The sequence below is a fragment of the Oncorhynchus kisutch genome, linkage group LG30 (genome assembly GCF_002021735.2).
Source record: "Oncorhynchus kisutch isolate 150728-3 linkage group LG30, Okis_V2, whole genome shotgun sequence".
Lineage (NCBI taxonomy): Eukaryota > Metazoa > Chordata > Actinopteri > Salmoniformes > Salmonidae > Oncorhynchus > Oncorhynchus kisutch.
The window spans coordinates 23,002,141-23,221,574 of NC_034203.2; the positions used below are offsets into that span (position 1 = coordinate 23,002,141).

The 219,434-nt window shown below is 41.6% G+C and overlaps 8 protein-coding genes across 14 annotated transcripts; 7 read left to right on the top strand and 1 right to left on the bottom strand.

Moving 5' to 3' along the window:
* The first annotated feature begins 9,967 nt into the window (after positions 1 to 9,967).
* LOC109875321 (protein transport protein Sec61 subunit gamma-like) lies at positions 9,968 to 12,129 on the top strand. Of its 2 annotated transcripts, none has more exons than XM_020467640.2 (4): positions 9,968 to 10,164; positions 11,041 to 11,152; positions 11,565 to 11,667; positions 11,806 to 11,944. In XM_020467640.2, the coding sequence occupies exons 2-4, from the start codon at positions 11,059 to 11,061 to the stop codon at positions 11,813 to 11,815; spliced, it is 207 nt and encodes a 68-aa protein (XP_020323229.1). In that variant the 5' UTR covers positions 9,968 to 10,164; positions 11,041 to 11,058; the 3' UTR covers positions 11,816 to 11,944. The 2 variants fall into 2 exon arrangements, with proteins under 2 accessions (XP_020323229.1, XP_020323228.1); XM_020467639.2 differs by lacking the exon at positions 9,968 to 10,164 and adding an exon at positions 10,571 to 10,681 and having other exon boundaries at positions 11,806 to 12,129.
* Positions 12,130 to 20,551: 8,422 nt separating this feature from the next.
* On the top strand, positions 20,552 to 98,079 carry LOC109875343 (contactin-associated protein-like 2). The gene is made up of 25 exons (XM_031810695.1): positions 20,552 to 20,993; positions 49,204 to 49,314; positions 49,475 to 49,668; positions 50,162 to 50,309; positions 52,651 to 52,854; positions 53,321 to 53,505; positions 54,300 to 54,443; positions 60,731 to 60,989; positions 71,166 to 71,315; positions 73,127 to 73,289; positions 74,723 to 74,829; positions 75,067 to 75,186; positions 75,454 to 75,569; positions 75,910 to 75,994; positions 78,883 to 79,039; positions 79,244 to 79,371; positions 79,482 to 79,652; positions 83,477 to 83,695; positions 84,034 to 84,270; positions 84,442 to 84,672; positions 85,081 to 85,214; positions 85,866 to 85,959; positions 89,464 to 89,694; positions 94,548 to 94,622; positions 94,712 to 98,079. The coding sequence occupies exons 1-25, from the start codon at positions 20,912 to 20,914 to the stop codon at positions 94,909 to 94,911; spliced, it is 3,945 nt and encodes a 1,314-aa protein (XP_031666555.1). The 5' UTR covers positions 20,552 to 20,911; the 3' UTR covers positions 94,912 to 98,079.
* Positions 98,080 to 99,708: 1,629 nt separating this feature from the next.
* Positions 99,709 to 114,708, top strand: LOC109874683 (cullin-1-like). Of its 4 annotated transcripts, XM_020466710.2 has the most exons (23): positions 99,710 to 99,911; positions 100,747 to 100,800; positions 101,915 to 102,269; positions 102,459 to 102,636; positions 104,425 to 104,592; positions 104,696 to 104,746; positions 104,864 to 104,954; positions 105,071 to 105,234; positions 105,378 to 105,540; positions 109,260 to 109,390; positions 109,505 to 109,612; positions 109,725 to 109,831; positions 110,081 to 110,129; positions 110,345 to 110,476; positions 110,695 to 110,812; positions 111,031 to 111,107; positions 111,209 to 111,340; positions 111,553 to 111,645; positions 112,317 to 112,364; positions 112,489 to 112,571; positions 112,717 to 112,822; positions 112,989 to 113,102; positions 113,353 to 114,708. In XM_020466710.2, exons 3-23 carry the CDS (start codon positions 102,130 to 102,132, stop codon positions 113,431 to 113,433), a joined length of 2,334 nt encoding a protein of 777 aa, XP_020322299.1. In that variant the 5' UTR covers positions 99,710 to 99,911; positions 100,747 to 100,800; positions 101,915 to 102,129; the 3' UTR covers positions 113,434 to 114,708. The 4 variants fall into 4 exon arrangements, with proteins under 4 accessions (XP_031666153.1, XP_031666152.1, XP_020322299.1 ...); XM_031810293.1 differs by having other exon boundaries at positions 99,709 to 99,911; positions 112,717 to 113,102; XM_020466709.2 differs by lacking the exon at positions 100,747 to 100,800.
* A 13,246-nt stretch (positions 114,709 to 127,954) lies between these two features.
* Positions 127,955 to 161,508, top strand: LOC109874461 (maternal DNA replication licensing factor mcm6). Of its 2 annotated transcripts, XM_020466348.2 has the most exons (18): positions 127,955 to 128,172; positions 128,257 to 128,403; positions 128,754 to 128,864; positions 128,966 to 129,215; positions 129,332 to 129,497; positions 129,649 to 129,797; positions 129,927 to 130,077; positions 130,162 to 130,303; positions 130,575 to 130,716; positions 130,832 to 130,939; positions 131,078 to 131,233; positions 131,356 to 131,484; positions 131,757 to 131,918; positions 132,121 to 132,232; positions 132,322 to 132,498; positions 132,982 to 133,118; positions 133,258 to 133,380; positions 135,096 to 135,160. In XM_020466348.2, the coding sequence occupies exons 1-17, from the start codon at positions 128,078 to 128,080 to the stop codon at positions 133,378 to 133,380; spliced, it is 2,457 nt and encodes an 818-aa protein (XP_020321937.1). In that variant the 5' UTR covers positions 127,955 to 128,077; the 3' UTR covers positions 135,096 to 135,160. The 2 variants fall into 2 exon arrangements, with proteins under 2 accessions (XP_020321937.1, XP_031666636.1); XM_031810776.1 differs by lacking the exons at positions 127,955 to 128,172; positions 128,257 to 128,403; positions 128,754 to 128,864; ... (11 more) ...; positions 132,322 to 132,498; positions 132,982 to 133,118 and adding exons at positions 136,286 to 136,467; positions 155,005 to 155,138; positions 156,217 to 156,306; ... (2 more) ...; positions 158,806 to 159,008; positions 159,361 to 161,508 and having other exon boundaries at positions 133,270 to 133,380.
* Positions 161,509 to 161,958: 450 nt separating this feature from the next.
* On the top strand, positions 161,959 to 168,706 carry LOC109874986 (exocyst complex component 3). The gene is made up of 13 exons (XM_020467102.2): positions 161,959 to 162,109; positions 162,632 to 162,796; positions 162,949 to 163,168; positions 163,305 to 163,986; positions 165,495 to 165,612; positions 165,816 to 165,941; positions 166,171 to 166,271; positions 166,414 to 166,524; positions 166,611 to 166,752; positions 166,859 to 166,981; positions 167,125 to 167,286; positions 167,720 to 167,841; positions 168,027 to 168,706. Exons 2-13 carry the CDS (start codon positions 162,653 to 162,655, stop codon positions 168,229 to 168,231), a joined length of 2,256 nt encoding a protein of 751 aa, XP_020322691.1. The 5' UTR covers positions 161,959 to 162,109; positions 162,632 to 162,652; the 3' UTR covers positions 168,232 to 168,706.
* Positions 168,707 to 171,687: 2,981 nt separating this feature from the next.
* On the bottom strand, positions 171,688 to 187,099 carry LOC109875036 (zinc finger CCHC domain-containing protein 2). 2 transcript variants are annotated; one of them, XM_020467176.2, is made up of 13 exons: positions 186,119 to 187,099; positions 184,560 to 184,674; positions 183,980 to 184,050; positions 181,105 to 181,176; positions 180,545 to 180,633; positions 176,647 to 176,762; positions 175,960 to 176,043; positions 175,706 to 175,766; positions 175,476 to 175,617; positions 175,166 to 175,304; positions 174,943 to 175,056; positions 173,390 to 174,721; positions 171,688 to 173,058 (listed from the first exon to the last, which is right to left on the bottom strand). In XM_020467176.2, exons 1-13 carry the CDS (start codon positions 186,902 to 186,904, stop codon positions 173,000 to 173,002), a joined length of 3,180 nt encoding a protein of 1,059 aa, XP_020322765.2. In that variant the 5' UTR covers positions 186,905 to 187,099; the 3' UTR covers positions 171,688 to 172,999. The 2 variants fall into 2 exon arrangements, with proteins under 2 accessions (XP_020322765.2, XP_020322767.2); XM_020467178.2 differs by having other exon boundaries at positions 176,683 to 176,762; positions 186,119 to 187,098.
* A 3,663-nt stretch (positions 187,100 to 190,762) lies between these two features.
* si:ch211-106n13.3 (vWFA and Collagen domain-containing protein) lies at positions 190,763 to 216,038 on the top strand. Its single transcript, XM_031810874.1, has 29 exons — positions 190,763 to 190,881; positions 191,070 to 191,630; positions 191,779 to 191,941; positions 192,132 to 192,363; positions 192,535 to 192,708; positions 192,878 to 192,955; positions 193,095 to 193,106; positions 193,216 to 193,302; positions 193,449 to 193,502; positions 193,607 to 193,660; positions 193,754 to 193,807; positions 194,107 to 194,160; positions 194,453 to 194,503; positions 194,599 to 194,652; positions 195,230 to 195,283; positions 200,824 to 200,877; positions 204,848 to 204,892; positions 205,117 to 205,170; positions 205,777 to 205,830; positions 206,013 to 206,066; positions 209,493 to 209,564; positions 210,042 to 210,077; positions 210,177 to 210,221; positions 210,370 to 210,402; positions 213,214 to 213,360; positions 213,481 to 213,535; positions 214,102 to 214,296; positions 214,528 to 214,605; positions 214,788 to 216,038. The coding sequence occupies exons 1-29, from the start codon at positions 190,788 to 190,790 to the stop codon at positions 214,973 to 214,975; spliced, it is 2,886 nt and encodes a 961-aa protein (XP_031666734.1). The 5' UTR covers positions 190,763 to 190,787; the 3' UTR covers positions 214,976 to 216,038.
* A 74-nt stretch (positions 216,039 to 216,112) lies between these two features.
* Positions 216,113 to 218,625, top strand: LOC109875165 (C-C chemokine receptor type 8). The gene is made up of 2 exons (XM_020467388.2): positions 216,113 to 216,278; positions 216,511 to 218,625. Exon 2 carries the CDS (start codon positions 216,529 to 216,531, stop codon positions 217,642 to 217,644), a length of 1,116 nt encoding a protein of 371 aa, XP_020322977.1. The 5' UTR covers positions 216,113 to 216,278; positions 216,511 to 216,528; the 3' UTR covers positions 217,645 to 218,625.
* Positions 218,626 to 219,434: the final 809 nt, after the last annotated feature.

Below are 219,434 nucleotides of genomic sequence, written 5' to 3' on the forward strand. Positions count from 1 at the left end.
TTGAAAAAAGGGTCCGATCCTTTTTTAAACATTGAGACATGAGCTGTGTTCGAATACCCATACTATTGGTTCATTTTAGTATATTAACAGTATCCTTTCAGTTGCGCGTACTAGAGCTACGCCTGTCTACCTGAAGTTGATGCTGTTGCTTTGCAACCCATTGTTAGAATAACAAATTACTAAATAGATCCTTTATGACTTTGGGTGTGTTCGTAAATTTACTCTGGAGTGCCAGAGAGCACTCATAGTGTGCTCTGGGCGTTCGTAAATTCAGACCTTTTCAGATTGTCAGTTCATAAATTCAGAGCGTTTCGCTCTTGGATCGTTCTGAGTGCACACTTGACGATCTGGCGGACAGTAGGGTTGATCCAAGCGTTCAGACCTTACAACAGCAGTCAAGCACCTAAACTAACTGGCTAGCTTGCTAGCTACTTTCAGACACAAATGAGAGAGAACCTAACTCTGACCATTTTACTCGCCCTAGCAGAGCTGTTTAGGCTGTTTTCATGTTATCCAGAGCGTTGGTGACTGTAACTTTGCTGCTGGCAACAATTGAATTACGCTTTTTTGCCGAAGTTAACTGTCACCGGCCATGTTCAACGGGTGTTGAGCGTACCAGTTATTCAGATGATCGCACCCGAATTAACAAGGTCCATAGAGAACGCACAACGACTATACCATTTAGCTAAGCATGACGTGCATAATCAAGTGAATACAAATTGGGTAGTTACATAGCATATATATTAATATACTGTCAAGTTCGATGTATTAGTAGCCAACTAACGTTAGGTAGCTAGCAAACATACCGGTACATACTGCTGTAATGATATGCTAAACTCAGTTTAAAAAAAAAAGAAACAGCCTTTTTTCAGGACACTCTCTTTGAAAGATATTTAGTACAAACCCGAATAACTTCACAGATCTTCATTGTAAAGGGGTTAAACACTGTTTCCCATGCTTGTTCAATGAATCATAGACAGTTAATGACCATGCACCTGTGAAACGGTCTACTGACTTTCAAAAACACCAAAAGAAATATGCCTAGGGTCCCTGCCCATCTGCGTGAAAGTGCCTTAGGCATGCTGCAAGGAGTCATGAGGACTGCATATGTGGCCAGGGCAATAAATTGCAATGTCCGTACTGTGAGACAGTGCTAAAGGGAGACAGGACGGACAGCTGATCGTTGTCGCAGTGGCAGACCACGTGTAACAACTCCTGCACAGGATCGGTACATCTGAACATCACACCTGCGGGACAGGTACAGGATGGCAACAACAACTGCCAGAGTTACACCAGGAACGCACAATCCCTCCATCAGTGCTCAGACTGTCCGTGTCCGCAATAGGCTGAGAGAGGCTGGACTGAGGGCTTGTAGGTCTGTGTAAGGCAGGTCCTCACCAGACATCACCGGCAACAACGTCGCCTATGGGCTCAAATCCACTGTCACTGGACCAGACAGGACAGGCAAAAAGTGCTATTCACTGACGAGTCGTGGTTTTGTCTCACCAGGGGTGATGGTTGGATTCACGTTTATTGTTGAAGGAATGAGCATTACACCGATGCCGGTACCCTGGAGCGGGATCGATTTGGAGGTGGAAGGTCCGTCATGGTCTGGGGCGGTGTATCACAGCATCATCGGACTGACCTTGTTGTCATTGCAGGAAATCTCAACGCTGTGCGTTACAGGGAAGAAATCCTCCTCCCTTATGTGTTACCCTTCCTGCAGGCTCATCCTGACATGACCCTCCAGCATGACAATGCCACCAGCCATACTGCTCGTTCTGTGTGTGATTTCCTGCAAGACAGGAATGTCAGTGTTCTGCCATGGCCAGCGAAGAGCCCAGATCTCAATCCCATTGAGCAATATGGGACCTGTTGGATCGGAGGGTGAGGGCTAAGGCCATTTCCCCCAGAAATGTCCGGGAACTTGCAGGTGCCTTGGTGGAAGAGTGGGGTAAAATCTCACAGCAAGAACTCGTAAATCTGGTGCAGTCCATGATGAGGAGATGCACTGCAGTACTTAATGCAGCTGGTGGCCACACCAGATACTGACTGTTACTTTTGTTTATTCATTTTGACCCCCCCCCCCCTTTGTTCAGGGACACATTATTCCATTTCTGTTAGTCACATGTCTGTGGAACTTGTTCAGTTTATGTCTCAGTTGTTGAATCTTGTTATGTTCATACAAATATTTACACATGTTAAGTTTGTTGAAAAGGAACACAGCTGACAGTGAGAACGTTTCTCTTTTTGCAGAGTTTTTGTGGCTCGTAAGGATAGCGTAGCAAACAAATTGTCAGCAAAGATAACGTGTAATGTAACTTATTTGAAAAGTCATTACTTTATTCCATTGCTGAACATGTTCTTAACATTTGTCATAATTTGTTAACACAATGAATTTGTATCTGCTGTTGCCGGACTTCGGCTACATATTTTCCCCCATTTTCTTCAAATCTGAAAACTTTGTGAAGCCACGCCCATTTTCTGAAGATATAATTATGGGCCCTAAAAGCACGGAAATAGTATCCACTGCTTGTATACTTCGTATTTTGGCGAATGTAGTACGACATCTGGGAACTTTTGACATACTAACTATATCCATACTATGACCAATAAGCATACTACATCCTCAAGTTACATCATAAATAGTATGGTTAATATGAGTATTCGAACACGGCTATGGATTATGTGTGCCATTCCGGGTGAATGGGCAAGACAAAATATTTAAGTGCCTTTGAAAGGGATATGGTAGTAGGTGCCAGGCGCACTGGTTTGAGTGTGTAAAGAACTGCAACGCTGCTGGTTTTTTTCACACACAGTTTCCCGTCTGCATCAAGAATTGTCCACCACCCAAAGGACATCCAGCCAACTTGACACAACTTTGGGAAGGATTGGAGTCAACATGGGCCAGCATGCCTGTGGAACGCTTTCGACACCTTGTAGATTCCATGCCCCAATGAATTGAGACTGTTCTGAGGGTAAAAGGGGTTGCAACTCAATATTAGGATGGTGTTCCTAATGTTTTGGACACTCAGTGTAGTTAGTCTATCATTATTTTATAGCAGGGGTGCTCAACTACTATTTGAGACGGTCCAGTGACACAAATATCCTAGGTGGCAAAGGTCCGGAGGGATATCGTCCTTTATCAGCGCTGTGGTATGGCGCAGTAACAAACATAGTTGTCTACGACTTAGGAAACATGACGTTATATAAAATGTGCATTAAATACATTAAATAAATTAAATGAGACGAATAACTTGAATTAATTACAACATCTTTCAAATTTAACATTGCTGAAGAACAAAAGTGGTTGCATAATTGTCTATGCAAAAAGTGCACTCCATAGGCCTTGAATGGACTTTTTGTATTATTATAACAAAGTGCATGTTTTCTGGAGAACAAAGGATGGCTTAACAAACATAATCTGAATGCACAGAATACCACTGTGGGCCATGCAATTTTCTTGTATAAGTCACTTTCTGTCTCCTTTGGCACAAATGGTGTGAGAGCCACTCTGAGACACTGGTGCAGGTGTTCATTGGTGAGCCAGATGCGGTATTTGTTTTTCATAAAGTTCATTGTGGAGAAGGCTGATTCACAGCTGTATGTGGAGCCAAATGGTCAGGTTGTATAGTGCCAGTTTCTTGAGCACAGGGACATCAGCTGCAGGCACCATCTTTCCCCAGAAAATAACAGGGTCACAATCACCAGCCTGCACATTCAAAGTCACGTTTTCTTGCAGCTCTATCAACTTCATTTCTGTGATGTAACATCTACCCATCTGAAGATCTGTTTTTCTTCTACTGACAACTTTGTAATATTTGTCACATGCATTTCATTAGCTGTGGATGAATCAACAGATAACACTGATAATGCCCATCTTCTGTGATGCAAGGTAAAGGAGCAATAAAGATTTTATGGTTGCTCTAACCAACAACGTTGTGATTAATGCCTTTTTAATTAAACCATCTCACCCAGTATAGCCGTGGGAAGTAGTGGTGCTGTGGGTGCTGCCTCACCCCCAGATAAATCAGAATAAATAGAAAAATGTAATAAGAAGCAGCAGCAGTTCTCTTCCAACAGTGAAGTCATCAAAGCGAGCCTTGAAGTTATCAATCAGCTTCTGGATGAAATCTACATGGTTGGGAACATCTTTATCTCCCTGCGTTTGTACCAGAAGATTGGAGAAATGGACAAGTTCTCCCTGGAGATCATTCTTGAAAAGCTCCAATTTATTCTGGAAAGCCTGGACTGCTCTTGTTATATCACACACTGTGTTTAACCGTCCCTGCAGCTTAACATTAAATTGATTAAGATGTGATGTAATCTCTGTCAGAAATGCAACTGTTTCCATCTTCTCATCTTCCAAAAAGGTCAGAAAACTGAGTTGCCTCTTTTGCACTGATAAGAAAGTTTTGATTTCCTCCTAAATAGCCCATAAGCGTTTCAAAACCCTGCCTTTGCTGAGCCATCTTACATTGTTGCTAGTAGTAAGTCATCAAAACTGCCATTGGCCTCTGTCAGAATGCCTCGTAGCAGGCGATGTTGTAGAGATGATGTTGCTCTTCAAAAGTTGATCAGTTTCATCATAGTTGGCATGACCGCAGAATACTATTTTCCCAGAATGGCATGCAGGACAGATTGATGGATGATGCAGTGATATAATGTCAGGCCAGGGTGGTCATCTTTAAAACGTGCAACCAGTCCCCTCCCTCTTCCTGTCATGGCTGGAGCTCCATCTGTGGTGATGGAGACCACTGACTTCAGATCTTTCCCCCTTTTTGTCAGCATCCCTTTGATGGCCTCATAAATATCCTCTCCCAGTGTGTGATTCTAGATGTGTTAAGCCCAACAGCTCCTCACAGAATTCCTTCTTTGTTTCATTATAAAATCTGACAAACACCAGAAGCTGGGCATTATCAGTGTTATCTGTTGATTCATTCACAGCTAATGAAATGCATGGTGCATTATGAATGGCCTCATCAATTGTGAAGTTAAATCTTCAGCAAATATTTCAGTTCTCCTCATTGCTGTGGAATCTGACAGTGTTTGATCTTTCCCTTACCTCATCTCTTTGTTTATCTTCAAGGAAGTTGTCAGCAACTCCACACATGCATCATTTTACCATCTCAGCATCTGAAAATGTTTTTGGGTGTTTTCCCAAAACCCAAGCTAACCTCAGTGAACACTCCATTGCACGTTGTTGGGCTGTCAGGGAATTGGCGAGGACTTTGGTGGACCTCTCATGTTGGGATTTGAGTTGGTTAGTCTTGTTTGTTAATACCTCTGTGTTCAGGGGATACATCTGATCGAATTTAATATGCCTGGTGTCATAATGGTGCTTAACATTGGCACTTTTCACAAGAGCTACAATCTCGCTGTCACGGCCATTGAAGGAAGTGGACCAAGGTGCAGCGTGGTGAGCATACATTTTCTTTTATTATATCAAATGACGCCAACAAAACAACAAACAGAAAACAACCGTGAAGCTACAGGCTATGTGCCATAAACAAAAGTCAACTTCCCACAAAGACAGGTGGGAAAAAGCACTACCTAAGTATGGTTCTCAATCAGAGACAACGATAGACAGCAGTCCCTGATTGAGAACTCTACTCGGCCAACACATAGAAATACAAATAATAGAACATAGAATACCCACCCCAAATCACACCCTGACCAAACCAAATAGAGACATAAAAAGGATCTCTAAAGTCAGGGCGTGAACCTATAGGGGAGGGTCTCGGTGGGCATCTATCCGCGGTGGCGGCTCAGATGCGAGACACAGACCCCGCTCCACCACTGGCTCACCCCACTTTGGTGGCACCTCTGGTGCGGTGACCCTCGTCGCCGACCCCGGACTGGAGACCCTCGTTGCGGGCCCCGGACTGGTGACCGTCGCTGGGGGCTCCGGACTGGAGACTGTCGCTGGAGGCTCCGGACTGGAGAACGTAGCTGGAGACTCCGGACTGGGGACCGTCGCTGGAGACTCCGGACTGGAGGCTGTCATGGTAGGCGTCGTGCCATGACTCCTCACATGGCTTCATGCCATGGATCATCACTGGAGGCTTCGTGCCATGGATTATCACTGGAGGCTTCGTGCCATGGATCATCACTGGAGGCTTCGTGCCATGGATCATCACTGGAGGCTTCTTGACATGGATCATCACTGGAGGGAGGAGACGTATGGGCAGTCTGGTAAGTTGAGCTGCCACAGGGCTCACCAGGCTGGGGAGACATACAGGAGGCCCTGTCCTTCTTGGGACAGGCACAGGATACACTGGGCCGTGGAGGCGCACTGGAGGTCTTGAGCGTAGAGCCTGCACAACCCGTCCTGGCTGGCTGGTTATTTCCGCCCTGCAGATGCGGGGCGCAGGCACAGGACGCACTGGGCTGTGCAGATGCACCGGAGACACAGTGCATCTGAGGAGTTGGCTCAGGAGTTGGCTCAGGAGACACAGAGGAGTTGGCTCAGGTCTCCAATCTGACTCAGCCACACTCCCCGTGTGCCTCCCCCCAAAACCTTTTTTGGAGCTGCCTCTCGGGCTTCCTTGCTAGCCGAGTCCCTTCGTAACGCTGCGCTCTGCTCTTGCTGCCTCCAGTTCCTCCCGTGGACGGCGATACTCCCCAGCCTGCCTCCAGGGTCCCTTACCATACAGGATTTCCTCCCAAGTCCATGAATCCTGGACACGCTGCTCCTCCTTACCACACTGCTTGGTCCATTGTTGGTGGGAAGTTCTGTCACGGCCGTTGAAGGAAGTGGACCAAGGTGCAGCGTTAGTTGACATTGCCAAACATATGTTGACATTGCCAAAGCAAGTGAAGTAGATAATAAACAAAAGTGAAATAAACAATAACAATTTACAGTAAACATTACACTCACAGAAGTTCCAAATTAATAAAGACATTTCAAATGTCATATTATGTCTATATACGGTGTTGTAATGATGTGCAAATAGTACAAAAGGGAAAATAAATTAACATAAATATGGGTTGTATTTACAATGGTGTTTGTTCTTCACTGGTTGCCATTTTCTTGTGGCAACAGGGCACACATCTTGCTGCTGTGATGGCACACTGGTATTTCACCCAGTAGATGGGAGTTTCTCAAAATTGTGTTTGTGTTTGAATTCTTTGTGGGTCTGTGTAATCTGAGGGAAATATGTGTCTCTAATATGGTCATACATTTGGCAGGAGGTTAGGAAGTACAGCTCAGTTTCCACCTCATTTTGTGGGCAGTGTGCACGTAGCTTCCTCAATAGCAAGGCTCATTGAGTCTGTACATAGTCAAAGCTTTCCTTAGGTTTGGGTCAGTCACAGTGGTCAGGTTTTCTGCCACTCTGTACTCACTGTTTAGGGCCAAATAGCATTCGAATTTGCACTGTTTTTTTGTTCACTCTTTCCAAGTAATTCTCGTTTTGTTTTCTCATGATTTGGTTGGTCTCTCTCTCTCTATCCAAATTATACTTTTAACTATGTTGAGGCTGCATAGTGTTTGTTTACATTTTCTTTGTTTACAAACATTGGAGTAAAACAAGTGTATATTTTGGGTTCTTATGGGGTACGACAGTTGAAATAAGCTCATCAGGGATTTATAAATTATATTTGTCAAAAATCAATGGGTAGCAGTCCAAAAACGAATGTAGCAACTGCTGATTGCCCTTTTAAAACATTGATCATGTATTTAAAAAGCAAAACACAATATTAAAATCCATGACATTCTCAATCTGTGCAATTTCAAATTTCATTCTGCTCCGTTTACATCGTGACATTTTTATTTCACAAAGTCTTGCCCTTTGAAAGGATAAGTGAAGTGTTTGTAACGCAAAATGAGAGAGAGCCTGTCTCTCATCAGAGATCGCCTTTATTTGGGGAGATTGCAGAATATGACCTTTTCATTCAAGAAACTATTTTTAATTTTCTTCTGTGCTTTGGTAACTTCCTGTTCTTCAACGGCCTCTGGTTGGACTGAGGACAACACAATTGCAGAGCCTCTGGAGGAATACAGAGGCCAATTGAGCTCCATAAAAAGCAAATTTATGCTTGATCTGAAAATGTGGTCAGAGTGGGTGACACAATTGAAGAGCCTCCGGAAGTCAAATTGAGCTCCATACCTGTGCCACTGTGGGGCTCCCAAATTTTGTAACATTGCAGAGGGCTCTGTATAGCTCCTCATTGACATGATTGGTTGATGGTAGGTGGGTGCGGGAGGTATAAACACAAAGTTACTTCCTTGACAACTTCCTTCACAACAGCTCTGCTCAGCGAAGGCAAGAAGTATAAATGCCCTTCTGCTGAAGCCGTATCGCAGTAAATGCAAAGCCTTTTACAAAATGTGGGAGGCACACTGGAATGTATTATGGAGCTTGATTTGGCCTTTGCATGCCTCCGGGGGCTCAGCAATTGCGTCACACCCTCCATACAAAGCCTCCGACCACATTTTTGGATCAAACATAAATTGGCTTTATTATTCCCAGTTCGTCTTGCTATGGAGCCTTCAACCACAGGGTGGCGTTGCATTTCCACTCTGTTGTGGACGTCTCCATTGAAATGCATGACATCCAGTGCAATTTAACAGAGTGCTTATGTAATGTGAACCAGGTTGCCATGCTGGATTCATAGAATAGCAGCAAATAAACTTGAACAAAGCGGAATCAGGATATGAATGCCCACTCCATTACAGTGGAGGCTGGTGGGAGGAGCAATGGGAGTATGGGCCCATTGTAATGGCTGGGATGTAATTAATGGAACGCACATGTGGTTTTCATATGTTTGATACCATTCCATACATTTCATTCCAGCTATTACAATGAGCCCGTCCTCCTATAGCTCCTACCACCAGCCTCCATTGCTATTCAATGTAGATCCCACCTTCATTCCACTTTGATCAACCTTTTTTTGATGCTGTGTGTGAATCCGGGCCAGTGATAGACCACTATGTTTTATAGAGAAGCTGCTACCCATTTCCCCAAAAATGTGGATGCAGGTACAACGGTCCGGACAGCTCCGGGCATTTAATAAGCTGTTTTGGCAGCTCACTTTTAAGACACTTTATGTTGGTGTTTCCTTTATTTTGGCAGTTACCTGTATGCACTTGTGATAAAATGTAATCAACAGTTATTTTTTTTAAACGATTGATCCTCTGTGGCTAAATTATGCTCTCTGGTGTATTTTAAACACTGAGAGCTGGCTCCTGTGGTTAGATAAAAAAAAAAAAACGTATCAGTCACATTTATTTATTATGCATTTATTTTTATCATATTTTTTATTAACCAATTACCCAATCAAGGCATGGCCCCCCAGTAACCCACATTGGCCCCCTACCATATACTGTATATATGTATTATTGTGTTGATTTTTTTACTGCATCTTGTGCCCCCACCAGCCTGGACCCAGGGGCTTCAACCCAGGTAAGCTCTTGCATTATTCTGGCTCTGGCTCCGGCCCAAGTCAAGCACTGTGTATACAGAATCTTTTGTACTGGACATGTATAGAAACAATGACTCAAGGTCTTAAATTATGTTTTTTCTGAAACTGCTGCCACTGTTGTGAAATAAGACAGCCATCTGCAGTACCTTGCTGCTATGTAGTGAGTGAGTGACTGCAATCAATCGCGTACTGCTTCAATGCCTATGCTTGAATGATTGCGTCTAGAAATGGATTTCCATACATTTTAGGGGAATAAATAAGTGGATCTATATTTGATTTAACTGTGTCTGCATGAGGGCGGACCTTTAAAAAATATGTTATGTTGATTAAAAAATATCCTATCTGGACAGGAGGGGATTTGAATTGTATTCACACAAACTGCTTACCACAATTAAATGATTGTTTTTAAACAGTTAATTAATGCCCTTTCTTCTTTTTGAGCATTATGTTCACATATGTAGGCTACATTATTAAGACATTCGACATTATCACGGGCACGGTGGGGCCATTTTAAACCACACCCTACGCTTGCTATTATGGTGGCAGAGATTGCATCCGGGTTATCTTTGAGCGCATGCGTATTAGTGCGGAAGATCAACCTCCTCCAAATGGCTTGGTAAACACATATTGGTGGCCAAAAAGCAGTGATCCAATTTCTCAAAAAAATCGTTCTCCCACTGGGGCAGAATCATCTCAGGTGGTGAGGCTCGGGAGACTTCACCACACCTGTAGCAGCAGGTACAATAGGCTTAATCATCCTCACTCTCGTCCGGTTCGATTACTAAGCATTCACTAGCAACCGACTCCATTTTGAGGTTATCAGGGGAGCATGTAGCCTAACCATTCCTAGGCATTAACGTTAGTTTATTCATAATAAGTACATGTTTGTAGCCCAGTCAAGAGACGAAGGTTTATACCCCAAAAAATGGTTGTCGCAAGTTACCACAGCCACAAAGTCGGAAACCCCAACTATTTCAACAATGTAATTTTAAATCAGATTTAAACCTTATGCCTGCTCCTAACCTTAAAACCAAAAGGCTACGTTTTGTTTTCAGAATATTTTTGTTACGATATAGCCAATCTCGATTTTGTGGCTGTGACAACCAAAAACTTTACTTGGCGCCACTTTTCCTGTTTTGCGTGCATCAAGAGTCCGCGTCATCCTTCCTAATCCCATCCGGGTTATAATCTTTTGCGCATTTACACGAAGTCGACGTCAGCTTTCGAGTTAGAACATACGTGTCTAAGTATTCCGGTAAGTGAACTAGAATTGCCCTATCAGATTAATTTACGGATGTATTTTTGTTCTGTTAATAGTGTTATTTTAAAGTTGCATCAAGTCGCGCATTGTAATATCTTTACCTTGTATTAAGAAGAACAGTCGTTACAGTGTTATGTAACTTTCATTGGCAGAGTAGCACTATCAGCTACAATGTAACACGAGTATTACTTTGTCTTCACGAAATGTTAAACATTGTTACAAATCAGTGTTTTGAAACATTTACCCAAGCCTGAAGTATAGGGGACTGGAGGGTTACACTGGTGTAGTAGGCTAACGTTACCTAAAACACATTTTTAAAAGCTTATACTGTATTATATGTTTCCCCTCAATAGGAAAAAAACCTTTTCAACATGGACCAGGTAATGCAATTTGTGGAGCCCAGTCGGCAGTTTGTGAAGGACTCGATAAGGCTTGTGAAGAGGTGTACCAAGCCAGACAGAAAAGGTAATCTATCCTATATCATAGATATCCTTATAATGAATTGACCCCTACATGATTGACTGTTGTGAAGGGCTGATATCTTACTCAAACACTGTACCCTTGTACAGGAAATTAAATATACTTACCTTTTGAGGTATTCTCACAAGCCTCTCTCACTAGCATGCTGTGGTATAGATGCATTGAACTGACTGGTCATATATTTCTCTGTATTATAGATCATTATCACTCTTTCTGCTTTATTAATCAGTTGACTGTTCAAATTCATATATTGTTTACAATAACAATATTGTACATTTTATTTTATTGTATTTATTTTATGATTTGTTAGCCTCTGATTGACCTAACTTTGCAATGTAGCAGCTATCTGAATTTGGCCATGGAAAATCGGATTAAACTTTGTTCTTTCTAATTTCAGAATTCTCAAAGATTGCCATGGCCACAGCGATAGGTTTTGCTATCATGGGCTTCATTGGTTTCTTCGTCAAACTCATCCACATCCCAATCAACAACATCATTGTGTAAGTATTAATCGATAATAGCCTATTATTACTGTTAATCAACCACTGCACAATGATGATAGATGGCAGTGTTCCTCAATGGAGATAGCTTTTTATATGAATGACTTTGCAATTAATTCATATAATTTTGTCTTGCAGTGGTGGTTGAATATCTCCCCTGGCTGATTAACTACCTGCAACTGGACATGGGATTAAAGTGTTAACATTTTTTTGTATATTATAATTATCTTCAGTTCATATTTGTTTGCTTTGTAAATAAATTTGGATTAATAAGAGATCAAATCTCATGTGTTTATTTCCTCTAAATCACAGAAAATATTAACTTCGATCTAGGGCGTTGGCATTGGGCATATTGTTTTGATTAACACATTATTTGTTACATTTCTGTAAGGAATGACTGATACTGTCTAACATGATCTGATTCTGAATGGACTGATTAAATAAAGTTCATTATCTCCTGTTTTCCATTTAATCTCCATGTTATTCAGACTCAGTTTGTTTTGCACAATTTCATATCATTGTCAGATAAGCTTGCAGAGCTTCTGCTGCACTTAACCTTTCTCCATTTACTATGTTCACTTGTGTAGACCTTGTTCCCTTATAAGGCTAGCAGAAAACATGACCTCTGTACAGTGCAGAATCTTGAGAATCAGTGAGTATCTCTAGGGAATTCTAAAGTAGTATTATGTGAACCTGTGTGTTCCACATTCTATGGCTTGGATTTTCCTCCCATTTTACTGCTATAAATAATGCAACACACATGAGGAAAACAAGTAGAGCTTTATATTTATAGGCAGAAGGAAATTAATTTGTAACGTGGTGTGAAAAGGTTCAAAGCCCAGTGTGAGTGAAAATATATATTTTATTTTACCAGAAGGGAAACCTGTATGGATTACATTTTGAGGTGAGTAAAATCGTAAGCTTCATGTTATGAAAATCATCTCCAAGTATGAATCGTTGATTCTGAGGTTGCATTGTCTTTCACATCGCCATAGGGTGGGGTTTCAGAGCAACGGTGTGGAAAAGACCAATATAAAATATCCCCATCAAATAAAATGCCATTAGATTTCTATTCAGATTAGGTCATACAAGTGGTTGACAGGCACAGGGAAGAGATGATCACACTTCGAAGATTGACATTCATCCATTCACTACCACAGGTGTATTTTACATATTAGGTTTGCTCCAGTGAGACAGACAGAACTACATCTGGCACTTTTAATTTCCTAACATTTGAGCACTAAGGACTTCTCTAGTCATATAGTATATCATTCGGACAAGTTTAATGATCTGATGAGGTAAAAAAAAGTCCAAATTGAGTAGGCTAGTGTAGTTTTCTTTGAAGTGTGTGCATCCACTGTTTGACTAAATTACTCATGGATAATGGATGAAAACCTGAGGCAAAAAACAAATCAAACATAAAAATGTGAATTGTCCTGCACATTAGTGATTATTCTATGGTACTGGAAGAAGTACAAGATGAGACTATTATTCCTAACACCTTATAGTATTCATCTCTTTGTATACAGACTAGGCCTATAGCTGTGGCCTGCAGACTACAACGCAGTAGATGTTGTTAGTTATGTGCTATCTATACATGTTTATGTCTTTTCAGTAGTAGGCTATGTTAAAAATAATTCCTTGAAATAGCACATTAGTAATGGAAATAACTGAGTGCAGACGACTCAACATAATCATTCCGAGTAGCCTATAATTCAGAGATACAGTTGAAGTTGGAAGTTTATGTACACCGTAGCCAAATACATTTAAACTCAGTTTTTCATAATTCCTGACATTTAATCAGAGTAAAAATTCCATGTCTTAGGTCAGTTAGGATCACCACTTTATTTTAAGAATGTGAAATGTCAGAATAATAGTAGAGAGAATGATTTATTTAAACTTTTATTTCTTTCATCACATTCCCAGTGGGTCATATGTTTACATACACTCAATTAGTATTTGGTAGCATCACCTTTTAAATTGTTTAACTTGTGTCAAATGTTTCAGGTAGCCTTCCACAAGCTTCCCGCAATAAGTTGGGGGAATTTTGGCCCATTCCTCCTGACAGAGCTGGTGTAACTGAGTCAGGTTTGTAGGCCTCCTTGCTTGCACATGCTTTTCAGTTCTGCCCACACATTTTCTATAGGATTGAGGTCAGGGCTTTTTGATGGCCAGTCCAATACCTTGACTTTGTTGTCCTTAAGCCATTTTGCCACAACTTTGGAAGTATGCTTGGGGTCATTGTCCATTTGGAAGACCCATTTGCGGCTAAGCTTTAACTTCCTGACTGATATCTTGAGATGTTGCTTCAATATATCCACATAATTTTCCACATGATGCCATCTATTTAAAAAAATATATATATATATATTGTTTTTTGTTTCATTTTCACCCCTTTTCTCCCCAATTCCGTGCTATACAATTGTTAGTAGCTACTATCTTGTCTCACCACTACAACTCCTGTACGGGCTCGGGCGAGACAAAGGTTTTCCATGTGTCCTCCGAAACACAACCCAACCAAGCCGCACTGTTTCTTAACACACGTGCATCCAACCCGGAAGCCAGCGGCACCAATTTAAAGGCACAGTCAACTTAGTGTATGTAAACTTCTGACCCACTGGAATTGTGATACAGTGAATTATAAGTGAAATAATCTGTCTTTAAGCAATTGTTGGAAAAATGACTTGTGTCATGCACAAAGTAGATGTCCTAACCGACTTGCCAAAACTATAGTTTGTTAACAAGACATTTGTGGAGTGGTTGAAAAACTAGTTTTAATGACTCCAACCTAAGTGTATGTAAACTTCCGACTTAAACTGTAGCTGTGTTGTTATGGAAAGGAAGAGCGTGATATATAGGAATAGGGGTATACACAGTAATTCAAGGAGTTTAAATCACTACTCTACTGGAGTTATCTTAACCCTCAACAGAGTGATACACTTTCTGGAGTTAGTGTTGATAACTGGAGTTGATCGGGACTGACTACTTTTAAGGCCAGGCATCACAGGCTAAGATTACATTTTTGCATCTACTATCACATTTTTAGATTTTTTTGTGTTTTGATCCATTAATCTTAGTACAGTCTTGGCCAAAAGTTTTGAGAATGACACAAATATTCATTTCCACAAAGTTTGCTGCTTCAGTGTCTTTAGATATTTTTTGTCAGATGTTACTATGGAATACTGAAGTATAATTACAAGCATTTCATAAGTGTCAAAGGCTTTTATTGACAATTATTTGAAGTTGATGCAAAGAGTCAATATTTGCAGTGTTGACCCTTCTTTTTCAAGACCTCTGCAATCCACCCTGGCATGCTGTCAATTAACTTCTGGGCCACATCCTGACTGATGGCAGCCCGTTCTTGCATAATCAATGCTTGGAGTTTGTGGTGTTTTTGTTTGTCCACCTGCCTCTTGCGGTTTGACCAAAGGTTCTCAATGGGATTAAGGTCTGGGGAGTTTCCTGGCCATGGACCCAAAATATCAATGTTTTGTTCCCCGAGCCACTTTTGTCTTATGGCAAGGTGTTCCATCATGCTGGAAAAGGCATTGTTCACCACCAAACTGTTCCTGGATGATTGGGAGAAGTTGCTCTCGGAGGATGTGTTGGTACCATTCTTTATTCATGGCTGTGTTCTTAGGCAAAATTGTGAGTGAGCCCACTCCCTTGGCTGAGAAGCAACCCCACACATGGATGGTCTCAGGATGCTTTACTGTTGGCATGACACAGGACTGATCGTAACGCTCACTTGTTCTCCCCGGACAAGCTTTTTTCCGGATGCCCCAAACAATCGGAAAGGGATTCATCAGAGAAAATGACTTTACCCCAGTCTTCAGCAGTCCAATCCCTGTACTCTTTGCAGAATATCAGTCTGTCCCTGATGTTTTTCCTGGAGAGAAGTGGCTTCTTTGCTGCCCATCTTGACACCAGGCCATCCTCCAAAAGTCTTCACCTCACTGTGTGTGCAGATGCACTCACACCTGCCTGCTGCCATTCCTGAGCAAGCTCTGTACTGGTGGTGCCCCGATCCCGCAGCTGAATCAACTTTAGGAGACGGTCCTGGCGCTTACTGGACTTTCCTGGGCGCCCTGTAGCCTTCTTCACAACAATTGAACCGCTCTCCTTGAAGTTCTTGATGATCAGATAAATGGTTGATTTAGGTGCAATCTTACTGGCAGCAATATCCTTGCCTGTGAAGCCCTTTTTGTTCAAAGCAATGATGATGACGTGTTTCCTTGCAGGTAACCATGTTTGACAGAGGAAGAACAATAATTCCAAGCACCACCCTCCTTTTGAAGCTTCCAGTCTGTTATTCGAACTCAATCAGCATGACAGAGTGCACTCCAGCCTTGTCCTCATCAACACTCACACCATTTGTTGGCTGGGCTGAAATGCAGTGGAAATGTTTTTCTGCGATTCAGGTAATTTGCATGATAAAGAGGGACTTTGAGGGGGTGGCAGGGTAGCCTAGTGGTTAGAGTGTTGGACTAGTAACCGGAAGGTTGCAAGTTCAAACCCCCAAGTGGACAAAGGTACAAATCTGTCATTCTGAACAGGCAGTTAACCCACTGTTCCTAGGCCATCATTGAAAATAAGAATTTGTTCTTAACTGACTTGCCTAGTTAAATAAAGGTTTAAAAATAAAATTGCAATTCATCAAATTGCCATCATGCAGACTTAGTGAAAATTAAAATTTGTGTCATTCTCAAAACTTTTGGCCACGACTGTATTTTCAACAAAAAAGTCAGTTGATAAAGTGATATTTTCGTTAATTTGTTATACTACATATGTCATGAATTGTAAGCACTTTTAAACATCCATCCGTAATTTCTAAGCTAACTGCATTGAATCGCACATCATGTAAAGGCCCATTTCATAGAGAATGTTACAAACAGGACTATATGTAGTAACATACTTTGAAGAGATGGTGATTGTGTCAAAATTACTGTTTGATAGTTTAAATTCAGTTTACTTGTCTTTAACTGACATTTCCAGAAGGTCTTGACTTTTTCTCATCGTCAGAAGCATCCGCATACACCATGTTGCGGGGTTATCCTTAGACATATTCTCCAGATTTATACGTAGGGAATTGTTGATATGTTGTCCAATTTTTATTCTAGATTACATTTATCAAGAAATCCACCTAAAATGCATTTTGCACACTTTTTTTTTGCGATTTACAGATAGAAATATGAAAAAGTCTTTATCCACAATCTACAAAATGTCCAGTCCTGGAGTGTCTTAACAAAATGAAACAAAAATATTTAGGCGGACTTCATCCAGTGTCCAGATAAATGTATTCAGACCCAAAATACTTATTCCACATTTTGTTGTCTCACCCATCTACACACAATACCCCATAATGAAAGTGGAAACATGTTTTATTTTTTTGCACATTTATTGAAAATGAAATATAAAAAAAATCTAATTTACATAAGTATTCACACCTCTGAGGCAATACTTTGTTGAATCACCTTTGGCAGCGATTACAGCTTTGTGTCGTCTTGGGTCTGTCTGTCTATCAACTTTGCACATCTGGATTTGTGGATTTTCTCCCATTATTCCTTGCAGATTTTCTCCAGCTCTGTTAAGTTAGATGAGGAGCAGTGGTGAACAGCAATCTTCATGTCTTTCCACAGATTTTCAATGTGATTCAAGTCTGGGCTTTGGCTGGGTCACTCAAGGACTTTCACATTCTTGTTCTGAAGCCATTCAAGCATCGCTTTGGCTGAACGCTTTGGGTCAATGTCCTGTTGGAACGTAAATCTTTGCCTTAATCTTTGCCTCTGTCGTTTTGAACTCTGAAGCAGGTTCTCATCAATAATTTGAATGTATTTGGCTCCATTCAATCTTTCCTCTATCCTTCCCAGTCTCCCAGTCCCTGCTGCTGAAAAGCATCCCCATAGCATGCTTCACGGGAACAATGGTGTAAAACTGTTTTTTCCCCCCAGACATAGCGCTTTGCATTCAGGCCAAAGAGTAAAATCTTTGTCTCATCAGACCGCAGAATCTTTTGCCTTATGCTCTGTCTTTCAAGTGCCTTTTTGCGAAGGCGTGATGTCATGTGCCTCTTTTTCTCAGGAGTGCCATCCATCTGGCCACTCTCCTATAAAGCACATATTTGTGAAGTGCTGTTGTCCTTCTGGCAGGCTCTCCCATCTCAGCCAAGGAACTCTGTAGTTATGCCAGAATGGTCAATGGGTTCTTGGTCACCTCCCTGACCAAGTTCCTTCTTGCCTGGTTGCTCAGTTTGGTCTGACGGCCAGCTTTAGGCAGAGTCTGGTTAGTTCCGTATTTCTTCAATTTTCCAATGACCACTAATCTCTTGGAAACTTTCAACACTACAATTTGTCTTATACCCTTCCCCAAATATATGCCTCATCATAATTCTATCTTGGAGTTATAAAAACAATTCCTTGGACTTCATGGTATAGTTTCTGCTCTGACAACTGTGGGACCTTATAAAACAGGTGTGTTCTTTCTAAATCATGTCAAAATAATTGAATTGGCCACAGGTGGACTCCAAACAAGTTGTAGTGACATTTCAAGGTGATCAAGGGAAGTTGGATGTACCTGAGCTCAATTTGGAGTGTCATAGCAAAGGGCTGTGAATACTTACACTACAGGTCAAAGTTTTAGAACACCTATTCATTCAAGGGTTTTTCTTTATTTTTAGTATTTTCTACATTGTAGAATAATAGTGAAGACATCAAAACTATGAAATAACACATATGGAATCATGTAGTAACCAAAAAATTGTTAAAGAAATCAAAATATATTTCATATTTGAGATTCTTCAAAGTAGCCACCCTTTGCCTTGATTACAGCTTTGCATACTCTTGACATTCTCTCAACCAGCTTCAGCTGGAATGCTTTTCCAACAGTCTTGAAGGAGTTCCCACATATACTGAGCACTTGTTGGCTGCTTTTACTCCACTCTGCGGGCCAACTCATCCCAAACCATCTCAATTAGTTTGAGGTCAGGGGATTGTGGCGGCCAGGTCTTCTGATGCAGCACTCCATCACTCTCCTTCTTGGTAAAATAGTCCTTACACAGCCTGGAGGTGTGTTGGGTCATTGTCCTGTTGAAAAATAAATAATTGTCTCACTAAGCCCAAACCAGATGGGATGGTGTATCTCTGCAGAATGCTGTGGTGGCCATGCTGGTTAAGTTTGTCTTGAATTCTAAATAAATCACAGACAGTGTCACCAGCAAAGCACCCCCACACCATAACACCTCCTCCTCCATGCTTTACGGTGGGACATACATATGCAGGGATCATCTGTTCACCCACACTGCGTCTCACAAAAACACGGCAGTTGGAACCAAAAATCTCCCATTTGGACTCCAAATTTCCACCGGTCTAATGTCCATTGCTCGTGTTTCTTGGCCCAAGCAAGTCTCTTCTTATTATTGGTGTCCTTTAGTGTTGGGTTCGATTCTAGGCTGTATCACAACCGGCCGTGATTGGGAGTCCCATAGGGCGGCGCACAATTGGCCCAGCATCATCTGGGTTAGGGTTTGGCCGGGTAGGACGTCATTGTAAATAAGAATTTGTTCTGAAATAACTTGCCTAGTTAAATAAAGGTTAAATATATATATATATATTTAAATGGATAGGACTACAGATTGGTTTCCACTAGTTACCACAGCCACAAAGTCAAAATGGACTATAGTAAATATGGATGATAACAACTATTTTATTTTTGGTCTTAATTTAAGATGAGGATTTGGCATAAAGTTAGAATTGTGGTTAGGTTTATAATCACATTTTAAGAAAAGACATTTAGAAATAGGCAGGTTTATTATTTTTTCAACTCTTCAATCTCTGTCAAGTTGGTTGTTGATAATTGCTTAAATGCCATTTTTAAGTCTTGCCATAGATTTTCATGACAATTTAAGCTAAACTGTAACTTGGCCAATCAAGAACATTCAATGTCGTCTTGGTAAGCATCTCAAGTGTATATTTGGCCTTGTCTTTTAGGTTATTGTCTTGCTGAAAAGTGAATTTGTCTCCCAGTGTCTGTTGGAAACCAGAGTTTCCTCTAGGGTTTTGCCTGCGTTTACCTCTATTCCGATTATTTTTTACCTCCCCCCAAAACTTCCTAGTCATTGCCGATGACGACCATATCCATAACATGATGCAGCCACCACCGTGCTTGAACATATGTAGTGTGGTACTCAGTGATGTGTTGAGTGTGGTACTCAGTGATGTGTTGGATTGATTGGATTTTCCCTAAACATAATGCTTTGTATTGAGGACAAAAAGTGAATTTCTTTGCCACATTTTTTGCAGTATTTATTTAGTGCCTTATTGCAAATAGGATGCATATTTTGGAATATTCTTTATTCTGTACAAGCTTCCTTCTTTTCACACTGTAATTGATGTTATTATTGTGGAGTAACAACAATGTTGTTGATCTATCCTCGGGTTTTCTCCTTACAGCCATTGAATTCTTAACTGTTTTAAAATCAGACAATGGCAATGTAACCCTCAATATAGTGTTGTTTGACTCCAGGGGAGTTGAATTAACTCTTGCAATTATATTGTGAGTAAACATTACTCTAAATAATTAACTCTAGAATAGGCCTACTGATCAACACTGCAAAAAGTTAAAGAAGTAACAATTATTTTTCATTTAATACTGTACAGAGTGAAACGTAATGATGCAACACTAAATGTAGCATATACAGCTCTGAAAATATAACTATGTATGCTTAACTCTTTTAGACTTGGACCAAATGTTATATGTGGCAGAGTAAAATGTTCTCCGCCTTAATTTTATTTCACCGACGCGTGTCCCCTTGTGTATGTTTGGTGGACCGTACCATCACCGAAATAAAGGGGAACAACAAGACAATTTCCAATTCAGTACCTGAACAGCGGCGACACTGTTTGTCCGGTCATAATTAGCAAGCGAGTATTCCTCAATGCAGTTAGAGCTAATGGGGCAGTGCACTGAAAAAACATGGTTCGTGAGGATATTCTTTGAAAAAGAGGACCGTTTTTGTCAAGTGTTTAGTTTTGCTGGGTGACACTAGAGGTAGCGAATAATGCGCACCAGCGTGTAAGCGAGCCATTGCTTGGTAGCAGCCACTTTCTATATACCTAATAAAGCCCTATCTGGATAGCTGTCTTCAGCTTGCTTCCGCCTAGAGAGGCGGGTTACTATACGAAGCATCCATAGGCAACGGAAAACAACAACTTGACACAATTTTCTTTGTTTCAAGGTCTAATTGAAGATGCTTCCTGGACCGGAGCTAACATTACTGCTCTGGATCTTCAGTTGCATCAGCAGCCTCAGCTCAGCATCTTCAACATCCAGTGAGTAGGCTAACACACACTATATGTCCTGAGCTTCGTTGCTTTGTGTCCGTCTTGTGCAGGACAAGGACCAGGGCAGTCATTGCAGGCTGAGTGTTATGCGTCAAAGTGTTTAACACTTCGGCATCAGACCTGCTTGGAACACATGGCAGTAGAAGAGTACCGGTGTTTTCAGTGCTTATACCGGTGTTTTCAGTGTTTTTAGTGCTTATCGTCTGTTATTGTATTTATTTATGGGGATGGGGCTATGCTGCTTATTAGGCTACATTTGACCTGACTCCTTGTGTCGTTCGTAGATTCAATAGATGATTCTGAATGGCAGGCTACAGTACAGGCTACGTTTGGTCTGTGTCGAAATAATCTTCCCCTTGATACATGTTTCTGCAGTTGTTTCGGGAGATGCGGTTTTTATTACAGTGTACTGCAATATAGTTTATTTTTACTGAAGGCACATTTAAGTCTCCAAAAAGTTTATTCAAAAATGCTATTTTAACGGTATAGATCAGAACACCTACTGTCGTTTTATTCTGTGATAAATCATGAGTTAATTAAGCCTAATATTTAACGTGCATACATACATATGAAGGATAGATATCGTAACAGCGTGTGTTTTAGGAAGTTCTCTTTGCGTGCTTTACTCTTTATTTCTAAACTAGTCTAAGCCAATATAGCAGGCATAAAATAAACTGGATTGACACAGCTGTAATGATGGCTGGGTGAGAGTGCTGGTCCCATGTGACATTAACTTTAAATGGAACTGTTAAACATTAAGATCTGTACAATCAAAGTCATTATTTAACCAATATCTATACTGAATAAAAATATAAATGCAACATGTAAAGTGTTGGTCCCATGTTTCATGAGCTGAAATAACGTGTTTCTCTCAATTTGTTTAAATTCCTGTTAGTGAGCATTTCTTAATTGCCAAGATAATCCATCCACCTGACAGGTGTGGCATATCAAGAAGCTGATTAAACAGGTGCACCTTATGCTGGGGACAATAAAAGGTCACTCTAAAATGTGCATTTTGTCACACAACACAATGCCATTGGCTCAAGTTTTGAGGGAGCAAGAAATTGGCATGCTGACTGCAGGAATGTCCACCAGACCTGTTGCCAGAGAATTTAAGATTAATTTCTCTACCGTAAGATGCCTCCATCGTTTTAGAGAATTGGGCAGTACGTCCAACTGGCCTCACAACCGCAGACCACGTGTAACTATGCTAGCCCATGACCTTTACATCCGGCATCTTCAACTGCGGGATCGTCTGTGACTAGCCACCTTGACAGCTGATGAAACTGAGGAGTATGTCTGTCTGTTATAAAGCCCTTTTGTCTGGTAAAATTAATTCTGATTGGCTGTGCTTGGCTCTCAAGTGGATGGGCCTGGCTCCCAAGTAGGTGGGCCCAGGCCCACCATGGCTGCACCCCTGGCCAATCAAGTGAAATCCATAGATTAGGGCCTAATGAATTGATTTCAATTGACTGATTTCCTTATATGAACTGAACATCATTTAAATCGTTGAAATTGTTGCATTTATATTTTTGTTCAGTATATTTTGTGTGTGGATGTGTCTGTTTACACATGTACATGTGCAAGAGAGACATTAAGATGCCATGAAATGAGAGCATAGAAGTCCCAGGACAGCAGTAAACAGACATCCAGATCAACTGAAATAAAACAAAAAATAGATCACATAACTTAGTGATATTTGGCACTACATTTGGCTATTTAACAGACAATACATAGTGGTGTATTTCCTCGCCACACACCCCTCCCCTTCTTCTTGTCTCAATTTTTTTTATTATACACAAGATACTATATCTTCATGCTTTTCACTGACAGCTGCAACTCAATAAGCTAGTCCTACATTTGCCGCATGCCCTGCCCAAGGGGTCTGAATACTTTCCGAATGCACTGTAGACAGGAGTAATTAGGAATTCTGGCAAATGTATTTCCCTATTGGAGGCACTGCCTATGCTTGTCTGTGACGCTTGTAACCCATGATCATTTTTGATTAACAGAGGAAGGGGTATTACCTGTCATTTCTGTCATACTCTATAACTGCTAAGAGGGAAAGATGATTAGCTCCTCCAAATTAAGCCATACAAATCTCACTGTCATTTCTGTCTATTCAAGAGGTTGTGTACATTGTGGTAAAGTGTTCAGATGTTATGCCCTCGCCATTCATTCAGTGCGCGAAATAAGTTTGTTTCAGTGGCAAACTATCTTATCATCATGCCTGATAGAAAGTTGAGAAACACACAGACAAATTAGAAAAACTTTGCCCAAACTCAGTGAACACAGCCTGGCCATTGACACGACTTCACAGGCAGAGCTGACTGCAGGCTGAGCTCACTGAGGTAGTGACCTCACTAACACTGTTTGAAAACTCTCTTGCCACACCATAAGGATACAGTTTTCTTAACTCCAAATATACACTTCTTGTTGTTATCATTATCGTCACAACTTGCGTTTGCAATGTTCCTTCAGTTTTCATAAATGAAATGGAGGGGGAGAGAAACCGAAGGAGAGAGAAACAGAGGGAGAGCTTGTGTGTTTGTGCCTATTAGAGCTGCTAAACACATTATTTAATTGCTTTCCTCCAGCCTGCACTGACCTTTCACTATTTGTATGAGTGGAGAGGCAGAAAGTTTAGATTTAATGAAGGTTGGATTTCATCATTCTGAACGTCTCGGATCAGATTTATCTGTAACTACCTGGTTACCTTATCTACATCTTTATACCGATTGTGTTAGACTAGATAAACATTGAAAGCCAAACTTCTATGGAAATATTATTGGATTTCAATTGTAGCGGTTTCCCTGACAGATTATCATGTTATTTAAGTGACTTACGTGGTTAAATAAGGGTTAGTAAATTAACATGGTAAAACCAGATGAGTTATTTAGCTAGTACCTTGTGTCAGTAGCTATATTTCCATTAATTTGTCCATTTTTTTTTTTCGACATTTAGAAAGTTTGCATAGAACATAGATGCGACAATTGCTTTCCAGGGTGTGTTTACATTTAACTATCTTGTGTCATTAAAACAGCTGGACGTAATGACGTCACACCTAAAAACAACACTTTCGCAAAAAAGTACAGTGTCAAATAAAAATGTAGTGGTTGAAGTGTTTCCATGACTCATTAAGGCAAATTGCGCATGAATAAATTGTCGACAGCCTGTATGCCCTCCCACCTACCTGTTTCATGTCTCAGGTAGCCCACGAAAGCCAGCATGGGTAGAATGCAACAATTTACTAATATTTGCCATATGTTCTAATAATTCTCCTGTGCCAACGTATCGCCATGGGCCGTGCCATGGTGAAACTTACACTCCTGTAGATCTGAAATAATTGGATGGTGAAACTTGCCAGCCAACCAGAAGAGCAAGGGGATGTAATTCAGGCATTCATGAAAGTCAGGACAATTCTTGTCCTGCAAAGAAACCATAATTTTTGTAGTTTTATTTTGCAAGCAGTAGACATTTGGATTGAAATGTGGAGTGCAGATTTATAGTTGTGGTGACATCACGTGCCCCGCGCACCTTGAAAATGATTTGTAAATCATAATTTATTCACATTTGCCGCAATTAGTATGATTTCCAAATAATTTTGAAGGTGCACGTGATGTCACCACAACTATAAATCTCCACTCCACATTTCAATCCAAATGTCTAACTACATGATGATCGATGCTTGACTGCCTTTTGACAAATACAAATATTCTCATGTAGACTACCCTACTCGCACAGCCTACCCGCACTGTATCTGCTATACCCGCACTGTATCTGCTATACCCGCACTGTATCTGCTATACCCGCACTGTATCTGCTATACCCGCACTGTATCTGCTATACACGCACTGTATCTGCTATACACGCACTGTATCTGCTATACACGCACTGTATCTGCTGGCTAGAGCGCACACGCCTAAACCAGACACATCTGCTGTAAACGCAACAGTTTTTGTGACTTAACTATCGGTAAGAGTGACCACATTTCAGCCGTACAAATCCATCCATGTCGAAGACATAAAAATGTATATCGTTCGAAAATGTATCCTGTATCTGCTGTTTCCATTACACGACACAATTCTTTTTGCAACATTGCATTTGTCGAATAAACCTGGGTCAATGGAAACCTGCCTAATGAGAAGGGAAGCCAGGGGCCAATCACCCTTTGCTTCCATTGATGTCTCTGTGTTGACCTCTTGGTATTTGTAATGACTGGGACATAAAGACCGACTCATTGTGGCCACGTGTCACATTTGTGTGTCAATGATTTCCTACAGTAAGATTCCATTTAAAGGTCATGAACAGTCAATCATGTTTTTCATGAAATTAGTTATTTGAAGGAAACCAGATCAAAGTATGATAACCAAAGTATGAACAATTACTGTTGCTTCTACATTGATAAAATTGATCATGAAGTTACTGGTCCCCTCCCCCATGTCAAACACTTGGATTCACTATTAAGAGGACAAGGTGACATCACCTTAACTCTCATTTTAATACACCAATGGTAACATGATATTCTCTTACCTAATTTAAATAAGTACTGCCTTGTAACCAACATTGGAGAAGGTGTGTTTGCAGAGGGGTGTGGTTTATATACTAGCGAGATAGCAACTCTACTGGTGCCAAAATTTGACTGTAGGGGGTCGGCAAATATAATTCAAAGTTTACCCTATTAATCTATGGCAAAGATACTTATACCGAACAAAAAATGTAAACGCAACATATAAAGTGTTTCCATTTTTCATGAGCTAAAATAAATTATCCCTGAAAATGGGTTAGTCCCATATGTACTTCCTTAGTTTAGAGGCAATGGGGCCACACTCTAGGGTGCTGAGGAGTATTTCTGTCTGTAATAAAGCCCTTTTGTGGAGAGACATTTTGATTGGCTGGGACTGATTCCCCAGTGGGTGGGCATATGCCTACTCAGGCCCACCCATGGCTGTGCTCCTGCCCACTATGTGAAATCCATAGATTAGGACCTAATTTATTTATTTAAATTGACTGATTTCCTTCTATGAACTGTAACTCAGTTAGATCTTTGAAATTATTGCATGTTGCGTTTATTTTTGTTCAGTGTATATATGTTTCTCCTTTCATCTGTGTCGGGTGTTAGCTAGTTACTGGCTAGCTAGGTCTTCATCTGTGTCGGGTGTTAGCTAGTTACTGGCTAGCTAGGTCTTCATCTGTGTCGGGTGTTAGCTAGTTACTGGCTAGCTAGGTCTTCAGACAGCATGGAACAAAAGGGGGGGAGGGTTGTTCAAAACTTTGATGCTGTTGTCAAGTCAATATCTGTCAATGCTGCTGTGAACCGCATCACAAGAGACATGTAAAAAAAAAAATCATGAAAATAATGATATCATAGGTGCAATTTCAGTGTTGTTTGAGTTGCTTTGTGTATCACCAAATTAGCCTGAGATGATTTTACTGCATTGCAACCAAGTTGCTTGACATTGGTGTTTCAAAGAGCTGGTCAGTCAAGGCAAGCTCGTGAATATAATTTCTCCACCCACTCAGCCTGTCTTTTCAAACTTCCTGGTAGTTAGCCATTAGAGAAAAAGTACTTTTCAGAATGACTGTTCAGGACCTTTAAAAAAGTGGATTGATCAATAAAAAATGCAATGTATAGTTTAAATTCTTTATTTTTCCACCCAAGAAATTAAATCTTAGAACTAATCACTCAATTCATCAGACTCGATGTACTTTCCCTGGCTAAAGGATTTAAATAAATCTAAAAATCTGAGTAATACAATTTGGCCAATTAAATAAGTAAATCCAATTGCAAAATGAACCCAGTCAACCCTCACTAAGGTAGCTCAAAGACCTGCATAGAGAAGCCATAGGGAATAGACCAAAACAAGTCCGGTCTCTCTTTAGTTCACCAAACGATCTATAAAAACAAATTAATCATGCATATTTGAGGCATAAAATACCTGCAATGGACTGTACAATAAACATATGGCACAAAAGAGAGAGGATTTCTACTGTCTGAAAGAGAGACTACTCCTTACAAATGCTGTATGGATTTTATACTTGTGACCATAAATAACTAAATGTTAACAATAATATTGAACTGAAGCTGCTGCGTGGGTCATGTAAGTAGGGGAATAATGATTGCGTCTACAGATAATAATCTTGCTGCATATCCCCCTTTGAGAATGAACTTCTAGATTGGTGTTTTTTTGTTAGGCAAATGAGAAAGCTCATTAAGATTCTGGACACCTGCCACCATCATTTGTCAAAACATGTGACGACCCTTACCGTGACCCTCCCCCCATTCTCCAGGATCCTCCTTTTGTTCAGTCTTGGTGGACATCTCCAGAACAAAGACCTACCCCAAATCAGCTCTCAAAATAACAATACCACATTAAATCTCTAGAAAAATATGGCCGTTATTCCACTGTTACTGGCATTGCACGTATGGAGACAGGTTGGCCTCATGGCCTCTATACATGCATATCTTAAATGATTACACATTTATCACATTGTTGTTTGGATTGAGATGGGGGGTTAAAACTGTAGGAAACACACTCCCAGTCACAATGTCTTGCCATGGCTGATTGCTGGTCATAACTCTCTGTGTGTGATTGTGAAGTGAGTCATTGGGGTTTCTGAGTCCCAGCAAGAGGTGATTAAAAAGGAACCACTCATGCACCCGCTTTCAGGCAGCAGACCTCCCCGCGGATCACCAGCTTTTGACAGACCATGTTTTTCGTAAAAAAATTGTATTCATTTGTAAGCAGTGCGGGCAGATGCTGTGCTCAGTATGATTGGGTCGAACAAAGAGAGGGAGCCAAGGAGGGAGCTATTCAAAGCCTAGCTCAGTCATTACCACTTGATGGGGCTGTGGGTTGGAGAGGCATAATTGACAGCGTTCACAACAAAAGTAATCACCCGTATTAACTCACAACATATGGAGTGTCAGTCAGTCAGACTCCCAAGATGACTCCCAACACTGAAATCTGAGATTAAAATCGAAACTTTTTAACATCATCATTTTAGGGAGGTTGTAAAAATATATGTTTATTGTATGTAGCTCCAGTTGAGTTAGCTAAATAGTGGAAATTTAATAGCTTTGTTTACCACAAGCTTCAGGGGCTTAACTTAAAGCCAGCTCCTGCTGTAAGTAGAGTTATCCAAAAACATGGCCTTGTATGAAATCCATGATCAAATATAGCATGCACAATGATGTTGAACTGTAGCTGCTGTGTTCAGTATGATTGGGTCCGTATTAAACATGATCCTGTTTGAAACATTGTATGGGGATAGTTGAGTGTGTTTGAGTGTGGCCCCATTGCCTCTAAACTAAGGAGGTACATATGGGACTAACCATGTCTCTGACACAGATCTTTAGGCACAGAACTCCCTTTAAAGCAACTGCTCTGGTTTACTGGTAAACAAAAACCTGTCTCATTAATTACTGTCCCCTTTTTATTGCACATTTTAAACCAAATGTTTTTCATACTGTAGCAGTAGCATAGTGGTTTAATGTGATGCAGAAGTGGGCTATTTTTTTTCTATTCTTGTGTGTTAATAGATAGTTAAATGATGCATACAGATAATTGTATGAGAAGATGGTAATTATAGTTTGAATGTATTTTGGAGTTCACATCTAGTATGGGATGGGGGGCAAAATAAATGATAACTGAAAGAAAACATTCATTGAGCTTGCAAGACGGGGGTTCCCAAACGTTTTAACTCAGGCCCCCCTTCCAGTATTGGGGAACATTCCGCACCTGCCACGTTCATGACGCAAACTGTTATCACGCCTCTTACTGGTGGAGAGAGGTTTTACAGCTTTACCTGTAAGCTTATTTCCTGCAATTCTACATATTTTGTCATAGAGTGCAGAGAAAATTATGCAGTTTTAAAGCTAATTGTCTAGCAATTCTATACATTTTGCCATGTCTAATATGTGTACATGTGATATTTGAATAACTCACACATTACAACAACATTTATGGTGCCCCCCTGCGCCCCACAGATCAGGAACCACTGATCTGAGATACTTAATGAGATGACTGTAAATAAACCTTGTCATATTTCTCTATTTAAATTAGCTTTTTGATTCCCCTCTCCTCATATCCATTCAGACTCATATTCTCTGATATCTCCACCTGCATTACTATCGAGGAGGAATTCATATTACGTTTAGACCCACCCAATTTATGTCTGCGATATTAACAGAATTATTTTCCTGGTTATTCCAGTTCTTAGAAGGCGTCCATTATTGATCTATGTCACATCCATTTCTTTGACAGAATATCACCCGTAGATCAAATAAAATTTTATTGGTCACAAACACATATTTAGCAGATGTTATTGCAGGTGTAGCGAAATTCTTGTGTTCCTAGCTCCAACAGTGCAGTAATATCTAACAATTCACACATCTGAAAGAATGGAAATAAGAAATATATAAATATTAGGATGAGCAATGTCGGAGTGCCATTGACTAAAATACAGTAGAATAGAATACAGTATATACATATGAAATGAGTATGGTAGTATGTAAACATTCAAGTGACCAGTGATTCCATGTCATGTATATAGGGTGCAGCCTCTAAGGTGCAGGGTTGAGTAACTGGTAGCCGGCTAGTGATGGCTATTTAACGGTCTGATGGCCTTGAGATTGAAAAACAGCTTCTGTCTCTGTCCCAGCGATGATGCACCTGTACTGACCTTGCCTTCTGGACGAACTTGAACTCCTTGGCAGAAGAATTGGCCTCATCAACTCAAAGTAGACATTCCAACAACTGTAGGTACAGTATACAGTACCTATATAGCAGCAGTTACTGAATTCAGATGTAACAAATATATTACCACTCCTGCAAAGTCCTGTGTCTAAATTGGCAATGATCGAGTGGTGTTTGTGCATCTAGCGTTGTGGTGTTAAGGAGCAGCATCTTGAGAGTTATTTAAACACTCAAAAATACCCATTTCCTTTGAAGGACAGCAGTAGGTAGAAGGAGCGTGTTTAATTTGATGCTTGGTTACTCTCTGCAAATCTCACCGGGATGGCTTCTGAAAGCTTGTTGCTTTTGTTCAAACTAATCTAAAAAGGCAAGGAAATGTAAATATGTCATTTTGACTGACATGTAACGGAGCAATATGTCATTTGAAGCAGAATTGCTCCACCGTGAATAAAAATGTGTCAAATTGTGATTTGCTGCCACATTTCAATTTGGTATCCCTGTTCTCTGATGTTTTCAATGTGTTCTACAATACAGTTCAACATTCAAACATCACTCGATCAAACTTCCCAGCAGAATAAATGATTTAGCTTCTATAATTTTCCGCTCAGAGAGCTAAGACTTGGTGCTCAATGAGTAGTAGCTAATTCATTATCACAGCAGAATGAAAGTACAGTAATGGTCCCACTGAGAATAATTATTCTTAGAGCTTCATTTGCTGCTATAGTGAATTAAATCTGCTCCAACACTTTCTTTTTCTACTTTTATATTAATCCTGTGAGCAAGTGTCCTTGCGACACTCATTGGCTTTGCAGGGGCCTACTGTACTGTTTAGTATTGTCTGCACGTGTGGCATCATAGTGCCATTCACTCATTGTTGAAAAATAACAGGGGAAGAGAAGGACAGAAGCCTATAGACAGCTAATTTCCACTCTCTCTCCCTCTCTGGAATACCATCAATACAATAGCTACCTAGTTTGACGCAGAAAAATCTTTGAACAAGGTCAATGTACATAGCCTATGTACCGCTGCATAGATCCATATCATTGAACACATACATTGGAGGTGACAAAACATGCCATTCCATTAGTTTAAGCGGAGGCCATGCTCCAATAACAGCTCAGCTGCAGTCTCGGCTTTGGCTGTGCTAATAAGGACCAGAAAGTCAGAAGCTCCACAGTGACATATTGAATCTAACCCATGATTTATGCAGTGGTATAAAAAGTACCCAATTGTCATACATGAGTAAAAGTAAAGATACAGTACCTTAATAAAAAAAATACTAAATTAAAAGTGTAAGTCGCCCAGTAAAATACTACGCAAGTCAAAGTATTTGATTTTAAATATACTTAAGTATATTTTAGCAATTACATTTACTTTGATACCTAAGTATCAAATGTAAAAGTATAAATCATTTCAAATTCCTTCTATTAAGCAAACCAGACAGCACTATTTTCTAGTAAAAAAAGAATCGTAATACAGATAGCCAGGGGCACACTCCAACAATTTACAAAGCATGTGTTTAGTGACACCGCCAGATCAGCGGGAGTAGGGATGTTCTCTTGATAAGTGCATGAATTGGACCCTTGTCCTGTCCTGCAATGCATTTAAAATGTAACAAATACTTTACAACACAGTACTTGTGTTCCAGTCTTATACTATTGTCTATATACTGTAGTATTACTATATTTGCTATTCACTGTAGTGTTTCTGCAGACTTGAGTGTTTTTGCAGATATGACTAGTATACATACTGCAGTATTGTTTTTGTGAAAATTGCTAGTATATTGCAGTATTTATTGTAGTGTTTTTGCAGACTAAGGGGTGCTTTTATACATTCCCTGCATGTCCTCCCATAATAAGGGTTCCGAGGGAAACACTGACAAAACCTTTGGTTCCTATCTGGTCACTCAATATACTTCAGTTACAAGATTGTAACGATTGAGGTTTAGGGGAGAGTTCTGGTGATGCCTTCTACTGTGGGACTCTAGTTGAAGAGCAGGCGGAGGCAGTAATGCAGTTCAGTTTGAGGCTTTATAGATTCAGGCACTGAGATGATACATGGAATGATTGACAGTTGAGACTGGTCTTGAGACTTGGTTGGCTTTGTATGGAGTATGGTTGATCTAAAAAGGAGAAACAGCAAGGTACAAATAACATGCCATAACAGCAATGAAAATACATAATTAATTGTCCATTAATGTCAATAATCATTGACAATATGCAATAAGCATTTACATTTGGAAAACTATGCATAAATATAGCAGCAGTCAACAATGAACTTCAGAAAGAGGTGCAGTGGCATGCTGCATGTTAGGCCGAAGTTATACAGTAGCAGGATAATTTAATCAATGGCTACATGCATAGCATAATAAACAATATAAAGCTAACAAAAGTAGCAAGCATAGCCATAAATTAAGCCTAATTAGCATATCAAAAGGCAATGCACAAAAAGTGCAAAACTTATAAGCATGTGTCTATTAACACTACAAGTACCAAAGAGAACAGTCAATTGAAAATAACTGTTTGACTGAGCCGTTAGCATTTCGCAGCCATTAGTGGCCGAAATCAACTATACAAAACAAACAATGGCGAGAGAGTCCTCTTTTATAAGATGAAAGGCTTGTACTCACATTTCGATGACGCGTACTGGTTGTTTTTTGTGAGAGTTGTTTGTCGCGCTCAACTACTCAGCTCTGTCTGGGTGAAGGACCCGGATTGAAAAGAGGCACTTTCGAACATGCCCATATAAATACGACACAACAGTGGTAGGCTTGATTACCAACAGCGACGAGACGGCCTACAGGGAGGAGGTGAGGGCCCTCGGAGTGTGGTGTCAGGAAAATAACCTCACACTCAAAGTCAACAAAACTAAGGAGATGATTGTGGACTTCAGGAAACAGCAGAGGGAACACCCCCCTATCCACATCGATGGAACAGTAGTGGAGAGGGCAGTAAGTTTTAAGTTCCTCGGCGTACACATCACAGACAAACTGAATTGGTCCACCCACACAGACAGCATCGTGAAGAAGGCGCAGCAGCGCCTCTTCAACCTCAGGAGGCTGAAGAAATTTGGCTTGTCACCTAAAGCACTCACAAACTTCTACAGATGCACAATCGAGAGCATCCTGTCGGGCTGTATCACCGCCTGGTACGGCAACTGCTCCGCCCACAACCGTAAGGCTCTCCAGAGGGTAGTGAGGTCTGCACAACACATCACCGGGGGCAAACTACCTGCCCTCCTGGACACCTACACCACCCGATGTCACAGGAAGGCCATAAAGATCATCAAGGACAACAACCACCCGAGCCACTGCCTGTTCACCCCGCTATCATCCAGAAGGCGAGGTCAGTACAGGTGCATCAAAGCTGGGACCGAGAGACTGAAAAACAGCTTCTATCTCAAGGCCATCAGACTGATTAAACAGCCACCACTAACATTGAGTGGCTGCTGCCAACACACTGACTCAACTCCAGCCACTTTAATAATGGGAATTGATGGGAAATTATGTAAAATATATCACTAGCCACTTTAAACAATGCTACCTAATATAATGTTACATAACCTACATTATTCATCTCATATGTATATGTATATACTGTACTCTATATCATCTACTGCATCTTTATGTAATACATGTATCACTAGCCACTTTAACTATGCCACTTTGTTTACATACTCATCTCATATGTATATACTGCACTCAATACCATCTACTGTATCTTGCCTATGCTGCTCTGTACCATCACTCATTCATATATCTTTATGTACATATTCTTTATCCCCTTACACTTGTGTCTATAAGGTAGTAGTTTTGGAATTGTTAGCTAGATTACTTGTTGGTTATTACTGCATTGTCGGAACTAGAAGCACAAGCATTTCGCTACACTCGCATTAACATCTGCTAACCATGTGTATGTGACAAATAAAATTTGATTTGATACCTTGCCATAGAATTTTATAGAGTGCCCTCTGTCCTCCTGTGACTATAGAGATGGTTAAGGGCACACCTCCCACGATGCCCTCCCCCACATCCATGTCACAGAACAAGGAATTCTGTGCAAAGATTAAAAACCAACCGGCAGTTCATTTTGGCTTTACAAGTATAAATAATCAACAATAACCAGACAACCAGTAATACATACCCAGATAGTGGCTAGGTCAACTTCTTTTTTAACTAGGCAATCATACAATCATAAATATTATATTATCCTCTTTGATGAAATGATATGTGACTTGAAGTACTAAGTATTTATGATTGTCTGAGTAGAGCAAAGTGTTGTCTGGTCCATTGTATTGCTTAGAACTGTTGACCCAACTCAATTGGTCTGTCAAGAACCGGTGTCTTATGTTCTGGTCTGGTTGAGATGTTCCCCTCATTAAACAGTGACTCGTATAGTCTGGTAGTTGTGCCATTTTAGTTAAACCTAGTCGGCAGGTGTTAAAACTAGAGGTCGACCGATTATGACTTTTCAATGCCGATACTGATTATTGGAGGACCAAAAAAGCCGATGCCGATTTTAATTGTAATTTTTTTTTAAGTATTTGAAATAATGACAATTACAACAATACTGAATTAACACTTATTTTAACTTAATATAATACATCAAACTCAATTTAGTCTCAAGTAGATAATAAAACATGTTCAATTTGGTTTAAATAATGCAAAAACGAAGTGTTGGAGAAGAACGTAAAAGTGCAATATGTGCTATGTAAGAAAGCTAACGTTTGAGTTCCTTGCTCAGAACATGAGAACATATGAAAACTGGTTTTAGGTTGTAGTTATTATAGGACTATTTCCCTCTATACCATTTATATTTCATTAACCTTTGACTATTGGATGTTCTTATTGGCACTTTAGCATTGCCAGTGTAACAGTATAGCTTCCGTCCCTCTCCTCGCTCCTCCCTGGGCTCGAACCAGCAACACAACGACAATAGCCACCACATCGAAGCAGCGTTACCCATGCAGAGCAAGGGAAACAACCACCCCAAGGCTCAGAGCGAGTGAAGTTTGAAACGCTATTAGCGCGCGCTAACTAGCCAGCCATTTCACTTCGGTCACACCAGCCTCATCTCGGGAGTTGATAGGTTTGAAGTCATAAACAGCGCAATGCTTGACGCACAACGAAGAGCTGCTGGCAACAGGCACGAAAGTGCTGTTTGAATGAATGTTTACGCCTGCTTCTGCCTATCACCGCTCAGTCAGATACTTAGATAATTGTATGCTTAGTCAGATTACATGCAACACAGGACACGCTAGATAATGTCTAGTAATATCAACCATGTGTAGTTAACTAGTGATTATGATTGATTGTTTTTTACAAGGTAAGTTTAATGCTAGCTAGCAATTTACCTGGCTTTACTGCATTTGCGTAACAGGCAGTCTCCTTGTGGAGTGCAACGAGAGAGATGCAGGTCGTTATTGCGTTGGACTAGTTAAATGTTAGGTTGCAAGATTGGATTACCCGAGCTGACAAGGTGAAAATCTGTCTTTCTGCCCCTGAACGAGGCAGTTAACCCACCGTTCCTAGGCCGTCATTGAAAATAAGAATGTGTTCTTAACTGACTTGCCTAGTTAAATAAAAGGTGTAAAAAAAAATATATATATATTTTTCTTTCAAATCGGAGCCCAAAAATACCGATTTCCGATTGTTATGAAAACGGGAAATGGGCCCTAATTAATCGTCCATTCTGATTAATCGGTCGACCTCTAGTACAAAAGGTCACTGTGGGGACGACGTCATCGATGCACTTATTGATGAAGCCAATGACTGATGTGGTGTATTCCTCAATGCCATTGGAGGAATCACAGAACATATTCCAGTGTGTGCTAGCAAAACAGTGCTGTAGCTTAGCATCTGCTTCATCTGACCAATTTTTTTATTGACCTAGTCACTGGTGCTTCCTACTTAAATTTTTGCTTGTAGGCAGGAATCAGGAGTATATAATTATGATCAGATTTGCCAAATGGAGGTCGAGGGAGAGCTTTGTATGCGTCTCTGTGTGTGGGGTAAATGTGGTCCAGTTTTTTTCCCTCTGGTTGCACATTTAACATGCTGATAGAAATTTGGTAAAAGGGATTTAAGTTTCCCTGCATTAAAGTCCCTGGCTACTAGGAGCGCCGCCTCTGGGTGAGCGTTCTCTTGTTTGCTTATGGCAGAATACAGCTCATTCAATACTGTCTTAGTGCCAGCCTCTGACTGTGGTGGTATGTAAAAAAGCTACGATTTTTTTTTTTAAATCGGCGCCCAAAAATACAGATTTTCCGATTGTTATGAAAACTTGAAATCGGCCCTAATTAATCGCTCATTCCGATTAATCGGTCGACCTCTAATTAAAACAATATACTAGTCATGTTGTCCACAAAGACACTTAAGTAAATACTACAGTATCCTAGTAATGTCCGGAAAAGCACTACATTGAATACTACACTATACAGTTCTACAGTCATGCCCATTAAACACTATAGTGAATACTAAAGTATACTAGTTATATCATAGTAAGCATTACACGATCGAGGGATACTACAGTGGGTAGTATAGAATTATATAGTATACTACAACATTCTAAGGTAAGTACTACCCATGATCAAGGGATAGTACAGTGTGTAGTTTGGGATTCTACAGTTTACTACAGAATCCTATAGTAAGTTCTATAGTAAACAGAATTATTTTTTATGTGGGCGAGTGAGCGGTCTGATTAACATGCCACACTTCTCAGTGTATTACCGTAGCGACTCTACCATTGTGTCACTGACCTTGGCACAGCAAAAAGACATGGGTCATCAACTAATTAAAGGAGCATTACATGGTGGACCCAATTCATTAGCCTATCCCCATCAACATTGTCTTGAATATTTAGGAGTCTTCCGGTTTTAAATTGCTTCATAAAATGAAGAAATGTTGTGTCTGACTATAAGCCTTAGGCGTAGCTTGATGATAGCTAGTGGGCGTGTGGCTATAGTCACCATTAACCACATTACTACTAATGTTTTGTGTAGATAGATGTGGTAATATAGGCCTAGTTCCATGTGATGTAAATAGAATAAACTGCCTATTCTCCACTAAAACAAAACTCAGCAGCTCATGCACTGTTAGACAAGAAATTACCAATAAGGAAAACGAGCTGATGTACAGAATATCCAGTGGCCATTTTGAAACATCAGCTCCCCTGTAGTCATCGCCCTCAATTAATTTGTTTTCATGTAAGCTCAATGTTTGTTAATGTTGTGCTACTATAGCCACAAGGCTGCTGGAATTATTCTCCCTATGTTTAAGGAAAATGTGTACTGCCAGTCCTAGACATGAGATGAGAGTGGGCCTTGCTGCTGCTGATATTGAAGGTCTTCGTTGTGCTCTTAGCAGAAATGAGGCTATCACAGGAGACTGCACTTAGGCTCTGTTGCCAAATCAATAACATTGGACTGTCTACATCAGAGATGGGGAGATCTGGGCTCAGCCCACAGCTACAGTAGATGAACAGCAGTCTGAGAAATGAGCTGTCAGCATCTAAGCCATGCCAAGGAATTCATCTGGTTCACTTAATGTATGTTCAACCATCTGGCACAATCTCACTACAACAGACGGTCATGATACAAGACGTGTGTGTGTGTGTGTGTGTGTGTGTGGGTAGGTGGGTGTGCATACAGCACAATATTTGCTCACAGATGATGAGTAAAACTCAGTCAACACTCGGTGTATGACCTAATCTGGTGTATAGAAAACTTTCGTAATGCCAAAGCTACAGTATTGTGATGAAGTTCTTCCACTTTCAAGTTCTGCTCTCAAAACGTTGTTGACAAAATCTGTCTTGGAAAGCAGTGGGGTATTTTCTATAACATGGCAGTGTGTTTCAACATTTTTCATCCACAAATAATTATTAGGTTTCTTGGGTCTTAGAAAGTGTTTGTTGTCTGGATATCTTTATTCTGTTGTGAGGGGCTACACACATTCCATCTCCACCTGTCAAAATATAAAGAGGAAATTTGTTCTTTTGCATTTCTATCAAACAAAAAGCATTCCTTCTTTGTCAGTCTGGGCAGACACTTTGATGGAGGCAATTTTCTGTTAAATGTTAATTGAGGCAAATGAAGGGAAAGTAACAAACAATCAATATAACTCCTTAGGCACTCAGTGGTCCAGCAACATTCTTACTGTAGGTGATTCAGATGTCCACAATCACATTGGTCCTTGTCTAGTGTCATAAACCACGTTTCCATCCAGTTTTTATGTGAGTAAACTCATATCGAATCAAATAAATATATTTTATAAATGCCGACACGTTTGTTGGACCACGTTTGTTGGACATGGTGGGATCTTTTTGTGTCAGTCAAATTAAGTATACAAGAAATGGTGGTGGAAATGCCGCTATGTGCAAATATTGATATAATAACCATCATATCGAAGTAAACTTGGAGTCACGCGATGATATTGTGTGTGGTCCTCCCACTATGACTCGGGAAACCATACAGGTTATAATGCCACAGATGAAATATCTTATGAACTTCACAGGGTGGTGAAAGTGCACAGCGATCTTGATGCTCCTTTCCAATAAATATCGAGGGTCTTATTCTGGAGACATGATGATCGAGGTTTGGCTGCCTTTTGACAATTAAAAATATTCTCGTCACGTAGACTACCCTACCCGCACTGTATCTGCTATACACGCACTGTATCTGCTGGCTAGAGCGCACACGCCTAAACCAGACACATCTGCTGTAAACGCAACAGTTTTTGTGACTTAACTATCGGTAAGAGTGACCGCATTTCAGCCTTGCGTAATTTCCATGCAATGGAAACGCATTGAAATTTAGATTTTTATTTGGTATATGAAAAATTAAGCGAAAAAGTACATTTGTATGCACTACATCACGCAAAGCCTTTTATCCAAGTCAATTTGATATTGGATATATTGACACTATTCTCGCATTATTTACCAAGCAGTTGCCAAGCAGTTGGTTTGTTGTTTAGGGTAACCTAAGGAATGTAGACAGCGGAGTTATTCAGATGTTATAGAAATACCAAATTTGGTGGGAGGTAGCCACATCACTAAAATCTGAATCTACATCTCATAGTTTGTTAGTAAAGGAGCAGTGAAACCTTTCCTTAAGTCTATAACGTTGCTTTTGAAGTCTATTAAATGTATCTGGCTTATGGCTACAGATTCAAGAGTGATAATTCACTTTTGGAAATGATGTTGACCTCTACAGCTCCAATTAAACATGAGTGCATGGTGCATGTTGATTTGGAGGCCTGTAGTTAATGAGATTGTAGAGTGTGCAGTGAGTTTTGAAATGCAGCCCCGAATTCTTACCATTGACCTCTGTAGCCAAGCAATATTGAGCCATTAGCAAAAGTTACACTAGGAGTCTGTTAGTCTCTTAGACAATAAGATGGCGCCTGAGGAGAAGGCAGACGTTTTACGTGCCCCCAACAGATAGTGTATTTTGTTTGTTTTATTTGCATTGTTTAAAAAAAAAAGTATTTTATTTTTTATCTTATTTTATGGAATATCCGAAACATACAATATACTTGCAGTGAAGCCACTCAACAACTACACCATAACAGACTCCCATTCAGAGCGACACACAGAAGCATCCAGGGTCAATGCCCTGCTCAAGGGCACATGGACAGATCTCCCACCAGGCCAAAAAACGTGAACCCGAACCCTCCGAGATCCCCCCCACAGTTCCCCAATAGCTGTCCCTCAACCATTTGAGACCCCTCCTACAGTCCCCCCAAGAATAAAAAATACATATAATTCCATTCCCCCAAGAACCCCCAATGCACCAACAACCAAGAGAATGAACTAAAGAGAAGAAAGAAAAAGACACAAGAAAGGACAACTAAAATCATAACAACAATGCCAATTGTATAATTTTGTGTGCACTTCCGGCACTATTACATGTATATGTGTTCTTGCTGCCGGGGCGGCAGCGTAGCCTAGTGGTTAGAGCGTTGGACTAGTAACCGGAAGGTTGTGAGTTCAAACCCCCGAGCTGACAAGGTACAAATCTGTCGTTCTGCCCTTGAACAGGCAGTTAACCTCCTGTTATCCCAGGCCGTCATTGAAAATAAGAATGTGTTCTTAACTGACTTGCCTGGTTAAATAAAGGTAAAACATTTCTTTTTTATATATATATATATATATATATATATATATATATATATATATATATATATATATATATATATATGCAAGGGTTCAAACACCTGCACAGCATCAGCCTCAGGCATTCAAACATACTTTTAATTCTGTTTTATTGTGATTTTTTTACTTTTATCTTTGACCATCTCCCACACAGCTACTCCACTCCCACTTGTCTACAATTCCACATCCCAACCCTCAGCTTCCCTCAGCCCATCCCACCTATCTCTGCTGGCCACCCTCTTCGGATTTCTACGTAACATTTATCTGTCAACTATGCTGTGATGTTTAACGTACAATTTCAATCTATCTAATCATTTGATTAGATTGAAATTGTACGTTAAACATCACAGCATCCACAGATCACAGAATCCACAGATTGCGAGTTGATGATAAATACTTTTACTAAGAGTATTAGTATATTAGTAATTGACTGACCCGGTCTCTCCAGATCTCATAAAAGGAATATTTCTAGGGTCAATAATAGATCAATGCTATGCAAAATCAGCCATTCCTGAACCTGAGATCTTCATTCAGTGGGAGAGGATAAGACTGAAAAGAGAACATCTGCCTAAAATATTTAGCTTCCTCTTTTAAAATATAATTTGGAGAATCATCGATGATTCCGTCTACAGTAACGAGTTTCTGCAAATTCTTTTGTTATCGTTCCTGTACTGGAGATCAGGAAGAATTTTGTGCATTTTTCTCCATATTCCATCCAATTTGCTTTATTTCTGTAATAGATTACATTAGATCGTTCTTGAAGAAGTTCCTCCAGTTCTTTTTGTTTTTCCTCTAACTTATTTGATGCAAGAAAGAGGCAAAAAGGTAGTCAAGACGACTAGCTTGATTAAGTCTCCTCCATGATTATCTCACTTGGTTGGGATTTTTTTAGTCTCCAAATATCCACTATTTCTAATGTGTCCATAATATTTGTGAGTTCCTTAAGGGCACTGTGATGGTAGTTTGTCGAGTGATTACTGTCCATTGAGGTACTTAACACTGTTTTATATTCTCCTACCATAATGATATGATAATTAATTTGTTGCCTGTAAGTTCAAAAACTTGTATAAATGTTTTCGAAGAATTATGGATCATCCTGATTTGGACCATATAGATTAATGAGCCAAATCTTTTTTTTGTCCACTTTCATATTCAAAAAGATCCACCTTCCTTACGAATCATTCCTGACTATTTGCACATTGAGATCGAAATTCTTGTTAATTAATATCATCACACCTTTTGAGTTCCTTTGTCCATGACAGAAAATTATTTCATCACCCCATTCCTTTTTCCACACAACTTCATCTACGGATGTAGAGTGAGTTTCCTGTAAACAGTATATGTTATATTCCTTTTCTTTTAGTGATGTAAAGACTGATCTTCTTTTTTTATAATCTGATAAACCATTAGTTATAACTGGCTATACTTTTTTCACCCCTTACCATAACTAGATACTATTCTCAGTCTAAACTGACCATAATTAGTGCTTGTAAAGTTACTGCCATCAGAGGTATTATGACGGTCAAAATTAGAGCTTTCAAATGTCTGATATTTAGAATTCAAGAAATAGGTTTGAGCAATATTTGTTTTATTCCCTTGCCTGTTTACCTGTGAGCCAATGCCACAGATGGTAGAACATTGAGACAAGATATGTGTGTAGTAAAGTAGGTTGAGTATGATATTGGATGTGATTTAGTGAGTGTGTACGATGTCTGCAATAAGAGTAAGACTGTGTGCTGTCCAAATAAATAATAACTCTGCCAATTTGCATGGTTGAGTGTCTGTGTGTAACATGTAGTGCGTATAGCCTTAATATTCATGATGATAATTGTAATCCATATCATATCACCATCATAGTTGCATCATAATTACCTTTAACATCATTGAAAAACATATCCCAGCATTTACATAGCAATTGACGTTTCACATGATCATGAACAAGACCTTGCATTACTCTAGAGACGGCTTCACTACAGTACAAATGTATTCTGTAGAATGTTATTATTCCCCAATGCCTCTATTCTGATATCTTCCCCTTGCTTGTTTAAACATATAAACTTGTAGACAAATACATAAAAAAGATAGACAAACAAAAAACATATTAAATTATAAAACAGTTCTCGACAATAGAGAGAGAAAAGTGAGAGAAGATTGCGAGATCAGGTGTGTGTGTGTATATAAGTCCATATGTGTAATCGAGCATGTAATTGAGTACGTGTGTGTTCATATCCACTTCATGATGTTCAGGTATTTTTATAGTTTCCATACTTTCTTTTTTTGTAACCTGAATTCCCTGTAGAATTTAGTACAGCCATGGTGTTATGGAGCTGTCTCGGAATAGCTGTCCATCTATAAAGAGTTTGTCCACAATGATAAAGGCACACTTAACCTTCTCCCTCTGTTGCCTTTGTACCGGACACAGTCTCTTATGATGTTTGTTTATCTCCCTTGGAAATTGGTAATTGAGACTGAATTTGGTCCCTGTCTTTTAGCTCCCTTCCCTCCTTTTGATCAGCTCCTTTTGTTGGTAGTGTTCAAATTTTGCGATGATCGTTTGGAGACCCTTGGTCTTGTCGCTCCGAGCTCCAAGTGTGTGTACTCAGTAGAAAGCCACCTTCTTTACAGTCTCTATACGAAGTTTCAAGGCAGATTGCATGAATTCTCTGATCGCGCCCTCTGGACTATTGGATGCGTCCTCAGGAATCACAGAAAAAAATATATTTTCACGCATGCTACGACTTTGTATGTTTACTAGCGACTTCTTAAAGTCCTGTTTTCCTTGAGGAGACCATCCATGTTGGAATCGTTGATTTTTACCTTGGCTGTGAGTGCCTTGTTCTCTACTTGGAGAATGAGAATTTCACTCTGGCTAAACTCAAAACTCCCCCTCAACCCTGCTACCTCCTCACACAACTTTTCCAGTGTTGCATGGATTCCAGCCAGAGCACTAGCCTCTACATCAATGGTAAGTAAATTGTCCGTGTCTGTAGATTAAACTGGATTTCTTTTTGGCGGGGGGTTAAAGTTCTTTTGTGAGGTAGTTGGATCTTTCCATGATGGGAGTATGTTGTTCCCCCATAGCGTAAAGCTGTTGGTACTCGTCGATATCCCTCGGGATCTCCTTAGTATCCAGGTTGGCTCTTTACTGCAAACAGTTGTTTTACGAAAAGATAACGAGTCTTTCTCATGACGACGACAGGGGTCTGTAGTACAGCCAGCTAGCCCTCCCGGAATCCACGCAAAAAATGGAACACAAACTTGCAGTCCCAGACGTAAAGGATAACCGCGCCGTGGAATCCTTAGCAGCAAAAATCTTTTTAATGAAAAATATTTAATATAAACAACAAACCAAGTGTAGACAGTACAATGTTCTGTTGTGTGCTCTGATTATGTATGCTGTGTGATGATGTCACCTTGTGTTTCTTGGCAAACTTTATTTGCGTTGTTTAACTTATTTGTTTACTTATTTTGTACATAATGTTGCCGTTACTGTCTCTTATGACCGAAAAGAACTTCTGGACATCAGGACTGCGATTACTCACCACGGACTGGCAGAATCCTTTTTTTCCTTTACCTTCTTGATGCACCCATCCCATTAGCGGGATCATTTACAGCTGGATTGCAGTGCGCCAAATTCTAATTAAATTACCCAAAATATTTAATTTTCATGAAATCACAAGTGCAATATAGCAAAACACAGCTTAGCTTGTTGTTAATCCACCTGGTGTATCAGATTTCAATAAAGCTTTTCGGCGAAATCTATCCAAGCATTTATGTAAGAACATCTCTCTCAGTAGACAAAATATTACAAACAGCTAGCCGCCAAGTAGATTGGTCACGAAAAGCAATAAAATAAATTGCTTACCTTTGATGGTCTTCGGATGTTTGCACTCACGAGACTCCCAGTTACACAAATGTTCCTTTTGTTCCATAAAGATAATTTTTATATCCAAAATACCTCAATTTGTTTGGCGCGTTATGTTCAGAAATCCACAGGCTCGAGTGGTCACGACATCGCAGTCACAAATTCCAAATAGTATCCGTAATGTTCAAAGAAACATGTCAAACTCTTTTTTAAATAATCAATCCTCAGGTTGTTTTTTCAATATATAATCGATTTATACACTGCTCAAAAAAATAAAGGGAACACTAAAATAACACATCCTAGATCTGAATGAATGAAATATTCTTATTAAATACTTTTTTCTTTACATAGTTGAATGTGTTGACGACAATTATCAATGGAAATCAAATTTATCAACCCATGGAGGTCTGGATTTGGAGTCACACTCAAAAATTTAAGTGGAAAACCACACTACAGGCTGATCCATTAAATGGAGGCAAGGCATTCAATGGAACATGGAGCTTTCAAAATAGAGGCCACTTCCTGGTTGAATTTTCCTCAGGTTTTTGCCTGCAATATCAGTTCTGTTATACTCAGACAATATTTTGACAGATTTGGAAACTTTAGTGTTTTCTATCCTAATCTGACAATTATATGCATATTCTAGATTCTGGGCCTGCGAAATAGGAAGTTAAATTTGGGTACGTTTTTCATCCAAAAATCAAAATACTGCCCCCTACACTCAACAGGTTAACGAGGCTGACGAGGCTGACACGAACGATATACTGCTTTCTTGGGAACAGGCCCAGATCCCTATGATTTGCGTGAAGAGGAGGCGGAGAAAAAGTGGCCGGAGGGCAGGCTGCCTTCTGAGAATTCCTAGGCGATTGAATAAACTCCCACTTCCTTCCATTCTGCTAGCAAACGTGCAGTCTTTTGACAATAAAATAGATCACTTACGCGGAAGATTAAACTACCAACATTCAAAACTGTAATATCTTATGCTTCACGGAGACGTGGCTGAATGACGATACTATCAACATACAGCTGGCTGGTTATATGGTGCACCGGCAGGATAGAACAGCGGCGTCTGGTAAGACAGCCCGCCGCCCATTGTATTTTTGTAAATAACAGCTGGTGCACGATATCTAAGGAAGTCTCGAGCTATTGCTCGCCTGAGGTAGAGTATCTCATGATAAACTATAGACCACACTACCTACCTAGAGAGTTTTCATCTGTATTTTTCGTAGCTGTTTTACATACCACCACAGTCAGAGGCTGGCACTAAGACAGTATTGAATGAGCTGTATTCTGCCATAAGCAAACAAGAGAACGCTCACCCAGAGGCGGCGCTCCTAGTAGCCGGGGACTTTAATGCAGGGAAACTTAAATCCCTTTTACCAAATTTCTATCAGCATGTTAAATGTGCAACCAGAGGGAAAAAAACTGGACCACATTTACCCCACACACAGAGACGCATACAAAGCTCTCCCTCGACCTCCATTTGGCAAATCTGACCATAATTATATCCTCCTGATTCCTGCCTACAAGCAAAAATTTAAGTAGGAAGCACCAGTGACTAGGTCAATAAAAAAATTGGTCAGATGAAGCAGATGCTAAGCTACAGCACTGTTTTGCTAGCACACACTGGAATATGTTCCGTGATTCCTCCAATGGCATTGAGGAATACACCACATCAGTCATTGGCTTCATCAATAAGTGCATCGATGACGTCGTCCCCACAGTGACCTTTTGTACTAGAGGTCGACCGATTAATCAGAATGGACGATTAATTAGGGCCGATTTCCCGTTTTCATAACAATCGGAAATCGGTATTTTTGGGCTCCGATTTGAAAGAAAAAAGAAAATATTTTTTTACACCTTTTATTTAACTAGGCAAGTCAGTTAAGAACACATTCCTATTTTCAATGACGGCCTAGGAACGGTGGGTTAACTGCCTCGTTCAGGGGCAGAAAGACAGATTTTCACCTTGTCAGCTCGGGTAATCCAATCTTGCAACCATACAGTTAACTAGTCCAACGCAATAACGACCTGCCTCTCTCTCGTTGCACTCCACAAGGAGACTGCCTGTTACGCAAATGCAGTAAGCCAAGGTAAGTTGCTAGCTAGCATTAAACGTATCTTATAAAAAAACGATCAATCATAATCACTAGTTAACTACACATGGTTGATGATATTACTAGATATTATCTAGCGTGTCCTGTGTTGCATATAAATCTGACTGTGCATACAAGCATACAAGTATCTAAGTATCTGACTGAGGGTTGGTAGGCAGAAGCAGGCGCGTAAACATTCATTCAAACAGCACTTTTGTGCGTTTTGCCAGCAGCTCTTCGTTGTGCGTCAAGCATTGCGCTGTTTATGACTTCAAACCTATCAACTCCCGAGATGAGGCTGGTGTGACCGAAATGAAATGGCTGGCTAGTTAGCGCGCGCTAATAGCGTTTCAAACTTCACTCGCTCTGAGCCTTGGGGTGGTTGTTTCCCTTGCTCTGCATGGGTAACGCTGCTTCGATGTTTTGGCTGTTGTCGTTGTGTTGCTGGTTCGAGCCCAGGGAGGAGCGAGGAGAGGGACGGAAGCTATACTGTTACACTGGCAATGCTAAAGTGCCAATAAGAACATCCAATAGTCAAAGGTTAATGAAATATAAATGGTATAGAGGGAAATAGTCCTATAATAACTACAACCTAAAACTTTTTACCTGGGAATATTGAAGAGTCATGTTAAAAGGAACCACCAGCTTTCATATGTTCTGATGTTCTGAGCAAGGAACTGAAACGTTAGCTTTCTTACATAGCACATATTGCACTTTTACGTTCTTCTCCAACACTTCTCCATATACTTGAGGCTAAATTGATTTTATTGATGTATTATATTAAGTTAAAATAAGTGTTCATTCAGTATTGTTGTAATTGTCATTATTACAAATACATTTTTTTATAAAAAAAAAAAATCTGCCAATTAGTTGGTATCGGCTTTTTTGGTCCTCCAATAATCAGTAGCGGTATCGGCGTTAAACTCATAATCAGTCGACCTCTATGTACATACCCCAACCAGAAGCCATGGATTACAGGCAACAATCCACACTGAGCTAAAGGCTAGAGCTGCTACTTTCGAGGTGCGGGACTCTAACCTGGAAGCTTATAAGAAATCCCGCTTTGCCTTCTGACAAACCATCAAACAGGCAAAGCATCAATACAGGACTAAGATTGAATCGTACTACACCGGCTCTGATGCTCGTCAGATGTGGCAGGGCTTGCAAACCATTACAGACTACAAAGGGAAGCACAGCTGAGAGCTGCCCAGTGACACGAGCCTACCAGACGAGCTAAACTACTTCTATGCTTTCTTCGAGGCAAATAACACTGAAACATGTATGGAACACCAGCTCTTCTGGAAGACTGTGTGATCACGCTATCCGCAGCCGATGTGAGTTAGACCTTTAAACAGGTCAACATTCACAAGGCTGCAGGGCCAGACGGATTACCAGGATGTGTACTGCGAGCATGCGCTGACCAACTGACAAGTGTCTTCATTGACATGTTCAACCTGTCCCTGACTGAGTCTGTAATACCTACATGTTTCAAGCACACCACCATAGTCCCTGTGCCCAAGAACACTAAAGAGACCCTCCTAAACGACTACCGACCCATAGCACTCACGTCTGTAGCAATGAAGTGCTTCGAAAGGCTGGTCATGGTTCACATCAACACCATTATCCCAGAAACCCTAGACTCACTCCAATTTGCATAGCGCCCCAACAGATCCACAGATGATGCAACCTCTATTGCACTCCACACTGCCCTTTCCCACCTGGACAAAAGGAACACCTATGTGAGAATGCTATTCATTGACTACAGCTCAGCGAACAACACCATAGTGCCCTCAAAGCTCATCAATAAGCTAAGGACCCTGAGACTAAACATCTCCCTCTGCAACTGGATCCTGGACTTCCTGACAGGTCGTCCCCAGGAGGTAAGGGTAGGTAACAACATATCCTCAACACGGGGCCCCTCGGGGGTGGGTGCTCAGTCTCCTCCCGTACTCCCTGTTCACTCATGACTCCACGGCCAGGCACGACTCCAACACCATCATTAAGTTTGCCGGTGACACAACAGTGGTAGGCCTGATCACCAACAACGACGATACAGCCTAAATCGGAGACCTGGCCGTGTGATGCCAGGACAACAACCTCTCCCTCAACGTGATCAAGACAAAGGAGATGATTGTCGACTGCAGGAAAAGGAGGACCGAGCACATGCCCATTCTCATCGATGGGGCTGCAGTGGAGCAGGTTGAGAGCTTTAAGTTGGTGTCCACATCTCCAACAAACTTACATGGTCCAAGCACACCAAGTCAGTTGTGAAGATGGCTTAACAAAACATATTCCCCATCAGGAGACTGAAAAGATTTGGCATGGGTCCTCAGATCCTCAAAAGGTTCTACAGCTGCACCTTCGATAGCATCCATCGATAGACTGGTTGCATCACTGCCTGGTATGGCAACTGCTCGGCCTCCGACCGCAAGGCATTACAGAGGGTAGTGCGTACGGCCCAGTACATCACCGGGGCCAGGCTTCCTGCCATCCAGGACCTCTATTCCAGAGGTGTCAGAGGAAGGCCTTAAAAATGGTCAAAGACTCCAGCCACCCTGGTCACAGACTGTTCTCTCTGCTACCGCAGGGCAAGTGGGACCGGAGCACCTAGTCCAGGTGCAAGAGGCTTCTAAACAGCTTCTAGCCCCAAGCCATAAGACTCCTGAACACCCCCCCCCCCCCTCCTCTTTACACCGCTGCTTCTCTCTGTTGTTATCATCTATGCATAGTCACTTTAATAACTCTACCTACATGTACATATTACCTCAACTAACCGGTGCCCCCCACACATTGACTCTGTACCTGTACCCCCCTGTATATAGTCTCGATACAGTTTACTGCTGCTCTTTAATTACTTGTTACTGTTATTTCTTATCCATATTTTTTTCAAACTGCATTGTTGGTTAGGGGCTCGTAAGTAAGCATTTCACTTTAATGTCTACACCTGTTGTATTCGGCGCATGTGACTAATAACATTTGATTTAAAGTTATTCATCAAGATTGAGTGTGTCTACCAGGAACATGACAGGCTGAACGTTTGATTTATTTTTCAAAGCTATTCATGTATTGTTATTGACGTGTTCAATAATAACCAAACCAGACAGAAATTGGCCTTGCCAGTATTCATATTGTACTTATATTGAATGGCCTTTGCTTCCAGTCATTACCACCAGGGGCCTGCTATAGAAAAGGATGTGAATGGTAAGAGACATCACATGTGCTATTCTCTCCAAAAACCTGTCTATGGTAACGAGCAGTAATGTAAAATACAATTGTAAGGAAGAAAATTACTTAATCAAATACATTGTTAAAACACGCTGAAGTGTCATTTTATGGGACGATGACTCATTCCTCCATTGTCTGTATCTTGTGTTTTGTGTTGCCCTCCAGGGAAATGTGATGAAGTGTTGGCCACACCACTCTCTCACACAGCTTTTACCAGCTCCTCAGTGTACTCTGGTGGATATGGGGCTGGATACGCAAAGCTCAACAGGAGAGGAGGTATTAACTAAAATAATTCAGAATGAAAGCGTAACCTCTCAATATTTTTATCTTCTGATTATTTTAAGCTGCAGTCTCATTCACTTCACTCACATATGTTTTGCCACATAGAAGCAGAGGATACTAATGGTTGCTGGTTTGATTGTTTCTCTCATCTCAGGTGCTGGAGGCTGGTCTCCGGGGGACACTGACCGTTACCAGTGGCTGCAGGTGGACCTGGGCACCAGGAAGCAAGTCACCTTCATTGCCACACAGGGCCGGTACAGCAGCTCGGATTGGACAACCCAGTACAGACTCCTCTACAGTGATACAGGAAAGAACTGGAGACCGTATCGGCAAGATGGCAACATATGGGTGAGTGTGTTAGTTGTCATTCGTGTATCAGAAATGCCTACTTAATCAACAATCATTTCTAAATGTTTGTACTTTGTTAATATAATTATAGCCTAAAGTGAGCAATAGTAATGGCGTATTTTTGTAGGCACTAACGCCATGCTTTATTTATTATCCACATTGATTATCGATGTATACAAATATATTAAATCGCATTCATACCTGAAAGGGGGAAATATAGAAAGAAATCACACAGAGATGTAGCTTCGGCTTCAAGTCGCTTGTAACGAGTACGCTGGGAAGCCCCTATAGGAATTCCTTGGTATAGCCTATCAAACTCACATCAGACAACTGAACAGCATATTATTTACTGGTCCACATTATGATTCTGTATTATTATTTTGTTATTAAGGCACTTTTAATAATATCACACACCATCTGAAATGCTCCCCATGAACAGTAATTGGCTTCAAAATGTGGAACCTAAAGGTTATGTTTCTGTTTGCTTTCCAAGGCCTTTTCAGGCAACTCCAACAGCGAGAGTGTGGTCCGCCATGATCTGCAGCATGCAATCATAACACGCTACGTCCGCATCATCCCACTTGAGTGGAGCGAGGAGGGGAGGATCGGCTTGAGAGTGGAAGTCTATGGCTGTTCTTACTGTGAGTGTACGATACTGTACATCCATGCACATCTCACTCTACTGTACAAGAGATAGTATATGCGAACATCCTTTAACAGAAGAACATAAAGGAATCTCTTAATTCAAAACATGAAGAAAATATGAGAATAATCAGGTGTTGGCCAATATGGGCTTAATTAATATGTAATACTGAAGTTTTTAATTATCTTGGTATCATATTTGTCAGGTGGGTGTATTAATATGCTCAGTAATGTAGATTCATTGAGTTTACATAATTACATTACTGATCTATGTGCCAACAGCGACATTCACACAGCTACAGGTTTTTGATAGAGTAGGAGATGGAGAACGGCTGTTTACCTTGGCTGGTTTCTGTTGTTACCTTATACTACCGAAAAACACGCTTTACTGATCGATTTCTTTCCTCAAAGCTTTCACCTGCCACACCACCCTTTATTGTGTCCATCCTATGCTGTATTACACACTGTAGAAACTGAGAGACAGGAAAAACTGACCAGGAGAAACTTGTTTGCCCTAGTAATTGAACAGTCTAGTTCCCCCTAGCCACTTGTCCTGACTGCGAATACTCCATCCATGCCCTTAAGATTGAACAGCAAATAGATGCATCCGACTGTCAGACCGGGTAAAGAGATGAAAGCACCTTTTGAAAGGAGAAAGTTGCCACAGGGTGATATCACAATGCCATGCTGCTGTCTAAAGACACGTAGGCTGGCACATCTCAACAGACAGAAAAGTATTTGAAGTAGGCTTATATACCGTATACCGGGGTATTTCAATAACACCAATACCGTTGAAGCGGTTTCTTCTAAGTATATATTTTTAATACATTTTAATATTTGTAGCCATTTTTTTAAGTAAAGAAGATTGCGTTCTTCATTTCACCGGTCACATAACTTTTCATAATGAAGCTTACCGGTAGTCCCCACTCAGGTGGTGTTTGTTTACAAGTACAGAACGATGAGAGACCGGAGCCTTGTGAGTCATTCACTCTTGTGCAGCACGCGCCAGGTAGTTACAGTATGGAGATCGCAACAAACTGTTTGCCAGCTAGATATCTTATGACTATTAAGTTAATTGTCTAAAATGCTTTATGCTCTACAGTTGTGCATTTGGTTTGCTAATTTAGTAGCTATTAAGCTAAGTGGTTAGCCCTTGAATATGACTCTCAGTTCCATTCCATTACACATAAGAGTCATTGGACGAAGGCGTTTTCTCTTCGGGGGAGTTTTGTTAAGAGCCCTGACGCTCAATCTGAAGATTAACACGCATCGCTTGCGGTACGGTTTAGGTAGAATAAGGACATTATCTTAAATATCAGCAAGAAATAATAAAAAATACAAAACTAAATTGATACACACCTTGATAGGATTAGAGTTAGTGTTCTCACACGGCCATAAGTCAATGTTACAGCGCATGTTTACGAAAATCAGACAGAAGACGAGGTGACCACCTGTACTAATTGCTAACTGGCGTGCTCTGAACAACTGTGTGTAAGCATAACTCGGGAGGTGTAGCTGAAGTGTAGTTTCGTCGGATGGAGGCACCCATGGCTGTATGGATATATGCAGAACTTCTACAGTAAGTATCTTTTTTTATTTGAAGGACTCTTTCTCACTGATGAACGAATTTCTAAACTTTTTAAAACAGCGTTGGGATTGTAGTACACATGAGCCAGTCGGAGACGAAGCTAATGGCTGAACATTTTTAGGGAGAAGTCAGAATGCCGCCTAGAGCTTTCGAGAGCTAACTAAGGGGTTAGCTTCTTCCAAAATCAAGCTTCACTTGGTAACAGCAGAGAATCCCCTCCTAAATCAAGAGCCTTGCTGTCTAATATTTGTTTTGTGCTTGCAGCAAACTGTAGAATTTTTTAGTTACTTGTATAACTTTATGAGCTGGGATGTCGTAATACATTAGGTCAGAGACTGTATAATGCACTCATTAGCATTTAGATAAACTCCCATAGAGAATGCTATCATGTACTTGTTAGCAATGCTAATCTTCGGATTACAGAGTCAGTGGTGTTTGAAAATAGCGCCCCTTGTGTTCAGTGCCGGTATTACCGGATATCCCGATATGGCACAAGGTCAGTATGAAGGTATGACAATCTGGATACTGCCCAAGCTTACTTTGCAGCCATGGTTATATGTATTAGAGACAGTCATTTCTCCCGCAGCTGCCTCACTTTTTTGACATTGCTTGTGATTGCAGTAGGTGATCTCTAAAGGACTATAGGTTCTTCTCATTAACACTCACATTATCTTTAATGTCAAAAGCCTTGACACAGGACAGTAGATGGGATATTAAGCTCTGTAACCTTTATCACTGTTCGGTGACCTCAGGGGCAGATGTGATCAACTTCGAAGGCCAGGGTGTGATATCCTACCGCTTCAAGATGAAGAAGATGAAGATCTTGAAGGATGTCATCTCCCTGAAGTTTAAAACCACAGCCAGTAACGGTGTGCTCCTGCATGGGGAGGGACAGCAGGGAGACTATATCAGCCTGGAGCTGAAGAGATCCAAACTACTGCTCATGATCAACCTGGGTAATGGACCATTATCTGATCCTGTCTATGGGATATCTGTGTGCGTCCCAAATGGCACCCTATTCCTTATTTAGTGCTCTACTTTTGACCAGGTCCATAGTGCTCTGGTCAAAAATAGTGCAAGATATAGGGAACAGAGTGCCATATGGATGCATACCTACTGTAGTGTACTGTAGTCACTGTTAATATAGCTTCTTATGGCAATTACTTATGGCAGTTGATGAAACTTGATACAATTCCTGCATATTTGCTAATATGACTGGCCCTTATGCATTAATCATCTACAGTTTTTATTTGATGGATTTCAGTAATAGTTGTTGTCAGAAAGATAATTATTCATCACAGTATTCTACACAAATTAGCATTTGTAAAATGTTATCTCACTATGTCAGACTGTTGTTTATAGGAAAAATGTCGCCTTAAGCATTTTCTTGAATTCAATCAGTTTATGTCTTGTAAACTTCAGGCAGCAATCAGTATGGTTCCATCCTCGGGCACACCTCCGTGACAAGCGGAAGTTTATTGGATGATGACCATTGGCACTCCGTAATTATCGAGCGATACCGACGGAATGTCAACTTTACCCTGGATCGCCACACGCAGCACTTCCGCACCAACGGGGAATTTGATCATCTTGACCTGGACTATGAGGTAGGCCACAGTTTTATTGTGTATTGTCTTAGTGGTTACTCTTTTTGCTTCCCTCCCTATCAGGGTTGGGGTCAATTCCATAAAAATGTCAATTCAGGAAATACACTGAAATTTCAAATTTTCTTCAATGCTTTTCAATTGGGAAAATATGAAATTTAAATTTGATTTACTTTCTAAATTAACAGGAATTTTAATGACTCCAATCCTATATAGTTTGTATATTGTCTTGGTTAATTTCTCCATCCATTCCTATAAAATTGTATTGTATATGCGGTGCGTTTCTACAACCCTCCCAATAAAGTTGTATTGTATATTGTTCTGGTTAATTTCCTCACATACCTCCCTATCTCTACGAGGAGAGGGGATATGAGAGATTATTTAATTAGATCCTTTGGCTCCTGTGAGTCAGGTTACTCAGAGGTCTGTGTGAAGATGTGTTAGTTCACAGATGCCAAATCGGAGCAAGCTCTCTCTGTACTGCGGCTCCCCTGTGTGTACAAAACTCAGCTTTTAGGTTTGTCTGTGTAATTATCGGTGTGCGATACCGAAGGAAATTACTTTGGCTCCGCAGGGAAAGAGAAGTAAAAAAAACACAACACCATACATACATTCATTATAAAGTGGAGATTAATGCAATCAGGCACAAGCGAAAACCAATATACTCTCTGAAGGGATGTATGCTGCTGTATTGATTTGATTCAAAGCGACAAATTGCTCTGAGGTGTGGCTCCTGCTGCAGAGCCTCTTCAAATAATACTTGACCCCTTTTCCTCTTCTCCTTCTGTGTCCTCTAGATCAGTTTTGGAGGCATGCCCTTCTCTGCCAAGCCCAGCTCGGGAGGCAGGGAGAACTTTGTTGGCTGCATGGAGGGCATCACCTACAACGGAGATAACATTACCAACCTGGTCAAGAGGAAGAAAATTGATACTTCAAGTTTTGTAAGAACCTTTCTCTGACATGTTTTGTACATCTGAGTAGCATCTTTTCTAGGTGGTTTGTGATTCACTGGTGTGCCTTGAAAACATAAACGGTAAGAACAGCCATGTATTTGTGATTACTTGGAAAGTCCAGTGTTGCAACACCTCACTTCAATATAATGATCCTTTTTCACCGAGGCACTACAATAAAACAGTATAGTGCATCTCAGCACACTCACTGTAGCATAAATCAGAAGAGAAGATACTCTCACCTTGTGGTGATTATGACAGAAAACAAATTAATTTCTTAGAAGTCATCCTATATGGAAACATTTTAAAGTATTTTTAGCTAAATATTTTAGGATACACGTGAAATATTTTAAATTGGCCAAATAATGTATAAAAACATTTTCATTCATACATTTTAAATAAATTACAACATATATTATGGAATGTATTTAAAGGCCTAGTGCAGTCAAAAATGTTTTGAATATATTTCAATACTATGAGGTCGGAATAATATTGTGAAAATGTGACCGACCGGCTCGTTTCGGTCTTATGTAGCAACATTTGAAATTATGTTTCTTACATTGGATAAAAGTAGAGACTCCAAGCTAGAAAATTGTATATCATACACCACAGTTGAAGAACAATGGGAAAGTAATTCTGCTTTGAAAGTTGATAAACTTGTAACCTCACTTTTGAGAAAATGGCCATTGAATCTTTTGGTAAACCACTTCTTTCTCTACACCCATTCAGCATCGTTCACACCCTCTTAAGTCTTAGCCCCACCAAAGATTTCAAGACTAAAGGCTGGTTAATTTTTTTATTTGTTTTCACCTTTATTTAACCAGTTAGGCTAGTTGAGAACAAGTTCACATTTACAACTGCGACCTGGCCAAGATAAAGCAAAGCAGTGCGACACAAACAACAACAGAGTTGTTACACATGGAATTAACAAACATACAGTCAATAATACAATAGAACAAGTCTATATACAATGTATGCAAATGAGGTAGGACAAGTGAGGTAAGGTAATAAATAGGCCATAGTGGTGAATTAATTACAATATCGCAATTAAACACTGGAGTGATGGATGTGCAGAAGATGAGCGTGCAAGTAGAGATACTGGGGTGCAAAGGAGCAAAATAAATAACAGAATAGGGATCAGGTAGTTGGATGGGCTATTTACAGATTAGCTATGTACAGGTGCAGTGATCTGTGAGCTGCTCTGACAGCTGGTGAGGGAGATGTGAGTCTCCAGCTTCAGTGATTTTTGCAGTTCGTTCCAGTCATTGGCAGCAGAGAACTGGAAGGAAAGGCGGCCGAAGGAGGAATTGGCTTTGGGGGTGACCAGTGAAATATACCTGCTGGAGCGCATGCTACGGGTGCTGCTATGGTGACCAGTGAGCTGAGATAATGCAGGGCTTTACCTAGCAAAGACTTATAGATGACCTGGAGCCAGTGGGTTTGGCGAAGAATATGAAGCGAGGGCCAGCCAATGAGAGCATACAGGTCGCAGTGGTGGGTAGTATATAGGGCTTTGGTGACAAAACGGATGGCACTGTGATAGACTGCATCCAATTTGCTGAGTAGAGTGTTGGAGGCTATTTTGTAAATGACATCGCCGAAGTCAAGGATCGGTAGGATAGTCAGTTTTACGAGGGTGTGTTTGGCAGCATGAGTGAAGGATGCTTTGTTGCGAAATAGGAAGTCGATTCTAGATTTAATTTTGGATTGGAGATGCTTAACCTTTCTAGGGCAGGTGTTCCACTAGCGGAACCCCTCGACAACATTCCGCTGAAAAGGCACACATTAACAAGTACAATACAGTAAATGAAAGATAAACATCTTGTTAATCTTCCCATCGTGTCCGATTTCAAACATGCTTTACAGCGAAAGCACAACATATGATTTAGGTCATAGCCAAGTCAAAAAAACTGTCATTTTTCCAGCCTAAGAGAGGAGTCACAAAAAGCAGAAATATAGATAAAATGTATCACTAACCTGTGATGATCTTCATCAGATGACACTCATAGGACATCATGTTACACAATACATGTATGTTTTGTTCGATAATGTGCATATTTATATCCAAGAATCTCCGTTTACATTGGTGTGTTACGTGCAGTAATGTTTTGATTCCAAAACATCCGGTGATTTTGCGGAAATACTCATAATAAACATTGATAAAAGATAGACTTCTCCTGAATGCAACCTCTGTGTCCGATTTTTTTTTTTTTTTTTATTACGGAAAAAACCCAAAACAGCCAGAGGAATATCCGCCATTTTGGAGTCAACAGAAACTGGAAATAACACCATAAATATTCACTTACCTTTGATCTTCATCAGAAGTCACTCCCAGGAATCACAGTTCGACAATAAATGACTGATTTGTTCCATAAAGTCCATTTATGTCCAAATAGCCACTTAGCGTGTTCAGCCCAGTAATCCATCTTCATGAGGCGCAGGCACTTCGTCCAGACAAAAACTCAGTTCCGTTAGTCCTTTAGAAACATGTCAAACGATGTATGGAATCAATCTTTAGGATGTTTTTAACATAAAACATCAATAATGTTCCAACCGGAGAATTCCTATGTCTGAAGAAAAGCTCTGGAACGAGAGGTAAATCTGTCGGGAGCGCGCATCACGAGACTGAGACACTCTGCCAGACCACGGACTCAGAGGTCTCATGAGCCCCTCCTTTATAGTAGAATCCTCATTCAAGTTTCTAAAGACCGTTGACATCTAGTGGAAGCCGTAGGAAGTGCAACTTTATCCATATCTCAATGTGTATTCGGTTGGCCAAGCTTTGAAAAACTACAAACCTCAGATGTCCCACATCCTGGTTGGATTTTTCTCAGGTTTTCGCCTGTCATATGAGTTCTGTTATACTCTCAGACATCATTCAAACAGTTTTAGAAACTTCAGTATTTTCTATCCAATACTACTAATAATATGCATATATTAGCATCTGGGACAGAGTAGGAGGACATTCACTCTGGGCACGCTATTCATCCAAAAGTGAAAATGCTGCCCCCTATCCCAAGAGTTTTAATGTGAGTCTGGAAGGAGATTTTACAGTCTAACCAGACACCTAGGTATTTGTAGTTGTCCACATATTCTAAGTCTATGGCATTGAAGCTCATATGGAGGTTTGTTAACAGTGTCCAAAGAAGGCCCAGAAGTATACAGAATGGTGTCGTCTGCGTAGAGGTGGATCAGAGAATCACCAGCAGCAAGCGCGACATCATTGATGTATACAGAGAAAAGAGTCGGCCTGAGGATTGAACCCTGTGGCACCCCCAAAGAGACTGCCAGAGGTCTGGACAACAGGCCCTCCGATTTGGTAATAATAATCAATAGTTTTGCTCTTTATTTAGCCATCTTACAAATAAACCTGAAAATTGTGAATAACTCACCACAGGTTAATGAGAAGGGTGTGCTTGAAAGGATTACATAACTCTGCAATGTTGGGTTGTATTGGAGAGTCTCAGTCTTAAATCATTTTCCACACATCATTGTCCACGCACAGTCTGCTAGTGAGGCCTAGAATTCACTCTTACATAGGTATGTGGTTACAAAGGGCATCAGTGTCTTAACAGCGCGATCTGCCAAGGCAGGATACTCTGAGCGCAGCCCAAACCAGAAATCTGTCAGTGGCTTCTGATTTAAATTAAATTTTCACAGAATCGCTTGTTGCAATTTCGGTGAGGCTCTCTTGATCAGATATTGGTAAGTGGACTGGAGGCAGGGCATGAAAGGGATAATGAATTCAGTTGTTTGTGTCATCCGTTTCGGGAAGGTACCTGCGTAATTGCGCACCAAACTATCTCCGGTGCTTCGCTATATCACATTTGACATTGTCTGTAAACTTAAGTTCATTTGCACACAAAAAATCATACAATGATGGAAAGACCTGTGTGTTGTCCTTCTCCAACTTCTTAATCATAGCCTCAATTTTGTCCACCACATTAAACATTAAACCACATTTAAACATGTAGCTCGCTAAACAGTGAACCATAATCCCAACTCATAACGTTACTACCCTGCATGAATCTGCAGGTAACTAACCAACCAGGTTCAATGTTAACTAGCAGTGAAAATGGCTCTGAGATACAAATAATATTACTACACACATCATACACGTAACATTAGCTATCGAGACTGCCAGCTAAAGTTAGCTAGCTACCTAACAGTACGCTTGAACTTTAAATGAAAATGACTTTCTGACAATTAGAAACGTGTAATTTCTGAAAATGTAGCTAGCTAGACTATCTTACCCGTGTACATGGATAGACGCTTCTTCCTCTGTCACGGATGCCATTGGTTGCCCTTAGTTTGAAGATGTAATCTGGAGACAGGTGTTCTATACAACAGCTTTCTGTGTGTTCACTTTTTGACTCCCTCTGCATATTTGCAATCAAACAGCAGAATTTTCTCTATCTCCCTAGCTATCATACTCTAATTCCACAGGGCATTTCACTAATTTCAAAACTCTGTCTTCCAGAAAGTGGAGAGCAACACTTTTGCAATTCTACTATGTGATATCTTTAAAAAAAAGCACAGTTTACCGAATGACCTACACATACTGGCCAGCTCATGTTATAGACAGAAGCGTGCTACATGGCAGACCAATCCGAACTCATCTCTCGGCATGTCCCATTATAGACAATCATGGCTTAGCCTTTGTTATTTTGTTGCTTTGACAAAGTTATTTCGGGAATATTATTATTAATTTAGTGTGATTAGATTCATTTACGTCTATCTCTCATTTTAAGGTCAAGCCTGTTACTCAAACTAAACTCTTTAATATGGTGAAACTATTCCTTTTAAAATATTTATTTGAAAATAAATATTGAACATCTACAGTAATAGTCAAATGATAGTCTTTTTGGCCATTTTCTGGTGTTTTGTGGTAAAAATCTGAACGGGTCGAGCATAACACGTCAACCCATAGATAAAAAATGTCTTACCTGTCTAACTATGTTTTTGTGGTAAAAATACAACAAGCTTCCATGGGGATTCATGGCTGATTTAACTAGTAATTACCAGTTGGAGGGCTGTTCAAATGGATTTTTCCCTTATGTGGTAAATTCCCACTTCCCACTTGGTTACGAATGCACCATAACACCGGTAAACCATCCACTGTAGAGCCATATAATACCACTCATTGGAAGCGCAAGATCTAGACCTACACTTAGACATATTGTGTTTTTGTTTATATCAATAACTAACTCAAATAAAACATTATTAGAAAAGCCTCTTGAGATGGGACATGTCTTTTATTAAGTTGGCTCTTTATGACAATGTTAAAATTGTGAAATCAAAAGGTTTTTAAAAAAGCACTGGTTAAGTTTTGGCTTGGTGGCCCCCCAAAAAATTCTCCATTGATCAATACATAATTTAAGAAGCCGAATTAGGAACCACTTTGGCCACCCTATAGACTAGATGTCATAGCCATGCATTTCTGGAATATTGTCAGGCATGCAAATGAGCAAAGATGCAAATGTATGTACATGCATCTCTGGAATACATTTAAAGCATTACATTCATTTTAGCAAAGATGCAAAAATATTTATTACGTGTCGTTTTTCTTTTCATTTGGGAAATGTTGAATAAAAAAGTATTCCATGCAATGGGATCGAACCCACTAAATGTGTCAAGCTTCAGAAGTCCTCAACGTTTAGCACAGGACAATTACTGCTCAGTTGTCAATGGTATGTGATGGTGTGTGAGCCATTACTGTGCTGAAGTATGGATCCAACCATTATTATTGATTTCACTTCTCATGTGCCTCTTAGCTTGTTTTGTTTTCCTGTGAGCATGTTCCTTGGTGTTGAATTGCATGCTTTGTGTTCAGCACAATTAGAGGGAGAAAGGTCAGCTTTGATAAGAGAAGCCAAAATAGTTTTTTGTCAAGTGCTGCTGTATGATGAGTGATTTTCTGTGTCGCTCTGAAATAATGCAGGTGCTTGCATTTTCTCATGCAATGAACATTTGTACAATGTACATTTAAAAAGCACCTTAGGTTTTTTAATCCGCCTCTTATGGAAAATATATGCGAACTATATTTATATGGTTGTGCCAATGTCTTGAGCTTAAATTAACAGGGAAAATCTCCCCTAATTTATAGACCTGTTTGCTATCTAAAAAGCACCTAAAAAATGGTATATATGCTAAATATATCCTAGCTTTGTTTATACGTTGTGTGAATAACATTTTTGTTGTTGTTGCTAAAGTCAAGAAGGAAAAGCTGCCCTAACTTGTAGACCCATGTACTATTATACTTTCTATCCACCTTACAGAGGAACCTGACATTCTCCTGCAGTGAGACACACTCCTTCCCCTTGTTCTTCAACGCCACCAGCTTCCTGCGTCTTCCGGGGCTGTCGGACAGTGACATCCTGTCGGTCAGCCTGTCCTTCCGAACATGGAACCCCAGCGGTCTGCTCCTCTACACGGCCCTGGCCGACGGTGTGGTGGAGGTGGGCCTCACCGAGGGGAAGGTTACTGTCTACATCAACGTTACCCAGAAGAAGAACATGCGCATAGACATCTCCTCAGGTACGGTCTAGTTCAGGGCTCTCCAACCCTGTTCCTGTCGGTTTTCAATTCAATCCCAGGTGCGCTAGATTAGGGTATGAACGAAAACCTACAGGACTGTAGATCTCCAGGAACAGGGTTGGAAAGCCCTAGTCCCGTTAGTACTGCCATGCTGGCTAATGCACTACAGTAGACCTGTTAATTTAGTCTGAAGACCTTCCCCTCCCTTGAAAGCATTAATTGCTTCTCTCTATCGATCTAGGGAGGCCCTCCCCAGGAGGGTCTTCTGTAGCTGAATCTCTGTCTGTTAGGCCCTGTCTGTTGGGCCCTGTCTCTTAGGCCCTGTATATGTTTGTATTTTTGTCTTTAATATTACAGATAGATTGAAGGTCCTGTAAATTTCATTGCTTGCATAATTTATTTTCTCTATACATTTTTCCTCCTCTACCATCATCTACCCTAATTGGAGTAAACTAACAGACAACAATATTTCTACTGTTACTTACAGCTATTTTGCTCACATCTACGATACCTGTAGTTCACTAATTATACATATATTCCTAATTTCCTTTTTCTTGAAGTACTGGATTTTCACGCACAGCGGGCAACGGCCAGGTCGCAGTTGTAAATGAGAACTTGTTCTCAACTAGCCTACCTGGTTAAATAAAGGTGAAATAAAAAATAAATACTTTTTAAAAATTGTTTTTTAACTCCAACACTTTGATGTCCATAGATTAAACCATCTTTCCAGTATAATGCCATTTTGCTATTTACATTTGCAATACAACTCTCCATTTTACTATGATGTCTTACAAGGCTCCTGAACCTTCCTATTTGTAACATTTCTACCGATATTGCCCTAAAAATAAATACTTTACCCTAGAGTATAATGATATTTCCCATTGACTGATTGTGGTTTTTTGGATCCCCGAACAATACGGTTTGCAGGTCCATCAGAACCCTGATATTATGACATAACAACCATTCCTGGACCAGACTCTAAAAGCGAGACACCAATGGAGAGTACCAGAAAATATGTTCTAATGATTCTGTTTCCTCGTGTCTGAACAAAGCTGACTGTTCAATGCCCCATATATTGAGCAGTATTTTTGTATGTGCCTGCCAATTTTTGTTTTACAGTGCCTTATTAACATCCCTTGACTTTTTCCACATTTTGTTGTTTTACAGGCTGAATTAAAATGGATTTAATTGAGATTTGTTGTCACTGGCCTAAACACAATACCCCATAATGTCAAAGTGGAATTATGTTTTTAGAATGTTTTATTTTTCTTCAGTCAATAAGTATTCAACCCCTTTGTTATGGCAAGCCTAAATCATTTCAGGAGTAAACAGTTGCTTACCAAGTCACATAATACGTTGCATGTGTTTAACTTTATTTTTGAATGACTACCTAGTTTCTGTACCCCACACATACAATTAACTGTAAGGACCCTCAGTCGAGCAGTGAATTTCAAACACAGATTCAACCACAAAGAGCAGGGACGTTTTCCAATGCCTCGCAAAGAAGGGCACCTATTGGTACATGGGTACAATTTTTAAATAAACAGACATTGAATATCCCTTTGAGCATGGTGAAGTTATTAATTACACATTGGATGGTTTATCAATACACCTAGTCACTACAAAGATACATGCATCCTTCCTAACTCAGTTGCCAGAGAGGAAGGTAAGCGCTCATGGATGGTGACTTTTTAAAACAGTCCCAGAGTGTAATGGCTGTGATAGGAGAAAATTGAGGATGGATCAACAACATTGTAGTTACTCCACAATACTAATCTAATTGACAGAGTTAAAAGGAAGAAGCCTGTACAGAATAAAAATGTTAAAGCATAGTGGTGGCTGCATCATGTTATGGGTATTCTTGTAATTGTTAAGGACTCTGGAGTTTTTCAGGATAAAAGAATAAGTGGAATAGAGCTAAGCACAGGTAAAATCCTAGAGCAAAACCTGGTTCAGTCTGCTTTCCACCAGACACTGGGAGATTAATTCACCTTTTTAGCAGGACAATAACCTAAAATACTGGAGTTGCTTACCAAGAAGGCAGTGAATGTTCCTGAGTGGTTGAGTTACAGTTTGGACTTAAATCTGCTTGTCTATCAATGATCAACCAATGTGACAGAGCTTGAAGAATTTTTAAACGAGCAATTGGAAAATGTTGCACAATCCAGGTGTGGAAAGCTCTTAGACTTACCCAGAAAGACTCAGCTCTAATCGCTGCTAAAGGTGATTTTTCTTGTTTTGTTTTTGTAACATGTATTGACTCGGGAGTTGAATACTTATATTAGTGGGGCGGGGGGTTATTATATGTATTTTTCTTCCACTTTGACATGAGTATTTTGTGTAGATCATAACAGCAAAATGTGGAAAAAGTCAAGGGGTGTGAATAGTTCTGAAGGCACTATACGGCAGTTCATTGACCTGATGCCAAGGATTTGAGAAAACAAAAAACCAACTGTATTGCTGTCAACCTTTAGACTTTGAGTTGAACAAATATTTTGTATTTATTTATACTAAGCCATTTATGATTTTTATTGGGTGGCACACTAATTCTTAAATTTCTTCTTTCATCAATTGTCTCTTCCAATTTTGTGGCTGAGCTACGAGGAGTTCGTTATAATTTTGTATTGAGCATACACCTCCATACACTGTTAGTTGCTTGTGTGACAATTTACTGTTCTCGTTTACAAGGGCCTTCATAAATAATATTATTGTACATTTAAAAATAAATAATTACATTTCAGAAGAAAGTGCTTTGTTTCTGGCCATTTTGAGCCTTTAATCGAACCCACAACTGCTGATGCTCCAGATATTCAAATAGTCTAAAGAAGGCCAGCTTTATTGCTACTTTAATCGGAACAACAGTTTTCAGCTGTGCTAACATAATTTCAAATGGGTTTTCTAGGAGTGATTGTTGCTGATAATGGGCCTCTGTATGCCTATGTAGGTATTCCATAAAAATCAGCTGTTTCCAGCTACAACAGTCATTTCCAACATTAACAATGTCTACACTGTATTTCTGATAAATTTTATGTTATTTTAATGGACACAATTATTATTATTTTCAAATAAAAGGACATTTCTAAGTGACCCCAAACTTTTGAACGGTAGTGTGTGTATATAGATATATACACTGCTCAAAAAAATAAAGGGAACACTTAAACAACACAATGTAATTCTAAGTCAATCACACTTCTGTGAAATCAAACTGTCCACTTAGGAAGCAACACTAATTGACAATAAATTTCACATGCTGTTGTGCAAATGGAATAGACAACAGGTGGAAATTATAGGCATTTAGCAAGACACCCCCAATAAAGGCGGCAGGGTAGCCTAGTGGTTAGAGCGTTGGACTAGTAACTGGAAGGTTGCAAGTTCAAATCCCAGAGCTGACAAGGTACAAATCTGTTGTTCTGCCCCTGAACAGGCAGTTAACCCACTGTTCCTAGGCCGTCATTGAAAATAAGAATTTGTTCTTAACTGACTTGCCTAGTTAAATAAAAAATAAATAAAAAGGAGTGGTTCTGCAGGTGGGGACTACAGACCACTTCTCAGTTCCTATGCTTCCTGGCTGATGTTTTGGTCACTTTTGAATGCTGGCGGTGTTTTCACTCTAGTGGTAGCATGAGACGGAGTCTACAACCCACACAAGTGGCTCAGGTAGTGCAGCTCATCCAGGATGGCACATCAATGCGAGATGTGGCAAGAATGTTTGCTGTGTCTGTCAGCGTAGTGTCCAGACCATGGAGGCGCTACCAGGAGACAGGCCAGTACATCAGGAGACGTGGAGGAGGCCGTAGGAGGGCAACAACCCAGCAGCAGGACTGCTACCTCCGCCTTTGTGCAAGGAGGAGCACTGCCGGAGCCCTGCAAAATGACCTCAAATGTGCAGAAACAGACTCCATGAGGGTGGTATGAGGGCCCGACGTCCACAGGTGGGGGTTGTGCTTACAGCCCAACACCGTGCAGGACGTTTGGCATTTGCCAGAGAACACCAAGATTGGCAAATTCGTCACTGGCGCCCTGTGCTCTTCACAGATGAAAGCAGGTTCACACTGAGCACATGTGACAGTCTGGAGACGCCGTGGAGAACGTTCTGCTGCCTGCAACATCCTCCAGCATGACCGGTTTGGCGGTGGGTCAGTCATAGTGTGGGGTGGCATTTCTTTGGGGGGCCGCACAGCCCTCCATGATGAGATCCTCAGACCCCTTGTGAGACCATATGCTGGTGTGGTTGGCCCTGGGTTCCTCCTAATGCAAGACAATTCTAGACCTCATGTGGCTGGAGTGTGTCAGCAGTTCCTGCAAGAGGAAGGCATTGATGCTATGGACTGGCCCGCCCGTTCCCCAGACCTGAATCCAATTGAGCACATCTGGGACATCATGTCTCGCTCCAACCACCAACGCCACGTTGCACGACAGACTGTCCAGGAGATGGCGGATGCTTTAGTCCAGGTCTGGGAGGAGATCCCTCAGGCGACCATCCGCCACCTCATCAGGAGCATGCCTAGGTGTTGTAGGGAGGTCATACAGGCACGTGGAGGCCACACACACTACTGAGCCTCATTTGGACTTGTTTTAAGGACATTACATCAAAGTTGGATCAGCCTGTAGTGTGGTTTTCTACTTTAATTTTGAGTGTGACTCCAAATCCAGACCTCCATGGATTGATACATTTGATTTCCATTGATAATTTTTGTGTGATTTTGTTGTCAGCACATTCAACTATGTAAAGAAAAAAGTATTTAATAAGAATATTTAATTCATTCAGATCTAGGATGTGTTATTTTAGTGTTCCCTTTATTTTTTTGAGCAGTGTATATATATTAACCCCAAAAATATATGTGGTATTGGAAATGATGCAGACAATTACATTGATGGAAGCAACAATCTATCCACAATATTAAAGTTGATCCACCACCTGAAGAAAACAAAAGTAGGGGTGCTGTACAGAAGATAGCTCTATTTTAGTAAAAGACCAAGTACATATTATGTATGGCAAGAACAGCTCGAATAAGCAAATAAAAACGACAGTGCATCATTACTTTAAGACATGAAGAACTTTGAAAGTTTCTTCAAGTGCAATCGCAAAAACCAACCAGCGCTATGTTGAAACTGGCTCATGAGGACCACCACAGGAAAGGAAGACCCAGAGTTGCTTCTGCTGCAGAGGATAAGTTCATTAGAGTTACCAGCCTCAGATTGCAGACCAAATGAATGCATCCGAGTTCAAGTTACAGACACATCTCAACATCATCAACTGGGCTCCCGAGTGGCGCAGTGATCTAAGGCACTGCTTCTCAGTGCAAGAGGCGTGACTGCAGTCCCTGGTTTGAATACATGCTGCATCACATCTGGCCGTGATTGGGAGTCCCATAGGGCGGCGCACAATTGGCACCAGTGTTGTCCTGGTAAGGCCGTCATTGTAAATAAGAATTTGTTCTTAACTGACTTGCCTAGTTAAATGGAGAGAAAAATACATAAACTGTTCAGAGGAGACTGCATGAATCAGGCCTTCATGGTTGAATTGCTGCAAAGAAACCACGACTAAAGGACACTAAGAAGGAGAGACTTTGCTTGGGCCAAGAAACACGAGCAATGGACATTAAACCGGTGGAAAATTTGTCCTTTGATGTGATGAGTCCAAGTTTGCATTTTTTTGGTTCCAACCACCGTGTCTTTGTGAGACGCAGAGTAGGTGAACAGATGATCCACAGCATTCTGCAACGAATACGCCATCCCATCTGGTTTGCGCTTAGTGGGACTATCATTTGTTTTTCAACAGGACAGTGACCCAAAACACACCTCCAGGCTGTGTAAGGGATTTTTTATGTAGTGCTGCATCATATGACCTAGCCTCCATAATCACCCAACCTCAACCCAATTGAGAAGGTTTGGTATGAGTTGGACCGCAGAGTGAAGGAAAAGCAGCCAACAAGTGCTCAGCATATGTGGGAACTCCTTCAAGACTGTTGGAAAAGCATTCCAGGTGAAGCCTCTGATGTGCAAAACAGTTATCAAGGCAAAGGGTGGCTACATCGAAGAATCTAAAACTTTTTTGGTTACTACATGATTCCATATGTGTTATTTCATCGTTTTGATGTCTTCACTATTATCCATGGAGAACAAGAGCACCTCCTCCCAGCTGCCCACTGCACTGAGGCTAGGTAACACGGTCACCACTGATAAATCCATGATTATCGAAAACTTCAATAAGCATTTCTCAACGGCTGGCCATGCCTTCCGCCTGGCTACTTCAACCTCGGCCAACAGCTCCGCCCCCCCCGCAGCTCCTCGCCCAAGCCTCTCCAGGTTCTCCTTTACCAAAATCCAGATAGCAGATGTTCTGAAAGAGCAAAACCTGGACCCGTACAAATCAGCTGGGCTTGACAATCTGGACCCTCTATTTCTGAAACTATCTGCCACCATTGTCGCAACCCCTATTACCAGCCTGTTCAACCTCTCTTTCATCTCGTCTGAGATCCCCAAGGATTGGAAAGCTGCCGCAGTCATCCCCCTCTTCAAAGGGGGAGACACCCTGGACCCAAACTGTTACAGACCTATATCCATCCTGCCCTGCCTATCTAAGGTCTTCGAAAGCCAAGTCAACAAACAGGTCACTGACCATCTCGAATCCCACCGTACCTTCTCCGCTGTGCAATCTGGTTTCCGAGCCGGTCATGGGTGCACCTCAGCCACACTCAAGGTACTAAATGACATCATAACCGCCATCGATAAAAGACAGTACTGTGCAGCCGTCTTCATCGACCTTGCCAAGGCTTTCGACTCTGTCAATCACCATATTCTTATCGGCAGACTCAGTAGCCTCGGTTTTTCGGATGACTGCCTTGCCTGGTTCACCAATTACTTTGCAAGCAGAGTTCAGTGTGTCAAATCGGAGGGCATGCTGTCCGGTCCTCTGGCAGTCTCTATGGGGGTGCCACAGGGTTCAATTCTCGGGCCGACTCTTTTCTCTGTGTATATCAATGATGTTGCTCTTGCTGCGGGCGATTCCCTGATCCACCTCTACGCAGACGACACCATTCTATATACTTTCGGCCCGTCTTTGGACACTGTGCTATCTAACCTCCAAACAAGCTTCAATGCCATACAACACTCCTTCCGTGGCCTCCAACTGCTCTTAAACGCTAGTAAAACCAAATGCATGCTTTTCAACCGGTCGCTGCCTGCACCTGCATGCCCGACTAGCATCACCACCCTGGATGGTTCCGACCTAGAATATGTGGACGTCTATAAGTACCTAGGTGTCTGGCTAGACTGCAAACTCTCCTTCCAGACTCATATCAAACATCTCCAATCGAAAATCAAATCAAGAGTCGGCTTTCTATTCCGCAACAAAGCCTCCTTCACTCAAGCCGCCAAGCTTACCCTAGTAAAACTGACTATCCTACCGATCCTCGACTTCGGCGATGTCATCTACAAAATGGCTTCCAACACTCTACTCAGCAAACTGGATGCAGTCTATCACAGTGCCATCCGTTTTGTCACTAAAGCACCTTATACCACCCACCACTGCGACTTGTATGCTCTAGTCGGGTGGCCCTCGCTACATATTCGTCGCCAGACCCACTGGCTCCAGGTCATCTACAAGTCTATGCTAGGTAAAGCTCCGCCTTATCTCAGCTCACTGGTCACGATGGCAACACCCATCCGTAGCACGCGCTCCAGCAGGTGTATCTCACTGATCATCCCTAAAGCCAACACCTCATTTGGCCGCCTTTCGTTCCAGTACTCTGCTGCCTGTGACTGGAACGAATTGCAAAAATCGCTGAAGTTGGAGACTTTTATCTCCCTCACCAACTTCAAACATCAGCTATCTGAGCAGCTAACCGATCGCTGCAGCTGTACATAGTCTATTGGTAAATAGCCCACCCTTTTCACCTACCTCATCCCCATACTGTTTTTATTTATTTACTTTTCTGCTCTTCTGCACACCAATATCTCTACCTGTACATGACCATCTGATCTTTTATCACTCCAGTGTTAATCTGCAAAATTGTAATTATTTGCCTACCTCCTCATGCCTTTTGCACACATTGTATATAGACCCCCCCTTTGTTTTCTACTGTGTTATTGACTTGTTAATTGTTTACTCCATGTGTAACTCTTTGTTGTATGCTCACACTGCTATGCTTTATCTTGGCCAGGTCGCAGTTGCAAATGAGAACTTGTTCTCAACTAGCCTACCTGGTTAAATAAAGGTGAAATAAAAAAATAAATAAAAAAATAAAAAATAATTCTACAATGTAGAAAATAGTGCAAATAAAGAAAAACCCTTGAATGAGTAGGTGTGTCCAAACTTTTGACTGGTGCTGTATTTTTCTATTCATATATCAATGCCTTAATTGGGCAAAATTAAATAGTAAAGTAAGGAAGGGAGAGAGAGAAAACAACGGAAATAAAAGTACAGCTTGCTTACAATTTCAGCGTCTTAGGCTCTAACATTTTATCTCTCCCAGTCTTTTTTCATATTTGGCCATTTAAATTCATCCCATCTACTCAGGCCTTTATAGCCTGTCTGCGAAGGGAACATTCAAAAAAAAAATCTTCAGATCATAGCAATCATCATGTTGTCCTGTTCCCTTGTCAGTTCGTTACTTAAAGAAATAGATCATGTCTATAGCCTACAAATGAATGGGTTGCCATTTAAGCTGCATAGCCAATAGTCATTAAAGTGTTATTAATTTAGACAGATCGCTTGAGTGGTACTGTGATTGTCTTTTCAATAGGTGTGTGAGTGAAGGCATTAACAACACGTGTCTTTCTCTTTTGTGTCCTCATTTCAGTTGCCTAAACAGTTCAGTGGTCCAGTGACCCATCTGTGCTACATTGTCTGTTAAGAGGCTGTCCTAGTCTATGCAGTTCATTCAAATCAAATCACATTTTATTGGTCACATATACATATTTAGCAGATGTTATTGCGGGTGTTCCTAGCTCCAACAGTGGAGTAGTATCTAACAGTGCAGTAGTACATAAAAATGATTCACAACAATACACACAAATCTAAAAGTAATATATAAATATTAGATTTAAGCAGTGGCTTTGACAAAAATACAGTAGAATAGAATACAGTATATACATATGAGATGAGCAAAGCCGTATGTAAACATTACTTACATTTTATTGAAATGACTAGTGTTCCATTATTAAAGTGGCCAGTGATTCCAAGTATATGTATATAGGGCAGCAGCCTCTAAGGTGCAGGGTTGAGTAGTCAGGTGGAAGCCTGCCAGTGATGGCTATTTAACAGTCTATTTAGAAGCTGTTTTTCAGTCTCTCGGTCCCAGCTTTGATGCATCTGTACTGACCTCGTCTTGTGGATATTAGCGGGGTGAACAGGCCGTGGCTCGGGTGGTTCATGTTCTTGATGATCTTTTTGTCCTTCCTGTGACATCGGGGGCTGTAGGTGTCCTGGAGGGCAGGTAGTTTGCCCCCGGGGATGCGTTGGGCAGATCGCACCACCCTCTGGAGAGCCCTGCAGTTGCGGGCAGTGCAGTTGCTGTACCAGGTGGTGAGACAGCCCGAAGGGATGCTCTCAATTGTGCACCTGTAAAAGTTTGTGAGGGTTTTAGGTGCCAAGCCAAATTTCTTCAGCCTCCTGAAGTTGAAGAGGCGCTGTTGCGCCTTCTTTACCATACTGTCTATGTGGGTGGACCATTTCAGATTGTCAGAAAGGTGTACAGTGTGATTTTTAGGGTTAAGCCAGATTCAGCCTCCTCTACACGTTTTCCCAGTTCAGTCAGTTTATATTTTTTTGACATTGAATATTTTCTTCATATGCTTAGACAGTTTCTCATTGCAGGTGCAAATTTCTGTTAGTAGTGACTCTAAACTCACTTTAGTCGAGTCGGTAGCTACTTGGTCCATGGTCATGCTGTTTCGTTGTGTTTGTTTCCATTTCTCAATCTAGTGTTTGCCATAACATGCAGTTGCCAACATAACATTTCAGTTATTTCTGAACTTTAGAGTCAAGTTATTTCATATTTAAGAAGGATATTTTAGTAAAGAGAGGGAATACCAAACAGATCTGTATATCATAGTCTTTCTCAGAATGTATTGTTGTTTTTCTGATGTTTCAGTAATTGCAGTTGTCTGCTTATCACCCACCGTGACTGTGATTCATGAAGCCATATTGTTCTGTCTGTGGTCACTGTTAAGGTTCGGGGCTCAACGACGGCCAGTGGCATAACGTCTATCTCCATGCTCTGGAGAACTGCGCCATGCTGACCATCGATGGTGACGAGGCGTCCACGGTCAGAACGGTCATTCCCATTCAGATTAGAACAGGGGGCCAATACTACTTTGGAGGTATATACACAGATGGTCTATAACAGAACCATATAGCTCTATACTGGACAGGTATATGGCTCTGGGCCCGATTTCTCAAAAGCATAATAAGGCTTATTTCATCGTTCGAACCTCCGTAGGAGCATCTTTCCATTCTCGAGCTGTTTCCCAACCTCGTCTTTATTAACGGTGCACTTCAAATCGCTTGTAATCTAACGCCTGCCTCAGACCACTTGTTGAACAGCTGAGTGCATCGTTAAATCACTGTTTGTCCTCCTGTGTCACTTTACATACAGTAAATATCTGCTGAATATAGAATGAAGATGTTTATCTTTCTCTCTGTGACCGCCGAAAACTTCCTAATTGAATATAAATAGCCAAACATTTTTACATATAGGAGCAGAAGGCATTATACAACGCGTTTCGACTTCTAGTTGGCATCTTTCAGGCAGCGTGAGGAAGATTCTAGAAGTCTAAACATGTTGCCGTTGTGTATCCTGATGTGCACTGCTGACTGCTCCAATATGTATTATTTTGTAAATATTTTCTGTAAACAGTTCACTAAAGTTTGTTGCAATGTAGTGGCCGCCTACTCGTCTTTCTTGGATTACCTGCCATTTAGGGGCCTACCGTCCCACTGCCATATCTCACCCTGCGATGCATCGTTAAAACACTCGTAAGTGATGGAATTTAGGTTTACAAGTGTTTTAACGAACTCGGATGCATTTCCCAAAATACCTCGTAGTGAGAACTTTCCCTTTCGTACAAGCTTGTTTTTATATTGATAGGATTGAAACAGCGCTGCTATCAGATCACATTTCTTCATTCACATTTTACATTCACATTAGAATTATTGCCTATATGGCTGCAAATATTGAGACAATTTATTCCAATGCTTAGCCTACCCTATAATACTAAACTATCGTAGATTTGGCATATCATTGCGCACATGTTGTTACATATTAAATATGAAGGAAAACATTTGACAGCCTACAGTTAGCAAAATAGAACTCAATGGAATGAACATGAAATTGATTTTAATATGATTTCAATATTGTCCTATGTAGTCTATAGGCCTACTGTATTCAATACTGCATTAATCTCTGTTTTTATTTGAAGCATGGTATTATCTTTTGCTTCTTTGTAACAATTGCAAAGACATTTGCAACTTTGTATTTGTAGTCAACTTCGTTCTGAAGTTATCTGCGGTCACAGAGAAACATCTTGATTCTATGTTTGGCGGAGATCTTGTGTGTATAAAGTGACAACACACTTAGCTGTTCAACTAGTGGTCTGAGGCGTTAAATAACAAGCGCTTTCAAGTGCAACTTCAGTGAAGATGGTTTTAGGAACAAGCTCTGAGATTTAACGATGCGCCTACAACGGTTCTTACGATGAGCATACCCTTTAAATGCTTTTAGGAAACCAGGCCCTGGTCTATAATGTGCAAACCCTCATAATGGGCTTGTTACTTACTTATTCATGATGACATTTCTATAATTCAGTCTGACAAACAGTCTTGTGATTTATTGTGTGTACAGTACATGTTGTTTTGTGTTTGATGGCATGCTTTATAAGAAAATCCCCTTTGTTACTATTGATTGGTTGCCTTTTTGTTTTCTTTTTGTTTTGTTTGAAGATGTTTCCTTCAAGACAGTGTCTTAAATATTGAATGAAACTCTTCCCTAATGATTCAAACGAAAACACAATACTCAGAATTAATGTTGCTTATTACTTGTAATGTGTCTCTAGAGTTTACTTTTCAAACAGAAAGCTCTGTCTTGATCATATGGTTAACTTTGGAACTCTTTCTCCCTCTTGTCCTCATGCAGGCTACTTCCTGCGTACCAACACTCCCCCTGCCCAGCGCTCCTTCCAGGGCTGTATGCAACTGATCCACGTGGACGACCAGCTAGCTGACCTGGTGGCGGTAGAGCAAGGCAACATGGGAACCTTTGAGAATGTCAGCCTGGATATGTGTGCCATCATAGACAGGTAATATTCTATACCATTCCCCAAAGATCTTATTGAGCTTGATAATCTAAGCAGCCTTTTTGCTTTGCTGTTGATCATGAAAGTGAATGTATAAAAACCTACTGCGACATTACCTGAGGGGCTGGTTGCTCATGGGCATGCATTACACAGCCTTTTCATAAAGACGGTAGGTGGCCCATCAAGATCAAGAAAGCATCTCACACAGCGACACAGCGAGAGGCAGGGATCAGAGGATCACACAAGGCTTCCTAGTGGATGTCTTGGTGTGCAATCTCTGTGCTCCTGCTGGTAAATGCCTGTGTACACAGCCAAACAGGCACACATCTCCAATGCAAAACTCATCAAAACAATGAAGTGGAAAAGCTCTGTTGCTTCTCCCGAGATATGGAAATGCAATTTTAGCAAAAGGTTACTCAGTCCGCCTGGAGAATTTGGACATGCGCTTACATTCTTATCAAGATAAGCACATTAAAGGTATTCTCACAGTATGTTGGTTCACTCCAACACATGGTTCTGGTTCATAAATGGAATCTTATCTCTGCTTCTTATTCTCCGTTAGTGATTAGGTGTCAAACTGTAGATCCTGTTATTCCAACCTTTTGTGCTGGAATTGTTAACGACACCCTTTGAAATGTCAGAGGAAGACATTTTCAAGACCGCAAAAAAAAGTTCTGGATGGTCATCCAGATTTGTTTTCAGCTTAACGTCCTTAGTCAAATCAAACTATATTATTGTTCTAGGGACATTTGTGTAATATGTACATATGATAAATCCATTTATGGCTGAATACTCTTGATGTGTTGTTCATTTGACTGATCTATTATGGTCAAGGTTATCCGATACACCAGATTTTCTCTCCCGTTAAATAGGAACGTTCCAACATCTCTGCCCTGTGTAAATGTACAGGATTGCGGTGATGAAATCGTCATTCTAAACTATGCTAGCAGGGGGAGTTCAACTAACTTCAAAGGGAACTCCATGTTACCACAGCCCTTTGATCACACCAGCAGGTTTAAGGAGGTCCTGCACTGGACATGGACTAAGAGAGTACAGTGATACAGTGATACAGCCTAAAGTTCACCATGAAGTGGTATCAAAAATACATGAAACCAAGGTCACGAACCTCCTCACAGCACCCGTGTGTTGGCTGATTACTGTCATGACACGGCGACAGCACGGTAACATCCTCTGTTGTCTCACAAAGGTCAACGTATTTCAATTAGATGTCTTCTTGTTGAATTTGTATCCATCCATTTCCAATGAATTTGTTTTTTTAGCGTAAATTATATTTGAAATATGCACTCTATGAAAGTTCTTCCTATGTTGTCCTATCTATTCTCTTCTGACCCATCTGTAGTTTCGCAAAGGTCAAAGTAGTTAAATTAGAGGTCACTTCTTCTTCTTCATGTGAGAATGATCTCCCCCCCACACAGATGTGTCCCTAACCACTGTGAACATAGAGGCCGCTGCTCTCAGACCTGGGATAGTTTCAGCTGCTCCTGTAACGGGACAGGATACACCGGGGCTACATGCCATACCTGTAGGTATCCTCCCCTTCCTCCTCCTTAGCCTATCAAGACATCTTCATCTATGGTCTGTCATTATTCATACCCTCAGGGACCCATCTGAAACGTCAGTCACATTTTTGCACATCATTCACCTCCCTTACAAATGGGGAAACGCCTGGATTTGTAATGATGAATAAGTTATTCTACTGCAATGTCCGCTTCATAATACACGTGGTTTCCTCTCTCGCGTGTGTATTCCTCCTCTCCAGCCGTGTATGAACAGTCCTGTGAGGAATACAAACACCTTGGTAAAACATCTGGCACGTACTGGATCGACCCTGATGGGAGTGGTCCTGTTGGCCCCTTCAAAGTCAACTGCAACATGACTGGTAAGAGTACCTCTCAATAAGACCCAAGATGAAAATCAACTAAACCATCTCTGCGTCTGATGATTTTGTCCCATCCCAGTGGGCCAATCATGTTAAAATGACATCATTATAACCAGATTACAACCAAATCTGGTATCTGGTTGGAATGATGTCATTGCAACCAGTTTTGACTGCATTGATGGCTGACCCACATTTAATTATTCCCCTGTAAATATTGTACACGGCTGACTGGTTTGTTGATGGTGTTGTTGACTGTGTGTGTTGCAGAGGACAAGGTCTGGACGACAGTGAGAAACAACCTGTCTCCCCAGACTTCAGTGACTGGCTCAGACCTGGAGGGGAAGGCTGTGCTGCAGCTCAATTACAACATGTCCACAGAGCAGGTCACCTTATGACCTTATGACATCTTCACCCATTGAATCATTCATGAAGGAACCATCTCAATGGGAAAGAAATCTGTATTTTATCAGTGGGTTTAATGGACCCGCATTAAGCCTAGTTTCATACAAAAAAACAATACTCAATGGAGAAACTCTATATTTTCAGTCTAGAGAAACCAGCCCGATGTGTATTTTCTATGTATTTTGATGTTACAGCTGAAGACACTAGCTAGCTACGTTTTTATTAAAGATGTTCTCACTGTATTTTCACTCAGCTCCACTAATATTACTAAATGTTATGCATTCTGCATTGCTTAAACCCTCTTTTCTCTCCCTACGACAGGTGACAGCCATCATGGGCAGTGCGGAGTACTGTGAACAGCATGTTGCCTACGCCTGCCGAATGTCTCGACTGCTCAATACGCCAGGTAAAGAGGATATTGGTGTTTGTATGTTAATTGTTGTGTACATCTGAGAATATTTTAAGGATCTGTTTCTATTGGACAGTACTGTAGTATCCTTTCCAACAAAGACACAGCAATTTAGGCATCTGGAGAGAGAAAATGGCAATAATATGTTGTCTTCTCTTTCCCCTTCCCAGTGTTTGTTATTGATGAATGTCCGTTTAGGTGTTGCTAGATTGTTTAGCCGGTTGTTATTAGCATTATGGCTACACGTGAAGAATACTCTTATCTATTTGATTTGGCAAGTGTTTCACGAGATGTTAAGGCAAGCTGGCGTACATTAGACAGCGACAAGCTGGCGTACATTAGACAGCGGCAAGCTGGCGTACATTAGACAGCGACAAGCTGGCGTACATTAGACCGCGACAAGCTGGCGTACATTAGACAGCGACAAGCTGGCGTACATTAGACAGCGACAAGCTGGCGTACATTAGACAGCGGCAAGCTGGCGTACATTAGACAGCGGCAAGCTGGCGTACATTAGACAGCGGCAAGCTGGCGTACATTAGACAGCGGCAAGCTGGCGTACATTAGACAGCGGCAAGCTGGCGTACATTAGACAGCGGCAAGCTGGCGTACATTAGACAGCGACAAGCTGGCGTACATTAGACAGCGACAAGCTGGCGTACATTAGACAGCGGCAAGCTGGCGTACATTAGACAGCGGCAAGCTGGCGTACATTAGACAGCGGCAAGCTGGCGTACATTAGACAGCGACAAGCTGGCGTACATTAGACAGCGACATAGCAGTTGTCATTACTCATAGAATTGTGCCAAGCATTTATTGCAGTGGCTCTGAGAAATACGACCTGTGATAAATGGAACTGGTTTATTCCCTTAAGCCAACCATATGGAACATTATAACTGAAATTCCATGACAGCCACAGAACCTAAAAGCTTGTCAGTTTCATCCAACAATGTAGTGTTTTTTTGTTTTTTTTACCTTGTTTGATTTTTATCTCATCTGGCGTTATCAAGCAACAGCCGTTCCCCCTGAGGGTCCATAGAGTTCTGAGCCTGAGGTTTTGTCAGCAGCAGGGTAGCCCCAGCTCCCAGCCTCTAGAGTAGACACTGATTTGTGCATCACTCGGTGTATATGAGCAGCATAACAAGCTTTCATCATGTCCTTTGGATGTGTTAGGATCTGAGACAGGGGCCTGACTGACTGGAGACGTTGACAGATAAAACCCACACATCATTAGTGTTCTGGTGAGCTCTGTACACCTTGCTGCTCAACAGCCGTTTAGCATGGTGAAAGGGAGCGTGTTGGTTGGCAGGATCAGTGAGCTGAAAGAGACTAGGAGTCAGAAATTCCTGGTCAGAGCTGCTGGTCGGTGGTAGTACCTCTCCCTCATTTGGTAGTCGTATTGTGTTGGCCTCAGTGGTGCCCATTCATCCAGTATTGAGGAATAGAAGTTTACTCTACCTCCCAGTTTCACCGCTGCTGGTTTGTCTCTCTCCCCTCACACAGACGGGAGATACTTGGCCTCCAGGCCCTCAGCTTAGCCTATTTCCCTTCTCATCACCATAAAGAACCTGAATTATTGATTACTCTATAGCCAGGGAATACCCAGAACCCCACAATGGTCCATGCTGCTCTCCTGAATCTCTCTCTCTATCCACCCTCCTCTCTCCATCCACCCCCCTCTCTCTGTCTCTCTCCATCTCCCTCTCTCCACCCCCCCCCCCCCCCCTCCCCTGCATGTGGACCAGTGTGGAACATGGATACCTTGCAGGGGAACAGCCTGTGTAACAGCCTTTGTTCTCTCCCTGGAGCCTCACCGCCTCACTCTGTGTCCCCTTGGCTTTTACTGATGTTTTTTTTTGCCGATTTCTGAGGCATGTGTTGAACAGACCACCCCTGTGGCTAGAAACAGCGGTCCCATTGTCCTTCAACTATTATTTCCCCATTGATGCAAACATTGCGTAAATATTTCACTGTCAGTGGCTTGATACCAGACCCCTTCAATAATGTACTACCAGCCAATTATTATTTTTCATAAAATTATTATTTGTCATTCACTGGAGGGAAACTTCAGCCAGGTGCTGCTGATAAGTAACAATGACAAGATGGAAAATGGCAAATGAAATTATATTTTCTTGTCTTTCCCAAATTACCATCGTGTTTTTCCCCACTGCTTATTGTTAAGCATGCCTGTTGTTTGACTACTTGACATTCAAAAGCATAATTCACATTGTAAACAGCAAAACACAAGAGTTGTTCAGTGATCCTACAGTAGTCAGTATGACTACACAAGCACGGTGGAGATGTTGAACAAGAACAAATGCCCTGGGGTGTGTTTGTCTTGATAAATGATCTTGTTTGTCCATCTATACAAACAGACATTTCCACTTGATGTGATTCCTCACGCCAGTTATTTTCCCGTTCCTTAGAGCAAGTCATTTTTGATTACCTGGAGTGCTGAATAACACTATCGGTCTGTGCTGCTGTTGGTGTGGAACAGGAGGAATAGCTGATTAATAGACCACATAGCTTGTCTCAATCAATAAAAAAGTAAGGTGTCAAATAGAGTGAAGGAAAATGGATCAGCTGGTTACACTTGTTTAAGGATCTAAACATAGGACTGCACATAAAATAAGCAGTATAGGCATCAATAGCCTCTTCATCTCAGTTTCAAGGCTATTTGCTATGCGAGTTTGACATCAACAACAGTAGCATGTTATTGTCTGTGTACCAGTAGAGAAGAGTACATGAAAAAAAAACTGCTTAGACTATCTATGGTCATTTGTTTACTGTAGATATACGCACATGTTGTAGCATGATGCTTATGTATTGAGTATGTTGTTGTTTTGGTAAGTTCTGTGCTGATTCATGTTGTTGTTATTTTGCAGAGGGATCTCCATTGACATGGTGGGTTGGCAGGGCCAATGAGAGGCATTTTTACTGGGGTGGTTCAGGCCCAGGGATCCAGAAGTGTGCCTGTGGAATCGAGAGGAACTGCACCAACCCCAAGTACTACTGCAACTGTGACGCTGACCAAACACGGTGGTGAGTGACTGAACAAGACCATAGATTCGATGTTACAGTATTAAAATGTAGTTTTATAATCTAGTTATCCTGAAATGTCATACATGAAATGAATCAAGACATAATACATTGTAACATTTGCTTTGTGCTACAATCTTACTGTCGTGCCTTTTGTAGTGAAAATATTCCTCTGTATCTCACATATTTGATTTATTTTTAATTTAGGAGAGAGGACGCTGGTCTTCTGGTGTATAAAGACCATTTGCCTGTGAGTCAGGTGGTGGTTGGTGACACTAATCGTGCTGGCTCGGAGGCTAAATTGACTGTGGGTCCACTGCGTTGTCAAGGAGATGGTGAGTTTGTTATCATTTCCACACCTATGGTAGTATTTTGGGCCATTATTCTCTGCTTTGTATGACTAGAATGCACATTGAGTGATTCATGTTTCCTGTCTGTTTCCCAGGTAACTACTGGAACGCAGCATCCTTCAACACGCCTGGATCCTACCTGCACTTCCCTACCTTCCAAGGAGAGACCAGTGCTGACATCTCTTTCTATTTCAAGACTTCCTCCTCTTATGGCGTCTTTCTGGAGAACCTTGGCAACGCTGACTTCATCCGCCTGGAGCTAAAAGGTGAGTATACCACTACTCAGTAACAGGTCGATATACACTACCTGTAGACTTACAGTGCCTTGCGAAAGTATTCGGCCCCCTTGAACTTTGCGACCTTTTGCCACATTTCAGGCTTCAAACATAAAGATATAAAACTGTATTTTTTTGTGAAGAATCAACAACAAGTGGGACACAATCATGAAGTGGAACGACATTTATTGGATATTTCAAACCTTTTTAACAAATCAAAAACTGAAAAATTGGGCGTGCAAAATTATTCAGCCCCTTTACTTTCAGTGCAGCAAACTCTCTCCAGAAGTTCAGTGAGGATCTCTGAATGATCCAATGTTGACCTAAATGACTAATGATGATATATACAATCCACCTGTGTGTAATCAAGTCTCCGTATAAATGCACCTGCACTGTGATAGTCTCAGAGGTCCGTTAAAAGCGCAGAGAGCATCATGAAGAACAAGAAACACACCAGGCAGGTCCGAGATACTGTTGTGAAGAAGTTTAAAGCCGGATTTGGATACAAAAAGATTTCCCAAGCTTTAAACATCCCAAGGAGCTCTGTGCAAGCGATAATATTGAAATGGAAGGAGTATCAGACCACTGCAAATCTACCAAGACCTGGCCGTCCCTCTAAACTTTCAGCTCATACAAGGAGAAGACTGATCAGAGATGTAGCCAAGAGGCCCATGATCACTCTGGATGAACTGCAGAGATCTACAGCTGAGGTGGGAGACTCTGTCCATAGGACAACAATCAGTCGTATATTGCACAAATCTGGCCTTTATGGAAGAGTGGCAAGAAGAAAGCCTTTTCTTAAAGATATCCATAAAAAGTGTTGTTTAAAGTTTGCCACAAGCCACCTGGGAGACACACCAAACATGTGGAAGAAGGTGCTCTGGTCAGATGAAACCAAAATTGCACTTTTTGGCAACAATGCAAAACTTTATGTTTGGCGTAAAAGCAGCACAGCTCATCACCCTGAACACACCATCCCCACTGTCAAACATGGTGGTGGCAGGATCATGGTTTGGGCCTGCTTTTCTTCAGCAGGGACAGGGAAGATGGTTAAAATTGATGGGAAGATGGATGGAGCCAAATACAGGACCATTCTGGAAGAAAACCTGATGGAGTCTGCAAAAGACCTGAGACTGGGACGGAGATTTGTCTTCCAACAAGACAATGATCCAACACATAAAGCAAAATCTACAATGGAATGGTTCAAATATAAACATATCCAGGTGTTAGAATGGCCAAGTCGAGAATCTGTGGAAAGAACTGCAAACTGCTGTTCACAAATGCTCTCCATCCAACCTCACTGAGCTCGAGCTGTTTTGCAAGGAGGAATGGGAAAAAATGTCAGTCTCTCGATGTACAAAACTGATAGAGACATACCCCAAGCGACTTACAGCTGTAATCGCAGCAAAAGGTGGCGCTACAAAGTATTAACTTAAGGGGGCTGAATAATTTTGCACGCCCAATTTTTCCGTTTTTGATTTGTTAAAAAAGTTTGAAATATCCTATAAATGTTGTTCCACTTCATGATTGTGTCCCACTTGTTGTTGATTCATCACAAAAAAATACAGTTTTATATCTTTATGTTTGAAGCCTGAAATGTGGCAAAAGGTCGCAAAGTTCAAGGGGGCCGAATACTTTCGCAAGGCACTGTATATTATGGATGTGTGTCTGTGCAGTTCAATATCAAAGCTCTGGGTCAACATCTGCAAAAAATTATCCCATTACAATATATAATGTATAGATGCAGTATAAATTCAGTGGTTTTGGACAGTGTTGATAAGGCTTATTCACAGTAGATATCGACTTTGACTTGCCACTATGACTTTCCGCTATATAAAAAGTATCTTGTCTGTCTTGTGGCCACAAAACAAGAATCTCGTGTTCCTACTAAAAACAAACCACCAGCCACTAAGCAATTGTCACCTGCCATGTTCCCTGAGAGCTACCGTTCAGTTCTTAGTACAGCTTCTCAGTCAACTCTTGGGGACTGTAACAAGATGGTAGATTGAATTTTGGGGGACAAGTGTGTGTGTACTGTAGAGTCTCAGTCTGAGAACATTGTGAAGGTGAAACCTCCCACGGTACCTCTAGGGCTCTCCATAAAGGCTGCCATCCATCTCATCGATCGTAGTCCATACTTCTCTCAGCTTATATTCAACTTCAGTGCTTTAGAAATCTCCACTTAGAAATGTCTAGAAGTCAGTATTAACTTAAAGTTCACCAGCACAGTGGGAACCCTGTTTGGAAATGGTATTGTTAGATGAAATTGGTTTCCAGTGACATTTAAGCATGATTTGTGAGCTGGTGGGAGAGCAGTTTCCTTCCGCTGGGAAAGATCAATGGTCAGAAATATCTTTGAGCTGCTTCCGTCGCCTCAGAACCCATTGTTATTGTTTCTGACCCTTTTTCTCTGGCAGGTTTGAAGCTTTACTGACGCCATCTTTTGGTGCAATGCGTTGACAATATTTGAGCAGTATTATTAGTGATTCAGTTGCTCTGAAGAAACACGGTCTCTTCTTTGGAGACAGAGACAGACAATATTCTGTTAAAAAAAACATTTCATATTCAATATTTTCCCCCCATTTTAATATTCACAAGGTATAGTATTAGTCTGCCAAGGGAAATTGATTTACTAAGCCTCTGGTGAGCTTTTATATTTTAAACCGTTTTAAACACTCTTGAGTACTAGTACACATTAGAGTTTCTCTTTAGAGCTTGGCACTGGCAGTTGTTTTCATGAGACTTGGCTCCACTCCAAAATTCCTCTCTGAGCTTCAGAATGTTCTCTGCCAGTCCTGCAGGCCAAGCATCTGCTCTGAACAGGTGGATCTATGATTGACAAGGCTCCCCCATGTCATCTCCACAGCTTCAGTACATGCTCTGAATGGAGAACAAATGCAGTCAGACAGCTCCCTTTAATATAGATCTATTGAGTCGGTTGGGAAATAAAATCAAATAATGATTCTCCCAATGTGGTCCAGGGTGAGACCCCCTGGTAAGTGGAAAAGAGCTCAATCACAATCGCTGTGAAATCTCATTACTCGATGGCAGCCTGGAGTCTGATTTATGTGGATTAAGCAATCGGACAGGGTGTTGGGTGATTAGACAAGTTGTCAGTATGTAACGTACGTCTCTGTAGAATTGGACCCAACAGGGGGTATGATGATACCTGTCAACAGGGTTTCAATAAAGTAAATGATGATAGACGGGGAAATGAGAGAACTGTGTCGTTGTGAAAGGAAGAAAGCTATCTAACCATCTCACTGCTCCCTGAAGTATTTGTCTGCTTTACGCATTTATAAGTGTTGGCTGATAGGTACTTGTCAAATACACATCTAGAAAGTGATCAGTTTTTCAGAGCTGTGAATTATACATAGTGTCATTCATTTTTATTTTGAAGTCATGATTTCAACAAGGATATTTCAAATTATGATTTCAACAGCAACGGAAATTAAACAACAGTTTCCTTCGTATTCATGGGAAAAGTCAACACTGTATGGAAGCAGAATTCCATTTCGGTAAAAATGTTTGTTAGCTTTTCAACCACTCCGAAACAGACCAAGGTCTTTCAAATCTCCTGTATAGCCCAAGCCTAATCGTTGTTTCAAAAACTACCTCCTTGACACATTTCCACCTCCTTAATTAAGTTGTTTCTCACCAAAAATTACTTACTTAGACTCTTACTTACTTATCTTCTTTGTGCCCACCTGCTCATAAGGCAGATACAAGACCTCTCCACTTCTGACGATCCAAAGCCTGTTTGGCAGCACCCAAAACCTTATGTAACTCCTTGCCCTTTCTCCCCTCCTGCCCAGCTGCCACGCTTGTGTCCTTCTCCTTTGATGTGGGCAACGGTCTGGTGGAGCTGAGTGTGAGGTCGTCCACTCCTCTTAATGATGACCAGTGGCACAGGGTGGTGGCTGAGCGCAATGTGAAGGAAGCTGTGCTGCAGCTGGATGGGCACTACAAGGAGGTTCACCCTGCACCCCCACAGGGTCACACCCGCCTGGAGCTATACAGCCAGCTCTACGTGGGTAAGATATCCTGCCTACCTGCCTCCCACCACATAGCGTAATGATGATCAGGTTTATATGTCTATGTGGGTTAGACTACTGCTGCTCAGCTCATGGTGTTATGACCCGACTTATACAGGCTGCACTGTAGGATACAGGCCCACGCAGTTTTCACATTGCACACAACAACAATGTCAAAAGGTATAAGGATGTCAATTCCATAACTTCAACAACTTAAAAAAAACATGAGTTTACCTGTTTTTTTTGTGTGTTTTTTTACCAGAAGTGTACTTTGTAACATAAGTTGTTGTAAACCAAAATACCTAATACAACTTCTTGTCATAAACGTTATCATTCAGGTGCATCGGGTGGCCAGAGGGGGTTCCTAGGATGTATCCGTGCCCTGAAGATGAACGGTGTGACCCTTGACCTGGAAGAGAGGGCGAAGGTCACCCCAGGGGTTAAGCCTGGCTGCTCTGGCCACTGCACCAGCTATGGGCAGCACTGCAGAAACAGTGGCCAGTGCATGGAGAAATACAACGGTTACTCATGTGACTGCACCTTAACGGCATATGATGGGCCCTTCTGCACTGAAGGTAAAATACAGTCACAGTCATGTGAGAGAATAGTAACTCTGAATATGTCCTGGTATTTTTGTTTTCAACTTTACACGGTGCTTTAGGTAGGCTAATATCGATACGCTTGTCAATCTCTCAAACTTATGCTGATGTTTTGTATTGCTGCCAAATGTCTCCTGTGTGTATCAGATGTGGGCGGCTACTTCGAGAGTGGAACACTAGTTCGTTACGACTTCCTTCCCGAGAGGGGCCTTCCAGCTATCAGGGATGTGAAGAGCCTGTCTCCCTTGCTGCCCACGGAGGGCAACCTGACCCAGGAGGAGCTGGTGTTCAGCTTCAGCACCTCCAACGCCCCGAGCATCCTGGTGTACATCAGCTCTAGGACTCAGGACTACCTGGCTGTGGTGCTCAGAAACAATGGTGAGAGAGAAACTGCTCAAAAGGGTCTGAAATGCTTGAAAGAACAAGAGAGCAACCCTGGCCGTCCGTTTATAGGGTTTGAAATGCTTGGAAGGTGAAGTTAATGACTCGGTCAGCAAAGAACCACAGAATGTACTGTAAATTAGCTCAATAGCTAATTATATAGTGCAACACACAGGTTGGGCATGGTTCCAGGCACATACATATTTCACTGAAAAAGCAGAAAGAGAGAGTGATAGTCAATTTAGTATTTGGCAATGTAAAGCGTCATTTTAAAATACAATTTCCACTTGAGTGTGATACTCTTACCATGTTACTAAGCCTATCAGAATATGGACTGACAACCATATGAATTACGATGGTGATGGAACATTGGGACTGACTGTCCATTCCATCTCCCTCTGTCAGGAACACTTCAGATCCGCTACAGCCTGGGAGGCCTGAGGGAGCCGTTCACCATCGACCTGGACCAGCGCAACATGGCCAACGGCCAGCCCCACCACATCAACATCTCCAGGCAGGAGAGGAACGTACGGCTGCAGGTGATAATAATGAGGACAGTAATGTGGTTTTATATCTCTACAAAGCACTTTTCACCTGCAGGTCCAGTATGACCCTAGTGTTCCCCTGTCACAAAGGCTGATCTAACACACAGTGGGATTTGCTGAAGTCATGAAATTAAAAAAAGTTTTATTTCCTCAAACTACGTTAGGCCGCAGGTAAAAATCATACCAATGTAGCTTTATTTAAAGAACAATTTATCAAGCAGTTGAAAGGTTGGACTTTAATGTTCTACTTGTGCCAGGGAGGGCACTGCTCTCAGTGGGAGATTTGCTGACGTCATGAAATCCAACAAAATACAACCTTTCCCTGTCCTCTGACTACATTAGGCTGATTGATAGCTACATAGACTATAGATAAAGCACTTCATTAAGGAGTCGAACGGCAGGACTAGTGCTCTCAGGAGGGGAGGACACCACTCTCAGTGAGAGTGTGCAGTCCTCTGACTGCATTAGGCTGTTGACACACCTGACCCACCTTGTCTGTGGAGATTGTGTTTAGTGCATTGTGCTATTAGCACACTCTTTCTAAAGCCTACCACTAGGGGGCAGTAATAATACAGTACAGCTGAACTGGGTTTATAACTGACTGTAATACATCATGATTCAGGACCATATGGTATTATTTTCCAGTTGGATCATTACCCCCCAGTCAGCTACACTCTGCCTGATGACTCTGACACTCAGTTCAACCTGGTCAAGACCATATTCTTGGGGAAAGTCTTTGGTAAGTGCAGATATAATCCATGTATTACTGTAGTGCAAATATAATAAATGCCATCAGACGTATGTGTACAGATCTCTTAGAATTCGCCCCTAAGTCATTTTAGGACTTTGGTTCTGTGTGTTCTGATAAAAAACAGAACCATAATTGGTGTTGCCCATCCGTGGCTAAAAAGTGTTGAGTTCTGGTTTAGTCCAGGTGTATTAATATATGTAATGAGTGTGTCAATATAGATGGTAAAGGTGATGTTGCCTTGACAGAAAATCATGTACGTGTATTTTAGTGGCCATATTGTCTAGGTCTTAATCTGACTGATGTAGTACCACACCACTGCAGCACACAACACAACAGTATTCTGTAACCAGACGAGGGATGGAATAGGAACTCTAATAATGTGATGTGGTGGGAGGGAGCAGTACTGTGTCAGCAGGAGTCAGACAGTACACTGGTCCTGTTCTGAGAACAGTAGAATACCCCATTCTGCCTGGCTTGTAAAGCCTTACGACTCCCTAGAGTGCTTTGCTGCTGCACTCTGTGAATAAATTAACAACAGGCCCACCGATCTCTGACATCATCCTCAGGGAGGGAGGGAGCACAGAGGCCCGATCCTGATCCCCCATCTTGCACTCCTGTACGCACATCCAGGTTTTCTCTGAGCCGCGCTGTGAATGCATTAGTTCACTGATCCATGACATCATATTTTCTCCATGTTTTCTCTGGTCTGGCTGTGGGGAAGGTAGGGAAACGAGGTGGACTGAATCACTCGGGGTGCATTCATATTCAGAGCTCGCTGGCTAACCAAGGCTGCAGGCACGTAGACACCCTGGCAGGTACATAGACAGGCTGACAGACAGGTATACACACAGGAAAACAAACAGAGAGATTGATAGATGTATTGGCAGGAAGACAAATAGACTACTAGCTGGCAGCGAGGCAGATAGAGGTAAATGGACCTGGTGACTGACTGACAGACAGACGATCATAGACAGACAGAAAGACAGAGGATCATAGACAGACAGAAGATCATAGACAGACAGACAGACAGACGATCATAGACAGACAGACAGACGATCATAGACAGACAGACGATCATAGACAGACACAGACAGACAGACGGACGATCATAGACAGACAATCATAGACAGACAGACAGACGATCATAGACAGACAGACAGACAGACAGACAATCATAGACAGACAGACAGACAGACAATCATAGACAGACAGACAGACAATCATAGACAGACAGACAGACAATCATAGACAGACAGACAGACGATCATAGACAGACAGACAGACGATCATAGACAGACAGACAGACGATCATAGACAGACAGACGGACGGTCATAGACAGACAGACGGACGGTCATAGACAGACAGACGGACGATCATAGACAGACAGACTATCATAGACAGACAGACAGACGATCATAGACAGACAGACAGACGATCATAGACAGACAGACGATCATAGACAGACACAGACAGGCAGACGGACGATCATAGACAGACACAGACAGACAGACGGACGATCATAGACAGACAGACAGACAGACAGACGATCATAGACAGACAGACAGACAGACAGACAGACAGACAGACAGACAGACAGACGGACGATCACAGACAGACGGACGATCACAGACAGACAGACGATCATAGACAGACAGACAGACGATCATAGACAGACAGAGGATCATAGACAGACAGACAGACAGACAGACGGACGATCATAGACAGACAGACGGACGATCATAGACAGACAGACAGACAATCATAGTCAGACAGACAGACAGACGGACGATCATAGACAGACAGACAGACGATCATAGACAGACAGACAGACGATCATAGACAGACAGACAGACGATCATAGACAGACAGACAGACGATCATAGACAGACAGACGATCATAGACAGACACAGACAGGCAGACGGACGATCATAGACAGACACAGACAGACAGACGGACGATCATAGACAGACAGACAGACGATCATAGACAGACAGACAGACGATCATAGACAGACAGACGGACGGTCATAGACAGACAGACGGACGATCATAGACAGACAGACTATCATAGACAGACAGACAGACGATCATAGACAGACAGACAGACGATCATAGACAGACAGACGATCATAGACAGACACAGACAGGCAGACGGACGATCATAGACAGACACAGACAGACAGACGGACGATCATAGACAGACAGACAGACGATCATAGACAGACAGAGGATCACAGACAGACAGACAGACAGACAGACAGACAGACAGACGGACGATCACAGACAGACGGACGATCACAGACAGACGGACGATCACAGACAGACGGACGATCACAGACAGACAGACGATCACAGACAGACAGACGATCATAGACAGACAGACGATCATAGACAGACAGACGATCATAGACAGACAGACAGACAGACGGACGATCATAGACAGACAGACGGACGATCATAGACAGACAGACAGACAATCATAGTCAGACAGACAGACGATCATAGACAGACAGACAGACGATCATGGACAGGTGTACAGCGGCCAGTGGTAGCACTGTATAAGGCAAGGACTTGTGCTGTGGATAGAGGGTCTGCAAGGTAGAGGCAGAGCAAGCATCACTACATTCAGGGAGGACAACAGGGCAAACAGGTACTACTCTTCTGTATTTGACTAACTTGAGGTGGCATAGTGTAACAATGCAACATAACTGTAACTACACTAAATACATAGGTATTGGGGAGACTTATTGTAAACCTTGACCTTGTGATTTGTGGTTGCAAGATTTGTTTTAGATTGGCATTTCCTATACAGGATATACTGTAGGGTAGACCTATGTTGCTTTTAACAAACCTTACCACTGTAGTTTTATCATTGGTTTAAGATGGTGAATTTTCTTCCTTTAGGTATTGGGATGTGTTCTCAAAAGTAAAGATCATGAATGGCACAATGCATGGCTAATGTTCCAAACAGGATGTGTTTTGTATTTTTTTTTAACCCGGGGGCATATGAAACATCCTTCTTACATGTAACCTTAAAATTGTGAAATTCTTCTTCTTTAGCCACCTTTGGAGAATACTGTATTGCAGTAGAATTGGATACTTTGTTTTCCCTGGTCTATTGGGAGTATATGTCTGCAGTAGGAGCTTGTACAGTAGCTGCCTGTCTGTAATGTAGGGGGAGACTAGGGATTGGGAATACAGGATCACCAACCAGAGGCTAGATTCCAGTGAACATAAATCAAACTGGGGAGGCTTACAGTATTGCAGTGTGCTGAGTAGTAGTGCATCGTGGTGGTAGACCAGTATTAAGTGGTCAGATAGAATCAGTCAGCAGCTCCACACAAGCAGAAGATGATAAAGCTCTACTGTGCACTGATACACTCAAGGTCTATACATTTCACATAGGTTGACAGGGATACCATAAGGAAGAACTCCTATCTAATCCAGAACTGCTGTTATGCTTTAATTTAATTTGTCTTGGTTTTGATCAGAAACTGGCCAGATTGACCCAGTCCTCATAGAGAAGTACAACACTCCAGGGTTTGTGGGCTGTCTGTCCAGAGTTCATTTCAACAACATCGCCCCTCTGAAGGCAGCACTGAGGTCTGGCATCGTCGCCCCGGTGACCACCCAGGGCATTCTAGTGGAGTCAAACTGTGGGGCGTCTCCTCTCACGATCTCACCAATGGCTGCTGCCAACGATCCCTGGCACATGGACTCAGGTACAGTAAATCATTGTGTATTTATCTATCTACTTTGATTGTCCAGCCAATGGAACCATTTATTCATACAGTGTCATGGGATTCTATTCTTGTGGTTTTACGTCTTGTTCCATCATCTTGAATACTGCATTTTTACGGTAAGCACTGTAAGGCCGTTAGTGTGTATAGTAGATGAATTGTCAACGGTCAACTGGCAGCACCAGCGGTCCACTCAGTTCTCCAAAGAGATCTGATATTTCATTGTAACGTCAAGCCGTTATATTTAATGGTGGTATTTTTCTTCTCCTCCAGCTATTGTACCATTTAAACCCATGTGCTGTTTAGCTCCTGCGGATAGCTCTACAGGGTGGTTATTACTGGGTCAGTGTATTGATCCTGGGTGAGCTTTTCCAGATACATGAGATATATTGCTGGGAAACACAAGATCCATCTCCTGCCTGCTCTGAGAATGGTCTGCTCTGTACTAGGATATGAAACTCCATCTCTCAGCGACTATGCTGTATGTTTAACCTATGGAGGCATATGTGAGGTTTCAATAGGTCAGATAAGTAATTTTAGTGCTACTGCTTTGGTAAGGATTAATATGAACAAGTTCAATTACCTTACAGCTAGGCCTAATGGAAGTAGTGGGTTGATCTTTTCAGTTATTGATTTTTACACCACTGATAGTAAAAGACAAATAGAATTTTAGATGAAAAATTAGAATAAGAGTGACAATCCTTTTATCATTTGATCTTAGCCTTGCATAGTGCTCCAAAGGCGACAAATCAGCCTTTGTAAGCTCCCTGTGAGAGGCATCTGCGATCCCTGCCCTACTGTATGTGTGTATATGAAAATAACAAAAAACAAAGTATTTTGTGAACCAGTACTTGATTTTTCCCCTACTAGCTTTGATTTTGCTGATTTGCTACTTTATTGAAGAAAAATGTACTTACTATGACTGAGATACAGTGAGGAGAACAAGTATTTGATACACTGCCGATTTTGCAGGTTTTCCTACTTACAAAGCATGTAGAAGTCTTACATGTTTATCATAAGTACACTTCAACTGTGGGAGACCGAATCTAAAACAAAAATCCAGAAAATCACATTGTATGATTTTTAAGTAATTAATTTGCATTTTATTGCATGACGTAAAAACTGTTGGCAGTTGGCACAATTATTAGAAAATGGAAGAAGTTCAAGATGACGGTCAATCACCCTCGGTCTGTGGCTCCATGCAAGATCACCTCGTGGGGCATCAATGATCATGAGGAAGGTGAGGGATCAGCCCAGCACTACATCGCAGGACCTGGTCAATGACCTGAAGGGAGCTGGGACCACAGTCTCAAAGAAAACCATTAGTAACACACTACGCCGTCATGGATTAAAATCCTGCAGCACACGCAAGGTCCCCCTGCTCAAGCCAGCGCATGTCCAGGCCTGTCTGAAGTTTGCCAATGACCATCTGGATGATCCAGAGGAGGAATGGGAGAAGGTCATGTGGTCTGATGAGACAGAGCGTTTGTCTAAACTCCACTCGCCATGTTTGGAGGAAGAAGAAGGATGAGTACAACCCCAAGAACACCATCCCAACCGTGCAGCATGGAGGTGGAAACATAATTTTTTGGGGATGCTTTTCTGCAAAGGGGACAGGACGACTGCACCGAGGGGGAGGATGGATGGGGCCATGTATCGTGAGATCTTGGCCAACAACCTCCTTCCCTCAGTAAGAGCATTGAAGATGGGTCGTGGCTGAGTCTTCCAGCATAACAACGCCCCAAAACACACAGCCAGGGCAACTAAGGAGTGGCTCTGTAAGAAGCATCTCAAGGTCCTGGAGTGGCCTAGCCAGTCTCCAGACCTGAACCCAATAGAAAATCTTGAGGGAGCTGAAAGTCCGTACTGCCCAGCAACAGCACCGAAACCTGAAGGATCTGGAGAAGGTCTGTATGGAGGAGTGGGCCAAAATCCCTGCTGCAGTGTGTGCAAACCTGGTCAAGAACTACAGGAAATGTGTGATCTCTGTAATTGTAAACAAAGGTTTCTGTACCAAATATTAAGTTCTGCTTTTCTGATGTATCAAATACTTATGTCATGCAATAAAATGCTAATTAATTACTTAAAAATCATACAATGTGATTTTCTGGATTTTTGTTTTAGGTTCCGTCTCTCACAGTTGAAGTGTACCTATGATAAAAAATTACAGACCTCTACATGCTTTGTAAGTAGGAAAACCTGCAAACTCGACAGTGTATCAAATACTTGTTCTCACCACTGTATGTGGTTGTCCCACCAAGCTCTTAATTGTAATATTTTTTATGTAGCGATTCCATGGACAAGGTGTATGAGTTGATATATAAAACAATGCAAGATTCAAGACTTCATGCTTTTCAGCTAAAATTATTGCACAGAATCAATCATCGCAGCCCTGCAGATTTTGTTGTGAGGATACAGAATAAATAGACAATTTGTTTTGGTATTGCACTTAGGTAGCTTGTTTCTGGTCTCAGGTTCAGGAATGGCTGAAAATGCATAACATTGATCAAAAATTGACCTTAGAAATAGTATTGTTGAGAGATCTGGTCAGTCAATTACTAATACTCTTAGTAAAAGTATTTATCTTCAACTCGCACTCTGTGGATTCTATTCGATTAGATAGATTCAAATTGTATGTTAAACATCACAGCATAGTTGAAATACAGTGAAGGAAACAAGTATTTGATCCCCTGCTGATTTTGTACGTTTGTCCACTGACAAAGAAATGATCCGTCTATAATTTTAATGGTAGGTTTATTTGAACAGTGAGAGACAGAATAACAACAAATAAATCCAGAAGAAAGCCTTGTCAAAAACGTTAAATTGATTTGCATCAGCCCGGGGGGGGGTCTTGGAGGGCTGGTGGCCTGTTGACCTGGCAGTTGGGGGCTTAGTCCGAGGGCTGATAGTAGAGGTCGACCGATTATGATTTTTCAATGCCGATACCGATTGGAAGACCAAAAAAGCCGATTAATCGGCCAATTTTAAAATATTTTTATTTATTTGTAATAATGACAATTACAACAATACTGAATTAACACTTATTTTAACTTAATATAATACATCAAAATCAATTTAGTCTCAAGTAGATAATAAAACATGTTCAATTTGGTTTAAATAATGCAAAAACGAAGTGTTGGAGAAGAAAGTAAAAGTGCAATATGTGCTATGTAAGAAAGCTAACGTTTGAGTTCCTTGCTCAGAACATGAGAACATATGAAAGCTGGTGGTTCCTTTTAACATGAGTCTTCAATATTCCCAGGTAAGAAGTTTTAGGTTGTAGTTATTATAGGACTATTTCCCTCTATACCATTTGTATTTCATTAACCTTTGACTATTGGATGTTCTTATAGGCACTTTAGTATTGCCAGTGTAACAGTATAGCCTCCGTCCCTCTCCTCGCTCCTCCCTGGGCTCGAACCAGCACCACATTGAAGCAGCGTTATCCATGCAGAGCAAGGGAAACAACCACCCCAAGGCTCAGAGCGAGTGAAGTTTGAAACACTATTAGCGCGCGCTAACTAGCCAGCCATTTCACTTCGGTCACACCAGCCTCATCTTGGGAGTTGATAGGTTTGAAGTCATAAACAGCGCAATGCTTGACGCACAACGAAGAGCTGCTGGCAACAGGCACGAAAGTGCTGTTTGAATGAATGTTTACGCCTGCTTCTGCCTACCACCGCTCAGTCAGATACTTAGATACTTGTATGCTTAGTCATATTACATGCAACACAGGACACGCTAGATAATCTAGTAATATCAACCATGTGTAGTTAACTAGTGATTATGATTGATTGTTTTTTTATAAGGTAAGTTTAACGCTAGCTAGCAACTTACCTTGGCTTACTGCATTTGTGTAACAGGCAGTCTCCTTGTGGAGTGCAACGAGAGAGAGGCAGGTCGTTATTGTGTTGGACTAGTTACATGTAAGGTTGCAAGATTGGATCCCCCGAGCTGACCACGGTGAAAATCTGTCTTTCTGCCCCTGAACGAGGCAGTTAACCCACCGTTCCTAGGCAGTCATTGAAAATAAGAATGTGTTCTTAACTGACTTGCCTAGTTAAATAAAAGGTGTAAAAATACAAATCGGCAAATCCGCGCCCAAAAATAACGATTTCCGATTGTTATGAAAACTTGAAATCGGCCCTAAATAATCGGTCGACCTCTAGCTGATAGTTCTGGTTCAGGTACCCATTTTTTACCTTACCTTGTGGAAGATCTGTTGGTTGCTTCTCTGGATGGGACTCTGTTAGATGACTGAATATAAGAAATATAATTGTAAAAACAAGTCCCTCTGGATAAGAGCATCTACATCCAGCCAACTTGTATCAAGTTGGCTGGATGTCCTTTGGGTGGTGGACCATTCTTCATACACACGGGAAACTATCGAGTGTGATAAACCCAGCAGCGTTGCAGTTCTTGACACAAACCTACCATACCCCGTTCAAAGGCACTTGTGTTTTATGTCTTGCTCATTCACCTTCTGAATGGCACACAATCCATGTCTCAATTCTCTCAAGGCTTAAAAATCATTCTTTAACCTGTCTCCTCCCCTTCATCTACACTGATTTGAAGTGGATTTAACAAGTGACATCAATAAGGGATCCTGGCTTTCAACTGGATTCACCTGGTCAGTCGGTCATGGAAATGTTTTGTATACTCAGTGTACATCTCCTGTCCAGTTGTTTTAATAGATGTCAAAGTATGCCAGTTTACAATTGACATATTCTGTCTCTAAAACATGTGACAGCATTTACATTTTTTTTAGCATTGTTGGATTATTTTGGGGCGGAGATATTTTGTAGCTGAGATTTTGTTTTTGTTTACTTTTTCAGCTGGTGCTGTATTCCCATTCAATGAGGAAAGAGTCAGCCGGGATGGAGTTGATCAGAACTCTGCAGTTATCGGAGGTGAGTAGGAGCAGTAACCAACTTGCTGACTATACAGGGTTGTTGATGTTTTTAAAGGTCATGTTCCTCAATGTCCATTGTACTTGCAGGTATCATTGCTGTGGTCATCTTCACCATCCTCTGCACCCTGGTGTTCCTGATTCGCCATATGTTCCGTCACAAGGGCTCCTACCACACCAACGAGGCCAAAGGGGCGGAGTCTGCGGACTGTGCCGATGCAGCCATCATTGTCAATGACCCCGCCTTCACAGAAACCATCGATGAGAGCAAGAAGGAGTGGTTCATCTAATTGGACATTCACATTTTGGTACTGGGCAGAGGTGTGCCCATTGCTCTTCGCTGTGTGAAGGCAAGGCTTTCTTTGATGAGGGATGAATGATGTGTCATTGTGGACTAGGGAGATGTCCCCTTGGACTAGATGTGTGCTTTGGCTGGCTTGTCTATAATGTATTTACATTGAGTGAGGAGTTTTGTCAACATGATATCAGTCATTCACATGGAGCCATTATTTCAATTACTGCATCCACTGAACTGAGAATGGGGGGAGATGAAATTATAACTTTTTTATTTATTTTTGCATTACAGTTGATATGTCTTAATGATTTGAGCTTTGATTGTAGAGATGTTTATGCCTGCATTTAGTGGGTCAAGCACAAACTGTATACTTATTTCCTTTGCTGCCAAATGAGACAAGACTATTCCTACACAGTTTAAAAAACACAAAACTAAGGTTTATGTCAGACATTGACATTGTATTGTAATGTGCTAATTTGATTGCACTGCAGTCCTTTGTGTATAATACAATGGCATGCTTCAAGATTATGGCATCCCTTCATTGCACCATTCCACACAGTAGCACTTGTATTTCCTCACAAATGTGGCTTATCTCACCCCAAAAATTTTGTACCAAATTATTCAGCGTGCTTTATCTGTTTTGCCCAGTCTTGCTACGTGATGGTTCTTCCTGGAAAGATTGTAATCTGGTATGAGATGACAGGTTCACATTTGGGGACATTTGTAAGGGAATTGCTATGATATTGTTATGCTTGTTTGTGCTATAAACCTTTTCATATCAGTTATAGAAATGACAATATCTGGCTTAACCCAACGTGCCTTCAGGGTTCAGCCACTTAGCCTTCTGTTTTAGACTATTTCATTATGGGCCCACTGACTGTCCCTTGAAACACTAAGACCAATAGGTATGTATTTATGATGGTTGCTATTTGCTAAAAGGAAAATGAAAGAACATGGCTTAAGTCCAGCTGTCCCCATGGACAGTGATACACTACAGTCATGGCCAAAAGTTGAGAATTACATTAATTTTCACAGTTTGCTGCTTCTGTGTCTTTAGATATTTTTGTCAGATGAAATACTGAAGTATAATTACAAGCGTCAAAGGCTTTTATTGACAATTACATGAAGTTGATGCAAAGAGTCAATATTTGCAGTGTTGACCCTTCTTTTTCAAGACCTCTGCAATCCGCCCTGGTATGCTGTCAATTAACTTCTGGGCCACATCCTGACTGATGGCAGCCCATTCTTGCATAATCAATGCTTGGAGTTTGTCAGAATTTGTGGGTATTGTTTGTCCACCCACCTCTTGAGGATTGACCACAAGTTCTCAATGGGATTAAGGTCTGGGGAGTTTCCTGGCCATGGACCCAAAATATCAATGTTTTGTTCCCTGAGCCACTTGGTTATCACTTTTGCCTTATGGCAAGGTGCTCCATCATGCTGGAAAAGGCATTGTTCATCGCCAATCTGTTCCTGGATGGTTGGGAGAAGTTGCTCTCGGAGGATGTGTTGGTACCATTCTTTATTCATGGCTGTGTTTTTAGGCAAAATTGTGAGTGAGCCCACTCCCTTGGCTGAGAAGCAACCCCACACAGGGATGGTCTCAGGATGCTTTACTGTTGGCATGACACAGGACTGATGGTAGCGCTCACCTTGTCTTCTCCGGACAAGCTTTTTTCCGGATGCCCCAAACAATCGGAAAAGGGGTTAATCAGAGAAAATGACTTTACCCCAGTCAACAGCAGTCCAAACCCTGTACATTTAGCAGAATATCAGTCTGTCCCTGATGTTTTTCCTGGAGAGACGTGGCTTCTTTGCTGCCCTTCTTGACACCAGGCCATCCTCAAAGTCTTCACCTCACTGTGCGTGCAGATGCACTCACACCTGCCTGCTGCCAATTCCTGAGCAAGCTCTGTACGGGTGGTGCCCTGATCCTGCAGCTGAATCAACTTTAGGAGACGGTCCTGGCGCTTGCTGGACTTTCTTGGGCGCCCTGAAGCCTTCTTCACAACAATTAAACCGTTCTCTTTGAAGTTCTTGATGATCAGATGAATGGTTGATTTAGGTGCAATCTTACTGGCAGCAATATCCTTGCCTGTGAAGCCCTTTTTTGTGCAAAGCAATGACGGCACATGTTTCTTTGCAGGTAACCATGGTTGGCAGAGGAAGAACAATGATTCCAAGCACCACCCTTTTGAAGCTTCCAGTCTGTTATTCGAACTCAATCAGCATGACATATTGATCTCCAGCCTTGTCCTCGTCAACACTCACACCTGTGTTAACGAGAGAATCACTGACATGATGTCAGCTGGTCCTTTTGTGGCAGGGCTGAAATGCAGTGGCCATTTTTGGGGGGCTTTGCAATTGATTGCAATTCATCTGATCACTCTTCATAACATTCTGGAGTATATGCAAATTGCCCTCATACAAACTGAGGCAGCAGACTTTGAAAATGAATGTGTCATTCTTAACTTTTGGCCACAACTGTATACACGCTCTTAATTAATACCTGAACTTGTATGGCTTTGTTGGCATCATGTGGTACTATATGTAATATTTTACTGTATATGATTGTTAGAGTACAGTGAGGTTTAATGTCTACTAATTTTAATTTCCTTATTTTCAGAATGCCCCACAATATTAAACGGTTCTCTCTTACAAGTGCCAACAAGACTCAAGTATGCTTTCTATGTCAGCCTTTCCCTCGTTAAGATGCTCATATTCACATCATGTGGGTTGAGTATTTAGCGTGGCATAACACAGACAACACAGTGTGTGCGCAGAAGACAAGAACTGGGGGATTAGAGAAGCTAAGGCGAATGTAGACAGCATGAGAGAGAGTAATGAAAACCTTTGCAATGAACATGAAATTATTAGCGGTTACTGCTGAAGGCTGTAACAGCATTCTGCAAACTGAAGGCATGCCTCCTTACATGTCAGCATTCCACATGCCCACAGCAATTTTGCACCACTTATTATTTGATAATTGCTTCATTGTTTGTTAGTTGTTGATATTTTGTCATGTATGCTATTATTAATCAACACAAAACCCTCTGCATCTCACAAGGGTACAGTTTGGCTTATTGTGCTTCAGATAGTTTTGCTCATTTGAATATCACCAACTGTATGTGGTAATAGTCAAGTTGCAACTATCAAAGCTTACTATTTTGTAAGCTAAAATAATCAGAGGACAATTACTGTAGAGCAACACTATGACAAAGCATGAGCTCACATCAGACTAACACTTCAATATTATAGCATACTGATAATGGATAACACACTTTATTTATGTTGCTGATAACCACTTGTCAAATGAACAATTGGTGTTTGATTACAATTTTTTACTTTCATTAGCAGCATGATATGTAAACTAAAACAGTACCACATTGCAGTACAATATATTTTACATGAATTACTTGGAAATATTTTGTATGTTTCTGAGGGATGATGTGCAAAAGCCTTTTTATAATATTTTAATTTTTCATTACAATTAAATGGCAGTTTTCTTTAATTCTGTGTGAAAAACAAATTGTAAAAAATTGTCTTTTACAGTGGCTTAAGATCAAGTCCCCCAAAATGCATTTAATTTGTTACTTATGTTCAGTATTGTATGTTAGGCTTGAGATTGCATACGTAATGTGATTTTGTCTTAATATAAATCATTAAACAAGCCTTGCCATACAAAGTGTGGTTGCTTTATCATCAGATGCCTCCCCATCAGAACCTTCCTCTCCCTGACATTTATGGTAGACACTAGCCTGGTCCGTCAAACTATACTGGACCTAGCCTTTTCACAGTAAAACATTTTAGTGGCCCCTCTTGACAGTGGAGAAAAACATGCTTTAAAAGTAACACGTTTTCTGCAATTCTACACATTTTGCCAAGGGGCAATGAGAAAATGTTGCAATTTTATAAAAATTCCTACAATTTTAGCTATTTTACTATTGAGGGGATAATGAAAAAAATTCAGTTCTAAGGCAAATTTCCTGCAATTCTACACAGTTTGCCATGACCTATACCATGTTAATATATTATCTGAGTGAGAGTGACCAACGTGCATTTGGCTATGATTACTAAATTTAGATTGCTGACTAGACTAATTTACCAATCAAAAAATTGTTAGCCGACATGGCTCATTGAGTGACTGACAACAAAACAATGCTGATACACAACCAAATGTCAGAATTGCACCTTGTGTATTATACTATTCTTACTCTCACTAGTAAGTTAAGACCTGACTGAATTCCTAAAATGAGGGGCCCTAAAGTCACTTTTGGCTGGGGCCAGCCCTGCATAAAACCAATACTAATATCATTAATTGTAGGATGTTTTTTTATTTTTTTATTTTATTTTACCTTTATTTAACCAGGTAGGCAAGTTGAGAACAAGTTCTCATTTACAATTGCGACCTGGCCAAGATAAAGCAAAGCAGTTCGACAGATAAAACGACACAGAGTTACACATGGAGTAAAAACAAACATACAGTCAATAATGCAGTATAAACAAGTCTATATACAATGTGAGCAAATGAGGTGAGAAGGGAGGTAAAGGCAAAAAAAGGCCATGATGGCAAAGTAAATACAATATAGCAAGTAAAATACTGGAATGGTTTCAGAATATAACGACAAATTGTTTGTTGCAGTGGCATACATGCTTATCAATCAGTTTTCATTAGAACCTTGACCTTCTCACAAATCGTGCTGTTCCATGCACAACATACAGTATGTCCATTATAATCAGCCGTGCGTGTCCGGAACTTTAAATTCCACTCAAATTCCATGGGACATCTTTCTGCAAACACATTTGTAAAGTGTTATTTCTATGCACTGCCGCAGCTATTGTTGTGGCAGTGAAAAGTAAATAATTTAGAGGGAAACGGGTATGTGTCTTTGAAAAGGAGTATTCCAATACTTTACTCAGATTAAAAACGTAATATTTGGTTCTAATTGGTACTGTTTTGTTTCATTTGGAGCCAAGAACGAGCACTACACGATGGTAAGCTAACGTCAGCTAGCTAGTACAGTAGCTAAACTGACTGGCTAGCTAAGCATAACGAGAAATCACCAGTGAACTTGAATATTATTCTAGCTAGCTAGTTATACAAAAACAGAACACACACGACTATTGTGTGTTGTATTTATACAGAGAACACGGCCTGGCTGTTTATCCGTAACGCTAATTGGCTTCTGTGGTCAGGTAGCTTAAGTTAGCTCTAGCGTTGCGCCTGAACAGGCCTCATTTCTCACGGTAGTTAGCTAACGTTACCCTGATAGCTCACTGGCTAATACCATGTTAGCTAAGTTGGTTATAACGTTTGCCAATCCAAATTTGCAGTTTGTATTATCGACTATTTGGTTTAAGTTACTAGCTAGCTAACAGTACACCTAGCAAATGTAATGCTAATGTCAGCTAGTCAAAAACATTGCTAACTGCTACGTTTGCTTACACTGCACCACTAACCAGGTTAATAGTTCACGTTTAGCCATGGCATGACAAAGCTAGATAGCGAATGTAAAGTTCAGAAGCTTCCTTGGCAAGCTTGTGCATGGGGACTACAGGTGTAGTAGCTAGCATTGCCAGAAAGTTCATATTTAATGTACAAGATATTGCCTTGGACTAGTTAGCTATCAATATTAGGTTTTGCAAATAACCAAAAGCTAGCTAGCAATATACACAGAATAGGTATGTAATGTCGGATTGCAAGCCAGGCATTACAGTCCCTCAAAGATTGTTTGCCACCAACTCAGTAGCAAAATATACTGTCCCTATCGTTGTAGCTTCCTCTTTTCAGTGTGTTTGCTGCTTAATCTGCATCTTTTGCCTTGGTTAGTGACAACACTGTCCCTGTGATAAATTGATGAATACTTGGGCCTGGACTGAAATGGTAATTATCTTGAACAGTTGGTTATTTAACAATTAGCCCCAAAACTTATCTTACCATCTCATGTTTGTCATTCATGCACAATACTTGCAGTATTCGCATAAGATATTTTTTACTTTAATATCCAATGAAATCATTATATCCACTTTGGTTAGCCTATATCAGGGGTAGGCAAACCTGTTCCTGAAGTGTCGCAGGATTCTTTCCCCCGACTAGGCACTAGACTTAACTAGATGATCAGTTCAGTGATTGCCTACATTCAAAACACCTGCTCTTCCAGATCAGTTAAATCAAAAACATGAAGTGCCTGCTCCAGGACCAAGGTTGCGTACCCCTTGTGTATTTTATGTCTATGGTTGTATTCTAAGACTTAGTAGAATCCAAGTTAACATATTTACATATAAACATGTAATGAAACAAGGTCAGGTTAGGCCTCATCTTGAAATCATAATTCTGCGCTCTTGTCTACTCTTAAGTTATATATATTTTTCTTTGTGATTTCTCTACCTTCAATGTATTATTCAATATCACTTGAGTGATCTCCTGCTCCATGCCGGAAATCAGCCCTGCCTACCCTGCACAGGTTTAACAATAGGAGCCGAGGGCAGTAGGGTTTAGGTTTCCACCTGAAGGAAAGCCAAATCCAGTCAGCCGTATTCCCCCAGCCAGGCTGCACTGGGGTGGGCAGACACTCACTGACACTAATGTAGTTACAGTATTCAGGACCAGTGAAGGTCAGATCACAGGCCCAGCTGTTGGGTCTTGATCAAGGGGAGGCTGGAGTCAATATAACACTCACTAGACTAATCTCTAACAATATGTCATACATTATCACCTGGATAGCAGATACTAGCTTTATATGGCAGGGGAACTATTCCAATCATTTTGCTGTGTACTGTAGTCTACAATGGAAGCAGTTTCAAGTGCAAATATTGATGAGCTAGATCCTAATGCATGTTTTTTTCTAGCCAGGTAATGATCTTTTTCAATTGAATGTCAACATCAATTATTGCAATCCCAACATTCTACAATGCAAGATTTTTTCTTACTCTTCAGGGCCTGTGCTAATGTGACTTATACAATGTTTTCTCCTTTCTTACAATGTGTTTGTTTGCAGGTTTGGCAGGATGCTCTCCTGATTGCTACTTGAAGGGGGTCTTCCAAGATCATCTGCCACTCCAAAGAGAAGACCCCACCTTGTCTCTGTGTTACATTGTGACCTCTCTCTTTATCACCTTATGGAGGAGTAGCTCTTGACGGTTTCATTACAAGCAATAAAAGAAGACGTGGCACGGAGCATCTGAGAGGAGAGCAACAACAAGCAAAGAGACAATGTCATCCAACAGAAGCCAGAACCCTCATGGGCTCAAGCAGATTGGCCTGGACCAGATCTGGGATGACCTGCGAGCAGGAATACAGCAGGTGTACACCAGACAGAGCATGGCCAAATCACGATATATGGAACTGTACACGTATCCTTCCACATAAATACACTCCCAGGCTTCTCTGACTGTGTGCTTCCAAGTGTGTCTCTTTATTATGGGCAGTTTTTATGGCTGACACCAGCACAGGTTTTCCTCAGTTTAAAGCATATTTGGGATAATCCATTGTCAGTATTTTAAGTTTCTACATTTATGTTGTTGCCTTTACCCACCACCCAGACATGTTTATAACTACTGTACCAGTGTGCATCAGTCCAATCAGGCCCGTGGGGCAGGGCCACCTCCATCCAAGCCCTCCAAAAAGGCCCCCACCCCAGGAGGGGCCCAGTTTGTGGGCCTGGAGCTCTACAAGAGACTCAAGGAGTTCCTCAAGAACTACCTGACCAACCTGCTCAAGGTAATGCTCTGTTCTGTGCCTTTTTTAAATGGACTGAGGTCAATGAATCGATTAAATGAATTGGCCTGCTAGTTAATTCTCCATTAGCCCTTCCAGTAAAGGTTAAAAGGAAGCATATGAAATGTCCTACCACATTTGCATGCTTATCTCTAACTACAGTGATATGTGAACCCTTTTGAATTACCTGGATTTATGCATAAATTGGTCATAAAATATTATCGGATCTTCATCTAAGTCACAACAATAGACAAACACAGTCTGCTTAAACTAATAACACACAAACAATTATAATTGTTCATGTCTTTATTGAACACACTGTGTAAACACTCACAGTGCAGTTTGGAAAGAGTATGCAAACACTTGGATTTAATATCAGGTTGACCCTTCTTTGGCAGCAATAAGCTCAACCAAAAGTTTTCTGTAGTTACGGATCAGACCTGCGCAACGGTCAGGAGGATTTTTGGACCATTCCTCTTTACAAAACTGTTTCAGTTCCACAATATTCTTCGTATGTCTGGTATGACCCACTCTCTTGAGGTCATGCCACAGCATCTCAATCGGGTTGAGGTCAGGACTGACTGGGCCACTCCAGAAGGTGTATTTACTTCTGTTCAAGCCATTATGTTGTTGATTTACTTCTTTCTTTTGGGTTGTTGTCCAGTTGCATCCCCTACCTCCTGTTGAGCTTCAATTGGCGGACAGATAACCTAACATTCTACTGCAAAATGTCTTGATAAACTTGGGAATTCATTTTTATGTTGATGATAGCAAGCTGTCCAGGCCCTGAGGCAGCAAAGCAGCCCCAAACCATGATGCTCCCTCCACCATACTTTACATTTGGGATGAGGTTTTGATTTTGGTGTGCTGTGCCTTTCTTTCTCCACACATAGTGTTGTGTGTTCCTTCCAAACAACACAACCTTAGTTTCATCTCTCCACAGATTTTTTTTTGCCAGTAGCGCTGTGGAACATCCATGTGCTCTTTTGTGAACTTCAGACTTATACAGCAATGTTTCTTTTGGACAGCAGTGGCTTCTTCCATGCTGTCCTCTAATGAACACCATTCTTGTTTAGTGTTTTACGCATTGTAGACTTGTCAACAGAGCTGTTAGCATCCTCCAGAGATTTCTGTACGTCTTTAGCTGACACTCTAGGATTCTTCTTAACTTCATTGAGTGTTCTGCGCTGTGCTCTTGCAGTCATCTTTGCAGGGCGACCACTCCTAGGGAGAGTAGCAACAGTGCTGAAATTTCTCTATTTCTATACAATTTATCTTACCGTGGACTGACTTTTAGAGATACTTTTGTAACCCTTTCCAGCTTTATGCAAGGCAATAATTCTTCATCTTAGGTCTTCTGAGATCTCTTTTGTTTGAAGCATGGGTTACATCGGGCAATGCTTCCTGTGAATAGCGAACTCAAATATTCTGAGTGTTTTTATGAGGCAGGGCAGCTCAAACCAACATCTCCAATCTTGTTTCATTGATTGGAATCCAGGTTAACTGACTCCTCGCTCCATTTAGCTTTTCGAGATTTCATTAGCCTAGGGGTTCACATACTTTTTCCAACCTACACTGTGAATGTTTAAATGATGTATTCAATATAGACAAGAAAAATACAATAATTTGTGTGTTATTACTTTAAGCACACTGTGCTTGTCTATTGTTGGGACTTAGAGGAAGATCAGGGGAATTTTTATGTAAAATCTATGCAGAAATCAGGTAATTCCAAAGGGTTCACATACTTGTTCTTGCCACTGTAAATATCACTCATGTCCCCATCATCTGCAGGACGGAGAAGACCTGATGGATGAGAGTGTATTAAAGTTCTACACACAGCAGTGGGAAGACTACAGATTCTCCAGCAAAGTGCTGAATGGTATCTGTGCCTACCTCAACCGGCACTGGGTCCGCCGCGAGTGTGACGAGGGGCGCAAAGGGATATATGAAATCTACTCCGTAAGACAAAACTTTTTTTTTTTTTTTTTGTTAACCTAAATCTTATATTCTTAAATGGTTTTCTCAATTGTATGCATTGCCTCATCCTTTCCTCTCCTTTCAGCTCGCGTTGGTAACATGGAGAGAATGCCTTTTCAGACCTTTGAATAAACAAGTGAGTATATGCTCAGATTAGCTGTGGAAAAGTTATTCCCAGTCTTAGTTGATTACGATACATTTTGTTGAAGGCATGATCCTAAATGTGTGTGTGTGTGTGTGTCCCCCAACTAAGGTCACAAATGCTGTATTGAAGCTCATTGAGAAGGAACGTAACGGAGAGACCATCAACACTAGGCTTATCAGTGGAGTCGTCCAGTCCTATGGTAGGTCCTGGCATATTTTAATGGTGTGTTGTTCAACCAATTTGAAACTGTTGTGAGATGTGATATCATGGTTCTGAAATTATGTTGGTTGACAGTGGAGGTTGTGTGTCTTTCAGTTGAGTTGGGTCTCAATGAGGACGATGCCTTTGCCAAAGGCCCCACGTTGTCAGTCTACAAAGAGTACTTCGAGACTCAGTTCTTGGCGGACACAGAGCGCTTTTACACACGAGAGAGCACAGAGTTCCTGCAACAAAATCCAGTTACTGAATACATGAAAAAGGTGGGTTATGAAACCAGTATATTGAGCCAAATAGATGTATCAGTAGCCTTTTTGTTTAGTGTAAAAATGTACAGAATCCCTCTCTTTCTCCATCTCTTTCGGTCTCTCACTCGGCTCTCTTTCTCCTTCTGTCTCTCTCTCAGGCTGAGGCGCGTCTGTTGGAGGAGCAGCGGAGGGTGCAGGTGTACCTCCATGAGAGCACGCAGGACGAGCTGGCCCGCAAGTGTGAGCAGGTGCTCATCGAGAAGCACCTGGAGATCTTCCACACAGAGTTCCAGAACCTTCTGGACGCTGACAAAAATGAAGGTATGGATGAGTCCAAATGGCAATTGCCAGCCAGACATGCTTTTTTGCTATTGCCAGATTTGTACTTTTCATACATTTATACTTTGCCTTGAGAAATGATTCATACCCACTTATTTATTCCACATTTTCTTCTTACATCATGAATTCATCTACACACAATAACCCATAATAACAAAGTGAAAACATGTTTTTAGAATTTATTGAAAATTAAATACAGATCTCATTTACATACATATTTTCACCACTGAGTCATTACTTTGTAGAAGCACCTTTGGTAGTGATCACAGGTTTGAGTAGTCTTTGGTATGTCTGTATTAGCTTTGCACATCTGCATTTGGGGGGTTTTCTCCCATTCTTCCTTGCAGATTTTCTCAAGCTCTTGTTAAGTTAGATGGAGAGTGGCGGTGAACAGCAAGTCTTTCTGATGATTTTCAATGGGAATTAAGTCTGGGCTTTGGCTCAAGGACTTTCACATTCTTGTTCTGAAGCCATTCAAGCATTGCTTTGGGTCATTGTCCTGTTGGAAAGTACATTTTCACCCCAGTCTAAGGACGGTTTTAATGTCACATGCACAAGTACAGTGAAATGCCTCTGAAGCAGGTTCTCATCAAGGATTTGCCTGTATTTGGCTCCATTCATTGATTGTTCCCTCTATCCTTATCAGTCTCTCTCCCTGCTGCTGAAAAGCACTTTTTTTTTTTTACAGTGTCATGCTGTCCTTAAGGAGCAGATTCAATGCATGAGCAGCACAGCCAATGGGTGTGATGTGAGAGTAAGACTCCTCCACTTTAGACCAAGCAGACTTTATGTTCGCAGCATTGTCTGTCACTAGTGCAAATACCTGCTGTGGTCCAAGGTCATTGATGACTGCCTTCAGCTCCTGATGGGTCATTGATGACTTGCAATCATCTCTGATGGGTGGACGAATGTTCATGGGCAAGGAATTATTAACTACATAATCTCTACTACCTCATCCAGTATTCTACAAGAGCACAGACACAAGGGACAACAGACACACTGTTCTCTACCAGTGTAGAATACTTGTAGAATACTGGATGAGGTAGTAGAGATTATGTAGTTAATAATTCCTTGCCCACGAACATTCGTCCATCCATCAGAGATGATTGCAATACAGTCTGCTTTCTCTATGATTTGCTTGACCTTCACTTGAACTCTGCATCCAGCAAATGAGTAGATGAAGCATGTCTGGTTGGAGGGGTATGCTGGGCGAGGAACATTCAGAATTCTCTTCCAATATGCATAAACCTGTGAGCATCAGAGGTGAACCAATTGCATACACAGCTCGAGCAAGATATTCATCAGCATTTCTCAGACTACGTTCCTCCATTGAGTAAAACAACTTCTGATTCCAGGAGGACCGTGAGCTGTTGCTATCGATAATGTGTCTGATTCATCATTTTTACCTGGAATAGAAGTAGAGGGTCTTTTGTCAGAGGTTTCTTGTTGTGAGCATTGAGGGAACTTTATGCACTTGGCCAGATGATTCGGCATTTTTGATTCGGCATTCTTCACATATGATTTGGCACAGTCTTTGCAAATGTACACAGCTTTTCCTTCTATATTAGCTGCAGTGAAATGACTCCACACATCAGATAGTGCCCGAGGCATTTTCCTATAAAGATTATGAAAAAATTGAGTAAAAAAAACCAAATACTATTCCATGTACAGGTAAATACAGTTAGTTTAACCTCTCTAAGAATAGGAGACGGTAGCGTCCCACTTGGCCAAAAGCCAGGGAAAATGCAGCGCGGCAAATTCAAATAAAATGATATAAAAATCTAACTTTCATTAAATCACACATGTAAGATACTAAATTAAAGCTACACTCGTTGTGAATCCAGCCAACATGTCAGATTGTAAAAAAGGCTTTTCGGCAAAAGCATAAGAAGCTATTATCTGATGATAGCACAACAGTAAACAAAGAGAGTAGCATATTTCAACCCTGCAGGCGCTACACAAAACGCAGAAATAAAATATAAATCATGCCTTACCTTTGACGAGCTTCTTTTGTTGGCACTCCAATATGTCTAATTAACATCACAATTGGTCCTTTTGTTCGATTAATTCCGTCCATATATATCCTCCAAAATGTCAATTTATTTGGTGCATTTGATCCAGAAAAAAACTGCTTCCAATTTGCGCAACGTCACTACAAAATAGCTCAAAAATTACCTGTAAACTTTGACAAAACATTTCAAACTACTTTTGTAATACAACTTTAGGTATTTTTAAACATTAATAATCGATCAAATTGAAGACAGGTCTATCTGTGTTCAATACAGGAAGACAACAAACCAACGCTACTTTTCAAGTCTTGCGCAACTCTCAACAGTGTTACCCAGTTCCTAGATGGCCGTACTTCTTCATTGCACAAAGGAATAACCTCAACCAAATTCCAAAGACTGGTGACATCCAGTGGAAGTGGTAGGAACTGCAAACAAGTGCCTAAGAAATATTGTTTCCCAATGAGAACTCACTGAACAGACAAGACCTCAAAAAAATATATTTCTGAATGGTTAGTCCTCGTGGTTTTGCCTGCTCACATACATGATTCAAACAGTTTTAGAAACGTCAGAGTGTTTTATATCTAAATCTCCTAATAATATGCATATCTTATATTCTTGGCATGAGCAGCAGGAAGTTGAAATTGGGCACGCTATTTATCCAAAAGTGAAAATGCTGCCCCCTATACCATAAGAAGTTAATTAAACAACTCCTTTGTAAGATAAATGTTTTAAAATTAAACACGTATGGAAACAGGTGAATTAACTTTCCTCAGTTGGCAGGCTCAAGCAAGCTAAAACCCACATGGTAGCAAGAACTAACTAGCAGAAATTGTTAACAAGTTAGAAATGATTTAAACACACTTTGCTCATTGATGGGACTGAAGTGAAACGGGTCGAGAGTTTCAAGATCCTTGGTGTCCACATCACCAACAAACTATCATGGTCCAAACACACCAACACAGCTGTGAAGAGGGCACAACCATGCATATTCCCCCTCGGGAGACTGAAAAGATTTGGCATGGGTTCCCAGATCCTCATGTTCTACAGCTGCACCATCGAGAGCATCCTGATCTGTTGCATCGCTGCCTGGTATGACAACTGTTCGGCATCTGACCGTAAGGCGCTACAGAGGGTAGTCCGTACTGCCCAGTACATCACTGTGGCCGAGCTTCTTGACATCCAGGACCTGTATATTAGGCGGTGTCAGAGGAAGGCCCAAAAAATTGTCTAAGACTTCAGTCACCCAAGTTATAGACTGTTATCTCTGCTACTGCACGGCAAGCAGTACCGGAGCACCATATCTAGGACCAAAAGGCTCCTTAACATCTTCTACCCCCAAGCAATAAGACTGTAAGACTGCTGAACAACTAAACTAATCAAATGGCCACCTGAACTATTTACATTGACCCGTCCCCCTCTTTGTTTTTACACTGCTGCTACTAACTGTTTTATTATCTATCAATAGTCACTTTACAAATTACCCCCGCACATTGATTCAGTACTGTTACCCCCTATATATAGCCTTGTTATTGTTATGTAAATGTATTTTACTTTTTGATTGATACATATAAATAAATTGTCAATATTTCATTAACTCTTTCTTAAACTGTGTTGTTGGTTAAGGGCTTGTATGTAAGAATTTCAGTGTAGTGTTTGGAGCATGTGACATGCATCGCCATTCTCTGTCTGTAGACCTTGGGCGGATGTACAATTTGGTGTCCCGGATCACTGATGGATTGGGAGAGCTGAAGAAACTCCTGGAGACGCACATATACAACCAGGGCCTTGCTGCTATAGAGAAGTGTGGAGAAGCAGCTCTCAATGTAAGAACTACAATGGTTTTACCGGTTCACATCTTTATTAGAATAATCTGAGACAGTCCTTTCTCCAGTTCACTTGAGTGTTCCTTGACTTTGTTTTCATTTATTTCACCACAGGATCCCAAAATGTATGTCCAGACCATCTTAGACGTCCACAAGAAGTATAATGCTTTAGTAATGTCAGCGTTCAACAACGATGCTGGTTTTGTTGCTGCTCTGGACAAGGTATGTTCATATTTTACTATATTTTGTGGTGTTAGACATTTTCAGACGGTGTCACACACACACACACTTGCTGTTTTTGTTAACTTTGAACACCCATTTTTTGTCTTCACAGGCCTGTGGACGCTTCATAAACAACAATGCTGTGACCAAGATGGTGCAGTCATCCAGCAAATCCCCAGAGCTACTGGCTAGATACTGTGACTCTCTGCTGAAGAAGAGGTGTGCCTCTGCTCTGGCACATTCACTTATTGCATAACTCAGAACCACAATTTGATATTCAAGTCTACGTATGCCTGAGACCAGTAGCCAGCACTCCAGTATTGCTATGGACATTTGTTCTGAAATGGTTCACATTGACTAGAGTCAATACGACGTCTACTCTTGTGGTTTTAATAGACACTGCTAACATACAAGAGAAGGATGTCTGATTTTTAAATTCAATTATTTTCTTTCTTTTTTTTTGCACAGCTCAAAGAACCCAGAGGAGGCAGAGCTAGAAGACACACTAAACCAAGTGGTGAGTTGGACTGCTTTTTTTCCCTTTTTTCTCAGCTGCCACACTGGTACTGTATTTTATACATTATCTGGTTGCCTGGAGTCGACAGGATGAAAAGTGGAGCTTCTGCACTGGCTGCCTTCCATTGTAGACCCAATCTCCTCCCCCTCCTTCAGCCCGGCGTTGCATTTTAGTTGGTTTACAACTCTATAACTGTTATGTGTTCTCTTCCCTAGATGGTGGTCTTTAAGTACATAGAGGACAAAGATGTGTTCCAGAAGTTCTATGCCAAGATGCTGGCTAAGCGGTTAGTCCATCAGAACAGCGCCAGTGATGATGCTGAAGCCAGTATGATCTCCAAACTAAAGGTACTATACCACAAAAAATCTGTTTACCTCCTCATGACCATGTTTTTAATTTGGCATTTTCAACGTGATATTGACATTACATTGTGATTGGTAACTAGAGTTGTGCAGTTTGTTTATTGTACAAATCTGTTAGATATTCTCTGGTTGCTCAGTCTTTGGACTGTGTTTTACCTGGGATCATCTGTCCTAATGGCATGTCCTGCCCTCTTTCCCAACAGCAAGCGTGCGGCTTCGAGTACACCTCCAAACTCCAACGCATGTTCCAGGACATCGGAGTCAGCAAAGACCTAAATGAACAATTTAAAAAGCACCTCACCAACTCTGAGCCTTTGGACTGTGAGTATATCTGTCTGTGACTCTGATATGCGGTGGTACCTTGTCCCCCATTCTGGGATTCATTATGTGATGACAGAAATTAGTTTCTTAATCTCGGAAACCTGGATTGATTTAGTAGGGCCCTGGTTTTTCCTAATCAAACGTTTAAAAAATCACATTGAAACAAATAACTATTATAGGAAGATTGTTGATCTGTTTTCTGTGTGTGTGCGTCTCAGTGGACTTCAGCATCCAGGTTCTCAGTTCTGGTTCCTGGCCCTTCCAGCAGTCCTGTACATTTGCCTTGCCCTCTGAGGTGAGAGACTAACTGATCCCCTCCACAGTGACCCAATTTACTTACATTGATCACTGTTTTACTCACTGTTCTCTCTTTTCTTCTCTCCTACCCTCATTTAGCTGGAGAGGAGTTACCAAAGGTTCACTGCCTTCTACGCCAGCAGACACAGCGGGCGCAAGCTGACCTGGCTCTACCACCTGTCCAAAGGAGAGCTGGTCACCAACTGCTTTAAGAACAGATACACTCTGCAGGTGATTACAGGTGTTGTCTGATCAGATAAAATATGAATATTTCCTCTCAGACTCTCACAACCATCACTATTGAACAAATATACTGGTGTGTGCTGACTATTTAACAAGAAAAAAATAATGAATCAACAATATGCATGGAGCGGAGTTGTCATGGTATCCTCTACTATTGAATGGTTTTGACGTATTCCCTGTTGCTCCTCCTGTCCTCCCAGGCTTCTACCTTCCAGATGGCCATCCTATTGCAGTACAATGCTGAGGACGTCTACACAGTGCAGCAGCTCGCAGACAGCACACAGATCAAGATAGTGAGTACTGACAACTCAACGGTATCTAGTTGGCTACAGCCAGAGAGTCTATTCTCTTTGATGGATGGTCTTTCAAAGGAAGACCTTATGCTCTGATGGGAATACAAAACACTAATAACACCTGCTCTTTCCATGACAGACTGACCAGGTGAATCCAAGTGAAAGCTATGATCCCTTATTGATGATAAATCCACTGATTGTAGATGAAGGGGAGGAGATGTGTTAAAGAAGGATTTTTTAAGCCTTAAGACAATTGAGACCTGGATTGTGTATGTGTGCCATTTAGAGCGAGAATGGGCAAGACAATATTTAAGTGCCTTTGAACGGCGTGTGGTAGGAGATGCCAGGTGCACCGGTTTGAGTCAAGAACTGCAACGCTGCTCGGTTTTTCACGCTCAACAGTTTCCTGTATGTATCAACAATGGTCCACCACCCAAAGGACATCCAGTCAACTTAACATGGCCCAGCATCCCTGTGGAACACTTTCGACACCTTGTACAGTCCATGCTCCAACCAATTTAAGGCTGTTCCGTGGGTAAAGAGGGGGAGGTGGGGGTGCAACACAATATTAGGAAGGTGTTCCTAATGTTTGGTATACTATGTGTATAAGCTGAAAGCAACAGCCCACTATCTGCCTTATACGTTGCCTGTTTTGTTTTTGTTCTCACCAGGACATTTTGGTGCAGGTGTTGCAAATCTTGTTGAAGTCTAAATTGCTGGTAGGTTTTATGCCTCTTATTTTCATATAATCTACCAAACAAATCTAGTTGCTAGGGGAGACATCAATGAACTATTCTGCACTGTGGATTTCAACTTTGACCCAAGCAATGTTCTGTTGTCTAGGTCCTGGAGGATGAGAATGCAAATGTGGATGAAGTAGAGTTCAAACCAGACACCTTAATAAAACTCTTCCTGGGATACAAAAAGTGAGTCATTACACACACCATGTAATCAATATAGGTCACAAACCTGCAAATTGTGGAACCAGATATTCCAAATTGCAGTGATGTTACTGTACTTTAATAGATTCCATGAACTGTTGCTGATATATTTTGATTTGAATCTATACAGCAAAAAACTTCGGGTGAACATTAATGTGCCAATGAAGACAGAGCAGAAGCAGGAGCAGGAAACCACTCACAAGAACATAGAGGAGGACAGGAAACTGTTAATACAGGTACACTGTACATCACGCTATTCTATTTTTTCCCCTGATCTAACTCACACTACAAAAATCTGTCTATTGTCTAGCGTGCACAAACAACCTCTCTGGTCTAGAATATTCACCCAGGATCATTTTGGTCTAAACCTGCTGTGTTCTCTCTTTCTCTACCCTGCTGTAGGCTGCCATTGTGAGAATCATGAAGATGCGCAAAGTGCTAAAACATCAGCAACTCCTGGCAGAGGTGCTGAATCAGCTGTCATCCAGGTTTAAACCAAGAGTTCCCGTCATCAAGGTAAATTATGCCGTAAATTAGGCCACGTTAGATGGAAATTGACCTTACCCCAGAGGATTTCTTGGAACCACATACTGTAAATGCAACATCTGCCATGGTAGGAACGTGCTTGTATTTGTCTTTCAGAAATGTAACAAATCTATACTCCTGTAGGTTTATGGAAACCACTTTCTGTAAAAACTTTCTGTTTATGGAAACCACTTTTCATGTGCCATGTTAGTAATGGTCATGTATGGTTTTTGTCTTTCAGAAATGTATCGACATCCTGATCGAGAAGGAGTACCTGGAGCGTGTCGACGGAGAGAAAGACACTTACAGCTACTTGGCTTAAAACCTTTTCATTGTTCTCCACCCTCCCTCCTTTCTTTTTTTTAAAGTTGTCTTTTGAGTAATTAACATCATTCCTTTTGACATTTGGCCAATGTTGTCAGGAATGCGAGCACAGAAGGAGAAAAAGAAGAAAAAAGTTGTCAATCATCATCAAGGTGGTTGCGAAAGCTGGACTTCCCTTTAAACTCTGACATTATGGGATAGCTGCTCGCCCAGTGTTTGTTTGAAGATCCCATCTGAACTGCTCAGGATCGACAGATACATTTTGATATGTAAATATCGACAGAGACCTTTACCTCTTTACTTTTATCTTGCAAAGTTAATAACATACAAAAAAAACTATCAAAACCCTTCACACCGAGGGTTGCATGCTACTGCCTATCTGCATTTAAGAAGCAAAAAGACGTAATAGATGAGAAGCTATTAAGACACTGCTGCTTTATGTGGCAGTAGCAAATTATGAACGTATGTTTTAAAAAAAGATGAGTGCAATTTTAGCTGCACTTCCAGAAAGCGATCTGTGTTTGAAAAAGGCCCTTAGAAGTGTAATCTGCATTGTTACCAGCTACCAGAAAAACATTTGTATAGTGTGGTTCACTTTTTTTTTTTTAAATGTATGGTAAATAAAAATGAAAGGTTTCTGTATTCCCTCTGATGGTTTTTATTCCTTCAAAGCTGATGTGAACTTTGGGCTGAGATGTTTACACACGCATCCCAATTCTAATCTATGTTTACTAATTGGTTGTGAAAAAGAGCTAATGTGATTGGTCAAAAGACCAATTAGAGGGGGAAAATATAAGAACTGTGCAGCCTGTTTAAACGCAGCCCTGGATATTATAGATCATTGCTGGTTTCTTGATGTTACAATCCATGAATGACCTACTTAGCTGTTCATTGCCATTCATTTGTAAACTGTAAAGCTTGTCAACAAGATGTATTGTGTGGGTATTAGAACCGAAGGTTGCTACTTTCCCATGATCAGTTTTAATCAGAATGTACTTTAATGGCTGTGTTTAGACAGGCAGCCCAATTCAGATTTTTTTTTTTACCACTAATTGGTATTTTGACCAATCACATCAGGGTTTTTTTTCTGATTCGTCAAAAGACACATTTTTGAGAGAGAGAAAAAATATATCAGAATTGAGCTGCCTGTCTAAACACAGCCTAAATCACTGAAAACGTTCACATCGTAGGCAGGATGCAGGCAGAAAATGTATGAGATTGGATCTTGGGGTTCTCTTGCCTATTTCAATAATAAACATTTTAAATTAGCCTATCATAATGCTATTATTTTTTACGCTTTTAATTATTGTATGAATGCAGACCCATTTCAACATACATTTGGATGACTGTTTGGCGGCGTTAAAGCCTTGTTCACACAGGTCTTAATGCTCAAATCAGTTTTTATTTTCAAACCTGTTTTGGAATACTAACTATCCAAACAGCAAGTGACCAAATCAGATTTCTGTTTGTTCAGACAGTAGTCATTTGCTGACATGGCTATTCTATTGTCATAGTAAATAAGGGTGTGTGCACAGTGGTGGTGCTTGTGCTTACTATCACCAAAGATGATGGATATACTGACAAGATGCATGCCTCTCTGGCCTAACAATGGGAGTCGTTGGCCACGGCGGGTTGTCTAGCCCCCACCTATCCTTTCTTTGGATTGGTGGATACATGTCATTATTGTAATCCTTTTTGAATATTTGATGAGGGTTGTTGACATCAACTGCCTGTAATGGAGAGAGATGCTATGCTATTAGACATATGCCAAGAATATGCATAGCCATCTCGAGACAACTTCTATATAAAGACAGGTTTTCTGCAGAGTTGGGCCTCTCTGAAATCACTTAGAAGTGTATTTTTATTTATTTATCTGTTATTTTACCAGGTAAGTTGACAGAACACGTTCTCATTTGCAGCAACGACCTGGGGAATAGTTACAGGGGAGAGGAGGGAGATGAATGAGCCAATTGTAAACTGGGGATTATTAGGTGACCGTGATGGTTTGAGGGCCAGATTGAGAATTTAGCCAGGACACCTGGGTTAACACCCCTACACTCTTAAGTGCCATGGGATCTTTAATGACCTCAGAGAGTCAGGACACCCTTTTAACATCCCATCCGAAAGACAGCACCCTACACAAGGCAGTGCCCTGGGGCATTGGGATATTTTTTTAGACCAGAGGAAAGAGTGCCTCGTACTGGCCCTCCAACACCACTTCCAGCAGCATCTGGTCTCCCATCCAGGAACTGATCAGGACCAACCCTGCTTAGCTTCAGAAGCAAGCCAGCAGTGGTATGCAGGGTGGTATGGTGTGTAGCAAGCTAAGGAGACAACAATGCCTGCCATTGAGGTTTGTTTCCCAGTTGTGTTGAATGTTCAAAATCATAGTGTAAGAAAACTTTTAAAGCCTCAAAGGATAAGATGATCCAACTTTCAATCTGATTCATTTTTAGCTAGCCACAGTAGTCCACTAGCTAAGTAGCTGTATAGCTTTCTAGCACATTCACTAACTTGTTTGTAAACAATCTACCACATGTTCTTGTCTAAATTTCAACAGAGTAGGTAGCAAGCAACAAGATGTGTCAAATAACAGTATAAAAAACACTGGAGAGCAAATAAGTCACATTTGACTGTTCAGACACGGGTCGCATGGCCAGGAAAAATAACAGAATCTAATCGGATATGCAAATCCATACGGGAAAATTATATATTGGAATATATTTTTAAAATATATATAAACATTTTAATATATCAGGAAAATGTATTTATCAAATATATAATTCAATCAAATATATGTACTTATATATATATATATATATATATACAACATGTGCGCCACACAGAATGCACTGGAACTGCCTCTGCAACTCAATGCTGCAATGCTGCCAGGCAAACAGAGTGTTCCATTGGAAAGGAATGTACTTCAGGTGTACCAAAGCGCAATGACTCTGTGGGTGTGATTGAGGTGTAACCCAATGCTGCAAGGCAAACACAGCGTTCCATTTGAAATGAATGTACTTCTGGTGTATTTGGTGTACCAAAACGCAATAACCCTGTCGGTGTGATCGAGGTGTTAGCATTAGAGCCAATTTATGCTTGATCCGAAATGTGGTCAGAGGCGGCTTATGGATGGTGTTATGCCATTGCGGACTCTCCAATATTTTTTACCTTTTTATTTATTTATTTTATCAGGGAGTCATACAGAGACCAAGGTCCTGAATGACATACATAACAGAAAATACACACATCAATATAAATACAAAATGAAAACAGAAAAAACAAACACATTAATCACTAATAAGGTCCTCAATCAGCCTTTTGAATTGCCCTAGAAGCACCAAAACATCAAATTTAAGAACATTTCGAAGATGGTTCCTGAAATAAGGTGCAAGAAAACTAAAAGCTGATTTACCTAACTCAGTAGAGACCAAAGGAATTTCCAGAATTAACCATCCCTGAGACCGGGTGTGGTAATTCCTATGTCTAAAGTTTAATAAAGATGTTAGGTACAGTGGCAGTTTTTGTATAAGGGCTATATAAATGAAAACATAGCAATGTATCAAACTATGTGACATCAGAGGGCCAACCAACTTCCTGCTAGAGAATGCAGTGATGAGTACTGAAACTGTCATCCATAATAATGCGCAGTGCGCTGTGATAACCTGCATCTAACGGTTTAATGAAGTGGCAGCTGCATTCATATAGATGAAGTCGCCATCGTCTAGGACCGATAGGAACGTAGACTGAATAATCTGTTTTCTACTATTTAGTGAGAGGCAGGACCTACAGTGCCTTGCGAAAGTATTCGGCCCCCTTGAACTTTGCGACCTTTTGCCACATTTCAGGCTTCAAACATAGTAAGTAAGTATTGAATGCAGGTAAAATTAAGTATATCTTGTTCTCTACAGCGTATAAAAATAACTTTGATGATTTAAGCATATGTACTTTAGATGGTGTCCATTGATTGTGTCCCTGCTTACAAATATCTGGGAATCTGGATAGATGATAGGCTGTCTTTTAAAAAACATATTGATGAGTTAGTTAAGAAGCTGAGGTTAAAATGGGCTTATTCTATAGAAATACAGTGCCTTGCGAAAGTATTCGGCCCCCTTGAACTTTGCGACCTTTTGCCACATTTCAGGCTTCAAACATAAAGATATAAAACTGTATTTTTTTGTGAAGAATCAACAACAAGTGGGACACAATCATGAAGTGGAACGACATTTATTGGATATTTCAAACTTTTTTAACAAATCAAAAACTGAAATATTGGGCGTGCAAAATTATTCAGCCCCCTTAAGTTAATACTTTGTAGTGCCACCTTTTGCTGCGATTACAGCTGTAAGTCGCTTGGGGTATGTCTCTATCAGTTTTGCACATCGAGAGACTGACATTTTTTCCCATTCCTCCTTGCAAAACAGCTCGAGCTCAGTGAGGTTGGATGGAGAGCATTTGTGAACAGCAGTTTTCAGTTCTTTCCACAAATTCTCGATTGGATTCAGGTCTGGACTTTGACTTGGCCATTCTAACACCTGGATATGTTTATTTTTGAACCATTCCATTGTAGATTTTGCTTTATGTTTTGGATCATTGTCTTGTTGGAAGACAAATCTCCGTCCCAGTCTCAGGTCTTTTGCAGACTCCATCAGGTTTTCTTCCAGAATGGTCCTGTATTTGGCTCCATCCATCTTCCCATCAATTTTAACCATCTTCCCTGTCCCTGCTGAAGAAAAGCAGGCCCAAACCATGATGCTGCCACCACCATGTTTGACAGTGGGGATGGTGTGTTCAGGGTGATGAGCTGTGTTGCTTTAACGCCAAACATAACGTTTTGCATTGTTGCCAAAAATGTCAATTTTGGTTTCATCTGACCAGAGCACCTTCTTCCACATGTTTGGTGTGTCTCCCAGGTGGCTTGTGGCAAACTTTAAACAACACTTTTTATGGATATCTTTAAGAAATGGCTTTGTTCTTGCCACTCTTCCATAAAGGCCAGATTTGTGCAATATACGACTGATTGTTGTCCTATGGACAGAGTCTCCCACCTCAGCTGTAGATCTCTGCAGTTCATCCAGAGTGATCATGGGCCTCTTGGCTGCATCTCTGATCAGTCTTCTCCTTGTATGAGCTGAAAGTTTAGAGGGACGGCCAGGTCTTGGTAGATTTGCAGTGGTCTGATACTCCTTCCATTTCAATATTATCGATTGCACAGTGCTCCTTGGGATGTTTAAAGCTTGGGAAATATTTTTGTATCCAAATCCGGCTTTAAACTTCTTCACAACAGTATCTCGGACCTGCCTGGTGTGTTCCTTGTTCTTCATGATGCTCTCTGCGCTTTTAACGGACCCCTGAGACTATCACAGTGCAGGTGCATTTATACGGAGACTTGATTACACACAGGTGGATTGTATTTATTATCATTAGTCATTTAGGTCAACATTGGATCATTCAGAGATCCTCACTGAACTTCTGGAGAGAGTTTGCTGCACTGAAAGTAAAGGGGCTGAATAATTTTGCACGCCCAATTTTTCAGTTTTTGATTTGTTAAAAAAGTTTGAAATATCCAATAAATGTCGTTCCACTTCATGATTGTGTCCGACTTGTTGTTGATTCTTCACAAAAAAATACAGTTTTATATCTTTATGTTTGAAGCCTGAAATGTGGCAAAAGGTCGCAAAGTTCAAGGGGGCCGAATACTTTCGCAAGGCACTGTATTTCTATAGAATAAGCCCATTTTAACCTCAGCTTCTTAACTAACTCATCAATATGTTTTTTAAAAGACAGCCTATCATCTATCCAGATTCCCAGATATTTGTAAGCAGGGACACAATCAATGGACACCATCTAAAGTACATATGCTTAAATCATCAAAGTTATTTTTATACGCTGTAGAGAACAAGATATACTTAATTTTACCTGCATTCAATACTTACTTCAGGTCAATACAGTTTTTCTGTAATACAATGAAGGCAGACTGAAGTTCAGATAGAGGGTCAACCATGGAGGCAATAGCATACGCAACAGTATCATCAGCATGCAAGTGTCTTTCTTTTTTTATCTTTATTTTACCAGGCAAGTCAGTTAAGAACAAATTCTTATTTTCAATGACGGCCTAGGAACAGTGGGTTAACTGCCTGTTCAAGGGCAGGACGACAGATTTGTACCTTGTCAGCTCAGGGGTTTGAACTTGCAACCTTCCGGTTACTAGTCCAACGCTCTAACCACTAGGCTACCTGCCGCCTCTATACTATTTTTTGTCGATATTGTTCATGTAAACAGTAAAAAGTACAGGACACAGAATCGACCTCTGCGGTTAGCTGAGAATTGATCAAGGATTCTAATATTTTAGCTAGACAAGAAAGTTTAGAAATAGGGTTATAATTATTTAGGTCACAAGGGTCACCACCTTCGTGAAGATGGAGTACATGGGCCGCCATATAATCGTCAGGTTAAAAATATGGGTTAATGATTCACCAATCGGGGGCAGAAAGCTGCAGCAAAAATGGATCAAGCGTATCAGCCCCAGTGGATTTTTTTAACATCCATATTAAGCAAGGCATCTAGCACATCACAGATAGTAAATTGTAGAAATGAAAACAAAGATTCACTGGAAGTTGACAGGTTAACCATTGAGTCAGCTAGAGGCTGGCAGAAGGAAGAGCCCTTGATTGACTGACCAGGGTCAATTAAAGCACCATTTCTCTCAAATAAAAAGCTTGCCAAGATAAAATGATGATTAAAAGCAGCACTTATTCCATTCTTCTCAGTTATGATGCCAGAGTCAGACAGAACTTTCTTAGGCAGGGAAGAAGGGGAATTTGTACACTTCCGTGCATTTACTGTATTCCAAAATGTTGTTTATGGACACATAAACCAGGAGCTCAAATTTCTTGCGAACAGAAATATTTAAAGATTGGAACACCGTCAAATTAGATTTGACATGTATGGCCACTCCTCCCCTTTCTGTAATCTGTCACATCTAAATTCATTAGAAACATTTACTTCAATGTCTTCATCAGATACAGAACCATGTAACAATGTTTCAGAGAGAACCAGAATGAGTCCTGTAACCAAATGTCAATTGTATCCATTTTTAAATCAGATTTCGCACATTTATGTGCATTATCCCAAGCCCCTTACAATATTTAAAGTCAGAGGGGGTATTCAGCTCATTCCCATAAGGGCATAGGGTCATCTGCAGCTATTTGTTGAGTGAGCTGAGACTTGGCCAAGGTCTATGCCAACCACGTGAGAGCAGAGTAGACTGAGCATTTGACAGACTTCCTTCAAGTCGCTGGATGCAGTGGCTGAGGCGGGAACTGGGAGAGCAGTGTTGGCAGAGCTCTGTCCACCCAGCTGAAGCTCCTGCCAAGGGAGTGGAGCTGCTGCAAGGGATCGGAATGGCTGCCAATGCTCTATTCTGAGTGTGCACAGGAGGCCTTGGTGTGGCTCCTATTGCAGGGTGGGGCTGCCATAGGGGGAAGGAGTGTCCCAGGCCTGTCCTGGGGATGGGAGTAGGGAGAGTAACCAAAATTAGCCTGGGAGGGAGGTTGTGGGGGGACTTGAGGAGAGTGGTGTGGAGGGCAGTGTGGCTGGTGAAGCTCCAAACTCTCAGAATATGAGGGCTGATGATGTGAATGATACATGGGGTGGACTGCATCATGTGGTGCACTACCCTCAACAGTGTTTTGCCAGACCCTAATGTAGTGGTCGGTGCTGTGTAGAGCTGGGCTGAGTTGAGGTGGGCCTTGTCTGAGAGAGCTGTGCTGTGATGGGCCGGGTCTGGTAGAGATGTGTTCTGATGGGCCGTAAAAGTTTAATCATTGAGTTGATATGAAAATAACCAAAAGTATGTGGACACCTGCTCGGCTGGGACAACCATCTCTGCAGCACTCCAACAAGCAGGCCTTTATGGTAGAGTGGCCAGACAGAAGCCACTCCTAAGTAAAAGGTACATGACAGCTGTCATGACAAATACCTTTCTCCCTTTTCTCTCTGCTCTACAGAATGGACTCTTGGAAAGGCCTTTGTTAACATAGAGAGAGTATGGTAACATCAAAAGGTTGGGAACGGAGTAATATTTCGATAATCCAACCAGTTGAAAGTATCTGTTAGTACTTAAAAAAATATGATGTCAGATCAGTTGTCGTCGGAGACATTATTACTGATGATAGGACGACATAAATTGTATCTTGGAAAGTCTACACATTGTAGTTATCAGATTCACATGGAATTGTTGTGCAATTTACATGTTTAAATATGTATATATATAAGTAATTTTATCTTTTAAAATGAGAGAATTGTTTTGATAAGTAAAATATGCTCACTCAGTGGCCACACCCACGTGAATAGGCATTGGTTGGAAATGATGAACCAACCCCTTTTCTAAATTTCTATAAGAGCCCCCGTGACCCAATTCACAGTGGACTAAGCCAACCTCAGCATTGCGAATGGTTGAATGACTACAACCTTACGAAGTTAACACTGTGTTCCCGATGACGTGAGGACTGATGTCCATACATTTAAAATGGCTAATATCAACTACAACCTTACGTAATTAACATTGTGTTCCAGACGACGTGAGGACTGGTGTCCATACGTTTAAAAGGGCTAATTTCAACATGGAGGTGACGATCGCCACGCTGGAATGATTCATTTTGACTATACCAGCCAGAATATAGCATGAGCTTAATATGGCAACTTAGAATGAATGTTGAACTCTTATTCACTAAAGAAGTGATACATCCTAGATGTCGAGTTATCAGCAGCAGCTGTAAACGTGCGTGGCCTAGGAAAGGACAGACAATCTCTTCAGAATGACAGGGTACTAGAACGTATCCGTTCTACCACATGACGACAGAGTACTACAACGTAACCGTTCTACGACACGACAAAAGGCTACAACGTATCCGCCCAGAAATATTCTTCAAAGGACAAGGGAGAGCTTTGCTGGGCAACGCAGCCTTCCATCTTTGACCAATCTATCAAAGCGCAGCTCAGAGTAAATATACTTCTTGCATTTTCCTTTTCCGAATGGGCGGTTATTTATAATACATAAGATTCTGTATTTACGATAGCATAGCTTTACAAGGTCAGATAGAGACCCAATCCTTTTGTTCCTCAGTCTTCCCGCTCTTTCATTCAAACCCAACCCCCTTTCTTTGTATAACCAGCTGTCATATCAGTTTTGTCCTCTTGGGACATTTTCTTTTATGACATAATTAGTCATCAATGTTCCATCCTGTGTATATGTAATTCTGTGTGACTATTTAGGTATTTAGTAAGTAAATAATTAAACCAAATTTGTATTGCTGATTCAACTTGTTAGCCAGGGTTCGTGAAGGTAACCAAGAATTTTACGTCGTTCAGATGAGAATAAGGTGATGATTATGACGTGACGATTAAGGTGACGATTAATTTGACTGCTATTGATATAAAACATTACCAGGTCTTTAAGAGTTTGTTCGGAAGACAACAGCTCTATAAACATTCTTCCGTGGTGCCCTGACTTCCTAGTTAATTACATTTACATGATTGGTTGAATCAGGTAATATTAATTACAGAGAATTGATTTTATAAAATGGCATGTCACATAATTTAATCCATATTAAAGACACGACACAGCCTACTTGGAGTTTTCCAAAAGGCACCTAAAGGACTATTAGACCATGAGAAACAAGATTCTCTGGTCTAACAAAACCATCAATTAATTATTTGGCCTGAATGCCAAGCTTCACATCTGGAGGAAACCACATCCTGCTGTGGGGATGTTTTTCAGTGGCAGGGACTGGGAGAAGAGTCAGGATCGAAGGAAAGATGAATGGAGCAAAGTATAGAGAGATCCTTGACTAAAACCTGTTCCAGAGCGCTCAGGACCTCAGACTGGGGTGAAGGTTCACCTTCCAACAGGACAAAGACCCAAAGCACACAGCCAAGACAATGTATGAGTGGCTTTGGGGCATGTCTCTGAATGTCCTTGAGTGGCCCAGCCAGAGCCCGGACTTGAATCTAATAAAAAATCTCTGGAGAGACCTGAAAATAGCTGTGCAGCTCCCCATCCAACCTGACAGAGCTTGAGAGGATCTGCAGAGAAGAATGGGAGAAACTCCCCAGATACAGGTGTGCCAAATTTGTAGCATCATACCCAGGAAGACTTGAAGCTGTAATTGCTGCCAAAGGTTCTTCAACAAAGTACTGAGTAAAGGGTCTGAATATGTAAATGTGATATTTCAGTTTATTTGTAATACATTTGCTAACATTTATAAAAACCTGCTTTTGCTTTGTCATTATGGGGTATTGTGTGTAGATTGATGAGGGAAAAATAATAATGCTGTGTCATGACTGTCCTGTGAGGATCAAATGACTTAGATCAGCTTGGCAATGGTTGACAATAACCAAACCCTCTCCCACCCGCAGAGGGGTAAGGAGGGAACTGCTGGGTTGACAGCTCACACTCGATCGTAAATGTAACTAGACTTTAATATCCAAAAACTGAATAACGGAACAATATTTCTAACATAATGTGGAGAATGATCAGTGGGGAACTATGGAAAACAAATGTAATATTGATTTTCATATTGTGATGTTATTAAAAACTGTATAACGGAAATACTGTAACTTGAAAAGTATCCCCCTGAAAAGTAAATCCCCTTTATCTGTCAAGTTTTCATCCAAAATGTTATAATATGACAAATGATTAGAATATTTTTGTTAAGATAGTAATGTGTGTGGTATCCCAGGAGGTCTACCCCAGGGGATGGTACGTGAGGTACGTGAGGCAACGTTGGCTCTCTCTGCTGGGAATACGGGAGCTGGGCACCCCGACATGGACAGCTCCAAATGGAGGTAATTAAGGGAAAGTGCCAACCAGCTGTGGAGGCCAAATAAAAGGAGCACTGTGGCACACTGCAAGGGAGAATGGGGGGAGATCGACACCGAGCAAACGTAGAGAAGAAGGACCGAGCCAAACTTAAGTGATTTTCTTTGTTATGTTTATTTTCTGTCATAGTAAAGTTGTTTTTGCGGACTTAAACCTCCCTGTCTCTGTGTCAATATCTGCAAGCTCAACCCACCACCCCACGGTTTACCACATATAGTGGAGAATGCGGGCGTCTCAGTAGCTTTGGGTACCGTGGGGTCGAGCGTACGGAGATCACCATGGAGGAGTTGGTGGCTCAGTTTATCCTCAGCCAGCAGAAGCAACAGGCTCTCCAGTAGCAAGCACTGGAAGAGCAGCAACAACAAAACCGCAGACTGGTAGCGGAGGTAGCCCAGTTGAAGGTTGGGGGGCTCAGGAGTCTGGCCCGAATCAGTTCCTGGTTCAGCTAAGGGAGGAAGATGACATGGAATCGCATTTGTACACCTTTGAGAGGAAGGTAGGATGGCCCAAGTCCAAGTGGGCCAGCCTGTTGGCACCCTACCTCTCTGGGAAGGCCCTGAAGGCCTACTTTGATTTGAATGCTGACCAGGTCGCGAATTATGAGGGACTCAAATGGGAGATCCTGAGCCGTTATGGGTTCAATCTCGCACGCCGTGCACAACTGGTCCACGACTGGACCTTTGACCCCAATCTTTCCCCCCGTGCTCAGATGAGCGACCTGGTGCGCCTGACCAAGGGCTGGCTACTGACGAAAGTAACGTCCCTCCCGATGCTCGACAAGTTCGTCCTGGATAAATACCTTCAGGCCCTGCCATACGAGATTAAGAAGACGGTGAGCATGCAGAACCCCCAGTGCCTAGAGGAATTGCTGACCGCGGTGGAAATTCACCAGAACACCCAGGACCTGCTGAGAGGGGCCCGAGTGGAGAGAGGAGATGCCGCGAGGGGGACAAACAACACAAAGAGAGGCGAGGGGCTGACAGGGGCCCGGACGGAGCCAGCCGAGGCTGTGAAGTGGGAGGGTGACCCAAACCAATGACGTCGGCGGCTGCTGGACCCAGATCAGAGACGCTGCTATGAGTGCGGTGAGCCGGGGCACCTTGCGTGGAGCTGTCCCAGCCAGGAGGAGGCCATGCCCTCCACATCCCCCAGCTCTGGGGTAACCCGGATGGCGAGTTACTTCACCTCCTGTTGGGCGCACACCGAGACGGCCCCTCCAATGGTTCCTGTACGAATCGATGGCATCGACACCAGCGCTCTGCTGGACTCCGGTAGCATGGTGATCCTGGTAATCCTGGCCCACCCGCAGTGGCTCACGCGAGAGGGGAAGGAGGACCCGGGGTACAAGGAGGTGACAGTGTCCTGTGTACACAGGGACACAAAGAGGTACCCAACGGTGCCAGTGAGGATAACCACCCCAAGGGGGGAGTGTCAGATGCATGTGGGAGCTGTTTCTAACCTACTCGTGTCCATTCTCCTCGGTCGACACTGCCCTCTCTTCCAGGCACTGTGGAGGAGGGACCTGGGGAGGCATGCATGGGAGGTAGGAAGAAAAGGAAAATGGATGGTGGCGGTAATAGTAAAGTAAAGTCTGTCATAGTAAAGTTGTTTTTGCGGACAAAAACCTCCCTGTCTCTGTGTCAATCTCTGCACGCTCAACCCAACACCCCATGGTTTACCACATGTGATTTAGTTTTAAAGAGTGAACTCTGTAGCTCTGTTCAGGACAACACGATGGACAAAGCCAACCACACATATATACATTCATGATTTCTTTTTCCAAACGGTTTGTGTGCAAAGTATATGATTAATGTGAGAATAGTTATAGAATGTCGACAATAAGTGTCTTCTTCTCTCTCTCGCTCTATGTCGTTGGGTATAATGCTATATTGTGTCAATACGCTAGGGACCTTTGTCTCATGTAGTAAGTGTGTGTGTGTATTCTGTGTTATTATTTCGTTAGCTAGTAAATAAATAATTAAACTGATTTGTGTAATACTGAATTATGAGTGAGACTGGGGATTTTGCAGATCCAAGATGGTTACGACTGTTCGGAATGATAAGATAAGAGATAATGATTAATACTTTGACTGTTTTATGGATGTGATAGGTAAAGACCTTTAGAGTTTAATTCTTTAAACAACCTCTTCCGTGGTGCCCCAAATTGCTAATGAGTTTATTGTTACATGATTAATTTAATCAGGTAACAATTAAACATAGTTAGCGGATTAAATAAATAACAGTCATCAGATTAATGAAAGTAAAGTCACGACAGTTGTAACGTAACAAAGATGTGAAAAAGTGAAGGGGTCTGAATACTTTACAAATCTGTGACCAACAGATCTGTATTCCCAGTAATGTGAAATCCATAGATTAGGACCTAAGGAATTTATTTCAATTGACTGATTTTGTTATATGAACCGTAACTCAGTAAAATCTTTGAAATTGTTGCATGTTGCATTTATATTTTTGTTCATTATACAATGTTGTTGATCCATCCTCACTTTTCTCCTCTCACAGCCATTAAACCTGTAACTGTTTTAAAGTCACCATTCGCCTCATGGTGAACTCCCTGAGCTGTTTCTTTCCCCTCTGGCAACTGAGTTAGGAAAGACACCTGTATCTTTGTAGTGACTGGGTGTATTGATACACCATCCAAAGTGTAAATAAGAACTTCACCATTCTCAAAGGGATAGTCAATGTCTGCTTTTTTTTTTTTTTTACCCATCTACCAAGGCATTGCAAAACCTCCCTGGTCTTTGTGGTTGAATCTGTGTTTGAAATTCACTGCTCGAGTGAGGGACCTTACATATGCGAGGGGTACAGAGATGACGTAGTCATTCAAAAATCATGTTAAAACACTACTGCACACAGAGTGAGTCCACTTATGTGACTTGTTAAGCAAATGTTTACTAAGGAACTTTAGGCTTGACATAACAAAGGGGTTGAATACTTATTAAACGAAGACATTTCAGCTTTTCGTTTTTAATTAATTTGTAAAGATTTCTGAACATAATTCCACTTTGACATCATGGGGTATTGTGTGTAAGCCATTGACACAAAATCTAAATGTAATCCAATCCAGGCTGTAACACAACAAAATGTGGAAAAAGCCAAGGGTTGTGAATAGTTTCTGAAGGTATCATACACAAGGCTCAAACATATATTTAAATATCTGTCATTTACATACACGTAAATACATGTACATGTTCAAATAATGTATTTGTCAGTATTGACTCTCTGTTGGTGGCTTGAAATACTCACAACTTTTAACTCTGTCTGAAAAACGTGGTCTCGACTCCAGATCATATATCTGTATTGTTTGATTATTGTTTGTTTTGCTTTTTCAAGCACTGTAGTGAACAGCTCTATAGAAGTTGAGTAAATTATTATTATATTATATAATTTTTCATATGGGAAAATAGTATTTGATTCACTTCAATCTGCCAGTGTGAACAAGGCTTTAGACAGGCAGCCCAATTCTCATATTTGTTTCACTAATTAGTCTTTTGACCAATCAGATCAGCTCTGAAAAACATCTGATATGAAAAGATCAATTAGTGAAAAAAAGATCAGAATTGGGCTGCCTGTGTGAACGCAGCTTTAGTTTTTTCTCCTCAAGAGGTGCAGTTGTTGGCGGAGCTAAATACCAATTATTCTCGATGGCACACCTGTGTGCATTGTTTCTCCGTCAGCTTGCAGGGGAGGTTGGCAAACGAAATACCCTCTTCCATCGATAGAACTGTCATAATTTTTCAGGATGGAGTCTGCAGCTGAGACCAGCACTGCAGGAGTTTCAGTAAAAGATGACCTTTCAGAAAAATGTCAGAAGTTATTTCTTGAGTTCTTGGAGGAGTAAGTTGTTTGGACGAGCCCAATAATAGTGCTTAATATGAGTGATAATCAATGCGTAAACTCACCCCTCACTTTTAAACACAGGTTTCAGGACACAAACGGGGAGATTTTGTATCAACCTGATGCTGAGGAGCTCATTCGACCAGAGAGAAACACACTGACTGTGAACTTCACCAACATTGAGCACTTCAATCAGCAACTAGCTACCACTATTCAGGAGGAGTATTACAGGTAATTGAAATTCTAATTTGGTAGGCCTGGCCAAAAAACTCATTCTAATTCTCCACTGAACCAGCAAGTTACTAAACATTTCAATTTTGTCCAATCAATCCACAAAGGGAATACATTTGATGTTTCATTTTCACACACCAGATGGATGCAGTGAAATTTGGTGTTTTACAGTATCTTCCATAGTAGTGTGCCCCTGGAGCAAATTAAGATTAAGTGCCTTGGTCAAGGGCACACTGACAGAATTTTTACCTTGTTGGCTCGGTTATTTGAACCAGCGACCCTTTCAGTTACCGGCCCAACACTCTAACCACTATGCTACCTGCTACTTGTCCATGTTTTGTCATCCCCAGGGTATACCCATTCCTATGCAGAGCAGTCCGTTACTTTGCAAGAGATCATGGGAACATGCCAGTAGCCAAAGAGTTCTATGTGGCCTTCTCTGACTTTCCATCAAGACAAAAGTAATGATCAAACTACTGAACCAGATCTCTCTGAATACATTACACTTAATGACATTATTATTTACCTTAAGTGTTAAGTTGATTGTATTGTCCCTTGACAGGATCCGAGAGCTCTCCACGGCCCGGATCGGGTCCCTACTGCGTATCAGTGGCCAGGTGGTGAGGACACACCCAGTGCACCCTGAGCTGGTCAGTGGTACCTTCCTGTGTCTGGAATGCCAGTCTGTTATGAAAGATGTTGAGCAGCAGTTTAAATACACCCTGCCCAACATTTGTAAGAACCCAGTCTGTGCCAATCGACGTCACTTCAAGCTGGACCCCAACAAGTCCCGTTTTGTGGACTTTCAGAAGGTACGAAGAGGTTGGACTGCATGAGTCCACCAGGCCAGATTGACCCTCCAGCAGACAAGGAAACCATAGCATGATATATCAGGGCTCTAATTGTATATGCATGGGTGTTCATATAGGTGCGTATCCAGGAGACCCAGGCGGAGCTGCCTCGTGGCTCCATCCCCCGCAGTGTGGAGGTGATCCTGAGGGCAGAGGCTGTGGAGATGGCTCAGGCAGGGGACCGCTGTGACTTCACCGGCACACTGATCGTCGTACCAGATGTCGCTGCCCTGGCTGTGTCAGGTGAGGAACTTCCCTCCACACACCATGCCTTTTCATACACACAAGATGGCCTTCTGAGGGTCAAAGTCATACCTGACCCTGAATAAAAACCATTGCGATGGTGCATAATAGTAACATTCTCCCCTGTACTTTCTCCATGTATGCGCTGCAGGCACCAGGGCAGAGACCAGCAGCAGAGTGACTGGGGGGAGGCAGGGCTTTGATGCAGATGGGATCCAGGGACTGAAGGCTCTAGGTGTCAGGGATCTGTCCTACAGACTGGCCTTCCTAGCCTGCTACGTGGCCCCCACTAACCCTCAGGTTTCTCCATTAGTTAAACATTTATTTAGATTTATTTGAAATGTATTTAACATGGGAAGATGCCTCTAGCGAGGGAGATGGATCTAGAGACTATGTATTGTAAACCACGAACTGTGTTCCTGTGTGTAGTTTGGTGGTAAAGATCTACGACAGGAAGACCAGACTGCAGAGAGTGTGAAGAACCAGATGACTGTTCAGGAGTGGGAGAAAGTGTTTGAGATGAGTCAGGACAAGAACCTCTACCACAACCTCTGCACCAGCCTCTTCCCCACTATCCATGGTGTGGAAATTGAATAGATTTGTCTGGTAAACTGTTAAAACATCTGTTTTGAAATGCACTGCCTAACCTGAGAAAATATTTCAGGGAATAATGAGATCAAGCGTGGAATCCTATTGATGCTCTTTGGCGGTGTTGGCAAGACGACCATGGAGGGCACATCTCTGCGGGGGGATATTAATGTTTGCATCGTTGGGGACCCCAGTACCTCCAAGAGCCAGTTCCTAAAGTAAATCACCAAGCACTATCCTATTTGTATAACCTACATATGTTGTATTTGAAATTGAACTCAAACCAGTTTGAAAAATAAAAAGCTTTAACAGAAGCATTTTGAGTTGTTTACTAGTATTGCACAGCCTGTGTTGCTAGTCTCTGGAGGTCTCATTATTCCTCATAGCAATGTAGCCTGCTACATGATGGAAGCAGGAGTGGTGTGGATGTTTTGAGGGTAAAGGTTGGTGTTTAACTCTGATGGATGTGTGTGGTATGCCCTACCTCAGACACGTGGAGGACTTTGCGCCCAGGGCAGTCTACACCAGTGGGAAAGCCAGCAGCGCGGCCGGGTTGACGGCAGCTGTAGTGAAAGATGAGGAGTCCCATGAGTTTGTCATCGAGGCTGGGGCCCTCATGTTGGCGGATAACGTAAGCATTGTGTTCTAGTACGGGACAGCCATCTTATGCGTTTCAGTTCGTTCATATGTCCTCTGGGGGGCACTGTGCGCTTTGATCTAACTTTGTCCTGTATCAACATCCACAGGGAGTCTGTTGCATTGATGAGTTTGACAAGATGGACCTGAAAGACCAGGTAGCCATTCACGAGGCCATGGAACAGCAGACCATCTCCATCACTAAGGCTGGTGTGAAGGTATGCTATGTGGGAATAGGGCTGTAGCTGTACACAATTTATTTCTTATAATTATAATTCCGCAATACTTATTACTACTCAGTGCAGAGGGAGTATCAGTGGTTTGAGTTGTGAGCTGTTTGACTGTGTTGTTTTCAGGCCACTCTGAATGCTCGCACCTCCATCCTGGCGGCTGCTAACCCCATCGACGGGAGATACAACCGCTCTAAGTCTCTGAAACAGAACGTCAACATGTCAGCACCCATCATGTCCAGATTTGACCTCTTCTTCATTCTGATTGATGAGTGCAATGAGGTAAGAGAAAATGGAGGGTTTCACTAACTTTTTCAACTCCTACAGTAAGCCCATATTGAATGGAAATGTATGTTTTGGAAACTTGACACATTTAGCATTTTCACCTTTGTCTTGTGGTCTAGGTGACAGATTATGCCATAGCCAGGCGTATCGTAGACCTGCACTTTAGAAACATGGAGTCTGTGGAGCGAGTCTACGCCACTGATGAGATACAGAGATACATACTGTTTGCTCGGCAGTTTAAACCAAAGGTTATAATTTCCCTATGTTTGTGTTCCTCGTGTTAGATATTTATTTAACTAGGCAAGTCAGTTAAGAACAAATTCTTATTTTCAATGACAGCCTAGGAACAGTGGGTTAACTGCCTGTTCAGGGGCAGAACGACAGATTTGTACCTTGTCAGCTCGGGGGTTTGAACTTTCAACCTTCCGGTTACTAGTCCAACACTCTACCCTGCCGCCTACCTACCTACCGTAACATGCTTTCTGTTCCCTGTCGTTGGTGTGGTGCACTTTGACCCCAGATCACAGCAGAGGCAAAAGAGTTTGTGGTGGACCAGTACAAGCGTCTGCGTCAGCGGGATAGCAGCGGCAGCACCAAGTCAGCCTGGCGTATCACCGTCAGGCAGCTAGAGAGCATGCTCCGACTATCTGAGGGCATGGCCAGGCTCTACTGCTCAGATGAGGTTGGTCAGACACCTACTACTGAAGTATACATGTAGAATAAAACTGTATTTTTGTCTTTACTTGTTAAAGCTAATAATTATGGTTGTTTGTGTAAGAGGTGGTTCAGCAATTTTGCTCATGTAATGAATAAGCTTGCCTGATATCTGAAGTTAAATTGACTGTACAACACATTTTCACCCTTTTATTTGGACTTATTTAAAGGTGCATCCCAAACACGTTAAGGAGGCCTTCCGGCTATTGAATAAGTCTGTCATCCGTGTCGACTCCCCAGATATCAACTTCGACCAGGAACAAGATGATGGGGAAATGAATGGTAAGAAACGGTCACTTTCACCTTTGTGCAATAATATATTTATTGAAAGTGATACACGTATACATTAAATTGCCACCCTCACTCTCCAGATCAGAATGACATGATGGGCACTAATGGCAATCATGCAGAGGAGGCTATGGACACAGAGCATGGGGCAGGCAGACCAGAGAAGACCAGCACTGCCAAGCCTGCCCTCAAGATGACCTTTGCTGAGTACAGAAGGGTCTCCAACCTCATTGTTTTTCACATGCAGAAGATGGAAGATAGTAAGAGCTTAAAGGGGCCATCTACAGTTGAAACAATAACAAAGCTTCATCCTGCCACTGTTTTGGTAAAAAGCTGAGGGATGGGGCTGGAGAAATGTAACCACTCTCGGAATTCATAGAAATAGCTATGGATGCAAGGACTGACCGACCAAGATTAAGAAATTATATATAGATAGAAAAAATATAGATTAACAATGTTTTGAGGATATAGTGTTTGTCTACTCCAATATATTACAAATATTGGAGTAAAACAAGCTTATATTTTGGGTTCTTATGGGGTGACATGGAATTAAGCTCATGAGGCATTTCTAAGTTATACATGCATTGATTCTTGAAGTATATATCATTAAGTCAAAAAATAGATGTAGCAACTGCAGATTCACCATTTTAACAAACTGAAATGTTACTTTGCAAAGTTTTTTGTTGTCATGAATTCAAAAAGATACTAGTTTTTCCAAGGTTTAACAAATGTTTCATTCTTAGTTGATGAGTCCTCACTGAAGATGAGCGAGCTGATTAACTGGTACCTGAAAGAAATGGAGAGTGAGATAGAGTCAGAAGCTGAGCTGGTTGCCAAGAAGAACCTTATAGAGAAAGTGCTTCACAGACTAATCCATTATGTAAGTAAAGCATTGGAAACAAGACACACCAAGACCATAAAATATTTGACTGTTTGAAGAACATTTCTGATATTGATCTGACAACAAAAGTGTTTTGTCAAATTGGTGAGTGACATGCTCTGTATTGTGTTCATTATAGGACCACATTATCATAGAGTTAACGAAGACTGGGCTGAAGAAAGTTAGTGATGAGGGAGAGGAACCTGTCATCGAAGAGGACCCCTTCTTAGTGGTCAACCCCAATTACATCCTGGAAGATTAGGTAGGGTCCACCTCAGCCATAGATATTGTGGAAGTAATTGAACTCAGGCTTATCTGTAAGGAATTTGTGATTGCAGCTACAGTAGCCTACTGTCAACTTGTTTTGCTGGCATGTTGCTATTGACTATCAATGTACTGTCTCTAAAAAAACATTGAACACTTGTCATACTGCTCATGTCTATGCATTTCAATAAATATATTTTTTTGTGCATGGTGCTCACTAAATGGTGCACTTTCCCCTATCATTATACTGGTGGCCCAGAGTTCAGGCCAATGGTTCATGCTCATGTCAGTGGGACATTTAGGGGAGCGGTTTTATTATATGCAAGAATATTAGCATTTTTGTCATATGAATTGCCATTGGTTCTAAAGTATTACTACAAAATTCTCTTTTCTTATTGATGACAGAATATTATACACTGAATAACATTATTTTTGTATTAATTCTTTTTTAGGAAGGATTTGTCTTATTAAGAACCCATTGACCCTAATTCTGGGGACATTCATGCAGTGTTTAGGCATAATTCTACTGTCCCCCTCGTTTGATCTCGACGATGCAATACATTGAATAGACATTAGCATAGCCTAGATGCGCGCACACACACTATTTTAAATAAGTTATGTTTAACAGAAGTTCGTTTACATTGGCTACAATAGCACTAGCCCATAGACTCTATTCTCCATTAGTACATTATTGGGCTACAGTAGCACATCCAATGACAATTTTTACATATTTATTCCAGAACAATTGGCTACTCACCCTGTTTTTAATTTGGTGTCTTGTACCCTTCGCTACGTAGGTAAGTGAAGTTACATTATTTGTAAATGTGAGAACATGGAAATGTTGGCTATTGTCCTCCCGGAAAATTGCTGTGGCTCTTTCCATTCCTTTCCAAACGTCAAAATGAATGCTAATGGTGGATATAACCTACATTAATACCATTTCGTTTGTAAATGAACGTATTCCATTATATGTAAATATGAAATAATATCCATAAGAGACCCTCGCTCACTGGCTTAAACGCTGAGAAGTGCGAAACTGCTTGTGGGTCCCAGTCCTGAAGAGCATCCCGGAGAGTTGCGTGCGAAGGGCATGCCAGGTCATTGGGATGCATCCGCCACCTGAAATAGCCTACGTGGAATTTTTAACGCCACCCAATCGGGTATATAACATCAACCACATCCCTGACAAGAAGACCGCCGACTGATAAAGCACATTTACTGAGAGCTGTATTGTATGCAATAGTTTCGTTTTTTTTGTTAAACTTTATTCACAAATTGTACACTTACGGGGCTCTAGACGGTTGAGGACTGCCTATTAACTTAGATTTGTAAATTGATTGGAACAGCCTTTAGGTGAGTTGTTACATTTGTATACAATATGTAAGCTAGTAGATGTGTTAATTAAAAAAATGTATCAGCAAAGGTAATTTCCCTTGAATCGATGGTTTACTATGCCTACGCTTAGGCTACTACGCATAACACTTTTCCACGGTATTATGCCATTGGTCCCGGAATGTAAACAAAGGTATGCGGGTGTTGTGAAATAACGGGATGCTAAATTAGTTTTTTCATTGTGATAGATGAATGAATATATATTAAACACTAATCCGTATTGTTGCTTGAAGGGGACTTGCGATCTCTTTATCGTAATATGCCCTTTGTGTAAATTTTGTCTTCTTGAGACCAGTAATGCATTCATGTTAATTGACTCAGATGATGATTCCACCTGGGGACTGTTTATATGCTGGGAGGAAGAGAAGGAAGCCCATCCAAAAACAGTTGAGTACCACTACCAGATATTGTCACTTATGTATTGAATGTTTATTTTATTAATTAAATCATAATTGACCTATCAAGCTATATGATTGAAATAACGCAACCATCTATTTCTCATCTGTTGCACACTACTGATCATGAATGAATGATTCTAATTGACATGTACAAAAGTGACTTGTTACATTCAATAATAATAAAAAATGGTATTAATCTAGGCAAGTCAGTTAAGAACACATTCTTATTTCCAATGATGGCCTCCTGTGGGGATGGGGGCTGGGATAAAAAATAAAAAATATATAATACAATTATAGGACATAACACACATCACGACAAGACTACATAAAGAGAGACCTAAGATGGCAGCAACACATGACAACACAATAGTAATCATGAGTTCTTAGAATCAACCTATTTGATCTTAGTAGTTCATCTCACATGAAATGCATACCTGTTGGTTACATGTGCAAACTAAAATATATTCTATAATGACAGTAACCTTGTTTAAAGTCTGGCATTGATAGATATTCCACACATTTGTTAAGTAATTGACAAAAATAATTTATGTTCAAACAAAGGCTACAATTTAAACAGAGTATCAAACCCAAAAGCATTCATTGTTATATTGTGTTTATTTCCAAGGGTATTTGGTTACACTTTGAATTGTGGTGCTACATTATTACATTGGAGAGTAAGATGTGGTACAGTACACCTGTTATACCAGTTTATTTGATATAGTTCATGCTCATCTGTGAGCATTTGTCTCTTCAGGATTATTCTGTTGAAGGACCTGCTAGCTACAGCTACAGAGGCTTTCGCTCTTCATTATTTAGTCATTGTTGTTTTTACTTTTTACTCAAGGAATTGACTGTTTCTCAGACCCCACAGACCACCCCTGACATTCTCAAAATATCCCCTTAGACATGATACAGGTTCCAATAACTATTGATTAATATACCAGAGGAGACTATATGTCATTAATGCATGCTTGCTTATTGAATAAACCAGTCATCATTTGGGCAATAGCACTGTATTTTTGACCTCAGGAGATTGATCTAATACTTCCTAGATTGTTTCTTTTTCATAACATCAATTAACCTTGCTAAATGATTTGTCTCTATATCCGACAGAAAACAGACAGCGGCCAGCCAGAAGACCAACCCGTCTAAGAGGCACCGTGACCGTCTGAATGCAGAGCTGGAGCGGTTGGCCAGTCTCCTACCGTTCACCCCAGACATCATCTCCAAACTGGACAAGCTCTCAGTGCTGCGCCTCAGCGTCAGCTACCTCCGGGTCAAAAGCTTCTTTCAAGGTACTGACAGCACAGCGTCCCCATGTGGTGCAGTTACACCCTATACAGTCTCTCGTGACAGCAGTTACACCTTACCGTGACAGCGAGCATGATGGATCTGGCCCTGAATGCTAAGATTACAACCTATACTGTGGTATGAATTTTTTTTTTCTTTACTGCAGGATCTGTTGTATATTAGATGTCACACTTTATGGTGCACTAGTATACATTCTATATCATATGCATACAGTACTGTGCAATTCATTATCACAACCTTACAAAGTTGATTTGTTTTTATAATGAAAATATTGGTTTGTACACCTGAGTTGCATCACATCCACTGTGCTACCACACTTATTTTACCCTAGTGCTGCTTCCCTGTCATGAAGCTATAATTCTGTTAACATTATTAATGAGAACATTTAGACAACATTTTAGACAACATTTAGACAGCTGAAAGAATGTTATTTATCACACATGGATCAAAGTAGAAGGGTGGTATGAATCATCAGGCTGGGTGTAACACATTCAGACAGATAGCTAGATGGTCATTAGATAAGAGCTGAAGTTTCTGAAGTAGTGCTGAACTAGGTTCTTCATGTGCTCTGTTGTTTATCTCATGGACCGCTACAGCAGGCATACTAGACATCACGAGCCTTTTGATATTTTCACCATGCACACTCCTACCTCTCTCCTACTTTTCTACGTATTTGACAAGGTTTACTACATTGAGAAAATGAAGGTGGAAAAATGACCAAACAGATATTTTATCCATGCATGCATGACGCCACTGTGGCACCCTTGATCATTCAGCCAGTTTGCATTGGATTAACATGCCTGGGAGCCTATATTAACTATTGCAATATACTTATTTATATGTTGGTTAAATGTACCTTCTTATTCTTTTCTGTGTCATTTCCAGTCCCTTCTGTAATTAAATATGTTAGGTCAAGGTGGTGTTGCTACATGTGTTACCTTAATTTGATTATCTGATTCAGAACAGGTTTTGACTCAAATGGCCATATGTTAAATGAGGTCAGCCATCAGCTATTTATGACTTCTTTGCAATATACTGTACATCTTTAAAGCTTTGAATTGCATCAAAGGCAAAGCTCATACTGGAGGTAGCTTACCTGTTTTGAACAAAAAGGATAGATATGCTATCTAATGACGGAAATTAGTAGCTCTGCTCTTTTCACTAATATCAATAGCTACAAACTTAAAGTAATTGTATTGTCCAATTGAAATCTCCCATCTACAGTTACAGCAGACCAGAAAACAAATATTAAAGCATTTTCCCTCATTAGGGATGTAATGAGCTTGTCTCTTTCTGTGGCCATGCTGGAGCTGGTGGGTATCTTTGCATGAATAGTCTCATGTCAATAATTGTGTAGATTGGCACTGCACAACAAAAGGCGTGAGTGGCAGGCCCCAAACCACTAAATATTTTGGTCCATCAAGGACAAGCTGAGAGCACAGCATGCAGCAGAGCGAAATCCTTTGTTGTCCCAACACTATTGTTGGACTGTTGTCGGGCACAATTATGCTCAAATTTGATCACCCAGTACTCAACTCCCCGAGTTGATCACCAAGTCTGATTTTATGACCCCTGGATAAGACTAAATGAACCACTACAAATATTGGTTAAGATTTGACCCTCAAACACAAGAATATATTCCAGTTTCAACAGGTGGTTGTTTTTTTATAGGTTTTTAGCACCCTACAAACCTTCAAGTTTAGAGCAGATGTTATTTACAGCTACAGTCTGAGACAATGCTGTAGCTGTTACACCACTAACACAGGATGTGTGCCAGAACTGTGGTTTTCTTGTTTTTCAGTCATCTCTCATTTTGTGTGCTATTTGCTAAGTACATTTGTGAATAATCTTGATGACGTATCTCATTCAGCTGACACAGTGTGTCAGTAAGGGGGATCGATGCTGTTCTTTTAAAGGATACTGTATAAGGATATATCATATATTATAAACTGGGTGGGTCGAGCCCTGACTGCTGATTGGCTAACAGTCGTGGTATATCAGTCCGTATTCCACGGGAATGACGAAACATTTATTTTTATTGTTCAAATTACTTTAGTAACCAGTTTATAATAGCAATAAGGCACCTCGGGGTTTGTGTTATATGGCCAATATACCACGACTAAGGGCTGTATCAAGGCAATCCTAATTGCGACGTGCCTAAGAACAGCCCTTAGCTGTGGTATATTGGCCATATACCACACCCCCCCGGGCCTTATTGTTTAAATATATGCAATTTAGCAGACACTTTTATCCAAAGCGACTTAGTCATGTGTGGATACATTTTTATGTATGGGTGGTCCCAGCGGGAATCGTTGTAAGCACCATGCTCTACCGACTTAGCCACACAGGAGCATAATAACGCTGTAAACCCCTATGGCCTTATGAATGGGTGTGCAGTACAAGTTGTGCTATGTACTGTTCCTCCTTTTTGTCAGCAGCTGTGGTTCCCCTTGCCAGGTTCCATTCATCAGGCCCATTTAGACATCACACACTCTTGTACGGTCTTCACTGCTGATCGCAATAAGCTCACAGAGTGGTTAATAGGATTGAGGCATGCACTTCACTTCATTGCAGTGAGCTCAATTATAAAAGGGCAGGTCAAGTGATGGGGTGGCAGGTAGCCTAGCGGTTAAGAGCATTGGGCCAGTAACCGAAAGGTCACTGGTTTGAATCACTGAGCATGGGATGTGTCCTTGCGCATGGCACCTAAACCTAAATGATCCTGTAAGTCGCTCCAGATAAGATCACCTGCTAAATGACTAAAACGTCAATATAAAATGATAGAACTAGTACAAACTACACTACTCACTGTGGTTTCAGGTATGTGTCCTTGCAGGTAGGATCACAGTGTCAATGGTAAATAATACCATGGTTCTGATACTGCCTGTTGCACATTCATCATGAAAAGGCTTCTCTTTGATCAGACTAGAAAAGGATGTGATGTATTCATAAGAATCCCCAAAAGTCCATAGAAATAATGTCATTTTCCATGCTGCCTGTTCCTAAAGTGTTACCTGAAGCTTGATGTATGCTGAGCGTCTTGTCAACGCCAGCTAACTTGCCTGTTTGATTTCCATGAGCCGACATGACAGTGTATTTCTGTGGAATACAGAGTAATGGGGGAAAAGATCATGAAAGATATTAGCAATCTGTGATGTGCTCCAGCACATGAGGGAGTAATTGTGCACTAGTGAAAGTGTCAGGGAAGGCATAGTCAGATCAGAGAGTTAATGAATGCTCCACTTTCTCCCGAGTACATCGCGTGACTGCTCCCTGGCAAGGCCCGGGGCCGCCCTCAGGGCTCATTGTAATGCTTAAGAAAGAAAGGTATGTACCAAGTGCACTATGCCACAATGTTGGGTTTTATTGATCAGCTTTGCTTGGTCGGAATCTGATGCCTTCACATGACACGAGGAGGATGCTGTGTGTGAATATGAATGATGGCTTTCAAATGTGATTATTTTCTGATTTTGTTTATGATCTATCACGTATTGTAAACACAATTTGAATTGGTTATAATCAAATAATTATATACTGTACCTAAATTGTTGAATCAGATCCGACATTCAGGGAATTATATCCCAGATGTGGCCAAATTAAGTAATTAAAATGAAGCTAATCCGAGCTAATGTATTTGAGGCGCTGCCAGGTGAGTGGATTTGACCACGTGAAAGCAAGAGAGGTAGACTGGGTAATCGTCCATAACCTTTAAATGCTCTTCTGGAAACACACTGTATGTACAGTGATAGTCTTCATAGGGAAATGCAGAAAATGTTCTAGGTTTGATTTAAATACATTGAGAGTGATGAGTGACAGGGTTTTGAAATGTTATACAGTTGGTACAAAGAGAGGCACATTTTGAAGTACCAATGAGAAAGCATTACTTTAATGTAAAACCTTTTGGTGTAAGTACTGTGAATGGTTTGAATTGTAGTGTTTTACACTGCAGTCTGGTTACAGGTCCTTATTTCCCATTCCAGTTACATGTAGTGTTTATCATCAAGGGGCTAAAATGGAACCAGTAAACAGAAGAGGTCTTGAGTTCTCCCATCTCCATGTTTACTGGAGGGCAGAGTGTTACACTGCTGTTTGGCAGCTGCAAAACCTTCTCTGGCAGATTCCCTTCAGCTTGCGTGCAGATCGGGGAAATTCCAGTTCCCTCTTGTTTCTAGTCATCATGTTTGAATAGACTGTTTTTCAATACGGATCAGAAACATTCCTTCCAATGGATCCAAGCAATTAACTCCTGATTCTAATATGGGCCAGGATAATTTACAATCATATAGCTTTTCTCAAATCCCATTTGTTATTACACTTAATCCAGAAAGCTATTGTTCACTTCATTTGTTTTTAGAAAAAGGGTACAATTAATTTAGCTTGTTCTGTTTGTACCACATAATTATTATCATTAAAAATGATTATCATTCTTTACAGATGTCATATAGTATGTACAGTATGTTTGATCCAGTGAATGTATTTTTTTGTATTCTTACTGCTTTTGACTGATATTCAGTTACCAGATTATCGGTTAAAGTGTTCAATCAGCTCAAAGGCGATATTCACGGAGTGAAAATATATTCTGGTTTGTCTGCACGCAATAGCATGAGGTAGTGACCCCAATATGTCATAAGGCAGGGGCACTACTCTTGGTCTTATTGCACAGAGACTGCAGTGCTAACTGATTTGGCACAAGCCCTTTTGTCTAAACTGTGATTTTTAATCAGACATCAGATCATAAAAAAACATTCCATCAGCTTAATCTCTAATCACACCCTCTTAACAAGCATTTTCACCACTGATATTGTGATGCGTTTTGGCATGATAACAATGAAAGCTACAAGACAACAAATGTATGTTAATGGAAATAGACAAATGTTCAAAAGTGAAGATGACAGGGGTTGATCATCTGTAATAGCATAAAGTAGTAGCATACCATCTTCAGGGCTTCTAGTGTTTCAACGGACATGCTTTTCTACAACAAATCCAACTGCTCTTCGGACTAGTCACTCTACCACTTGTCACTTCATATACAACTCTATCGACTCAAGAACGTAATCTCTGACCCCCCCCCCCCCCCCCCCCCCCCCCACACACACACACACACACAAAGGCTATTGTCACCAAATTATTTTCATGTGAACTCGCACTCCAAGCTTTGTCTATAGCAGTACTGTCGTTGATCATCAATGCACTAGACATGATTTCATGGCACAACATAGCTAGCACACACAGCCCTGCGTGACAGGGCCATAAGAAAACAGTCTGTTTATTAATGATCCCCCCCCCTCTCTTTTAATCTAGGGGTTAGAACTAAGATGATAGCTAAACTTCTCACCAGCTCTGGCGCCCTTGTGAGACAGACGCACAATTGCTTCCATCAGCTTGGGTGTCACTTTGGCCTGTAACCTAATTGGTGTTGGAAGAGCTACCATTACTAGGGATACGTTGTCCATCTGCAGACTGCAGGACAGCACCATATGTCTAGACGTGAACAAACCCCTGAAAACTGAAAGAGAAGATCTCGGACTGGGGATTTAGGCAGTAACAATTGAGTTGAATTAATTGGTTAATTAAGCTTTTAAATTAGGTAGGTATATTATGGTAGTTACGGTAATGTGTAAACAACAATGATATAATTTCATAAGATGTAGGTTCAACATGGCTGTGAAAGTAAGTAGTCTTATTTAGATTTCAGATTTCGCTCCTCAAGTAACTTTACTAATGTTTATATAGGCTACTCCTTTATTTTTGAGATTTTTTAAATTGATTTAACCTTTTATTTAACTAGCCAAGTCAGTTAAGTACAAACTCTTATTTACAATGACGGCCAAACCCTAACCCGGATGATGCTGGCCCAAATGTGCACCGCCCTATGGGACTCCAAATCAATGTTGTGGTACAGCCGGGAATCGAACCAGGGTCTGTAGTGACGCCTCTAGCACTGAGATGCAGTCCCTTAGGCCGCTGCGCCACTCTTCTTGAGATTCCCAGTGATTTATCCTCTCCTCTGCAGCTTATTTATCCTCTCCTCTGCACCTTACACTGACCCTCTGAAGACTCGCATTACTGTAGTAGCTACTCACAGTAATGTCAATCAGCAAGGGTGAAATGTTGCATGTTGACGTTTATTGGGATGAGTCTAGTCCTGTAGGTAGAACTGAGTGATTTCCGCTATATGGGCCAGCTGCAAAGTAAAAATGGGATATATTGTAAAAATTAAGGGAAAAAAATGTAAAGTTATGTTTAGGTTTAAAATCAGATTTTACGACTTTGTGTCTGTGCCAGCTAGTGACCACTGCAGAGCTGCCTCCAGAACAAGATTCATGACGAAAGACACTAACCTGCAAATCAGTCCTAGAAATGAAAACCTCCTCCCTGCCTCTCATCCAGTTCACCTCACAAAACCCAGTGATTGATACAAAGGTATCACTCAAAAATACAAGGACGAGAGGTGAAAATGTTTGCTCTTAGAGCCATTGAGGAGGAAAACCTCACAGTGTTAGTAACAGTAGAGCCCTCCTGATACAGGTAAGTACTGTAACTACTTGTGACTGAGTAATGACTTTTAGCCTCTTAGGAAGTCGGATCATGGTCTCTTTAAGAGGCTCTTCGTGTAGTAGTGGTGTAGTTAAGCTCACCAGCCGAGCAGTTGCGTGACTGCAGCAGACTGGGTTCTGACCTCAGAAACGGTTATGAAAACGATCTGTAGATCAGTGCAACGAGTAGAAGACCAGCCCTGCAGAAATGAGTGACACTTATTGCCTTTACAGCACTACACAGAGACCAGGACACATGTTTTTACAGATGTTAAGATTGATTCACATACCCAGTCTAGAGGTGGTATGGAGCAGGAAGCTCCATTGACTTCAATGTGAGTTATTATACTGTACCTTTCTTAAAAGCTTTCTATGACATTTATAGCGTAGTTAAGTCAGCGTTTAGAAGGTTGATATATTTATTTGGTGTCCATGATGTCATTATTTCGTATACGCTTTACCCCTCCATAGCCACCCAGACTTTTTTGCTTTGTGTAGTACTGCTGTATACATGTTCCAAGCCAATGAAATTAAAGAATTAAAGGCTCTGGTCTGAATGCATTAGTCATGGCATTGCTTATGCTTGGCAGCTGCATATTCCTCTTGTCTAATTCACTTCTCTACCTCATTACTCTACTGGCAGATGTGTTTTTAGAGAGAAATGCTCATGGGCAATTGTTATTAGCCTACATTTGCTGGTTTGTATGACAGTCTTTTGAGATAAATCTTGCCGTTTTATACTTACAACTGGGTCTGACAAGACAGCGTGACAAGGTCAATTGAATGGTATTAGTCAATATGGGGAGGGAGAAACCCTGTGTATTCTGCACCAGGATCAGGGAACTCCTGTTGTATATGGGACACCACTCTGACATGTTTGCAAAGGTAGCCCCATTACCACCAGACAAAATAGCGGTAGCACAGTATCTGTATTGGCTGGCAATGACAATGAAAGGTGCACATTGCTACAGTATACTAGTAGAACACTGCTTCTATGGTATTATGTAAAGGGTTTATTCTACATGGATCTGTTCCTACATTTGAAAGTTAACAAAACACTTAGTGTAGAACATCTACATAAATTAACAAAACATAACAAAAAATGTAATGGCTTATTTGCTGCGTGTGGCCTATTTGATCAAATAGATGTTTTGTGACGCTTAAGTTGTTACAAGTGCCCCACCTGATCTTGCCTCCTCCCAACTGCCTTCCATTTTTGAAAACATTTATTTTCATTGTTAGAGTGGTCAGTTGAGTATTTTTTTTCTTCTTCTGTGGTATAGCTAGGGCTTTTCAGTCTCAAACGCCCGTGACCTTTGAATGCGTTGGGGGCGATGAAACAACAGAGCCCTACTTAATGAAGGGACGCAAAGAGGGCGGAGGTGCGAATTGCACGTGGATTTTGGCAAAAGGCAGCATGATTTGTTGACATTATTGTAATCCAAACCCATCCTTAATTTACTCGTTGTGACGCACTGTGGTTCCAAACTGTTATTTATACTTTTTAGTTAATTTTGATACTAGAATAAAGGTTTCTGACTCATATCGATGCCACATTGGCTATTTTCAAGAGATTAGTTGGTTTCAGGGGCAGTCGCTCTTTAAAGGTCAGTGGCTTTATGTTGGATTTGATTAAATGCCCAGTGCAGTCAACAATGTGATTTTCCTGTGATTTATATACACTGAGTGTATAAAACATTAGGAATACTTGCTATTTCTATGACATAAATTGATTAGGTGAAAGCTATGATCCCTTATTGATGTCACCTGTTAAATCCACTTCAATCAGTGTAGATGAAGGGGAGGAGACAGGTTAAAGAAGGATTTTTAAGCCTTGAGACAATTTAGACATGGATTGTGTTTGTGTGCCATTCAGAGGGTGAACGGGCAAGACAAAAAAATGTAAGTGCCTTTGAACGGGATTTGGTAGTAGGTGCCAGGTGTACCAGTTTGACTGTGTCAAGAACTGCAACGCTGCTGTTTTTTTTTCACTCAGAGGTTGGAATAATATAATATGAAAATTATGATAATGCCCTTATAGCATAAGAGCTGTTTGAAAAGACCACCTGAATTTATAGCCTGTTTGGGTGGGATGGAGATTTGGCCTGCCTGGTTCACCAGTTAGTTCAGTTTCCCCCTCTCCACTCAGACCACTCCCAGACAGTCCAAACAGAATTGCTTGAGAAGCTATGTTAGTTTCTTTTTAACAATTTTAATTGAAAACAATCACAGTAAGGTACTTACCCAGGAATTATTTCATGTTGAGATGAAAACTGCTGCATTGGACCTTTAATGCAAGGCGGGACAAATACTTATTGAAAACACATTCTACTCAACCCCGGCTTGCTTTTTTGGGTGCTCAGTTTTATTTTGCATGCAAGCAACCATACAGAACAACACATAAACCAAGATTGGTATTAAGATTATTTTCGGCTCTTCTTTATGACTCTCATGATGTCACTTGGCTTTTATGCAATCTGCTCCTTGGCTAAATGGCTGTCTCTCAAACATAAAACCTATAACAATGGCATTATATATAGTTAATGGAACAACTACGAGGGCCTGCTTGTTACGGCTTTCTTCCGTCGAAGGAGAGTCAGACCAAAATGCAGCGTGGTTAGTTCGATACATATTTAATGAAGACAAAAACACGAACAATACAAAAACAACAAACGGAAAATGTGAAAACCTATACAGCCTATCTGGTGAATACAAACACACTGAGACAGGAACAATCACCCACAAACACACAGTGAAACCCAGGCTACCTAAATATGGTTCCCAATCAGAGACAACGAGAATCACCTGACTCTGATTGAGAACCTCAGGCAGCCATAGACTATGCTACACACCCCTACTCAGCCACAATCCCAATACCTACTAAAACCCCAATACAAAAACACAACACAAAATAAACCCATGTCACACCCTGGCCTGACCAAATAAATATATAAACACAAAATACTAAGACCAGGGCGTGACAGAACCCCCCCCCCCCAAGGTTTCGGACTCCCGACCGCACACTAAAACCCATAGGGGAGGGTCCGGGTGGGCATCTGTCCACGGTGGCGGCTCCAGCTCGGGACGTGGACCCCACTACAACCAAGTCTTAGTCCCCCTGTAACGCGTCCTTTGATTGGCGACCCTCGCCGCCGACCTAGGCCTAATAACCCTCACCAAGGACCCCACTGGAACGAGGGGCAGCTCGGGACTGAGGTAGAAGCTCGGGACTGAGGGGAAGCTCGGGACTGAGGGGAAGCTCGGGACTGAGAGGATGCCTAGTACCGAGAGGAAGCCCAGTACTGAGAGGAAACTCATGCAGGTAGTAAACTCTGGCAGATCTTGGCTAGCTGGTGGTTCTGGCAGATCCTGGCTGACTGGCGGATCCTGGCTAGCTGGTGGTTCTGGCAGATCCTGGCTGACTGGCGGATCTGGAAGATCATGGCTGACTGGCGGATCTGGAAGATCCTGGCTGACTGGTGGATCCTGGCTGACTGGCGGAACTGGCTGCTCCATGCAGACTGGCTGCTCCATGCAGACTGACGGCTCTGGCTGCTCCATGCAGACTGGCTGCTCCATGCAGACTGGCAGCTCTGGCTGCTCCATGCAGACTGACAGCTCTGGCTGCTCCATGCAGACTGACAGCTCTGGCTGCTCCATGCAGACTGACAGCTCTGGCTGCTCCATGCAGACTGACAGCTCTGGCTGCTCCATGCAGACTGACAGCTCTGGCTGCTCCATGCAGACTGACAGCTCTGGCTGCTCCATGCAGACTGACAGCTCTGGCTGCTCCATGCAGACTGACAGCTCTGGCTGCTCCATGCAGACTGACAGCTCTGGCTGCTCCATGCAGACTGACAGCTCTGGCTGCTCCATGCAGACTGACAGCTCTGGCTGCTCCATGCAGACTGACAGCTCTGGCTGCTCCATGCAGACTGACAGCTCTGGCTGCTCCATGCAGACTGACAGCTCTGGCAGCGCTAAACAGGCGGGAGACTCCGACAGCGCTGGAGAGGAGAAAGGCTCTGACAGCGCTGAACAGGCGAGGCGCACTGAAGGCCTGGTGCGTGGTGCTGGCACTGGTGGTACTGAACCGAGGACACGCACAGGAAGCCTGGCACGGGGAGCTGCCACCGGAGAACTGGTGTGTGAAGGTGGCACAGGATGGACCGGACCGTGAAGGTGTACTGGAGAGCCTGAGAGCAGGACTGGCACAGGACGTGCAAGGCTAGGTAGGTACACAGGAGGCCTAGTGCGTGAGGCTGGCACACTCTTCACCAGCCGACTAACACGCACCTCAGGACGAGTATGGAGCGCTGACCCAGGTGCCATCAAATACCCGACACGCTCCGTCGGACGAATATCATACCTAAAGCACCAAACTAGCAACTCCCTCATAACTCTCTCCTCCACTTTCCCCATGAACTCCTTCACAGTCTCTGCTTCACTCACCTCCAACACCGGCTCTGGTTCTGGTCTCCTCCTTGGCTCCTCACGATAAACAGGGGGAGTTGGCTCAGGTCTGAACCCTGACTCTGCCACACTCTCCCTGAGCCCCCCCCAATACATTTTTGGGGCGGACTCTCGGGCTTCCATCCGCGTCACCGTGCTGCCTCTTCATACCAGCGCCTTCCGCTTTCTTCGCCTCCAGGCTGTGTCCAGGGTCCTTTTCCGTCCAGTATCTCCTCCCATGTCCAGAAGTCCTGTGATCGCTGCTCCTCACGATAAACAGGAGGAGTTGGCTCAGGTTTGAACCCTGACTCTGCCGCACTCTCCCTGAGCCCCTCCCCAAGAAATTTCTGGGGCTGACTTTCGGGTTTCCTTGCCAACCGTGTTCCCTCGTATCGTCGGCTCCTATCTCCGGCTGCCTCTGCTCTCCTAAGTGCCTCCACCTGTTCCCATGGGAGGCGATCTCTTCCAGCCAGTATCTCCTCCCAAGTGTAACAACCTTTGCCATCCAAAACATCTTCCCATGTCCATTCCTCCTTTCGCTGTTTCTGCTGTCGCTGCCTGTTACCACGCCACTTGGTCCGGGTGGGGTGGGTGATTCTGTTACGGCTTTCTTCCGTCGAAGGAGAGTCGGACCAAAATGCAGCGTGGTTAGTTCGATGCATCTTTAATGAAGACAAAACACGAACAATACAAAAACAACAAACGGAAAATGTGAAAACCTATACAGCCTATTTGGTGAATACAAACACACTGAGACAGGAACAATCACCCACAAACACACAGTGAAACCCAGGCTACCTAAATATGGTTCCCAATCAGAGACAACGAGAATCACCTGACTCTGATTGAGAACCTCAGGCAGCCATAGACTATGCTAGACACCCCTACTCAGCCACAATCCCAATACCTACTAAAACCCCAATACAAAAACACAACACAAAATAAACCCATGTCACACCCTGGCCTGACCAAATGAATATATAAACACAAAATACTAAGACCAGGGCGTGACACTGCTGGCCTGGAATTCTGAAGACTGATTTCGAAAGTGGAATGGAATTGAGGGTAATTCTACACATAGTTGGTTGGCTATAGCTCAAAATCGGATTACATAAGCAAATTAGATCACTAGTAGTTCCAAAACCTACAAAGGCATTATTTTGGGGGTAGGTGTTTGTTGCTCTCCTTGATTCATTGTCAGTGGATTAAAATGATAGCCTTGAATCCAGAATTGAGATTTTTTCCCCCTTCAAAGTTTGGGGGTAAAGAGTCGTTATGATGGTCAATGGTATTCCAATCACCATGGTTTCTGACATCTGAGATTGGTGATTGTAATTCTCATGTTTATAATATTACAAAAATATGTTGTTTTATAAAAAGATCATGAACCAGAGCATTTGGGCAGTGTTGTCATTCCATTCCCACCGACACTATTTCCCCTGCATAAACACACATCTGGTTGTAAATGTAACGTTGACTGTCTGTCAGGTGAGTGTCTGGGTTTGATTAGCATGTAATCTCCCATCAACAACAGCCCCAGCAGTGTATCCCAGGGAGAGAGAGAGTTTGTCCTTTTCAATATATTCTTTACTAAAACAAAAGATAAAGATACAGTTTTGTAGCTTTCATGCTGTAGGTATATCTATCATGTCAGAGTCGGAGAGCTGTTGCATCAGGCCAGATACAGTATATGAGAAAGGAATGTGTATTTGGAACAAAACTTTTTCTGTGGGATAAAAATACTATTTTCAACCACAAATTGAGATATTGTTGAAATTAACAATGAACTATGCAATTCTTCAGTTCAGCGACATTACTTAGTGGTCCTCTGAGTATTTTTACAACAACCTGTAGGAATTTGATTTGACTGTTGCTAACTGTCCTCGCTATTACAACAACGGCTCTATAACTGAAAACATTCTTGTTGTATTTGACTCTTTATTTAAAAAGATATGGCATTTGGATGTGCAGCATGCCCCTAATAGTTCGGCTAAGCTCGGTTTATGGACCTTTTGTTTTCATGTGTTCCGTGTCAATGTGTGAAGTAGCAGACATCTGCTTTCCTTTTAGACCACAGATTTAAAGATTCTCCCCACCATGTTTTTCCAGTCAAGCACTGAAAGCTGCCCTGGCTCCAGTCAGTGGATTACGTGTAAATTACAGTATGTATATGTGTCAGTATATGAGCCATTGTCTGCTGTGAAATTCTCCCCATTTGGGCTCGGAAACACAGCACAGGCGTTGAGTGCCATGAGGGTGACAGATTAAAACATCTGAACACTGTTGGGTCTGTCACACCGCAGGCTTTTAACCTGAAGTGTTCAGGCCTCATTGACCCTGTCAGGGCCTGTTGTGGAGTGATGCTGCACACCACATAACAGTGTTGGGATGTTACTGAAAGAGAGCACGCTCAGAGCCAGGCGGGAGGAGAGCAGGAGCGGGAGCTGCCGGAACCCCCCTCACGCAACGCCTGGGATTCCGTGCAGGGGAAGGATTTACACGGCACGCTTTGGGAGTCCCACAGCTTCACACTCTCTCCCCCTTTTACCTACTAATTCCCTGCTCTGTTATTTTCTGTTCCCCTCCCCATTCTCGATAGGAAGTATTTACTCAGCTGACACAAAACAGGTGAAATCACACCCACACATTCTTCTGTTTCTCTCACACTGGTACAGCAGAGGCAATAGTCATGCAATGATGTTGCTTGCTATCTCTTTTTTTTCTTCACTCTATTTCTTTCCCCTTTGACTTATTCCCAAAGAACAAAACACTTGAATTTCCAAATCCCCTATTCTTATATCGCCAGGTAGTTTTGAACTATTCTGGGGTGTTGGCTCAGGTCAGCAATGACATAGTTGAAGCTAGTGGGGAGGGGTCCGTTGTCTGATGGTAGACAATAGGATTCTTCTGCTACTCAGCAAACCGCTCAGACAATCTTACAACCGCTTCAATATTCATATATAAAGGATGGTATTGTTTTTCAGACACAGTCAACGTGTCACTAAGTCCTGGCACAGAAACTGTGGGATCCAAGCTTGCTTTTAACATCTTTAAATGGGTGGTTTGTATTCTCACATTTTCTAGTTTGACCTCAACAGTCTCACCATGTTAACATTCAGCTGAATTAAGTCTGGTCCACTAATAACAATTCCTTCATTTTTATGGTCTGTGGACAATTGACTTTGTCCTCTTTTGTTTCTGGTGAGAGTCTGCCAGTATAGCAGCAGTGACCATCCCATGTCAATAGTCACCAGAGGGACATTTTGGCAAATAAGAGTACAACATCCAGCCATAGATACTGTACCTCTTTAAGACTGTGTTAATATTGGAACTTCCTAACACAAGTGCATAATTCGTTTTCCTGCTATTTCCTCCAAGGCAGCATCACATCAACATTAACATGGATGCTATTGCTAGCTACAGTCGTTTGACTTACAGTACCAGTCAAAGGTTTGGACACACCTACTCATTCCAGGGTTTTTCTTTATGTTCATTATTTTCTACATTGTAGAATACTAGTGAAGACATCAAAACTATAAAATAACACACATGTATTCATATAGTAACCAAAAAAGTATTAAACAAATCAAAATATATTTTATATTTGAGATTCATCAAAGTAGCCACCCTTTGCCTTGATGACAACGTTGCACACTCTTGGCATGCTCTTAACCAGCTTCATGAGGTAGTCACCTGGAATGTATTTCAATAAACAGGTGTGCCTTGTTAAAGTTCATTTGTGGAATTTATTTCCTTCTTATTGCGTTTTAGCCAATCAGTGTTGTGACAAGGTAGGGGTGGTATACAGAAGATAGCCCTATTTGGTAAAATACCAAGTCCATATTATTGCAAGAACTGATCATTTGTTTTTCAACAGGACAATGACCAAACACACATCCAGGCTCTGTAAAGGCTATTTAACCAAGAAGGAGAGCGATGGAGTGCTCCATCAGATGACCTGGCCTCCACAATCACCCGACCTCAAACCAATTAACATGGTTTGGGATGAGTTGGACCCCGGAGTGAAGGAAAAGCAGCCATCAAGTGCTCAGCATATGTGGGAACTCCTTCAATACTGTTGGAAAAGCATTCCAGGTGAAGCTGGTTGAGAGAATGCCAAGAGTGTGCAAAGCTGTCATCAAGGCAAAGGGTGGCTACTTTGAAGAATCTCAAATTTAAAATATATTTAGATTTGTTTAAGTAGGTGTCTCCAAACCTTTGATTGGTACTGTATATGTCATGCTATTCTGAAGTCCTAAGCAGTGGTTGCCTGCCCGTGCCCACTCCCCACAGCCTGGGAGTGATGGACAGAACAGAAGGAATGGCTGGTGATGTGAGTGGTGGTAGGTAACTGTTGGCTTGCCACTCGCCACTGCTTGACTCTTATCTTCAGTCGGTCGTTCCTTCCCCTCCACAGCTACACATCCCTTCTTCCCTCTATCTCTCCCTCCCCCGCTAGCAGGTGTATGCCTCTGCCTGATTGCTGGGTTGGTGGGATATTCTGTGGCCTTATAGGTGATGTGTAGTGTGGTGGATGCTGGGATCCATCCAGCAGCAACCCTACCCCTCCTACCCCAACCCCCACGCACCACTCCCAGATCCCCCCTTCAGGCTTGCGTGATGAAAGCTGCTGTTTGTATTGATAATGGAGAGCCAAACCTCCAACTGGAGCACGTGGTAATGAAAGCATGGCCTGGATTAGCGTGCTGATTTGCCCTGCAACCGATCCCATGAGGAATCCTTGTGATGAGTCGGATTTCCATGGACTGTGGAGGGAACATTCATTAGAAATCGTGTCACAGGCAGACCGATGAAGTCAACTCTATCTGCTTGAATCACGCCATGAGACAAGCTATAGAGAGAATAAACTACGTGGAGTAGAGGGAATAGCATCCAGGCGATTCAATGTCAAAGTCAATTTGGGTGTACTTTCAAAAGCTTCAGTCTCCTGATGAAGAGTGATTGGTGCTATGATGTGGTTATGAACCAGAGCCACTTTAGTGGATTCCGTTGTAAATACATCAGTGTATTAAGAACTAGCAAGCACACCATGTACTCTTCGGTTGATGGTAATAGGTCCATTTTTGGGCATACCTAGTTAACTAGTATGGCTCCTCTCCATCTCGTGTAACAATGCGTGTGTACCTTTGACAAAGATCACGCCCTCCACATGATCCATTTGATCATACTTATTGTATACAGTCACAAGCAGTGCTTAGTGTTCATCTCATACAACCTACTGAATAAAACAACATCTAGAACAGATACAGTAGACACTCATCACAAGCCTCTGAAGGAAGAGTACAGTAAACGTGATTAAAGAATGAAACGTCATCTGAATGATTTATGCCTTGCCCTTGCTGTGACTGTGAGGACAACAGAAGCAGATATGAATGACTCATTGTGTGTTTGAGGGCAAGTGTATTAAAGGAAGCTTGTGTTTACATTTCACTGGATCCGCTGTGATTGAGGCGTAATGACCATTGACTGTAACAATGGCACCTCTCCCATTGAGTTCCTGTGGTCAGTTCAAGCAGTTTGTCTGAATATGGAAATGTCAAACCAGTGGTAATCTAACTGAACATATTGTGCAAACAATTTTCTCTTGTTTTCACTGGTTCTTCCAGATGAGGCTCAGATGCTTTGTACTGTATGTGGTATCATTATCTTAGGAAGGGCAAAGATGTGCGTGCTCTTCATCATTGCCCTCATATAAGTTGTGACCTCTTTGTTGTAAGTGAGCATTAACATCCATTGTGAGTGGAAATGATATTGAATGTGCCTTCTATGAAACATACCAAGTTGTCTGTAGTAATTCCCAGCAAAGCATATGCTGGCTGTTTCCGACCAATAGGGAATGGCTGGAAGAGGAGTTGTTGGCACGATTGCTATTACTACTATTCCGTTAAAAAATATATATAATCCCCGGAGGTGTGTATATGTGTGTGTGTGTGTGCCTGCCACCAAGTGTGTGTTAGCTCATGTCCGTGCATGTGTTTGCCTGCTTGCCTGTGTGCTTGTGGGTGTCTCCATTAGCTCACTCCTAAAAGTAGAAATAATACAATTGATAGAGTGCATTTCCATGTTATCCATGCTTTCACCAATGCAGTTGTCATGGCATGCAGTATAGACTGTTGATGCTAAAAGGTATATCAACTTAAGGACATGATTTTTGTACAATTCCATAAGGAATAATGCCATGGATTTCCCACAGTCTTAGTTATTACCTTGACAGTGTATGTTTGTATGTAATACTATACATATAAATGTAACTGCATGCATTATTTATCCCATCTACTAGGTATGTTGTTTCAGTTGCATTGTGGGCCTAATGTTTAGGCAGAGAATTCTGTGTAAGTTAGCGGTCATCAATATTTAACAGCTGTAGGTATTATGAAATTCTTTGTAGGCTAATGTAGCTTGCCATCTTACATGCAATGGCTTGAACAGGCGCCAGACCACTGTTAGGGATATGGAGGAGATTGACAGACGTTTTAGTTGCGTGACAGTGTCACCTCAGCCAGCCAGCTCCTACTCCCTCTCTCTCCCCCTCTCTCTCTCTATCCATTTCTCCCGTCCTCCCTCTAGTGATCCTGACCTGGATTTCCTGGTTTAGTCATGGAGGGGGCAGCCAGGGAGCCAGGAGGGTGGGAATACGCTAATGAGGTGGCTTGGGGCCAATTTCCCGCCCATTTTCCACCCTGACCCCCTTGTGCCGATGGTGAATATACTGTATCTTTGTGCTGTGAACACGCAAAGGCTGTCAGACAGCAGGGACTCTCACACGCACTCTGGACACAGTCACTTCTGCTCTGTGCTCTCCCTCCCTTGCCAACCTGGAAGATGCCACAGCACAGGGAAGCAGCAGAGCGGAGCAGGAGCAGGGGCAGCCTGGTACTGCCTCTCTCTCCTCTGTGGTTCCCAGGGAGACAGGTGTAAACACTGCCTCTCTCTGGACACAGAATGCAGGATCCACACACCCTTTAACCATAGCTTTAAGAAAAAGGGAGATAGGAAATGATGCTGTAAAAAAAAGTTCAATACCTCATAAACAGAAAATATGAACCCTTTAGGAACATGTCACCACAGTGTGTGTGTACTGTACTGCCTCTCTGTGTGTGCATATTGCAGTAATGAATTCATATCAGTATGAATTGAAATCTGAATTGTGAGAATTGTTCTTTTGGAATGGAGAATGTTACCTTTTTTAATGTACCCTAATGTACCCTTTTATTTCACCTTTATTTAACCAGGTAGGCAAGTTGAGAACAAGTTCTCATTATCCAATTGAGACCTGGCCAAGAGAAAGCAAAGCAGTTCGACACATATAACAACACAGAGTTACACATGGAGTAAAACAAACATACAGTCACTAATACAGTAGAAAAATAAGTCTATATACAATGTGAGCAAATGAGGTGAGATAAGGGAGGTAAAGGCAGAATTTTTTTTTTAATGACTTATCATACACTCCACATCTACAGTAATAAACCTGTTAGTCCCTTGAATGTTGTCTTTCTTTCTCTCATCCAGCCATCCAGGAGAAGCCATGCAGAAAGCACATCATGGAGTCGCCTGTGAACCACCAGGATACCAGGAAAGAGAGCCTGTCCATGGGGACCCTGGGGACCAGCAGCAGCGTGGTGGAGAGTGACCTCTTACTGGAGGTGAGACAAAGTGGAGCAGAAGGGTCAGGTTGTGATTTGTCCTCCCAAGAGATCACTGATGAGAGTACTGATAGGGCTGGAAAACAGAAAGGAATGGGACATCATAGTCTTGTGCCCAGTTGGTGAAAGCTTAAGCTTAAGACTAACAAACCATAAATACAACATGTTCATTTAACAGAATTAAATGCAGTCTGCCCTGACTGTGTTTTTTCTTAAAAGACACAATAAATACAATTGTTGAATGAAAAAATGACACAAAGTTGAATTTAGCCACATTGATTATTGAGGTTTAGAACATGTCTTGATGATATCGTGGCACAAAAGTGGAGCTGGTTGGATGATGAGTAAGACCAACCCTCCGCCCGGAACTACCCTCAGCCCTCCGTGTCTCAGAATACCCGTCCTCCCCAAACCCCCGCCCTGCCCGAACTCCCGCCCTCCCCTCCCACAATAGCGTGACACCAAAGCAGCCGACCATGATGCTGCTGAATGAAGATGGTGACACGGTTAGGTCAGTATCACACCAGAGAGTGGGAAAAGAGGGCCCAGCTGACCTGGGCTGACTTGAATTAGACCGGAGGTGACAGGGCCTGCCAAGGAGCAGGCCAGAGTCACGACAATGTCAAACACAACAGCTCCAGCACCAGCCAACACAGGGAAGTCAATGAGGAACTCTGTGTGTTGTTTCCTCCTGTTCTCCCTGTTTTTCTCTTCAAATCAGGAGGCACGAAGAGAAGATTTAGCATGTTTCATTCCGATATCCATTCATTATTGGAAATAAACATTTATCAACAAACTACTCATCAATCAAGTGCAACTGAAGTTTGTCCCCTGTGTGTTCTTAGTACACACATACAGTATGAATGACATTTATTATTTAAGTTTTAAGGCAAACAAAACGTTGCATTTGGTAATACTGAAAGTGTTGGAAAAGTATAAGAAATACAGAGGACAAATATACAGAACATTTTCTGATTCAATTAAAAGAGATGATATCCTGAATTCACGTTCAGACATTTAACATGACTGTTAATTCCGTTGTGTATTAACATGTGGGTCTGTCTCTTCTCTCTTCTAGTCCCTGACTGGGTTTGCCTTGGTGGTGAGCACAGATGGGTTGATCTTCTACACCTCCACCTCCATTGTTGACTACTTGGGCTTTCATCAGGTATGTTTCAATCACACCTTGTATTCTCAATGTCATGATAAATCAGAATTCACGTTGCTACTGAGGGTTAATGATCAATCAAGCCGTAATAAATGTAGTTGAAGCACAGTACCATTGTACAAGCCTTTCATAGAAAATTACATTCTGAGGAAACATTATACAGCATTGTAAAACTGTTTTATAGTAAACCACCAACAATAGAAAACATAACAAAATTGACATAGAATTGTTTTTTAATACAAGGCCATGCCCTTTTAGTAATTAAATTAAACATAACAGAAATCAAACTGTGGTTGAATGAAAAAGATTCATATGACCAACCATGTCAAAAGTTGAAAATAGCCAATTGTGTAGTTCACTGGATTTGAACAACATTTATTTTATTCTAGAAGCAAACAGCTGGAACTTTTCCATTTAATTTACTTTGCAAGTTTGTAACTGTCCTTTTTGAGTGAATAGCTTTCTATTAGGCCTAATTAAAGCTGGGGTTTTAACATGGGAAGGAGACTAAAGAGACAGTGATCGTTCCTCTGATGGGAATTGAGATGGTGTTGCTGTGTGTTCAACAAGCGGTGCGCTTCACAGGGCCAAGTGTTAAAAGTGTTGCATGCAAAAGAAGCGGATATTATGGGAAGGTTGAATATATTAGTGGGAGTCTGTCGTTTTATGAACAGAGAGTATAGCTGAGATGGAAAAAAGAGAGGAATTACGAGTGTGGGCTGGGGTTGCAGGGTTTTTCATGAGGATAGTGTTGCGTCTGTCCTCATGCAAGCAGCTCTAGTGTCACGCAAAGCACAAACAAGGCAGCGAGGAGGGCCACCCATCATCAAACTAACTGAGGAGAGGGGAGGTTGGGATCTATATTATACATGCAAACTGCAGGGAGTCATAACTCATCACTCACCGATTCAACTGTTGTCACCAATTACCCTGCTGTGATAGTCATTACTTAATGCTTTCACTATTTACTGATTTAATTTTATATTTAATTATTTAGTTTTATTGATTTAAATCAACATTTATAAATCTTTGACTGGCAAACAGTTAAACAAAGCAGTTTGAAATGACTGAACACACTCAGTAATGATGACAGCACAGTTACAAGCTCTTTATACATTCTGACTTTCCGTTTCACATCTAAGCTTTTCTTCTACAAAAACAATTATTTGAAAAAAAAGTACATGCCATGTTTAGAATCAAGATCTCCCACATAGAGGGAGGGTAGCTGATTGAACCGAGTCTGTCACAGAAGGTCCTCCCTCCCTCCCACATCCTTCTGGTCAGCGGTGGGAAACCGAAAAACAGAAGCGTTAAGTTCTCAGTGGGCTCGCTGCAGGCTGACACTTGCGGTGTCTGTCTAGAAACCTCCATGGCGTCTGACTATAGATGTGTTTCACCCGACCGTGACACAGGTTAAGTGGGGAGGTCAATGCGTTGACCAAACACAATGGACGGCTAACTGGGGGTAATTGGTTGGAGGGCTGAATGTTTGATGACTCGCCTCCTTTACCACGGCTCCTCCCCATCTCCTCCCCTCTCCTCCCCGTCTCCTCCCCTCTCCTCCCCATCTCCTCCCTGTCTCCTCCCCGTCTCCTCCCCTCTCCTCCCCTCTCCTCCCCATCTCCTCCTCTCTCCCTCTTCTCCTCCGTAGACGGATGTGATGCACCAGAATGTTTTTGATTATATCCATGTGGAAGAGCGGCAGGAGTTCAGAAGACAACTCCACTGGGCCATGAACCCCGGGACCCAGGGGGCCTCCCTGGACCAGCACTCAGCCACAGGAATTGGTGTGTAGATCATTTCCATCAACAGAACCTTTGTCTCTCTGTGGAACTGCGAAAGGATGCAGGAAAGTCTCTCATGATCACATGCAACTTGTCATTTACATTAGTTTCCATTCATGACCATTTTGTAGAGGGACAAAGGGATTAGTACATTAGTTGCTGTATACAAGACACAAAGAAAGAAAGGATACTGTATTTTATTTGTAATTTGCAATACTATCCTAAACCCCTCACTGTAATATTGGTGGTTAGGAGACCAAGACAAATTTAAAGTAGAGCGTTTATTACATAGGTTGTACTAACAAAAATGCTGTGGCTGTCCTGTAGGTGATGACTTTGTGATGAGCAGTCTCTTCCATGCCCAGGAGCCTGACGGTGTTCCTCTAGAGCGCACCTCCTTCCTCACGCGCTGTTTCATTTCCCGAGTCCGTTGCTTGCTGGACAGCACCTCAGGCTTCCTGGTGAGTGAGTACCATGGCTCGCACAAGTACCTGACAATATCCACTCTTTTACAAACGGCATTAACCGTTATGCTCCACACAGTATGAAGTCAGTTCTGATTGGTCTATTCAGTAATGTATGTGCACTTTCTCCTTGGGGGTCTAGGTTAGGTTACTGTTACTGTAAAGCACAAATACTATGAAGATATCTGTTGACATAAAAAGGGCTTTATAGTTCACTTTGATTGTTTGATAGATTTTTTAATGTTTGGCAGAGCATGCAGTTCCAGGGCAGCCTGAAGTTCCTGCAGGGCCAGAAGCAAATGACAGACTCCGGGGCACTGCTGCCCCCCCAGCTGGCCCTGTTCTGTGTGGCCGTGCCCCTCATGATTCCCTCCATCACAGAGCCGAAGATGAAGAACACGACGATCAGGAACAAGAACAAGGGCCCCGTCATCCCCACACCAGATAAGCACAGGTAAGCAGTACTGTGGGAGTGGTGAGCATGGGGAGAGCTGAGCAGTGAGCATTCTTTTTTAAATACTGTGTCTGTCTATATCATGGTTTTACTAAACACTTTTTGAAGGAGCCAGGCATGTACACCATTTAGGTTACAATCAATTTACAATTTAAGACACATGTTTATTACAGCATCAGTTTCAGAATCCAATCACTGGGTATGCTGAATTCAGTCAAATTACTACTTCATACTGTAAATGTACACAACTAGAAGATTATATAATGCATACATGACCATGGATATATTTTCCTTAGCCATTTTCCTAAATAAAGGAATTCTCTCTGTCATCTCTTTGTTTGTGTTCCCACAGTGACAAGAGGCATCGAAACACCAGAGGTTCATGTGACAGCAGTGACTTATTGCTTCTGAATTGGTCCAGCAGCTCTACCAGAGACCCCTGCCATTATACCCCATGGACACCCCTCTCCAAAGACGGCATCAGGTATAGGAACAATGGTTACTACACCCAGGAGGAGCCCATCAACTTCTGCCTGTCTTCCATGGGTGGTGGGCCCAAAGCTCAGAGTGTGAATCATCCATGGGACATCCGCACCGGGTCCACCATAAGAAAGGGCCCCAGCAGCAGCTACATACCATGCAGACAAGGCAAGTACAACAACCTGGGGAAGTCTGGAGCTTACAGGATGTCTCCAGGATATCACGCTAAAAGACAGGATGCCTCTCAGAACAAACTGTACGGAGGCCTCCACAGCCCAGAGGCGGAGAGCTTCTGTGAGGACGGCATGAAGGCAGACAACAACTACATGGGCGGCCATCTTGACTGTTACAATGGCATGGTGTTGCCTGAGACAGCCATCAAGACAGAGCAGGACTCTGACTCTGAGAACGGTTGCAACATCTACAGCATGCCCCACAACCTAGCCTGGGTGGGGAATGAGAAGCGCTACAGCATGGCCTACTCAGAAGAACCACAGGTGAAGTCGGAGGCTGACTACTATGACCAATACACCACCTGCCAAAGGAACAAGTCCAACATGAGCCCAACGCTCAACGGACACCACAAATACTTATACCCAGTGGGGAGCAGGGCTCAGAAGGATCATAGGATACCTCACTCAGACCCTCTGTGTAGCAGTCAGGGAGCAAACTGTATGGTCAGCAATGTGTATGGGAATGGTACTGTGGAGCATAAAGGCTACATACAGCAAGACAACAAACTGAACTACGAGTTCAGGAATCATCTGGTCCACTCTATAAAGAGGGAACCCATGGACTCACCTTCTTGGTCTGACAATGGACATGACACTAGCCAAATACCCCTGCAGAGAAATATGATTCACAACTGTGCATTGAATGATATTGTACACAAACCAAACCCATATATCTACATGCAATGAGGTCAATGGAAAATCTCATAAACCATCTGGGCACCACCTTGCTTCTTTATTGTATTGATGCATAATATGGCAGGGTGGGTAGTTATTTAATCTCAGGTAATCAGCAGTGTTACAAAGCAAAAATATATGGAAGCAAGGAGAGGTGTTTTAATAAGGACTTTGTACATAAGACACACAAGATAAATATAACTTTTTTTCAGATTTACAGGACCAGTCAAAAGTTTGGACACCTACTTAATTCCATGGGTTTTCTTTATTTTTTTACATTGTAGAATAATAGTGAGGACATCAAAACTATGAAAGAACACATATGGAATCATGTAGTAACCAAAAAAGTCTAAATAGATTTGAGATTTTATATTCTTCAAAGTAGCCACCTTTACCTTGATGACAGCTTTGCACACTCTTGGCATTCTCTCAACCAGCTTCATGAGGTAGTCACCTGGATTGCATTTCAATTAACAGGTGTTGCTTGTTAAAAGTGAATTAAATGAATTATTCTTTGATAGGTTGAATTAATGTATTATTTTAACAGTGAGTTTGTCATTTTTGTTTTAAAGACAGTGTTATAAATTGAGATTTAACAAAGCGTCACTTAACAGCTATTTACACACATTAATGTCTAAGGCGGTATCTGAACATAATAATGTCCAAATGTATTGCACAGCAATACTGTTAATTTATGTTCGTGGTCCATTGTTATATTTGTACATTTTTGTAAAATTGTAGTACATTCAAAAGAAATGTTAGGAACTGTAGTTCTGTTTTATGAAGCCAATGTTTTATTATATTTTGAAAAGATTAAAAAAAAATACAGTATGTGAAATGATGACATGTTCCCTTACATATTCCATAGCTGCATAGCTGCAAAATTTCTACAATGCTGTTTTTAAAATAAAAATCTGTAAATTAATTTCTTTCTTTCAAAGCTATTCTACAAATTGTAATACTTTAATTGCAGACTTGTTTCTAAACAACTTTTTATTTTTACACTTTTTATTTGTGTATTTTTTATTACTGGTTTGAAAATTGACCAGCCCTTCTGGCATTTGCCCAGATGGCCAGTCCAACCCGACATGAGTGAAACAATAAAAGATTTGTAGTAATACAGTGTAACAATGAATCGATACAACAGCCTGCTTGTTGCACTGAATGCTACATTTTTCAGGAAGGATTACAGTCATACAAGTTTCGGATATCAATTAAATTCAATAGGCATCTAACATAGAATATTACACTATTTAGCACAATAATATCATAAAACGGATAATACTCTTATCAGTGTTAGAATAAACGAAATAGTATCTGTTTTATAATTTCACTGTGCCCAAAAAAATACAATTGTATGCTAGATGCCTATTGAATTTAATTGATGCTGGATGCCGGTCTAGAAAGCAATGCTATTTATTATGAGAATGTGTCTGCATTTAGTGCTTAGTACAGTTGGAGAAATAAAAACAATTGTATTCGCCTATACATAGTAGCGATTGACTTGTATAAAAAGCAAAGGGATCATAAAATGAAGTATTGAGAAATTGCGTAGTCTGCCAAAAATTGCACACAGATGATCCTCTCGAGGGCGCTGCAGTCAGCTGGGCGGCGCTCGGGAACTGTCAACCAGGAAAAGCAGTTGATAGTGTTGGAATTAATATCATATTAATCGAACGACTTCTTACTTATTCAAACCGATTATTGGAGTTGGTAAGATATTGTGTTTGTGTTTATCCCGTGTACAAATGTTTATCCCGTGTTTTGTACACAGGATAGCGTTGTGTCCTTCCTCTCGTCGACCTCGGTAACGTTAGTTAGCAAGCTAACTTAGTTGTCTTGCTAACGTTAGCTAGTTTGGCTGCTAGATGGCAACCCTACCATGATTGCAAATGGGCCGCTGCTTGCTAGGTAGTCAATAGTTACTGTACTCCAGTAAAATACATTTTATGAGACAGTTGTCTTCGCTTCCAGCTTGTAGTAGCTAGCTAACGTTTTGCTGACATTTTCTAGCAATATTAAGTAGCATTAGCCAAGGCTGCTAGCGTTAGCAAGCAGGCTAGCTTACTGTTGGTCTAGCTAACGTTACCCTGCTATGCAATGAGCACCCTCTCCACACACTGTTAGTACCAACGGATTAATAACGTCGTCGACCTATCAACAGGGCGTTTCAGCATTTTGGTCGTAATCACAACTTGTAAAATTCAGTTTCGTGAACATCTTGATCTTTGATAGACACAACTTGCCGTCGTTGTCATGGAGGAGACGAACAGGGAGGCGGTTGCTACGGCCGTGCAGAGAGTGGCAGGGATGCTGCAGCGCTCAGACCAGTTGGACAAAGTGGAGCAGTATCGCCGGCGAGAGGCCCGCAAGAAAGCTTCAGTAGAAGCCCGACTGAAGGTAGAAAATGATGACTAAGAAGATATAATACATTCTGTACTGCCCTATTATTCATAAAGCCCTAACTATTGTCTGAATGAGAGCTGTATATTTATTGTAAGTACATGGCTCTGGCCTGAAGCACCTTACATGGTCTGTATCATTCTCCCCAGGCTGCCATCCAGTCCCAGTTGGATGGGGTCCGCACAGGTCTCAGTCAGCTCCACAATGCCCTTGGGGATGTAAAGGACATCCAGAACTCCCTGGCAGACGTTAGTAAGGACTGGAGGCAGAGTATCAACACTATTGAAAACCTCAAAGATGTAAAAGACGCCGTGGTCCAACACAGTCAGCTTGCCTCAGCCGTCGAGAACTTAAAGAATATCTTTTCAGGTACGCCACACAACTACATACCTCAGAGATACCACTTAATTAGAAACTGTTATTGTTGTGTCGCTGTGCATTTGTGTAATTACTGACTGTATTGTTACAATATATTATTCATGTATATCATCACCTTCCTGTGCAGTGCCTGAGATAGTGGCAGACACCCAGGTTCTGATTGAGCAGGCCGAGCTGCTAGAGGCCCACCGTAAACTCATGGATCTGGAGTGTTCGCGGGACGACCTCATGTACGAGCAGTACCGAATGGACAGCAAAAACACTCACGACATGAACCTGATCCGCAACTACTTTGGCGAGGTGCAGGGCCTATCTGACGATCTGGCCAAGCAGCTGTGGATGGTGCTGCAGCGTGCCATGGGCACGGTGCGCCGCGACCCCACCATGCTGGTCTCAGTGGTGCGCATCATTGAGCGTGAGGAGAAGATCGACCGGCGCATGCTGGACCGCAAGAAGCAGACAGGCTTTATCCCCCCGGGCCGGCCCAAGAGCTGGAAAGAGAAGATGTTTGAAGTGCTGGAAGGCACAGTCACCACACGCATTGAGGGCAGCCAGTCGGTGACGCGCGAGGCAGACAAGATGTGGATGGTGAGGCTGCTAGAGATCACCAGGAAGTACGTACTGGACGACCTGATTGTGGTGAAGAACCTGATGGTGCAGTGCTTCCCACCACACTACAACACCTTTGACAGATTCTTTAAGCTCTACCACAATGCCGTGTCCATGCGGGTGCAGGAGCTGGCTGCAGAAGACCTGGAGGCCAATGAAATTGTGTCCCTCCTCACCTGGGTCCTCAACACATACAAAAGGTATCCTGTCTTGGCCCGTATTCACTGAGTTTCAAAGTAGGAGTGCTGATACAGGATCAGTTTAGCCTTTTAGATAATAGTGAATAAGATTATATGGACAGGGGGAGCCTGATCCTAGATCAGCACGCTTTTTGAATACAGGTGATGCTCTGATCTTCCATCTCTGTGACTGCTGTCGCATCAGTGATAACTGGGCACCAGTCCAATCATAGAGTGCAATATGCAGGAGTTGTAGTACATTAGCTCAGTGCTGCTGCAACCAGTTTAGGCTGCTGAATATCTTTATAGACCTTGTTGTCATAGTTATACCGTTCATTCCATTGTAGGAATATCTTGTTTGAATTTACAATGTGAAGAGTTGAACACTAAGGAGAGAGGAGGAGGTTTTCCCATTGTAAAAATGTTGGCCTGCACCATTTTAACCTCTCTCCTCATGTGTCTGTGGAGAGGTAACTTCTCTCGTGTGTGTGGAGAGGAAACTTATTTCACTCTCTGTCAAAATCATTAAAATGATAAAGAGGGATATAGTCACGGAAATACTGTTGTACTCTCCTTATATGGGAAGGACTTGTAAGTGCTGCAAAGAGCAATTAACTCAATATTTAAAGCTAAAGTCCCCAGGCACAAGAGGTAGGGCATGGCATGTGATTTAAGCAAAACTGGTGTGGATAATCCAATGAATGCACATCGCATGCAACAACAGAATTGAACAGAGAAAGATTAATGAACAGCTTGGGGATGTAATGTACGCACATTCAAAACACAAGGAACTAGCCTTATATCCAATTATGACTTGAGCATCAGCCTGCTGTGCATTAGGCTACCATGGAAACCACAACCACCGATGGACTGATGCTGTTTAATTATAGATATTCACTCTGATTTTCTGTGAATTTGTGTGTGTTACTGAGTACGTGTGTTTGTGTGACTGCTTGCGAGTAGCCTATATTTCTGGGTAACTGTGTATATAATTTATATTCAGGCATTGCCATATGTCATGGATTGTCAACTAGATTCAGCCACGGGCCAATTTTTATATTTATCTGGATGGTTGGGGGGACGGAACATAATTACAAGACATTTGTAGACTGCAATTTGTCCGCAAGAAGCCCAAACAGATATCATGTTTGATTAAAACATAGTCATTTCAAACCTTGCTTACATTTGTATACAATCACGTCTCTATTATGCGTGCGAATACTCGGGAACAGATGTCTTAAATTAAAATCACTTGGAGCTGATTTCTTGGTGTTTTTACAGTCTTAAAATGTCAGACAATAAAAATTCTACATTGTTTTGCTAAAAAAACTTGGGGGGGGCAAATAAAACCGCCAGCTGCCAGTTAGGGAACCCTGCCGTATGTGCACGAGCATGTCATGGTGTGTCTGTCTGTAGCTGTCTGTCGGTCTGTTACGTTAAAAGACATGCAACATATGAATTTCCACGAACAGTATAGTACAGTCAGGGTTCTCTTGCAATATTCCCACACCCCACTGTGTTTGTTCCAGTGAGGAGATGATGGGTCACCCAGAGCTGCTGACAGAGTATGACATCAACCTGATGGATCCTCTGCTGCCTCAGGAGGTGGTGGATGAGCTGCTCAGCAAATACCTGCAGACCTTCACTGTAAGTCCAGACAACACACTATGATTACAGTGACATACTCTACGACAGCTCTTGTCAGATATACAACCCAGTCTCTGCGTCTGTAAACCTGGATTTGCCATTTGAAGTCTTTACAAGGGAATCCGCCTTTAATGAAATGTTTCATGAATTGTTAAAGACAAAGTTAACAGGGCTCTGGCTGACCCTCTCTCACCCTTCAACAGTCCAACATCACTGGCTGGCTGCGCAAGGCTCTGGAGACAGACAAGAAGGACTGGTTTAAAGAGACAGAACCAGAGGCGGATCAAGACGGGTACTACCAGACCACCCTCCCTGCCATCGTCTTCCAGGTATAACCAGTATCCACCTCTCTGGGACATCACCCTGAGTCCAGTTGTGGGTTAGAGATTAAGTGGACTAGTTGCTACTATAGCAAGGTACCAGACAATGTGTATATAACAACATTGGGATCTTAGAATTGGCTGAATAAATACTACAGTGAGTCACTAGTGTGTACTTTAAGTCTATTGGTTGGGGGGGGGTCATAATCTGACGTGTTTGTTCTTCTGTCCTCATCAGATGTTTGAGCAGAATCTCCAAGTGGCAGCCCAGATCAATGAGACATTCAAAGAGCAGGTCCTGAAGCTCTGTTTAAAACAGATGAATTCATTTCTCGTCAGGTAACAAGGGTTTCATAATGTTGTGTTAGTAATTGTGTAGTGTTTTGTTGTTTACATTGATGGCAGTAAAGGTGCGTTACAAAGCATTCCATCCCTGATATACTGTATTTGACATCTACAATTGTTTTGTATTTCTGTTCAGGTACAGGGAAGAGGCGATTGCCTACAAGGAGGACCACTTGAGAGACCGGCAGCTCCCTCAGTGCTACGTCCAATACATGATCGCCATTATAAACAACTGTCATACATTCAAGTGAGTCCCGTTGACATTTCTCTGTAAATATTTCAGTCTCTAACCTAATGTGGCTAATGTGTACCTAACCATACCGCTGCCCCTAGGGAGTCTATTAACAGTCTAAAGAAGAAATACTTTAAATCTACGGAGCCCACCCAGAATGACGCTGCCATAGAGAAGACCCTGAACGACGTGGCCAAAGATGGCTGCCAGTTTCTATTGGATGAAGTCTTCCTAGATTTGGAGGTCAGAACTTAGTCTAATATTTATAGACTGTCAGAATGTTTGCCATGAATCCGGTTATGTTGAATGTAGATTCTGTGGTAACATTCCATGGTTTTGATTTCTACAGCATCATCTCAATGAGTTGCTGACCAGGAAGTGGTTGACTGGGACCCATGCAGTGGACACGATCTGTGTGACAGTCGAGGATTACTTCAACGATTTCGCCAGGATCAAGAAGCCTTTCAATACGGTACATGGCGAAATCAATCAATTGATATCATCATATCAAATTAAAGGCTTGGCCAATTGATTGATATGGAGAAATCCATACCGAGAGCAGTTTGGCATGTACATCTTGTGTATGTGACTGAGTGTGTTGTGTGATATGTTTAGGAGATGACCAGCGAGGCCCATCGTAGGGTGGTGGTGGAGTATATCAAGGCTGTGATGCAGAAACGGATCACCTTCAAGAATGCAGATGAGAGGAGGGAGGGAGCAGACAGGATGATTAAGGAGGCTGAGCAGTTCAAGTTCCTCTTCAAGAAACTCACTGCTGTGAGTGGTTTTTATTTCAACTTGATACTGGAAGATTTTTTCCCCCTAAAGAAATCTGGATTAGAAACCACTGGCATCTTGATACCTTTTTTTAGTCAATTATAACCCTGGTCCTCCATTACCCCAACAGTACACGTGTGTTTTGTAACCCTGGACAAGCACACCTGATTCAACTAGTCAAATAATCATCAAGTACTCATTGAGCTGAATGAGGTGTGTTTGTCAAGGCCTACAAAGAAACTGTAGGACCAGGTTTGGGAAACACTGAATTAGTCTTAAATTCCCTGACTCTTGATTTACTGTACGTTTCATTCCTTCAGTCATTTGATGTAATGAAGACTACTTCTCTGATCATTTCATCCACTGTTACAGTAATGAGTATATATAGTGTGTGTTTGTAATGCTTTAAGTTATTGTCTCTGTCTTCTTCCAGGGTGAGGAGACTGACCGGCTGTGTGATGCCATCGCTGCTATTGCCGAGGTGTTCAAACTCACAGACCCCACCCTGCTCTACCTGGAGGTCTCCACGCTGGTGTCCAAATACCCTGACATCAGGTCAGATCATACCTCACTGAACACACAGGCTAGATGGGTATAATGGTTTTCGATAGAACAATTTTAGCAGTAGAAGTTACTCCAGGCGTATACAATGTTTCGTTACTACTATATATTTTTTTATGATAGCCATTGCTATCATAGGTGTCTGATTGTGTCTGTCCTCTGATTGTGTCTGCCCATAGGGAGGAGCACATCGTGGCCTTACTGGCGATGAGAGGGGATGCCAGCCGAGATATGAAGCAGATGATCATGGAGACACTGAACCAGAATAAGCCTACCTACTCAGGGATCACCCAGCCCATCTTCAAGGACATCACCGTCCCCACCGTGACCATGACCTCCATGTCCTCCTCTATGGCCGCCACTGCCAACAAACTGCTGAAATAAATAACCAGTCTGGAGAGATACACCTGGGTCGTATTCATTCATGCACAACGTAGCAAAATGTTTTGCTACAGAAAACGAAAGCAAGCATTCCTTGTTGGACAAGTTTGGATAGTCCCTCCCTGTTTAAGTTGTTTTTTTGTTTGGTGCCTAGAGATTACGACCCCGGCTCACAAGGCACGAAGAAAAGAGACTGCAGAAAATCACAGAATCCAGATTTGTCACTTTTTGCACTTGTGAATCCGATTCCACTGACATCCAATGAAAGGCTTGGACTGTAGTCCTTAAGGATCTGTAAGGATATGATACTTGATGAAACAACCGTCGAACACTAACAAGCGGTTTTGTTACTGAAATGGGACTCACCACCCACCCCTCCATGTACAATGAACAGAAATTGTTCCAGTAAGAAACTTTGTCAGTGCGTGATGCTGAATGTCTGTTAGAACATCTATTAAATAAATCCTTTCCCCTGTCAGTCTGTTTTCCTAATTTACTCTTCTGTCAGGGAGAGATGTTAACATGCTGAAACATGCCAAACTACTGTACAGTGCACTCACACATGGAAACCCTGAATTGGTTGGCTGATCTCATTTGAGGCCTGCTGTGAAAAAGCTTCAGTTAAGACATTACTTTGCAGAAGCACCTGTCTGCCTGCCCTACTGCATCCTTCCTCACAACAATACGATCGAGATCTCCTTCATTAATCTTGCTCCCTCTCCGCGTGTGACTGTTGCAGCATGCTGCCTCTTGATTTTAGAGGTATGGGTACTCTCCTCTTTCCCTGCCTGTGTAATATCTCTAAATGTTTAATCAGGCTGCACGCTATCTGTTGTGACTAACCGAGCAGCGGAAAGGGAAAGGCACAAACAGCCAGAGGGGACACATCACCCTGGGTAGGGTAGCACAGCCTAGTGGAAGGAGAGGGGGGAACCACAGTGACAGCTGCAGGGGAGGGGTGGGGCCAGTTTTTCAGTGGTGTTAGTAATCAATCACATTTATTTATATAGCCCTTCGTACATCAGCTGATATCTCAAAGTGCTGTACAGAAACCCAGGCTAAAACCCCAAACAGCAAGCAATGCAGGTGTAGAAGCACGGTGGCTAGGAAAAACTCCCTAGAAAGGCCAAATCTAGGAAGAAACCTAGAGAGGAACCAGGCTATGAGGGATGGCCCAGTCCTCCTCTGGCTGTGCCGGGTGGAGATTATAACAGAACATGGCCAAGATCTTCAAATGTTCATAAATGACCAGCATGGTCAAATAATAATAACCACAGGCAGAACAGTTGAAACTGGAGCAGCAGCACGGCCAGGTGGACTGGGGACAGCAAGGAGTCATCATGCCAGGTAGTCCTGAGTCATGGTCCTAGGACTCAGGTCCTCTGAGAGAAAGAGAATTAGAGAGAGCATACTTAAATTCACACAGGACACCGGATAAGACAGGAGAAGTACTCCAGATATAACAAACTGACCATAGCCCCCCTACACAAACTACTGCAGCATAAATACTGGAGGCTGAGACAGGAGGGGTCAGGAGACACTGTGGCCCCATCTGATGATACCCCCGGACAGGGCCAAACAGGAAGGATATAACCTCACCCACTTTGCCAAAGCACAGCCTCCACACCACTAGAGCGATATCTTCAACCACCAATTTACCATCCTGAGACAAGGCCGAGTATAGCCCACAAAGATCATCAGTCACTCAACTGATCCACCACTCTTCTTTACACACAGCGCCAATGGCTGGCTACTAAAACCTTGCTTTGACTTGAGTATTCCAAGAAAATCTCCTAATGCTAACAGACTGTCTGGTCAACAGGGTTTCACTGGCTTCAGTCATGATCTAAATAGGCTACAACAGATGAATTAAAGTGACAGAGGAAGCATGCTCAATGCATTTGGTATACAGAATACATTTTCAAATGGTTGGCAGGACAATTCTGTTTTCTGCTTGTTACATTGAATTGTTGTCAATGTAGTGAAATAAGTAATAGCCTTAGTTATATCTAGACGTCTCTGGCTTACACATTTTACTATGCTGATGAAATAAGATTTCTTCCTCGACATTGACGATTTGACATAGTTCTATGCAATGTTGAAATACCCCACTTTCTGATAAGTATTATTTTCAACCTGGACTCAATATAAAAAAAAATGTTAAAACCTTACTGCTCCTACTATAAATACTGTTCTCATCAAGTCCAACATTGATATCTACACTTGACATACACTGCCACCTTCTGGCTGGTGACTGTACAGTACAGAATTGATTTGACCCGGGACAAGTGAAAAACATTAATACAATAGTAAATAGTCAAAAGCATTGTTCAATGGAGATAACACTGAAAAGACCTTAGATATTCAAAATATTCAAAGGATAAAAACACTGAAGAATTTATTTTGCCAACACGATATACACTGAAAGAAATGATTAATACATGTAAAGTGTTGGTCCCATGTTTCCTGAGCTGAAATAGAAGATCCCTGAAATGCTCCATACACACAAAAAGTTTATTTCTCAAGATTTTGTGCACAATTTTTTAAAACATTCCTGTTAGTGAGCATTTCTCCATTACCAAGATAAACCATACCCTTGGATTATGTCAGGTGTGACATATCAAAAAGCTGATTAAACAGCATGATCATTACACAGGTACACCTTGTGCTGGGGACAAAAGGCCACTCTAAAATGTGCCGTTTTGTCACAATGCTACAGATGTCTCAAGTTGAGGGCACATGCAATTGGCATGCTGACTGCAGAAGTGTCCACTAGAGCGGTTGCCAGAAAATGTAATGTTCATTTCTCTACCTTAAGCCGCCTCCAACGCCATTTTAGAGAATTTGGCAATGAGTCCAACCAGCCTCAACCGCAGACCACGTGTATGGCATCGTGTGGGGGAGTGGTTTGCTGATGTCAAAGTTGTGAACAGAGTGACCCATGGTGAAGACGGGGTTATGGTTTGGGCAAGCATAAACTACGGACAACAAATACAACTGCATTTTATCGATGTCAATTTGAATGCACAGAAATACTGTGACGATATGCTGAGGCCAATTTCTTTTAAGGTATCTGACTAACGGCTGCATATCGGTATTCCCAGTCATGTACAATCCATACATTAGGACCAAATGTATTTATTTAAAGAGACTGATTTCCTCATATGAACTGTAACTCATTAAAATTTTTGAAATTGCATTTCTTTTTGTTCATTATAGTATGGGTTTCTCGCCATATAAAAAATATATAAACTTAGCTGTTTGTATTGCTACCAACTTAACTGAAAAAATTCTGGTAGCTTAATTTAGCACAGGAAGGAACTATTGTATTCTTCCCTTTCAGTAACTACATGTTAACATTTAGTAATGCAGTCATCGCATCAGAGGTAACACTACCATAATCCACAGCACAGCATCTTTAACTATAGAGAAGTTAAACAAATACAACCCAAGCTTGAGTCTATTTTTCCACTCAACTTTAATGCTCTTTATCAAAATAAAGATATTCATTAAAATAAAGTCAACCACTAGGCCTCAAATCCAATACAAAATGCTTTAAAAAAAAACTGAAAAGCTGCTTACAAAAAAAGAGGATAAGTTCCACTTTATAAAACAGTGATTTTACCTAAATGTAATTTCAAATAGTTTACATATTTTTTGCCTGTGTGTGGAAGTCACAAAACAATCCACCTCAACGAACAGTGAAAGACGAGTGGCTTTCAAACCCACAAACAACCGTGTTACCCTTTTTCTAATACAGAAGTTATTCTGTATAGTCGTCAATCATACAGGTAAGGTATGTGTGTGAAGTTAGCCCCTTACTGCTGTGCACAAATATACACTTACATGCATAATACAACCTCCTTGCTGCGTTGATTTGGACCTCAATAAATCTCTTCCTAGAGGAGAGACGCTCAAGGGATACAACCACAAGAGTCCTCTCATTGCCTGAGAGCATTGGGGACATGACCCACCCACATACACACAAATTAGTGCATTTTTGCCCCAAGGAAACAAACCAAACAGCAGCAGCATTAACATCATGAATGAGACATGATTGATTTAATACACACTTCACATTATATCAAGTGGTAACAAATGGCAATAAAACAATTTTTTCGTACAAAATTTCCATCCAATGGAATACCATTAGCTTGTAAAACAAATCAAATACAGGGTATTTATGGTACAGTCAGCATATTCTGTCAAAAACCTAATTATGTCATACATACTTTATCTTATAAACCATGCATCTTTTCTCCGCTGTATCACAATCCCCAAAAAATAAGAACGTGAGGTTCTTCACATATTTTGTCCTCACATGAATAAAATGATAATTAGCTGGTTAACGACTAGCTGCTTTGAAACTGTATCTTGCATTTTGAACACCTATGAGATAATACAAAAAAGTAAGAAACTAATCGAAAAGTACTAAAAAAGACCTGCTTTGAAATGTGGATATAACAACCTTCAGTCAATCCATTAATCCATATTAAATGCAAGTTTACCACCGCACCATTTAAAGACGTGGTTCTCTTTCTTTAAAGTAATAGACTAGTCTGGAAACGTGAGCCTGTCTTGTACTTGTCTCCAGGGCAAAATACCACCGTCCTCTGAAAAGTCTGAGAATGATACAGGATTCCATTCTCTGCTGAGAAACAAGTCCGGATATTCGCAAAGTAATACAATTGGTGAAAAACTCAACCCACGAAAACATTTTCTGGAATCTTTACTGTAGTGAGAAACAAAGCATTGCCTTGGTCCCCTCATGTCAGTCAGTTTGGTCTGCTTCAAAGAAGTGGGGGGCCATGTACTTCAGCCGAAAGTCACCTGAAACACACACACACACACACAGGAGTGTGTCAGTGTCACGTGCCTAACAAGTAACCTAAAGAAATGTGATGTCCATAGTCTATGCTAGTCTTTCAGATTCAGAGTCAGTCCTATCAAAACATGTTTTAACACTTGGCCTGGGTATTTAATAGAGCTCATTCAGACAATCCAACTTCAGACATAAAAATGTTGGACAGTGCAAAACACAGTGGACAAAAAAACAAACAGGTTACCAAATAAAGCTTTGCCTTCCTATGCTGAAACTAAGGATGAGGAATCTCTGAGAGACTTCACCTCCTCTCTCTGCCACTAGCCTGGCCAATATTACCTTGCTGCCCGGCGTCCATGGAGGGCTGTTTGCAGTCCTGGGCATAATGCCCGCTTAGCCCACAGTTATAGCAAGAGACGTTGGCACTGCTCTTCATCGTGCCCGTGCCCAGTCCCAGTCCCAACGAGGAGAACATGGGCGTGTAGAAGCTGTTGAAGGGAGCAGCTGCCATCTGCTGCAAGTTGTAACCAGCCTGGGTGGCCAGCATGTGGTGGGAGTGGCGTGGAGGTGGCGTGGAGGTGGGGGTGGCCGTGTGAGGTGGAGGGGGGTAGAAAGGTAGCTGGGTGGTGGCGTTGCTCTGGTGTTGGACCTGGCAGCGGTGGCTGGGATATCCAGTGCTGCACATGGATGGGAGGTGGAAGAGAGGGAGGTGGGCATTGCTGAAGACCTGGCGCCTCAGCTGGGGAGGGAAGGAGAAGTTGGGGCTGGTAGAGTGGCTATTACCACAGCTGCCACGGCAACCACAGGAATTGCAGCTCATCTGCTGTTGCTGTGGAGGGAGGGCCTGCTGCTGGGTCTGGGCCTGCCCTGCTGCCACCCAAGAGCTGCTGCAGGAGGCACCATCTCCCTGGGCCGTGCTGTGGATGAGGGTCAGGGCTGGGCTGGCCACGGGGCCGGGGGTGTGAGTGGGGATGGCTGGGGGAAGAGTGGCCTGAACCTGGCTGATTGCAGCTGGGGTGACAGTGGCCACTGAGGAGGGTGTCACGGAGGTAGGGGTGGGTAGGCTGGTGGGCACAGCCAGGGCTTGAGTCCTGGTGCTAGGATCAGGGAGAGAGGCTGCTAGGGGTAGGGTGGCGGTGGAGGCTGGGTCAGTGCTGGTGTATGCTGGCCTCAGGGGGCACACGTGGAAGGTCAGGGGGATGACACTGATGGCGCTCATTGGGGGCTGGTGATGGGGGTTAGTGCTTCTACTCTCTGGGCTGGTAGGGGTCATATAACACTGGGGGTTTAGGTGAATGCTGGATCCTGCATTGGCTAGCTGAGGTGAGCTCAGGGGGGCAGACACGTGCCTCTGCCTCTCAGGGTCTCCCAGGGAAGCTTGGCTTGGGATGGACTCCTGAGGAACCATGGAGGTGGTCCCAGTCAGTGCCCCATCTGCTGGTGAACCGTCCCCCGGCTGTGGAGTGACCATGACCGTCCTGTCTGGCATGGTTCGCCCATTCTGGACCGTCATTGATAGTGTGTGTACACTCAGGGGACTGCCAGTGTAGGATGTCTCTTCTCTGTAGGGGACAGGGACTATAGCGTGTACAGTAGCTACAACTTCCCCTCTGCTGTGATCACTCGCCCTCTTCTCCTGGACGGAGTGGTCTGAGTAACTCTCGGCAGTGTCTGGGGGAGAGAAGCTATCATTAAAAAGACATCTTGAGTTTCAACAGCACTAAAGACTCCGATGTCATGGTCCGGTTTCCCAGAACCAGTTAAAGCCTTGTCCTTGACTAAAATGGAGAATCTCCAATGAAAGTGCTATTTAGTTCAGGACTAGGATTAAACCCCATGAGTTCCAGACAGAAAAGAGAGGGGGGCAGACAGGGTTTAGAGGGGCTACTCACCTCTCTCGTCCTCCAGGTCCTCATTATCCAGGCTCTCATGTGCCTCGTGCTGGGGACTGGAGGGAGTACTGGAGCTATCGGACCACGTGTCTCCATACCTGTTCTGGACCGGCTCTACAGTGGTAAAGGAACACACAACATACATGTTGTTATAATGTTAATTGTTAAGCTGGAAAACAAATAGGGTAGGCTATTGCCACACCCATTGGTTACTTCCTCTTACTGGCACCCTGTCTGGTCATGTGTGTTGACTGTGGTCTGATGAAGCTGCTGGGGATGTAGCCTTTAGCCCCATCACTTCTCCTTCCACCAGGTCTTCTTCTCTTTTTTTCTGGAGTGAAAGCCCATTTCTCATCTGTGTTCTGAAGAGAGAGGAGGTCATTTAACACCCTAAACATTCAAATGAGTATTATCGAAACCAAAAAATAACAAATGCCAGTCAGCAGTATACAGCACATACAGTCCTCCACTGCCAACCTACCAGCGTTTCTAATGGCCAGGCCAGAGAGAGAAAGGAGGCCAGTGCGACTGACCTGATGTGAGTCTGGCCTACAGGTCATGATGCCTGGTTTCCTCCTCCTCCTCCTCCTCCTCCTCCTCTCCATCACTCCATTGTGCTCTGCGTGAACAGCAGGCCTCTGGCGCTCACTCTGGCTGCTCTTTGTCATCAGTGTGCTGTAAAGTGAAAGCAGGGATCCTCTTAGTATAACCCATCAGTGCATCAGACACAAGGTCACAAGTCTTGGACTGAACAGATTCTTACCCCTGGCCTAGCCTCTTGCTGCTGCACGCCGTCTGATGCCTTAGGTGGTGAGAACCTATGTCTGGGTGAGGGAGAGGAGAATGACGAGAGAGAAGTACTAGTGAACTTCAACTACAGGCAACGAATATCTGTCTCTATGAATTAGCCATTTACAAATACGGTGTCATTTCAACCCCACAAAGAATGATAGACACACTAAATAAATCATTACTCTGCCTAAAGACAATATAACTAATACCATACAGCACACACACCATGGTCCTGACTGGATGGCTCAGTGCAGTCTTCTTTAAAGTGCTCAGGTGCCTTACAGGTCTTTCCAGGAGGTACTGTGTTATCTGGGTAGGAGATACCGGATGGTGAGATATTAGGGAATGAGCGACGAGACCTCCTGCCTACACAACATCACAGCTTTTCCACGTCTCTAACAAAAGAAATACACTCTTGGTTTATGAATTTCTGTGGTCAATTTGATGCAGCTGTGTGAAACCAACCAGCAATGGATGCTTGAGGAAACTTTCTCAATAATAATTTCACTAAGTCAATTTATAATGGCTGGGGTTTCATGTGGTAAAACAGCCTCCTGGCCCTGCAGCTATGCTGAGAAGTGTTCACTGTGAAGCTGGGTTTATTCTCGAAGCTTGCCACCAAGCAGTGCGTGTCTTATTTCTGGAGGATTTACATGTCCCCTGGTAGCACTACTGAAACATGGCTCAGGGCGTTGTCAAAGGAAGTGAAAAATATGGAGTTAGGATGACTGAGAAGATGTTCATTGGTACGATTAGTCATTAGGAACCGACCAGATCAATCCACATACAAATTATTTGAGAAGAGAGAGGGGTAATTGTGCTACGAGTTCCAAGGTATCCCTAACCAATCATGTGGATGGTTCATATAGACATGCATTCCTGTAAAGGTCAGTGGAGCATATGATATCTCACCTTCCTGAAGGCTGAGACAGGGGCACAGACACTTACAGTGGCTGCAGTGGGGGAGGAGGAACCTGCAGACCTCTCGTCTCTGCCTGAAGGCTGCTGGGGCTGACAGAAGCATCTCCCTGTCACAGTGTAGAGAGATTGGGGGGGGGGGGGTTTAGAGATATAAATTATACAGAGGGAAAGAGAAAGAGGGAGACAGAAGGTGACTTGGAAATTGAAATCTCATGTGTACAATCTCCTGTTGTATACTAGTACATCAAACAGCAAGGTATGGTTATAATACACTTCAAGTGGGAAGTCAAAGTGCTGGTGGGGCTGGAATGGGAGTGGAAGGGCGGAAAAAGTGGTCCCATCCATATCTGTAAAGGATGGCCAGCGAATCCCTCTGGTAATGACATCCTCACCATTGACCTAGATATCATTGCCTGGGTTCTATGGTTCTGACATATGTGAAGCCTGAGGTTCTTCACCATAACTGACAACACTTATGGAAGCGTTGGTGACAATAACTAGAGGGTAGACTACTCTACTTTCTACACAATATTGAGGCTTGAGAGTAAAGCAACTTGTAAAAAAGGTAACAGGAAAGTGCTTGAGCTTCAAGTATCATACTTGATTTTCACTTCTCAAATTATAAATGAACTTACCACAATTCATTTCAATAGAAAGCTAGCAGAAATAGAGAGACTTTGCAACCATGGAGAGGTATATACTTGCCTATTTATGGAAAATTCCATTGATAAACTATTTAGTCCTATCACAGTTTACTTACTTACATACTAACGGCATTGCCTACTCCAGAGGATTTGTTTTAAAAAATCATATGGGCAAAACATATATTTCATTCTTTTTGGAATGCTAAGCCAGACAAAATTAAACATGCCTATTTGCATAATGAATATGAGTTTGGGGGGTTAAAATGATTAAATACTAAAAGCTTTAAACCTCTCTGTTAAAGCTTCACTCATACATAAGTTATACTTAAACGCAAAATGGTTCTCCAGTAGATTATTAAGAAAAGCTCATCCTTTGTTCAAAATGGCTTTTTTGCTTTCATACAGATTACAATTTCTCATTTCCAACTAATTGAAAATTTAATTTTGCTTAAGGTATCGCCCTTTCTTAAACAAGCCATACAAAGCTGGTTACAATTTCAGTTTTATCCTCCAGAAAAGATAGAACAAATATTACAACAAATGTTATGGTTAAACTCAAATATATTGATTAATAAGAAAAACATTATTTCATGGTATTATATTTATTAATGACATTATGAATAGAAAGGGAGGAGTTATGTCACATATGCAGTTATCGAAAATATATGGGAATATCTGCTCAATCCAAACTTACAACTAACTGATTGCAGCACTACCACAACAATGGACGAGGTAAGTGGAAAAGGGAGAAGCTAGGGGACGTGTTTGCCTGACATATATTAAAGATACAAATTGGCTGAAAGGAATTGGCATAAATAGAAAAATATACAAGTTTCATCTGAGGACAAAACTGTTGACAGCTGCACCATACAGGTTGCAAAATATATGGGAGGAGATTTGATGTACCAATTCCATGGCACATGGTTTATGAATTGGTACAAAAAAAAACTACACTTGATTCAACACTTAAGAGTTTTTCAATTAAAATGATTATATAAAATTCTTGCCACCAACAGAACGCTATATATATATATATATATGGCATACAACAATCTCAGCTCTGTAGATTTTGTTGCAAACAGACATAATCAATAGATCACTTATTCTGGTATTGCCACTATGTAGCTTGTTTCTGGTCACAGGTTCAGGAATGGGTAAATAAATAAATCACAACATACACTTAAAATGAACCTTACAAATAGCAGTGTTGGGCGATCTAGAAAGCCATTGACAATCAATAAATAATAATACTCGCAGGAAAGGTTTTCATCTTTAGCTCACAATCTGTGGATAATATACTATTAGAAAGATAAAAAAATGTTGTAAAACATCACAGAACAATTAAAAAATATATGGCACTTGGAAACCAAACAAGGGCGGTCTATGCTGATAGGTGGGATGGGCTGAGAGGGTGGTCTATGGTGATAGGTGGGACGAGATGAGCGTGTCTGAGGGTTGGGATTAAAGAGTTTGTTTGGTAATGTATTGTTGTTATATATAAAAGTACCATGTATGTATATGTAGCAAAAAAGCTGTAAAAAAACTAGGATAGTTGTCCTCCGAAGAGGTGGTGGAGGGGTAACAAAATAAAAATAAAAGGGAACACTTAAACAACACAATGTAACTCCAAGTCAATCACACTTCTGTGAAATCAAACTGTCCACTTAGGAAGCAACACTGATTGACAATACATTTCACATGCTGTTGTGCAAATGGAATAGACAACAGGTGGAAATTATAGGCAATTAGCAAGACACCCCCAATAAAGGAGTGGTTCTGCAGGTGGTGACCACAGACCACTTCTCAGTTCCTATGCTTCCTGGCTGATGTTTTGGTCACTTTTGAATGCTGGCGGTGCTTTCACTCTAGTGGTAGCATGAGACAGAGTCTACAACCCACACAAGTGGCTCAGGTAGTGCAGCTCATCCAGGGTGGCACATCAATGCAAGCTGTGGCAAGAAGGTTTGCTGTGTCTGTCAGCGTAGTGTCCAGAGCATGGAGGCGCTACCAGGAGACAGGCCAATACATCAGGAGACATGGAGGAGGCCATAGGAGGGCAACAACCCAGCAGCAGGACCGCTACCTCCGCCTTTGTGCAAGGAGGAGCAGTAGGAGCACTGCCAGAGCCCTGGAAAATGACCTCCAGCAGGCCACAAATGTGCATGTGTCTGCTCAAACGGTCAGAAACAGACTCCATGAGGGTGGTATGAGGGCCCAACGTCCACAGGTGGGGGTTGTGCTTACAGCCCAACACCGTGCAGGACGTTTGGCATTTGTCAGAGAACACGAAGATTGGCAAATTCGCCACTGGCGCCCTGTACTCTTCACAGATGAAAGCAGGTTCACACTGAGCATGTGACAGAGTCTGGAGACGCCGTGGAGAACGTTCTGCTGCCTGCAACATCCTCCAGCATGACCGGTTTGGCGGTGGGTCAGTCATGGTGTGGGGTGGCATTTCTTTGGGGGGCCGCACAGCCCTCCATGTGCTCACCAGAGGTAGCCTGACTGCCATTAGGTACCGAGATGAGATCCTCAGACCCTGAGACCATATGCTGGTGCGGTTGGCCCTGGGTTCCTCCTAATGCAAGACAATGCTAGACCTCATGTGGCTGGAGTGTGTCAGCAGTTCCTGCATGAGGAAGGCATTGATGCTATGGACTGGCCCGCCCATTCCCCAGACCTGAATCCAATTGAGCACATCTGGGACATCATGTCTCGCTCCATCCACCAAACGCCACGTTGCACCACAGACTGTCCAGGAGTTGGCGGATGCTTTAGTCCAGGTCTGGGAGGAGATCCCTCAGGAGACCATCCGCCACCTCATCAGGAGCATGCCCAGGCGTTGTAGGGAGGTCATACAGGCACATGGAGGCCACACACACACTACTGAGACTCATTTTGACTTGTTTTAAGGACATTACATCAAAGTTGGATCAGCCTGTAGTGTGGTTTTCCACTTTAATTTTGAGTGTGACTCCAAATCCAGACCTCCATGGGTTGATAAATTTGATTTCCATTGATAATTTTTGTGTGATTTTGTTGTCAGCACATTCAACTATGTAAAGAAAAAAGTATTTAATAAGAATATTTCATTAATTCAGATCTAGGATGTGTTATTTTAGTGTTCCCTTTATTTTTTTGAGCAGTGTATATTTTTGTATTGACATGATAAAAACCCTGTTGAGATTTCCAATTATGCTTTGTGCTGCTCTGAGCTGAATGATCAAACAAAGAAGGGAACTCACTGTAGTGTCCTCTCCAGGTCCCTGGGCTCATACTGGTATCCCTGGGCCAGTAACCTCACCAGACCCTTCTCAAAGGGCTCAGTGGACCTCTGTATGGGGTTCAGGGAATCATGAGCGGTTATCATATACATTCATACAGTGGCAAGAAAAAGCACGGGAACACTTTGGAATATTGCTACCAAAAGGTGGGTCAACCAGTTATTAAATCCAAGGGTTCACATACTTTTCCCACCCTGCACTGTGTGTTTACACAGTGTGTTCAATAAAGACATGAAAGCATATGATTATTTGTTTGTTATTAGTTTAAACAGACTTTGAATACAGAAAGTCACAGTATTAGCATTAGTCCTATTAGCATGCACACAGAGCATTCAGTGACTAGAAAACACATGACAACATTTGGAAAGGAAAAACAGCATCTGGGTTTGACCTTTATAAGACAACATTTAGAGACCTCTCTGTACAAATGGAGGACTGTGTGATTTCATTTCTCCTGACATTAAATCCAGTATATTCTAGGCCTATGATCTATTGATGGGGATGTGTTTTTTCTCTTGTACCTTGGACAGGAAGTCGCCCAGCTCATGGTGAGTCTTGGTCACTGTGGTCCATGTAGAGTCAGACCACTGGACCTAGAAGAGGGGAAGAGAAGGAGACAACATCACCTCATAAGCTTTACTAAACACACATCCGATTGCTTTTGACAGCATGATGCAATAGAGTACCACTGTATGAGTCATAATACCCATAAAATCTAGCAGTCAAATATGGAAATGGCTCCAATCATACATTTTTTCCCATAGTGGATTTTAGAACCACTTAAAGTAAAGTCTGTGTTTCATGTAGGCTTACCCTGGCGCGACGTTTTCATAAGCGTGTAAAATCTCTCTCAGACAAGGTCACTTTTATCAATGTAGTCGGCTCTATTTACTCTCAGATTTGGAAATACTAATTAGCATCATAGTAGACTATTCAAAACTACAAATCCCTACAAGCTCCTGCATGTAATCTCTAGCTGACACCTTTGCTAAGAGGTATTGTGTCAATTTAAAAACAGCTCTTTCACAGACTGGCAGTCTCTACTCTACCCTGTCCATCACAGAGTAACAATATTTTTGGTTATGGAAAAGATATTTCCCAGCAGTTTAGATGGTACAATGATTCTCTACACTATACAGTGCCTTGCGAAAGTATTCGGCCCCCTTGAACTTTGCGACCTTTTGCCACATTTCAGGCTTCAAACATAAAGATATAAAACTGTATTTTTTTTGTGAAGAATCAACAACAAGTGGGACACAATCATGAAGTGGAACATTTATTGGATATTTCAAACTTTATTTCAAACTTTTTTAACAAATCAAAAACTGAAAGATTGTAATTTAACCAATTGACTGGCCAGAGATCAGGACATTCATCAGCAAAGATGTAGTGCAAGCTGATAGTATTTTGGACAACCAACTTGCACTCAAAATGATTGATGAAATCAAAATGTGTCAGGTGATTTATGATTCATAACTTACATTTTACCGGTACTATCAGTAGTAGTAGGCCAACCGATAACACCATGACGCAATGCGTTTGAAGTGATGATGTGCCGCCGAAAACAGCTAGCATGTCCGGCAAAGTGCTGTACATCGCCAGTGGCACGCACCGTGAGAGGTAGCCTAGGCATAGTAAACAGACTAAGCTTAGGCTACCTCTCACAGCATTGTTTTACACAAAACTCTGTAGGCCTCAGCACAGCCCTAGTTATACAGGCTACTCTCACAACACAACGAAGAGTAGCCTGGACATCTAGGGCAGGCCTAGAGTAGCCAGAGTGACGTGCATCCTGTGTTGAAGATCATGTTCTCGTCTCTTTAACATACTAATACACCGTGCCCAGCGGAGCAGATGGCACTGCCCAGCAAGCCACCCCTCTCTCTAGTGTGTGTTTCTAGCACTGGCTGGCAACAACATGTTATCACTGTCCCCTTCCACATTTCAGCCAAGAGTGTGCCAGTTGATATCAAACACAGTGCCTCTTAACTGCATCATTTTCAAGTAGGCTATAAGACAGTAGGGTTCAATAACATATTAAACCCTTCTACTTCTCTACCACCCGTAAAAACTGGAAAGCAAGGTTCTATCTATGCCCTGTTGGACACAATCCCCTCGACTGAGACATGTCTTTCCCATAGACCAAGGGAAATATAAAAATCCCTCACTTCTTTCAGCCCATCCATCATAGATAGGCCATCATCATCTAGCCTAGACATTCATATCAGTGACACCTCCACACAGGTCACACTAGTGCACACTCAGTACCACTGTCTCTGTAGAGCAGACTAAGCAGAAAAATTAAATGAATGATTATTTTGCATCACGACACAAAATGCATCATACAGGGATCATTTCTGCATTTTGAATGTCATACATCTTAAACTTGATTGGTGACATGCAAAAATGGATGAATGAAACAAACACCAAAATATAGTTTGTGTCCTTTTCCTTTAACTGATGTTATTCAGAAGTCTCAATACAGCCCATCTTGCTATCCATATAACGCAGATCTGATTTGAACCGTATAGTTTGTTCTAGCTACTCAACAAGCTACATGACTAGTCCACAGATAAGGACAACCTTGGTCAGATGTTAGTCTATTTTATTGCTACTACGGCTATCTGAGGGAAAGCAGTCAAGATGACCCCTCTTATCATCTCAGTGCTGTAAAATCCTGGAGCTAACCTCAAGTCCTTCAACCCTCTAGTCTAAATTGAAGACCTTACGTTTTTACAGGCTGATATGCCGCCGCCGCAGGCTTGTAAAAACAGTCATGGCAGATGTTTTGGAGTGGCAAACGAGCTAGGACATATTTCCACCAGATTGTGTTCTCATGCAACGGAGGACAGCATGCGATTAGGAGGGCGCAATCCTTCCTGCTGTCCTATTTAACCTGGCTCTCTGTCTTGCTCTCATCCTCAGCACAGTCCTGCCTATCATAATGATGCCTGGCCATACAGTCCTGACTGTTGATTTTTATTTGACCTTTATTTAACTAAGCAAGTCAGTTAAGAACAATTTCTGATTTACAATGACGGCCTATCCCGGCCAAACCCTTATGCGGACGACGCTGGGCCAATTGATTAAGGGACAGGCAAAGTCTTAGAACTCTGCCTGTCCAGATGTTGTAAGAGAACCTTGCATGATTTACAGAGAAAAAAAAATACAATATTGCATGAACAATCTGAAGCTCAGGACAAACGTTTTGTCAGTGCCATCATTTGAATGGGAGGAAGCACGAAGCAATCTGGTGGCCCACCATATATGCACCTAATAAAAAATAAAGTATATCTAGATCCTTCAGCAGGTATGCCTCAAAATGTATAAGAATAAAATACACAGGAAAATAACATACCAAGGCACAGAGTCCAAACATGAACTTACAGTACATACCTCAATACCGTATTCACTGTTTACTCGGTTCCAAGATATCGTCTTTAGCACAATCTTGTCAATGTGAACTTCTGCAAGAAGAGAGAAGACCAGGGTTATTTTTTTGAGCAATTAATTGCTGTTCATCCATACCCCTGCACTCCCCTCCCCAGATATTTTAATATACTATCATAAGCAATGGAAATTATCTTTAAAACTACCTGCAAAATATTCTCTCAGCCTCATGGCAAAATGTGTAAAATAGCATGAGATTAGCTATAAAACTGACATTTTGGGGTCCTGAGCTACAGATTGCCAATGGGGCATAAAATATTGCATGAACAAAAAAAACATTTTTTGCAGGAAATTTGCTTTAAAAACAAACATTTTGCAAATGTTTCTCTTTGCCCATGACAAAAATGTGTAGAACAGAAAATACAGTTCATTTAAAATATATCCTGTCTATTGTATCATATCTGATAGTTTGGGTCTCGTTTCACCTCAAATGCACTAGGATAAAATACATCTTGCTTTGAACACTCCTCTCAACATGGGAATGAGAGACCTCAGAGGACACAATGACAAACCGGATTGAGACTACCTTCTCTCTGGGATGATGTCCTGTTGGGGAGCTGATTGGGAATACAGCAGGCCGACTGACCCATGTCAGTGCTCCTGGGGCTGAGATCCTCCCTTCGAAGGGCATGCTGCTTCTGCTGCAACCAGGAAAGTGAAGAGATTGATGGTTTAGTATGCATTTGTGCTTTCTCCCCCAATCAAGTTTCAATGTCACCTGCACAAGTACAGTCAAATACCTTTCAAACAACTGCCCCCTTACAGCACTGAACAACTGGAACCAATACTAATTTTCACCTCTCCGCATGCTTTGAGAATAACTCTTTTCAGTTTCATTTCTATTCATAAATCATCTCCATTTGGATTAGAAATACTGCCAATCCACAGGAAAATGTAGGCTAACTAACTGTCTGAATGAGACAAGTCATTATGCTGAGAGCCAGCCAAGACAAGCCATTATGCTGAGAGCCAGTTTACAATTGGATCATTCATCCCCCTCCTCTCCCCTGTAACTATTCCCCAGGTCGTTGCTGCAAATGAGAATGTGTTCTCAGTCAACTTACCTGGTAAAATAATGGATAAATAAAAAGACGGAATTACAGAATGCCCCTGTAAGAGAGCAGTCAGCCAGCCAGACATGAGCAAGAGGATGTGTCTCAATAAAACGCTTGGCTTTTTCACTGGATCACAGAGAGAGAGAGAGGTTTCGCCAACACAATGCAACGTTAGATCACAATGCAATCATAAACAAGAATGCTGGGTGTTCCCATTCATATAGGCTACTGTAGCTAGCTGCTGTGGACAAGATGACAGAAGACACAGTAGCCATGGCCAGAATGTCTGCTAAAGCCAGATAAACTCTCTCTCTATTCTCCTGGTGCACAAGGGGCAATTCCATGGTAACGGAATTACAGAGTCAGATGTTTCACTTTAAAATGTATACCAAACCAACAACATTGATTTCAATGTTTAGCCAACCATTCAACTCTATGCACAATGACTACTTTTGACAATTTCCACTGACCATTTTACAAAAACACATTTACAGAAAAAACTGTGATAGAAAGTTTGGTAACAGAATAACAGGGATATTTTACTGCAATTATGTTAACAAACTTTGCATCTGCACAGGTTTCCAGTAAATGTTTGTTTGTTTTACTGTGTAAATTGTTCAAATTAGTCATTGCGCATAGAGTTGTATGGTTTGTGAAACTTTGAAATCAATGTTTTTTGTTTGGCATACATTTTGAATTGAAAAATCGGAGTCTCAGCAAAATTCCTTAAATGTGGAATTGCCCTAAGGCAAATTGGGCAAGTGATATTCATTCAAAGTCTATGGTGTCTGTCCTTTTGTGACAGCGCAATGAACTCAGTCTGTAGTCATATGGCCATGGCATGGTAAAATGAGGAAGCCACCTTAAATTCCACTCTTGAGCTGCACTTCAGTCAATCAAGGGAATACGCCGTAACCCGGAGACTATAAACTCTAAATACAAGACAGCCCCTCCTCCCGCCGTCCCAAATAGTACGAGTTTGTTTACAATGGCGGTCACTATAAACATGCCACTGTCAAGTGGTGTTTACCTGGAAACTCATGAGTTTGTGGCAATCCATTCTCTCCTCTAAGACCAGTTCCACATTATCCAACTGGTGTCTGACAGTATCCCTCTGGTAAAAAGGGAACGCAGGGTGTAGTGAGGCCATGGTGAAAAGCAGCGCCAAGTGCTCCAGGGAACCCGACTCTGCCTCCAGTGGAGTCCCGCTGGGATGCACAGATCTCCCAGACTCCATTCCACCCTCTCGATGGCAATGTTGATCAGGTACATTCTGAGTGTTCCCACCACGTGGAGATAAAGGAACGCCATGATAAGTATTTAAGTACAGCGCTGGGTCTATATGGCTCAAAGCACGATACAGCGTGTCCGCACATTCTCTGTTTCCAGATCGCAAAAGTGACAGGTAGACAAGTAGTTTGGAACGCACAACAGGGTCGCTAACGTCCTTAAGGAAGGCCAAGTCAGTTTGACAGTTTGCTGTTATCTCAAAGTCCCGGAAAACGTGGACATCTTTCCGTGCAAGATCCTCAAGACATGATCCCAAAAACCGAATCTCAAGTGGTTGACACATATGAAGTAGTCCGTACATAAACTCTATCCGCTTCGCTGGGCTGAGGTGCAAGCCGAACCACTCAAACACAGCCTTCTTGTCAATTTGCCACTGGCGATATGACTCCCCCGTTGAATTTTTGAACCTCACACCACAATATGGAACCGAATCAATAGTGTGACTGCTGCAATCGGTATTTTCCTGCTCGTCTTCGACGGTATGGTCTCCTTCCGCCGTTCGAATGGGAATCTTCATTCTCAGCATGATCAACTTTTCGGCAGGACTTGTTAGCAATTATCAATTCATTCAAATGTGTCAGAACTTTACATAATCGTTCAGTACTCATCCGTACACCGCAGCCGAGTGGTTATGTGATATTCGACGGAAATTACTGCGATTATAGCTGGCTCAGTAACTCATTTTCAAGACTAGTATTCTGCCAGCAGCACAAACGATGACGTCACGTTGTACTTTATTAAAAACCTTCAGATTAAAGGCCCTCATTTCTAAACATTACAATGTGGCTCATTATACTGATTAAAAATATAAACAATATGCAACAATTTCAAAGATATTGCTGAGTTACAGTTCATATAAGGAAATCAGTAAATTGAAATAAATGAATTAGGGCCTAATCTATGTATTTCACATGACTGGGCAGGGGCCCAGCCATGGGTGGGCCAGGCTGACCCACTGGGGAGCCAGCTGCATCCAATCAGAATTCGTTTTTCCCTACAAAAGGGCTTTATTACAGACAGAAATACTCCTGAGCACCCACCTGCCTCCGCGTCTGACAATCACACAGGTGAAGAAGCCGGATGTGGAGGTCCTGGGCTGGCATGGTAATACGTGGTCTGCGGTTGTGAGGCCGGTTGGATGTACTGCCAAATGATCTAAAACGAACTTGGAGGCCGCTTATGGTAGAGAAATGAACGTTCAATTCTCTGGCAACAGCTCTGGTGGACATTCCTGCAGTCATTATGCCAATTGCACGCTCCTGTTTTTTTTTACTTCTAAAATAATGATTGGTTAAGGGCTTGTAAGTAATAATTTCACTGTAAGGTCTACAACTGTTGTATTCGGCGCATGTGACAAATACAATTTGAATTGATTTGTGGCATTGTGTTACCCCAAACTGCACATTTTAGAGTGGCCTTTTATTGTACCCAGCACAAGGTGCACCTGTGTAATGATCATGCTGTTTAATCAGCTTCTTGATATGCCACACATGTCAGCAGGATGGATTATCTTAACAAAGGATAAAATGCTCACTAACAGGGATGTAAACTAATTTGTCCATACAATTTGAGGGAAGTCACCTTTTTGTGCGTATGGAACATAAGTGTAATCCAATATGTTACATTTTTATCAATGTCTGTTTTTATTGTGCTTATAAGCAAATGCAATAATGACTTTATGGAAGCATTTACAAATATGCTTCTAAAAATATTTAAAAAATCTATCGAAAATACAATGTTCATATTGTTATGTTCACAACATTGGGCTGTAGAGAGAACTATTCTATGTGCTGAGGTAAAAGTGGGGTTGGAAATACTCAGTAGGATCTGTAGAATCTATATGTGGTGTTATTACTTGGGGGACTGAGGTCTAAATGCCCAATAGCACTTTCTCCTCCACCAGTTCCATTCACTGCAATGCAATACATTATAGGCCTATAAATTACATATTGGCTTATAGAGAAAAACAATTCTATGTGCTGAGGGAAAACTGGGGTTGGGATCACTCAGTTGGGTCTATGGAATCTATAGATGGTGTCATTTCTTGGGGGACTGAGGTCTAAATACCCAGCAGCACTTTCTACTCCAGCCACACCGTTGGTCCCAATGCAATACACTATGGGACCAATGGAATGAGTGGAGTGAAAGTACTGCTGGCTATTTAGACATCAGTTGCCCAAGAAATAAAACCATATATGGACTCTACAGACCATACTACTGATTATTCCCAACCCCACTTTTACCTTTGCAAAGAATTATTATTTTTCTCTATAAACAAATATGTAATTCCATATACATTCTATTGCAGTGAATGGAGTGGGTGGAGTAATGAGTCACCAGCTTAGCTTACAAGATAGCTTTCAACATACCAGTATTGGTGTAAACGTTCTAAAGAAATTCTGGTATAAATTAATACAATATCAAATTATCAATGACGTTTTTCAAAGGTGGTTGCAATCACCTTTGAAAAAATAAATGGGTAATTTGACATACAATATAAAAAGTATTATTTATATCAGCATTTCTTTAGAAAGTGCAAAAATAAATGTGATATTGCCAGTCTAGCATGTCTTTGCAGGGGGACTCTTTAAAAAAAAAATGTTTTAACAAAAATCAGCGATCGTGCTGCCAACAATATCCTGCTGTTATGAGAACGGTAATATTTACGAGCGCTCATGACTATACCACTCGAAATTGCATCGCTGACCCCTCCCAACTTTCATTAGCTGCTGCTGGGTCCTAACTTCATCTAGCAGGACATCGGGTGGTGATAATGGTGATAACTCATTGCACCCGAGTTATATTCGCTCATGAACGCTAACAACATGTTTTTATAATAAATGTTTCAATACATTATTATTCCGTTCTATAACATTTTATTTAATTATATTTGCTATATGTGGCATGAAACTGTTAAACGTGCAGTTCACTGAAATATATTCACACAATATTGCTCACAAAGTAGTTTTCAGATTCAATATCTCAGATAAAGTTCATGTAAATAAATTGGGTTGTATTATTCTGTATGAGTTTTCTTATCTTTGTCGACAGATGGCAGTATTTCATTACAACCCACCAGGCCCTGTAGTTTGCTTCAGTAGATTACACCAAACACTGTATAGACCTACTCTTGTCTTGAATAAATGCGTTATGAAACACTACCAGGTAACTTACAAATTTCAGCCAAAATGTGATCAACAGGTATAGACTAAGAATCACTGGCCACTTTAAGGAATGGAACACTACTCACTTTAATAATGTTTACATATCTGGCATTACTCAACTCATATGTATATGTATATGCTGTATTCTAAACTATTCTACTGTATCTTAGTCACTTAATGTTTACATACTTGGCATTACTCATCTCATGTGTATATACTGTTTTCTATACTAGTGTACTGTATCTTAGTCCGTATTGCTCTGACATTGCTCGTCCATATGTACAGTCTTGGCCAAAAGTTTTGAGAATGACACAAATATTCATTTTCACCAAGTCTGCTGCCTCAGTTTGTATGATGGCAATTTGCATATACTCCAGAATGTTATGAAGAATGATCAGATGAATTGCAATTAATTCCAAAGTCCCTCTTTGCCATGCAAATTAACTGAATCCCCCCCAAAATTCCAAGTCGCTCTTGATAAGAGTGTCTGCTAAACTACCACAATGTACAATGGGAGCTTTGGATGCAGCAGCAGGGGCTTTTGACCGTCTGTTCCACAAAATGGAACCAGATAAACAAGCAAGTATATTTGACCTATAAAGCAGCATATGATTTCAGCAACAGATTTGACGCTACAGTACCTCTCTCAGGTGGCTGCAGACAAGCATGCTTCAGAGGCTGGGTGTAACCACTCCCCTATAATCCACATCCCAACCCAAAGCCACTAGGTTCTCATTGAGAAGTCTCAGGTCCACGTCACAGTTTAGTTTGGTATAAAAAGGCTTCCAGGAACATCTATTCATGTCTGCTAGCTATGTTACAGCCTGTCATCTTGTACAGCAGGGAGTAAGTAGCCTGTTTCAGTAAATCTAGACGCCCTGTGTTACTGCATTACTGTTTGCATTTACATTGATGAGTGGTATATTGGCAGCTGATGAGTAAAGAGTGAAGGTAAGATAACTGTCTTAACAATTGTTAAAGTTTCTCTTAAAAATGTACTGGAGTAATGGTCAAAAGTCAAATCGATATTCCTGCAAAACATGTACAAATTATGTGCAGTTTTGGGTACAACATTAATTTATCGCATAGGACTTTGAAAGTCATTTTTACATGTTTTGCTATTATTGGCTTAATCATGTTTTGCTAGCTTATTACATATTTATTAAAATATGTATTTTGCCATTTAGTTTGTATCCTCCATCTTCATTTAATTCAAGGAGAACTTTGCAGTACTGTTGATCAACAATGAAGAAATGGATATTAGGATCCGTATTAACATGGATGTTCCTTCCACATCTGAGGGGAGATAATTTAGTGGAAGATGTTGACGTTCAAGCGGGTAAATACATTTTTATGTATTGCAATTAATGATAATGATTAACATTGTGCCTGCAATTTCTAACTAATATTACTACTGTACACAGGCCTATAATGTCAATATTGTCATATTAATGCAGATCTATAAAGACTGGTTTTGATGTCGTTAGCCAGCGAGGTGGGTAAGATTTCTTCTTTCCTTGATTCCAGGCTGTAGCACAGCATCAAACGACCTGGTTTACATAATCGACGGTTCCTCCAGCGTGGGCACTCCAGACTTTGACTTGGCCAAACGATGGCTGGTCAATATCACCAGAGGCTTTGACGTGAGCTCCCGTCACACCCAGGTGGGCGTGGTCCAGTACAGCGACACGCCCCGTCTGGAGATTCCGCTGGGCAAACACCTGAGCAGCCAGGAACTGGTCGGCGCCATCAACACCATCGGGTACCTGGGGGGCAACACCCAGACGGGCAGGGCCATCAAATTTGCCACGCAGCACGTCTTCCCGTCCTCCAACCGCACACAGCCTGCCAGGAACCGCATTGCTGTGGTGCTGACAGATGGCCGTAGCCAGGACGACGTGGTGGACGCGGCCGTGGAAGCCAAGGCCCAGAATATTATCCTGTTCGCTGTGGGCGTGGGCAACGAGATCACCAACTCCGAGCTGGTGTCCATGGCCAACAATCCCCCCTCTACATATGTTCTCTACGCTGAGGACTACAGCTCTATCGCTAACATCCGAGACGCCATGGAGCAGAAGCTGTGTGAGGGTGAGTCTGGGATCCTGAGGCTAATGATAGCTTAGATAGCTTATTTTGAGACATTTCCATAATACACAGTGCATGTGTCATAAACCTCCAAGATGAAATAACTGTGGTCTAAACTGACTCTCTCTATGTCTGTCTGTCTCTCTCTCAGAGTCTGTGTGCCCAATGCAGATCCCTGGAACAGCCAATGTAAAGGGATTTGAGCTGCTGTCCAGAATGCAGATCGACATGAAAGCAAAGAAAGTCCAGGGCTCGCTGATGTCAGAGACTTCCTACTTGCTTAGCCCCCGACTGGACCTCACCGACAGCACCAGGTAGGGGGACTGACCGTTTACACACACACACACACACACACACACACACACACACACACACACACACACACACACACACACACACACACACACACACACACGCACACTCACACTCTGACAGTAAAGCTCACATGAGATTTCTGTAACACACTTCTACATACAGTATAACCCATTTTTATTGATCCTCCAGGGCCATCTTCCCTGAGGGTCTGCCTCCCTCCTATGTGTTTGTGGCCACTCTACGCCTGAAGAGCCCCACTAACCATTTGAAGTTGGACCTGATCAGAGTGCTCTCTCAGGACGGGCTGAAACAGTTCGCTGTGACCCTCAACGGACTGGACAAGTCTGTCATCTTCACCAGCACAACCACCAGTGTCAACAAGAAAGAACAGTGTGTCATTTTCAATGACAGAGGAATTAAGGTCTATAGAAACACACTGACATAGCGACCCCCAACACCTTTGGACTGGTTTCCTGGACACATATTAATCCTAGTGCTGGACTAAAACGCATGTTAAATGTGTCTGGGGAAACCAGTTCTTTATGTTTTGAAATGGTAGTTACCTACTCAGCAAGTTTTACATTTTCTACAGAGACTCTTTGACTCAGAGTGGCACCAGTTGAAGCTGCTTGTTAAACCCAGACGTATCATCTGTTACCTGGACGACATGCAGATAGAGGAGCAGCTACTAGAACCTGTATTTCCCATCTACATCAAAGGAAAGATACAGGTCGCCAAGAAGGTCAAGATGGAAGCAACTGTTCCTGTGAGTAACAATGGGTGTTGTGCAAACCTGAAGAAATGCAACAACCATATATGTACAAATAATGGTTTGCTTTCATTTTAAGGGAGCCTCTATATTTAGATGAACTTTTTAAAACTTTTTTATAATGACACAGTAACATGACTATGTTCGTCTTGTAATCCTTCTTTAGATTGAGATACAAAAACTGAGGCTTTACTGCGATCCAGAGCAAAGTGAGAAAGAGACAGCGTGTGAAATATACTCTGTGGTGAGTGTAATGATACTGTAACTACGAGACTCATAATTTACTTCCACATGTCACTGAAGGTTTCTATTGAAGGCGGGGGGGGGGGGCAAAGATAATTTCATCTTCATATCATTATCGTTCTCTATTTATTTCTATACAGGAGGATGACAGGGTGAGTATGTTTGTTGGTTGTCTGTCTTTACATTACATTGTAATTATTACATTACATTTGTAGACTTGTTGGGTTGTTCCTGTTATATTAAATAGTTTTCTGCTCCCAGTGTCCTCTGGACAGACAACCTGCAGCAGTGGAGAGCAGTAACTGCCCTCTGGGGAAACCTGGGCCTCCTGGTCTTCCTGGGCCTATGGTGATAATTCAATCATAAATAATTAAATCATAAATTGATTGAGAGATTTATGACAAAACAGCTGTACAGAACAAAATGCCAACTCCATCAGATGGATGACTGTATGTAAATCTCTAGTTCATAGCTTGTCTGTTTGAACCCTGTAGGGCTTCCGAGGTGAGAAAGGGAGGGAGGGGCCACCTGGTCCTGACGGTAAGCCTGTGAGTACTGGCTATCTATCTTAAATATATCTCATTTCAAAACATGAGGATCAATCATACAGTATGGTGATTCTGATGAATTGTTGCTCATTTTCTTCGTGAAGGGGAAGCCAGGTGAACGTGGAATGGCAGGAGAACTCGGGAAGAATGGGAACAATGTGAGTGAAATATATGTCACTACAATTTCTGCATTTTGCTGATTATACTTACTGCCACTGTGTTTGTAATGTTGGTTTCATTATTCAACTTAGGGCAAAGCGGGCATACCAGGGCATAAGGGCGAAGCAGGACTCAATGGGGCCAAAGTAAGCATCATGAGATAGGTTCACAATATACTGTAACAAATCATTTTCATATCACATAGTTCTTTGTATGGCTCATCATGTTAGGTTAGATTACTTGTTAGATATTACTGCATGATTGGAACTAGAAGCACAAGCATTTCTCTACACTCACATTAACATCTGCTAACCATGTGTATGTGACAAATACAATTTGATTTGATCTCGCTATTAGATCTAAAGGCCCCGGGCCTAAACCATGTTACTGTAGTTTTGAATTGAGGTCATGTCTTTGTGATTGAGCTCATTCATCCTGGCTGCAGGGTGACACGGGAGCACCAGGCCTTGAAGGCAGACCTGGCCCTCCAGGACCTACAGTGAGTCATGACCCTTTAATAAAGTGTAATTATAGAGAGACACACACACACACACGGCTGTGGGAGCAGCCCAGCATAATAGGCAGACTACTAAGCAGGTGCAAGTAGTGTAGACATGAATGATGAAAACAAAATGCCAATATCCAGTTTAATTTAGTGTTTGTAGACGATAGACGTATTCTCAGACTACCTTAATAACACACTACATACTCCGAGGGAGTCAGGTCTTAAAGACCATGTAATGGTGGCGGTGCCAATGGACAAGGGTTTTAAAAGACTGTTTCCATTGTAGGGACCTGAGAGACAACTTAAATTGGAGGCCACAGGAATTCCAGGAGAAAAGGTAAGAGACAATATTTTATGGCAATTGAATGTAGTGCTATATTTTGTTGACTCTTTAATGCAGTCATTTTTTCTCCAACATTTTCCTATGTACAGGGAAGTCCAGGTGAAGCAGGAGCTCAGGGACCACCAGGGGAGCATGGACCACATGTAAGCTTGTATACACCTATTATGTATGTTGACCTTCATGTTCATATCTGTGTAAGGTGTGGATCTGTCTGGTATTCAACAGCATTTTCTTCATCGCTGTATGTGAAGTGTTATTTATCCTGTACTAGGGTTGGGCGATATCTAAGGAGACCTCTTCTATAATATATTGTGATATCCGTTGTTAATAACTTTGCACCGTTAATGACTAGATACTTCCAGACTGCAATTTTTATGCTTATTTTTATATTAAAGTCACATTCTCATTAAATAACCTCAGTATGGCGAAAAAAATAAAGCTTAGTTTATTCATTTAGACTTCATTTTCATTTTCAACACAACACCCTAACGTATAAAACTGAACTGTTTTTTGATTTGTAAAGTTCAAATAGAGTAGTCTTGCACTTAACGGCAATATAAAACATCACAATATTTTATTTAATCATGTTGGCCCAACCCTATTCTGTACAACAAAACATCCAATGACAACAGTACAGTATCAGTTTGCTTGTTGGTCAGAAGGTAGTCCAGGGTTACTATACAGCATTTTATAACTGAAATGATGTTGTGTTCTGTGCAGGGGGACACAGGGCCAGTAGGAAAGGATGGTTTTGTTGGACCAGCTGGAGTGAAGGTGAGCTGAGATTTCATTTCACATTCCTTCATAAACAAGTGACATGGAATAGTCTGTAGGTGATGGCAGATGTGACATGCAAGGGACTGCGAGCTATGTGACATCTTGTTAGAGATTATATCTGTGTTTTTTGGGGGGGGGGGGGTCAGAGGGAATATTTGTGGTTAATCTTTCCTTTTCCTATGGATTTGGTGGTTCCATAGGGGGAGGTTTGAAATGTTAGAGTTTCACTCAGAGTTCTATATAAAGACACAGGTGGCGGAAAGTCTGCATAAGGTATTTCTAGAGTTGAGGTGGTGGGTGCGGGAGGTAGGAACATTGTTAGTTCACTTGTAAACATTGACTAAAGTATATTTGATGTTCTTTGCTTTGGTTGGAAAGAACAGGAAGCAGGTTACCCAGATTTTAACTGTAAATATGTTCTTTTATTTTGTATTTTTTTTATGAATGGGGATCATTTCATTACCCCATTTGTGGATAATTCCTTTTTTTTAGCTAAACCCTATGTGTTTAATTAGATGTTGAACTGATGATGCTTTCAACTACATACTGTAATGCAGGCTATATTCAATGAATACTCATATGCCCATCAGTACCTAGTAAACTAGCCTTAGACTTAAGAGGTTTATTTTTCCTGAGGGAACTTTGTGGTTTGTGCGCTGGATCTGTAGTGGATCTATGAGATCCAGGGACACAAAGGATCGTTTCAGCTTCCAGTAGTAGTATGTGTAACCTGGCTCGCTGCCTGGCGTGAGTTTGGTGTTCTATAATGAGGGGTGAGCGCTGCAGAGCGGAGCGTGGCTTCTGTTCCTGCAATCTATTTTCAGAGCTCTGCATCTGCCCCAGCATCTGTTTATCGCCCAGGGAACATGCCCCTTCCTTTTGGAGTGGTGTAAATTAGTGACACCCTACCATTTACCGGCTTATTAAACTATGCACACTTACCCGTAAAGTAGCTTTGAGAAAGGTCTTGGCTTAGTAAGATGTTTGTGTCGTCTTGCAATTGGAGGAGGAACGGTTTTGTGAGGGATGTGACATTTGCGCATTGTAACCACGAAAAGTAAAACCTCAAACTGGTTTGCTGAAATTGAAAAACACCAGGGATGCCACCATTTGATTTAACTGTAAAAATCTTCTGTACACAGATAATATTTATCTTGGTGGAGTGACATATTATTTTGAGTGTAGTTTGTAATTGCAGTGAGTCACTGTCATGGCTAATGGTCATCCTCTCGCTCAAATTCATTGAATAAATACTTTTTTTGGAACTCCTTGGCTTATTATCAGCTAAATGTGTCCTAAATATGTATTTTTTTTATATACATTTTTTCCCAACCTTCCCTCTCATTTTGGATTAGAAGCCAAGGTCCCCAAATAATTCTTCAAGCAAAACCCCAGCTTTTCCAGCCCAGCTCCCCATCCCCAGTCCCACCCCCAGTTCTAGCCTGCTGGTCTGGATCCAGTGCATGATCAGCTAACCGACTGGTTTGATGTGGTGGCCCAGATGAAAGCCTGTTCATTGGGTTGGGTTTTCACAGTGCGGCATGGCTCTGCAGCGGGCTTGGCTGCTGCACTCTGTAATCACGGCCCTGAAGCTCACAGGACACAGCAGCTGTAAAAACCAGACACACCATACTTTAGATGTCGGAGAGGTTTGATTTAACCAGCCAGTGTACTTGCATTGACAACAATAGGAAAAAAAGTCTATCAGTACCAGGCTACACTTGGATCAAAATGCACAGGAATGTTTTGAGACGCATGCATAAAATTCCATGTAAAACTTGAATGAAAGTTACATGTCAGATGAAGTCTCATAAAGTTTTGGGTAATTGCTATCCTAGATGAGTAAAAATGGTGTGTGGAAATAATTTCATAGTTTTAAGTTACAAAGGATTCCTGTTGTAATTCAGAATACAGCTTGGTGTGAGGTCCTGTATCAAATAAGTTCTTGTGATTTTTCATGCACGGGAAGGAACAATGTTCCGCTGCATGTAGAATGAAGCAAGATTGTGCAAAGATGGGTTTTCTGCTCTTGCTTTTGAGGCTGTGCCTTACTCTAAAACATGGCTCTCCAATCCTGTCCCTGGAGAGCTGGCCCTCCTGTAGGCTTTCAATCCAACCCCAGTTGTAACTAACATGATTCAGATTATCAACCAGCTAATTATTAGAATCAGCAGAGAGGAAGAGGCAAGGTGAGAGGGATAACTGGGCCCTAAATGTTTTCTCTAGCAGGTGCAGTTTTGTTTGTTTGTTTCACTCAGAGGTTTTGTACGGAGTTCAATGAGAGTGTTGACTTTGGTTAACAAAAAAATGTAATGGTTTATTTGCTACGTGTGGCTTATTTGATTGAATAGATGTTTCGTAATGCTTAGGTTGTTATGAATGTACTGATATAAGTAGGTCACGTGACATCCTGGCAACTTTGAGAAAAAACACTTTATATTGGAGTTGTGCCTGTTGTTCACGCGCGTCTCTGCCCTCTCATTTGCTAGAATGGTCTTGCCTCCTCCCGACTGCTTTCCATTTTTGAAGATATTTGTTTAAATTGATAGAGCGGTCACTGGAGTATCTGGTTAATATAATGGAATCAAGTGCGCTAGATTAGGGTTGGATTGAAAACCTACAAGAGGCTAGCTCTCCAGGAACATGCTAGAGAGCCCTGCTTTAGAGTAGGGCACAGCCTCAAAAGCAAGAGAAGAATACTCATTTTTGCACAATCTTGCCTAAACATCCAGGTCAAATAGAATGCTTCGTTCCACACGGGAAGAAACATTGTTCCTTCCTGTGCATGAAAAATTACAATACTTTGAAGAGATTAGAAATCTTGGAAGGAGTACCTACAGTGGGGAGAACAAGTATTTGATACACTGCCGATTTTGCAGGTTTTCCTACTTACAAATCACATTGTATGATTTTTAAGTAATTAATTTGCATTTTATTGCATGACATAAGTATTGTATTTGATACATCAGAAAAGCAGAACTTAATATTTGGTACGGAAACCTTTGTTTGCAACTACAGAGATCATACGTTTCCTGTAGTTCTTGACCAGGTTTGCACACACTGCAGCAGGGATTTTGGCCCACTTCTCCATACAGACCTTCTCCAGATCTTTCAGGTTTCGGGGCTGTCGCTGGGCAATACGGACTTTCAGCTCCCTCCAAAGATTTTCTATTGGGTTTAGGTCTGGAGACTGGCTAGGCCACTCCAGGACCTTGAGATGCTTCTTACGGAGCCACTCTTTAGTTGCCCTGGCTGTGTGTTTCGGGTCGTTGTAATGCTGGAAGACCCAGCCACAACCCATCTTCAATGCTCTTACTGAGGGAAGGAGGTTGTTGGCCAAGATCTTGCGATACATGGCCCCATTCATCCTCCCCTCAATACGGTGCAGTCGTCCTGTCCCCTTTGCAGAAAAGCATCCCCAAAGAAGGATGTTTCCACCTCCATGCTTCACGGTTGGGATGGTGTTCTCTGGGTTGTACTCATCCTTCTTCTTCCTCCAAACATGGCGAGTGGAGTTTAGACCAAAAAGCTCTATTTTGTCTCATCAGACCACATGGCCTTCTCCCATTCCTCCTCTGGATCATCCAGATGGTCATTGGCAAATTTCAGACGGGCCTGGACATGCGCTGGCTTGAGAAGGGGGACCTTGTGTGTGCTGCAGGATTTTAATCCATGACGGCGTAGTGTGCTACTAATGGTTTTCTTTGAGACTGTGGTCCCAGCTTTCATCAGGTCATTGACCAGGTCCTGCCGTGTAGTTCTGGGCTGATCCATCACCTTCCTCATGATCATCGATGAGATCTTGCATGGAGCCCCAGACCGAGGGTCTTCACCTTGAACTTCTTCCATTTTCTAATAATTGCGCCAACAGTTGTTGCCTTCTCACCAAGCTGCTTGCCTATTGTCCTGTAGCCCATCCCAGCCTTGTGCAGGTCTACAATTTAACCCTGATGTCCTTCCACAGCTCTCTGGTCTTGGCCATTGTGGAGAGGTTGGAGTCTGTTTGATTGAGTGTGTGGACAGGTGTTTTTTATACAGGTAACGAGTTCAAACAAGTGCAGTTAATACAGGTAATGAGTGGAGAACAGGAGGGCTTCTTAAAGAAAAACTAACAGGTCTGTGAGAGCCGGAATTCTCACTGGTTGGTAGGTGATCAAATACTTATGCCATGCAATAAAATGCAAATTAATTACTTAAAAATCATACAATGTGATTTTCTGGAGTTTTGTTCTAGATTCCGTCTCTCACAGTTGAAGTGTACCTATGATAAAAATGACAGACCTCTACATGCTTTGTAATTAGGAAACACTGCCGAATATGCAGGTTATCAAATACTTGTTCTCCCCACTGTAAGTGACTCATACTCAATCAAGTTTTGACCATGATGTGTGATTGATGTGATACACTTTAGCATTTTCAACAGTCTTTCAGACTTTCATTTTGCATAACCAACATTTTAGATTAAAAAAGATTCCGTGTATTGACATGAAAGGTTAAATTGATGACTGACTTGTGTGAACTTGTTCAGAACATGTTCATTCTGTATGTGAGTACAGTAATCAATGCTATATTTAAAACACACAAGACAAGAACACAATTCAACATCCAACACCCTTTTTACTAAGAGTGTTCCAAAATAGGATTCCAGTGTCTTAAAAATGTAAATAATGTCTTGTAATTTGGCGAATCACATGAGTAATTGTGATATAGTATACAGTATTCATTATAGCATTTTTTGGGTGCTATGTAATTTGAGATTTTGATAACAGGGTTTTTCTTGATTTCATGCCTTGGTTGCAGTTTTAATTTCTGAGCTTTTATGTAATTGAACATGCATTATTGCAGAGATGTAGTTAGCATGGCTAAAACTGAAGAGCATTCAATAAGTTTGATGGTAGATACTAACTCCTTTTCTGGATAACATCTCCCACACTGTGTTGGTTACACATTTTGAAAGCCATAATCAACACTTGTCATCCTCAATATTTACAGCCATTACAGTTTTACCATGTCTTTTTATAAGATCATACAGACCTCTTATGTTGCTAATGATAGGCTCTTTGTCGCACGTGTGCCTGTTAGATGTTCAGGAAGGCAAAGCACTTCAAAAGCCGCCCTCTGTGTGTCAGGACCTATAAACCCACAGCTTTCCCTGCTTACCTCCTTTATTACTGAAAACCTGACTGAGCAGCGTGTACTGTGGTCTGTGGTTTATATCATAAACCTATGTTGGAGGTGTATGAGTGTTTGAGAAGGAGTGTCTCTTCTCTCGTGCACTCTGTTCTACTGCTGCACTCTACACTCACCTTGGAAAATGAATAGTGTGTATGTTGTGTTAGTGAGGATTTAGAATACATTTTTTTGTTACAATTTTTGTAAAGAGTGATAGTTTTAAACCTCACTGACGGGGTATGGAAACCCCCCAACTTGAGGCGGTCATCTGTCTCAAAGCTCAATGGATATTTTCACATGTTACAGTAGCTATTTCAGAGTATATCAAGTATGTGAATATCATACTTCTGTTTTATTATGTTTAGGGTGAGAAAGGAGACGTTGGGGTTCATGGTGGTGATGGACAGATTGGAGTTCCGGTGAGTCTTCATTGTTCAAATGAAACGTTATTTCTTAATAAAAGCTGGAACCATTCACTAAGCCAGTCCATTTACTCATCATCCTCATCCACTCCTATGCATTCTACTAGCTGCTCCCTTTAAATGATCATAGCAACTATATTTTTCCAATATACACTAAAACCATTGATCGTTTATAAAGTCACCTAAAATGACATTAAGGACTTTTAACTCAAAATAGTCATGGTGTTTGCGTAGATTTTTCTCCAAATGTGGTGTTCATCCAACCACAATGTTTGCTACTTGGTGCATACATGACCCCAGGATCCACACTTGGTGTATACATGACCCCAGGATCCACACTTGGTGTATACATGACCCCAGGATCCACACTTGGTGTATAGAAAAATATTTATATGATTAAACATAAAAAAAACATGTCTAAGCTTATTTGTCTATGCTTATCATCTGTCAGAAAAATTAAAATACACATTGATATAACACATCAAATAATAAACATTGTCCCTACCTTGTCCACCAAAAAATATTTTAAGCCACATTTCCTCCTTGTCCACAATAGGAGCATGAAAACCTTGAGTAATATATACAGCTGATGTTTTAGTGTGGTACTGTGGCCCCTGGCCAGAATCTGAACCAGTTGGCTGTGGGAGCACCAATAACCACACCCATCTTGGCAGAATCTGTCTTTGGGTTAAACCTTTCACTAAAAATAATTTTGACCAATTGCTAAAAAGACCTGATAGCATCTGTGTGTAATCCATATGTAGCCTACATCCACTAACTACCTTGTTTCTACTAAAGAAGATTAAGTGTTGATCTCTAACAACCTTCATTTCCTTTTTCCAACCATAGAAATATTATGAGAACCACTATGATGTAGTATTCAGTCTCCTCTTTCATAGTCTTTGGAAATACTGCGTACAGTGCCTTCGGAAAGTATTCAGACCCCTTGACTTTTTCCATGTTTTGTTACATTACAGTCTTATTCTAAAATGGACTAAATTGTTTTTTCCCCCTCATCAATCTACACATAATAACCTATAATGACAAAGCAAAAACATTTATTTTTATTTTTGTAAATACATATTTTTTTTAAACGGAGATGACCTTATTTACTTAAGTATTCAGACCCTTCGCTATGAGACTCGAAATTGAGCTCAGGTGCAACCTGTTTCCATTGATCACCCTTGTGATGTTTCTACAACTTGATTGGAGTCCACCTGTGGTAAATTCAATTGATTGGACATGATTAGGGAAGGCACATGTCTGTCTATGTAAGGTCCTACAGTTGACAGTGCATGTCAGAGCAAAAACCAAGCCATGAGATCAAAGGAATTGTCCGTAGAGCTCCGAGACAGGATTGTGTCGAGGCACAGATCTGGGGAAGGGTACCAAAACATTTCTTCAGCATTGAAGGTCCCCAGGAACACAGTGACCTCCATCATTCTTAAATTGAAGAAGTATGGAACCACCAAGACTCTTCCTAGAACTGGCTGCCCGGACAAACTGAGTAATCGGGGGAGAAGGGCCTTGGTCAGGGAGGTCTCCATTCTATTTGTTCCATTCCAGCCATTACTATGAGCCCGTCATCCAATAGCTCCTCCCACCAGCCTCCACTGCTCCATTGAGTAAACAAGGGTTATGTGGGATCAAATGAATGATTAATGCAGAAGTACACCTAGTCCTAGAGGCTAATCAAAAATACTTTAGTAACTACCAGTTCTCACCTCAATGAGGTGGATGAGGTTAACATTGGGACGTTCTTTCCTGTTTTCAATCTATTTAAAGAGACCACTGAAAGGCCACCAGGTGGAGATAGACAAATACAGTTGTCAATATAATCGTCTATCTGGTCTCTGTCTAATGCAATGCAAGCCTGTTTGTTTTTTGAGACAACATTGAATTTAAGCTGGTCTGTTTGAAAATGGATACAGCAACTAATGTGCTTACCAAAAATAGCAAGAGGAGTTTGATAAATATTATACCATGAAATATTGACTCCCCAAAAAATGTATGAGCCTGTAGTTTGGCTCTCGCACAACATGAAACCCTGTGGCTCGACATGTAGCTAATGTAGCCAGTGCCCTCGCATGCCATTCTCCAATCAAGCTCAAAGTATTTGAAAGAAAACAAATACTATTTGAACTTAGGTGTGGTGGCCAGTGCCCTCAGATGCCATTCTGCTGTGCCACTTTGCCCATAATTACAATGTTCCTGTTTATGGGGAAATCAAGTAAAATCTTACTGTATTGAAAAATGAATGAAAGTCCTAATGAGCCAGTCAGCCAAGCCATCCTACAACTGTAAAATCCTGCAATGCATCACAAGGAGTGGAACTAACAGTTTATGTTGTCCTCTCTGCTAACTTTAATCATCATCATGGCTCCCTCCCTAAGTCCCATGAGTGTCATTACTTACTGTAGATAATGGGTGAAAGCTCTGACTGGCTGTAAACTAGGTTGATATTGTGGTCATTGCCAGCCGGGTAAACATGGGAACTGGAAATAGAAAGTGGGCCTCTAATTTCATGTGCACAATATCATCATCATCATGATACAGCTTTCTTCCAGTTTCCAGGATATTTCAAGAGCAGTAAGAGACCCTCAGCTGTGCTGAAATAGAGCTGTAGAAATGATACTGTACATGTTTATTGATATACAGTACCAGTCAAAAGTTTTGACACACCTACTCATTACAGGGTTTTTCTTTATTTTTTACCCTTTTCAACATTGTAGAATAATAGTGAAGACAAACTATGAAATAACACATATGGAATCATGTAGTAACGAAAAACGTGTTAAACAAATCAAAATATATTTTATATTTGAGATTCTTCAAAGTAGCCACTCTTTGCCTTGATGACAGCTTTGTACACTCTTGGCATTCTCTCAACCAGCTTCATGTGGTAGTCACCTGGAATGCATTTCAATTAAGAGGTGTGCCTTCATTTGTGGAATTTCTTTCCTTAATGCGTTTGAGCCAATCAGTTGTGCTGTGACAAGCTAGGGGAAGTATACAGAAGATAGCCCAATTTGGTAAAATACCAATTCCATATTATGGCAAGATCTGCTCAAATAAGCAAAGAGAAATGACAGTCCATCATTACTTTAAGACATGAATGTCAGTCAATCCGGAAATTGTCAAGAACTTTGAACGTTTCAAGTGTAGTTGCAAAAAACATCAAGCGCTATGATGAAACTGGCTCTCATGAGTACCACCACAGGAATGGAAGACCCAGCATTACCTCTGCTGCAAGTTACCAGCCTCAGAAATTGCAGCCCAAATAAACGCTTCACAGAGTTCAAGTAACAGACACATTTCAACTGTTCAGAGGAGACTTTGTGAATCAGGCCTTCATTGTTTAATTGCTGCAAGAAAACAACTACTAATTGACACCAATAAGAAGAAGAGACTTTCAGGAGGACAAGAAACACGAGCAATGAACATTAGACCAGTGGAAATCTGTCCTTTGGTCTGATGAGTCCAAGGGCTATTTGACCAAGAAGGAGATGGAGTGCTGCATCAGATGACCTCCACAATCACCCAACCTCAACCCAATTGAGATGGTTTGGGATGAGTTGGACCAAAGAGTGAAGGAAAAGCAGTCAACAAGTGTTCAGCATATGTGGAAACTGCTTCAAGACGGTTGGAAAAGCCTTCCAGGTGATGCTGGTTGAGAGAATGCCAAGAGTGTGCAATGCTGTCATTAAGGCAAAGGGTGGCTACTTTGAAGAATCTCAAATGTATGAAATATATTTATATTTCTTTAACACATTTTTGGTTACTACATGATTCCATATGTGTTAGGTGTCTTCAATATTATTCTACAATGTAGAAAATAGTAAAAATAAAGAAAAACCCTTGAATGAGTAGGTGTGTCCAAACCTTTGACTGGGACTGTAGATATTTGCCTTTGTTTTTTCATAGTTCTCCTGAGTGTGATGTCTCTGTTTTTTCATAATCGTCATAGGGAATCCGAGGCCTTCCCGGGCAGATGGGGCCTGCTGGACCTCGGGTAATAAACAGATCAAACTTAGACAATATAATCCAGTAGTTGGCCATGGCGCAATCAATGACTTGGTTGGCTCACCCTCTGTGTCATTATGACATTCTCTTTGCCTCCTAAGACAGCAAATGACTAATGAAATATTCAGTGAAAGAGTAACTGTAAAACCCTGTGTGTTGAAAACAATATAAAATGCCTTTTTAATACATTTGATTTGACCTTGTTTTTACAAGGGGGAGAGAGGCCCACCCGGACAAGAGGGGCTGGTTGGACCAAAAGGACCTGAGGTAGGTAATTGATCGGACCTGAAAGTACAGTATGCTTGATGTTCATTACATATTTTCTTCTCTTTTCTTTTCACCATATTGAAAATTAAATAATTATTTTGCTGCTCCATAACACTCCTCTGCAAAATTCAGAGTGAGATCCTCCACAAAATAGGAATGTACGTGTAAGTAGGAACTGTACAGCACATTTAAGTGTCATTGCTGAACCTCAACTTTGCTGCCCTCAATTGGAATGTCAAGATATTGCAACTCTATGCTTGAATTTAACTGAGGTTCTTCTATCCGACTTGTGGCTTACATGACCACTTTAGAAGAACTGAAAAGCCAATGAGGACATTGTATTGTATTGTCATGTGATTTCAAATCATTCTCACATTTTCACAATTTTCTTCACCAATTATTTTCTGTATTTTTCAATTTGTTTTTGTCCCTATACCATTTGGTGTGATAAAAGTAACTATATGCCTCGCCTTTGATCTATAATAAAGTCTAGTCCTCAGAATTTAACATGATTTAAAATCACATTATTTTCATGAGGTTCATTTCATTATGCCTTACAGATGATTAAGCCATTGTTTTAAAAACAGAATTTTCACTCATGTACAGGGTCTTCAGGGTCCGATTGGTCCACCTGGAACTTACGGACTTGAAGGTTCAAAGGTAACTAGTGAATTCTTGCCTCTACTGCATTTCCCTTATCCTTAGTGAGTGTGTGTGTGTGTCTGAGCTGCATATACTTTGTCTGTGTATGTATTCTGTTATGTACATGTGCTTTTCGTGATGTAGTTTGTGTGTGTTCTGGGAGTGTTAATGTGTGTGTTAACACATCTCTACATGTGTAGGGGGCCCAAGGTGCACGTGGATCAGAAGGACATCCTGGGACACCTGGACTGAATGTAGGTATTTTTCAGCTGTTTGGGGATAGGTGAAAGATGCTATACAGTTGAAGTCGGAAGTTTAAATACGCCTTAGCCAAATACATTTAAAGTCAGTAAAATTCCCTGTCTTAAGTCAGTTAGGACCACCACTTTATTTTAAGTAGAGAGAATAATAGTAGAGAGCGTATTATTTCATCACATTCCCAGTGGGTCAGAAGTTTACATACACTCAATTAGTATTTGGCAGCATTGCCTTTAAATTGTTTAACTTGGGTCAAACGTTTTGGGTAGCCTTCCACAAGCTTCCCACAATAATTTGGGTGAATTTTGGCCCATTCCTCCTGACAGAGCTGGTGTAACTGAATCAGTTTTATAGGCCTCCTTGCTCGCACACGCTTTTTCAGTTCTGCCCACAAATTTTCTATGGGATTGAGGTCAGGGCTTTGTGATGGCCACTCCAATACCTTGACTTTGTTGTCCTTAGGCCATTTTGCCACAACTTTGGAAGTATGGTTGGGGTCATTGTCCATTTGGAAGACCCATTTGCGACCAACTGAACTGACTGATGTCTTGAGATGTTGCTTCAATATATCCGCATAATTTCCCTTCCTCCTGATGCCATCTATTTTATGAAGTGCACCAGTCCCTCCTGCAGCAAAGCACCCCCACAACATGATGCTGCCACCCCTGTGCTTCACGGTTGGGATGGTGTTCTTCGGCTTGCAAGCCTCCCCCTTTTTCCTCCAAACATAACGATGGTCATTATGGCCAAACAGTTTTATTTTTGTTTCATCAGACCAGAGGACATTTCTCCAAAAAGTACGATCTTTGTCCCCATGTGCAGTTGCAAACCGTAGTCTGGCTTTTTTATAGCGGTTTTGGAGCAGTGGCATCTTCCTTGCTGAGCGGCCTTTCAGGTTATGTCGACTCGTTTTACTGTGGATATAAATACTTTTGTACCTGTTTCTGTACAGATGAACGTGGTACCTTCAGGCATTTGGAAATTGCTCCTAAGGATGAACCAGACTTGTGGAGGTCTATAATTTTTTTTCAGAGGGCTTGGCGGATTTCTTTTGATTTTCCCATGATGTCAAGCAAAGAGGCACTGGGTTTTAAAGTAGGCCTTGAAATACATCCACTGGTACATCTCCAATTGACTCAAATTATGTTAATGAGCCTATCAGAAGCTTCTAAAGCCATGACCTCATTTTCTGGAATTTTCCAAGCTGTTTAAAGGCACAGTCAACTTAGTGTATGTAAACTTCTGACCAACTGGAATTGTGATACAGTGAAATAATCTGTCTGTAAACAATTGTTGGAAAAATTACTTGTGTCATTCAGAAAGTAGATGTCCTAACTGACTTGCCAAAACTATAGTTTGTTAACAACAGTGGTTAAAAACGAGTTTTAATGACTCCAACCTAAGTATATGTGACTTCAACTCTATATACAGTATTTCAGTACTGGTGGCTGCAAATTGGGTTTTTCCATACAGGCTTCACCTCAGGCAGAAGACTTCGAATTGGGACATATCTCTCAGCATCATTATAACTCACAATACCTATCATTATGTTTTACTGCTGTAGACCTATGGTTCATGTGCTTTTGGCCTTGTGCCATTCAGTACTAACAAGTAGAAGTCCCCGAAGAATAAAATAAAAATTGCACTACTGTACATGGAAAGGAAATAAGTAATGTTCTGTGTGTGTGGCTCATTTTGCTCTCTGTCACAAAGACGGAATCTAACTACTTGAATGTACAGTGCCTTGAAAAAGTATTCATCCCCCTTGCCGTTTTTCCTATTTTGTTTCATTACAACCTGTAATTTAAATAGACTTTTATTTGTATTTCATGTAATGGGCACAAACACAAAATAGTCCAAATTGGTGAAGTGAAATGAAAAAATTTACTTGTTTCAAAATATTCAAAACATTTTTAAACAGAAAAGTGGTGTGTGCATATGTATTCACCCCCTTTGCTATAAAGTCCCTAATTAAGATCTGGTGCAAACAATTACCTTCAGAAGTCACATAATTAGTTAAATAAAGTCAACCTGTGTGCAATCTAAGTGTCACATGATCTCAGTATATATACACATGTTCTGAAAGAGCCCTGAGTCTGCAACACCACTAAGCAAGGGGCACCACCAAGCAAGCGGCACCATGAAGACCAAGGAGCTCTCCAAACAGGTCAGGGGCAAAGTTGTGGAGAAGTACAGATCAGGGGTCGGTTCTAAAAAAATATCAGAAACTTTAAACATCCCACGGAGCACCATTAAATCCATTGTTAAAAAATGTAAAGAATATGGCACCACAACAAACCTGCCAAGAGAGGGCCGCCCACCAAAACTCACGGACCAGGCAAGAAGGGCATTAATCAGAGAGGCAACAAAGAGACCAAAGATGGAGCTGCAAAGCTCCACAGTGCAGATGGGAGTATCTGTCCATAGGACCACATTAAACCCTACACTCCACAGAGCTGGGCTTTACGGAAGAGTGGCCAGAAAAAAGCCATTGCTTAAAGAAAACCATTTGCAAACATGTTTGGTCTTCGCCAAAAGGCATGTGGGAGACTCCCCAAACATATGGAAGAAGGTACTCTGGGCAGATGAGACTATAATTGAGCTTTTTGGCCATCAAGGAAAACGTTATGTCTGGCGCAAACCCAACACCTCCCATCACCCCGAGAACACCATCCCCACGGTGAAGCCTAGGGATGGCAGCATCATGCTGTGGGGATGTTTTTCATCTGCAGGGACTGGGAAACTGGTCAGAATTTAAGGAATGATGGATGGCGCTAAATACAGGGAAATTCTGGAGAGAAACCCACTTCAGTCTTTCAGAGATTTGAGACTGGAACGGAGGTTCACCTTCCAGTGGGACAATGACCCTAAGCAACACTTAACTGGTTTAAGGGGAAACATTTAAATGTCTTGGAATGGTCTAGTCAAAGCCCAGATCTCAATCCAATTGAGAATTTGTGGTATGACTTAAAGATTGCTGTACACCAGCGGAACCCATCCAACTTGAAGAAGTTGGAGCAGTTTTACCTTGAAGAAAGAGCAAAAGTCCCAGTGGCTAGATGTGCCAAGCTTATAGAGACATACCCCAAGAGACTTGCAGCTGTAATTGCTGCATAAGGTGGCTCTACAAAGTATTGACTTTGGAGGGGTAATAGTTATGCACGCTCAAGTTCTGTTTTTTGTCTTATTTCTTGTTTGGTTCACAATAAAAACTATTTTGCATCTTCAAAGTAGTAGGCATATTGTGTACATCAAATGATACTAATCCCCCCAACTCCAGGTTGTAAGGCAACAAAATAGGAAAAATGCCAAGGGATAATACTTTCGGAAGCCGCTGTACATGTATGATTGTTATACAGTAGTGGAACTGTTATATTTTGTTGAAGCCATTATGAAGAATGGGTTTCCTGTTGATTCTCCAGGGACTGGAGGGAGAGCAGGGGGTTCAAGGGTTACCTGGTGACCGAGGACTGCCAGGGTTCAAAGGTCACAAGGTAATGAATTACAAAATGATAAACACTTTCACATATGCTTGATTCAGTAAGTACTTATGTATAAACTACATTACAAAAGTAACTTAACTAGAGTAGAGTATGGCTTTTTGGTTTATTAACTGTTATCAATTGGCGCAGCGGTCTAAATCAAATCAAATTGTATTTGTCACATGTGCACATGTTACAGTGAAATGCTTACTTACAAGCCCTGCATCTCAGTGCTAGAGGCGTCACTACAGACACCCTGGTTCAAATCCAGGCTGTATCACAACCGGCCGTGATTGGGAGTCCCATAGGGCAGCGCAAAGTTGGCCCAGCGTCGTCCGGGTTTGGCCGGTGTAGGCCATCATTGTGAAATAAGATTTTGTTCTTAACTGACTTGCCTAGTTAAATAAAGGTTCAATTTGTAAACAAATACATATAATAAAAAATAATAATATGACTGACTCGAGATAACATATCTGTCATGGTTTTCAGGGGGAAACTGGTGAACCTGGTCCCAAAGGAAGCCAGGTATAATACAATACAAGAAATCTGAAATGTATGTTATATTATGAGCAACAGCATTGAATGGTGTTTTTCATCACCACCCTTACCCTCCTATATCTCCAGGGTGAGAGAGGTAACAATGGAGTTCCTGGGAACACTGGGGCAAACGTATGTAACATTTAACCTTTCACCTCTTAACTCTGTTTAGGAGGCATGCATCAATGACACTGTAACTAAAGGATATTCATACGGCCTTTTAGACCATCCATTTATTTCAGTGTTTTTATCCTCATGTTGTGAATGATTGCCACTGCAGGGAGAAACTGGACTCAAAGGAAGCAAAGGAGAGGTGAGTTTAACTAGTTTGATCAGATTCATTTCATCTTAGAGAGTTCATGTTCTACTTTATCCTTTCATTTGACATAGGTCGAAGTTCAATTTACAAATGTAACTTCTCAGTTGTACAATGAGTAATTGAAAAGTGCACCTATGGTAAAGAAGGTGTATTTAGAAGACGATTTGTCCTATCATGCTAACAAATAGAAACAAATTCTGATGAAGGGAAGGGAAATGTATCTAGTAGTCAGTTCTGCATTCTCTACTCTCTCATGAGAACCTAATGGTCTATGAAAACAAACAGACATACACTGCCGTTCAAAAGTTTGGGGACACTTAGAAATGTCCTTGTGGCCTCCCGGGTGGGGCAGTGGTTATGGGCGCTGTACTGCTGGACGCCAGCTGTGCTACCAGAGACTCTGGGTTCGCGCCCAGGCTCTGTCTTAACCGGCCGCGACCGGGATGTCCATGGGGCGACGCACAATTGGCCTAGCGTCGTCCGGGTTAGGGAGGGTTTGGCCGGTAGGGATATCCTTGTCTCATCGCGCACAAGCGACTCCTGTGGCGGGCCGGTTGCAGTGCACGCTAACCAAGATTGCCAGGTGCACGGTGTTCCCTCCGACACATTGGTGCGGCTGGCTTCCGGGTTGGATGCGCGCTGTGTTAAGAAGCAGTGTGGCTTGATTGGGTTGTGTATCGGAGGACGCATGACTTTCAACCTTTGTCTCTCCCGAGCCCGTACGGGAGTTGTAGCGATGAGACAAGATAGTAGCTACTAACAATTGGATACCACGAAAAAGGGGTAAAATTAAAAAAGAAATAAAAATAAATGTCCTTGTTTTTGAAAGAAAAGCACATTTTCTTTGTCCATTTAAAATAACATCAAATTGATCTGAAATACAGTGTCGACATTATTAATGTTGTAAATTACTATTGTAGATGGAAAAGGCTGATTTTATTTATTTTTTAAATTGTATTTTTTATGGAATATCTACATAGGCGTACAGAGGCCCATTATCAGCAACCATCACTCCTGTGTTCCAATGGCACGTAGTGTTAGCTAATCCAAGTTTATAATTTTAAAAGGCTAATTGATCATTAGAAAACCTGTTTACAATTATGTTAGCACAGCTGAAAACTGTTGTTCTGATTAAAGAAGTAATCAAACTGGCCTTCATTAGACTGGAGCATCAGCATTTGTGGGTTCGATTACATGCTCAAAATGGTCAGAAACAAAGACCTTTCTTCTGAAACTCGTCAGTCTATTCTTGTTCTGAGAAATTAACGCTATACCATGCGAGAAATTGCCAAGAAACTGAAGATCTGATACAACGCTGTGAACTACTCCGTTCACAGAACAGCGCAAACTGCCTCTAACCAGAATAGAAAGAGTGGGAGGCCCCGGTGCACAACTGAGCAAGAGGACAAGTACATTAGAGTATCTAGTTTGAGAAACAGACACCTCACAAGTCCTCAACTGGCAGCTTCATTAAATAATACCCGCAAAACACCAGTCTCAACATCAACAGTGAAGAGGTGACTCCGGGATTCTGGCCTTCTAGGCAGAGTTGCAAAGACAAAGCCATATCTCAGACTGGCCAATAAAAATAAGGGCAAAAGAACACAGACACTGAACAGAGGAAGATTGGAAAAAAGTGTTATGGACAGACGAATCGAAGTTTGAGGTGTTCGGATCACAAAGAAAAACATTTGTGAGACACAGAAAAAATAAAAAGATGCTGGAGGAATGCTTGACGCCATCTGTCAAGCATGGTGGAGGCAATGTGGTGATCTGGGGGTGCTTTGGTGGTAATAAAGTGGGAGATTTGTACAGGGTAAAAGGGATCTCGAAGATGGAAGGCTATCACTCCATTTTGCAACGCCATGCCATACCCCGTGGACGGCTCTTAATTGGAGCCAATTTCCTCCCACAACAGGACAATGACCCAAAGCACAGTGACAAACTATGCAAAAACTATTTAGGGAAGAAGCAGTAAGTAATTTATTTTCCTTTTCAATCAAGCTTGTCAGTCATTAATTTGCTTCACTTCTACGGGTATAAACATATTTATTGTCCTAGTCATCATAGATATGCTTATTGTTACACAACTTCTGCATTTTCCTCTCAGTGTTCAGTGAACCTCCTGCTGGATGGAAACTAGCATGTTTACTGTCAGTATGTGTCGTCTGTCTGTAGTAACCATGAACAGTTTTTCCTGATTTAACTTCCATCTATCTTATTATTATTCTGTCTAAAATGGAGTGGCCAGCACAGTCTCTGGATCTCAACCCTATTGAGCAGTTATGGGAGAAGCGTGACCGTATGGTACGTAAGTGCCCATCAAGCCAATCCAACTTGTGTGGGGTGAAATCTCTTCAGATTACCTCAACAAATTGACAACTAGAATGCCAAAGGTCTGCAAGGCTGTAATTTCTGCAAATAGAGGAATGTTTTGGGACACAATTCTTATTTAAATTAAAAATAATTATTTATAACCTTGTCATCATCTTGACTATATTTCCTATTCCCTTTGCAACTAATTTCATGTATGTTTTCATTGAAAACAAGGACATTTCTAAGTGACCCCAAACTTTTGAATGGTAGTGTATGTGGTTTGGAAATTCCCCCTCCGTCTTCACATTGAACATATTCAATTAAATAAAAAAGATATTGAACAGAATGACACCATCCTATGCAGGCATTGCTTTCAAAAGTCAAGTGAATTCAACAGACTGCTGTCTGTTTAATTGTTTGCACACTCGTATGTTTGCAAACATACAACAATACACCAACTGAAATAGCTGTGATGTTGTCCCCCACTAGAAAGGCCTATCAGGAGATACTGGAGCCAGAGGGGCAGAGGGGAGGAAGGGGGACGTGGGTCTGATGGGAGCTGCTGGACCTCGCGGCTCTCCTGGACAAGATGGGTTACCAGGGCAACCAGGAGAGCTGGGATACCCAGGCAAACCTGTAAGTTGACCACATCTGTTCCTCTAGACTCGAGTCAAAGCCATTTGCCCAAAAATGTCAATAGAGTCATTACCAGCTCATTAACTACCAGCATACTGATGTGAATGTATTGTCTTTCAGGGGAAGCCACCAACTGATGACCACTTGATGACGCTTTGCGCTAATGTTCTTCGGAGTGTGTTTCCTGCTATTTTATTTTATGCATGAGCATGACCATTATCTGTTGTATGGATTCTTGAAGATTTTCGGCTGTTAAAAATGATAAACTTCAAAATGCTTGCTAGGAATTTAGGCAATCGTCCATTGTTTTTTTTTTTTCACCAAGTACACATATCTATGCCGTTTCAAAATAGTGACTATGTTGGTAACTGTAGGTCTATGCATACAGTAGTATCCTGTTGAACTATGTGTACAGCAGCACGCCTCGATCTAGCGCACCAATGCAGATTTCATTTCTGCAATTTGGTGACAAAAGCGCATCCTCTGCAATGTGCATGGTTTCCTAATCACTGTGTCTGGGCATGTGTAAGAACAAGTTGCTATTTTTGACACGTAACACTCTTGGAGAGATTACACAATAACAGACCGACAGTAGTCCTGAAAATTAGGATCTGGCTCCAAACTAAAAAAATGTCATAGGCTTACTGGTCATTGCAACAATGTACTTTGTGTCAATACAGAAACAAGACTAGTTAGTATTGTGTGCTGCATACAGAACAAATGCTAATTTTCCCTATCCAGATCAGCTGCCGCAGCTCCTGGCGATGTTGGCACCAAAAAGTCAATGTGGGCAGTGTGAGACAGTGAAGGGGCCACCTGGTGAGCCAGGCCCTGCCGGCCCCAAGGGCCCCAGTGGAACGCCAGGGTACCCTGGCACGCTCGGTTTACAGGGTTACCCAGGACAGCCAGGCCGGATGGGGCCTCATGGGCACAAAGGTAACACAGTGGGTTACAGGGATTGACGGTCAAAGAATTTGACTACGCCTGTGTCTCCTCGGCAGTCGTGTGGTGTATCAGCCTGCTGGCCAGTGTCAAGGAGTTGGTTCTATACAATGTCCGGGAGGAATTTGACTTCAGTCTATGTAGTGCTGTTTATGTAAATTGCAATTCCATGGTTTTGGGATTAAGTAACCTTGCTGGCTGTTTTTGCTATGCTCTTATGTGCAGGTGATATTGGACCAATGGGGTTAAAGGGGTCCAAAGGAGATGGAGACACAGGCTTGACAGGTCCTCCCGGCCCAGCAGGTAAGAATCCCCCACTTCTTGTAGGAATGTTGAGTGATGCTATTCATGTTTTCACAAACAAATTTATACCAGTCATCTACAATTGATCAACATGTGCAGGAGTCTGTAGATTGTCCCTGTGGCTGTCAGGGATATGTGATAAACAATTATACTCTTTGTGTCTTTATCTTCCACCTCTGCAGGTCTCCAGGGGCCCAGAGGCAGTGACGGACACGGTGTCTCAGGGCCTCCAGGTGAACCAGGGAAGTCAGGAATCCCCGGCATCCCAGGGAAGCGTGGCCCTCCTGGGGCCAATGGCGTATGTGACCCCACCTCCTGCTACCAGGCTATTCTCAGAGAGGAACGCTACAGCAAAGGACCCAACTTCTAGGCCTCACAAGGAAAGCAGGACATTTTAATTTGACATTTTGAGACTAACTAAGTCAAGGACTGCTCACTGAAAAATCAAGGGCTGCTGGAGTGAGTGAGTTAACCCTTTGTTTCATGTGGGATGATCCACTCAAACTTGAGATAAAGAAACAGAGGATATAGGGCAACAAAGTGACGCAAATTGGTATCCAGCCAAACAGGGTTGTTTGACACTGTCTTCAGGCCAGGGGTAATTCAGTGAACAGGCAGAAGTGATGAGGACAAGTGGGGATTAGGGATATTATTACCCCATCACTGGCTCATAATATCTGAGTGACAATGTTGTTTTTACTGTCTATCAGTGTCGAGGAGGTATAGAAACTTACAATGAGAATTGCACTGCCTTAGTTAAACTACCTCTTTGTTGGATCCAAAGCATTAAACATGATCTGGAGTGACAGGTAGCAATTGTGAAAAAGTTTTCTCCCAAATGATTTACTGTATGTTCAAGAGCAACACTAGGAACATACGACTCTGCATCAGAAGTCTTTCACTTTAAAACTACTAGCTCTTCACTACAAAGCACTATATTTTTTATATGTAGAAATTACTTTTATAAGTAATTTATTTTCCTTTTCAATCAAGCTTGTCAGTCATTAATTTGCTTCACTTCTACGGGTATAAACATATTTATTGTCCTAGTCATCATAGATATGCTTATTGTTACACAACTTCTGCATTTTCCTCTCAGTGTTCAGTGAACCTCCTGCTGGATGGAAACTAGCATGTTTACTGTCAGTATGCGTCGTCTGTCTGTAGTAACCATGAACAGCACAGAATTTTCCTGATTTAACTTCCATCTATCTTATTATTATTCTTCCCCACAATATGTTTTAATATATCAAATGGGCTATTTTGATACAGTTTGTAGTATACTTTTCAAATATTGTTGGCCTGTTACAATTGACTTTCTTATTTTGATTTCCACATTTTCGAAAAACAAATGTATACATGTATTTTCTTATCAGAGAAAACACTGTTGACTGTGAAGTCTTTTTTGAATAAACTTCTGTTGTAGTCTTGTATTTGAATCTCCTGTTACAATCTATTTATTACTCATTTGAATATGGTTCCTCTATTGAACAGTGTCAAGACAGCCACTTGTTTGGGAGGCTCTTAGGCTGGAGTAGATCACATATCTCTAGCAGTACCAACACCTCTTGCACACAAAGCTTCAACCTACTATACTAGCATTGACACTTTAACAGGAAAACAACACTTCCTTTCTGACAATCCCAACACCAGGACCTAGAAAAGTCACACTGGTAAGTTGTTAAAGTATCGCTTTAAGTATACAGTCCACTTGCAGATTGTAGGGTATTTACTGAGAAATTAAGTAGTTAAAATTAGTAGTTTCTCTGTATTTACTTAATTTTATTAAAGAAATTAAAGCATATTTACCAGCTAAATATTGTGTAACTACCTGTTTATCTTGTAATCTGCAAATACTAATAATAGCAGACCAGAAAATAAAACATATTTACAACCTTTAAACAGGTTAAGAGACTGACAACCATGGCGGAGTACAAAGACTTCTTGGATTTGTTCAGCGATGAAAATGACATGGATTATAACTACACAGACCCCATCTATGTTGTGGATAAACTGGTGAATCTTTGTGCCACAGCTGATGTGAACAGATTTGGAGCCAAGTTCACACCAATATTGTACACCATCAATTTCCTGCTAAGCATCATTGGGAATGGGCTGGTTCTGTGCATTATTTACAAATACGAGAAGCTCACTTCCATCACCAACATCTTCCTCCTCAACCTGGTCATCTCTGACCTGCTGTTCGCCTCCAGTTTGCCCTTCTGGGCCTTGTACCACCTCTATGGGTGGATCTTTGACTCGGTCATGTGCAAGCTAGTGGGTAGCTTGTACTTCATAGGATTCTACAGCTCCATCCTCTTCCTCACTCTCATGACCTTTGACCGGTACCTGGCTGTGGTCCATGCCATCAACGCCCCCAAATGGAGGAGGAAGATCTACGCCTGTGTCTCCTCGGCAGTCGTGTGGTGTATCAGCCTGCTGGCCAGTGTCAAGAAGTTGGTTCTATACAATGTCCGGGAGGATCCTCGTGACGGATACCTTTGTGAGGAGACGGGCTTCTCCAATGCGATCATGATAAAATGGCAGCTGGTTGGTTACTATCAGCAGTTTGTGATCTTCTTCCTGTTTCCCTTGGCTATGGTCATGTACTGCTATGTTAGAATCACGGTCCGAATCATGTCAACCCAGATGAGAGGGAAGTGCAGGGCAGTCAAGCTGATTTTCGTGATTATATTCACGTTTTTTGTGTGCTGGACCCCATACAATGTTGTAATTCTGTTGAGGGCCCTCCAGATCTCCACCAGTGATGATTCTGAGCCGTGTTCTGAAGTGCTTAACCACGCTGTGTATGTCACTAGGAATATAGCATACCTCTACTGTTGTGTGAGCCCTGTCTTTTACACGTTTGTTGGGAAAAAGTTTCAGAGTCACTTCTGGCAACTACTTGCAAAGCGCATCCCATGTCTGAAGAGACATATCATGACTAGCCAAAGTGGCAACAGTAGAATAACTTCTCAGAAAAGTCCACATACCATATATGAATATGAGAAAGGAACTGGTCTTCAAACCAGAGCATAGGTTCCGGTACCCATTTAGGGTGCCGGTACTGTTTAAATTTAGGTGCAGGATCTCCACAATACTTTTGAGCTAATATTCTTTTTTTTTACCCCCTTTTTCAATTACGATCTTGTCTCATTGCTGCAACTGCCCAACGGGCTCGGTAGAGTCAGACCTCCTCCGAAACATGACCCGCCAAACCGCGCTCCTTAACCCGGCTGTACCAATATGTTCGGAGGAAACACAGCTCATCTGAAGATCCCAGCCAAACTCTCCCCTAACCCAGATGGCCAATTGTGCGTCGCACTATGTGACTCCCTGTCACGACACAGCCTGGGGTCAAACCCAGGTCTGTAGTGACACCTCAAGCACTGCGATGCAATGCCTTATATGGCTGCATCACTCAGGAGGCCCCTTGAGTTAATGTTCTACAAGAGGAACAGGAGCTCAAGCAGTAGAACATTTTGTGCTGGTACTTACAGTAGCTCTAGTGAGCTCCTGCCAGGTCAAAAACATGCCATTTAGCAGACACTTTTATCCAAATTGACTTATGTATGCATACATTCCACATATGGGTGGTCCTAGGAGTTGAACCCACAATCCTGGCATTGGAAGTGTCAGGCTCTACCAGGTTGAGCTACAGAGGACAAACTGTTGATATGATTTGTAAATGATGTACAAGATGTCTGATAAGGTACATGTTTTCCATGATGTTTAGCTCTGTTTGCATGCTTTGAGGAGGGTTTTCTGTTCATGTTCTCAGGGAATTTCAGCGCAACACAATGTGTACATGCAATTACAATTATGTGTACTTTTGCTTCTGACTTGATGTACTCAACATTTGTTGCTAAATTGTAAGTTACAATACAAATTACATTTTAAATCATTTGATTCTATAAAAGAAAGTGTACATTTGATTTGCTTCAGGAACTTGAGATGTTACTATCTTTGAATCTTTGCATTACATTTCTAATAAAATAAAATAAATATTTGTGCCTTGTAGCTCTGAATGTTGAGCAACTGAATATCGGTCTACCTGTTGAGAGAGATGCATATTATATGCTTGATCATACTCTATGTACTGTAGGCCTATCATACCATATTCTAGTTGCCATAACTGTGGTGAAAGAAAACCAACAATTTATTCAATATAGCTATTTTCAAAGCAGCCTGTTCTTGGTATTACTCAGACTTCCCCTACTCACACTTCTCTTCTCAGAAACTGGTTGGAGAGCATCCTGTTACTCATCCTATTATTTATATTTCACTTTGCTTAACATTTAGGGACGGTTTGCCCGGACAGAGATTAAGCCTACACTGTTAGAAAAGAAACGATTCAAAAGGGTTCTCCCCATAGGATAACTATTTTTGGTTCTAGGTAGAACCGTTTTGGGTTCCATATAGAACTCTCTGTGGAAAAAGTTGTACATGGAACCCAAAAGGGTTCTTCAAATGGTTCTCCTATGGGGACAGCCGAAGAACCCTTTTAGGTTACAGATAGAAAAAAAATTTCTAACAGTGTAGCCCTGGACTAAAAAGCATGTTCAATGAAGGTTCTCCATTGAACATGTTTTTAGTCTAGGACTAGGCTTAATCTGTGTCCGAGAAACCAGCCCTAACAATATTACAAAATCATTCTTCAGTGGAATTGTTTACCAGTGATTTACCAGATGATTGGGTGGCAGGTAGCCTAGTGGTTACCTGTGTGTGTTTTATTAGTAATCGAAAGGTTGCAAGGTCAAATCCTTGAGCTGACAAGATAAAAATATGTTGTCCTGAACCAGAGAATTTGTTCTTAACTGACTTGCCTA

Bases quoted from the DNA above. Each gene is read 5' to 3' on its own strand.
- LOC109875321 (XM_020467640.2), top strand. From the start codon at position 11,059: ATGGACCAGGTAATGCAATTTGTGGAGCCCAGTCGGCAGTTTGTGAAG. The intron at 11,153-11,564 runs GTAATCTATCCT...TTCTAATTTCAG, and splicing joins TACCAAGCCAGACAGAAAAG to AATTCTCAAAGATTGCCATG.
- LOC109875343 (XM_031810695.1), top strand. From the start codon at position 20,912: ATGCTTCCTGGACCGGAGCTAACATTACTGCTCTGGATCTTCAGTTGC. The intron at 75,570-75,909 runs GTCACCTTATGA...TCCCTACGACAG, and splicing joins ACAACATGTCCACAGAGCAG to GTGACAGCCATCATGGGCAG. The intron at 85,215-85,865 runs GTGATAATAATG...ATTATTTTCCAG, and splicing joins AGAGGAACGTACGGCTGCAG to TTGGATCATTACCCCCCAGT.
- LOC109874683 (XM_031810293.1), top strand. From the start codon at position 102,130: ATGTCATCCAACAGAAGCCAGAACCCTCATGGGCTCAAGCAGATTGGC. The intron at 105,235-105,377 runs GTGGGTTATGAA...TCTCTCTCTCAG, and splicing joins TTACTGAATACATGAAAAAG to GCTGAGGCGCGTCTGTTGGA. The intron at 112,365-112,488 runs GTAGGTTTTATG...TCTGTTGTCTAG, and splicing joins TGTTGAAGTCTAAATTGCTG to GTCCTGGAGGATGAGAATGC.
- LOC109874461 (XM_020466348.2), top strand. From the start codon at position 128,078: ATGGAGTCTGCAGCTGAGACCAGCACTGCAGGAGTTTCAGTAAAAGAT. The intron at 129,216-129,331 runs GTACGAAGAGGT...GTGTTCATATAG, and splicing joins GTTTTGTGGACTTTCAGAAG to GTGCGTATCCAGGAGACCCA. The intron at 130,940-131,077 runs GTATGCTATGTG...TGTTGTTTTCAG, and splicing joins TCACTAAGGCTGGTGTGAAG to GCCACTCTGAATGCTCGCAC.
- LOC109874986 (XM_020467102.2), top strand. From the start codon at position 162,653: ATGGAGGAGACGAACAGGGAGGCGGTTGCTACGGCCGTGCAGAGAGTG. The intron at 165,942-166,170 runs GTATAACCAGTA...TGTCCTCATCAG, and splicing joins TCCCTGCCATCGTCTTCCAG to ATGTTTGAGCAGAATCTCCA. The intron at 166,525-166,610 runs GTGAGTCCCGTT...CGCTGCCCCTAG, and splicing joins AACAACTGTCATACATTCAA to GGAGTCTATTAACAGTCTAA.
- LOC109875036 (XM_020467176.2), bottom strand. From the start codon at position 186,904: ATGCTGAGAATGAAGATTCCCATTCGAACGGCGGAAGGAGACCATACC. The intron at 180,634-181,104 runs GTACAAGAGAAA...AACCCCATACAG, and splicing joins TGGGCGACTTCCTGTCCAAG to AGGTCCACTGAGCCCTTTGA. The intron at 176,763-180,544 runs GTGAGTTCCCTT...ACACTGTGACAG, and splicing joins GACCTGGAGAGGACACTACA to GGAGATGCTTCTGTCAGCCC.
- si:ch211-106n13.3 (XM_031810874.1), top strand. From the start codon at position 190,788: ATGAAGAAATGGATATTAGGATCCGTATTAACATGGATGTTCCTTCCA. The intron at 191,942-192,131 runs GTAGGGGGACTG...TTGATCCTCCAG, and splicing joins GACCTCACCGACAGCACCAG to GGCCATCTTCCCTGAGGGTC. The intron at 213,361-213,480 runs GTAAGTTGACCA...ATTGTCTTTCAG, and splicing joins TGGGATACCCAGGCAAACCT to GGGAAGCCACCAACTGATGA.
- LOC109875165 (XM_020467388.2), top strand. From the start codon at position 216,529: ATGGCGGAGTACAAAGACTTCTTGGATTTGTTCAGCGATGAAAATGAC.